Source organism: Bombus huntii, chromosome 18, assembly GCF_024542735.1.
Source record: "Bombus huntii isolate Logan2020A chromosome 18, iyBomHunt1.1, whole genome shotgun sequence".
Taxonomy (NCBI): Eukaryota; Metazoa; Arthropoda; class Insecta; order Hymenoptera; family Apidae; genus Bombus; species Bombus huntii.
Window position 1 is genome coordinate 718491 of NC_066255.1, and position 288358 is coordinate 1006848.

The following is a 288358-nucleotide window of genomic DNA, read 5'->3' on the forward strand; positions in this document are numbered from 1 at the left end:
CTTTTGGCATTAAATTTTTCAACATTCATTGTAGATCTTTATTTTTACGAAAATCTGAGACGTTCTCAAAATATAATCAAAATAAATCAAATCTAGATAGGAAAGAGAAATATTACTGTTAGGGAAGTGATACATTTACACTGTACATGAGAGTGTGTGTGTAAGGGTTAGAGGGCGTCAAGGCCTTAGTGGAGACAAAAGACTGTTGCCAGATATAGAAGAATCTAGGATAGTCGGTTGGCGACCAGCGTGCGTGCAAGACGTTCTTTAGAGAGTAATATAGATGTATAACTGTTGTGTGGGAAATATAGTCAATAATTTGTATTCCCAAATCCTCGAATTTCCTTAACAATTACAAAAAAATTCATACAGCAAATCTTAAAGCGTTTTTGCACTTACCAACGAGAAGTAAAATAGAATCCGTTATTTAGAAGAAGAAGCAAAATAATAAATAAATATGCTGTCTTAACTGGAATAAAGTGTAGAGTAAAATATAATACGAAAAATGTATTACGAAAATGAAAACTGAGAAAGGAGAACTGAACGAAGTCAAAATTTGTAACTACACACACAAATACGCATGTGTATATACCTAAGATATTTGTATATACAGAGTGTTCGGTTTAAGTAAGTACCGCCGAAGAACTCACATGGGATTGAAATTATAAAAACAATGTTCTTATAAAAGTTGTTTGATATTATTATATCAATATGTACATCATTATGTGGTATTGATGATACTTTTGTGGGTAAAGTGACACAACTGTATATTGGCAGTACAACGCACTAAAGTTACTCTTATTCTCCAAATATGAGGAACAGATTGCTTCATTGTAATAGACAGACTCGTACGTGTAGACAACCATAGGAGGTTTGACTATTATACTAACTGAACGTGAATATAAACACTGTAACGAACTGTCAAGGTTGTTTTGACATTTCCTTCACCGATTTTATGTATATTACAGATACCCCGAGGAGCTATTACTTGTTTCAACTTTGGACATACTACAAATGAAGTTTGGAGGCCACAAGAGACTGCTTTGAGGTAGGTAAGGTACAACCATGAATAGATAGAGTTGTAGCAAGACGAAACCGCTTTCAAATTGCTTCAAAATTATGTAACATAATTAGAGGCATGAATTTCGAGTGATTTTTGAAGCTCTGTACAAACGAAACAAAAAATATTTTTACTATCCATTTTTTATCATTTGTTTATTGATATTTTAAGATTGAAGTAAAAATTAACCGAAAAAACTCAAAATTCACAAAGTTATGAACTGGCAAAGTCGGGGTCCAATAAAAAAAGGGTGTCCTGGCGTGCATGATTTCAACCCTTCTGATCATCTGAAGCAAAGAAGCCGAAAGGATTCTAAATTAGTATAGATGCCGCTATAGCACGAAACTTGGAGAAATCAAAAACAATTTTTTCACAAAATGGCGGCCGTTCGTAGAAAAAATTTTTCGAGCAAAACTCCAGCGTGTGCTGCGCCGTGTTCTCGCCCTCTCCGCAGTGGTGACAGCGGTCGCAGTGGTGGTCGTCATCTCTCCTTAAATTTTCTGCAGGTATTCCCCGAATACCCCGTGCCCGGCGAGCACCTGCGTCATCGAAAAGGATAACGGAAGCTCTCTGCGGCCCCTCTAAACCTCACAGTTCGGGAGGACTGATCTAACGGCGCGGTGGCCAGGGGCTTAAACTTCAGCGAGTAGGTTGGAGCGCCACCACTCCCATACCTCTCGCCTAGCTTCTCTCCGAACGTCTCTAGCCACTTGCCCACCGGGCGAAGAATCTCCACTCGAGCCCAGGCCCCGCCAAGGCCTGCAGCAGATCGAAGGAGACGCCGCCAAGACGGGCACCGACGCATGAGATACCGTCCCGTATCCCCTTATGATCCTGATGGGGCGTCCTATGTAGCCTCCTCAGCAAAAGCAGACTGCGGCAACGCGCCATCAGATCTCGTGTCAACACCGGAGCCCCGTACAGGACCCGGGAACGGACGGCTCCCTTATATACACGGCGCACTCCTACCCCGGCCCCACCGATATTCGGTAGCAAGCCACATAAGGCGTTGGCTGCCGCCATCACTTTGGAGACCAAGAGTCTGAAGTGCGGCCCGAACGTCCATTGCCTGTTAATAGTAAAGCCCAGATATTTCATCTGAAGCCCCACATCGATGTCCTCCTCATTTATATCCAAACACAGACCGGGCGAAGGATCCCCCAACCTAACCCCTACATCGCCAGTCGTAAAACCATATAGCCACCCACTTGGCTGGGGACACCTTCAGACCCAGCCTGCGTATAGCACGCACCGCGCAAGTGACATTGAATAATCAATCTAGCTATTCATTCCTCGTTGCAACTTACTCTCTGAAAGTTTTTACCAGGTAAAGTCTTTCTCTTCTCGCTGGTCAATTTCTTCGTCGTCTTTGATATAGTTTAATGAGATATGTACGCCACTTAGTCCACAGCGTACACGTTGAAGATGCCTATAAATGCACTAAGTTCATGGTTGTTTTTATATACTTATATATGGAACTGCTCCATTTTTAGGTCTATAGCGGGCACTGCTCACATCTTGCATTACTATATTAATATTACTAACGAGATAAATCGAGGGAAAAGAATAAACACATTAATTTTAATACTAAATTCTATATATTTCTCATAAATTGTTAACATTTTTTTGATTCGACATTTACAACTCATGAAGTTTAGTAATGAATATTATTTGTTATAGAAGAGAACGTGTAAATATATTTCCTTACCATTCGGTATATTATTTCCTAAAGATAATAAATTTTCACGCTTTTCTTCGTCCATTTAAACTTAGTCCATATCCAATAAACGAGTGTATACTCATGCAATACTTGTGCAACGTAATCTTTCGAGGTTTCGTTATCATTGAATGATCTCTTTCTACGCTCATTCACTTATCATAATGCATCTTTTATTAATTTATGTGTTTATACTATTCGTCACTTCATTCATAATTATTTGCATCGATTCTGCTAATGTTGTTAAATTAATTCTGTACGTATTCAGAAGTACATTATCTGAGCATTATTGATTACAATTCTTTTATCCTATCTCGAAGTATCTTATTTAATAAGGAAGGAATGAAAGGGTGTACAGGGAAACATTTTCCTATTGCCGGAATTCATTAATCAAATAATTCATTAACTAAACGTAAGAGTGGACGAAAGCTCATATAATTAATATTGATTAGCAAGTAATGATATAATAAATAATATTAGTTTAAGAAGTACTTTACTGAAACATGCGATACTCGTATTAATTTTGGAAGATGAATGCTGAACTTAATAATCTTTTTCATTTTTGTTTTTACAGGTGATACAAAATAGTTGCGCGTACCCGTGCAGATATGCAGAAAGGCATACTTCAAGTTATGAGGTTGTTGATAATTTAAATATGTCCTTAATATTAAATCATTCATAACGCGGCATCCTATTACATATCAAAGTTATATTTCATGAGGAAGAGGAACAGAGTGCCTGTTTGCAAAGGATTTACCTATTCCGTAGAACGTAAACTTTTTATTATAAGAGCAAGGGCAAATAGAGCGTCTTGAAGCAACGAACGTGTTAAATATCTGGCTAGTGCAAACTTCATAAGTATTAAGTGAAATCTAAATGAAAATGGAAATCGGCGTTCGTGCCGTTGGAGGGAGGATGAGCCGCGCAACTAAACGGCTCCGCGCTCCCGGGGTGTCTCGTACTCATTGCGAGGAAAGGCGCACCTAGAGCGTACGCGTCGGGAGATCCGGGAAGAGTTTTCTTTTCTGTATAATCGTTCGAGTTCCCTGGACACTTCTAGCAGGGAGATAGGGTTTGGAACGCGAAGAGCAACTCAGTTGTAGCAGTATCCGGATCTTCCCCTCCGACCTTGAAAATCCAGGAGAGAACCACTTGTAGGTGTCGCGCCGGTTCGTACCCATATCCGCAGCAGGCCTCCAACGTAAAGAGCCTCTAGTCGATGGATTATTGTAGGTAAGGCAAGTCGGCAAATTGGATGCGTAACGTCGGAACAAGGATTGGCTCTGAGGAGCGGGACGTGTCCGGCTTGGTCGGGAATCGGGTTTGACTGAGGTGCCGGACCTGGGCGAGCTAATCGGTACGCGGCGAATCTTTCTCGGGGGATCCTCGCACACCTCGGATCCGAGCTCGGTCCCGTGCTTTGGCCTCGCGCGAATCTTCCTTGCTGCGACGCTTCCGCGGCGGTTCCACCATCGCGGTCGTTCTCTTTGGCCGCTGTTCAACGCTCAGCTCAGAACTGGCACGAACTAGAAAAATCCGACTGTCTAATTAAAACAAAGCATTACGATGACCTCCAAGAGTGTCGACGCAATGCAATTTCTGCCCAGTGCTCTGAATGTCAACGTGAAGAAATTCAAAAAGGCGCGGGTAAACGGCGGGAGTGACTATGCCGCTCTTAAGGAGTTGCAATACAACTAAATAATTGCAAAATGAGTAATAAGAGTATAGCCTCAGACGCGGCGCCTCTCGGTCCCGTGGCACCGTGGCGGATTCTTCCACTTTCGAGGGGATCATAGTTGATGACACGGCCTTGTCCACGGATACTAGTTTGATGATTACGGTGCCACTCGTGGGGAATCAGGTTGTCTGCCCGGTCTGTGAAAAAAGGGAAATCCACCTTTTCTTCGTGACGTTGTCGGACCTGGATAGGCACCTTGATCATCATCATATGGGGACCCGAATCCAGTGGAGATGCTTGTATTGTGAGAGAAGCTTCTCGAAGCTGCATGGGGTTAGATACCACATACCTAATTGTACCAAGTCAGAGGAAAGAGAGAACATACAAGTGCGAAGTTTTGTGCCATGAGCTTCGGGATTCAAAGAGGGCTATCCATCCATGAATGGCATACGCACCCTGCTATAAGAAATGAAAAAAGAAGGGGAACGGACCCCCCAAATACTAGGAAACGGACGGTAGAAGAGGTAACTCCCCTGAAGGAGCTCGAGGAATTATATATCCATTATAGTTATTAAAATTTAGAGATAAGCAAAATCCTCAGATAAAGAATAAGAGGAAAAAGTTATAGATAGCTAGTCAGGATACGAGCTCTCAGGAGATTGCCCATGAGACAGAGGACGGTTGCGATCCTGTTAAATCGGGCAATGTGCGGATACGCAAAGTTCCTGAAATTAGCGGTGAAATGAATTCCGAAGCGTCTACGCATCAGTGGAGACTCGATCTAACAAGAGAAATTGAAAGACCTACCGAGATACCCCCTCGTTAAGGGAGGTTAAGGTAGGACCATACTCGGTTACTCTAGATATGGACTAATGATAACGGAACATGGAAGTCCTAATAAAGAACATTAATAGATTCATAACGACATCTCTATGCGAAGCGATAGAGAAAGACAAGAACGATGAGCGTGCAAAGAAGGCAACGCCCCAAAGGAAAGGAAGCAAAAATAGTAACAGCAATTGAAATCGTAGAAAAATTATTTATTCTCGCCGATAACCGTGGAGGATGTGTGCGAGACATTGAGTAAGATGAGGAAAAAGCCTGCGGTAGGACCATATGATATTCAGAAGGAGCACTTAATGATATATGGCCTGCTAGCATTATTGGCCAAAGTTTATAATTTTATGCTATAGCTCCTATTTGGCGACCGTATGGAAGGAAAATTAATACCAAAGGCGAACAAGCAATGCAGCCTGGTCGAAAACTGGAGGCCTATAAAGATAGGCCCTGTTTTCGGCCGAATCTTCTCCTCCATCCTCGATGGAAGGATAAGAACGAGAACGGGTGTGAAAGAAATATGGAACTGTTTAATGTTGCGTTCAGTTACATCAAGAGAAATAACAAGGGGGGGGGGGGGAAATTCACAATTGTGGATATCTCTAAAGCGTTCGGCGTTAAATCCTTGCCTGGCGAGGAAGGGTGTGCCGACCCCTATTATTGAATTAATAAATGAACTGTCCTATGAGGGCAAGACGATAAAAGCAAAAGACAATATAGGAGTGGAGATCAAGACACCTATGGGAGTCAAGCAGGGTGACCCTTTGTCGCCGCTATTACTTAATTTATGTCTAGACCCGCTGCTGGACGCAATAGAAGAGCAACCCATTAGTATAGATGTCAGTAACGAAAGAAAAGTTCCAATCCTGGCTTTCGCCGACAACATTGTCCTACTCGGTGAAATTGAGAGGAAGGCACAACGCCAAGTGGATATCCTACATGGATATCCGAAGGCCTTGGAATGACCATCACAGGGGAGAAGAGCCAAACGACCCAGGTGGTCGCGAGGAAGGACACCTGGTTCGTCAAAGAACCAAGAATAAGTATCGAAGGTGTAATAATACCAGCCATTGACCCAGACGAGGCCTTCAAGTATTTAGGCGCCAAAATTGTGCCTTGGAGAGGTATCCACTGTGGAATTATAGTATCAGAAGTTCTGAGCGTGGCGGGAAGAGCCAGAAAGCTCTTTCTGAAACCATGAAAGAAAATTGATTTGTTAATGAATTACATCTTTCCTCGTTATATCTACCAACTACTACTAAATCCACCAAGCAATTGTGTTTTGAAATTGATGGACAGCGAAGTCAGGCAAGAGATCAATGCCATACATTCTTCCACACTCCAAAAGCTAATGGGGGTCTAGAATTGCCGAGGATCGAACATATCGTTAAACTCGGTATCCTAAAAAGCGCAATAAAACTAAAGAATTCGATCAATTGGCCGGCCACTTCCGAAGACATAAAGAAGGCCCGGAAAAGGTTGAAGTACGCACATGTTAAACAATGGTTGGAATTGAGAAGTCAGGGCCAAGGAATTAAAGACTTCTCAAGGGATAAAACTGGTAACGTATGGCTAGAGGAGTATAACCTGCTCAGGCCATCGTGATTCATGGATGCCATAAGGTTAAGAACGAACACCTTTGAGACAAGGACCATATTGTCATGGGCCGACTAAAAAGTAGGTGTGACTTGTAGAAGATGTAGTGCACAACCAGAAACCCTCGGACACATTTTAGGGTCGTGCCAATGTTACGTTTTTGTTTGATTTGTTTTGGTTGTGTTGCCGTTAATTTTTGAATTTAGATTAAATGGTAGCGTTGTCTGATGTTTAATGCGGCTGGCAATTAAACTCCACGTTTCGGGTAACCTGCTACGCGCAGGAGTACTGGCACGGGAGAGGATCAAAGTTGGTGAAAATAAATGTTCGCTTAATCCTATTATACTATTAGACAAATATTTTCCACAACAAATGTTTATTCTAATTCTAATTGGGTATTGACAGAATTGTCGTTGAGATTTCGAATACTTGATGTTACAATCGTTCGCTATACGTTTTCATGTCGATTAACGAAACACGTTGATTAACAAAACTGACAAGAACTGGAAATTAATGAAACAAAGAAGTAAAAGCTAAAAAAACTAAAGGACTAAAGAACTTAAGAACTAAGAGAAAAAAACTAAGAGCTGAAAAACTAAGGAACTAAAGAATTGAAAGGCAAATTAACTGAGAAACTGAGAGCTAAAGGAATTGAGAACTAATCGCTATAAACAAAGAAATTACTTGCCAAGAATTGGGGAACTGATCGCCAAGAACCAAGGAATTAATCACCTAGAACTGAGGAATTAACTACTCTGAACTAAGGAATTATTATCTCCCTGTCTTCTATGTCGCTACGCTTATTTATAATTAGGTCTACCGTGGAGGGGTCGTCATGTGACGGGTTATTCCGTGGGGGTTGTGAGGCTCGAATTTGGTTTCTATACAAATTGTTAAATTTTATTTGAATCTCAAATTGAAACGCTCACTCGCGCTATTGGTAGTTTTAGTCTACGTTACGGCGCGTGCGCAGCGCGGGACGTGACACTTCTGCCCTTGGTGTTCAAATTTGCGGAGAAAATTTGATATTGTACTGTATCGCCTTCCGTAATCGTGCGTTTATTGTCTACTTGGGTTATGCGCTAGTTTCAACATATTTAAATGCACTGTTCGTGGAATCCCCTTAACTTCAATCTTGACGTTTTGATTTTCTAAAACTTCTAGCACTTTATGCTGAATATTGATTGGAAAGTTGTCCTCTGATGGGTTTATATATATTCGTTTCGTGCCCCTTGTAAGCTCCTAAACTTTGCAATATTGGCTTCAAGACTACCATGTATCCAATTACTATTTTCTTCCTTTTCTTTATTTTAGTTTTTATTTTGCGCCAAAACGCAAGTTTACTGACACCGATCCAATTATCCAATTGCTTGCCAATAGCATTCAAAATAAAAATTTTTGAAAATGCCGTAGCCATATTAACCTAAAAATATTTTGGATATAGTATAGTGTGATACCATCTATCTTTTCCAAGAGGAATCATAAGATCAGCACTCATGTTATCTACGTCAAATACTAGATGTAGTAACCAGTAGTGAAGTATTTTTAATCCAATTATGATCCAATGGCTAGCGTATTTATTGAAGTTTTTATATATATCTTCGACTGGTGATTCCCTATTTTCTCCTTTTTGATTTCTTTGAGCCCGTTTAACTTGCGTTTCTTCAGCTTGAAAATGTTTAGAATCCTTTTCCTTAGTTACCCTTTTTTCTTCTTTATTTACTTTATTCACAACACCTTGATTTTTCTCTACCTTTTCAGGATGAATAGTTGCACTGGAAGTGCTTATTATAATTAAATTATTATTTATTTGTATGGAACGTTTAAGAATATTTTCGGTAGATTTAGAATTATTCTTTGAATTTTTATTACAAACCTTTCTGCTTATAGGTTCTGTTTTGGATTTAGGGATAGCTATATTTTTATTCTGTGTAGTCTCAACTTCCTTGCAATTTGATGACTTGGCTTTGAATTCGATAAAGTTACTTTCTGATGGTTTTACAGAAGTTTTTGAGTGAGATACACTCGCTATCTTTTCCTATTATGGTTGAGACATTCACAAAATTCGTGGAGTCTTACTTTTGTATCTTTGCCAAGTCGAACGTGGAGAGGCACTTCGCACTTCCTAGCGGGTCCAATATCTCCGTGATATTAGGCAGTGGGTAAGCGTTGCTTATCGCCTTGTCGTTCAATTTCCTAGTTTCTGCCTCATCTGAAAGTTCTTTGGCATTAGTATTGTTTATCTTCTTGGGGAACTTGGAAAATTTCTCACTCATGATCCTGTCTGTGGTGCCGTGCGTCCTCTTACTAATTAACGTGATATTATCCCTTATCACAGCAACGGAATGGTGTTTGTATCGAAAAGTTGATTGGTTCAAATGATCAGCATCCCTCTTTTGATTTAGATCTCTATCGAGGTATTTACTTATGCATTTTTCTTCCCAAGTTATTGCTCTTGCTCCTTTCCTGACATCTTCTTCTATTCCCAGGTTGTTTAGATGTTTCCGCGACGGCGGTACAAATCTCCAGTCCTGGCGGTTGTTTCCGATGTAGTTACTATTGTATGGGGGATGAGCGTTGTTTCGGTTATGATTATTCGGAGGTGTCGGATGTAGGTAACGTATTCTATTGTTGGCTTGTTTTAATTCTCGTGTTGCTTTCACAACAGGATAACGAAGTATATGTCGAACCTACGTTAAAGGTAGTGGATAATCTGTTTAAGCCGGACCTCGTAGTTAAAAAGGAGGAACGGATTCTTATGGTCGATAAATACATTCCATGCCACAATCATCTAAGGCGGAAGTACAACGTCAACGATGGAGAGGTTTCACCCGCTGTCTTGGGCAGTAGAGGGGCAATAACGCCGAATACTAGAAAAAACTTAAAATTAATCGGCATCACACATAGCGAAATTAAAACTATAGTGATGAATGTCCTGAGAAGCTCCATAGAGATGTCTAATATATTTTTAGATGGATGACAATGGAATTATAAACTTATTTATTTTTATTTTATCATCAATTGATTATTTATTTATTTATTTATTTATATTTTATGTATTGACACAACTTTATCGACTAGTTTTATTTGTTGATTAGTCCTAAATTATTTATTTATTTACTTTACTTATTGAGTGGTGTCTATTTTTTTAATTGTTGTCTATTTGCTTTGATAATTGATTTATCAGTTTCAAGGTAAATATTAGTTGTATGTCCCTACGAGGGGGTATGTCGGAAGTGGGGGCCTCGTTCTCGGGGTTCCACAGTTCGGTGTAAGTAGCACGCCGCTATTTAACGGTCGTGCTGTGGGTCCCTTGGAGAGTCATGGTTGATCGGGGGCAGGAGAGACCTCCATCTCGCTTGCTCAAGTCGCACCTCTACCTCCCCGTGCGTAACATGTAACATGTGCGCCGCGTCGGCGTGGAGATTTGTCCCCCAGACGCGGCGTTCGTAGCTAAACAGAGTGTGGCGACAAAGGAGTGGAAGACAAAAATAATTAAATTAATTGTCGGCTTGCCGAGCGACGGGAATTGCCGTGAAGGAGGAATAACAGCAACTGGTTAAGAAAGAATCCGTTCCTTTGGAAGAATATTGTTGACAACATGGCTGAAATGGACATGAGATGGGCACGATTGGAACAATTACTTTGGGAAGAGAAAATTAAAAATTTGTTAAGATTTGGAAAAAAATCGAGCCTCGGTCCCGGAAGCGCTGTGGCGAATTTGTCCGCTTCGGAGGGGATCATGGTTGACGACTCAGCTGTGTCCCTGGCCTGGAGCTTAAAAATAATGATGCCGCTGGTTGCTTATCCGGTCTGCGAGAAAAGGGAATCCCAGCGTCTTTTTATGACGTTAGGGGACCTGGATAAACTCCTTAGTTTGCAACATGTGGATACCCCCATTCAACAGGGACGCATAAGTTGTGGTAGAAACGTCCTAAAGCACCATGTGGCGAGATGACAAAATGTAGCGGCTCCGCGCAATATCATGAGGGTTAATTTAGATGCGAGCTTGCCTCATGAGCTTCGGGTTCTATCAACGCAAGAGCGGCATGCTCAGCCTGCCGTCAGTAATGTTGAGACAATGGAAACAATGGACCCCCATATACAAGAAATTAATAGTAGAGTTTGGGGACTTCCGGTTTGGACGCGGGCGAAGGTAACACGTGGGTAGTAAGCGCTGTGAAAAAGTAAGAAGTGAAGGGGAAAAGGAGAAGGAAGACATAGGGGAAAGAAGGGAAAGAAAGGGGGAAAGCACGAAGGGAGGGTAGAAAAAGTATAAGAAGAGAAGGAGGAAGGAGAGAGAGACAGAAAGAGAAGGATGGGACAGTGAGTGGGAAAGATGGAAAAGGGAGAAGAAAGAGTTGGAGAATAGAATCAGAACAGAAAAGAGAACAGAAGAAAGCGATAACGGGACAGTGACAGACAGAGTTCATAAAGGAAAATATGAAATTAGAGGTAGAGGTAGAAAGGACACAGAAGGTAAGGGTGGGAGAAAAGAACACGATAATAATCGCAACGCTGAAATCGTGGAAGGAGAAGACGAGGGTAATGAGAGAAAAAGGTAAATTGGGGAAGGGAATATACATAGATAACGACCTAACGAAGAAAGAAAGAGAAATACAGCGAAGGTTAAGAAGAATAGCTAGAGCGAAAAGGGAGAAGGGGGAATACGTAGAAATAGGTTGCAAGAAGCTGAAAATAGAGGACAGATGGTACAGGTGGAACGAAAGCGAGGAGAAACTAGAGGAAGAAAGAAGGAGAGAGGCGAGAGGTTGAGATAAGGAGAAAGAAAGGGGGGACATAAAGGGGTTGAAAATGTGCTTCTGGAACATAGCAGGGATAATGAACAAGGACAAAGCGGTACAGGAATATTTAAGGACATTTGACGTAATCGGCCTCACGGAAATATGAACAGAGGAAAGCGAATGGGAAAGGGTAAAGCATAGACTGCCCAAGGAATACGACTGGAAATGCAGGGTAGCAAGGAGAGAATGGAAAAAGGGAAGAGCAGAAAGGGGTATAATAACAGGCGTAAACAAAAATCTGAGGGAAATAGAGCATAAGGAAATTGGTGACGACGTAGTAGAAAGAAAAATAAGGTACAAGGAAAAGACATATAGAATAGTGGTGGTGTATAATCAGGGCACGAAAAGGACATGGAAAGAAATGGAGGAAGGAGTAGAGGGAAGGAAAGAGGAAGTGACGATCATAGGAGGAGATTGGAATGCAAGAACGGGAGAAGAGGGAGGGCTGATAAACGAGGAACTAGGACAAGAAAAGAGCAGGAGATCAAAAGACAAGACAATAAATACGGAAGGAAGAATGCTGCTAAGGATAAGGCGAGAGAGGGAAGGACTCAAGGAGTGGCAGGAGATAGACAAGAAAGGATGACAGCGAACCAGATCATAGAAGAAAGAAGCAAAAGAGAAACAGAGGAGAGGGAGAAAAGAATAAGGGAATCTAAATACAACAGACACTACAGAAACATAGCAAAAGAAGGGCTACCAAAGTATCTAGAAGGAAAGATGAAATGGAAGGACAGAAGTATAGTAGCAAGATTTAGATGTAGTAACGAAACCAGGGCAAGGGAACACTGGAAAGAGGAGGGAGAAAGAGCATGCAGATTATGCAAAAAAGGAGAGGAGGACTTGAAACACATATTAGAGGAATGTGAGATAACAGGAGGAGCAAGGAACATGGTAGAAACACCAAATGAGACTGGAGAAGGACTGGCAGAACTGAAAGTGATAATAGAGGAGAGAAGAGCAGCAGAAGAGGGGGAGGAACGACAGGGAGGGAGCATAGCAAGGAAGCAAAAGCCAAAGAAGGATAAGCGTTAAATATAAGTATCTAAGAGATGTAATCTGGAAATCGTCCAAAGCCGAAAGGCACGGACCAAGATTAATAAAAAAAAAAAAAAAATAAAAAATTAATCCCAATTTGATATTTCTAATCTTCCTTTTTACAGCCAAATTGCTCGAGATTCGCCGAATTTAAAGCGACAACGCACAATGAACCACATATGTTAACCATGATGTGTTATAGAATAAATTTATAAAATCTACTATTCTGTGAATAAAGCTAGCCTACTTTGTTGTTAGATAAATAATCCTATCGATGACTTACTTTATCTCACTTAAAACTGTTGAGAATTGTGGATCTTTGAAGCCGAAATAATGTTATAGGAACATTAAATTTATATTGACAGTTATTACTAAAATAATGATATATTTATTACATGGACGATTCTTTATATATTTATCGATACACACTTGCACGCGTCTCAGCACCTTCTACTATACCCGACTGTGAACCGACTCTTCGACGACCCTTAACCGACTGACTGTTTACATTCCTTTGTTTCGAGACGCTGCGCACACACACATACTTCCACACACTGATATATACATATAAGTATTTCTACTACGCACTCAACTCAGTCCAGCACAGAAAATTACACATATCTCAACAAAAACACTCCTGAAACAATACACGTCTAAACTTCATGGTTGCGACACATGATTCTTTACAGTCTTTAATTAAATTTGTCAAATAGTTTCGTTTTAAATAATAGAATTAACGAATATATAGTACATCTACTTCTATTTTCATTGGTAAATTCATTAATCCCATCTTTTCATCTTTTTCAAAATAATAAAGCAAAATCTCTAGATATTCATCGAGTTCATCCATTAATTGCATTAACCTCTTCTGGAATTTTTAGAGACTCGGTGCGATAGTAATACAGGTAACCGGCAATTTAAAGCAGTTTACTATACATTATGCGATTGGATTTACGATTTACGATTTCCGATTTCAAAACGCTTATGCTTAATGAAACAGTGAAGCAGAAAGCAGTCATTTACAGATTCCTAACATGCACTCGCGTTTGAGATCCGATTCAAAGGGAAACCAGCAATACGCCATAGGCACTGATAACATTACAGAATGCATTATCGATTAAAGCTGTATGTATCAAAAAAATCTTCAATTGTAATGAAATTCATTTTACATATTGCATATTTTACGAATGGAATAATTTAACGTAGATTTTAACACGTTCGTCGCCCAGCGTGATTCGGCTATGTTTCCTGCGGAGCCCAAATCCGACCGCCGGCACGCAGAACGTAAATAGAGCGATAAACGGAAATTCATTGTATATCTTTTTCGATTCACCGTTTATCGCCTTCGATTCACTGTTTATTGTCTTCGATTCATTGTAAAGAATATATTTAGTTCTGAAATGGAGAAAGCGATAAACTTTCCAGCTAGAGTATTCCGAGGGATATCATGGCAGATATCTCAAATCTTTGATTTAATCGAGAAGCATACTTGTGAGACGTACATAAGTGATTTTTTCATCCTCAAAATGTTCAGTAAACAGCGTGAAAATATATTTGAAAGTGAGGAGAGTAGTGATGACGAGGTAGTGAATTTTAGAAAAAAAATTATAAATAGAATTTCATCGAGTTCGAATGTTGAGGAAGCATGTGCAAGCAAAGACATCAAAGACATGTTGGAAGAACTTGCTATAAACGAAGTAGAGAAACTCGACTCTATTGATAATTCGTTGATATTTGAATGGAATGAATTCGCTAACAGGCAACAGACATTTCCGTTCACCGGATAAAGCGGATTTCTGATGGATTTGCCGTCTGACATTAGCGCAAGTGAAGTGTCTTCGTTATTCGTTAATGAAAAAGTGATAAGCCTTTTAGTCACAGAGACTAATAGATATGCAGAGAAAAAATTACACCAACATGAAGTGACACTGCGCTACCGTCGTCCGGTAGAAGTTAGTGTCGAGTGGCGCCACACGTTTAAGTCCTCCTTTATCGCGGTTCGAAAGCCTAGCAAAACAATCGGCAGGATTTCGACCCAGTTGCTCGTGTCGTGGCACTTGATCGTCGCTTTAAGGTATCTATGCAAGCGCTCTACGATCCCATTAGACAAGGGATGATAGGTCGATGTGCGCAGGTGCGTAACGCCGAGCAACCGGCATAACTCTTTAAACAGACACGATTCGAATTAGCGTCCGTGGCCGGCCGTTATTTTTAAAGAGACGCCGAAACGAGAAATCCAAGCGGAAAGCCGAGGCGATAGTTGGCGCTTCCATAGCAGCAATGGGAACGGCTTCGGGCTAACGCGAAAAACGATCGATACACGATAGACAATATCGATAGCCCTGCGAGCATTGCATCACGATAATGTGTAAGTGTATGTGTCCGAACCGGCCAGCTAACGTTTTGAACGCTCCAACTGGTGAGGATACGTGCCTTTCTTTTTTTTTTTATACGAGAAGGGGAAATGCATTACGCATACCAAACAACCCGCGCCGCCGGGTTATGTGGGACTCGGCTGATGGTAGTGCCATACCCCCTAAAAAACCCCTCCTCTTCCAATCCTTCGAGCGGAGGGTCTCGACGGCACTGTTAATACCACATTACTTCGACGAGACCCCATTCGACGCGTCAACTCCTTATCAAACAAATGCCTCCGTTTCTTCGGAGATAGTCATCATCCTCTTCTTCCCCTTTTCCGAATCACCCCGCCTTTGTATCTTTCTTTTGCCTGTCTTGTCCTCATTACTATCCCGCAGAAACTGCGGAACAACGATAGCTCCTACAATCGCACCCGCTCTATTACAAACCGTATCAAAATAATTTCTGTTAGAGTGTAACACTACGCCTAGGTATTTAACCTTTTCGCGTGTGTTAAGCACCTCTCCCGTCAATGTTATATTAAACTTCTTCGGAACTCTCATTCTCGTCGACAATATAATCTCCGTTTTCTCCTTTGTTATCTGGAGACCCGAATTTTCACACCAATTTAATATCGTCTTCATGTGGAGATTCAAATCTACCTCCACATTTTGCTTCTTTTTCAGACCCACCAAGCTAGTGTCACGTAAAAATGATACTTGGGTTGTAAGAGAAAAGAAAGCTGAGTCGTAACCCAACTATTAATTTTCTTTTATCGAACTTTCTTATAATTTTGGCACTTACAATAATAGAATAACACTGAACCGTAAAGAGGGTGTTGTACAAGAACAGCAACTAGAACAAGAACTGCACGAGCTGGGTGAAATCTCGGTTTATAAACGTTTTGGTTTTAGGATGTTGAGGGGCTAGGTGTAGGTTAGGATGTGGAAAAGTGTCCGAAGGTCGGGGGTATGTATCCTATCTCTGATGTGTGACTAATGCGCGTCACAGCCTTGGTGTAGGCTATGATGATAAGGTGGTGATGTGTCAAAAGGAGTCTGAAAGTCGGGGGTCGATGTTTTATCACTGATGTAGGTTGAGATGTGATTGATGTCACAATAGCAAGGTCGTCTGCAAATGCAATAGCTCTGAGATTGACACTGTATTTTCGACCAATCGCGGGGAGACGCAATCGCGAGGAAACACGTAATAATCGACACCGCGAATTGGTGGATCCCCTGATTTCCGTTGAGATAATGTGGGTGGTTGAGGTGGTATAACGCTGCGATTAACAGGGTTATAAACTATATATTTTCAACACTTAAGAGTTACACCATTGCGTATGATATACATCGTAGACGATGATTTGGCGTATAAAGATGCGATACACATGCACAATAAAGCAAAGCTCATACAGTTGAGTCTGTTGTTTTAGTTGACGTAGCAATAGAGGAGACTAAGTATAGATATGAAGTGACTGTCCTGTAGTCCGGAGAACAAGTTTAGAGAGATGACGTGATTAAGACTGACTTGTCGCTCGTATGTTATTACGGAAGAAATTTCGGCGTGGGTGTGCCCTTTGAATGAAGAACGCGGATCCGTTGTTCACACTTTTCGTTAGGAAAATTGAGGGTAACGATCCGCGATGTTGATTGGTTATGACCCACGTCAATGCCTGAAGGTATGAGGAGGAAGCCTCCTACCATCGTGGTTCGTGGGTGATCTTGTTCATGGGAAAAACCAACCTGTTTTGTTAGACAAATATTCGGTGTTTCCCAATAAGTGAATACCCGCTTTCTCCGTGGTTTTAAGAGCGCCCAACAAACCCAAGGACTTTTCTAATAACCAGCCGCGAACCGAAAAAATTTCTAGGATTAAAAATCCTTCAGGACAAACAGATCGACTGAAAAACATATGTTGACACAATGAAGTTAAATTTAAAGGTTTATAATGGGTCCTTAGATTTATTGAGGGTCGGAATGACGGTACGTAGACCGTTGGCTGTCCAACAGCTAGGGATGGAGTGCAGATGTCCTACGCGACACAACACTGCTCTTGGAGATACAGTCACGATGATGGATGCGAAGACTTGGTTGTTGGTGAGATGTTTACGTTGCTTTACGTACAACATGTACGGTCATTTGTAAAATTCAGGAAAGATAATATAAACTCGGGTAACCGTAACACCACAGATACGAATCGTCTAGGTCGGTAAGAGAATTTGTATATCTGATTGAAATAAAAAGAGTTTATCGCACTTATTTGTTGTATCTATTGAGATGAGAACGTGAAACCGGCGCTCGTATAAAGTGGAATTGAATCTAATACAGATCGCGAATTCTTTTAAGAATGCCGATGCGAACTCCCTTCGACGCACACACACGCGCCAGCGCTTTTGCTTTACTCTCAGCAAAAAAAACAAATATTTAAAGTAGTAGTAGTAGAAAATATTTAAGTAGTGTTTTACACTGACTGCAGCCTGTTCACATTGAATACTATCAGTGCCTTCACAGTCATGCAACTACGGACTACTTGATATTAAATACAGAGCCTTAAATAATGGCCAATAAAACAATACAAACTGAAGACGATGTACCAATATTTTTATTGTTTTATTGACTACTATTTAGAGCTTGAAAGTACGTACAAAGAGAAATAGACATATTTCCGAAACCCATCTAGTAAATACGAATTATGAATAAATCTCCAGCTATATAAAGTTTGACGATTGTACAAAATAGATTTACGCTTTTTTAAACACATTTGATGCACAGCCTGTTTGCTTCCTCGATACCACACCCTTGTTTTCGTAAGGAACTTCTGAAATATTATGATTGTTCCTGGATAAATCCGAGTTATATAAATTTAAGTTACATAAGCATTGGCAAAGAATATAGTAAATTCTTCTTCGTGAATGAATTCTCTGTCGCTACCATATTGTAGCCATTTTGAGGCAAAAGGCTAGAACAATTTTGAAAGGACAGAATCATTCCGACAGTCGATGAGAAACTTTCAGAGAACTGAAAATATAAAGTTTGAGTGTCACTTAGGTGTATTGGGTGTGCAGTACGCGCAGTGAGTGTTGTATGCAGTGTAGCATTACTATTCGTTGTTTATTATTTAAATCGCCATATGTGTTACAAAATATCGTATACATTTGGAGAACTTTCGGACATGCACCTTTGTTACCACACCAATAGAACTATATACCTAGCACAAAGATATTTTTTAAAATAGATTATCGATTTCAGGATATAGGTACATTGAAACCTGGCGGACGAATTCAGCACGACGATCCGGATCTGGGAGACGGAATACTGCACCGCATTGAAAAAAATCTCAGGTTAAATACGAGGGTTATTGCTGCTGAAGAAGTTGTCAGCAACAGCACCGTATAGCCTGTATTGAAGGGGAAAAGTCTACACCTGTATAGCTTTCAGAAAGTTCACGAGTTAAAAACAGAAGAAAACTTTTTCAAATGGATAAGTCAGAAAATCCAACGCAATTCCAATTACCCCGCGAGGATATTATTTACTAATGAGACAACATTTAATAAATGTGACACTGGAGTAACAAATACACGTAGCGATCAATTTTAATCACATCACATTCTACCCACGCAGTGTAGGAACATTTGTCTAACTGTTTTGGAGATTGATGGATCGGTGGAAGGGGACTTGTGCTTTGGTCTGCTCGGTCCCCACGTTTAAATCCCCTTGACTTTGACCTCTGGGGACACATGAGGAGGTTAGTGTACGCATCGCCGGTGTCTATTGCGATAGAACTGCAACACTGCATTCTCGATACGGTAAAATTTTAAGAGAAGCGTTAGGCTCTGTTTACGACAAAACGGAGGTCATATCGAACATGTGTCGTAATTCGTTGTATTTCTTGTGGATACTCGCCGTAGGGACAATCACGGTGCCTGTGCAAGCCTTTAATGAACATTGATAATACGCTTTTTTATTTATGAATTATGGAGGCAACGGTTCCACTCGTAAAAATCATAGAGCTGTTTTCCATGTGCTCTTATGGATTTCCATCCAATCCAACATTCTCTTGTACAACGTCGCGCGAGATCGTTTACGTCTCTGAATCTTCTTCTCCACGACTTGTACGAGGTATATGAGGAACTACGACTCGCGCGGGAGCTCATTTTTCTTTGAGCTGCCGTATTGTGTAGATAAAAATAGAACTTTTACTCACTTATTAATAATTTAATTATTAATTTGTAACAATTAAATTAATAATTTACAACATTTAAACCATTAACTTACAACGTTTGATCTGTTAATGCCTCACAGTTCAACTATTAATTTATAACAATATATTATTAATCTGAAACAATTACTCCATTAATTTTTAACAATTAAAATAATAATTTATAACAAAAGCCTCCCATTAATTTAAAATAATTATGCTCTTAATTTACACCATTAATCGGAAGCAATTCTACTATTCATTTAAACCAATAAATAAATTTAAACCAATAAAACCAACTCATAGCGATTAAATTAATGATTTATTTTGTTTTATTTAGTATTAACGAAATCTTTCGAGTCTTTGAAGCGGTATTTTGTTTCCATTTAGTTTTATCTTTTAATTTTAAGCACAGTATTTAATTTTTCACTTAACTATTTCATATAAAATCAGTGCTAATACAAAGTGTAACTGTAGAGCGTCTATGGATGAAATGTAATTCTTCGTACTCGCTCAAAGCCAAGGAATCAAATCGCATTCACGGAACTGAAAAAGCAAATGCGATTTAATCGATGGCAACGAGGTTTGGTTTCTTCGATGGTAAGTTCAATGTTCAAATGTGATTATGTAGATCCACATACTATACCTATTCTAATTAATAAATTTCCATACACGCTACTTCTTTGCCATCAAATAATTTTATATCTTCTGCTTTCGATGCTTAAAAACTCTTTACGTAAATAGAATCCCTGCGTAGTTACCTCCCCGTGATGGGACCGAGTAATTGCCATCGTTTCCCAAATAATAATACATGATGTACTATTCTGAAAGTGTAACGTTAATTTCAATATTAGGATTCGATTTCTATTGGTAAACAACATATATTTATAATTCCGAGATATATCAAGCAAAAAACTACTTTAATAGTTTAGTCTAGTCTAGATCATCCAAAACTGTTTGATGAATTAGACTGGACTAATAACCCCCTGCGGGGGCACCGTCGGATGTCGTGGAATGTCGTGGGTCGTTGAGGAACGTCGCGGGACGTCGTGGAACGTCGTCGGACGTCGTGACACGAGACCTGCTGCTTGTTATCTCATCTAGCAGAAGAAGTCTAATTAGGTACTATAACTCCCCACCTTCGCCAATTTATTTATGTGGTTGTGCAAGGTAAGCCGCGCTAGATTGCAACGAAAACCATACATCAGCTCAGATTTCACTGCCATTACCATTCTGAAGAAGTCTAAATGTAACAAGACTGTTTTAAGTTATTATTTTAAGTATTTGATGAAACTCTGATTCAGAGCCGCCTTTTCTTCATCCAGTATAGATTATTCGTGGTACTCCCTACCGCTTAAAGAAAGGTAACGTGGCTCTGTCTATCTTTTAAATGAGACGCATAGTTCAATAGGCTCTCATTTTCGTCATCAGATGTTCAAGTTCAAAATCGAAAAAATACACTCTATTTTTAGTCTAGGCATTATCGAGAAAACACCAGTTTTCATTTTCCTTAGCATAGAAAACCTGTTGTACTTTCAATAGAGTATTGTTGTGTGTTCCAATCCATACTTTTGTAGCTTCGCTAGGTAGTAATCACTTGGTTACCAGGATGATTTTTGCCAGAAAAATTCATGCCGGAAATTGAGATGGTTTTAAAGATAGAGCACCACCTCTTACAGAGTCCCATATATCGCTCCATTTTTATTACTATTAGGACAAGTCTCTGCGAACGCCCGCAGGCCGATCAAGCTCGATTGACGTCACATCATTGGAGTACAGTGTACACAAGTAAATATCTCCGGATATGCGATTGCCACAAAAGCTTGTTATCCAAGATGTGTTATGGAAAGGAGATACCTATATATTTAACAATGTGCTGGACTGGATAATGTGCTGAAGGGAACAAATAATATCATCGAGACGCTGAGTCGGTAACATTTGGAATAATACTAAAATGCTAAAGGTTCCCAATGCTTCCAGATGTGCGATAAAAATGTTTATTCTACGTCTCGTATATGTATACTGATATAAATACTTATTCTATAAATAATAAATATTATATAATATATATGTCGAGTTTACATTAGAATTAGGGTTAGGGGCGTGAAACGAATCTTCGTTTGGGTTACACGTTGTCGTTATGCAATAGAGAAGACATTGACTAGTGCAAATACGATTATTATAGAACCGGACAAGTAACCGTGGTAGTTAGGTACTCGAGGAACTAATGACAATGATCCTAGGTCCAATAACGAATTCGCGGTCGACGTGATGATAGATGAACGTACTCACAAAATCTAAGTCGGACGCGTAATATTCAGTGATCGTAAAAGGTTACTCTTTTCATCGATGAGATCGCGAGCGAGAGTGACTTTCCCGTCCCGATGATGCCACAGAGGAAAACTATATTAGGGTGTGTCTAAGGACACGAGATCATCGGATTCGTCGAGAAAAGCCATCGTTCAGAAAGTAAGGGCAATTGGCGTTGCTGCTAATTGGTCAATCTCCATACCGGTGGTTAGAAAAAGATGCTAGTCGCCCTCGAGGGAAAGTTGCTAGTGGGAGACGCCGCTCGTTGAAAAATAGGTCTCCCCTATTTTCCCGTAGATGGGACAGAGACTGTTTGTCTGTTTGAAAGACTTTAGTTGACTAAATCTTAAGATTTATAACGGGCCCTCGAGCTAGCTGAACATGTACTGCGGAGACGCATCGACATCTGGCAATCATCTTGCTCGAAGAATAGGATCTGCGTGTGGCGAGCCACGGGACAGAGACCGTTGGAATGTTTACTGTCGAGTGTTACAACTATTTCCTTTTTAAGGAGAGCTATAGAATTATTCCATGCCTTTGTTAGACAAAGCGTTCATCCCGTGACCGCGGCTACGTTCGGCAACTGACTGTCGCCTCGAGCACAAGCTCATTATCACAACTCTCGAACAATTACAATCGGATTGAATAACTACAATTGTTCAATTACAGCTATAGTAGACTCTAGGTTACACTGTTGCGGGATTATCCAAAATTCCAAAGGCTCCGGTGTTCTTTCATCTCCGACATATATAATAATATATAATAATAATATATAGAATATAATAGATATATAATAGATATATAATATAATATATAGAATATAATAATATAATGGAATATATAAAATGATATATATTCTGTAAATAAATGCTTCCGTCTGTGTCATGTCATCTCGGATGACATTACGTATGTCGGAGATGAAAGGAAAACGGAGCCTTTCTTTTGAAATTTTGGGAAAATCCTCTAATACTTTAGCCTAGATTCTATCATAGTGGTAATTATGCAATTGTTGTCATTCAGTCTGATTGTAATCGTTCGAGATTTGTGATAGTGAGATTAGACTCGAGGTGATATAACTGGTAGCCACGGTCACGGGATGGACGTTTTGCCTGACAGAGGTGTGGAGTGGTTGTATGGTTCTGTTAGGGAAGTGATACATTTACACTGTACATGAGAGTGTGTGTGTAAGGGTTAGAGGGCATCAAGGTCTTAGTGGAGACAAAAGACTGTTGCCAGATGTTAGAAGAATCTAGGATAGTCGGTTGGCGACAAGCGTGCGTGCAAGACGTTCTTCAGAGTGTAATATAGATGTATAACTGTAGTGTGTGAAATATAGTCAATAATTTGTATTCCCAAATCCTCGAATTTCCTTAACATGGTAGCAGAGCGTGGTTACTAGTTTTGCAAGATATTTAGTGCGTGGTTACGATCTTGCGAGTGAGTTTTCAGTAAAGAAAAAAAAACTTTCAGAGAAAAAAAATATACTTCGAGCACGTAGGAACGCTTGAGTAAGAAAAGAAAAAAAAGAAGAATCAATTAAAATGGAGAGATCGGAAATCGTGAGGATTATGGAATGTGGAAGCAAAGAATCACGATGTTTCTCAAATATAAGGAATGCGAGGTTGTTACAACTAGAATGAAGAACGAAAGAGACGATGAAGACTGGGACAAAAAGGATTTGAAGGCGATAAATATAATTTATAGTGCAATATCGAACAGACAATTGGAGTATGTCAGGGAAGGAAAAACGGCGTATGATATAATAAAAAGGTTCGATGAAATGTACTTGAAAGAGTCGACGGCACTGCAGATCGTATGCAGAAGGAAATTGGAAAACATAAGACTGGAGAACTACAGTGATTCAGCATCATTCTTTAACGATTTTGAGAAATTAATCAATGAATTAAAAGGTGCGGGCGCACAAGTAAGTGAGAGGGAAAAGCTGAATTACATGCTGAATACGTTACCCGAAGAATACAGCTACATAGCGGACATAATAGACGCATTGAAAGAAGAGGATCAAACGGTAGCGTATGTAAAAAATAAAATAGAGATAGCAGAGAAGAAAAATAAATCCAATCGAGGAGAAAGGCAAACCAACGCCTTTTCTGCAAAAAAGGAAGGATGCTTCAGATGTGGAAGATTAGGACACTTTGCGAGAGAGTGTCAAAATGGCGTCCAAGCGGGAAGCAGTAACGGCTATTGGCATGGTCCAACACGTGGTCGAAACAGAGGAAGAGGGAACAAAGGCAATACGAGCAGGGAACGTGGAAACTTTCATCGTCAATCAACAACCGGCAGGGGCGAGCATGGAAACTCAAGAGCAGGCATATGGATAGCAACGGCGCACGCAGCAAACAGCAGTGAGACGAATGAAATAAGTAAGAACGAAATAGTGTGGCTATTAGATAGCGGTTGTACCGATCACATAATTAATAATATAAATTATTTCGATAAATCTATCGACCTAAAAGAACCGGTAAATATATATTTAGGCGATAATAGACCGATAAAAGCGACAAAAGTTGGGAATGTTATAAGTTATTTTGAAGCATTCGGAAAACAAAATGAAATAAATATGAGGAAAGTATTTTACGCGAAAGAAATGTCCGCAAATTTGATTAGTTTAGGTAAACTAACAGACAATAAGAATACGGTTATTTCCAAAGGAAATATTGCGAAAGTAATAGATGAGGATAATAAACTTACAGCTGTAGCGTTCAAAGAGAATGGGACATATAGAATAAAAAGTATATTGAAAGGGAAGAAGCACTTAGTAAACAGCGCCGAACGTAGTGGTATGAGTAAAAAGGAAAGATGGCATAGGATGCTAGGACACGTAAATTTTAAATATTTAGAGATTTTGGGTAAAGAGCAGCTAGTGACTGGCATACCGAATGAATTTGAAAAGGAACTTTTGAAATGTAGGGTGTGTATAGAAAGCAAAATGCATAACTCACCTTTCAAAAATAATCGAACTAAGGCTAGGGAAATAGTGGAAATTATTCATACGGACGTATGTGGTCCCTTTAAGACCACCGGATTCAATGGAGAAAAATATTTCATTTCATTTATCGATGATTATAGTAAAATAGCTAGGATCTATTGTATAAAATCAAAAGATGAGGTCTTTGATTCTTTCGTACAGTTCGTAAATGAAGCCGAAAATTTAACGGGCAAGAGGTTAAAAATATTAAGATGCGATAATGGCGAAGAATATTTAAATAATCGAATTTATAAATTTGCTAGGGATAAAGGTATAAGAATAAATAATTGCCCAACATACGTACATGAATTAAACGGGACAGCGGAAAGGTATAATAGAATAGTGATGGACATGGCGCGTTGCTTGTTAGCGGAAGCGAAAGTACATAAAAGGTACTGGCCGGAAATAGTTTGTACAGCGGCATACTTGAAAAATCGAATATTAGCGAATACTATAGAAAGAAAGACACCTTTTGAAATATTCTTCGGGAGAAAACCAAGTGTTAAAAATCTACATCTATATGGAAGTAAAGTTTTTGTAAGAAGGCCATAACAAAAAAGAGTTTCCAATTGGGACAAGAAGGCAGATATGGGAATTCTATTAGGATATAGTGAAGTAGGATACAGAGTCTCATTAGGTGGGAAAATAACAATAGCTAGACATGTAGAGGTCATAGAACAGACACTAAATGTATCGGTTTTGAGGAAAATTCATTAGAGGCAGATAAAAATGATAGCGAAGATAACTATTCATTGGATGATATGGATAAGGAAGAGTTAGAAGGTAGGGAAGATGAAAATGATAGTAGTACTGAAAGCTCAAACACTACTAGGAGATCTACACGTATTAAGAAAACTCTAGTAAGGTATCCAGAAATGGAAAATATTTGCGAGATTCATGCAATTTATTGTAAAGTAGATAGCCCTCGTACATTTGAGGAGGCGATTTGTTACGAAAATAATGAAGTTTGGAAACAGGCTATGGAAAATGAAATAGAATGTCTCTATAAGAATAAATCTTGGAAATTGGTAGAAAGGGTAAAAGGCAAAGAAGTATTAGATGTAAAATGGGTTTACACGAAAAAATCAGAGGACAGGTATACGGCTAGATTAGTGGTAAGGGGATTTCAACAAAGAAACGTAGCCGATGACATATATTCTCCAGTGGCGAGTAATCAGACCTTTAAGATATTGCTATCATATTGTTGTCAAAATGGAGTAATAATTGAGCAAATGGATGTAGAAACTGCCTTTTTAAATGGTGAAGTAACCTCGGAGGTATATGTAAATCAACCAAAGGGATATGCGGACGGAACGAAAAGAGTTTGTAAATTATCGAAAGCGCTTTATAGGTTAAAAGAAAGTCCGAGGGACTGGTATGAGTGTTTTGATAAGTGTGTGACGAGATTAGGTTTTAAAAAGAACAATATAGAGCTGTGCCTATATACTTATGGATAGGGAGAAAATGTTGTTTATTTGTTAATATACGTAGACGATTTGTTGATTTGTAGTAAAAACAAAGGGAAGATACAAAGTGTAAAAAAAATTATTAACTGATAAATTTGAAATGAAAGATTTAGGTGAAGTAAAAGAATATCTTGGAATAAATATAGGGTATGATTATTTAAAAAATGAAATGAGATTAAGCCAAAAGAAATACATAGAATCATTAGCAAACAAATATAAATTACATAATAGCAAATTGTACTGTACACCTATGGAGACCAACTTAAAAATTGAAAAAGCTGAGATAAATAGAGAGGACATTGGATACAAGAATTTAATTGGCGCATTGCTGTATGTTAGTGTAAATACCAGACCCGATATAAGTTATAGTGTGAATTATCTGAGTAGATTTCAAGATTGTTGTAACGATACACATTTTAAATATGCCTTGCGAATATTGAAATATTTGTACCGGACTAGAGATTTAGGGCTACATTATAAAAGAAATGAAAAGTGCGAAACGATAGATTGTTATGTGGACGCTGATTGGGCAGGAGATCATATAGATAGGAAATCGACTTCTGGGTATGTAATTAGATTGTATGGAAATGTAATTGGATGGAAGTCTAAAAAACAAAGGTGTGTGACAAAAGCCTCGACGTATGCAGAGTATGTTGCTCTATCGGAAGCGGTGAGCGAAGTAATGACTATCAGAGAACTAATGAAAATCTTCGATGTAAATGTAGACGATAACCCTGTAAAAATCTATGAGGATAACTCTGGAGTAATGAGTATAGCAAAACACGGAACTTTTACAAAAAATTCTAAACACATCGAAGTTCATTACCACTACGTTCACGAGTACGTAAAGGAAAATAAGATAAACATAATAAAAGTAAGTACAGAAGAAAACACTGCGAATATTTTTACGAAGGCACTGTGTAGAGAGAAATTTGAAAGGTTTAGGTCATGGATGAATGTAAAATAAGAGAAATGTAAATAAAGCGATAAATGTTAAATATTTTGTTAATTCGACAAGTATGTAAATAAAATTAAGTGTACAGTATAAATGTAAGGAGGCGTGTTAGGGAAGTGATACATTTACACTGTACATGAGAGTGTGTGTGTAAGGGTTAGAGGGCGTCAAGGTCTTAGTGGAGACAAAAGACTGTTGCCAGATGTTAGAAGAATCTAGGATAGTCGGTTGGCGACAAGCGTGCGTACAAGACGTTCTTCAGAGTGTAATATAGATGTATAACTGTTGTGTGGGAAATATAGTCAATTATTTGTATTCCCAAATCCTCGAATTTCCTTAGCAGGTTCTCCCTAGAAATGTGGTTGTGGCGGCATACGGCTTCAAGAACGGACCTGGCCACGTGTGATTTTACCTCGGAGGTGCCAATATAATGGGACACACGTTGTATTAATAATAAAACTCCAGGCACAAACTGCCTAGCAACGGCGATTGGAACTTTCTCGATGCTTCTAACGAGTATTTAACAAACGAACGCGATTGTAAAGCGAGGAAAATTTTCATCAGTCTATTATTCGTGCGATCGCCTTGGAAAGTTACACTTCGAGCAGTTTATACTGAGCGTCCCAGCAATCGTATTTTGTGCTTAAAATGTATTCTACGCCTAGTAAAGAGTTATCCCGTTGACCATGGATTCGTTATCGAACCCAAGAACATTGTCAATTGCATCTTGCGTGTCTCAACACCTCTTATGTTTGTTAAACTCTGTTAAAGTCATTTTTTTTGTACCTGTAAATATAATCTCTGTTGTTCAAAACGATGGCTAATTCAAATGAAAAATTGTTACGCGCTCTAAATTCTATCGATAACCTGACACATAAATATGTTGTCGGTAAGTTACCGACTGCAAAAGTTAATTGTCGATAGGGTTCAAATAATCATTTCTTTAACCTCATTTTAATTTCTTGAGCAATAGGATTCTTATTCTTAACGCTAGAGTATAAAACAGATATTTTGACAAATATTTTAACAACCAATGGTATCTCATGAGCCTTTGACAGAGTCAACAGTAAGAAGATGTGTGTGTGTGTGTGTGTGCGTGCGTGCGTGCGTGCGTACGTGCGTGCGTGTGTGTGTGTGTGTGCGCGCGCGCCTGTGTATGTATGCATATATTTGCCATGTACGGGCCAGAAAGCATTTCTCGAGTAAGGGACTTGAATCGATTTGTTAGACTTCGCCGCGCAGCGCTTCTTGTGTCTGCAGCACGATCGTGTCTATAACTAAATTCTATAGCATTATGTAAAACTACATTCATTTAAACAACATTCTTTTGTATCACGTGAAATACTGCATGTCTACTTTAAGTATATTGATGAAAATTATCACTAAAGGTGAAGAATATAAACTAAACTGCTTTTCATAATTTTGCAAACGAAGGTGTTAACAAATCGATGCCAGCGCTGCGACTAACGGCCGATTTGTAAAGCACATTTCCGAATATTAAGAGCATTACCCCCTCTACTGGAGTTTACAAACCTGTGTATACGAATACGAAGCTTGCGGTACTTATGATGCAGGAATAATCAGATATTCATTGACGTGTGTTGGTGTTGCTTTTTAGATGCACAGATATACATACATATATAACGTGAGTTTATACAGAAACGTGAACAAAAAAATTGTATTGAACATAACGTGAAGTTAGTCAGAAAATCTACTCAGTAAGACGCATGCGCTGCAGCCACGTGTGAACCTATCTGAACTGAGCGTCACGTTTGCTACTAGTGGAGGATGCCATTTTAATGCCCACAGTGCTGCTCATGGTGGTGTCCTAGTTCGAACGGTATTTTCTCTCTCTTTGCATGTTTATATGTGTATAAAAAAATTTACATTCTATCTTGACGCGAACTATTAACAAAGGAAAACATGTTCTGGATGCAAGTGAATAATAAGTGAATAATAAGAGAGTGTAAACAACTTTTAAGATCATGTATGACACGTTAACCTGAAATATCTTCCATTGTCTTCTGCTTTTCATTGATTTCACGACTTTTTATCAAATAATTACAGTTTTGTTAAATGTATTTGATAACTGTATCTCATACAATTTCTATATTCATTTACAAATTGCTACTGTTATCGTGCAGTTATGGCATATTTTAAGGAAAACGCGAATTGTTCTTTAAGGATATTATTAAAGTCTACTGCTCACTAATCATAGATTTTCCTTGTGCACAGGCAAGCAGTTTGTCTAATAATAATAATAATTTCGTAAAGCAAATGGCTCGAGTGTTAGTTTACGTGCGGCCCGTTTATGCAATCTCCATGGATATAAAATTGGACAACAAAATGGACGTAAGTACCTTTTGAAACATCATTCGATAAGTGAACTTTGACCGTATTGAATAATGTATTTTGTTTCTACAAATCTTGGTTAATATAACATATTAAGCTAATGTTTATGTACCACTTTCTTTAACTATTTCAATATGACAATGTAAGATTTGCTTCTTTGGCCGTTGTGACGCAAACTTATGATTTGTAATAGAAATGAAATTTAATTGTTGAATTAAAAGGAATTTCCACGATGGTACATAAAATTTTGTATAATGTATCTGTCAATTATAAGACTACTTTGGCCAACGCGCTATAATCTCTTGCGTCTATACTTTATATATTATGGCTCAATAATAATACATGGATTAAAAATACTAAAGTAATGCAGAATGTCTAGCATCGATGCAACCGTGTTTATTATTGTTATTAATATAATATTTAATTGCTCCGTTGTAGAGTAATGAGTTTATGCGAATGTGATCATTTTACAATTAAATTTCATTTACATATTTTATTTTATAAAAATGGAAATATTGAGTTACAAATGATTTTCATTAATATGTTAATATTTAGTACACTGATTATGTTTGCCATTTGTGTTATTATTATTTGTTATTCATTTTCCTCGGCTTGTAGAATATAAAATTGATATTTATACATATATAAATATGTTTTATGTAATATTAATGTAAATCGCTGTTGTATCGTGAAATGTTATCTATTTATTCGTACGATACCAAGTGGATTAGTAAGAAAGATTAGATTTTCATCATATTAATGCGTCGAAGCATACGAGCGTTGAAACAAGGTATGTTGTAAAAAATATATTGCCGTATAATGGATTAATACTCACAGATGTACCAGGAACGTTCATCACTGGGAACGTGCGCTACCTGTTCACTGATGTATTTATATAAATACGGGCATTGAATTCAGCTGAGGCGTTTTGTAACGTATAACTTTAAATAGAGCAGGTCACACGAACGTATCGCTGGTTATTCGTTATCAGTTCGATGAGTACGTATTTTTTATGTATGTCCAGCGATTATTCTATAGCGAATAGTTGTATCGGAATGAAAACTTTTCTATTTTGTGCAAGGATTTTCAGATTTATTTATTATAAATCATTTGTTATTGCAAAAATCATTTGTATAAATCAAATTATTTACAGTTTTCAACGCACTTCGATATCGATTCAGATTAAAAGAAATATTATTGGAGTTTTACAACACAATGTCGCGAACGTTCCGTCAAGCATGGTTTACGCCACAGTCAAGAACAATCGCTATTTTTGAGAACTAGAAATTTAGCGCTTCGACCATTTGCGTGTCAGCACACTGATAGGGCGTGAGTAATTGTTCCGCCAGCTCTGCAAAACAGACGACGCTCGTATGCCGTGACTTCTACGTACGTACGAAATGACTGTGAAACATATGACCGTTTTAACGCTCGTGTAACCTTATGCCCAGGTTTAAAGCTATATGCGTTATGAAAAATATTGCTGCTGTGAGTTTATATACAAAATTTTTCCGCACACAGTTATAACGAGGCGCAGATACGCGTGTGCGTTTACCCGCGTGTATATATATTCTTATACAAATTGGCAACATAGTGAAAGGGAGGAATTTTGCATATGTCCCTTACTGCCCGAACAGCATCGGGACAGTAGTTCTAGTATAGTCTAGCGTAGAAAATTCGTTGAGCAGCCTGTATAGCTGAAACGTATCGTAATGACGCTACGCATCGACTCCAAAGTCTCGTGAAATGACATCAGTATATCAATATATACTTAATATATACCCAATGGCTTTGCCTACCAATTAAGGAAATAATATTACTTTCTGCATCGATGCAAGCCAATATACACCATAAAAGATCAAAAAACGTTGATGCGTTCATCGTATCAGTGTATCAGCGTATGTAAGCACCGTTGACAGTCACGTTTTCCTTCTTTTTGACCAGTTACTACCATTGACTGTTTCTCACACCGGTTACTGATCGCGATTGATTCTACAATATTTTCCATCGAATTGGATACAAATATTGCTACTTTAAACAATTCATGGTGATTTTTGTAAACTTTTTGAGTTGTTTTTTTATATTTTCAAATGATATTGAATTTTTAGAGTTTTGCATGGTATTTGTTGCTCTGTCGTATATTTCATTTCTCATTTATAATATACAATTTGTTAAACATATAGAAGAACCGCTCGTTGCTTTGTACCAATTTGTTACTTGGAAGAATACATTCATGAAATAACGTTAAACAACCATGTTAAAAATATCGTATGCGAATCTGATTTTTCTTCCATTTGAATATAATTGAAAGTTGAATATAATCCACTTCACTACACAATAGTTTGAAAATATCGATCGGCCATGTCCTATGATAAATGTTAGGAGTTGAGGAAAAGTTTCGTAGCAATTCTAATGAAGCTGTAAATTTACACAAAATTTACACCTCTCTTCTTATGTATGTAGTATTCTGGATTTGTGCAGTTATGTTTTTCATGCTTTTAATGGTAGAACCTGGCTAACTCATAAACATGGCGTCATAAAGCGTTCTTTCTACTATCTAGTTTTGTAGCTCTATACATAGTTTTCTATCCAACCCATGATATTTATGACACGATTGGCTTCAATTACTAGGCTAGGACTGTTTCATAGATTTTTCGTTTTTTAGAATGTTACGTCAGGTTTGTATATTTTTTTCAGCCTTCTGACTATGCAATAAGAATAAAAGAAGAGCCAATCGATCCGGAGATCTGCGATGATTTGTCGCCAGTTGATACGAATACAGGGAATGAAAATGAAACAGCGACGTTTAAAGGTGAATCTTCGGATGACGTTTATTCTGAAGATGAAGAATTCGCGTTTCCTCAAGAAAGTACGTATCTAGAAAATAAGAAATCGGATCCTGATAAACGAAAAAGTAAACATAAAGTACCTTCAAACAACAGAAGAAGTTGCAACGTTTGTTTGTTAACTTTTCGAACTAAACATTTATTTGATCAGCATAACAAATTATATACCTGTAATGTATTTAAGTGTAATAATTGCACTGCGATTTTCACTATGCATTTTTCCTTGATACGTCATTTAAAGAAGCAATGTCGTACGAAACAATTGTCTGGATATAGATGTAATTTTTGTAGCCGAAGGTTTTCCTTTAAAAGACATATCCAATCTCATTTATTCCATGCGCATGGGAACGCAATATTTTCTGGTGAAAGCAAAATCACGAAAACATCTGCTGAATCGTTAGGAAAGTCGAATCATTCGGATGGTATAGCCATGGCAGAATCAAATACTTCACACAGTCCCTGCCCAAAAAACGTAGATAGCTCAATAAATATATCTTTGATACCATCTAATAGTTTAAACAGTACATCCATCAAGGGTTTGAACAGCAATATCAAGTCTACGCACCCGAAATGGTTAAACGACTCGCATTGTACACAGTCGAAAAGGATGAAGCAGACCGTCCTTACAGACTTCATATCGACGTACAAAGACAAACCGAATGACATATGGGTTAGCCCGGAAAAAGTTATCGATACGGAGAATATTCCTGTTACTGCGACTATTATTCCAACTTCAACGTTCGACACATTTAGTAACAAGACATCAACTGCTGCAGAAGTTATTCAGATGTCTACTTCTGTTGAGCGAATCGAATCTCCTGTTAGGAAACAACCATTTGTTCAAACTCATGTGAATTTAAAAACAATGATATCTTTATTAAGGAACGAAATAAAAGCTGAACCTGGAAGCTCTAATACCTCGCGCAATACGCCTTACAACCTTAGGTCAGTGAATAGATGTCTTTCTTCTTTATATGATTTTTACGATTTATTGGAGTTTGAGACCTTTGGAAGATCAAGACAATCTTTTAAAACAAACAAGTTCCCCTATATATTTGACCAAAGTAGAAGATCTGCACCTGAAGTTAAGTATAAAGAATGCGTGGTCCGTTTGGAGAAATGCGACAAATTCTTGGAGCCTACTAGTTTTGTGTCAGGCGAAGACGAAGACGAAAACTAAAAGGAAAAGGAAAACGAAGACGCTTTCAAGCAAGCAGTATCGAAAAATGTGAAAGAGGAATTTGAAGGTTTTCGTGAAACAAGCTCGACATGTAACTTGCCTTTGAAAGCTGACACGATTCCTTGCACTACTTGTGGAACACAATTCTGAACACTTAAAAATTTGTGCATACACGAACGCACCTATCGCCAAACAGCCACAGAAAAGTGTAACGTTTGTAACACGATGTTTTCCATTAAAAGATTCTTACAGTTTCACATGCTTGCTACTCATGCGCCTTCGTGTTCGGTACAACTACAAACTACAAATTCTTTTGTAAGTTCTGCGATCAAGGATTTGTTAAGAAACAGAGTCTTCAAATTCACGAACGACATTTGCATATTGGGCAAGATTCTAGGCTGGTGTTGAATTCCGATTGCGCTGTGGAAGATAAACCAATCTGTAATATATGCCATTTGTTATTCGAATCCTACGAACGTTTAGTCGAGCATGACACGTATTATTACAAGGGCAATGATTTTTTATGCGCAATATGTGGTAAATCGTTTCAAGGAATGTACAAGTTGGAGCATTATCCGGACGAATCATGGAAATTGTACCCTTACAAATGCGATACTTGTAACGAAGGCTTCAGCTACGAATCACATCTCCACGCAAATAAGCTACACGTTCATTCGCACGATTCGCCCGCGAGGCGCGCGACCGCGATATATTGGATCAGACTTTTCGCATGTGTTCATGATTCTTTGGATAAATTAAGATAATCATAAAATAAAAGCATAGAGAATATTTAATTCTTTGATTTATAGGTCGTTTCAAAATCAATTTTCACGCTATTATACTGAAGAATCGGGCTAGATTGAGACGTACAATAAACACGCCAAGTACACACACACACACACGAAGCAAATGATTTCGAAGTGTTCTTTAAGTCATGTATTCGCATTTTCCATGACACGCATGAAATGTATCGATATTTGTTGAAATATACTATACAAGACAAATCGACGCTTCTGACCTAGTACGAACTGCGCTCGGCTCAAACATCGAGCATTGAGTGAAGTTTGGGTGTCAGCCTTAGGCGCTTCCTGTTCATTGTTTGCGATGGTCTCAGTTTGTTGAAGCAGAATATGTCAAGCATTCTAGGCTAGACGACCAGCCAGAAAACGAGCGAACTAGATATTCCATTCTGTCTCTAACTTTATTTAATATACATCGTTTTGTTCACATAAGAGATAAAGAGATCTAATCGCGTTATCGTATCGTTTACTAAGTGCCGATTGAAGCAGCTTAATGAAAATTATGATAAATCGAGTAATAAATTTGTCTGCTTTTCTTTGAACGCGTGTGCATGCGTGCGTACGTGTGTATTTTATCAAGTACGTTGATCACTACCCCATTTCATTATTGTAAAAGTTTTTGTTAAAGCGAGTTTTTCGTTCGACGTGCGCGTTTGCGGATCTTCATATTTTATAAATTGTTTTTGGTCAGCGTAAATGTTTGAAGAAGTTAGAAAATAAATGAAGCGAGGGTAAGTAAATGTTGCAATTTCTTTTCTTAATTGATCTGATATTGGTCATTTTTCTTCTATTGCAATGTTTATTCGGTATGATTATTCGTTTAAACGTCCGCTCGATATAATAATTACAACATCCGTTAAAAAATGGATAAACCTATTATTGAATTTGATATTGAGATTTAAAAAAAATTCATTTCGTTTATCACACGTGGAATGATTATATGATATGTTTCATATTTGACAGATGACTAATTTAAATATGGATCGTAATTACAATTTTCATTATGAGATGATCTATTTACTTACCCAGCTATCGATTAATGACGTCGAATGATAATTGTACGGGAACGATAATGTTTTGTAATGTGCAATTTTAATTTTACGTTAAATATTAAGTAAATAAATATTTCAATTTCCATCACAGTGCCGGTCGTACAATACGATAATCGGGAGGAACATGAGACCAAGAACGATATGTATCGCTATGAAAGCGCGAATGAAAATTGTCGTATTAGAATTTCTATAAAGACATAAGAATTGACGTTTATATCACAGAATAGTTGCAGCGTGTAATCGAATAAATTGGTTGTTTCACAGCGGGAAAATGAACTATTTTTACGAGCTTTCACCGGTTCTGGCGTACAACGAAACGAACAGTTGAGCAGTTATAAGAGCTAACGTTTGTATTTTCTAAAACTTAGAAAGCTTGTAAACTTAATAGATTGCTCGGGAAATTTGTAGATTTTAGTAGTACGATGTGTACTGTTTCTAAAAGTGTAGGTATTCTTTAATAAATTACATTTTCCAGAAAATAATGTAAACTCTTTCCCCGTGTAAACTACGACAGTCGTACAACCTTTGTTGCTGTACGAACCAACACTCTCGCATTCGGAACGTTGTGTATGACTCGCGTTAATTAAAAGACGAGACATGAAGTTAAAATTATGTCTTTGTATACTCGGGACTCGAAATAGGGTGAACTTGAATACAGCACTTTGATTCGAGACGTTTTGTACAAGCAACGTTAATTAGAAGATTGAAGCTACGTTTTTGTTGAACCATCAACGAGAAAATAACGACGTATTTGTCGGGTTATGCTGTTCCATCCTGTTTTCACCGCGATGATCGATCAGCAGTGACTGCGCTAAAACAAATCCTCTCTATGGAAACATGAAGCGTCTTTGTGTCAGAAGAAATACAATTTTACAGATTCTGCCAATAACCAGGATTTAGAAATTTAAACCGAAGCTTCTATCGAATTTAATCTGAAGTATGTTAAGATGGATCGTTCGAGTGGAAAAGAAGAAAAGAAAAGTACATCGAATTAGAGGAATTCCAAAGAGAACTCCACCAGTTATAATCTCGAGTAAAGTTTCATCGGTGTGGTAACTTATGCAAAGTTGTTCAATGTTGCCGAAGATCACCTAAAGTGAAACACGAACGAAAAGTAGAGAAAACATTTTACTACATTATAGATTTTAATGGCAAAATAGAAAGCACTTTAAAGAAAAATGGACCTTTGCCCAATACATATCCTAAAGGAAAAGGTAAAGGAAATTTTGATAAAATCCAGAGGTGTCCGATCAAAATTAGGGTGAGAGAGAGGCTAGTGTTACGTTTTGTCTGGCTCGTTTTGGTTGCGTTGCCGTTAATTTTTGAATTTAGATTAAATTGTAGTATTGTCTGTTATTTAATGCGATTTGAAATTAAACTCCACGTTTCGGCTAACCTGCTATGCGCAGGAGTACTGGCACGGAAGGGGATTAAAATTGGTGAAAATAAATGTTCGTTTAATCCTGCTATATTATTAGACAAATATTCTTCACAAAAAAAAATGTTTATTCGTATTCTAATTGGATATTGACAGAATAGTCGTTGAAATTTCGAATGCTCGGAGTTACAATCGTTCGCAATACGTTTCGCTCTTATTAATTACAAGATTTTAATTTCGATAGATTTCCAATAGTTTACAAATTGACAAATACAAACACGTCGATTAACAAGACTAACAAGAATTGGAAACTAATAAAACAAAGAACTAAAAGCTAAAGAACTAAAGGACTAAAGAACCTAAAAGCTGAGAGCAAAACTAAGAGCTAAAGGAATTAAGAGCTGAAAACTAAGGAACTGAAGAATTAAAAAACAAAGGAATTGAGAAATTAAGAGCTAGAGGAATTAAGAATTAGTCGCTATGAACAAGAAATTACTTGCCAGGAAATGGGAACTGATCGCCAAGAACCAAGCAGTTAATCACCAAGAACTGAGAAAACTAATCACCCAAAACTGAGGAATTAACTACTCTAAAACTAAGGAATTATTACCGCTTCTTCTATGCCGCTACGCTTATTTATATTTAGGTCTACCGTGAAGGGGTTGTCATGTGACGGGTTATTCCGTGGGGGTTGTGAGGTTCGAATTTGGTTTATATACAAATTGTTAAAATTCATTTAAATTTCAAATTGGAACGCTCACTCGCGCTATTGGTAGTTTTAGCCTACGTTACGGCGCGTGCGCAGCGCGGGACGTGACACTAGCCATATTTATCAGGTCGACGGTTGTATTGCGTTTCAATTGCGGCACGGTAAGTTAACGAGAATTGAATTTCAACGGAGGAGATCCGGAATATGGGTGCCGGCCCATTCCATGCACGTTCCCTGAGAACGTCACATACAACACGGGTATAATATCAACGGCGTGCTCTAACGTGCCTCTGTTATCTTGTCGTCCTTCAGTCACGCTATTTTCACCTCGGCCCCGAATGAAATTCGTTTTTTTTTTTATTTATTTAATTTAAATTTTACAATTTGTCCAGTAGGACATTTGGTAAAAAATTATAGCTTAGTGGTATAATAATATAACATGTGGATGGTTAACCCTAGCGAGGTTCCATCTTCCAAGTTGTTTATATTTTATTTCTATTGTGAGGTCTGTGGGATGCTTCTTCTTCAGTCTTCTTTCTATTATGGTTTTATTCGATTCAGCAACCATATGGTTTGGGTGTGTTACAAGTCTTCCTTTATACTTTTTTGCATATCTATCGATTTCCTCTTTGGCTGTTGGAATTTTTAAATCTTTTCGTAAGTCTTCATTTCTGACGTACCATGGAGCGTTAACTATTGTCCTTAAAATTTTTGCTTGCTCTGTTTCTATTTTATTTATGTGACTCATTGCTGCCGTCCCCCATAGTGGGACTCCATATGTACAGATTGGTTTGATTATTGTTTTGTATATATTTAGTTTATTCATTATGCTTAATTTAGATTTTTGCCAGTTTTTATTGCAAAGCGACTCTGACTTGTTATAAAGTAATGGTTTGCTTATATATTCTAATATAATTGGTGTATGGTCGGAGTTAAGCTCAAGGCTGGTTGTTATTTTTAATTGGCTTACGTTTAGTCCTTTTGTTACTGCAAAATCCAACAGGTCAGGTATTTTATCGAGGTCTGTCGACCAGTAAGTTGGTTTTCCTGTAGATAGTACGTTGAGGTTGCTGCTTCTAATGTATTTTTCTAATGTTCTACCTCTCGGTGTGTTAATTCTCGAACCCCATAATGTGTGCTTTGCATTAAAGTCTCCTGCTGCTATATATTTGTCGCCTAAGGGTTGGAAGTACTCTTCCCATTTTTTAAGTGTCATTTTGTGTCTCGGAGGCACATATACTGCTGATATTTAGAAGTAATTGTCATTGGTGTAATATCGTGATATAATGTGTTTAAAAAGAGTGGACAATAGAGATGTTAATCAGACAGAAAAAGACGATTGTTGTTCAACCTGAACTATTCACGCCAAACGCACAGAAAACAGCGCAATCCACACTCTCTCGGCAACGCCACTCGCAACCTCTGTCTCCGCTCAGCTCGCACTCTGCTTCTCGACTCGCACTCTGTTTCTCGACTCACGCTCTGGCCGTTGCCGCATTCTGTTGTCTTTTTCCTAGGCCCACCGCACACGTGTTCTGCAGGCGCTCGTGGCCAGGGTCACGTAGGTCTTTTCCACGAAACTATGCACTTGAAAAGACCGATGACACATTGATGGGCCCGACGACGCCTCGGCTCTCGCGACATTGTTCATAGTTCGCCCGATATTTCTTAGGCCTTTCGTCCACGATACTACATTGGTTTGTATTGTGACAGTGGTTGCTTGTAAGTGTTCTTGATTTGATTGACTATGTAAGTGATGCTTGATGTCATTTTTTATTATTACTGCTTTACCTGAAGGGTGTTTGGTGTCGTAGATGGCGTAATACGGTATTTTCATGTAACCTTTTAGAGTGAAATGTGTTTCTGAGACAAGTAGTATATCAATATTATTTTCATACAAAAATGTTTTAGTTTCGTGGGCTCGCTGTTGCAAGCCATTGGAGTTCCAGGCTGCTATTTTCAACATATCCATCTCTATTTTTTACTTAGCAAGTTTGTGAGTAGATGTAACATGACTGTTGTTTGTTGTACTTGTTGCCTTAGTATTGTGTCTAGCTCACTTCTTCGATGTTCTTGCTTTGATTCTGATTATTTGTGAGCATTGCTTGTCCAATGTCTTGGGTTACTTGCGCATAGCTTCGATTACCTTGGGGATCTATGGCTCTGTTTATAGCTTTTGGTTCATATTCACATCATATCATATATCATATATCACATCCTTTATAGCTGGCTGGGTGGTTTCCGTTACAATTGTAACATCTAACTTCTTCTATTTTTCCTGTGTATGGGCAGTGTATTGTTAAGTGATTTTTTGCACATTTAACACATGCCGGGCTTCTGTTACAATAAGTTTTTGTGTGACCGTATTGTTGGCATCGCATGCATTGTGGTATATCTTTTTTGTAGCGTGGTGGTTCCACTGTTACTATTGTATTTAGAATTTTTTTGATTTCATAAATTTCCTTGTTATTGGTTCTAGGTTCAAGTTCTATTAAGAATAATGGTAATGGTTGCTTCGATTTTGTCATATTGTTTATTGCTCTTGTTTGATGGCCAATTTTTACTAATTCATCACTTAATTTTTTCGTGTTAATTTTTGGACGTAATCCTGTTATAACTAATTTGTAGCTTCTGTCCGTTTTGAGCTGGTACGTGTGGTATATAGCATTTTTTTTCCTTTAATTCTTTTATCACTTTCCTCTAATTTTCTGGGGTGTTTGTTTGAATTTTTACTTGTTCTAATTTTGTTTCTTTTATTGTGTAATTTTCCTTCCCAACTATATCGTTTAGTCGATCAACAAGCTGGTCTATTATCTGGGTCTCAACAAATATTGGTGGTGGTTTTGTAATGTGTGTTGATTGAGTTGTGTTTTTGGTTGTTGGGTCGTCGTCTATTTCTTCCGTTAATGAGACGAAGGAGTTTGTAAATGGTAATTCTTGCAGCCATCGCTGCTTTTCTGTGTGTAGATTTCCTGCGGCACTTGTGCTTGGAATTATTTTACGTTTTTTGCTAGTCTTTGCTAGCTTCCAGTTTTCGTCCTTGTCTCCTCCTGTCTCCACGGCTCTTCTATTTTTTCTGTAGCTATATCGTTTTGATTGTTGTTATTTTGCTGCTGTTGTTTTAAGCCTGGTAAATCTACCGACCCGTTCATGTAATACTTTTCTCCTTTGATTGCAATCTTGATTGTTGGTATCTGCTGCTGCATTGTTTGACTTCCCCTCACTATCACTATTCGTAACACTTCTCTGAATCACTTCACTGGAGCGCACGATTGCTTACACACGAATGAAATTCGTGTGCCGTATTTTCCGTTTGGCATGTAAGTTGCGGAATCAGAAATACGCCGCGATCTAACTAATCGGTAATTAAGCGATACCGCTTAGTCGGTTATATGTATTTAGAAAAAGGAAAGAGTTGTTCAGAGTCGTGCTCTCTCTCCCCTCACAACATATTTAAAAATCTCCGAAATCGCAGAGATCGACTACTATCTGTACATTTACCAGCGTTACCAAGTACTAAGCCTTACTGGAAAGAGGACTAACACGACGGCTCAGAAGCATGGGAGTTACTGCACTATATTGTTTACGAATTTCTTATATACGTACAGCTACTTAGGAACTTGCTACATCCTGTAATTTTGATTCCTCTAAGAATTACTTTTCCCTCAGCGTAATGCCCGCATATATAGCCAACGATCGGATCTGCGCGTGGCCACATATCCGAGGAGGTGACTGTTTAAGGATAGAACCAAATTACCCGACTTCTATTCACTCTGTCGTACTCTATGGTACGTAACCATGCGCGTATTAAAGGTTAGTGCGAATGAGATAGAATAGCTAAATTGCAGTAAGATACTATATATGATAGTGTCTCAGTCACGTATTACGTATTTCTTTAATTTAGTTAAAGACTGTTGGTGAAATGTAGCCATATTTAATATCATTTTGATCGCACGAACCTCAATAATCTAATTAGGGCCATTTCGTAATATATACGTCGGAAATGAAAGGGCATCGGGCCCTTTTTTTGGAACGTTAGGGAAGGTCCCGATACTTTAGTCCAGACTTTTTATTATAGCTACACTTAAATAATAAAACTGAGGAACAGTTGATTATATTCTAATCCGAGCATGGGTGTCCGAGGTTTATGGCAGTGGGCTTGGGATCGAAGTGATATGACGGGTCGCTGAACGTAGCTACGGTCACGGCAGGAAGGTGCACCTAACACAGGTATGAAGCAATTATATAGCTCTCCTTAAAAGAAATATTTGTAGCGACACGCAACAGTAAACATTCCAACGGTTTCTGTCCCGTGGCTCGCCACACGCTGATCCTATTCTTCGGGTATGATGGTTACCAGATGCCGACGCGTCTCCACAGCACGTGATCAGCTAGCCGGAGGGACATTATAAACACTAAGATCTAGTTACCTAAAGTCCTTCAAACAGACAAACCGTCTTTGTCTCAACTACTGGAAGATAGGGGAGATCTATTTCTTTCAACGAACGACGTCTCCCACTAGCAACTTTCCCTCGAGGGCGGCTATCTCCTTTTTCTAACCACCGATATGGAGATTGACCAATTAGCAGCAACGTCAATTTTTCTTACTTTCTGAACGAAGGCTATCCTCGACGAATCCGATGATCTCGTGTCTGTAGACACACCCCATCATAGTTTTGCTCTATGGCATCAACGCGACGGAAAGTCATTCTCTCGTGAGGTCGTATTAGCGAGTTACTTAGCGTCTTTACGCTCGGTGGATATTCCACGTTTTAACAAAAAGTTAGTTTAGTTATACATCCACCGTAGCCAAGCAATTCGAGTACCATTTGGGCTTTGGAAAAAAGCGCATTCTGTTATCCCGTTGACCGCGGATTCGTTATTGAACCTGGGATCATTGTCATTAGCTTCTCGAGTATTTAATTAGCTCGGTTACTTGTCAAATTCTGTAATAATCATATTTGCACTAGTCAATGTCTTCTCTATTGCATAATAACAATGTCAAATCCAAACGAAGATTCGTTTCACGGCCCTAACCATAATCGTAATGTGAACCCGACATATATAACTGCGTATTATATATATGGCGTAAGTTGTTAATTTCTGGGTATGTGAGGGCTGGTTAACTAGTTAATATAGTAATACTATATGGATAGATTGCTTATCTATGGTGACGTTTTGGCTTTGTTATGTATTATGATTGGCACTCTTTTTAGAAGGATATGATATAATGGTACGACGATTTTGGCTATGTCCCTGATCTATGCGCTATATTTGTGGTATCGTGGAAAAGGGCCTAAGAAACGCCAAGTTAACCATGAACAATGAGCCGAGGCGCTGCCGGGTCCATCAATGTGTCGTCGGTCTTGCAATTGTATAGTTTTGTAGAAAAGGCATACGTGACCCTGGCAACGAACGTCTGCGGAACACTCGCGTGGTGGGCCTAAGAAAAGACAAAGGGACGCCAGAACGGGGAGGATGTGAGTTTAGAAGCGACAGTGTCGGTGGAGAAGTCAGTTGAGGAGCGGTAGTGTATTTGTTGAGAAGTCAGAGAGAGTCAGGGAGAAGCCTCAGAGTGTAAGTGGAGGAGTCGGTGAGTATGAGTCGGGAAGTTGAGAGCCGAGTATGATAATAACACGCACGACGATATTGTAATCTGTTTTTCGTATTGAGTATTGCTTGTTAAACTAAACTTGACTCAACTCCAAATAAAACATCATTACTTGTCCTTACTCTAAGACCCATTTAAGTTATCACATATTTAATACAAATATGGACAAGTGCATTAAAGAGAAAGAAATTACAGGGGGTTTCAGAGCCCCCAGGGCCCGTCGGTACTTCAAGTGGCGTACCAGGCTCAACCCGACGGTCGTCTAGCGACTGGACCAACAGCGGGAGGAGGGTCGATTCTAGGGCCACCTCTCGCTCGGGTAAAGCTACCAGCGATCAATCACATTCAGCGAATTTTGAAATTTTTCCAAAACTATGCCTCAGTCTTCTTAGGAAGATACAGTGAAAAAGCTTCACCTGCTTCAGCAGCTGCTCGAAAGAAATTCAATGATTACAGGGCGGTTTTATCGGAAACCCAAGAAAAAGTGTTAGCAAATTACATACTAATCTCAGAAGAAACATTATTTTACGTCACTTTAACGGATCTACAACAATTAGCTTCTCAAATAGCAGAGGAAATTAACATTTCGCGTAACTTTAAGAGAGGGAAGAGGAGGCAAAACTGATCGTACGCATCCCTTCAGAAACATATAACATTATCATTAAAAGCACCTGAGAAGACGTTCGTTAGTCGTGCAATTGGTTTCAACGCGTTGTTGTAGGGCAGCTCTTCCATTCGTTACAGTCGATTTATAAATAGTACAAGACTCAACCTGGTAATATTCACAACGCTGACGAAAGCAGGATTATGCAAGTGCCTAATAAATAATTGAAAATATATTATAATTTGTATCCTTTGTTTTAGCGGATTCATAAAATTCTCAAGTCACATGCTTGAGGAACCAGTGCTTTCGTTGCTTGGTGGTCACGTATCGCCAATACACTAAAATCGTAGAATTAATTAATCTCGCTCAGAAAGTAATATTATTACTTTATGTCATCAACCATAGTGCGCCCATCATTTGCAACCACCTCCACTAAATACTTTAAACGTTGTGTAACAAATGACGAAGTTACGGAATTATATAAAGCAACATTTTTTCGAAGCAGTTATCATTGAAACTGTCATTCAAGGGTCCCAAGAATCTGCAATATTTTCTTTTAATGTGTTTCCCGATTACTTGTGTGCTCCTTTAAAAACTACAAATAGAGACCACAAAATATCAGCAGCCAGATACAAGAGGATCCGATAGACCAACAGGCGATCAACATTGCGCAGCAAGTCCTGTTATCAAATGACATAGAGACGTTACTATCCACATCTAAGGACGCAGGAACGCTATCAGTGACGTCTAAAGATGCAAAGTCTTCAGCATTTATATTTTCCCCCAAAATAATCAAATCTATCTGCCAAGCAAAGGAAAGGGCAAAGAGAAAATCAAAGAAGAGAGGGAACACGGTAACAGTCATCTCGCAATAATATAAAAACCATCTCGAACAAGAAATTATTCAGGCTGGAAAAAAAACCGAACGAAAAAAATCTTTCATAACCAGGAGCGCACTTAGCAGAGATAAAGAAAATGTAGCAGTGGTAAATGAAAGATGCAAAATTCTTCGCTCGGGCTCGCATATTTTGTAATGAACTCTCTATATCACCAAAATCTAAGAAAAAGATGGATTCAATGTATTATATGGCATAGATGGGTACATGAAATTTACATCAATGTTGAGGCCTGATGGTTTAACTAACTATCACTGTTTATTAGATTAGTTATATGACCTCTTACGTCGTCGCACAACTTATTCCGATTATATCCATGAAGCGTGAGTTATCTGTAAAATTTAATCGTAGCGTTTAGCTTCCCTTCATAAACGTAGCTTATTATAGTTCGTATCGTTGTCGTCTGACTTGGAGCCTACATATTCATGCACACCATCAACACAATGTTTGGATCTCTCGCAAAGCGTCTTTTAACTGTTTGCCAACCGATGCACTGATAAGGCGTCTTTCTCCAACACTCACTGCTGAAGTCATCAGGACATGGATTGCATTGGGTGATCGACAGAACGACGAGTTTTTGAAATTGCAAGGTCGTCAAGCGGCCTACTCCAAGAGAGCGTCGAACGATGACACCGCGCTCCATTGTATCTGGCTAGTCGTCGAATCGCTTCAAGTTCGTTCGAATCTATCAGTTAGGAATCGGTGCCAGTGCACTTCGCAGGGCGTGTGTTCTCGCGCGCTTTCGCGGGACATTCTCTTTGTATTAAACATTGTAAAAACAAATTATGTGTGGACACGATTAGCCTATCGTGCAGATAGCTAGAGAAAGAGAAAAACAGAAAAAAAGGATTAAAAAATCTGAAGAAGGAAGAATGCGAATGGGAAAACAGAAAAATGGGGCTAAAAGCCGGAAGAACATTTCTTGACTTAGAACGCCCAAAGAAAAAAAAAAAAAGAATGCAAGGCAATTACTGGGGAAAATTAATTTTTATTATAAATTTATTGAAGATGCCTGCACACTCCTTGAACCACTTCATAACTTATTAAGGAAAAATGTGGAATTCATCTGCAATGAAGAATGTGAGAAATCATTTCAGAAAATCAAGAAATATCTCTGTTCAAGTCCGATCCTAGCAATATATGAGCAAAACAAAGAAATATTCATTTATACAGATGCAAGTGGTGATGGTTTAGGAGCCGTTTTAGACAGCACCAAGATAACGGTATTGTTAAGTAGATGATACATTTACACTGTACATGTGAATGTGTGTGTAAGCGTTAGAGGGCGTTCAGATCTCAGTTGAGACAAAAGACTGTTGTTAGCTGTTAGAAGGATCTAGAAGAGTCGGTTGACAACAAGCGTGCGTGCAACATGGTTATCGAGATCTTCAAAGTGTAATATATATGTATAGCTGTTGTGTGTGAAATAAAGTAAACTATTTGTATTTCCGAATCCTCTCTATACCTCAACAGGTATGTTACATGTCCGGTTGCGCACTTCTCAAGAAAAGTGAAACCAAACAGAATCACTGAGGAAAGCAATCTATCTCGAATGCCCTGCTATTAAAGAAGCGACTCAATATTGGCAACTGTTTAAGTGGTAACCACTTCTAAGAAAACTCTACATCTGGTGTAGATTCGAACAATCGCGGGGAGATGCAATCGCGAGGAGAGACGTCAACGGGAGTCGTAAATTCCCGTTACGATTATAGCAATCGACACCACGAATTGATCGATCCCCTGATTTCCGTTGAGATAATAGGGGTGATTCAGTTTGTATAACACTGTGATTCACAGAATTATAAGTTATATATTTCCAACACTTAGAGTACACTGTTGAGTAGATATAAATAGATAACAACTTAGTGCACGAAGATATGCACTCTAAAGCAGGGCTCTTATAATTGAATGAATTTAGTGTATTAGTGGACGTAGCACTATAGCGTACATAGTAGAGGAGATGGATGTTCGACGATACCGAGAGCCGACTTAGATAGTTTACGTGAATTACGCTCCTCTAGCGTTGTGCTTAGACTTAAACGTTAAGCGTTAGATTTAGACTCAGTAGTTGACTTGACCCTCCTGATGTCGTAGGAGAAGTAAGGTACAGTGACGATGCTGTGTCGTAGGAAAGCTAGTGATGGGTGTGTCTAGCGCACGGAACCATCGGATTTGTTCATGACATTTTTGGTCAGGAATGTGAGGGCAGTATACATTGCTTCTGATTGGATAAACGTAGGTTGGTGGACTAGCAAAGGTCTTCGCCGCCCTCGATAGAAAGTTGCTATTAGAAAGCATCGTAGGTGAGAAAAACTAACTTTCCCGTGTCAAGCCGTAGTAGGCAACAGTCTTAAGAAATGATTCGGAAAACAGATGTTTGTTGGGTCTGAAGGATCTTAGTTAGCACATTACTGGGATTAATGACGGGTCCTTAAGGCTATTGAGGGTACGCCGTAAGGATGAGCAGACATCTGGGGTCCGTCTGGCCCGTGGTGTTTGACCTGGTCCAGGTAGAGAGTTGCCCAACATAACATCTGGTCTTTTTAATTTTCTCAAGCACTGAAGCCATCGACAGCGTGTAGACAAAAAACTGCGACGAAGTCAGGCCATAAACAGTTGCTTCGCACAGAATGCTTCATATTTTTTTTTTTTTTTTTTTTTATTTATTTGTTGAAATTACAATCAATTCTCGCGTTGAGAATTTTCAGTAATTTTTCTGGCGTGGCGCAGTGACATGGCTGTTTATTTACAATAAGTTAATACTTATTATAGATAGTTATAATTTATGATCTATAAGTATTATAAGTAAGTGCATATGCTTGATTTGGATAATTAACTGAATCTAACGTTTAGGTCTAGCGGGTAGTGCCTCTTCAGCCTGCGAATCTGGTCCGTCGTATCGAGTAGTCCAGTGATTAGGGGGTTTCGGTGTTTGTTGATTCTTTTGCTGTATCTGTTGCTATATTTTGCTATTTCCTCTTTGACGGTGGGTATCTTGAGGTCGCGGTGTATTGTTTCATTGGTTACATACCAAGGTGCGTCAATTAGGGATCTTAGCGTTTTCGATTGAAAGCGTTGGAGTATTTCGATGTTGGAGTTACTTGCTGTTCCCCATAGTTGGATTCCGTAGGTCCAGACAGGTTTTATTACGGTCTTGTAGAGGGTAATTTTATTCTGTAAGTTTAGTTTGGAGCGTCGGCCCGTGAGCCAATAGAGTTTTTTTAGTTTGTCCTTTAGTTGCTTCCTTTTATCTGAGATGTGTGTCTTCCACGTTAGTCTCCTGTCCAGGGTCATGCCCAGGTATCGGACTGTGTCCCTGCTAGGAACTGTTGCATTGTTGATGGTGACCTGGGGGCAGGTTTGTTTTCGGAGCGTGAAGGTTACATGGGAGGATTTCTTTTCGTTGACTTTGAAGCCCCATTTGTGAAACCACTTTTCCATGGAGTCGAGACTTCGCTGGAGAGTGGATGAGGCTATTACCGGGTCTGCGTGGGAAGCTAATAGCGCTGTGTCGTCTGCAAATGTCGCTATTGTTATATCGTTTGATATAGGTAGGTCGGCAGTGTAGATGGAGTACAGTAGGGGTCCGAGGACACTACCTTGGGGTATGCCGGCTTCTATTGGGAATGTTGCGGAAGTGGCGTCTAGGTATTTAACCATGAATTGTCTATTGGTTAGGTATGATTTTAGGATGGAGAAGTAGGGGTGGGGTAGGATCTTTTTAAGTTTGTATAGCCCTTCATGCCATACTTTATCGAATGCCTGTTGGATGTCTAGGAAAACCGCTGAGCAATATTTTTTCTTTTCGAGTGATTGGCTGATCGTATGAGTTAAGCGGTGGTTTTGCTCTACTGTAGAATGATGTTTTCGGAAGCCGAATTGGTGATCTGGGAGTGTTTTCAAGTTCTCTAGGATTGGAAGGAGTCGGTTCGTGAGCATCTTCTCGAATAGTTTGGACAGGGTAGGTAAAAGACTGATTGGGTGATAGGAGCAGGTTTCGTGTATCGGTTTACCGGGTTTAGGGATGAGGGTAATCAATGAGATTTTCCAAGCCTTAGGATAGTGTTCCAGGCGAAGGATAGCAATAAAAGGATGTGATGAGTGCTATCCCTTTTGTGGGAAGTTCCTTGATTGCTCTATTGCCTATTAGATCGTGTCCTGCTGCTTTCTTGGGGTTTAGGCGACTGATTGTTTCTATAGTCTCAGCAGAGGAGAAGGGTTCGATAGGAGGGGACATTTGGAAGGGGGTGTGTAGGTATTCAGTAACGTCCGCAGCGGCTTGGGGGGAATGGGGTTTGAATACTTTTGTCAAGTGTTTTGCAAACAGGTCGGCTTTTTCGATAGGGCTTCGCGCCCATCCACCTTGCGGACGGCGGATAGGTGGGATTATTTGTGGGGGGCGTGTGAGTTTCCTGGAGGCCTTCCATAGTGAGTAGTTGGTGTCGGCTGTGGGCGATAAGCTGGCGAGGTATTTATGGAAGCAGTCGTTTTTATAGTTTGTTAAGGTTCTGGTTAGCTTTCTAGTTGCGTTGTTAAGTTTTCGTTTGTCCTCCGGTGTTCTGTGGGTCTGCCATACTCTTCTTAGTCTACGTTTTTCTGCTATTTTTTTTAGTATGAATTGTGGATATTCTTGTTTGCTGTTGGTTGGCTTTGTCGGTGTGGAGAGGCGGATTGCGTTTATTATGCTCGTGTTTAAGTATTCCGTGGCTGCTTCGATATCTTCCTTTGTTTTTAGTGGGGTGAAGGCTGAGGTTGAGTGTGTAAAGACTTCTCTGAAGAGCTGCCAATTGGTGTGTTGGTTGTGAATGGAGCCATTAGGTGTACTCTCGATGATTGTTGAACTGACTGTTGCTATCACGGGAGAATGATCAGAGGAGAGATCGGCCGAGGAGTTGATCTGGACGTGTCTTGATGGGATATTTTTAGTTATGAAGAAGTCGAGAAGGTCGGGTATTTTGTTGGTGTCAGTGGGCCAGTATGTGGGTTCGTATGTGGTGAGGTAGTTGAGGTTGTTGTTTATTATGCTGTTTAAGAGGTTTTTGCCTCTTGCTGTAACCAGTCTGCTGCCCCATTGGATGTGCTTGGCGTTATAGTCTCCTCCAACTATGAATCTGTTGCCCAGGGTGTCCAGGAAGTTATCAAAGTCTTCTTTGGCGATGGAGTGTCTGGGATGGCAGTATACTGCTGAGGTGGTGATTGAGCCATGACAGTCTTCTATTGCTACGTTTGTTGCTTGGAGGTAGTCTTTCTGGAATGGTGGGAGTTCGTAGTGCTTAATACTTGCTTTGATTATTATTCCGGTGCCACCGTGGGCCTTTCCGCTGGGGTGTTGAGTATGGTAGAATTTGTAACCATTTATTTTCAGGTAGCTCTTGTCGGTGAAGTGGGTTTCCGATACGAGCATTACGTCGATTTGCTGGTGTTTTAAGAAGAGTTCTAGTTCACGTTTGTGTTGCGCTAGACCGTTGGCGTTCCAGAGAGCTATGCGCCTTGGTTTTATTTTGAGTCGGGGCGTGCTAATTTTTCCACGATGAGTGTTAGTAGCGATAGCAAGTGATTTATTTGCTCCGATTGTTTCTCTATTAGCTTTTCGAGCCTTGAGGAGTTGTCTGCGTTTGGTGGGTTGGGGACACTGTTTTGGGGAAGGTTCCTTTGGCTGTTCGGGTTATTTTGGATGCCTTGTACTGCTTGGGCATAGGAGGTTGAGGTGGAGATGAAATTGGTAGGACTGGGTGTTTGGTTGGTTGAGGGCGTTGGGGTAGTCGAGAATTTCGGCGGGCTGGTTGTTTGGTTGGATACCTCTTTTGCTCTGAGCTTAGGGTACCTGTTCGTGTATAGTGTTTTATATGCTGGGCAGCCTTTGTAGTTGGCAGGGTGGTCCCCTTGGCAGTGGATGCATTTCGCTGGGGTTTCCGGTGATTTGGCGCACTGGTCAGTGGAGTGAGAGCCTGCGCATTTAACGCAGCGGAAAGTATGGTTGCAGTATTTCTGCGTATGACCGTACCTTTGGCACCTTTTGCACTGCACTATTTCTTTTTTCACGAGCGGTGGTTCGATCTTTACTATCGCGTTCATTAGGCGACTGACGCTGTATATTTCCTTATTATTCGGTTTTTGTTTAATGTCTAGGAAGAATAAGGATAACGGGTCTTTCGAGACTCTATGCCTTATGTTACTTACGTTGATGACTTCGTGGCCAAGTTTTGAGAGTTCGTATTTTAGTTCGTCTATGTCTGCTGAGTGGTGTATGTTTCGTAGGACCACCCGGAAAGGCCTTTCCTGTTTGAGTTGGTAGGTGTGGAAGTTGGCGTTCAGGGTCCTGAGTGTCTTGGTGAGTTTTCTGTAAGCTTCTGGGTTCGTCGGTAGTATTTTCACCTTGTTGTTGTTTATCTTAAGGTTATATTCCTCCTTGCTGATATCTCTCTCTAGGGACTTGGTCATTGTCTGTATGTCAATGACGTCGTCTACAAATATTGGTGTGGGAGGGGGGATTCTCTGTGAATGTTGGTTTGGTGGCGGTTCTACGATTTCCATGGCGTCGTTTGAGGATTCCAGTACGGCGAACCTGTTGTGTGTGTTTATTTGCGTTGCTGGTTCTATTTTCCTTTTCTTTGTAGTGTTAGCGTCGTTTGTGCGGAGAGCTCTGCTGCACTTCTGCCACGGGGGGGGGGGGGGGTAGCACGGGGTAGCTGCGAGTCTGCTCCGGAGAGCCTGGTCGCGGTTGCTGGGCCATCATCGAGCTAGTTAATTCGGAATGAACAACTAGTCGTGAGGCTGTGAGGCTAGTATTCGGGTTGGGGTTAGGTGCGTGGGATTTTCTTCTCCCTAGAGGGTAAGGGACACTTAGCTGCGTTCTCTTTCGACAGTTGGGCGACACGTGTTGTTTTCGAACTACGCTGGGCACTAGAGACACGTCTGCACGCTTCGGCACTCCACAGCGAACTCGAGAATGCTTCATATGAAATGAACCTTATAGCGATAACGTTCGTGAAGAGAAATAGCTGCAGTGCATATATAGCAGCAGATGGGTTCACGAAAATTGCATCAGTTCTAATATGGCGTTCTACGTGTCAATCAACTGCAACTCGAATGATACACGTTGCTGCACCGAATAACAAGTGAAAAGATTGTGAAATAGAGATATGATGAAATGTTCGCAAGTGATCTTAGTTAATATATCTTGAACTTTGGTGCTGCATTTTCGATGATAGCGACTAGTGTTATTTGCAAGAACTGCAAAAGAAAAATTCAGTCTTCTAGAACCAGAAACCGCGGCCTAGGTTCCAAAATTGCAATTAAGTGTGAGTGCTGGATGAAATTTTTCAACTCATCTCCACTAATTGGCAATACCAATCCATACCAAAAGCCATCTGAAACAAATCGCAGGATTGTGTTGGCAACTTTTAGAGAACGCAGTGGGAAATAATATTTAATGGATATTTTTCTGGGATCGGCTATCAATAGATACTATGGCTGACCGGAAAATTTAAATTCTGTTGTCTTACGGGTATATAATCGTCCAATTTCGAGAGCTACCGAGAAAGACAGAAGAAAAGTTAGCGTTTCGGAAGAGAGAACGCCAGGAAAATGAGAGAATTGAATTCTTTGTTCGGGCTTGCTACTCTCCTCGGGAAACACAGTAAGAAAGTGCTTGACATAATTGTAAAATCTAGTTTTCCCAATCTTGCAACGTTGCATGGGAAAATAAAATGGACACAGAACAGTACAATGATTAGTATGAAGGCGACAAAGATAATTGCACTATAAACCATATCAACGTTGGCAAATTGATGTCATCGCAGAAATGTTTATGAGATCAGGAAAGAAACATCATGCCAAGTATACTACATGTATTGGAGATGGAGATAGCGAAACGCGTAAAGATATTAATCTATACGAAGACATTGCTGTTTAAAAGAAAGAATATGTCAGTCGTGTATAGAAACGAATAGGCGCAAGGCTAAGGGATGCCAAATAATGTTGAACGAACTGTTTTCGAATAATTACAATAGCGTTTTCGCACAAAGTGGAATTTCTAACTTGAGAAGGACAGACATAATTTGTAAATGTCCTATGAATAGCGAAGAGTATAATAGATGCATGTTTCAAACCACTTAAAGCTGGATTCCAAGTCACTTTACACAAAGTTCATCTGAATTAGAACTTTTGCTTGTAATAGCTTTAGCGCTGCTTAAGTTAATGTTAGATGAATATAATTAAGTGCTGTGGTAAAACCCTGAACCCTCGTCAACATTTTATTGCCTACCTATTAAATTTGTATTTATGAAAGAAAATGAGGCATTGGTTAGGGAAGAAGAAGGTAATAATGGAAATAGGTAATCTTTCTCCCAATACATACAATTCAGACTGTTTCGTCGCGTGATGGGAACCGTGCGACGTCCCTCGGTATTGGGGTTAGGACTCACCATAAACTTAGAAGTTTTAAGCAATTGTAGTGCAATTCCTTAATTCGATTTATGGGTGTTCCTTTGAAAAGTCCTTAAGGTTTATTGTGCGCTGTTAGAAATTACGGAAAAGCTGGTAATTATATAATGGGAAAACCGGTAATTATATAGTGGGAAAAACCGGACATTTACCTAATGGAAATGTCTGGATTTTCCCACGAGCAAGGTCTCCCATGCGCCACAGTGGTAGGACGCTTACTCTTCCGATCTTCATTCATCAACGCTGGTCATAATCAATGGGTATCGCGGATCCTTGTCCTCACTTTTCATAACGAAAAGTGTGAACAACGAATCAGTTTCCTTCGTTCAAGAATTACCTACATACCGAGCTTTCCTCGGTAAGCATATAAGAGCGGACGGGCAGTTATATCTCAGTTAAGTTCGAATACTCTCAACCCTCAAGACTTCTTCGAAGACTACCTAGCTACCCGTACTTAATCTCGGTCTTCAGGTCAGTCAACATATCTACTCGCATTCTCTCGTATCAGAGCCATCCATTTCTTCGTCACCTATATCTTAAGCAGCGGAATTACTAACTTGTGTTGTTGTACAAAGTTGTTGGAAATACATATTTTCTAACATTGTTAATCGCAGCGTTATAACACCTCAAGCACCCCTATTATCTTAACGGAAATCAGGGGATTGGTCTATTCGCGGTGTCGATTCTTAGAATCGTAACGGGAATTTACGACTCCCGTTGACGCGCTTCTTCGCGATCGCGTCTCCCCACGATCGGTCTGATTTACAGATACTTTCTGGAGAAAAGAAGGAAAGAATAGAATAATCTACCTATAGTCAAGTATATAAATATGATAAAAATATAGAAAAAATAATTAAAGTTACTTACTTACATATGAAACTGCTATTAATAAGTAAAAGGAACAATCAAAGTTAGAGTAGCTGAGAGGCAAGAACGATCAGTGAATGCAGAAAATAGAATAAAATACAAAACAGATGAAAACAAAATGTATAATATGTGCAAGAAAAATAAATTGGGTACAGTATTCAGAATTTACAACAAAATTCATTAAAGAAACAGCAATAGGATGGTCATTTCCTTTTCTGACAAAGAAAGATAGTTAGGAGGACTGACAAATTTTATTAAAAAGCAAAAGCAGTGTAGCGGCACATGAGTCATAGGACGAGACGGATCGAGAGCGTCTCATGTTGTTGTTGTGTCTCAGAACACGAACATAGCCTTGATGCTCGAAACACATCGATAGACAACACAAAGTCACCTTTATGGGCAACCGTCGATCTTAGACGAATTCAAATTTTCCGACTCTTCCCCGACCGGTACAAATCGACATACGCGATCGCGGGTGAGACAGTATATACCAAGCGACACGATTTAGCGATCAACATCTACGAATCGGGTTTTCCGCGAGCGAACGTACACTATTGTTGCGAACAAAGTGAATGAGCGTCTTTTGTACTTTTATTTATTTATTTGTTTAACTTATTTGAAGTATATTTGACGGGTTGCGAAAGCAACTTCTCGCTCTCGTTATTTTACATTATCTATTCACAACCAATCCTCCACAGCAGCATTAAACTAAGATCATTTCACCATAGAAGAATAGCAATTCAGACAAATTCACAATTTATAATAATCTAAGAACAACTTAAAAACTTTGTTATGTTTGTTTTGTAGTAACCAACAAATTTGTCTTTCAACCTAAGAATATATATGCCACAAATAATTTTATGTAGAAATAAACATAAATAATATGAAGGAAGTAGAATATTTCTTATTGAAATGTGACAGTCTGTAATAAAAGACGAAGTAAAAAAGAAAAAATAACTTTAACAAAGAAAAAATTTATAAAAATTTATTCCTAAAAAATGTTGGCCTATCAGATAAGTGAAATAAAAGTACAAAAAACAATATTAGATGAAACGTAATGTATTCTCTCAACGTACATTTGCAAAGCGGTTTATTTTATAGTCATTTCAGAGATTCTTCGTTTCCACCCAATCATGGCAGTTCAGAACTATTTTATGAAAATTAAGAATTTTCTACATCGAGTCATTTCATTTGCAAGACCGCATATATTTCTAAATTATTCACACAAAATTAGTACAGCGCGCAAACATTAAAAGGAAATAAGCGATAGAGTAGCCCATACAAACAAGGACAAAGGTTAAAATAACACATCAAAAATAGCAGTTATTATTCAAATTTGTATGAAAAGTCATTGAGAATGTAAATTCTTCTTTAAATGAAAGACGCTTATGTATATGAAAATCAAAAACGTAATGAAAATACAAAAAACATAAAAGAAGAAAACTGTATTTTATATTACGACTTACTTTTAAATATAGAATAATTTCCTTTCCAATTACTGTACTACCCCACTCATTCTAGAACAAATTTTTAGGCTAAAATTATTTATACAAAACTAATACGTATACGAATCTTTTCATTTTATAAAATTATATGTATAAAATATTTACCTTCGCTAAATCTCCTTTTACAGAAAATTTGCAGATCATGTTTCTAATCAAATTTAATTCTCCACTTAGTACTCATTACCAAGAAATGCTTGGTAAATTCAAAACTTATAACGTTCAGTAAATTTGTATACGATGTACACTCTATCTTGATTCGAATACGAATGACGATTGGACAGCACCGATTTCTAGGATAACAGTGTGTTAGGGAAGTGATACATTTACACTGTACATGAGAGTGTGTGTGTGTAAGGGTCAGAGGGCGTCCAGATCTTAGTGGAGACAAAAGACGGTTGCCAGATGTTAGAAGAATCTAGGATAGTCGGTTGGCGACAAGCGTGCGTGCAAGACGTTCTTCAGAGTGTAATATAGATGTATAGCTATTGTGTGTGAAATATAGTCAATTATTTGTATTTCCAAATCCTCGAATTTCCTTAACACTAATATCATTGACAGCAATGCCGCTACTTTCCGACAAACGAGTTTTAAGTGTTGCGTCGGGTGTTTAGATACTACGTGACTTTGTAATGATTTCGATAAACAACTGTATAATGTGTACCTTTTTTAGCGGTTATTCACAAAACAGTTTTAATATAATAATAACTATATAATAACATAATATTATAATAATAATAACATAGTGGTGTGATATTGACTGAAATGCCGGAGATCAATAAAATATTAGTTATAATGATCCAATCCAATAGCTTTAAAATTAGAGTGCTCACAGATTATAATTTCTTATATATAATTACAATATTTGCATTGATTAATTTATGCTTTCTTAGGGCATACGAAAATTATGTTGATGAAATAAAATAAATAAATGAAATAAAAAGAACAAAATAAAATAAAAGGAAATAAAGTAATATATGATAATATAAATAAAATAAAACAAAATAATTAACGAACCAATTTATAAAAAGAAACTTTTTACCGAAAGACTAAAGCCTCGATCAAAACCCAGCCCTTCTAGATGTTCGTTTATCTTATACCTACGTGCCGAATTCATATTGCTTTGTTTGGGAGTTGGTGTCGCGTGCCAGGCGGTTCGGGTTTCTTGAGTCGGTTGGAGATATTTGTCGACGTTACGATAGTGTCACGACCAGCTCAGTTCAAGACTGGAGATAAAGACGTGTTGACACTCGGCAACAATGTATATCGCCGAAGCGGAGTGCCCAATGAACCATCAATATCCCAACAGTGCTTCCGTCGAATGTTCGGGAGGAGGGCGTGCGTGGCAACAGTCGCGGACGCCTAACAAACTCTAGGATAGTGGGGATATAGTGTAACGTCGCTTCATATTAGAGGCAGGATGTATGCAGGTCTTCAGTCCATACCCTCAATTACCCCAAGGACCCACCATAAGCCTAAACTTTTTAAGTTTATTATTTCTGCTATCTGTTTATGGATGGCCCTTGAAACAGCCCTTAGGTTGTTATACGTCCTTACTAATTACAGGAAAGCAGGTAGTTACTTAATGGGAAAAACCCAATACTCGACTAACGAAAAAGCTGGTTTTTCCCATAAACAATATTACCTACTAGCCGCGCTGGAAGAAGGCTTTCTCCTCCTATCTTCATGACTTATAACCAATTGGCATCGTGGATCGTTACCCTCACATTTCCTAACGGAAGGTGCGAACAGCGAATCCGCGTTGTTAATTAAAAAGGGTGCACCCACGCCGAGCTTTCCTCCGTAATGAGACGGAAGCACCTGGGGAGAAATAGATAAAACTATCGAACAGTGAACATCTCTCCAATCTATGTAAACCTGTGCCGTGAAATAAAGACGATAGTTGTGTTACGACTCGGCTACTTTTTATTTTCATCAACTAACCCCAAAAATTACGTGACAATAGAGTGGTAACAAAAGAAACATAACCGAATCCGATCGGAAATCGAGTCGTAAGAGACAATCTTGAAAAGTCACGCCTAGAGCTCGGAAGTAAATTGTAAACCAGGTGTCAGAAAAAACTAAAGTTTCCTTTTTTTATTTTTCATCTTAAATTTCTTTTTTTATTTTTTTGTTATTTTACGTGACAATAGCTTGAATAAGTTAGGAAAATTATTGTAAGTAACATGGTGTTACGAATAAGATTTGGAGAAGAGACAGTTTGGAAAAAAAATGTTATTTTAGGCTGGAATTTGAATTTACAGATAATTATCTATAGTTGAGGACTGTAATTTATAAAAATACGCGAAACTTTTAGTAAATATATATAATTCTTTACTTTGTATTGAATTATTCTATGTACTTTACTGCAGTCTGCTACAAGTAGTATACCAATAACTAATTTTTTCTACGTTAGTTTTACTCATATTGTTAAGAATGATGTAAATAAAATGATAAGAAGAGCCTATCACAAAGAACGTTCGAACGTGTACTCAAATGAATGGTCAATAGCATGAAAATTCTTAATTAACCTCTTTGCATTAAGTACTTTCACGAGTCATTTCTTTTCTATGAGAAAAATTTGAATTGATCATAAATAAATAAGGATTTAGCGTGGATAATGATTCTGATGTAACTACTTTCATTCATATAACTCATATGTCATTTGTAATTGTTTTTAAAATGATTTCGAAAGTTAACAGAATACAATAGAATTTGAATTTCTATAAAATTTGTTAAAAGAATTATCTTTTTTGTCGAAACTGAAAAATTAAGATATAGCGCCTGCTCATTTCTTAAAAATTAGTTTACATACAAAATATTACTCATACATACATGCCTATATTTATCATATTTCTTAATTATTTCACTATTACGTTATATTATATTTCAATTTTTGTATTAGACATCTTTAAATTAATCAAACATCTAGTTGTTTTAATTATTATACGTTTGTTGCAATTAGTTCATGTTTAATAACCACTGTTTTCTGTTTAATTAACATCTGTTTAATTCATTTATCATTAATAAACTAATCATAATTATTTACAATACTACATTATGATAAATAAATAATCATCAATTTTCTGTTTAATCCATTGTAATAAATCCATCTACCAATAAATTGTTGCATAGGTTAGAAACCATTGGAAATCCTAATTTCTAACATTTCTGAATAAAGAAATTCTATAATATTGGGTTGCCAACCCAATACATTCATCCATACGTTTGCTCTCTCTATTCCGAGATAAAACCTCAACAATATGGAAAGCCAAATTAACGAAGGTAATACAGGGAGCAGAGAATACTAACCAGAAGCAGAAGAGTTTCAAGAAAACATAAAACGCGGACAAAAACTAGGATGGCTGAATAAAGTCACACGAGAAAAGCATGACAGGTTGCTAATGGCAAGAGAAATGCGCTTAAGAGAAGAAGACGTTTCGAAAGATTAGAAAAGCGAAATGAGTAAACGAATGTTATTACTACCAAACAACTATGTGGCAGCGATAGAATCAGAGATCGTGTCTCAACACGATGAGACAGCCCACGATATGGAGATTAGTGCAGCACGAAAAAGAGATAGAAACGATAGAAAGCAAATGGATGTACAGTCACAAACATTCGCAGGAAAGAAATATAAAGTACAAAGCACGATTACTTGCAGTAGGACGTAACTAGAAATCGGAATAAGTTACGGGGAATCATTCGCTCCTGTCAAACGATTCGACACAGCAAGGGCTATGCTGGCTCTAACAGCGATTAATCGTGTTGAGGTTATTTGACGTGTAAACAGAGAAACTCGTGGATAAATTGAAAGGTAGAAAATATATTTAAATGGAATTATAAGTAAGAATACAATTTGAGCTGGTCCAGATCCGTAGGCTAGCTGTGTTACCCAATAACTGAAAAACCCCGAAGCCAACATCGCCGGTCTACTGTTTGTGGTCTGTCTTCGTCGCAGACTTTTGTCTACACGCTATCGATGGCTTCAGTTTTTTTCTTTTTTTTTTTTTTAGTTGTTCACATTCACTATTTGTCCGATTTGTACACTTGGTAGAATTTTTTGGCTGTTTGATTATCATGCGGGTGGCTACCCCCAGTGGGATACCATCTTCGTGTTTGTCAGGTTGTGTCCTTTGTGAGGTCTGCTGGGTGTTTCCTTTTCAGTCTTTTGTCTATGTTTGACGTGTTGATCGTTTCCACAGCTACCCGGTTTGGGTGTGTTCCTATTCTTTCTTTATATTTTCCTGCGTGTCTTCTAATTTCCTCTTTGACCGTTGGTATTCCCGGATCCTTCCGTATATCCTCGTTTCTAACTTACCATGGGGAGTTTACTATTGCTCTAAGAATTTTAGCTTGTACGGTCTCTATTTTGTTTATATGGCTCATTGCTGCTGTCCTCCATAGTGCTATTCCGTACGTCCAGATTGGTTTTATGATCGTTTTGTATATTTTTGATTTATTTTCTATACTTAGTTTGGATTTTCGACTTGTTAGCCAATGCATTTGTCTGCTTGCTGTTTGTATTTTGTCTGTCATTGATTTGATATGCTGTTTCCATGTGAGGTGTGTATCCATGTGGAATCCTAGGCATTTGACCTGCCTTGTTTGTATTATGTGTGTGCCGTTTAGTATAATGTTTGGTGGTTTCTGTTTTCGCAGTGTGTAATGTATTTGCATTTATCAGGGTTTGCTTTAATTTGTTTTGCTTGAAGCCACTTTTCTATTTTTGTGATATGTTCTTGTAGTAATGTAACTGCTGCTGCAAGGTTAGTGCGCCTGACTAGTACAGCTGTGTCATCCGCGAATGTCAGTATTTTGCTATTGTTAGTTGTTGGTATGTTGGCCGTGTATAATGTGTATAAAATTGGTCCTAGGACGCTTCCTTGCGGAACTCCTGCCTTGATTCCTTTAACTTCAGAGTATGTGCCTTTGATTTTTACTATGAAGGTTCTCCTGCTTAGGTATGATTTGATTAATTGGTATATCTGCTTCGGGAACTGTTTTCTGATTGATTGAAGCAGGCTATTGTGGTTTATTTTATCGAATGCTTTTTCGATGTCCATAAAGAGTGCCGTGCAATATTGTTTTGTTTCCAGCGCCTGTAACATTTCATTGACGAGTCTGTGCGTTTGTTCTATTGTGGAGTGTTTGTTTTTGAATCCGAATTGGTGATCCGGTATTAATTGATTCTTCTCTATTATAGGTTTTATGCGGACGTAAATTACTTTCTCTAGTATCTTAGAGAACACAGGAAGTAATGAGATTGGTCTGTATGATTTGGTATCGTGTGGGTCCTTGCATGGTTTGGGTAACATTATGATTTGTGCCAGTTTCCAAGTTTGTGGAAAGTATTGTATTCTTAGTATTGCGTTAACTATTATCGTGATTTGTCTTATCGCTTTTGGCGGAAGGTTTTTCAAGATTTTGCCGTTAATTAGGTCGATTCCCGGTGCTTTATTATTTTTTGTTTTCTCAATTATGTTTCTGATTTCTTGTGCTGTTGCTTTGGGTATGGTGTAGTGATTGTCAGTTGGTATACTAATGGTTAGCGCATCCTCGTCCGTATGACTATTGTGGTTGCTGTTGTTGGTATTATGTGGGGTAAATGTGTTGCATAGATGGTTGGAAAATTCTTCAGCTTCCTCTTCGTTGCTTCTTGCCCATTTGTTATCTGCTCTTCTGATTGCTGAGACCATTTTTATTGTCTTCTTTATCTTTTTTTTTTGGCTTTCCATAGGGAGTAGTTGTAGATCTCGTGAGCAGATAGTGACTCGAAGGAACTTTGTGAACTCGTTGTTGTTGTGCTCTATTATTTTGTTTTTTATTTCTTTTGCGAGTTTGTTTAGGTGTTTTTTGTTTTCTTTTGTTCTGTGTTTTTGCCGTTTTGCTTTCGCTTTTCTTTTTTCTCTAATTTTTTCGAGGATGTCTAGTGGAACTGTTTTTGTTTGTCTATGGTTGTTTCAGATATAGTTGCCCTTGCTGCTTCTTGGATAGTTTCTGTGAATGTTGTTACTGCTTGATCGATGTGTTTGGGTGTTTTCAGTGGGATGTTGCAGCTGATTTTGCTCTCAATTATTTCGTTAAATGTTTGCCATTTGGTGGTTTTATTGCATAGCGTCTCTGTGTTGCTGTAAGGTATTGGTTTGTTTCTGTATGTAATTATTATGGGCGTATGGTCGGAGGTAAGCTCGAGGCTGGGTGCTATGTTTAGTTTATTTGCGTTTAGTCCCTTTGTAACTGCAAGATCTAGTAGGTCAGGTATTTTGCTCAGGTCTGTCGGCCAGTATGTCGGTCTTCCTGTGGATAATATATCGAGGTTATTATTTCTAATGTATTTTCCCAAGGTTCTGCCTCGAGGTGTGGTGATTCTTTATCCCCATAGTGTGTGCTTTGAGTTTTAGTCTCCCGCTGCGATGTACTCGTCACCTAAGTGTCGAAAGTACTCTTCCCACATTTGTGATGTAATTTTGTGTCGCGGTGGTACATATACTGCTGACAACTGTAAATGGTTGCTGCTAGTTTGTACAGTAACGGTGATTGCTTGTGTATATTCCTTACTAGCTTGGCTGCGTAAGTGATGTTCAATGTCGTTTCTTATTATTACTGCGGTCCCTCCGTGTGCTTTTCCTGAGGGATGCTTGGTATCATATATTGTGTAGTACGGTATTTTTATGTAACTTTTTGTAGCGAAGTGTGTTTCCGATACGAGTAGTATGTCGATATTATTGTTATACAGGAATGTTTTAGTTTCTAGGGCCCTTTGTTGTAGTCCGTTAGAGTCCCAGGCTGCTATTTTGAGCATGTACATTTTTATTGTTTACTTAGCAAGTTTGTGAGTAGTTGTAACATGACTGTTGTTTGTTGTACTTGTTGCCTTAGTATTCTGTTTAGCTCACTTACCATTTTTCTTAATATCTCCGTACCTTTAATGGATTGTTTGAGCATTTCTTTGATTTCTGTATCGTCTTCGGTGTTGTTGCTTTGAATCTGATTGTTTGTGGGCGTTGCTTGTCTAATGTTTTGGGCTACTTCCGCGTAGCTTCGGTTTCCTTGGGGATCTATGTTTCTGTTTATAGCTTTTGGTTCATTTTGTGCTTTCAATGTTGCTTCATTATCCGTTATAATTTGTTGTGGTTGGTAGTTACTGATTGATCTATTGAGAAGTGGTGGAAACAGTTAACGTTGTAATTGTTTCCTGATTTCACATCCTTTATAGCTGGCTGGGTGGTTTCCATTACAGTTGTAGCATTTTACTTCATTTATTTTCCCTATGTATGAACAGTGTATTGTTAAGTGATTTTTTGCACATTTAACACATGCCGGGCTTCTGTTACAATAATTTTTAGTGTGACCGTATTGTTGACACCGCATGCATTGTAGTACATCTTTTTTGGGGCGTGCTGGTTCCACTGTTACTATCGTATTTAGTATTCTTTTGATTTCGTAGATTTCCTTGTTGTTGGTTCTAGGTTCCAGTTCTATTAAGAATAATGGTAATGGTTGCTTCGTATCGTATCTTGTCATATTGTTTATTGCTCTTGTTTGGTGGCCAATTTTTGCTAATTCGTCACTTAATTTTTTTGTTAGTTTTTGGATGTAATCCTCTTATGACTACTTTGTAGCTCCTTTCCGTTTAGAGCTGGTACGTGTGGTATATAGCGTATTTTTCTTTTAGTTCTTTTACCACTTTCCTATAATTTGCTGGGGTGTTTGATTGAATTTTTACTTGTTCTAATTTTGTTTGTTTTATTGTGTAGTTTTCCTTCCCAACTATATTGTTTAGTTGATCAATAAGCGGGTCTATTAACTGGACCTCGACAAATATTGGTGGTAGTTTTGTAGTGTATGTTGATTGAGTTGTGTTTTTGGTTGTTGAATCGTCGTCTATTTCTTTCGTTAGTGAGCTGTAGGAGTTTTTTAATGGTAATTCTTGAAACCATCGCTGCTTTTCTGTATCTAGATTTCCTGTTATTTTTTGTTTATTGTTTTAACTTGCCACCTTCCAGCTATCATCCTGTTGGGTTAATTCGTTATTGGTATCATTTTCTTCGTTGTTTGGTATTGTTTCCATATCAACTTCGTTTGTAGCTGAGCATTCCTGTTCTTCGTTTAATGGTTGGCTTGGTTTTGATATGTTTGTTGTTTCATTTATGTAGTATTGTTCGTCTTTGTTAATTACTTTTATCGGTGATGGCTTAAGTGCTTGAGAAAACTAAAAAGACCACATGTATGGTTTTCTTAGAAGTGGAGACCACTTCAACAAATTCAATACTTTCCTAAACTATGGAAACTGCCACAGATCATAATGTTACCCAAACCAATCTCATTACTTCCTGTGTTCTCTAAGATACTAGAGAAAGTAATTTACGTCCGCATAAAACCTATAATAGAGAAGAATCAATTAATACCGGATCACCAATTCGGATTCAAAAACAAACACTCCACAATAGAACAAACGCACAGACTCGTCAATGAAATGTTACAGGCGCTGGAAACAAAAGAATATTGCACGGCACTCTTTATGGACATCGAAAAAGCATTCGATAAAATAAACCACAATAGCCTACTTCAATCAATCAGAAAACAGTTCCCGGAGCAGATATACCAATTAATCAAATCATACCTAAGCAGGAGAACCTTCATAGTAAAAATCAAAGACACATACTCTGAAGTTAAAGGAATCAAGGCAGGAGTTCCGCAAGGAAGCGTCCTAGGACCAATTTTATACACATTATACACGGCCAACATACCAACAACTAACAATAGCAAAATACTGACATTCGCGGATGACACAGCTGTACTAGTCAGGCGCACTAACCTTGCAGCAGCAGTTACATTACTACAAGAACATATCACAAAAATAGAAAAGTGGCTTCAAGCAAAACAAATTAAAGCAAACCCTGATAAATGCAAATACATTACACACTGCGAAAACAGAAACCACCAAACATTATACTAAACGGCACACACATAATACAAACAAGGCAGGTCAAATGCCTAGGATTCCACATGGATACACACCTCACATGGAAACAGCATATCAAATCAATGACAGACAAAATACAAACAGCAAGCAGACAAATGCATTGGCTAACAAGTCGAAAATCCAAACTAAGTATAGAAAATAAATCAAAAATATACAAAACGATCATAAAACCAATCTGGACGTACGGAATAGCACTATGGAGGACAGCAGCAATGAGCCATATAAACAAAATAGAGACCGTACAAGCTAAAATTCTTAGAGCAATAGTAAACTCCCCATGGTAAGTTAGAAACGAGGATATACGGAAGGATCCGGGAATACCAACGGTCAAAGAGGAAATTAGAAGACACGCAGGAAAATATAAAGAAAGAATAGGAACACACCCAAACCGGGTAGCTGTGGAAACGATCAACACGTCAAACATAGACAAAAGACTGAAAAGGAAACACCCAGCAGACCTCACAAAGGACACAACCTGACAAACACGAAGATGGTATCCCACTGGGGGTAGCCACCCGCATGATAATCAAACAGCCAAAAAATTCTACCAAGTGTACAAATCGGACAAATAGTGAATGTGAACAACTAAGAAAAAAAAGGAAAAAATCTGAAGCCATCGACAGCGTGTAGACAAAAGTCTGTGACGAAGGCAGACCATAAACAGTAGACGGGCGATGTTGGCTTCGGGGTTTTTCAGTTATTGGGTAACACAGCTAGCCTACGGATCTGGACCAGCTCAAATTGTATTCTTACTTATAATTCCATTTAAATATATTTTCTACCTGTCAATTTATCCACGAGTTTACACATCGAATAACCTCAACAATTGGACCATACCAAATGAAGTTACTTAAAATTCTCAGCGAGAATTGATTGTAAATAGTCTACCAAATGAAACAAAAATTTCGTGGTCTTAGACACACCCACACCTAGCTTTCCACTTCCACAACATCCTCACTAAAACTTACAGATTCTCTATCTTTAAAACAGTCAACATCTCTTTACCGAGTTTCTACGCTTAAACCAATCGCCTACTTAATTTATATAAAGTTACTAGAGTAAGGTGTAATTTATACGTATCTATTCAGTGTATATCTTAATTGTGATTATTAAGTGTATAATAAAGTGTAATAAAAAGTTCTAGATGGTTGGAAAAGTCGGCCGGTGCCACTCACCCAATTTAACGTTGGATTTCTTCAACGGAACCGTCGGTCAACGACGAAGGTCGTACGCAACTACGTTTGAAGCACTCTTAAACCCGAATCAAATGGAGGACATTTATATCGTCTATCTGGGAAAATCGCATAGTGGTACCAGTTGCGATATACACACCCGTCGACGGTATTAATACACATACAACTTGTAACAAACATGTGAAAATTTCACTAACGGATATATAGGGCTATGTTGGCCAATAAAAACCTCTTTTATCCGTGTATCTTAAGGCTCGGTGCAGATGAGTCATATATTATCGTAGGACATCGTTCCGGCGCCTTTGGAAGAGCAGAGAAAGAAATAAAGCTCTCCTGTTTCGCAAAAGAAGGATACATAATATGTATTTTCTTGTTCTTCCAACTCATTGCCGTTGTGGTCATTTGTTGAAAATTCAATCGTATGCATCGGACCTAAATCTTGAGGTTAAAATCATCTGTTTCAAATTATCAATTAGACCTATTTATAACTTATGCTAATCCCATGTGTTATAAAATCTCTGCCAGTGCGATGGAAAACACAAGGCTAGGCATCTTGTAAATAAGTGCATTAGAAGCGGCAGGAATTCTTTTAGAACGGCCATCTGTTACTACAAGAATTATAATAGTAGCAAAAATATGTTATTAAGAGCTTCATAATAAATTTAATAATAATGATTTAATTAAGGAAATTATTTACCTTTACCCCTTGTATTTTGAGAGGGCTATGAAAAATGTACATCTCTTTCAAGAGACCAATTAGAATACTTCCTATGATATACAATGCCACATTAAGAATCAAATACTTTCCAATCACCTAGAAGCTCGGCGGGACAGCCAGCGACGCTCGTTAAGGCCCAGAACTGAAGACGACGCGTCGCGAGTTCGAATCCTCGGCATATAATGGAGGCACGAATAGCACAGGATGAGAAAGTTTCTTTTAAAAGAAACATACTACAGGCAAGCGGCCAGCCCCGCCCTTGCGTGTGGCGTGGATGGATGTACTTTCTGGGAGTACATGGTTAAACGTGCTTGGTGTCAAGCACACACTACCACCACACTAGCACCTCGCAACACCTACCATCGTGTCCCGCCCGTGGAGGTTTTAGCCGGTAAGAATCCGGCACTACCTTTTGCCCACCTACACTTAGGGTAGTAAGGTGTCTATGAAGATTTCCTCCACGTAAAAAAAAAATTTTTTTATAGTATGAAAGGAGAAACGTTTAACACTCCCGTATACAAGGGTGGAACACACATATAAATGGCAAGGCACTGTCGCCTTTCGCCAACACTTACCAGATCTTTTTGGAAGGATCGCGGAGGGATTCCTCTATGCTAATATTTTTATGTTAAAAATAATTATTGGCACATAATAATTTTTGGTGCTAATAATTTTTCCTTTTGAGCATTGGATTTCGAACAATATATTAGACGCGAATTTAGATGTTTGATCCATTGACATCGTGTAATCAAAAACGAAATAAGAAAGATAAAAAAATTTGATATACAACACAGTATTACCGAGTAAATTTACACTATTAATTACCAAATTCCAGACTTGAACAATATAATCATAGGCAAAACTTGGATACATACCGGTGGTTAGAAGGTGGCGCCTACTGACATTCTGAATCAACTTCAGTAAACGTATACCTTTGAATGATGAAATTAAAAGTGTTACACGAGTAGCGATAATATCGTAAACTGTTTATAATTTAATTAGACATAATGTTACTTATATGCTTGTAAAAAGTTTCTATTTGTAAATTGGTCCGTTAATTATTTTGTTTTACTTCATTTATATGATCATATATTACTTTATATTCTTTTATTTCATTTGATGTTTCTTTATCTCCTTTATTTATTTTATTTCACCAGCATAATTTTCTTTAATCTGTTCTATCTTTTCTAATAATCTGTGAGTACTGTAATTTTAAAGGCATTGGTTTGGATTCATTATAACTAATATTTTATTGATCTGCGGCATTTCAGTCAATATCGCACCATTATGTTATTATTATTATTATATTATAATATTACGTAGTTATTATTATATTAAAACTGTTTTGTGAATAAACGCTAAAAAAGGTTCACATTATGCAGTTGTTTATTGAAATCATTACAAAGTCTCGTAGTATCTAAACACACAACGCAACACTTAAAACTCGTTTGTCGGAAAATAGCAGCATTGCTGTCAATGACATTAGCATAGTCGTCTGTGTTATGTGTATCAACACAAGCGTCGGACGCGTGTATCAGCTGTTGTTGCTATGAGAGTGGTGCAGACAGGCGATCGATGTTGTCCATACAATTCGGATTTAAGACTCAGACTGCGGATTTTAGACGCAGCCGCGTAAGGCGCTATGGAAATTCCATCTTTAGACGATTGTCAAACAGGTACTTACATACGTTTAAGGCGGATTCAATATTTGAAAATTTTTGAAAATCAGTTGGAAGTAAAATTTTCAGAATTAACAGACATGTGTTTATAATTTCCAACATCAGAAAGTATTGATTCTTTATTGCGAACGAAATGTCATTTAGATATGTTAAATCTTACACATTAAACCTTCAAAGGAGCAACTCGATTACAAAAATAGTTTCTGAATTCCATTTTCATGAAATGAGCAATTCACGTAAATTATATGATATGCCACTGAAAAAAATTCCTAACTTTGAAGTCAAAAAATGATCAATTTGATGCGCAATGACCCTTATTCGAAAACGGAAGCATGTTTCAGTTATGCAAATGGATGTGGGCCATACATCAGACGCTACCATCTGATACTTATACTGTCGGTTCTATCGTTACTTAGCATTCTATCTGGCACTTCGAGACTGAAAAAACTGAGGTTTTACATTTTCTTCCTGTGATTCTTGCTGTTCTTTATTCGATTTAATTAAGTCAGCTTTTCGTAACAGCTTATACCTACAATTATAACTAAGTATACAGATAGATAATACATAGATAATAGCAATAGATAATGAAAAATAAATAATAAATAAATAGATAATAATGTATTAATTAGTTAAATGCTTCAGATAGAACGTTTTAATTTTATAAAAGGAGCGAGATAGGGAATTTTTATCAAGAAACGACTTGAAATCATATTATTGAGATATGTATAATTTTATATGCTAGACTAGGTTAGCTACGTCGTAGTAGCGATGCATGTATGTGAATATCAGTGTGTGGAAGATTGTGTGAGCACGGAGTCTCGAAAACAAAGGAATGTAAACTGTTGAGTTAACAGTCTGGTATGGAAGAAAGTGCTGAGAAGCGTGCAAGTGTGTATCGATTAATATCTTTGGAATCGTTTATCAAATACATATATAACTATTCTAATATTAATTCCAAATGTGAATTTAGTGTTCCTATACCATTATTTCGGCTATGAAGATCCAAAATTCTGAAGATGTATTTAATTAGTGTTTTTAAATATACGTAAACGCAAACATAGTAAGGAGAAAACAAAGAATAGAAGTGAAAGCTAGAAAAATTTGTTAAGAAATTGATAGTTTCGTAACAAGATATATACGTGGTTTTACAATAAAATGTCCTATTTATATTTAAAGGTAGGGCTATCTAATTTACGATACTTTGTAATGGAACATTATAAATTGGTAAAGACACCTAAAAACAATTAGAATAAATAAATCAGGCTGTTTCTAGATCCCTACAAGCTGCATAGGATTTTCTGACTTTGTTTAAAAGGTTAAAAGTATGAAGAGCTTGAAATATTTCGACTAGTGAGCAAAAATAACAATTATTCCCAAAATTCCTACGAGAGGAGTTATTTAAAAAAAAAGTTAAATCTCCTTGGCAATAAAAAAACCTACTAAATTATAAAAGATGTTTTGAAAAAATTAAGTGATTACAAAATATTAATTTTCGAGTGTTCTGTTTACGAAAAATCATTACAGATGATGGACTCCCGGTTTGGTTCGGGGCGAGGGTAACACGCGAATGGTGAGCTCTGTGGAAAAAGTGAAGTGTGAAGGGAAAAAGGAGAAGGAAACACAAAGTGACACGAAGAAGTTAAAATAAAGGGTGAGCAGACGAGGAGAAAGTGAAAGAAAAGCGAAAAGAAGACAGTAACGAGAGAGAGATACAAATAAGAAAAACTAGAAGAGAAGAGGTTAGGAAGTCGGAAACCCGGCAAAAGAAGTAAGATGGGGAAACGACAGATGGCGATAAACAGTGGAAAACCATGGAACACGGGTAAAGCGGATGATAAGGCTGATTTCAAAACTACATTGGATAAATACAGCTTGTGAGAAAAAGAGACACCAACCAGGGAGAAAGGGGGGAGTTAATGATGGAAAAAATGGAGAAAATGGAAAGAGGATTCGAGACAATGATAAAGGAAATAAAAGGTATATTCGAAAAGCAAGTGGCGGCGATGAAGAGGGAAATGCGGAAAGAGAAAGAAGGGAGAGAGAGAGAGAGAGAGAGAGAAAGAAGAGTGGGAAAGGGAAAAGAAAGGACTATTGGGCAGAGTCAGAAGAATCGGGGAGGAGAAGGACAGGGCAGAGAGCGAGAGAGAAAAGAAGAAGGAACATAGTAATCGAAGGAGTAGACTGGAACGAAGGAAGCAATGCAGAGACAGTAAAGGAGTTCATAAGAGAAAAAATGAAAGTAGGGGCAAAAATAGAAAGAACACGTATGATAAGGGTTTTATTATTTATTTATTTAAATTTTCCAATTTGTCCAGTAGGACATTTGGTAAAATATTATAGCGGTATACTAATATAACATGTATGTGGCTACACCCAGCGGGGTACCATCATCGTGTTTGTTAGGTTATGTCCTTGTGAGGTCTGTTAGGTGTTTCCTTTTTAATCTTCTTCTTATGCTTGATGTGTCGATCGTTTCCGCTGCCAGCCGGTTTAGGTGCGTTGCTATTCTTTCTCTGTACCTTCTTGCACTTCTGTTAATCTCCTCCTTGACCGTTGGTATTCCCAGATTTTTCCGAATGTCCTCGTTTCTAACGTACCATGGCGAATTTACTATTGTTCTGAGTATTTTAGATTGCATTGCCTCTATTTTGGTTATATGTCTCATTGCTGCTGTTCCCCATAGTGCTATTCCGTACGTCCAGATTGGTTTTATGACCATTTTATATATTTGTCGGAGACGAGAGGACGCCGGGGCCCCTCTGGAACTTCAGGACGATGGAAAACTCCAACGCGGAACCGCTACCTCCCGCGAGCCCTCCCCCGGAGGGCGCCTCGAGCTCGGACTCGGAGTGTGACTCGAGCTCGGATTCGGATTCAGACTCGACATCAGAAGTGGGATCCGAACACACGTTATCGGCGCGGGATCGTAAGAGCATCGTGCGCGCACTAAGGCGGTCGCTAGGGAAGAAGAAGAAGAAGAAGAAGAAGAAAGGACACCGGGCAACCTGGGTATCGTTATCGCGCTTCAACCCCGAAGCCGCTGACGCAGATCCAGCCGCCTGGTACACAGCCGTCGGCCTGCTCATGAGGGACCACCCCCTGAAAAACAGCGCACTGTATTCTGCCCTAAACCGTGCCCTAGAGGGTCCGGCAGCATATTGGCTTACGCAAATATTGAACGGCGACGAGCTCACTTTGCCAGATTTTAAGGAACAATTCGCCGCGCACTTCGGTGGCCAAGAAGTAGCAGCCGCGTCGCTAATCAAGGTAGCCGAGGAACTACCGCGGGACGGCGAAACACCAGGGGCGTACGGAAATCGTATCATCACCCTCCTGGGGTCGAAGTGCCGAAATTCAACCAGGGAAGAGGTACTCGCCGCCACCGCCCTCCATCTGCTGGCGTTGCGCGACGAACGTTTTAAACGACTAGCGCTCACGAGTGACATCACGTCGGTGAAACAATTCCAAAGAGAAATGAAGCCCTTCCTATACGCGGAGTGGCCAACGCCCCCGCCGTGGAGGTCATCAGCGAGCTCCGGAAACAAACGAGGCAGGTCACCCGCCCCCCGGACCAGGTGCGGCCACTGCGGTATTTACGGACATCCGACATCCGAATGCTGCAAGAGGGCGAAGTGGGAACCGAAGAAGGACCCCCGACGCCCGGAGGAAAGCCGACCGGCTGCACCACCAAAAGCGTTGTGCTTTCACTGCCACAAGCAGGGACACATCGCGTCTCGCTGTCCATCGCGGCGAGAAGGAAAACATCGCCCCGAGGGTGAGCGCCGGGTTGATGCCTGCGTGGTGGAAGCCCCGACGGATAGACTAAGCCAGCAGGGTGAGTCGTTTCCATTCTACTTCGATTCTGGAGCCGAATGTTCGTTAATTAAAGAGTCCGCAGCCTCGAAATTTTCCGGCAGAAGAACGACTCACGTAGTAGTACTGCGAGAAATAAGAAATACGTGCACGGAAAGTACGTCTCAGATTCTGTCCACCGTGTGTATCAACGGTCTTACATTGGACATAACTTTTCACGTTCTTGCGGACAGCAACTTAAAGTACGATATCATGATTGGTCGTGAAATTTTAAGCCAGGGTTTTGACGTAAACATTACACGAGACAGCGTTGATATTTACAGGAGCAAGGTGATTAACGTTTGTAGTAAAGTCTCGGAGGTCGCGGTCGATATTAACGAGGTCGACACCGACGTGATCGGTAACGATAAGGCTCGATTGATTTCCATCCTCGAGAGTTTCAAAGAATCATTCATTACGGGCTTCCCGCGTACTCGCGTAAGTACGGGTCAGCTAGAGATACGGCTAATCGATCCCAACGTCACCGTGCAACGAAGCCCCTACCGACATAGCGAGCAAGAGCGCAGGATAGTACGCGAAAGGATAGACGAATTAATTAGAGCCAAAATAGTAAGGCCTAGCAATTCGCCGTTCGCGAGCCTCATGGTACTCGTGAAGAAGAAGGACGGCACGGATAGATTGTGTGTAGACTTCCGAGAGCTGAACAAAAACACGGTCGCGGATCGGTATCCCTTACCCCTTATCGCGGACCAAATCGCGAGACTACAAAACGCGAGATACTTTATCACCCTGGACATGGCCAGCGGGTTTCACCAAATTCCCAGTCACCCCGACTCGACAGAGTATACCGCGTTCGTCACCCCCGACGGCCAATACGAATACCTAACGATGCCGTTCGGACTGAAAAATGCCCCTGCCGTCTTCCAGAGGGCCATCCTCAAGGCCTTAGGCGACCTCGCGCACTCGTACGCCGTTGTTTATCTGGACGACGTTCTAATAATTGCCCACTCAATCGACCAGGCGTTAGAAAGGTTGCACATCGTACTAAACACCCTCGTGGACGCCGGATTTTCTTTCAATTTCGCGAAATGTTCCTTCCTGAAGACGTCGGCACTTTATCTGGGGTACGTGGGTCGTAACGGAGAAGTTCATCCAAACCCGGGAAAGATACAAGCTTTGAATTCTCTACCAGCTCCGTTGACCGTCACACAGCTCCGGCAGTTCATAGGCCTGGCCTCCTACTTCCGGACGTTCATCCCCAAATTTTCACAAGTGATGAAACCCCTGTATGCACTCACTTCTAGTAGCAAGTACATCGCTTGGACGGATAGGCATGAAAAGATAAGACAAAAGGTCATTTCCGTCCGGCGAAAGAGATTAATATGGCCGAGATCTCCGACGACTGGCTACTAGCGGAACAACGTCGCGACCCCTAAATCTCGGAAATCGTCGGCAAACTACAGAACGAAGAGCTCGCGGAAGACGTCTCGAACACCTACGAATTACGGTCCGGCACCCTGTACCGCAAAATACAAAGGAGGGGCAAAACTCTCTGCTTGCCCATTGTCTCGAGAAGCTTCAGATGGTCAGTGATTAACCATGTGCACCAGTCAATTATGCACTTGGGGTGGGATAAAACGCTGGAGAAACTGTACGAGCATTACTGGTTCGAGGGAATGGCGAAATATGTTCGCAAATTCGTCGAGAACTGCCATGCCTGTCGAGTTTCGAAGGCCAGTTCAGGCAAGATACAAGCGGAACTGCACCACATACCCAAGACTAGCATACCTTGGCACACGGTGCACGTAGATGTCACGGGCAAATTGAGCGGGAAGAGTGACTCGAAGGAGTACGTCGTTGTGTTGGTCGACGCCTTCACCAAATTCGTATACCTACGTCACACCCGCAAAATAGACTCCAGTAACACCATCGAAGCACTTAAGTCGGCTATATTCTTATTCGGCAGTCCCTGCCGGGTAATATCGGACCAGGAAAGATGCTTCACAGGCAAGGAGTTTCAAAGCTTTTGTAAAAACAGAAACATAAAACTCCACCTGATAGCAACCGGAGCTAGTAGGGCCAATGGACAAATAGAGCGTGTAATGAGCACACTATGTTCACGACGGTAGAGACGACTAGAGATTGGTCGGTAGGATTTGGTTTCGTGTGGGGCCTTGCCTGGTTTGGGTATCATTATGATTTATGCCAGTTTCCAAGTTTTTGGAAAGTATTGTATTCTTAGTATTGCGTCAACTATTATTGTGATTTGTCTTATCGCTTTTGGCGGAAGGTTCTTCAAGACTTTGCCGTTAATTAGGTCGATTCCTGGTGCTTTATTATTTTTTGTTTTCTCAATTATGTTTCCGATTTCTTGTGCTGTTGCTTTGGGTATGGTGTAGTGATTGTCAGTTGGTATACTAGTAGTTAGCGCACCCTCGTCCGTATGACTATTGTGGTTGCTGTCGTTGATGTTATCTGGGGTGAATGTGTTGCATAGGTAGTTGGAAAATTCTTCAGCTTCCTCTTCGTTGCTTCTTGCCCATGTGTTATCTGCTCTTCTGATTGCTGGTACCATTTTTATTGTCTTCTTTATCTTTTTCTTTTTGTGGCTTTCCATAGGGAGTAGTTGTAGTTCTCGTGAGCAGATAGTGACTCGATGAACTTTGTGAACTCGTTGTTGTTGTGCTCTTTTATTTTGTTTTTTATTTCTTTTGCGAGTTTGTTTAGGTGTTTTTTGTTTTCTATTGTTCTGTGTTTTTGCCATTTTGCTTTCGCTTTTATTTTTTCTCTAATTTTTTCGCGGATGTCTAGTGGAACTGTTTTTGTTTGTCTGTTGGTTGTTTCAGGTATAGTGGTTGCCCTATGATAAGGGTGAGGGACAAAGACACAATAATAGTGGCGACGATGAAATCAATGAAGGAAAAAATGAGGATAATGAAGGAACAAAGCAAATTGGAAAAGGGGGTATATATAGATGACGATCTGACAAGAAAAGAAATTGAGCTACAGCAACAAATAAGAAGGATAACTAGATTAAGAAGGGAAAAGGGCGAAGATGTGAGGATGGAATATAAGGAACTAAAAATAGAAAACAGATGGTACAAGTGGTACGAAAATGAAGAGAGGCTAGAGGAAGAAAGAAATAGAGGGGATGAAAAGTGAAAAAAGGGGAAAGAGGAGGGGGGCTACAAAGGGGATGAAAATGTGCTTCTGGAATGTGGCAGGGCTAATAAGTAAGGTCAAGGAGGTGTGGGAATATTTGAAGAAATTCGACGTGGTCAAGCTCAAGCAAAACATAGATAGAGGAAGACAATTGGGAAAAACTGAAATATGGACTACCCAAAGAATTCGACTGGAAATGCACGGCAGCAATGAGAGTAAGGAAAAAAGGAAGAGCAAAGGGGGAATAATAACGGGTATAAATAAAGAACTGAGAGAAATAGATTACAAAGAAATAAGTGATAATATAATGGAAAGAAAAGTAGTACACAATGATAAGACGTATAGGGTAATGCTGGTTTATAATCAAGACCCAAAAGGGACATGGAAAGAAATAGAGGAAAGAGTAGACGGAAGAGAGGAGGAAGTGATGATCATCTGCGTTGATTGGAAGGCAGGAAGAAGGAGAAGAGGGAGTGCCGATAAACGAGGATCTAGGAAAAGAAGAAAACAGGCGATCAAAAGACATGACGATAAACATGGAAGGAAGAACTCTGTTGAAGTACCTGGAAGAGAGAGGCTGGATGATAATCAATGGAAGAGATTAAGAAGGGGAGGAGTGGACATATATCGGGGAGAGAGGAAACTCAATAATAGATTACGTGATTGGCAATCAGGAGGCGACAAAAGAAATAATCGACATGAAAGTAGGAAAAAGAACAGAGTCGGACCACGTGCCGTCAGAAATAGAAATAGGGGGGCCAGACTCATAAAAAAATGAGGGAAAGAAAGAAGAAGAGAAGGAGAAAAGGGAATGGGCAAATGAAAGTGCGGAAAAATACCTGGAGATTGTGATATAATGTGATATGATGTGATATAATTATAGGAAATATCATACAAAGAAAAAATTTCAAGGAATATCCAGTAAAATAGCCAGTAAGAAAATTTAAATGCATTTAAAGCAAGATTTAGATGCATATGAGGTTCGCCGAAGCCGGTGTCACGTAAAGAGAAAAAAGAAGACCGAATACCAACGGTTACTGAGACCACTGATTAGTGGTAGTAGATTTACTGCATTGGCAACTAAATGATTGCGGATTATGTCAATACCATCTAATGACAAAATGATATTGTTTACACGCCAAGTAAACTGTCACAATATAATCGGAACTCAAAAGCAATACATTTGACCGCTGTGAGAAGGGTATATAGATATCTGAATTGTAATTGAAAATCAGTAGACGCCAGTTGGATGGAAAAAAATTAAATTTGTAGAAAGAAAGAGAGAAAAAAAGATTAGACAAGATCAAGTCGTGCTTTATTATCATTCTTAACAATATGAGTAAAACTAACGTAGAAAAAATTAGTTATTGGTATACTACTTGTAGCAGAGTGCAGAATTAACAAGGAGGCAGAAAATAGTGTGAAATTAAAAATTTTGGCGGGTTTACAAAAATGTGTTTTTTAAAAAGAAAAAATAGACTTTAACGTGCTATAATAATTATTTAAATAAACTTCTTGACGAACTTTCAGGGCACTCAGGATCCTCTCCTTGCCTTTCAACACTACTCTTACTACAAGAAATATAATAGCTCAAAAATATATTAAGAGCTTTATAATAGATTTAATAATAATACTTTTAATTGAGGGAATTATTTACGTTCGCTCCTTGTATTTTGAGGGGGCTATGAAAAATATACATCTCCTTCAAAAGGTTAATTAGAATACTTTCTGATATACATTGCCACATTGAGAATCAAATGCTTTCCAATCAGCTAGAAAGCCGGCGGGGCAGCCAGCTACGCTCGTTAAAGCCCAGATCTGAAGACGACGCGTGGCGAGTTCGAATCCTCGGTATAAAGGACATCTTCAAAAAGGGGACGGAAAAACCAAAATTTCTCTTAAAAGTAATATAATACAGGCAAGCAGTCAGCCCCTCCCTTGCGTGTGTTCTCGGTATACTTTCTGGGAATACTTGGTTAATGATGCTTGGTGTTCAGCACACAGGGGTCCGACGATCAACTCGCGCTGGTACCAATGTCCCGTTCGTGGAGGTTTTAGCCGGTAAAAATCCGGCACTACCTTCTGCCCGTCCCCACGGGTGGTAAGGTGTCTATGAAGATTTCCTCCACGTAAAAAAAAAAATTTTTTTTTGTAATACGGAAGGAGATACGTTTAACACTCCCATAGACAAGGATAGAACACATATATAAATACACATATATAAAGGCACTGTCGCCTTCCGGCGGGACTTATCAGATCTTTTTGGGGGGACCGCGAAAGGCTTCCGCTATCCTTCCGGATAACGCAGGTTATCTGTTAACCTTTTCATGTGGCAAATGATCTTTACAGCTACATCCTTTCGAGCATTGCATTTCGAACAATATATTAGACGCGAATTTAGATGTTTGATCCATTGACATCGTGTAATCAAAAACGAAATAAGAAAGATAAAAAAATTTGATATACAACACAGTATTACCGAGTAAATTTACACTATTAATTACCAAATTCCAGACTTGAACAATATAATCATAGGCAAAACTTGGATACATACCGGTGGTTAGAAGGTGGCGCCTACTGACATTCTGAATCAACTTCAGTAAACGTATTCCTTTGAATGATGAAATTAAAAGTGTTACACGAGTAGCGATAATATCGTAAACTGTTTATAATTTAATTAGACATAATGTTACTGATATGCTTGTAAAAAGTTTCTATTTGTAAATTGGTCCGTTAATTATTTTGTTTTACTTTATTTATATGATCATATATTACTTTATATTCTTTTATTTCATTTGATGTTTCTTTATTTCCTTTATTTATTTTATTTCATCAGCATAATTTTCTTTAATCTGTTCTATCTTTTCTAATAATCTGTGAGTACTGTAATTTTAAAGGCATTGGTTTGGATTCATTATAACTAATATTTTATTGATCTGCGGCATTTCAGTCAATATCACACCATTATGTTATTATTATTATTATATTATAATATTACGTAGTTATTATTATATTAAAACTGTTTTGTGAATAAACGCTAAAAAAGGTACACATTATACAGTTGTTCATCGAAATCGTTACAAAGTTACGTAGTATCTAAACACCCGACGCAACACTTAAAACTCGTTTGTCGGAAAATAGCAGCATTGCTGTCAATGACATTAGCATAGTCGTCTGTGTTATGTGTATCAACACAAGCGTCGGACGCGTGTATCAGCTGTTGTTGCTATGAGAGTGGTGCAGACAGGCGATCGATGTTGTCCATACAATTCGGATTTAAGACTCAGACTGCGGATTTTAGACGCAGCCGCGTAAGGCGCTATGGAAATTCCATCTTTAGACGATTGTCAAACAGGTACTTACATACGTTTAAGGCGGATTCAATATTTGAAAATTTTTGAAAATCAGTTGGAAGTAAAATTTTCAGAATTAACAGACATGTGTTTATAATTTCCAACATCAGAAAGTATTGATTCTTTATTGCGAACGAAATGTCATTTAGATATGTTAAATCTTACACATTAAACCTTCAAAGGAGCAACTCGATTACAAAAATAGTTTCTGAATTCCATTTTCATGAAATGAGCAATTCACGTAAATTATATGATACTTCACAGAAAAAAACTCCTAACTTTGAAGTCAAAAAATGATCAATTTGATGTGCAATGACCCTTATTCGAAAACGGAAGCATGTTTCAGTTATGCAAATGGATGTGGGCCATACATCAGACGCTACCATCTGATACTTATACTGTCGGTTCTATCGTTACTTAGCATTCTATCTGGCACTTCGAGACTGAAAAAACTGAGGTTTTACATTTTCTTCCTGTGATTCTTGCTGTTCTTTATTCGATTTAATTAAGTCAGCTTTTCGTAACAGCTTATACCTACAATTATAACTAAGTATACAGATAGATAATACATAGATAATAGCAATAGATAATGAAAAATAAATAATAAATAAATAGATAATAATGTATTAATTAGTTAAATGCTTCAGATAGAACGTTTTAATTTTATAAAAGGAGCGAGATAGGGAATTTTTATCAAGAAACGACTTGAAATCATATTATTGAGATATGTATAATTTTATATGCTAGACTAGGTTAGCTACGTCGTAGTAGCGATGCATGTATGTGAATATCAGTGTGTGGAAGATTGTGTGAGCACGGAGTCTCGAAAACAAAGGAATGTAAACTGTTGAGTTAACAGTCTGGTATGGAAGAAAGTGCTGAGAAGCGTGCAAGTGTGTATCGATTAATATCTTTGGAATCGTTTATCAAATACATATATAACTATTCTAATATTAATTCCAAGTGTGAATTTAGTGTTCCTATACCATTATTTCGGCTATGAAGATCCAAAATTCTGAAGATGTATTTAATTAGTGTTTTTAAATATACGTAAACGCAAACATAGTAAGGAGAAAACAAAGAATAGAAGTGAAAGCTAGAAAAATTTGTTAAGAAATTGATAGTTTCGTAACAAGATATATACGTGGTTTTACAATAAAATGTCCTATTTATATTTAAAGGTAGGGCTATCTAATTTACGATACTTTGTAATGGAACATTATAAATTGGTAAAGACACCTAAAAACAATTAGAATAAATAAATCAGGCTGTTTCTAGATCCCTACAAGCTGCATAGGATTTTCTGACTTTGTTTAAAAGGTTAAAAGTATGAAGAGCTTGAAATATTTCGACTAGTGAGCAAAAATAACAATTATTCCCAAAATTCCTACGAGAGGAGTTATTTAAAAAAAAAGTTAAATCTCCTTGGCAATAAAAAAACCTACTAAATTATAAAAGATGTTTTGAAAAAATTAAGTGATTACAAAATATTAATTTTCGAGTGTTCTGTTTACGAAAAATCATTACAGATGAACATTTCTACGGTTACCGATAACTATTATCAACGATAAATATTGTTTTTGGTTATCGATAACCATTACTGTAATGAACTATTTTTAGTTATTGATAATCATTATCGGTGACGGAATTTCTAACCAAAGAAATTTGAGTAATTGTAATGATTATTTCTGATCAAAACAATTTAAAATAATTGTAAGATACTAATGTTTAAACTATAACTTTGTAAATTTGGGTTACAACTGTCATAGTCCCATATTTCAACATATTTTTAAAAAATGAAAAAATACTATACAGAACATTTTAATTAATTGTAAGAAGCGCAGTAAACGGAATTTGGTCTTAAAGTTCGTTTCTCTTTCTTCCATAGAGAGAATCCAAGAATACGCTGTGTGGAAATACCTGGAGCCCTTTCGACGCACCTCGAATCGCGTTAGTCACAATCAATGTAAGGAAGCAAATGGGTTGCAGTTAGAGTGGAAGAAAAATAGGAAACCACTGAGATTAATATGGAAATGGATGGAGTTAAAAAGATAAGAAAATCGGAAATTGTCCCAAGGATACGTCTGTTAGTTTCTAATTGTGGGTACTTTCCCAACTGTTTCGCAAAAAGCAATGTCGGTAGTAACTGCTATGGATATTCGTGAGATTACAGACATTAGGTAATAATGGTTGTAAGTTGAGTTTATAATATTTACTGATCGTTTTGAAGCATTTACGGAACATTTTAGAGCACTGGGTAATAAAATTTAATCATAATACAGATCTGAAGAAAATCATGTTGAATTTCTGAAAAATGGTTTCTAAATATGTAGATTTGAAGAAAATTGTGGTGAATTTCTGAAGGATACCTAGTATAAATTTATCGCACAGAATATCGAGTAATTAATAGTGCAATTGGTAAATGGATGTAATTAGATGATGTTGATTGTAAAGTTTTTGTAAGTGTCACTGAATATTTTGCAGGAGAGAGCATAATGATAAGAATCAAGAGCTATGTGTAGGTAATGCAATTTGTACTTGCACTGACATGGAAAAAGCAATAGACAATATAAGATAATATTTTTTCGTTTGAGGCTTTATTTTCCAAGACAATTAGGTTTGAACTTTATACTTTATGTAAAGTATAACACATTTTGTTTAACTAATTAATTTTCCTTTTTTATTTACATAATATTAAAAATGATTATCTTTTTTTCCAATGGGTTAAGTTTAGGTTGGACTATATAAAAATGCGGCCGTCTACTCTAAAATGAAACGTAATCGTAACATAAATTGCATTAACACTTTAGCTTCCAGCTTTAGTCCAGTCCGCCTAAGTGCTCTCCCTGTACGGAGGCGCGCGCCACACATGGGCACAGTGGCGTGATTGCTGTATAAATGTTTTCCTAAGTCTTAAATAACAACTATGCTGAATAAAACAATAATAAAACAATCTTTGCTCCAATATGGTAAGTATAATTTACATGTTTAATATGAAAAGGCTTGTTACGACCGTTCGCGGAGAGACGCGGTCGCTAGGAAAACGCGTTAGCGAGAGGCGTAAATTCTCGCTACGATTATGTTAATCGACGCCGCGAAATAGTCGTTCCCCTGTTTCGGTTAAGATAACAGAGGTGGTTTAATGAATGTTACACTGTATTAACAGGTTAACATAGAATAATATATTTTACAATAATATGATGAATATGTTACAGAAATTTGACTCGACTTTGCGATATCTCTAGATAAATTCGTTTGCTCGTCAGATTTGTCGAAGTGTCACGTTAGACTCGTCAGAAGGAACTGAACGCCCGTCGATTATTCCTTTGTCTCATTTGGAAGACGACCCCCACTATGCTCGGGTCACGCCACCGCTAGCGCCTATGATCACGTATGCCTCTTCTTGTGTGAAAAACGTAACGGTCAAAAATCGACGTTTCTAGAGCTCGCTGCTTGGCGACAACTATGCTCTCGTGGATACATTGTATATGATCCGGTGGGCAGATAAGACGGTCTGCCTGCAACGCTGTAGGACCGCGAGCGACGGTTAGAAAATACAGCCTGTGGTAAGCCTCGTGGCGTAACAAGGCTCACAAAATTGTAGGTAATATATTATATATTTACATGACTTTACGATAAGATGTTTAATATAACTAATTATGAAAAGTAAGAAACTTTAACTTCAACTTAATTTTAACTTTTAAGAAGCGATTAATCCAATATATCGATAAAATAAACAGAAAATGTTCTGTCGGTAACGAAAAAATATATTATTGACTACAGATGGCACTGGTGTAACTGGTGTATGATTGATATATGGGGTGCCGATCGTCGTGTGATATCAATTACTTTCCAATCCAATCAGAGATAAGATCTCGACCCCCGACTTTCGAACACCAAAGAGCTGCGACGCATTTTCGTCCCCATCAGAGAAAACACATCGACTCCCGACTGTCGGACGCCAAAGCTGCGACGCACCTTAGTCCTCATCGGAGATAAGGCTCTACCCCCGACTTTCGGACTCCTTTGGAACTCACACCGAACCCCTCAACATCCCCAAGCCAGGGTGTATATAAGCCGAGACTTCATCCAGCTCGGGCAGTTCTTGTTCTTGTTCGAGTCGCTGTTCTCGTACAACCTCTTTTCTCAGATTCAGTGCCAAAGTTATGATAAAGTTCGATAAAAGAAAATTAATAGTTGAGTTACGACTCAGCTTTCTTTTCTCTTACAACCTAAGTATCGATTTTACGTGACATCGTCGCCGTCTATAAGCGGCACCGGAAGCGAAAGGGTTAAAGCTTTTTGCGAATATCTTGGAAACTAAAGCCATGTAGCGATAACATGTATAAAAAAAAGTTGTCCAGAATGATGACCTTGACAACACATTTCAAAATCATGAAAATTCTTATGTTCAATAAGGAATCCACGGTCAACGGAGTAACTCTTTGTTAAACGTAGAATATATTTTGAAGCACAAAATAACGTTTGTTGTGACACTCGGTATAATACTGCACGTAAATCATTACATATTGTATATATATGTCGGAGATGAAAGAACACCGGAGCCTTTGGAATTTTGGATAATTCCGCAACACTGTAATCTAGATTTTATCATAGCTGTAATTAAGCAATTGTTGTCATTCAATCTGATTGTAATTGTTCGAGATTTGTGATAGCGAGGTTGGATTCGAGGTGACAACTGGTCGCCGAACGTGGCCACGGTCACGGGATGGACGTTTTGCCTGACGGAGGTGTGAAGTGTTTGTATGGTTCTCCCTAGAAATGTGGTTGTGGCGGCATACGGCGATACGGTCGATATAATGGGACACACGTTGTATTAATAATCAAACTCCAGGCAGAAACTGCTTGGCAACGGCGATTGGAACTTTCTCGATGCTTCCAACGAGTATATAACAAACAAATGCAATGCAATCAATTTACTATTCGTGCCATCGCCTTGGAGAGTGACACATCGAGCAGTTTATACCGAGCGTCTCAACAATCGTATTTTATAGCTAAAATTATTCTACGCATAGTAAAGAGTTATCCCGTTGACCGTGGATTCGTTTGAACCCAAGAACATTGTTAATAGCGCTCATTAAACTCATTATTCGTTAAACTTATTATGCGTAAAACATATTATTCGTTAATCTTATTATTCGTTAAACTAATTATTCGTTAATCTTGTTATTCGTTAAACTCAATATTCATTATACTTTGTAAAAGTCTTGTATATACGTGTAAATATAATCTTTGCTTCGTAAAACGAAGGCTAATCCAAACGAAGAATTGTTACTGGCTCTAAATTCTAATGTTAACCCGACATATGGATTATGTGGAACATCTCGTATCTTATTCCAAAAATTACGAGCTGAGGTGGTTTATTCTACGTGATAAAATTGTAATAGTCACTGTATATTCAAATCACTTTAAATACAAGTACAGAGAGAGATAGTGTATGCCGGTTGTAATCGTCGCTCGCTCAATGTTACCGTTCAATTCTACGCTTGCTATTCCACTGTATGACCTGTTATAATGATTCGTTATAATGATCGTCCTAGAAAGGACGCTCGTCTATTCGTACCGACCGATGGCATTATAAAAAGTTCAAATGTAAATACGGATGACGATTAGAAAGAACAGCGATAATGTTTTGTTCGGCATTTGTTTACCTTTAGACCTAGCAAAGCAAAACAACGTTGTCACTCCAAGGCACAACAATACGATCCGCCTTAAACGTACGTAAGTACATGTTTGACAATCGTCTGTTCTAGTAGCAAACTGCAGACGCAAGTATATTGCAATCAATTTCGATCATGTTTAAGAAATGTTGACAAAATCTTTTGTTTCCTTTCGAGCGAATAAAACTCTATTAGAATATATTTCGAGTAAATGTGTTCTGTATTTTTGTGCAGCGTGCAAAGTTTGAGAGGATATATTAATCCTTTTTTGTTATTTATACAATTGATATACAACGTAACACACTTGGATATTGATTAAAAATTCATTTTTTATTGAAAATAATCTCATCTAACGCTTGGAATGCCCCTTTATATCTAACTGACTTTCCTGATCTTTTTTTGTTGTGAGGTATTTTGCAATCTGAGCACGCTTTTCCTGGAAAGAGTGTTAGACAGGGTCCTATTGTCTAAAGATGGAATTTCCTTAGCTGTATAGCCGCGCCTTACGCGGTTGCGTCTGAAATCCGCAGTCTGAGTCTTAAATCGGAATTATTGGGTAAAATTGATCGCCTGCCTGCACCACTACATAGCTACACCAGCCGATACACGCGTCCGACGCTTGTGTTGATACACATAGCACAGACCACTATGCTAATATCATTGACAACAATGCCGCTACCTTCCGACAAACGAGTTTTAAGTGTTGTGTCGGGTGTTTAGATACTACGTGACTTTGTAATGATTTCGATAATCAACTGTATAATGTGTACCTTTTTTTAGCGGTTATTCACAAAACAGTTTTAATATAATAATAACTATATAATAACATAATATTATAATAATAATAACATAGTGGTGTGATATTGACTGAAATGCCGGAGATCAATAAAATATTAGTTATAATGATCCAATCCAATAGCTTTAAAATTAGAGTGCTCACAGATTATAATTTCTTATATATAATTACAATATTTGCATTGATTAATTTATGCTTTCTTAGGGCATACGAAAATTATGTTGATGAAATAAAATAAATAAATGAAATAAAAAGAACAAAATAAAATAAAAGGAAATAAAGTAATATATGATAATATAAATAAAATAAAACAAAATAATTAACGAACCAATTTATAAAAAGAAACTTTTTACCGAAAGACTGAAGCCTCGATCAAAACCCAGCCCTTCTAGATGTTCGTTTATCTTATACCTGCGTGCCGAATTCACATTCCTTTGTTTTGGGAGTTGGTGTCGCGTGGCAGGCGATTCGGGTTTCTTGAGTCGGTTGGAGATATTTGTCGACGTTACGATAGTGTCACGACCAGCTCAGTTCAAGACCGGAGATAAAGATGTGTTGGCACTCGGCAACAATGTATATCGCCGAAGCGGAGTGCCCAATGAACCATCAATATCCCAACAGTGCTTCCGTCGAATGTTTGAGTGGAGGGCGTGCGTGGCAACAGTCGCGGACGCCTAACAAACTCTAGGATAGTGGGGATATAGTGTAACGTCGCTTCATATTAGAGGCAGAATGTATGCAGGTCTTCAGTCCATACCCTCAATTACCCCAAGGACCCACCATAAGCCTAAACTTTTTAAGTTTATTATTTCTGCTATCTGTTTATGGATGGTCCTTGAAACAGCCCTTAGGTTGTTATACGTCCTTACTAATTACGGGAAAGCAGGTAGTTACTTAATGGGAAAAACCCAATACTCGACTAACGAAAAAGCTGGTTTTTCCCATAAACAATGTTACCTACTAGCCGCGCTGGAAGAAGGCTTTCTCCTCCTATCTTCATGACTTATAACCAATTAGCATCGTGGATCATTACCCTCACATTTCCTAACGGAAGGTGCGAACAGCGAATCCGCGTTGTTAATTAAAAATGGCGCACCCACGCCGAGCTTTCCTCCGTAATGAGACGGAAGCACCTGGGGAGAAATAGATAAAACTATCGAACAGTGAACATCTCTCCAATCTATGTAAACCTGTGCCGTGAAATAAAGACGATAGTTGTGTTACGACTCAGCTACTTTTTATTTTCATCAACTAACCTCAAAAATTACGTGACAAGAGAGTGTTAACAAAAGAAACATAACCGAATCCGATCGGAAATCGAGTCGTAAGAGTCAATCTTCAAAAGTCACGGCTAGAGCTCGGAAGTAAATTGTAAACCAGGTGCCAGAAAAAAATAAAGTTTCCTTTTTTTATTTTTTCATCTTAAATTTCTTTTTTTATTTCTTTGTTATTTTACGTGACAATAGCTTGAATAAGTTAAGAAAATTATTGTAAGTAACATGGTGTTACGAATAAGATTTGGAGAAGAGACAGTTTGGAAAAAAAATGTTATTTTAGGCTGGAATTTGAATTTACAGATAACTATTTATAGTTCAGGACTGTAATTTAGAAAAATACGCGAAACTTTTAGTAAATATATGTCGGAGATGAAAGGACACCGGAGTCTTTGGAATTTTGGTTAATCCCGCAACATTGTAACCTAGAGTCTACTATAGCTGTAATTAAACAATTGTAGTTATTCAATCCGATTGTAATTGTTCGAGAGTTGTGATAATGAGCTTGGGCTCGAGGCGACAGTCAGTCGCCGAACGTAGCCACGGTCACGGGATGAATGCTTTGTTTAACAAAGGCATGGAATAATTCTATAGCTCTCCTTAAAAAGGAAATAGTTGTAACACTCGACAGTAAACATTCCGACGGTCTCTGTCCCGTAGCTCGCCACACGCAGACCCTATTCTTCGAGTAAGATGATTGCCAGATGTCGATGCGTCTCCGCAGTACATGTTCAGCTAGATCGAGGGCCTGTTATAAATCTTAAGATTTAGTCAACTAAAGTCCTTGAAACAGACAAACAGCCTTGTCCCAACTACGGGAAAATAGGGGAGACCTATTTTTCAACGAACGGCGTCTCCCACTAGCAACTTTCCCTCGAGGGCGGCTAGCATTTCTTTCTAACCACCGATATGGAAATTGACCAATTAGCAGCAACGCCAATTTCCCTTACTTTCTAAACGAAGGCTTTTCTCGACGAATCCTATGATCTCGTGTCCTTAGACACACCCCAATATAGTTTTCCTCTGTGGCATCATCGGGACGGGAAAGTCATTCCCGCTCGCGATCTCATCGATGAAAAAGAGTAACCCCTTACGACCAGGGAACATTACACACACGACTTAGATTTTGTGAGTACGTTCATCTATCATCCCGTCGACCGCGGATTCGTTATTGAACCTAGGATCATTGTCATTAGTTTCTCGAGTACCTAACTACCACGGTTACTTGTCCGGTTCTATAATAATCGTATTTGCACTAGTCAATGTCTTCTCTATTGCATAACGACAACGTGTAACCCAAACGAAGATTAGTTTCACGCCCCTAACCCTAATTCTAATGTAAACCCGACATATATATAATTCTTTACTTTGTATTAAATTTTTCTATGTACTTTACTGCAGTCTGCTACAAGTAATATACCAATAAAACCATATTCTTAAGAATGATGTAAATAAAATGATAAGAAGAGTCTATCACAAAGAACGTTCGAACGTGTACTCAAACGAATGGTCAATAGCATGAAAATTCTTAATTATCCTCTTTGTATTAAATACTTTCACGTGTCATTTCTTTTCTATGAGAAAAATTTGAATTGATCATAAATAAATAAGGATTTAGCGTGGATAATGATTCTGATGTAACTACTTTCATTCATATAACTCATATGTCAGTTGTAATTGTTTTTAAAATGATTTCGAAAGTTAACAGAATTGAATAGAATAGAATTTGAATTTCTATAAAATTTGTTAAAAGTTACGGATAACTGTAATAACGGAAGTTTCAGTAATAACTGAAAAACCCCGAAGCCAACATCGCTTCTACTGTTTATAGTCTGTCTTCGTCGCAGACTTTTGTCTACACGCTGTCGATGACTTCAGTTTTTTTCTTTTTTTTTTTAATTGTTCACATTCACTATTTGTCCGATTTGTACATTTGGTAGAATTTTTTGGCTGTTTGATTATCATGCGGGCGGCTACCCCCAGTGGGATACCCTCTTCGTGTTTGTCAGGTTGTGTCCTTTGTGAGGTCTGCTGGGTGTTTCCTTTTCAGTCTTTTGTCTCGTTCGCTGTGGAGTGCCGAAGCGTGCAGACGTGTCTCTAGTGCCCAGCGTAGTTCGAAAACAACACGTGTCGCCCAACCGTCGAAAGAGAACGCAGCTAAGTGTCCCTTACCCTCTAGGGTGAAGAAAATCCCACGCACCTAACCCCAACCCGAATACTAGCCTCACAGCCTCACGACTAGTTGTTCATTCCCAATTAACTAGCTCGATGATGGCCCAGCAACCGCGACCAGGCTCTCCGGAGCAGACTCGCAGCTACCCCGTGCTACCCCCCCCCCCCCCCCCGTGGCAGAAGTGCAGCAGAACTCTCCGCACTAACGACGCTAACACTACAAAGAAAAGGAAAATAGAACCAGCAACGCAAATAAACACACACAACAGGTTCGCCGTATTGGAATCCTCAAACGACGCCATGGAAATCGTAGAACCGCCACCAAACCAACACTCACAGAGAATCCCCCCTCCCCCACCAATATTTGTGGACGACGTCATTGACATACAGACAATGATCAAGTCCCTAGAGAGAGAAACCAGCAAGGAGGAATATAACCTTAAGATAAGCAACAACAAGGTGAAAATACTACCGACGAACCCAGAAGCTTACAGAAAACTCACCAAGACACTCAGGACCCTGAACGCCAACTTCCACACCTACCAACTCAAACAGGAAAGGCCTTTCCGGGTGGTCCTACGAAACATACACCACTCAGCAGACATAGACGAACTAAAATACGAACTCTCAAAACTCGGCCACGAAGTCATCAACGTAAGTAATATAAGGCATAGAGTCTCGAAAGACCCGTTATCCTTATTCTTCCTAGACATTAAACAAAAACCGAACAATAAGGAAATCTACAACATCAGTCGCCTAATGAACGCGATAGTAAAGATCGAACCACCGCTCGTGAAAAAAGAAATAGTGCAGTGCAAAAGGTGCCAAAGGTACGGTCATACGCAGAAATACTGCAACCATACTTTCCGCTGCGTTAAATGCGCAGGCTCTCACTCCACTGACCAGTGCGCCAAATCACCGGAAACCCCAGCGAAATGCATCCACTGCCAAGGGGACCACCCTGCCAATTACAAAGGCTGCCCAGCATATAAAACACTATACACGAACAGGTACCCTAAGCTCAGAGCAAAAGAGGTATCCAACCAAACACCCAGCCCGCCGAAATTCACGACTACCCCAACCCCCTCAACCAACCAAACACCCAGTCCTACCAATTTCATCTCCACCTCAACCTCCTATGCCCAAGCAGTACAAGGCATCCAAAATAACCCGAACAGCCAAAGGAACCTTCCCCAAAACAGTGTCCCCAACCCACCAAACGCAGACAACTCCTCAAGGCTCGAAAAGCTAATAGAGAAACAATCGGAGCAAATAAATCACTTGCTATCGCTACTAACACTCATCGTGGAAAAATTAGCACGCCCCGACTCAAAATAAAACCAAGGCGCATAGCTCTCTGGAACGCCAACGGTCTAGCGCAACACAAACGTGAACTAGAACTCTTCTTAAAACACCAGCAAATCGACGTAATGCTCGTATCGGAAACCCACTTCACCGATAAGAGCTACCTGAAAATAAATGGTTACAAATTCTACCATACCCAACACCCCAGCGGAAAGGCCCACGGTGGCACCGGAATAATAATCAAAGCAAGTATTAAGCACTACGAACTCCCACCATTCCAGAAAGACTACCTCCAAGCAACAAACGTAGCAATAGAAGACTGTCATGGCTCAATCACCACCTCAGCAGTATACTGTCCTCCCAGACACTCCATCGCCAAAGAAGACTTTGATAACTTCCTGGACACCCTGGGCAACAGATTCATAGTTGGAGGAGACTATAACGCCAAGCACATCCAATGGGGCAGCAGACTGGTTACAGCAAGAGGCAAAAACCTCTTAAACAGCATAATAAACAACAACCTCAACTACCTCACCACATACGAACCCACATACTGGCCCACTGACACCAACAAAATACCCGACCTTCTCGACTTCTTCATAACTAAAAATATCCCATCAAGACACGTCCAGATCAACTCCTCGGCCGATCTCTCCTCTGATCATTCTCCCGTGATAGCAACAGTCAATTCAACAATCATCGAGAGTACACCTAATGGCTCCATTCACAACCAACACACCAACTGGCAGCTCTTCAGAGAAGTCTTTACACACTCAACCTCAGCCTTCACCCCACTAAAAACAAAGGAAGATATCGAAGCAGCCACGAAATACTTAAACACGAGCATAATAAACGCAATCCGCCTCTCCACACCGACAAAGCCAACCAACAGCAAACAAGAATATCCACAATTCATACTAAAAAAAATAGCAGAAAAACGTAGACTAAGAAGAGTATGGCAGACCCACAGAACACCGGAGGACAAACGAAAACTTAACAACGCAACTAGAAAGCTAACCAGAACCTTAACCAACTATAAAAACGACTGTTTCCATAAATACCTCGCCAGCTTATCGCCCACAGCCGACACCAACTACTCACTATGGAAGGCCTCCAGGAAACTCACACGCCCCCCACAAATAATCCCACCTATCCGCCGTCCGCAAGGTGGATGGGCGCGAAGCCCTATAGAAAAAGCCGACCTGTTTGCAAAACACTTGTCAAAAGTATTCAAACCCCATTCCCCCCAAGCCGCCGCGGACGTTACTGAATACCTACACACCCCCTTCCAAATGTCCCCTCCTATCGAACCCTTCTCCTCTGCTGAGACTATAGAAACAATCAGTCGCCTTAACCCCAAGAAAGCAGCAGGACACGACCTAATAGGCAATAGAGCAATCAAGGAACTTCCCACAAAAGGGATAGCACTCATCACATCGATTTTTAATGCTATCCTTCGCCTGGAACACTATCCTAAGGCTTGGAAAATCTCATTGATTACCCTCATCCCTAAACCCGGTAAACCGATACACGAAACCTGCTCCTATCGCCCAATCAGTCTTTTACCTACCCTGTCCAAACTATTCGAGAAGATGCTCACGAACCGACTCCTTCCAATCCTAGAGAACTTGAAAACACTCCCAGATCACCAATTCGGCTTCCGAAAACATCATTCTACAGTAGAGCAAATCCACCGCTTAACGCATACGATCAGTCAATCACTCGAAAAGAAAAAATATTGCTCAGCGGTTTTCCTAGACATCCAACAGGCATTCGATAAAGTATGGCATGAAGGGCTACTATACAAACTTAAAAAGATCCTACCCCACCCCTACTTCTCCATCCTAAAATCATACCTAACCAATAGACAATTCATGGTTAAATACCTAGACGCCACTTCCGCAACATTCCCAATAGAAGCTGGCATACCCCAAGGTAGTGTCCTCGGACCCCTACTGTACTCCATCTACACTGCCGACCTACCTATATCAAACGACATAACAATAGCGACATTTGCAGACGACACAGCGCTATTAGCTTCCCACGCAGACCCGGTAATAGCCTCATCCACTCTCCAGCGAAGTCTCGACTCCATGGAAAAGTGGTTTCACAAATGGGGCTTCAAAGTCAACGAAAAGAAATCCTCGCATGTAACCTTCACGCTCCGAAAACAAACCTGCCCCCAGGTCACCATCAACAATGCAACAGTTCCTAGCAGGGACACAGTCCGATACCTGGGCATGACCCTGGACAGGCGACTAACGTGGAAGACACACATCTCAGATAAAAGGAAGCAACTAAAGGACAAACTAAAAAAACTCTACTGGCTCACGGGCCGACGCTCCAAACTAAATTTACAGAATAAAATTACCCTCTACAAGACCGTAATAAAACCTGTCTGGACCTACGGAATCCAACTATGGGGAACAGCAAGTAACTCCAACGTTGAAATACTCCAACGCTTTCAATCGAAAACGCTAAGATCCCTAATTGACGCACCTTGGTATGTAACCAATGAAACAATACACCGCGACCTCAAGATACCCACCGTCAAAGAGGAAATAGCAAAATATAGCAACAGATACAGCAAAAGAATCAACAAACACCGAAACCCCCTAATCACTGGACTACTCGATACGACGGACCAGATTCGCAGGCTGAAGAGGCACTACCCGCTAGACCTAAACGTTAGATTCATTTAATTATCCAAATCAAGCATATGCACTTACTTATAATACTCATAGATTGTAAATTCGACCAATCGCGGGGAGACGTACTCGCGAGGAGAGTCGTCAACGGGGGTCGTAAATCCCCGTTACGATTATAACAATCGACACCACGAATTGATCGATCCCCTGATTTCCGTTGAGATAATGAGGGGTGATTGAGTTGGTATAACACTGGGATTCACAGTATTATAAAGTATGTATTTCCCAACACTTAGTTACACTGACATAGAGAAATAAATAGTTAACAACTTGTCGCACGAAGATGCGATAGATATGTACGCTAGAGCAGGGCTCTTCTAATGGAATTAATGTGTCAATGGACTTAGCCCTATGATATGTTGAGGAGAGAAGATGTATGTTCTACCACCGAGAACCGACAAAAGATGTGCGTGAAGTATGCGACTCTCGCTCTATGTGTAGACTGCCGCGTTAGGCGTTAGTTGGTAGACTGTCTCGTTAGGCGTTAGCTGGTAGACCGTCGCGTAGGCGTTAGTTGGGAGACTGTCTCGTTAGGCGTTAGCTGGTAGACCGTCGCGTTAGGCGTTAGTTGGTAGACTGTCGCGTTAGGCTTTAGGTGGTAGACTGTTTGTCGCTCTTTTGTTTAATACGGAAGAAAGTTCGGTGTGGGTGTGCCCCTGTGCCTAAAGAACGCGGATTCGTTGGTCCCACTTTCGTTAGGAAAAGTGAGGGTAACGAACCGCGGTGTCGATTGGTCATGCTGCACTACTGCTCGAAGGGATGAGTAGGGAGTCTTCTACCATCGTGGTGCGTAAATGACTGTGTGTATGAGAAAACCTAGCCTGTTTTATTACAGGGCTATTCGGGTTTTCCTAATGGGTGCATACCCGCTTTCTCCGTGTTTTAAAGGCGACTAATAAACCCAAGGACACCTCTAAAACCGACTGTGTTTCGAGCATATTTTTAGGTTTTAGCAATTCTTCAAGACAATCGGATTGAAGACATATGGCGAAACAATGCAGGGAAGTGAAAGTTATGGTGGGTCCTTAGGTTTATTGAGGGTCGAAGTGCCGTTACGCAGGTCGGTTGTTGTCCGGTCGCGCGGGCTGGCGTGCAGATGTTTTAGGCGTCGTAACATAGATTATAAATTATATCTATCTATAATAAGTATTAACTTATTGTAAATAAACAGCCATGTCACTGCGCCACGCCAGAAAAATTACTGAAAATTCTCAACGCGAGAATTGATTGTAATTTCAACAAATAAATAAAAAAAAAAAAAAAAAAAAAAAGTCTTTTGTCTATGTTTGACGTGTTGATCGTTTCCACAGCTAGCCGGTTTGGGTGTGTTCCTATTCTTTCTTTATATTTTCCTGCGTGTCTTCTAATTTCCTCTTTGACCGTTGGTATTCCCGGATCCTTCCGTATATCCTCGTTTCTAACGTACCATGGGGAGTTTACTATTGTTCTAGGAATTTTAGCTTGTACGGTCTCTATTTTGTTTATATGGTTCATTGCTGCTGTCCTCCATAGTGCTATTCCGTACGTCCAGATTGGTTTTATGATCGTTTTGTATATTTTTAATTTATTTTCTATACTTAATTTGGATTTTCGACTTGTTAGCCAATGCATTTGTCTCCTTGCTGTTTGTATTTTGTCTGTCATTGATTTGATATCCTATTTCCGTGTGAGTCGTGTATCTAAGTGGAGTCCTAGGTATTTGACTTGCCTTGTTTGTGTTATGTGTGTGCCGTTTAGTACAATGTTTGGTGGTTTCTGTTTTCGCAGTGTGAATGTAATGTGTTTGCATTTTTCGGGGTTTGCTTTGATTTGTTTTGTTTGAAACCACTTTTCTATTTTTGTGATGTGTTCTTGTAGTAATGTAACTGCTGCTGCAAGGTTAGTGCGCCTGTCTAGTACAGCTGTGTCATCCGCGAATGTCAATATTTTACTATTGTTAGTTGTTGGTATGTTGGCCGTGTATAATGTGTATAAAATTGGTCCTAGGACGCTTCCTTGCGGAACTCCTGCCTTGATTCCTTTAACTTCAGAGTATGTGTCTTTGATTTTTACTATGAAGGTTCTCCTGCTTAGGTATGATTTGATTAATTGGTATATCTGCTCCGGGAACTGTTTTCTGATTGATTGAAGTAGGCTATTGTGGTTTATTTTATCGAATGCTTTTTCGATGTCCATAAAGAGTGCCGTGCAATATTGTTTTGTTTCCAGCGCCTGTAACATTTCATTGACGAGTCTGTGCGTTTGTTCTATTGTGGAGTGTTTGTTTTTGAATCCGAATTGGTGATCCGGTATTAATTGATTCTTCTCTATTATAGGTTTTATGCGGTCGTAAATTACTTTCTCTAGTATCTTAGAGAACACAGGAAGTAATGAGATTGGTCTGTATGATTTGGTATCGTGTGGGTCCTTGCCTGGTTTGGGTAACATTATGATTTGTGCCAGTTTCCAAGTTTGTGGAAAGTATTGTATTCTTAGTATTGCGTTAACTATTATCGTGATTTCTCTTATCACTTTTGGCGGAAGGTTTTTCAAGATTTTGCCGTTAATTAGGTCGATTCCCGGTGCTTTATTATTTTTTGTTTTCTCAATTATGTTTCTGATTTCTTGTGCTGTTGCTTTGGGTATGGTGTAGTGATTGTCAGTTGATATACTACTGGTTAGCGCATCCTCGTCCGTATGACTATTGTGGTTGCTGTTGTTGGTATTATGTGGGGTAAATGTGTTGCATAGGTGGTTGGAAAATTCTTCAGCTTCCTCTTCGTTGCTTCTTGCCCATGTGTTATCTGCTCTTCTGATTGCTGAGACCATTTTTATTGTCTTCTTTATTTTTTTTGTGGCTTTCCATAGGGAGTAGTTGTAGTTCTCGTGTGCAGATAGTGACTCGATGAACTTTGTGAACTCGTTGTTGTTGTGCTCTTTTATTTTGTTTTTTATTTCTTTTGCGAGTTTGTTTAGGTGTTTTTTGTTTTCTTTTGTTCTGTGTTTTTGCCATTTTGCTTCCGCTTTTCTTTTTTCTCTAATTTTTTCGAGGATGTCTAGTGGAACTGTTTTTGTTTGTCTGTTGGTTGTTTCAGGTATAGTGGTTGCCCTATGATAAGGGTGAGGGACAAAGACACAATAATAGTGGCGACGATGAAATCAGTGGAGGAAAAAATGAGGATAATGAAGGAACAAAGCAAATTGGAGGAGGGGGTATATATAGATGACGATCTGACAAGAAAAGAAATTGAGCTACAGCAACAAATAAGAAGGATAACTAGATTAAGAAGGGAAAAGGGCGAAGATGTGAGGATGGAATATAAGGAACTAGAAATAGAAAACAGATGGTACAAGTGGAACGAAAATGAAGAGAGGCTGGAGGAAAAAAGAAAGAGAGGGGATGAAAAATGAAAAAAGGGAAAAGAGGAGGGGGGCTACAAAGGGGATGAAAATGTGCTTCTGGAATGTGGCAGGGCTAATAAGTAAGGTCAAGGAGGTGTGGGAATATTTGAAGAAATTCGACGTGGTCAAGCTCACGCAATACATAGATATAGGAAGACAATTGGGAAAAACTGAAATATAGACTACCCAAAGAATTCGACAGGAAATGCAGGGCAGCAATGAGAGTAAGGAAAAAAGGAAGAGCAAAGGGGGAATAATAACGGGTATAAATAAGGAACTGAGAGAAATAGATTACAAAGAAATAAGTAATAATATAGTGGAAAGAAAAATAGTATACAATGATAAGACGTATAGGGTAATGATGGTTTATAATCAAGACCCAAAAGGGACATGTAAAGAAATAGAGGAAAGAGTAGACGGAAGAGAGGAGGAAGTGATGATCATCTGCGTTGATTGGAAGGCAGAAAGAAGGAGAAGAGGGAGGGCCGATAAACGAGGATCTAGGGAAAGAAGAAAACAGGCGATCAAAAGACATGACGATAAACATGGAAGGAAGAACTCTGTTGAAGTACCTGGAAGAGAGAGGCTGGATGATAATCAATGGAAGAGATTAAGAAGGAGAGGAGTGGACATATATCGGGGAGAGAGGAAACTCAGTAATAGATTGGCAATCAGGTGGCGACAAAAGAAATAATCGACATGAAAGTAGGAAAAGAACAGAGTCGGACCACGTGCCGTTAGAAATAGAAATAGGGGGACCAGACTCATAAAAAAATGAGGGAAAGAAAGAAGAAGAGAAGGAGAAAAGGGAATGGGCAAATGAAAGTGCGGAAAAATACCTGGAGATTGTGATATAATGTGATATGATGTGATATAATTATCGGAAATATCATACAAAGAAAAAATTTTAAGGAATATCCAGTAAAATAGCCAGTAAGAACATTTAAATGCATTTAAAACAAGATTTAGATGCAATGAGGTTCGCCGAAGCCGGTGTCACGTAAAGTGAAAAAAGAAATGGAAGATGAAAATAAAAAAAGAGAGAATTTATTTGCTAACATCTTGTTTACACTAATGACAGTTTACTTCCGAACTCCAGCCGTGACTTTCAAAGACTGGAGCTCTTACAACTCGGCCGCATCCCTACACAAGTGGTTATCTTACGAAGTAGGGAGGACCCCCGGGTGTTGGGTCTGGGCCCTGACCCCCTGCTGCCGCGTGCACTCCCTTGCCGTCTGGTGGGTGTCCGTCATTAGCTCATCGGTTTTGAAGTGTACCGGTCCTGACACCGGATAAGACCGAATACCAGCACCTAATGACAAAATCTGCAATGACTTAATTGCCAACCCAATGTATAGCTATCGGAACGAGACCTGATATTTCTTCACGGTAAGTAAACTGTCACAATATAATCGGAACTCAAAAGCAATACATTTGATCGCTGTGAAAAAGGAATGTAGATACCTGAATCAGTAGACGCAAGTTGAATGGAAAAAAAATTAAATTTGTAGAAAGAAAGAGTGAAAAAGAGATTAGACAAGATCAAGTCGTGCTTTATTCGTTTTACAATTGAATATGTCTGCAGAACAGTAATGAATATTTTAGTAATAGCATTTTGCAATTAATTTAAAGATGTCTAATACAAAAACTGAAATGTACCATAACGAAACAGTAAAATAATTAAGAAATATGATAAATACAGATATGTATGTATGAGTATCATTTTGTATGTAAATTAATTTTTAAGGAATGGACAGGTGCTATATTTTAATCTTTCAGTTTCGACAAAGAAGATAATTCCTTTGACAAATTTTGTACAAATTCAAATCAGAAAATAAAATAAAAACGTATACAACTTTCTATTAACTTTCGAAATCATTTTAAAAACAATTACAAATAACATATGAGTTGTACGAATGAAAATAGTTACATCAGAATCATTATCCACGCTAAAACCTTATTTATTTAGTATCAATTCAAATTTTTCTCATAGAAAAGGAATGTCACGTGAAAGTATTTAATGCAAAGAGTTTAATTAAGAATTTTCATGCAATTAACTATTCATTTGCGTACACGTTCCAACGTCCCTTGTGATAGGCTCTTCTTATTATTTTATTTCCATCGTTCTTAACAATATGAGTAAAACTAACGCAGAAAAAATTAGTTATTGGTATACTACTTGTAGCAGACTGCAGAACTAAAAAGAAGGCAGAAAATAGCGCGAACTTACAAATTTTGACGGGTTAAAAAAAATGTGTTTTTTAAAAAGAAAAAATAGACTTTAAGGTGCTATAATGATTATTTAAATGAACTTCTTGACGAACTTTTTTAGTTCATCGAGAAGAAAAATATATATAGAATAATTTAATCCTTTTTTGGTTTTTCGTTTCAGTCAAGGATTTCAAGGTGGATCTTTCACGCCGATTGAAAACTGCAGCCCATGAAATAGGCTTAGAAATCTATTATAATTTTTCTTTTTACTTAACAAAACTTTTTGTACTCGTTAAATATATAGAAAACCATACCTCGAAATTCAATAACTTTGTTTCTTTCTTTCCCTTCTAACAAATATCACAAAAAGACGCTATTTTAGAACATTCTAATTCAGGACATCCCCTTAAGGACTTGTCATATTTATCATATTTAACGCAGTCCTTCCCCTTAAATATTATTCAAAGCTTTAGAAATTGTCACTCATTACTCTTATTCTTAAATCAAGGAAGCCAATCCATCGAGCAAATTCAAATTGATCAGTCGCTCTTCCGTCAAATTTATCCAAACTCTTTCAGAATATGCTAATCGGACGACTTCATTCCTTTTTCGAGGATTCGAATATAACGTCAGATTATCAATTCGGTTTTCGGAAGCGACATTCAACAGAACAATATCATCGGATAGCACACAAAATCAGCCAAGACCTAGAGAAGAAAAAATTGTGCCCTGCAGCAGTGGTTATTAAAAAAAAATATATACTTATACCTACTTCTCTGTATCATAGTTGTACTTAGTCAATAGGTTTTTCACAATAAATATTTAGGAGATGCTACTAACTTTTTTATTACATATATTTTGTCTCTCTATATTTCTTTATTATTATTATCTATATTTATTTTACTATAATTTTAGTTGATAATTGAATTGAAAACAATTTCATATTCGATATCGCTGCTATAATTTAAGAAGTATTGTTATTTGGTCTTAGATATCGAATGAAATAAATTTCTTAATTATTACTTCCACATAATTATCGATTACTGCTGCAGAAAATTTTAACTGTACACTATGTTCATAATTCTAAACTTTTCGTATTTTGCCTTTAGCATTCCTATAATATTTATGAATCAAGCGTCCTATTACTGTAATGAAATTATTGATATAACAATTGTAATATCGTAGAATAGCTTTGATTGGAGATCGGCTGAAATTAGAAAACACCGTGTACGCCGTCTTTTTGTGGTTTGTTTACATCCAAGAGCGCCTAGTAACAGTGACGCGAGAAAAGATAAGCAGCGTCAAAACAGAAGTACGGTTTCATATTTCAAGGAGTGGCAATCGAGAGGCCAGAGTATGTGAGCCGAAAAGTGTGTGTGTGTGTGAGAGAGAGAGAGGACGAGAGCAGGAGTGCAAGAGCGAGCACGACCGAGCAGGAGTGCATTGGCGAGGGTCAGAGTTGATGGAGACGTCGAAGCATAGAGTCGTTAGAATTGAGTTGCGAATGTTGTCGAGTGTAGAGTTGCTAGTGAGAGAGAGAGAGAGAGAGAGAGAGAGAGAGAGAGTTACCAAATAGTTGTCAAGTTATTTGTTGTAAATACGAGCGTTGCATTTAGTTTTCCTGTTAATCAAACATCGTTTCTCTGTCTAACTAATATCTGTATTTTCAATCCATTATTAATAAATCATAATTAATCGGACAAAATTACACCTTTAATATATTCCGATATTACAAGTGGGGGCTCAGCCGGGATTGAATAAGACAGAGAAACGACACGATTTGACGGAGCTATTTGTGCGGGAGTAGAAAAGAAAAGAATAGGCAAACGTTGAAGACGAACGATTGTCGGGTGAAGAGGATTTGACGCTCAAGAAGCTGAGGACGAAAGAGCTAAGAGCGCGTCTCGTTAGCTTGGGGTTGAAGGTAACGGGAAGAAAATCCGAACTACGCGCGCGGCTACAGGCGGCCCTAGAAGGGAACGATGTATCGTCGGAAGAAGAGAGCTCCGACGAAAGTGAAGGCGAGGACGATAAACAAGGCGCGCGAGAATACAGGAGAGGCACGCGAGCGGTGTATCAGGACCGCGATGAGTATCACCAGAAGGTATGCGTCGGTTCGATGTTGAGTCTTAAAGACGTAGAAGACTCATTAGAGAAATTCAGCGGGGATGATCTGCTGAGTGTAAATCAGTGGGTGGAAGACTTCGAGGAAATGGCAGAAGTGTGGGGTTGGTCAGACGCCCACATGGTGGCCTATGCTAAGAAATTACTCGCAGGCTCCGCTCAGGCCTTCGTACGACAAGAACGATGCGCGAAGTCCTGGGCAAAGCTAAAAAAGGCGTTGAGGAATGAGTTTGAAAATGTAGTAAGCGACCAACAGATACATCGCGAGTTATACCATAGAAAGAAGAAAGCAGATGAGAGTCTGCAACAATATATGTATCACATGTGCGGGATTGCAAAACAAGGAAGGGTTGATACGCAATCCTTGATAGACTACATTATTCAAGGCATTCCCGACGAGGTCGCGAACAAGACTGTGCTATACGGAGCCAGGAATATCGAGCAATTAAAAGAGCGTTTCAGGCGCTACGAAGCGATAAAAAGAGATATGGAGATGAGGACGAAATTTGAGGAGCCGAAGAGTAACAGGGTAAAGCCGGTGGCGAAGCTGTCCGAAACCGAGAGGAACAAGGAACCCGGTCGATCTGGAGATGCGAGGAAGACGCGATGCTACAATTGCGGTGATGCGGAGCACGTGTGTGCGGAGTGTCCGAGCAAGTCGAGAGGACCTAAATGCTTCAAATGTAGGGAGTACGGACACATCGCATCAAGTTGCGACAATTTGGGTGAGCCCTCAAAAAAAGTTTACAGCGTGTTTCGGTCGTTAAAAACAAGGCGTGGTAAGGATGTTAAGATGGAAAATTTCGAATTGAGCGCGTTGATAGACACCGGTAGTGAGCTGACTCTAATGCGAGCAGATCAGCATGTGAAAATCGGAGCGCCCAGATTAAGTCGGGAAATCGTTGGATTTGGCGGTGTCGGTTACGGAAGGAATTTTACGCTCGGGAAATTTTCCACGAACATTATTATAGACAATGAGTCGTACTGTATAACCATACACGTAGTTCCAGACACAGTGATGCAACATTCGCTTATTATTGGCGCAGACTTTTTGGACACTGTTGAAATAAGTATAAAAGGGGGAGAATTTTTTATTAGTAGAATAAAGGACGAAAATCCCGATGAGTGTCCGGAAGTCCTCAAGATAGATGTAGAGACACAGGCGAGTGAGATAGATTTGTCACACGTTAAGGACATGCAACATAGGCTAAAAAGAGATTTGAAGAGAACCAAAGCATTGCTAAGAGACGCTCAAACGATGCTGGAGAGATCGAAAGGTGACTCGACGGGTAAAGCAGCTTTACGACAGCTGAAGAACCAGTTAGAAGATGCAGAATGCGCTAGAGCAGTTGCAGTTAAAGCGAAACAGGCACTGGAGCAAGAACCGAATGAGACGCAGGCTTCGTTGCAGGAAGTACTGCGGCAACGTTCCGAAGCAGAAGATCGTGTTAATGTAGCTAGTCGCGAACGAACTGAGCTACTGTCGCAATTGGAAGAAAATAAAGAAGAGTTAGCAGAAGTTTTGAAGAAGTATCGGGCAGCTGTGCAGCAAGTGTCGGAGGAACGGAGAATAGTGGCAAGACACGTGGTGATTGGTAAAGTGGACCAAGAGATGGTGTCCTCGTCGGATTCTTGCGGCCAGCAGGAGGACTTAGCGAACATCACGAGGAGGAAGAATCTGGCTAAACAACAGCAACAGGATGTTGTTGATGATATTTGCGAATTTACTGAGAAGGATAGCGTTGCGGGTGTGAGGGTTGTTTCAAGTTTTCGGATAGACTCGAAGAGAGTGAATGCAAGGCGAACGAAAAGACAAGGGAAGTCGCACGTGCGGAATCCCTCCAATAATATCGATATACAGAGGATGTGGATGACGAGGACGACGATGGGATTGTCGAGGACACGATGAACGTGAAGACCTTTGAAAAAGAAGAGATCATAGTCTCGGTAGATGGTAAGTTGTTAACGTCTTCCATGTACGAACCGAGCCTACGAAAATGTTACGATGCTGCCACGACGATCAAAGCCCCTGACAAGAGTGAAATGGGTAAACAAACAACGGAGAGGAAGATAGAGGAAGAGCGAAAGAGGAGCAGTAGCATCGAGGACGAACAGGCCGCGGTGTTCCAAGAGGAACGAGATCAGTTGCGTACAAACGCAAAGAGACGGATCGAAGAGATCCAAGCCCGAGACAAGTGGACGTATAACAAGAGACGCAAGAAGGCGATAGCATACAGGACGGGAGATCTAGTGGCGATCGAGAGGACGCAGGGCGTTCCCCGACTAAAGCTGCATCCGAAGTTCCTTAACTAAAAGTAAAGGTCCTGCGAAATGACCGATACGTAGTGCAGCGAGAGCAGCACGATCACGGCAGCCGATCACATGAAGTGGTGGAATGTTAACGATAGTGATGTAAGTGCGAGCAGCGACGATGAGCACATCTGAGGGCAGATGTGATTGTCAGGAAAGGCCGATTGTAATATCGTAGAATAGCTTTGATTGGAGATCGGCTGAAATTAGAAAACACCGTGTACGCCGTCTTTTTGTGGTTTGTTTACATCCAAGAGCGCCTAGTAACAGTGACGCGAGAAAAGATAAGCAGCGTCAAAACAGAAGTACGGTTTCATATTTCAAGGAGTGGCAATCGAGAGGCCAGAGTATGTGAGCCGAAAAGTGTGTGTGTGTGTGTGTGTGTGTGTGTGAGAGGACGAGAGCAAGAGCGAGCACGACCGAGCAGGAATGCATTGGCGAGGGTCAGAGTTGATCGAGACGTCGAAGCATAGAGTCGTTAGAATTGAGTTGCGAATGTTGTCGAGTGTAGAATTGCTAGTGAGAGAGAGAGAGAGAGAGAGAGAGAGTTACCAAATAGTTGTCAAGTTATTTGTTGTAAATACGAGCGTTGCATTTAGTTTTCCTGTTAATCAAACATCGTTTCTCTGTCTAACTAATATCTGTATTTTCGATCCATTATTAATAAATTATAATTAATCGGACAAAATTACACCTTTAATATATACCGATATTACACAATAAACAAACGTGCTAATAACGACAGTACCTTCAGTTATGACTTAGTTATTTCAATGCGACGTGATCAACGAGATGTCCATAACAAATTTCAATGTTACTCACCTGAAACGACAAATACAATAATTAAGTTATTAATGTGACATATTGGAATGGAGGGAATTACGAATTCTTACATATAAATTAAAATTCATTTTGTTCTGTTAGAACATACATCATTTATACGTAATTCAATAAATAAATACAAAGCAAAAAATGTTGTGGCTCTATTATTTCCTTATAAAACGAAAGAAACTTTTCGGACAATGTAATATTTATAATCCACTGTATTAATATTTATGTCATATAAACACATGGAGAGAGACTATTAACAGGTACATGGTTTGCGAAGACACGTTTAAATTTAGTTAAAATATATCGCATTAGATGATATTCTTTAATGAAAAATTTACCGCAACAAAAACTACCGATGGCAGAAATTTAAATATTTCCAAAGGTAGTTGTGCTTTGAATTAACTTCTGTCGTATAGTAAATATGAATTAATGAATTTAAAACAAATTGTCACATTATCTTTTTGAATGCAATATTGTTTTACTGTAGATAATAATAAATTATATCTTATAGTTACTGATCGATCGTTCGCGGGGAGACGCGATCGCGAGGAAGCGCGCCAACGGGAGTCGTAAATTCTCGTTACAATTAGACAATCGACGTCACGAAATGATCGATTCTCTATTTCGTTTAGGCCAATAGAGGTAGTTGAATTGATTATAACACTGAGAATAACAAGTTACAACGTACACTTTATTCCAGCAACTTTATCGACATAGACAGTTATGCCAGGTGGGTATAGATATGGTCCCGGCGTACCTGGTGGGGATCGTTCGAGCGTACCTCGCCGACAGGTACATCGTCTACGCCGGCAGGGACGGGGAGGAGAGAAGACGGATCGAACGCGGCGTTCCGCAGGGGTCGGTGCTGGGACCGTTGCTCTGGATCACGGCCTACGACTCGGTCCTCCGATGTCCGATGCCCCCGGGAGCGGGAACGGTGTGCTACGCCGACGACACCCTGGTCCTGGCCGGGGGACGGTGGTGGCACGACACGGCGAATCGCACGGAGGACGCAGTGGCGTGCGCGGTGGGCGCCATCCGGAGGCTCGGCCTGACGGTGTCGCCGGCCAAGTCGGAGGCGCTGTGGTTCTTCGACCAGCGACGAAGAGGAACGCCTCCCCCCGGGCTGACGGTGAACATCGGCGGAGAAGAGGTCCCGGTGGGACGACAGATGAAGTACCTGGGCCTCACGATCGACAGCGGATGGACCTTCGGACCGCACTTCGAGCAACTGGTCCCGAAGGCGACGGCCGCGGCCAACGCCCTGTGCGGCCTCCTACCGAACATCGGCGGAGCGGGATCGAGAGTCCGCCGACTCTACGAGGGAGTGGTTCGGTCCCGAGTCCTCTACGGGGCACCCGTCTGGGCCAGAAGTCTGGCGACCAGCCGTCGCAGCCTGACCTTGCTGCGGAGGCTGCAGAGGACGACCGCTATCCGCATAGCGAGAGGCTACAGGACGACATCGTACGCGTCGGCGACCGTGCTGGCGGCCTCCCCGCCGTTCGAGCTGCAAGCCTTGGCGCTCGAACGCGTATACGAACACCAGAGGAATCCGACGCCACCGACCGCCGGCCAGCCGGCCTCGAACATCCGGGAGGAGGCGAGGAAGGAGACCTGGGAACGATGGCGCTCGCAGCTGATCCAGGAGGACGCAGTGCGGCCGCACCGGGCCGTTCGCGCCGTGCTTCCCAACTGGGAGACGTGGAGGGATCGAGGCGGAGCACCGCTGACCTTCAGGATGACGCAGCTGCTCACCGGCCACGGAGTGTTCGGCGAGTACCTGCTAAGGATTCGGCGAGAGACGACGTCCGTCTGTCACCACTGCGAGGAAGAGGAGGACACGGCGCAGCACACGCTGGAGTTCTGCCCGGCGTGGGCGGAACCACGACGCGTCCTACGGCTCGAAATCGGCGAGAGCTTAGCCCCCGAAGCGGTCGTCGCGGCCATGCTCAGAGGGCGCCAGGAGTACTCCGCTGTCCGCACCTACTGCGAGCAGGTCATGCTGGCGAAGGAGCGGGCGGAACGTAGCAGGGAACGAGATCGCGACCCGTCAAGGACGTCGCAGCGCCCTAGGAATACAACGCGCTACAGGGGCGCGACGCCGCCACCGGCGCCGCCGCGGCCGCCGTAGGAGCGCGTGGAAACCAGGAAGAGGCGTCAGGGGGACGGGGTCCCTGGAACGACGCAATAGGAGCGAGGCGCTAGGGGGGCGTGGTCCCCCCCTAGCGTTCCAAGAAGATCAAGGACGCCTCCCTTCGACGAAAGGAGAGATAGACGCCTGGGGGTAACCGGTAGTAATTCGGGAGAGATCCCGGGTGCATCTCGACTCAGGCGTCAGGACAGGCCACCGTGGAGTTTTAGTCGGTAAGAGTCCGACACTACCCGCTAGCGGGTGTCCATGAGGATTTCTCCACGAAAAAAAAAAAAAAAAAAAAAAAAAAAAGGTGGGTATAGATATAAGTTAAACAGATGACTGATCTAAAGATGGACAATCAGTCAAGAAGATGTTGACTTATCTAAGGATGGCAACTAACGAAGATATGTTGACTGATCTGAGGACGATGAACCAGTGAAGTTCGGTGACGATGCTGTGACAACAGCCATACCCAAATCCACGTCATTCCACGCTACCTGACAGTGAACCGTTAGACTCTGACCTTACCTTTGCACATGGCCCAAAACTAAATTTTCCTCATTACGTAGGGCACTCAGGATCCTCTCCTTGCCTCTCAACACTACTCTTACTACAAGAAATATAATAGCAGCAAAAATATATTAAGAGCTTTATAATAGATTTAATAATAATACTTTTAATTAATGGAATTATTTACCTTTGCCCCTTATATTTTGAGAGGGCTATGAAAAAAGTACATCTCCCTCAAGAGGCTAATTAGAACACTTCCTATGATATACATTGCCACATTAAGAATCAAATACTTTCCAATCAGCTAGAAGCTCGGCGGGGCAAGCAGCTACGCTCGTTAAAGCCCAGAACTGAAGACGGCGCGTCGCGAGTTCGAATCCGCGGCATACAGAGGAGCAGCCGAACACTTCCCAGAGAATGGAAGTTTCTTATTAAAAGAAACATATACAGCATTTATTAAAGGAACACTACACATGCAAGCGGCCAGCCCTTCCCTTGCGTGTGGTGTTGATGGATGCACTTTCTGAGAGTACTTGGTTAAACGTGCTTGGTGTTAAGCACACAGCGCCTCGACGATCAACTCGCACAACACTATTCCCACTGTCGTCCCGCCCGTGGAGGTTTTAGCCGGTAAGAATCCGGCACTACCTTCTGTCCACCTACACTTAGGGTAGTAAGGTGTCTATGAAGATTTTCCTCCACGTAAAAAAAAAAAAAATTTTTTTTGTAGTATGAAAGGAGAGACGTTTAACACTCCCGTATACAAGGGTGGAACATACATATAAATGGCAAGGCACTGTCGCCTTTCGCCAATACTTACCAGATCTTTTTGGAAGGATCGCGGAGGGATTCCGCTATGCTAATAATTTTATGCTAAAAATAATTATTGGCATATAATAATTTTTGGTGCTAATAATTTTTCCTTTTGAGCATTGGATTTCGAACGATATATTAGACGCGAATCTAGATGTTTGATCCATTGACATCATGTAATCAAAAACGAAATACATAAAAAAATTTGACATGCAACTGACAAAATTTACACTACTAATTATCAAATTCCAAACTTGAACAATATAATCATAGTCAAAACTTGGATACATACTGATGGATAAAAAGTGGCGCCTACCGACATTCTGGATCAAATTCAGTAAACATATTTCTTTGAATTTTTTCGAAAGTTTCTATTTGTAAATTGGTTAGTTAATTATTTTGTTTTATTTTATTTATATTATCACATATTACTTAATTTCCTTTTTTATTATTTTATGTTTTTTATCTTATTTATTTATTTTATTTCATCAACATAATTTTCGTATGCCCTAACAAAGCATAAAATAGTCAATGCAAATATTGTAATTAAATATAAGAAATTATAATCTGTGAGTACACTAATTTTAAAGCCATTGGATTGGATTCATTATTTATTTAAAAAAATTTTTTTCGTATTTGTTAAATATATATAAAAGCATGCCACACAATTCAATAACTTTATTTCTTTCTTTCCATTGTAAAAAAATCACAAAAAGACGCTGTTTTAGAACGTTGTAATTCAGGGCACTCCCTTAAGGTCCAAGGGCTGTCCTCGACGAAGTACCCTAATACCAATGTGACCTAATCGCATTCTCGCGGTTACGATTTATCGTTCGATTAGCTTGAAATCAGTTGTTTTAAAGTTCAATAGTATGGGAACTGTTTGCATCTTGTTCAGTACACAGGATTCGGTCGAATAACCTTTACAGACGACCATGGGATAGTTCCATGTGAAAAGATGGTAAGAGAATATATGATACAAATTTTTCGTCCGTGGTTTAGTTTCCAAGCAAGCGAGTCTGAAAATTTGTCAAGTATACTTGAACGTGGCTAATTATAGACTGGGTATGAACAAACAATCAGCAGGGAGTTACTTTATCTGCGAAAATGGCTTCATTTTTATGAAATTAGGATTTGGATATATTTAATTAAAAATTGTCCTAGTATACGAGTACGATAAACTTCCGAATTTATTTGTCTCATAAGCGATGCGTCTTTTAAAGAAATTGTATTTTTTTCATTTTTGACTTATTTTCACATGTTATATAACTTCTTGTCGATTATTTACACCCGTCCAATCCGGAATTAACAATATTCAAGTATATATATTTGATACATTTTTGAATTTGATTTTATCGAAAACGAAGATTCTATATTTTCTTCTTATGTTTTCATAAGGATTGACCTCATTTGCATATCGATGTTATTCAGCCGGGTTTACATTTCTACGAGACTGCGAATTTTTATGAAAATTCATACTTTTGTAAATGTAATCAAGAAAATTGAACTCAAGCAGAGATTTGCTTCACCCTCTAAACATCGTAACAACTATTTTATTTCAGATATCTTATTGACAAGATGATTCTAATAAAATAATCGAAAGGGACTAAAACTCTATCCTAGCTGAAGTTAACACTAGAACTACCACACCAGTGAAATTGACTGGTTTTACAATTTTATTTTAGAATTCCTACTTCATGTTATATTTTCTTTCCGCAATGATGTAATGACTCTCGCAACGATAACTAAAAGAATAATATAATGAATTTTATTTTGTTTTTTATGTATCCAAACTCAAAATAATTTTGTATCAAGGCTACGTATACCAATAGCAGTTAAAATGACTGCTACTTGTCAAAGCGTGAAAGGGTCCTGCAATCTGTTTATCGAACTTCAATTAACCAGTTTCCTCGTTTCCTACAACTTCCCACACGTTTTTCAAATTTTTACCGCATATCATTCGATATGATGATATCAGTTATCAGGAAAATTTCAGATCGATCGCTAGATGCTAACGCTAGAAATACCACAAGCAGTCAAAATGACTGGTTCGACAATTTTATAAATGTGTCAACTCTCGTTTAGAGATTATTGTCCCGGATGGATCAATAATACCAAAAATCTACTACATAACATGGAATTGCTTCTGTAAGAAATCAATAAATATAAAACTGTTCTATTATTACGTATTTTTTAAAGACCAGTCATTTTCACTGGTTTTGGTAGAAATAGCTTCGTGTTAACTATCGGTAGTTCTGGTGTTAAGGAACAATTGTAGAGAAAAATTGTGCACTGTTTTATCCATCACTCCATTTTTTTTATTGATTTGAGGTGTACGGTGTAATAGGTACTGGAGGTACACTCAAGTATGTTCAACCAATAACGTTTATTAACGTCTATCACTCGATAACAATGAATAACACTTAACGATTAACAACAGTTGACGCTTGACGACGATTAACAACAGCGGCGATTAACGGATCTCTTGAAAATAGCCGAGTCGTTTCTCTTCGCCATTCGCGCTTCGTGGTTCGGGGTAGAATGCCCTTTTTGTTCCAGATCGAACGGGTTCTTCCCTTCGTTGCTCATCGATATCGATATCTCCACTAGCGTGAGTTCATTAGATCTGCCGCAGCGGCTGGCGCGCGTATGCTCTTCCGAGAATTCAGCGGAAGAAATCGATGGCACATTTTGCACGTCGGTGTTGCGCTTTGACGGCGTAACGCTTTGTATCACGAAGCCGTTGGAAAGTTCCGTGACACGTGCCGCCGCAATCGTTAATCGTGGTTAATCGTTATTTGTTGTTAATTGTTAAGAGTTTTATTTATTTATTCTTAGTCCATACCTTTCGGCTTTGGACGACTTTTGGTTTACATTTCTTATATAATGCCCTTACATCACTTATATATCTCTTACACTAGCTCTTCTATAATTATATACAACTGCTTATACCTATCTATTGCACCTTACTTGATCTATCTCCATGTTCTAACTTATATCTAACGCTTGTAACTAAGTGTTCTTTCCGTCTTTGGCTTTTGCTTCCTTGTTGTGCTCCCTCCCTGTCGTTCCTCCCCTCTTCTGCTGCTCTTCTCTCCTCTATTATCGCTTTCAGTTCTGCCAGTCCTTCTCCAGTCTCATTTAGTGTTTCTACCATGTTCCTTGCTCCTCCTGTTATCTCACATTCCTCTAATATGTACATAAGTCCTCCTCTCCCTTTTTGCATAATCTGCAAATCCTCTTTCTCCCTCCTCTTTCCAGTGTTCCCTTGCCCTGGTTTCGTTACTACATCTAAATCTTGCTACTATACTTCCATTTCATCTTTCCTTCTAGATATTTTGGTAGCGCTTCTTTTGCTATGTTTCTGTAATATCTATTGTACTTAGATTCCCTTATCCTTTTCTCCCTCTCCTCTGTTTCTCTCTTCCCTCTTTCATCTATGATTTGGTTTGCTGTCATCCTTTCTTGTCCATCTCCTGCCGCCACTTGTGTCCTTCCCTCTCTCGCCTCCTGTAACCGCATCTTTCTTTTCTTTGCTCTTTTCCCTTCTTGGCCCTTTCCCCACTTCCTTTCTCTCTCCTTTATACACTCCTTTACTAATTCCTTCTTCGATTCTAAAGCTTTCTCCTCATACCTTACTGCTCTTTTCAGTGCCTTTTCTCTTATTTCCTCTATCTTGCACTCCTCTCTCAAAATGTAATTCGGCGTTGTTGTGTCTAAGCCTAGAATCCATCTCACGTATCTCCTTTTTATTCTGTCTAGTCTCTCTTCCTATTAAGAGTTTAATAAACGTTATTGTTGAAAATCAATAGTATTTCTTGTGGGCACCTTCGCCGACGATCACCTCAGATATTTTATGTTTGTTTGCATATTACGTACAATTCGATATTTCTACAACCTCGAATGTCTTCGATCATGAAACACTTGATATTTGTATTAACGGATATTAATATTACGAATTTATATAGCAAACTGATTGTATTCGTGTGAGATTAATTTAAAATGAAGCTTCAGTTCCAATTCCTCGATGTTAGATTATTATAATATTTCTATCTGATACGGTGTTACAGCAATAGTCACTTAAGCACAGTAGAATTTTCAACCTCAAACTATTAGGGGGAGGATTAAGCAATTCATATATTGGGTTGGCAACTAAGTGATTGCGGATTTTGTCATGAGAAGGTAATTACAAAATCCGCAATATATAGCGCAAGAGCAATTTGAAGATGATGTTATAAAATGTATATGTAAAATATTATATTTTGTCCATCTAATGATTCCGTTAGAATGCGTGAAAGACTCTTTTTTGATCATATTCAATAATATAAACATCGTGTGGATTGCACGTTTTAAGTCATCCTTCTCCTAGTCGGCGAATTGGAATTGAACACATAAATAATAAAAAAGATTTTTTAATGATACACGAAACGTGCAATTTTTATACACAATCGTTAACATACGTTCAAATGAAAAGAAAAGTTTCTTTGGAATGATAGCACGTTGGAATAATTAATAATCTAAAGAAAGAGTCCATTGCATTAGCATGTTGAAGATTTCGTAGAGTTCACGGTACAGATAGAATTAACTGATCCAAGAAACGTATGATATAGTATGTACGATACGTATGATATTGCTGAAGACAAAATTATTGCAACGGCTATAGATAATACAAGCAATTTGGTGAAGCCTTCCAATTATTTGGAGTAAACGTAAAATGCATAAATAATTGCGAACGAACGTTTAACACTAGAACTACCGATAGTTCCTTTTTTTTTTTTTTATTTATTTGTTGAAATTACAATAAATTCTCGCGTTGAGAATTTTCAATAATTTTTCTGGCGTGGCGCAGTGACATGGCTGTTTATTTACAATAAGTTAATACTTATTATAGATAGGTATAATTTATAAGTATTATTTATAGATAGGTATAATTTATAAGTATTATTTATAGATAGGTATAATTTATAAGTATTATACTGGCTAACAAGTGGAAAATCCAAACGAAGCATAGAAAACAAACTAAAAATATATAAAATGGTCATAAAACCAATCTGGACGCACGGAATAGCACTATGGGGAACAGCAGCAATGAGCCATATAACCAAAATAGAGGCAATGCAATCTAAAATAGTCAGAACAATAGTAAGCGCGCCATGGTACGTTAGAAACGAGGACATTCGGAAAGACCTGGGAATACCAACGGTCAAGGAGGAGATTAACAAAAGTGCAAGAAGGTACGGAGAAAGAATAGCAACGCAACCAAACCGGCTGGCAGCGGAAACGGTCGACACATCAAGCATAAAAAGAAGATTAAAAAGGAAACACTCGACAGATCTCACAAAGGACATAACCTAACAAACACGATGATGGTACCCCGCTGGGGGTAGCCACCCACATGTTATATTGGTATACCGCTATAATATTTTACCAAATGTCCTACTGGACAAATTGTAAAATTTAAATAAATAAATAAAAAAAAACTTCGCTTGTCATCTACACGAAGCGAAAGATTAATGCAACCTTTTAAAGAAGCAGCCCAAGTCAATATCCAGAACAACAAAAAGAAGCTTCGTCTGGTGACGGGTTCTTCGATTTTGGAAATAATTACCATGAAATTACTTTACTTGCATCTAGGACAGAGTTAGAAATTCTACAATATTAGGTTGTCCGGAAAGTGTCTTTCTTTCGTAAACGTGTTTTTTACAACAATGCACCTTCATACAAACGTGAAACTAAGTCTGTGAAATGTCGTGGTGTTTATCTCAAGAGAACAAAATGGATCGTACGAAATTCAACAAAATAATATAAAACGAAAAATATGCGTCTATTTTTCGTCATAAAACGAAAGAAACCTGTCGGACAACCTAATACATTTGATATGTGAAAAACAGCAAGGTTTATACCTTCCATATCAGAATCCGTCGATAAGAAACGTTTTTTTCTTATACGTAATACGCCATTACCAACGTCAGCAGCCGTGAAGAGACTATCCTTTCATTATGCAATGATGGAAAAGGAACCGAAGGCGCATAGACTCTCAGATGAAATATTTTTAATGAAAGTCAAATTAAAAGCGTACTATACTCCCACTCGCACATCAAGATCATAATTTATATTCATTTATTATGTAAATATTTTTTCGTTGAATTATTCAACAAATGTGGATTTTATAAAAACTGTCCAATATCACTATAACTACCATAATACATATCAAATTTCTGAGTCGATCATGCCTACTGAATACATTTGCTTTGATTACTTCAGTTATTCATTAATTATGATTGCTAGATTACTTGGTAATCGTGATCATTAATTATGAACATGATTTTACGTTAGTCATAATCGTTAATCAACCAGATTAACTTTTAGCCCAACTCTGATTTAGAACTATGGAGACGAAACCTAATACAGAGCATAGCCGGAACACGGAACGAACACGGCACGGTTTTATCGACCTTTAGCTACACAGGAAACATATGCAAAATGAGTAAACATATTCGTCATCGATTTTCCATTTCTGTATTTCGAGTAACTCACATTGATCCATATCGACATTTGTCGTAGATCTTGCTCTTCTTCTTCTGTTTTTACAAACAGAGTAAATTGGACATAAAGATAATACGTATAATTGATATTTCGAAACAAATTTCTAATAAATTCAGTCACTTATTACTGTTATAAAATACTAATTTGAGAATTTTGGACCTTAATTGCCAAAATAATGTTATAGGAACACTAAATTTACACTTAGAATTTATATTAAAATAGTTATATATTTATTTGATAAAGGATTTCAAAGATATTCATCGATATACACTTGCACGCGTCCCATCTTCTTCCATACCACACTTAACTGAACAGTTTACATTGCTTTGTTTACGAGGCACTGCGCACACACATACTTCCACACACTCATATTCACATACATGTATAGCTACCACGCGGTCAATCTAGTCTAGCACATAAAATTATACACATCTCTATAATCATGAATATGATTTCTATATGATTTATAAATATGAATATTCCTTTTCGTAAAGTGTAACATATATTGGGTTGGCAACTAAGTGATTGCGGATTTTGCCATTAGGTGGCATTGACGAAATCCACAATCACTTAGTTGCCAACCCAATAATAACGAACAATGATAAAGACATACACTAGGTATATGCATGGACTAGATTTTCTTATAAAATGCTGAGTAAATTTGTAAAACATACGATGCCTTATTTAGTTCTTTGGCAAAATAACTTTCCACTCTAAAGTATAAAACTAAATAATAAAAGATATATGTGTATGAACTGTTTTTATAGAAACGTAATGTTTCAATTACTATAAAATCGATATAAGAGATAATTCTAGAACTGTCTCGGAAATAATAACGTTTTGTAAATAATTAATCTAGAAACAAAGTGTATAAGAATCAAAATAGAAATCGTTATAGAAACAGAAATTCCTTACAAGAATTACTCAGTGAGGTAGGTATGGTGATAGGTGCGTAAGGAACTACTCTTGGTGTTTTTAACGAACAATAGTTTTATTAGAACTAATCAACAATCAGAGTTATCAATTAACAACTAACAATTACACTTAACAGACAACAGGTAACAACTAACAAATAACGATAGACACCGCGAGATCATTCGACGCGTTGCTATGCAAATAGTACCGAGAAATTACACATTTAATGGCGCAAGACAGACTGACTCTGCTTTTGTTTCGGATCGCGCAGATTCTTCCCTTCGTAGCCCATCGATATCCCCCACTAGCGTGCATTCATTAGATGTGCTGCCAGTGCTGGCACGTGTATGCTCTTCCGAGAATTCGGCGGAAAGAGTGTGAAGATATCGATGGTACATTGGGCACGTCGGTGTTGCGCTTTGGCGGCGTCGCGCTTTGCATCCGGAGCCGTTGAAAAGTTCCGTGGCCCGTGCCGCCACACTCAGAATAGAAGTTCATAAATATCGTAAAAAGCAAAACCAATACCATAAGTTTTTTTTTTATTTATTTATTTATTGAAATGTTATATTTAACATATTATATTTAATAAATCATTTTACATGATTTCTTTTATATATGTCGGAGATGAAAGGAAAGCCGAAGCCTTTCCTTGGAAATTTTGGGAACATCCTCTAGTACCTTAGCCTAGATTTTATTATAGTTGTAATTGCTTAAGATTTGTAATAAGCGAGATTGGGTTCGAGGTGACAATCGGTCGCTGAACGTAGCCACGGTCACGGGATGGATGTTTTATCTAACGGAGGTCTGGAGTGGTTGTATGTGTTTTCCGAGAAATGTGGTTGTGGCGGCATGCGGCCTCGAGAGCGGGCCGAGCCACGTGTGATGTTGCCTCGGAGGTGCCGATGCAATGGGACATACATTGTATTAGTAATCAAAACTCCAGGCAGAAACTGCCTAGCAACGGCGATTGGAACTTTCTCGATGCTTCCAACGAGTGTGCCTAGCAACGGCGTTTGGAACCTTCTCGATGCTTCCAAACGGATATAGAAAACAAAATGCAATCGTACAGGGAGAAAAATCTCCACGAGGCTGGCATTCTTGCGATTGCCTTGGAGAGTGATACATCGAGCATTTTCGACGATCGCATTTGCGTCTAAGTTAGTTTCGCTTAACAAGGAGTTATCCCGGTGACCGTGGATTCGTTTGAACTCAAACATTGCTAATAGTATTATTTAATTTAATTATTCGTAGATCGTATTATTCGTTAGGCTTAGTGTTTGTTAGACTTATTATTAGTCGTACTTATTATTTGTTAAGCTTAGTGATAGACCTGTATATACGTGTAAATAAAATCTCGGCTTTGTGAAACGATGGCTAGTCCACATGAAGAGTCGTCGCGCGCCCAAAATTCGAATCGTGACCCGACATATACATTTATGGATTCCATTTTATATCGTGTTATTTTCATGCCTAAAATTCTTTGTAAGTGGGAGATATGCCGTCCTTCCTTAACGTGAAAGCGATGTGATTACATTTGTCGGTATACCCTCTTTTCACTGATTTAACCAAAGTTCCAGCAATCGTATGTGTTACTGCAATAATGTCGATACAACCTTAGCTCGGTGGCTAGAATTACAGTATCATCCGCGAACGTTAAAATAAAGTATTTTTAGAGCTGGCCAGTATATCGGCTGTATACATACAGAGTATACGACGTAGTTATGAAAACATAACCTTGAGTATCGCCAGCACTGACAGTGTGTAATCTGAAAGAGTGTCTGATATTCAGCAAAGAATATTCTATTTTCAAAGTATAATTTAACAAACAGAAGAATATCGATAGGGAAGTTTTGTTTAATTCTGTCAAGAAGTCCCCCACATCATACTTTGTCAAATAGCTTTTCAACATCCAAAAATAGAATAGTGCAGTACTGTTTCAGCTCCAGTGCATTGATGATCTTGTTTGTTACCTTATGTACTTTTTCGTGGCGTATTTATTCCTGAAGCCAAATTCTTTCAGTGATTATCTTTCCCACCCCATTTTCAAATACTTTTTTCAATAACTTCACAACTTTTTATAGGTTTTTTGGACATTGTTGGGAGCAATGAAATCGGTCTAGGGGGAGTTTCCCTATTAGTGGACACTTATGGTTTTCCTTAGATACACAAAAGAAATAATGTCATGTTTTTGTTTATTTTGCATTAATTACAGGTCAACTAAGTAGAAGTCAAAGTAGAGAAATAAGATAAATAAAATTGTCATAATATTTAGATTAAACTAACATTAAACGTTGGTTATTGATTTTAAAAGAACATAGAATGGCACCTAATATCGGACATAGCGAAAATAAGTAACGCAGGGCAGCTTCAAAATAATTTACAACGATCATGAATATAGTCACCGAAAACACTCAAAAACGTCGACACAAACCTCGAGAAGTCATTCTATCGTAACCATTGAACCCAATATTAATCAATGATCCCTAAGCAAACTACGCAGACAGCTTATTTGTTTATATTTTCCAATTTCAGTGCACTGATTTTATATTCTTTGGTCTATTTATCTTTTAAAATCTACTTTCAAAATTCTTCTTCTATTCTTTAACACATTTTTCACTTTCTTTCTCTTAAAGAAATAATTTATAAAAATACGAAATAAAAACTTGACTCTTTTCTGATTTCCTTTTCCTTGGTTCATAGAATCTTTTCATCTTTAAATACATAACATAGATTTTTTGAAAGAATGTTGCTAGAAAATGTATAAACACAGAGTGGATATTCATGCAAATTCATAGTTTTCAAAATAACGCTTAAAGAATGGAACTAAAGTATTTGCTATCTTAAGTTATGACTTGTTTCTGTTTAATAGTGTAATTTTATTGGATAACTATGATCCTTAAGAAAGGAGACATTTTTAGTTATTTTTTAAAAATGTCTAAAAATTGAAATTTTTAAAAATCTGTTACTCTCTTAGCAACTCAACAAAGGGATGCAATGTTTAACATGTGCACAAGCATAGTTACAACGATGAATGCTGCTTTACGTTTATAGGCGCAAATGGATTAAATATCACGTCCTGTCCCTCTATTGGGCGGCACTCCTATATTTGATACGCTCCATTAGGAGATGAACTGATCGTTTCCTCGAGTAGGGAGCCTTAAGGTCTTTCTAATGAATTACTAGAAAATACGTAAAATACGTGTAAAAATGTACGTATTAAAAATTTTTGTTTTCCTACGTATTAAAAATTATAAAAATTCTTCATAACGTTAATACTGAAAATGGTTTCTCGAAGAATTTAGTGTATTTTTTAACTTAATATATATTTTAACTTAATGTATATATATATTTAGTTATATATATAACTAAATTATTATGAGCTATGAAGTCTCTTAGAAAAAAACATGATTCCATAATATGTTTCAATCTAATGATGAAATATCGCTTCAAACATTCTTTATAGCTACTTGAGCTACTATCCTGAAATTAAAATTGAGCCAGAACATTCTCGATTTTGATTTAACAAACGGTAAAATCATCAAAGAACTTTCTTCTAAAGCAATTAGAATATTTACTATGATATACATTGTCACATTAACCCCTTCCCGTGCTTTAACGAGTGAGACTCGCGATGAAGATTTTGGCCCAAACATGAATATCACGAGCCACGGTCGTGAACAGATAGCTTTACATCTGCCAGAGTGTTTTAGGAAATATCATACCATGGAGGTTTTTTTAGAGTTTATTTTACTTTACTTTTTACTATTTACTTTTTACTATTTACTTTTAGGCGTAGTATTATTACATTATTACATTGCTTCGGATAAAATCACATTTGAAGACTCTTGAATTTCTATTGAAGTATCGTTTATTCATGAAATATAATTTTGAAACCGTCATCTATTTCAAAATATAATATATTTATCATATCCATAAAAGGAAAAAGGATTAGAGTTTACTTCCACAACAGCACTGTCGCGTAAAACTGACTATATCATAGGTATTTGTATTTCGGCTTGTATTGTGACTCTTCTTGAGCACAGTCTGGTTTGTTTACCTATCGCTTGGGCCAGTTTTGTCGAGCTATATGAATCAAATACTTTCCAAACAGCTAAAATCTCAGCGGGGCAGCCGGCTACGCTCGTTAAGGCTCACAACCGAAGACGACGCGTCGCGAGTTCGAATCCTCGGCCTGCAAAGTATATTTGGAAAAGGATGGAAAATCCAACATCTCTCTGAAAGGTAATATACAACAGGCAAGCGCCCAGCCCGCCCATCTCCCTTGCGCTGTTGTGGGTGTACCTTCTGGGAGTGCTTGGTAAAGGTGGTGTGCTTGGCGTTATTAAGCACACAGCAGGGGCGCCCCCGACGATCGACTTGCGGCTGGTTACGCCCCGTAGTGGAGGTTTTAGCCGGTAAAAATCCGGCACTACCTTCCACCGTCCTGTGTTTCCGGCCCACAGGGGGTGGGTATGGTGTCTATGAAGATTTCCTCCACGTAAAAAAAAAAAAAAAAAAATTTTTTTTTCTACAGTATGAAAAGAGAGACGTTTAGCACTCCCCTAGACAAGGATGGAACACATATATAAGGTAAGGCACTGTCGCCTTTCGGCGGCACTTACCGAATTTTTTTGGAATGACCGCGGAGTTTTTTTGGAATTCCGCTATCCTTCCGGATGACGCAGGCGCTCACAGGACATGGAGTATTCGGGGAATACCTGCAGAAAATCGGAAGAGAGGTGACGAACACTTGTCACCACTGCGGAGAGTGCGAGGACACGGCCCAGCATACGCTGGAGTTTTGTGCGGCGTGGGAGGCCCCCGTCGTATGCTGCGACTAGCGATTGGCGAGAGATTGGACCCCATGTCAGTTATGAAAACGATGCAAGCACAACAAAGATGTACACTTGACATCATTTAGAGGGAGTTTTCCATAATGTTGGACGGCACTTAATATCGGACACCAGTTACATTTTTAAAAAATTAAAACGCAACGGAATAGTTTTAACTGTCAAAGCAGAGGAGGAGATAGAATAAAAGATGTGCAGATTTTTCCACGTTTCCATCGTGTATGTGTAGACAAAAAATCAATCGATCGTTGGCGTTTGACTTAAAATCAATGCACTGTGGAAGTTAAAAATTATATCCATTGCCTGATGCAGTAAAAAGGTGATATCGCGATGATAATTGCGGATGGAAGGAAGATGTACGTTTTTGTACAATAAACTCTGAAATGTATTTAACGACGTCTAATACATACGGATGAAGGACAGGAAATAAAAATAGAAAGATTAGATACTTAGATACAGTAATATGTATATAGATAACTATATGATGTGACTCTAATGATAATTACGATTATAGCGATTATAACGCTGCCGCTAACGGTCTTTTCTGTACATGTATATCAACAACTGTATAATATATATGGTTCGACGCGTCATTCAACTATATAATATATATAATCAATAACTATATATATATATATTATATATATGTAATTTACAACAGACATGTGGAATAAAAATGTTAAATAGAATTCGTTAATAGGTTACTATGTATTAATAGTTGTGAAGTGGAACTCAAAAAAAGGACTTTAGAGCATACTTATCGCTTTGTACAAATCGTATATTCTGAGATATAAGAAAACAAATCTTATGGCTATATATTGAAAATTGATGAACTTACGTATAGTATATATATGTCGGAGATGAAAGGAAAATCGGAGCCTTCCCTTTGCAATTTTGAGGAAGCCTTCTAATGCTTTAGCCTAGATTTTATCATAACTGTAATTAAGCAATTGTCATTTGTAATTGTTTGATATTTGTGAAAACGAAAGTGGGTTCGAGGTGACAACTGGTCGCCGAACGTAGCCACGGTCACGGGATAAACGTTTTGCCTGACGAAGGTGTGGATCGGTTGTATTGTTCTCCCTAGAAATCACATAGAATTGTACTTTAGAGATGTCGATATAATGGGACACACGTTGTATTAGGAATCAATCTCCAGACAGAAACTGCCTAGCAACGGCGTTTGGATCTTTCTCGATGTTTCCAAAGAGTATACAACAAACTTTTGACAGAAATTGCCTAGCAACAACGATTGGAACCTTCTCGATGCCTCCAGCGAGCATGTAACAAACAAATGCAGTCGTATAGCGAAAAAGATTTTCATCAGATATTCATTCGTGTGATCGCCTTGGAAAGTGATACATCGAGCAATTTACCGAGTGTCTCAGCAATCGTATTTTTGTGTTTAAAATTATTCTACGCATAGTAAAGAGTTATCCCGTTGACCGTGGATTCGTTTGAACCCCGGAACATTGTTAATAGCGTTAATTAAATTCATTATTCGTAAAACCTATTAATCGTTAATCTCATTATTCGTTAAATTTATTATTCGTAAGACATATTATTCGTTACTCTTATTATTCGTTAAACTTATTATTCTTTGATCTAATTATTAGTTAAACTTATCGTCTGTTAATCTTATCATTCATTAAACTCAATATTCATAATATTTTGTAAAATCTTGTATATTCGCGTAAATATAATCTCTGTCTCGTAAAACGATGGCTAACTCAAACGTAGAATCGTTACGCGCCTTAAATTCTAATGTTAACCCGACAAATATATGCAACATATACAGAAAATGTTATTATTTAATAAATATTTTATTATTTAAATGTAATAATTAATAATTACAATTTAAATTACAATAAGTTACGAGTATTTTTTCAAGATTATGGAGCATTAATTGATAACGTTTATCGCTTAAGATCAACTTATAAGCTGAGAATGAGCGTTCATCGTCACAAGACGTAATCGAGACATATTTAAATTTGCTGCAGTAGCATACTTTAACCTCATCCAATTCTTCAACTGACTGACCTCGAAAAATTTCATTAACTTTCTAGATTATTTAGAATCTGGTATGTCTTGCTAAAACTGCATTCCACTTTGATACAATTTTGACTGCGCAAGTTCCAGGAATGCTCCTAAAATATTTATCAGTGTCAGTCGTTACTTTCACCGATTCAGTGAAAGACATTGCAATTGTTTCTAGTTTCTTTACATTATCCGAGAAAATCCCAAAGTGGGTTTTGATAAACATTAGATTTTGAATTAGCAATTCATTCTGAAGAAGATCTTGTGCTGTTTTAATTACTAGCACATCATCCGCGTCGAAAAATTTAACAACATTTTTAATATTTTCCAAATACCAGTGTGGTATAAAATATAGCTGTCTCGAGCCAAGTATCTGAGCTCGTTAAAATTGGTTCAGGTGGTAATAGAATGTTCTACGATACACTCTACGATAACATTCGATCCAAAGTGGTGCTATTATAAATACTTTATTAATAGAATGTACTACACTATTTACTAATGGGAAATGTAAACGTACTTCTTCTGCACCTCTATATAATTCATCAATTATACACGTTAGATGCACCATGTTTGGATAAAATATCTCAAGTGTTTTCCAGCTTTCATCATACCTACATCTGTTATCAACAATAACACTGTTTCTTCGTTACCATCTGACCATAGTATTCGACTCTCTGTTTCTAAAGATTGTGATAATATGGTATTACCCTTACTTTTATACGTCGAGTCTTTATGGATTTGTAAGCTATAAGATTTTATAAGTTTCCAATTTTCGCGCGATCAGCAGTGGTTCAATATTTTAAGAATCGAATCACTACTTAACATCAGTTTTTTAAATTCATTAAAAATATGAAAGAAAAAATATTAAATAAATACTTTTATATCGTTTATCTGTATTAGATTTGAAAGATTTAGACAACTTTTTAAACGAAACATCTTACATTCTTTAAAGAGGTTCAGGAGCTTTTGCAATGTCCCTCGTGTGCGTAAGTATAATTATTTATTTATGAAAAAATTCTATGAATAAATAGATCTAAATATTTTGTATGTATGTTCACATTATATGCAATCTGCAAATATATATAAATTTAACAGATTAATTATTCGTACAAGTACTATAATTTTCTATTATTATTTAAATAAATTTTATTAATGACAAAACTCCGTGCCTATATCTTCTACTGAATCAAATTTTTAATTATTTATTTTAAGAAGCATGTGTGAATTTATTATTTTAGTCCATATAATTATTGAATATTTATTACAATTTTTCAACAGTCTCAATGAAAATGCACATTGAATGGAAGAATTTAGTGGCATTTCCGTATAATTTTTAAGCCATTGAATATAATGGAACAAGGTTTAAAAATTATTATGATATAATCTCTTTCTAATAATTTATATATAACATATTTTCTATTTATTTCGTTAGTTTTTCAAATGTCTTAAACTTAATCGTTTGAAACAAATATAACAAAATAAACAAAACTGTTTCTTTGATAGCTTAGAGTTTTTATTTTTTAGGTAATTTAAATTGCAAGTTGGGAACATATTTACTTCACAGATTAAACATGGCAGGGCACAGGAATCTGAACGATTTTTCAAATGAAATAGAATATTAAGATTTCAATTTCTTATGAAGCTTTTATGTTAATACAAAGATGCCAATTTATTTTTTGAAAAAGACTCTCTCGAATATTATTCTAGTTGATTCCAAAGATTTCCTATTACCTTTTGGATCATTTCGTTATGAAATGCTGCAATTTTATCTTTTCTTTCAATTCCTAAATATTGGCAAATGGAGGATCACACTCTTTGTTTTTTGGTTTTTGAGGCAACTATCACTAATCGCATTAAATCAAATTTGCCGATCAAGAGAAATAAGAAATATCGTCATACCATGAAACCGAATGTCCAGAAAACATTCCACGCGCAAACATTCAACACACTGCCATTGTGACGTGCAAAGTTGTATTAGGTTGTCCGAAAAGTGTCTTTCTCTTCCAGACACATCTTTTACAACGACGCATCTTTATATAAGCATGAAACCTAATCTGTCGAACGTTGTGATCTTTATTTTGCTGGGAACAAAATGGATCATACGTAATTCGACAAAATAATACAAAACGGAAAATGCTGTGCATCCATTATTTCCTTATAAAACGAAATGAACTTTTCGATCTATTACCCTAATGGGACCACACAGTGTTCAAGTCGATGCAATTGTGGTTCCAAAGAATTACACAGAATTTTCACATAGCGGTCTTATGTCATCGTAACAGCACAGCCTGTCCTCAAAGAAAAGGCAACGGTACCAAACAATGCTGCTCCATATTATACGGTAATTTTCTGGGTGTGAAAACCTGAACTTCGTGAAGATTTTCAGGAAAATTTTATTTATCGACACAACCAGATAATACAAGATGAGTCTGGTCTGACATAAGCAGAAAGTTCAGCGCACTATTTACAGTCAAAATTTCAAGTAACTCTTGAGAAAAATTTAGCTGTTGGACAACAACTATATTGTATGGATGAAAGTTAGGGTCCTTGTGCAAAATTCTACGAAGACTTCGACTTGAAAATAAAGCGCTTGCGTGTCTCCTGGTTGAACAGCGTTGATCTCGTTGCATTGCTATTCTCACAGTTTCAATGTCCTCTGCAATTCGTATTGCACGAGCAACAGCGAGTAGCTTCGTGTTTAATGCAGAAGCACTGTGCCAAAAATTCCGAACCTGTAACTTGATGGAGTTACGGCAATGAACAGTGTCGTGGCGCGGAATTTAAAAATGTATGCGAAATAATTACTTTGTTCGACAATATAGAAAAATCGCCACAGAAGAGTTACCAAAATACTTAGAAGGGAGGATGAAGTGGAAGGACAGAAAAATATTAGCAGGATTCAGATGTGGAAACGAGACCAAAGCAAGGGAATACTGGAAACAAGAGGGAGAAAAGAGATGCAGGCTACGTAAAAGGAAAGAAGAAGACCTGAGGCACGGAATAGAAGAATGCGAAATAACGGGAGGACCAAAGGACACGGAAAAAATACTAAACGATGCTGGAGAAGGACTAATAGAATTGAAAACAATAATGGAGAAGAGAAGAGCGATACAAGACGAGGAGGAACGACAATAAGGAAGCACAGCAAGGAGGCAAAAGCGCAAAAATTGCCATAGTTTTAGAGACAGAATATATAATGGAGTGCAATATAATAGATAGATTTATAGATAGATTAGATAGATATAAGGGAGGAGGCAATAAAGCGATAACGCCATGAGACTGATAGAATGTAAAAAGCGTAATAGGTAAACGAGATGTAAAACCGAAAGCTCGACCAAGGCCGAAAGGAGCGGACTAAGTAATAATAAATAAAATAAAATAAATAAATAATTACTTTGTTCTAATAACTGATTCACTATTTTTAAAAAACATTTCTGATACAAAAGCACGATACTATTCGGTTCATCGTGCCATCATTACTGAAATTATCGGCAGGTACGCAAAGAAATACAAGGAAAGAGCTCATAAAAAGAAGACTAAAGAGAAAACACCTCAGTGACCTTACTAAAGAAATAAAATAAACAAACTGAAAGATGGTATTCCGATGGGCGTAACCATCCACATATTATTTAGCAATAAAGCTAGAAAAATTTACCAAATGTCTAGCTGGACAAATTGCAAAGTACAAATTAAATAATAATAAAAAAAAAACACCTTCTTCTACCAATGAAGCAGAAATATTTGTATATCCATAAATCATATTTGTGATAATACATGAAATTTCTGTAAATCACCTTTCTAGATATCTTTTCCTATAAAACCATTTACAAACTCAGAGGCCAAAGAAATGATCTATTAGCATTTTAACCCTCAAAAAGCACCGGGATACAATATGACAAGTAAGTAAAACGATTAAGGGAGTGTCCTGAATTAGAATGTTTTAAAACAGCGTCTTTTTGTAATTTTTTTTTAGAAGAGAAAGAAAGAAACGAATTTGCTGAATTTTGAGGTATGATTTTATATATATTTAACGAACAGAAACAAATTTTTTTCAAAGCAAAAAGAAAAATTATCCACCTCGTAATTCTTTACCATAACAGAAAACAAAAAAAGGATTAAATTATTATATATTTTTCTAATAATCTAAATCTAAATCTTGAGGTTCAATCTAAGGTTAAATCTAAATCTTCTGTTTCAAATTATTAATTAGACCTATTTATAAATTATGCTAATCCCATATGTTATAAAATCTCTGCCAGTGCAATGGAAAACACAAGGCTAGGCATCTCGAAAATAAGCGCATTAGAAGAGACAGGAATTCTTTTAGAATGGTCATCTGTTACTACAAGAATTATAATAGTAGCAAAAATATATTATTAAGAGCTTCATAATAGATTTAATAATAATGATTTAATTAAGGGAATTATTTACCTTTACCCCTTATATTTTGAGAGGGCTATGAAAAATGTACATCTCATTCAAGAGGCTAATTAGAATACTTCCTATGATATACAATGCCACATTAAGAATCAAATACTTTCCAATCACCTACAAGCTCGGCGGGGCATCCAGCGACGCTAGTTAAGGCCCGGAACTGAAGACGACGCGTCGCGAGTTCGAATCCTCGGCATACAAAGGAGGCACAAATAGCACAGGGCGAGAAGGTTTCTATTTAAAAGAAATATACAACAGGCAGCAGCCTCTCCCTTGCGTGTTCTCTGGAATGTACTTTCTGGGAGTACTTGGTAAACGTGCTTGGTGTTAAGCACACAGGGGCCCGACGATCAACTCGCACAACACTGGTCCACCGTCGTCCCGCCCGTGGAGGTTTTAGCCGGTAAAAATCCGGCACTACCTTCTGCCCGTCCCCGCAGGGTGGTAAGGTGTCTATGAAGATTTCCTCCACGTAAAAAAAAAAAAAAAATTTTTTTTTGGAGTATGAAAGGAGAGACGTTTAACACTCCCGTAGACAAGAGTGGAACACACATATAAATGGTAAGGCACTGTCGCCTTTCGGCGGCACTTATCAGATCTTTTTGGGAGGACCGCGGAGGGCTTCCGCTATCCTTCCGGATAACACAGGTTATCTGTTAACCTTTTCTCGTGGCAAATGATCTTTACAGCTACATCCTTTCGAGCATTGCATTTCGAACAATATATTAGACGCGAATCTAGATGTTTGATCCATTGACATCGTGTAATCAAAAACGAAATAAGAAAGATAAAAACATTTGATATACAACACAGTATTACCGAGTAAATTTACACTATTAATTACCAAATTCCAGACTTGAACAATATAATCATAGGCAAAACTTGGATACATACCGGTGGTTAGAAGGTGGCGCCTACTGACATTCTGAATCAACTTCAGTAAACGTATTTCCTTGAATGATGAAATTAAAAATGTTACACGAGTAGCGGTAATATCGTAAACTGTTTATAATTTAATTAGACATAATGTTACTTATATGCTTGTAAAAAGTTTCTATTTGTAAATTGGTTCGTTAATTATTTTGTTTTACTTTATTTATATGATCATATATTACTTTATATCCTTTTATTTCATTTTATGTTTCTTTATCTCCTTTATTTAATTTATTTCATCACCATAATTTTCTTTAATCTGTTCTATCGTTTCTAATAATCTGTGAGTACTGTAATTTTAAAGCCATTGGTTTGGATTCATTATAACTAATATTTTATTGATCTGCGGCATTTCAGTCAATATCACACCATAATGTTATTATTATTATTATATTATATTACTATATGGTTATTATTATATTAAAACTGTTATGAGAATAAACGCTAAAAAAGGTACACATTACACAGTTGTTCATCGAAATCGTTACAAAGTTACGTAGTATCTAAACACCCGACGCAACACTTAAAACTCGTTTGTCGGAAAGTAGCGGCATTGCTGTCAATGATATTAGCATAGTCGTCTGTGCTATATGTAACAACACAAGCGTCGGGCGCGTGTATCAGCTGGTGTTGCTATGAGAGTGGTGCAGACAGGCGATCGATGTTGTCCATACAATTCGAATTTAAGACTCAGACTGCGAATTTCAGACGCAGCCGCGTAAGGCGCGGCTGTACGGCTAAGGAAATTCCATCTTTAGACAATAGGGCCATGTCTAGCACTCTTTCCAGGAAAAGCGTGTTCAGATTGCAAAGCGCCTCACAACAAAAAAAGAAAAGTAAAATAAGTTAAATATAAAGGGGCACTCCATGCGTTAGGTGAGATTATTTTCAATCAAAAATGAATTTTTGATCAATATCCAAATGTGTTATGTTGTATATCAATTGTATAAATAACAAAAAAGGATTAATATATCCTTTCAAACTTTGCACGCTGCACTAAAATACAGAACACATTTACTCGCAATATATTTTAATACAGTTTCATTCGCTTGAAAAGATACAAAAGATTTTGATTGCAATATACTTGCGTCTGCAGTTTGTTATTACCATCTTCTCGTCGGTGTACGGCCTGGTCTCTGATGTGGATTAATGTTACACGCTCGTCGGCCCTGATACAACGATTCTCTTTCCAGCAGTTTTTTCGTTTCTATTATAGTACCGCGGAGAGATTACCGACATACAGACAATGTCGACGACAAAGGGCAAATGCCGACAAGCCGAAAGGGTGGGAAACTTCAATAGGCCTAACGGCCATCAATATATTTCGGCACCACAGCCGTTGATGTTCGGTTAGCCACCGGAGTGTCAAGAGTCAAGAGTCGTTCTTCGACAGTTTCTCGACGAATCCGATGATCTCGTGTCCTTAGACACACCCCATCATAGTTTTTCCTCTGTAGCATCATCGGGACGGAAATGCATTCTTTCTTGCGATCTCGTCGACGAAAAGAGTAACACCTTACGACCAGTGAATTTACGCGTACGACTTAGATTTTGCGAGTACGTTCATCTATGATCCCGTCGACCGCGGATTCGTTATTGAACCTAGGATCATTGTCATTAGTTTCTCGAGTACCTAACTACCACGGTTACTTGTCCGGTTCTATACTAATCGTATTTGCACTAGTCAATGTCTTCTCTATTGCATAACGACAACGTGTAACCCAAACGAAGATTCGTTTCACGCCCCTAACCCTAATTTTAATGTAAACCCGACATATAAGAAGCGGCATAGATATAAGAGATGTAAAGCCGAAAGTTCGTCCAAAGCCAAAAGGCACGGATAAATAAAAATAAATAAATAAAATTAGCAAGAAGGAAATATAAAGTACAAAGCAAGATTACTCGCAGTAGGACGTAACTAGAAATCGGAATAAATTGCGGGCAATCATTCGCTCCTGTCAACGATTGGACACAGCAAGGGCTATGCTGGCTCTAACTTCGATTAATCGAATGAAAATCAAGCAATCCAACGTCAAATCGTCATACTTATACAGAAATACAAAGGACAGAGTATATATGGAACAACCACTAGGATTTATAACCGACGGTAACAAAGTATGCGAGCTAGAAAAACGCACATATGGATTGCCTTAATCTGGATACCGTTGGATATTATATAACACACTTTGAAGGAGAATCGTGTGCATATAAATTAAGGGACAGAAGCAACCGATCGTTGGAATATACGTAGCTGACTTTTTATAGCAACAAATGATAAGATAGTTGAATTCCTTAAATATAAAAGTTATAAAAAATAAGGATGTGATATAATTATCGGAAACATACAAAGAACAAATTTTAAGGAAATACCGCCTAGAAAGTTGCGATCCAGTAAAATAGCCACTAAGAAAATTTAAATGCATTTAAAACAAGATTTACATGCATATAAGGTTCGCCGAAGCCGGTGTCAGGTAAAGTAAAAAAAGAAATGGAAGGTGAAAATAAAAAAAGAGAGAATTTATTTGCTAACATCTTGTTTACACTAATGACAGTTTACTTCCGAACTGCAGCCGTGACTTTCAAAAACTGGAGCTCTTACAACTCGGCCGCATCCCTACACAAGTGGTTATCTTACGAAGTAGGGAGGACCCCCGGGTGTTGGGTCTGGGCCCTGACCCCCTGCTGCCGCGTGCACTACCTTGCCGACTGGTGGGTGTCCGTCATTAGCTCATCGGTTTTGAAGTGTACCGGTCCTGACACCGGATAAGACCGAATACCAACAGTTACTGAGACCACTGATCTACTGCATTGGCAACTAAATGATTGCTGATTTTGTCAATACCACCTAATGACAAAATCTGCAATGACTTAATTGCCAACCCAATGTATAGCTATCGGAACGAGACCTGATATTTCTTCACGGTAAGTAAACTGTCACAATATAATCGGAACTCAAAAGCAATACATTTGACCGCTGTGAAAAAGGAATGTAGATACCTGAATCAGTAGACCCAAGTTGGATGGAACAAATATTAAATTTGTAGAAAGAAAGAGAGAAAAAGAGATTAGACAAGATCAAGTCGTGCTTTATTCGCATCACAATTGAATATGTCTGCAGAACAGCAATGAATATTTTAGTAATAGCATTTTGCAATTAATTTAAAGATGTCTAATACAAAAATTGAAATGCACCATAACGAAATAGTAAAATGATTAAGAAATATGATAAATACAGATATGTATGTATGAGTAACATTTTGTATGTAAATAAATTTTTAAGAAATGAACAGGCGCTATATTTTAATCTTTCAGTTTCGACAAAGAAGATAATTCCTTTGACAAATTTTGTACAAATTCAAATCAGAAAATAAAATAAAAACGTATACAACTTTCTATTAACTTTCGAAATCATTTTAAAAACAATTACAAATAACATACGAGTTGTACGAATGAAAATAGTTACATCAGAATCATTATCCACGCTAAAACCTTATTTATTTAGTATCAATTCAAATTTTTCTGATAAATAAGAGATGTCACGTGAAAGTATTTAATGCAGAGTTTAATTAAATGTTTCCATGCTATTGACCATTCGTTTGCGTACACGTTCGAATGTCCCTTGTGATAGGCTCTTCTTATTATTTTATTTACATCGTTCTTAACAATATGAGTAAAACTAACGTAGAAAAAATTAGTTATTGGTATACTACTTGTAGCAGACTGCAGTAAAGTACATAGAATAATTCAATACAAAGTAAAGAATTATATATATGTCGGGTTTACATTCGAATTAGGGTTAGGGGCGTAAAACGAATCTTCGCTTGGATTACGCGTTGTCGTTATGCAATAGAGATGACATTGACTAATGCAAATACGATTATCATAGAACTGGACAAGTAACCGTGGTAATTAGATACTCGAGAAACTAATGACAATGATCCTAGGTTCAATAACGAATCCGTGCTCACAAAATCTAAGTCGGACGCGTAATGTTCACTGATCGTAAGGTGTTACTCTTTTCGTCGATGAGATCGCAAGAAAGAATGACTTTCCGTCCCAACAATGCCACAGAGGAAAAACTACGATGGAGTGTGTCTAAGGACACGAGATCATGGGATTCATCGGGGATAGCCTTCGTTCGGAAAGTAAGGGAAATTGACGTTGCTGCTAATTGGTCAATCTCCATATCGGTAGTTAAAAAAAGATGCTAGCCGCCCTCGAGGGAAAGTTGCAAGTGGGAGACGCCGTTCGTTGAAAAAATAGGTCTCCCCTATCTTCCCGTAGTTGGGACAAAGACTGTTTGCCTGTTTGAAGGACTGATCGAGACTTCAGTCTTTCGGTAACGGTCTAATCGCACACTTGCAATCTTATTGCAGAATAAAGGTATCTGGAACTCTGGTTCAAGAGCCCAACATTTCTTTTTATTATTATTTTTCCCACTATTTTTACGTGACACTATCTTCGTTTTTTTATTAATTATACTTTAAAACGAATAACTTTAATGTATCATGTATTTTTGTTATAATGTACGAAATAATTATAATTTATCAACAAGCATCGTTATAAATATCATTCTAAACATCACAAGGAATCATTATAAACATCAGTTCTCTTTATTGGCATAATTATAAACTACAATAAGTTTTGGATCATTATATTACTACATTTTATATGTAGAAAACCGAAAAGTTTACCTTTTAAATATGTGCATATAAAAATAAATATTATTTATAATAATATTTGCGCGTATAGGGTAATAGTTAAGCGAATCATTTTATGGGATGTCTATATTTGTTTCATGTACATTAAGCAATAAGCTGCACAACCTACCTGAGCGATAAAATGTGTGTATATTTACATATCTGAAAGTTCTTCGATAAAATGAGAAATTATAAGTTAGAGAAGTAAAGTAAATTAGAGAGAAATATGAGAAGTAAAGAGAAAAATGAAATACCAAGAGATCGAAATAATAAGAAATATAACATGTGTAGTAATTGAAATAATCTACGACATAATACTATGTTGATTGATCTCTTTATCATTATATTTAACATTAAATCATATAAATATTAAAACATCTCTGCAAAATGTGCCCGAGTCAGCTCTTTTCTGGAACTCTCTTCAGATCACTCACTTGTAGCAACAAGTAATTCAACAATTATTGAAAACTAAATAGATCTACTCACAACGACCTCACAAATTATCAGTGCTTTCGAGAAGTTTTAACCTTTTCGCTTCGGGTGCCGCTTATAGGCGGCGACCACGCGATATATCAGGCATATACCAGTGCCATCTTGTAAATATGTAAATATGTAATATATTACCTGTAATTTTGTAAGCCTTTTCATATTAAAGATGTAAATTATACTTATCATATTGGAGCAAAGATTGTTTTATTATTGTTTTATTCAGTAGAATTCTTATTTAAAACTTAGGAAAACATTTACACAGCAATCACGCCACTGTGCGCATTTGTGGTGCACGCCTCCGTACAGGAAGAGCACTTAGGCGGACTGGACTGCCGAAGCGAAAGGGTTAAACATCCCAAGATCGACTTCAGTACCGCTAAGAACAAACGAAGATTTTGAAGCAGGTATGGAATATTTGAATAGCAACATAATAAATGCGATCCGTTCTACTACACCTGATGAAGAGTCCGCAAGCAAACAGGACTATCCAGATTCCATAAAAAGGAAAATTACAGAAAGACATAAGCTCAGAAGAATATCGCAAAGCAATCGAGAAGCAAGAGGAAACGCAGGTTAAACGAAGCAACAAGAAAAGTGACAACAATCCCTCAGAAATTCAAAAACAACTGTTTCTAGAAGTATCTATGGAACTTGTCTCTTACAATAGACTGTAACTATTCTTTTTTGTAGATATTCAAGAAATTCACTTGTTCATCGTAAATTATTTCTGCGATCCATTTGTCGCAAGGAGGACACGATACCCTACACAGATAAAGCAAACTTAGTTGTGCATTAGCCGAAGTATTTAAGTCACTTTCTTCTATTGAAATCGGCAGGTACGCAGAAAAATACCAGGAAAAAACGACAACACATCCAAACAAATTGACCGCCGAAACAAACAAAACTCTCATAGATAGAAGACAAAAAGAAAACATCCCATTGACCTCACTAAAGAAATAAAATAAACAAACTGAAAGATGGTATCCCGCTGGGCGTAGCCATCTAAATGCTATTTAGCAATTAAACAAGAAAAATTTACCAAATGTCTAGCTGGACAAATTGTAAAGTACAAATTAAATAATAATAATAAAAAAACACTTTCTTCTACCAACGAAGCAGAAATATTTGTATATTTATAAATCATATTTGTGACAATACATGAAATTTTTGTAAATCACCTTTCTAGATATTTTTTCCTGTAAAACCATTCACAAACTCAGAGGTCAAAGAAATGATCTATTAGCATTTTAACCCCCAAAAAGCACCGGGATACGAATTGATAAGTAAATAAAACGATTAAGGGAGTGTTCGGAATTAGAATGTTCTAAAACAGCCACATTTTGTGATTTTTTTAGAAGGGAAAGAAAGAAACGAATCTGTTGAATTTTGAGGTATGATTTTATATATATTTAACGAATACAAACAAATTTTTTTTTAAGTAAAAAGAAAAATTATAACAGATTTCTAAGCCCATTTAATGAACTGCACTTTTCAATCGGCGGGACAGATCCACCTCGTAATTCTTGACCGTAATTCTAATAATCTAAATCTAGATCGTGAAGTTAAAATCTTCTGTTATAAATTAATAATTAGACCTATTTATAACTTATGCTAATCCCATACACTATAAAATCTCTACCAGTGTGATGGAAAAGGCAAGGCTAGGCATCTTGAAAATAAGTGCATTAGAAGAGGCAGGAATTCTTTTAGAACGGCCATCTCTTACTACAAGAATTATAATAGCAGCAAAAATATATTGTTAAGAGCTTCATAATGGATTTAATAATAATGATTTAATTGGGGGAATTATTTACCTTTACCTCTTATATTTTGAGAGGGCTATGAAAAATATACATTTCCTTCAAGAGGTTAATTAGAACACTTCCTGATATACATTGCCACATTAAGAATCAAATACTTCCCAATCATCTAGAAGCTCGGAGGGGCAGCCAGCTGCGCTCGTTAAGGCCCAGAACTGAAGACGACGCGTTGCGAGTTCGAAACCTCGGTATAAGGACATCTCAAAAAAGGGGACGGAAAAACCAAAATTTTTCTTAAAAGTTATATACTGCAGGCAAGCGGCCAGCCCCTCCCTTGCGTGTGTTCTGGGTATACTTTCTAGGAATATTTGGTTAAAGGTGCTTGGTGTTCAGCACACAGGGGTCGTCCGACGATCAACTCGCGCTGGTACCAATGTCCCGTTCGTGGAGGTTTTAGCCGGTAAAAATCCGGCACTACCTTCTGCCCGTCCCCACGGGTGGTAAGGTGTCTATGAAGATTTCCTCCACGTAAAAAAAAAAAATTTTTTTTGTAATACGGAAGGAGATACGTTTAACACTCCCATAGACAAGGATGGAACACATATATAAATGGTAAGGCACTGTCGCCTTTCGTCGGGACTTATCAGATCTTTTTGGAGGGACCGCGAAGGGCTTCCGCTATCCTTCCGGATAACACAGGTTATCTGTTAACCTTTTCTTGTGGCAAATGATCTTTACAGCTACATCCTTTCGAGCATTGCATTTCGAACAATATATTAGACGCGAATTTAGATGTTTGATCCATTGACATCGTGTAATCAAAAACGAAATAAGAAAGATAAAAAAATTTGATATACAACACAGTATTACCGAGTAAATTTACACTATTAATTACCAAATTCCAGACTTGAACAATATAATCATAGGCAAAACTTGGATACATACCGGTGGTTAGAAGGTGGCGCCTACTGACATTCTGAATCAACTTCAGTAAACGTATTTCCTTGAATGATGAAATTAAAAATGTTACACGAGTAGCGGTAATATCGTAAACTGTTTATAATTTAATTAGACATAATGTTACTTATATGCTTGTAAAAAGTTTCTATTTGTAAATTGGTTCGTTAATTATTTTGTTTTACTTTATTTATATGATCATATATTACTTTATATCCATTTATTTCATTTTATGTTTCTTTATCTCCTTTATTTATTTTATTTCATTAGCATAATTTTCTTTAATCTGTTCTATCTTTTCTAATAATCTGTGAGTACTGTAATTTTAAAGCCATTGGTTTGAATTCATTATAACTAATATTTTATTGATCTGCGGCATTTCAGTCAATATCACACCATTATGTTATTATTATTATTATATTATAATATTATGTAGTTATTATTATATTAAAACTGTTTTGTGAATAAACGCTAAAAAAGGTACACATTATACAGTTGTTCATCGAAATCGTTACAAAGTTACGTAGTATCTAAACACCCGACGCAACACTTAAAACTCGTTTGTCGGAAAATAGCAGCATTGCTGTCAATGACATTAGCATAGTCGTCTGTGCTATGTGTATCAACACAAGCGTCGGACGCGTGTATCAGCTGTTGTTGCTATGAGAGTGGTGCAGACAGGCGATCGATGTTGTCCATACAATTCGGATTTAAGACTCAGACTGCGGATTTTAGACGCAGCCGCGTAAGGCGCTATGGAAATTCCATCTTTAGACGATTGTCAAACATTTACTTACATACGTTTAAGGCGGATTCAATATTTGAAAATTTTTGAAAATCAGTTGGAAGTAAAATTTTCAGAATTAAAAGACAGACGTGTGTTTATAACTTCCAACATCAGAAAGTTTTTTATTGCGAACGAAATGTCATTTAGATATGTTAAATCTTACACATTAAACCTTCAAAGGAGCAACTCGATTACAAAAATAGTTTCTGGATTCCACTTTCATGAAAATGAGCAATACCAGCTATCCATAACCAGCTATCGACGAGACAAGCCAACTTTTTTTTCCAGAAATTCCCTGTAAGCCACGGATAGGATAGAAACAAGAGGAATCGTGTACTATTGGTTTGGCATTTAAGTGATTGCAGATTTTGCCATTAAGTGGTAATGACAAGATCCGCAATCATTTAGTTGCCAACCTAATGTATTATAGTTTGAATGTATATGTTGATATTAAAACTATTCGATTCTTCGATCCATACTATGGAATCCAACATCCAAAATAGTAGGGAAGACAATTGACAAAAGATGAATGGATGAAATAATAGCTAAATCCCTTTTTTTTGGTACGTGGAGAAATCCTCATGGACGCTTTGTTGGTGCTGCAGCAGCATAGCAGTGTCGGATACTTACCGACTAAAACTCCACGATGGCATGCCTACGTGTGTGACAGGAATACCACGGGACCTTTTACGAATTACCGCTGGTGCACTCTCCTAAAAGTGTCCTAACTGATTAATTTCACGCTAGGGGACGCCATTACTGCTAGCGCCCCCTCCCGTGCTAGAAGGGTTGAGCGGGGCACAGCGGTCAAGGTTCTCTTCCTCGGCCGCAATAAAAAATTTTTGTTTTTCTTTTCTTTTGTTTTTTTTTTATGTTTTTCTTTCTTTTTGTCCTTCCGTTTCAGTTGGTAGTGATTGCCTGTGTTTTTTATTTTTTCTTTTTTTTTCGTGGAGGAAGTTCTCATAGACAACCTCTTATCTCTCCATCTTACCGGCCGGGGGCACAGAGCGGCGGCAGAGGGTAGTGTGTCGGCCGGACTCTTACTGGCTAAGATCTCCACAGTCGAAATGGTAGGAACATGGTCGGAAGTGTGAGTGTTCGTCGGCTCTGGGGTGCTTACCAAGCAACTCTACCAAGCACTCTCAGTAAGTATACCAACAACACATGCAAGAGGAGCTGACCGCTTGCCTGTTGTATATTACTTGTAAGGGAAATTTTGGTTTTTCCGTTCCTGTTTTCAAGTTCTCTTTGCCAAGGATTCGGACTCGCGACGCGTCGTCTTCAGTTCTGGGCCTTAACGAGCGCAGCTGGCTGCCCCTCCGAGCGTCTAGATGATTGGGAAGTATTTGATTCTTAATGTGGCAATGTATATCAGGAAGTATTCTAATTAGCCTCTTGAAGGAGATGTACATTTTTCATAGCCCTCTCTAAATACAAGGAGTAAAGGTAAATAATTCCCTCAATTAAATCATTATTATTAAATCTATTATGAAGCTCTTAATAATATATTTTTGCTGCTATTATAATTCTTGTAGTAAGAGATGGCCGTTCTAAAATAATTGCTGCTTCTTCTAATGCACTTATTTTCAAGATGCCTAGCCTTGCGTTTTCCATCGCACTGGCAGAGATTTTATAACATATGGGATTGGCATAAGTTATAAATAGGTCTAATTAATAATTTGTAACAGAAGATTTTAACCTCAAGATGTAGGTCCGATGCAAATGATCGAATTTGTTTACTTCGTTGGAAATTTGATTGAGGTGCATTCTATACGATTGTACAGTTTTAATGATTTTTGGAGCCGTTTCAATTTTTGTTAGGATTTCTTCTAGACTTTCATTTGAGGGTAAAGCTATAGTTTTGAGATTTGTTTTCTAAGCTATATTGGTTTTTAATTTATTGTTTTCATCAAAAAGTTTATCTATATTTTTATTTATTAATTCTAAATCATCGTCATCCAGAGTTCCAAATAGATTGCTAGAAATGGATCCAACAAAATTCAATAACTCTCTTCGGTAACGAGTGGGTGTCATAAGTTTAATATGCATTACTAAATTGTCTAAATTTCTTTCGTGAGCGCGAGTAATCATTTCATTGAAAGACTGGCATTCACTCGTACAATGCTCTGTTAACATTAGTCTAAATCTTTTAATTTCGCTTAGTTTTGCATATATATCCTTAATGTCTAAACATATAATTACGTTTACAGATTCGCTATATATGTATGCATGAGCTAATTTTTCTTGATATATAGAACGTTTAGCTTAGCTATCTATGAAGAAGATGAAGACCGTCCTGGAAAGTAAGGTTTAATACGATTACCATGTATTTTCCTAATCGAGTCATTTACCATTATTTCGTAATAAAGGGTTTTTACTTTTTCAATGGTGTATGGCCCTAGCCATTCGGTATCTAACTTGTGTTCTTTATGATCGTTATGAACTAATACTAAATCTCCTTCTCTAAAAATGGATTGAAGTTTAATAATTTTTTTTTATCTCTTTCATATCTTTGTTAACTCTTCATTAGAGTTTCTCTGTCTTTAAGTAGTTTGGCAGCTCATTCTCGATTCCTGAAGCTAACATCATCAGCGTATGTTCTTTGGGGATTCTGGGATATGGTAGAGGGGAGATTGGCCTCATGTCCAAATGTGAGTTCGAAAGGGGTATATCCAATGGCATCATGAACCATTATGTTATATGCTAGACACACAAAATTTAGGTTTTGATCCCATTCTGTTTCATTGTCGTTTTGTATAGCTTTTAACATGTCGGATATTACAGCACGTGTTCGATCTAAGCTTCCGTTGGATTACGGGTGGAATGAGGTGGTTTTTATATGTTTGATTCTAAATGCTTCTTCGTATCGTTGCATTAGTTCGCTAATGAAACTTTCGTTTCACGGTTTACGTTTGGGTGCGGAGAATATATAAATGTAGTGATTCAGTAAAGCGTTCCAGATTGATTGGGTCTGTTGTTGTTTTTAAGGGTACAAGTAATAAATATTTGGTTAGTTCATCGTGTATAGAGAGAATGTATTGGTTTCCTGCCTTGGTCTTTTTCAATGGACTTATCAAATCCATAGCGATTTTGTCGTTAGGTTCTAATGGGGTGTCAGTTATTTGTGATTCTTCCTTTCCTCTTATCCGAACAGTCTTTGATGTTTGACACGTCGCACAAGTTCCTATTCCAGTTTTTATTCTGTCCATTAGGTGTGGGATATTATATTTGTCATTGATTTTGTCGTACGTCTTTTGCATTCCGGGATGTCCTATCAAGTCATGATTTTCTTTTAGTACTTGTTCTATCTCTTCTTCACTTAAACTCTGTATTGGTTCGTAAGCAAATTCTATGTCGTCGCTTTGGTCATTGAAAAATAAAAGAAGTCTTCTTATGTGTGCTTTTTCTTGTGCGTTTAAGTTAATGTCTCCTATTCCGATCTTTCTACTTGTTTGAAGTATGTTTGATATTTTCTGTAACCATGTGGTTTCGTCATATGGGCTTAGATCGTTTTTGTTAATTGGAAAAAGTAGTCTTTGCTAGATGTTAGTTTTAATAATTTTGGTATTTCTTCTGATTTTTCCCAGTGTTTGAATCGTTTTAATAAAACGTCAGTTTGTGTTATCGCGTGTATTCTGGATAGGGCGTCAGCGACTGTGTTTTCCTTTCCATTTACGTAATCCATGTCATATTCGTACTCCTCTAATTTCAGTCTTCATCGAATCAATCGGCTAGAGGGTTCCTTGCAGTTGTGTAGCCATTTAAGAGCTTGATGGTCTGTTTGAATTTTGAATTTGCGGCCTAGTAAATATTGTCTAAGTCTTTTAACTGCCCAAACGATAGCTAATAATTCCTTTTCTGTCATAGTATAATTTCGTTCAGGGGGGTTTAATGTTCTTGAAACGAAGCAACAAGGGTGTCCGTCTTGTGAAAGAATGGCTCCTAAACCTTCGTTACTGGCATCCGTTGTTAACGTAAATGTTTTCGTATAGTCGGGATATTTTAATACTAGGGCTTGGCATAGTTTTTCTTTTAATGTTGTTGAGATATATATAATTTTCTGTGCTGGACTGGCTTGAATGCGTAGTAGAGATACTTGTATGCGGGTATCTGTGTGTGGAGGTATGTGTGTGCGCGGCGTCTCGAAAACAGATGAAGGTAAACTATTCAGTCGGTTAACAGTCGGGTATAGAAGAAAGTGAATATCTTCGGAATCGTTTATCAAATAAATATATAATTATTCTAATATTAATTGCAAGTGTAAATTTAGTGTTCCTGTAACATTATTTCGGCTATCAAGATCCACAATTCTCAACATGGTAGCAAAAATCGTGATTGCCGAGATTCAATGTTATGGAACCACGTGAAACCGGAAGTGAATATATAAAAGTCGATTTTTAAAAAATTGGAAATAAGTTCTGAAGAGATAAAGAGGCTATTGGCAGAACAAATAAAAGGAACCTGGATAATGAAGAAAACTATTTTTGAAAAAGAAGAAAAAAAGGATGAAAATAAAAAACGAATCAAGATGCCAAGGGACGATGAAATTAAACTTCAAATATTCGATGGACGTGATTACAAAATGTGGAAGAAAAGAGTATTAATGTATTTAAAGTGTAAAAAATGTCTAGAACCGGCTTCATGAGAGAAAATGGACACGGATGCGCAAGATAACTGAGATGAAAAGAATCAATGGGCGATGAACTACATCTATGGTAGTATAACGAATGAACAATTAGAATTTGTTGGTGATCGAGACACTGCTTTAAAAATAATTAAAAAATTTGATGAGATGTATATGAAGGAAGCAACAGCATTGCAAATTTGTATAAGAAGTGGACTAGACATGATGAGGCTGAAAGACTTTGAAGAATCAAATTCATTTTTCACGGAATTTGAAAAAACGATAAATGAATCAAAGAGTGCTGGTGCAAACGTAAGTGAACGTGAAAAACTCGACTACATGCTGAAAACACTACCAGAATCATCGAGCTATATTGGTGACTTGAACGACTCATTGAAAGAAAGTGATCGAACTTGTGAATTTTTAAAAAATATTTACATTTGAACTTTTTATAATGCCATCGATCGATACGAATAGACGAACGTCCTCTCTAGGACGATCATTATAACGAATCATTATAACGACTCATACTGTAGAATAGCAAGCGTAGAGTTGAACGGAAGAATGGACGAGCAACGATTACAAACGGCATACACTATCTCTGTACTTGTATTTAAAGTGATTTTAATATACACTGACTATTACAATTTTATCACTCGTCTCTTGAATAAACCAACCAACACGTAGAATAAACCACCTCGGCTCGTAATTTTTGGAATAAGATACGAGATGTTCCACATAATCCATATATTCCTTGTCTTTGTTTTCAAACTGAACAGTATCTAGAAGTTATTTACAAATTCGGACATATTCCATCTGAAACATTTATTTTCTGAGATTCCTTAGATTTATAGATTAGCATAAGAAATATTTACCGATTATATAAAATATAAATATTTACCACTGTACGACAAATGTTTGTTATATACTTATAACAATTATTGTGCCAATTTAAAATATTCATAACCAAGGTTATATATATGTCGGGTTAACATTAGAATTTAAGGCGCGTAACGATTCTTCGTTTGAATTAGCCATCGTTTTACGAAGCAGAGATTATATTTACACGAATATACAAGACTTTTACAAAGTACAATAAATATTGAGTTTAACGAATGAGTTTAACGAATAATAAGATTAATGAAGGCTATTAACAATGTTCTTGGGTTCAAACGAATCCACGGTCAACGGGATAACTCTTTACTATGCGTAGAATAATTTTAACTATAAAATACGATTGTTGAGACGCTCGGTATAAACTGCTCGATGTGTCACTCTCCAAGCAATCGCACGAATAATAAACTGATGGAAATTTTCCTTGCTGTACGATTGCATTTGTTTGTTATATGCTCGTTGGAAGCATCGAGAAGGTTCCAATCGCCGTTGCTACGCAGTTTCTGCCTGGAGTTTGATTAGTAATACAACGTGTGTCCCATTATATCGACACCTCCGAGGTACAATCCCATGTGGCTAGGCCCGTTGTTGAGGCTGTATGCCGCCACATTTCTAGGGAGAACCATACAACCACACCACACCTCCGTCAGGCGAAACGTTCTTCCCGTGACCGTGGCTACGTTCGGCCACCAGTTGTCGCCTCGAGCCCAAGCTCATTATCACAAATCTCGAACAAATACAATCGGATCGAATGACGACAATTGTTTAATTACGCCTATGATAGAATCTAGATTACGGTGTTAAGGGATTTTCCCGAAGTTCCAAAGAGAAGGCTCCGATGTCCTTTCATCTCCGACATGTATATATAAAGAATATATAATGAATAAGTTGATTAAAGTCTTGAACACAAATACAAATTTAATGTTAATTATTCTCATTTTTTAACCTTTAACGCTCCGACTTTTAATTGTGAATATCGACCGACAATTCCAACTTATTCTCATTCTACTTCGACTTGCAAGCTTTTAACACTTTACCGACCGATAGCCGAATAATCGCTTTTTAGTCTCCGACGCTTACCGACCGATAGCCTATTCATCGGCTTTTTGTCGTCGACGTTTACCGACCAATAGCTTATTAATCGACTATGTTACGCCGGGCGACTCTCTGCCTGGCCCAGGTCACACACCGTGGGCCAGACGGACACCGAAACCCGAGTAACTTGCCTGCTAAGGTCCTTCAGACCCAACAAATGTCTTTTTCTAAATCAGTTTCTAAAGACTATTGTTTACTACGGCTTGACACGAGAAGGTTAGTTTTTCTCACGTACGATGCTTCCTACTAGCAACTTTCTATCGAGGGCGGTTAAGACCCTTCCTAGTCCACCAACCTTCGTTTGTCCAATCCGAGGCAATGTATACTGCCCTCACTTCCTGACCTACAATGGCATGAACAAATCCGATGGTCCCGTGCGCTAGACACACCCATCACAGGCTTTCCTCCGACACAGCATCGTCACTCAACTTCACTTCTTCTACCTCGCTGGAAAAGTCAACTACTATGTCTAACGCTAACGCCTATCGTGGCAGTCTAAGCATAACGCGAGAGTCGGTTCTTGGTATTGTCGAGCATACATCTCCTCTACTAAATATATTATATGACTACGTCCACTAATACACTAAATCCAATTATAAGAGCCCTGCTCTAACGTACATATCTATCTTATCTTCGTGCGATGAGTGATTATCTATTTATCTATGCTCATCAGTGTAATCTAAGTGTTGGAAATATATGATTTATAATTCTGTGAATCACAGTGTTATACAAACTCAATAACCCCTATTATCTCAACGGAAATCAGGGGATCGATCAATTCGTGGTGTCGATTGTTATAATCGTAACGGGAATTTACGACTCCCGTTGACGTCTCTCCTCGCGACTGCGTCTCCCCGCGATTGGTCGAAATAACAGACTATTATTATAATTAAAAGCTATTACTTATAATTCTCAGTGAGAATTAATTATAAAATTCTTCCAAATAAAAAGGAAAGAAAAAAACTTCTTAAGTGTCAGATTTTAAAAAGAGTACCGCACCGCATCGCACATTGGTGGTGCTTGGGAGGCACACTTGGAGCGTTAAGTGTTAAGAGGAGATATAAATTTGTAAATTTATCAAATTCAGAAATATTATTCAGAAAAACTTCAATAACTTTGACATTTTTTAGGAAAAAACACGTTTTGCAACACACGTTCAATTCTTTATTAGGTGCCAAACGGAAATGAAAAAGTTATCAATGTACAATGGAAGCTACCCACATTAAAAAGGAGAGCATGCATGCGCTAGCCTCCGCGGTACATCTCACGAACGCACGGTAGTGGGGATGTCGCTGGGCAACGGAGGGAAGAATCCGTTCGATCAATCACTTTATCTGTATGCGATTAATATCGTTGTGTAATATCGGAATATATTAAAGGTGTAATTTTGTCCGATTAATTATAATTTATTAATAATGGATTGAAAATACAGATATTAGTTAGACAGAGAAACGATGTTTGATTAACAGGAAAACTAAATGCAACGCTCGTATTTACAACAAATAACTTGACAACTATTTGGTAACTCTCTCTCTCTCTCTCTCTCTCTCTCTCACTAGCAACTCTACACTCGACAACATTCGCAACTCAATTCTAACGACTCTATGCTTCGACGTCTCCATCAACTCTGACCCTCGCCAATGCACTCCTGCTCGGTCGTGCTCGCTCTTGCACTCCTGCTCTCGTCCTCTCTCTCTCTCACACACACACACACACTTTTCGGCTCACATACTCTGGCCTCTCGATTGCCACTCCTTGAAATATGAAACCGTACTTCTGTTTTGACGCTGCTTATCTTTTCTCGCGTCACTGTTACTAGGCGCTCTTGGATGTAAACAAACCACAAAAAGACGGCGTACACGGTGTTTTCTAATTTCAGCCGATCTCCAATCAAAGCTATTCTACGATATTACAGTTGTATTCCAACAAAAATTCATGTATTGCAGAAAGATGACATAAATGATAATAGATTCTAATGTAAATTAAAAAACAGTGTTTGCAACATCGTCACTTAATTTGCGAAATTGATTACTGTGACTTCTGAACGGCTAATAGAACAGCCAACCTTTAATATGCATATTCACATATACCATGTATAACTAATTTGACTTAAATCAATCTAATGAAAATAAGTATATGTAATTGCGCTCCTGTCCTAATAAATGTATTTCATAATTTTACAAAAAATATATTGCAAAAATAAATAAAAAGTTTGAGATACCAATCAATTCGATGAATATAATAGCATTAGTGTAAAAAATAAAGTTGTATAAATGTTTAGAGATTTATACAAATTCTGTATAAATAATGTATAAGTAAATTACTCATTGTTCCTTTCTGTTTTTTTTTCTTGCGTTATGTTATGTAAAATTGAAAAGTTTGCAGTAATAGTGACACAATTGTTACTAAATAATAGGCAACAGTTTTAAGAAATAATATCTTTTGAATAAGACCTCGGATCAACGAAAATGAATTACACAACTTTTTCAGGTTGAAATACTTTTTGTGGTAAAGACTATACCAAATTAGATACTTTTTCGCGATCCTTATCACGTACGATATCAACCGTAAGGTAATTTATATAATTTATATAATAATAATTTAATTTACATTAAATTTAATTCACATTAAATTATTATTATATAAATTATTATTATTTTATTATTATTATTGCTTAGTCCGTGCCTTTCGGCTTTGGACGAACTTTCGGTTTTACATCTCTTATATCTATTTCGCTTCTTATATGTCTACCTCCCCTCTTATCCGCTCTATTCTATTTCACTCCCTTAATTATTCTATCTCTACGAACTAAATACTAGAAACTACAAATTAATAACTAATGACTAATAACTATTGCAGCTTTGGTCTTTAGCCTCCTTGCTGTGCTTCCTTCCTGTCGTTTGCCCTTTCCTTCTCTATTATTGCTTTCAGTTCTGTTAAACCTTTTCCAGTCTCGTTTAGTGTTTTTCCTATGTCCTTTGATCCTCCCGTTATTTCACATTCTTCTATTACATGTCTCAGGTCTTCTTCTTTCCTTCTACATAGTCTGCATCTTTTTTCTCCCTCTTCTTTCCAGTATTCCCTTGCTTTGGTCTCGTTCCCACATGTGAATCTTGCCTTCTATACTTCCACTTCATCCACCCTTCTAAGTACTTTGGTAATTCTTCTTTGGCGATATTTCTGTAATGTATATTATATTTGGATTCCCTTATCCTTTTCCCCCTCTCTTCTGCTTCTCTCTTACTTCTTTCTTCTATAATTTGGTCTACTGTCATCCTTGTTTGCTCCTCTCTTGCTTCTATCTGCGTCCCACCATATCTCACCTCTTCTAGTCCCTCCTTACCCTTTCTTGCTCTTTTCCCTTCTTGGCCATTTCCCCAATTTCTCTCTCTTTCCTTTATACACTCCTTTACTCCTTTTTAGTTCCTTTTTCATTCTAGGGCTTTATCTTCATACCTTGCTGCTCTTTTTAATGCTTTTTCTTTGATTTCTATTAGCTTGCATTCTTCTATCGATATATAATTTGGTGCTGTCATACCTAATATCCGTTTTATATATCTTCTTTGTATTCTATTCAGTCTTTCTTCCATATCCCAGCCCCATACCTCTGCTCCAAACATCTTCATTCTCCTCTCGTAGTCCTGTTTGAATATTCTTTCTCCCACGCTCCATGTTTTCTTCGTTGCTATTGTTGCTCTCTTTTTCCTGTCTTGTATGTGTTTCTCATCACTGCGGTTTTTCTCTAGCATGCACCCTAGGTATCTTATCTCGTCCACTTCTTCTAATTCTTGCTCTCCCCATTTCCATTTTCTTTGTCTCCTTTTATCCTTCTTTTTTCGAAAACTACTATCTTGGTCTTTTCCGTGCTCGGTTCTAATTCGGCTTTCTTTAAAAATTGTTTGAATCTCTTTAGCATATCTTTTAGCTCCTCTTCTCTATCTGCCATCGACACAATATCGTCTGCATATGTTAGTGACCATACCTTTCTTTCTCCTACCACTATGCCCCCAGCTTGTCCTTGCCTTAGTTCTTCTTCCAGTCTTGTTTGACTCCCCTCGAAGTCCAAAATTCCCTTGTGTCGCGGTTCTTGACTCTCGTATATCGCTTTAATCCTTCGGGTTAGTTTTTCGCTAATCCCCATTTTCCTCATTTTCTCCTCCAGTTTCTCTCTGTTTAGTCTGTTGAACGCCGCTCTTAAGTCCGCAAAGCAGGCATACAATTTCCCTCTTTCTTTACCTAGCTGCTTGTATATGATGTGGTTTATCACAAAAACCGCATCGGTCACTCCTCTTCCTTTTCTGAATCCGAATCTTCCAGTTTGTTTTCAATCTCTGCCTTCAGTCGTTCGTCCAATATCTCTGCATAGATCTTGCATGCTGTATCCATTAGCGTTACTCCTCTGTAGCTCTTCGCTACTCTCTTGTCCCCCTTCTTACATATCGATATCCTTTTTTCCAACCTTCTGGTATCCCCTCCCTATTTCCATATTCTCCTTAAGGGGGGGGGGGGGGTAAGGTATTACAATTTTTTTGTATTTTTTTAAATGAATGCATAATATCTTAAGAATATTGTATCAAAATTTCAAGTCGATTGGAGCAAAATTGACAAAGTTACGAGTATTTTCATACATGTCGAATTTTAATACATACCCGACCCGAACGTGCTATTGATACCTGGCAGATGTTTCGCTCTCTATATAATACATAATCTTACCCCCCAGATCCCGATGCCCCTTTGAACACTATTTCTGTACATAATTTACCAAGTAACGCTGTAGAGTTTTTTCAAATTTGTTAATTATTTTTATTTTACAATAACAAATTATCCGATTTTTTCGCAAAAAATCGCGTTTTTCCCTTCAAAGTATTCCAAAAAAGTGAAAAATTGAAATTTCGAAAAATCCTCCCAGCGTTACCTGGAGAAAACTGTTTCCTAACGAATGAACTTTAATTTTTTGATTTCAGATGATACAGCACCAAGTTACGAGAGGCGCCGCAATTCTACTTTTTTCCGAGACACGTCCGTGAAAATTTTATACAATATACTTCGAATGTCATACTTTAGTGTATTATTGGTTTTAATAAAGAGATTCTAACTGTGTCGTCACAAAAAATTCACAGAAACATGCCTTTTTTGTACGAATTAACCTTAGCCCCCCTTAACTCCCATAAGGCCACCCCCACTTCCTTCGGTGCATACTTTCGTACCTCATATTCTAACCCGTTTTCCCCCGTTGCTTTCTTTTGCTTCTTTTCTTTTCTTTTCTCTTTTCCCTCTATGAGCGCTTCTCTGCTGCATTTTCCTTTCATAAACTTTGTCATCTTCCTTCTCATCACTCTTTTCGTTTCTTTCCACTCCTTGTTGTACCACGCTTTCTCTCCCACACCCCATTTCCTCATCGTCACTTTCTTCTTTGGCATTGCTTCGTTTATCTTCTTTTTGATTTCAGTCCACGTTTCCTCTACTGTTCTTCCCTTGCAGGTCCAGTCTTTACATTCCTCCAGGTATTTTTCCACACTTTCGCTTGTTCATTCCCTTTTCTCCTTCTCTTCTTCTAGCTTTTCCTGGTTTTTTTATAATTCTGCCCCCCCCCCACCCTATTCAACGGCATGTAGTCAGACTATGTTCTTTTTTATACTGTTACAACCTTTCGCGGAGAGACGCGACCGCTAGGAATACGCGTCAGCGAGAGGCGTAAATTCTCGCTACGATTCTGTTAATCGACGCCGCGAAATAGTCGTTCCCCTGTTTCGATTAAGATAACAGAGGTGGTTCAATGAAGTAACACTGTATTAACAGGTGAACATAAAATAATATATTTGACAATAATATGATGAATAAATTACACAAAGTTGTCTCGACCTTACGATATCTCTCAATGAATTCGTTAAACTATATGATTTTGATTTTGCTCGTCAGAGCTCCCGATGTCTAACGCTTGACTCGTCAGAAGGGACTGATTGCCTTTCGATCATTTCTTTGTCTTGTTTGGAAGACGACCCCCATTATGCTCGCTTCACGCCATCGCTCGCGCCTATGATCACGTATGGCTCTTCTTGTGTCGAAAACGTTACGGACAAAAATCGACGTTTCTAGGGCTCGCTGCTTGGCGACAACTATGCTCCTGTCACGACCGGCATACTTCAAATCCGACGGACTGACGATAGAGATAAAGATGTGGCGGCACTCGGCGACAATGTATATCGCTGAAGTGCCTAATGAACCATCAACATCCCAACGGTCCTTCCACCGAAGGTTCTAGAGGAAAGAGCACGTGGCAACGATCGCGGACGCCTAGCAAATGCATGGACGGTGGGGATGTTGAGGGATGACAAAAGAAACTAATCGGATCCGATCGAAAGTAAAATCATAAGAGTCAGACTTAGAAAGTCACGCCTAGAGTTCGGAAGTAGATTATAAAGTGTATTGATGTTAGAAAAAAAATAAAGTTTTCTTTTTTTTATTTTTACCTCAAATTCCTTTTTTATTTTGTTATTTTACGTGACACTCCCGTCGATACATTGTATATGATCCGGCGGGCAGATAAGACGGTCTGCCTGCGACACTGTAGGACCGCGAGCGACGGTTAGAAAATACAGCCTGTGGTAAGCATCGTGGCGTAACACCTACTTTCATGTCGATTATTGATAAAGATTATTCGCCAGTGATACCATTTATATGTGTTCCCCCTTGTCTACGGGAATGTTAAACGTCTCTCCTTTCATACTACAAAAAAATTTTTTTTTTTTTTTTTACGTGGAGGAAATCTTCATAGACACCTTACCACCCTGTGGGGACGGGCAGAAGGTAGTGCCGGATTCTTACCGGCTAAAACCTCCACGAACGGGGCAGTGTATCAGTGCGAGTTTTGATCGTCGGACCCCTGTGTGCTTAACACCAAGCACGTTTAAAAACCAAGTACTCCCAGAAAGTACACCCAGAACACACGCAAGGGAGGGGCTGGCCGCTTGCCTGTTTGTATATTCTAAGAGAAATTTTGGTTTTTCCGTCCCTTTTTAGATGCAGAGACTTCTTATGCCGAGGATTCGAACTCGCGACGCGTCGTCTTGAGTTCTGAGCTTCAACGAGCGTAGCTGGCTGCCCCGTCGACTTTCTACCTGATTGGAAAGGATTTGATTCTTAATCTGGCAATGTATATCAGGAAGTATTCTAATTAGCCTCTTGAAGGAGATGTATATTTTTCATAGCCCTCTCAAAATATAAGGGGTAAAGTTATATAATTCCCTTAATTAAATCATTATTATTAAGTCTATTATGAAGCGCTGAATAATATATGTCGGAGATGAAAGAACACCGGAGCCTTTGGAATTTTGGATAACCCCGCAACATTGTAACCTAGAGTCTACTATAGCTGTAATTGAACAATTGTAGTTATTCAACCCGATTGTAATTATTCGAGAATTGTGATAATGAGCTTGGGCTCGAGGCGACAGTCAGTCGCCGAACGTAGCCGCGGTCACGGGATGAACGCTTTGCCTAACAAAGGTATGAAGTAATTCTATAGCTCTCCTTAAAAGAAATATTTGTGGCGACACGCGACAGTAAACATTCCAACGGTTTCTGTCCCGTGGCTCGCCACGTGCAGACCCTATTCTTCGAGTAAGATGATTGCCAGATGTCGATGCGTCTCCGCAGTACATGTTCGGCTAGCCCGAGGGCCCGTTATAAATCTTAAGGTTTAGTTAACTAAAGTCCTTCAAACAGACAAACAGTCTTTGTCCCAACTACGGGAAGATAGGGGAGACATATTTTTCAACGAGCGGCGTCTCCCACTAGCAACTTTCCCTCGAGGGCGGCTAGCATCCTTTTCTAACCACCGATATGGAGATTAACCAATTAGCAGCAACACTTTCTGAACGAAGGCTTTTCTCGACGAATCCGATGATCTCGTATCCTTAGACACACCCCGTTATAGTTTTCCTGTGTGGCATCATCGGGACGGGAAAGGCATTCTCGCTCGCGATCTCATCGATCCAAGAGTAACGCCTTCGCGATCAGTGATTATTCTCAGACTTAGACTTTGTGAGTACGTTCTGTTGTCATCCCGTTGACCGCGGATTTGTTATTGAACCTAGGATCATTGTCATTAGTATCTCGAGCACCTAACTACCGCGGTTACCTGTCCGGTTCTATAATAATCGTATTTGCACTAGTCAATGTCTTCTCTATTGCATAACGACAACGTGTAACCCAAACGAAGATTCGTTTCACGCCCCTAACCCTAATTCTAATGTAAACCCGACATATATTTTTGCTGCTATTATAATTCTTGTAGTAAGAGATGGCCGTTCTAAAAGAATTCCTGCCTCTACTAATGCGCTTATTTTCAAGATGCCTAGCCATGCGTTTTCCATCGCACTGGCAGAGATTTTATAACGTATGGGATTAGCATAAGTTATAAATAGGTCTAATTAATAATTTATAACAGAAGATTTTAACCTCAAGATTTAGGTCAGATGCAAACGATCGAATTTTAATTGGATTTTGTTATTTCTCGCTTAGCGTTCTGTATTATATACGTGCGTTTTAGGTTCTTCTTGCTATTTTAATGTTTCCATGTTTGGATGGGATATTTTCAGATGTTCTTTTTCTTTTTTTTTTTTTATTATTTAATTTGTACTTTACAATTTGCCCACATTCGGCAAATTTTTCTAGCTTATTTTCAGATGTGAACGTAGCGAAGGAATAAGTTTCCGTTTTTAGCGTTGTTAGCAACAAACAAAATAGAAAATGGGTTCGAGGACATTTTCTTGTGGAACCGTTAATTTCTTTCAGAGAGGACACATACACTTCTAATTTTAACATACAAATACCTATTCGTAATGTGGGAGAAAATAATTCTATATGTGCTATTCAGCAGAATTGTTTATAACTTCCTTAAAATCCTTCATTTTATCACATAATACATAAAATCATTCAATCTTTAGCGGAGGCTTTTTCCACATTGAGAAGCAACGCGGTGCAGTATTTTCCACCTTCCGTTGATCTAATTACGTCGCTGGTCATTCTGTGTATTTACTTTACTGTATTCTGATTCTTCCTGAATCTAAATTGTTGGCCTAGGATTAGGTATTTAGCTTTTGGCCGGATAGCCAGCTACGCTCGTTAAAAAACAACGGAAAAACTAAACATTATCGGCACCCACTTTTCCAAAACACACACACGAAACGACCACATGGGTCGAGAACGACTGAACAGCATTATCATCGCCGAAACAAACAAACTCAAAAATAAAATAGAACAAGGCATAGCGCAAAATAAAACAGTTTGCACATTCTCAAACGAAAACACCTCGGACAACCCCAAACAACCAGAACCAGAAATAAACTACTTTACAAATTACAGCCAACTAAATATAATATTCTCCAAACTAAACAAGAAAAAATCCTACGGCTTCGATGGCATGCCAAACATTTTGCTCAAACGCTTACCTAACGAAATAAAATGGTACTACACGGTACTCTTCAACAATGCGCTAAATAACACGTATTTCCCCGGAAAATGGAAAAAGGCCAAATTAATAGCCATTACAAAAAAATAAAGACGGTTCATCGCCTGCAAACCTACGACTTATAAGCCTCCTCCCCAACATAAGCAAAGTATTGGAAATAGTCATAAACAACCCCCTAGCCTCCTTCTGCGCAATAAATAACGTAATCCCAGAAAATCAATTCAACGCAATTAGAAGAAAAACAGCAGTTACCCCATCAGCGACATCTACAGCCAGCGCAACAATTATCACGAACAACACTTTTACACCTAAACAATAAGAACAGAACTTCAAGAACTTTTTGACAAAATTAACGATTACTACTATACATGGAAACTAAAAATTAATGCTACCAAATGCGAAACCATACTGTTTAGATCCACGTCAAGTGAAAAAGGCCCAATAGAAAGAGAACACTGTAAAAAATTCCAATTAAGAGGAAAAGCAAACGAAGGGGAGCTCATACCACACAAAAATTGCGTAAAATATCTAGGCGTAAATATAGACGACAAATTAAACTGCAAGCAGCACCTCGAAATTCAACTCTCCAAAGCCAGCAAAGCATTCTAGAAAACGAAAAGATTATTCTACACCAAGCGTCTCAACAGCAAAGTAAAAATCCTGTGCTACCAAGCACTAATCAGACGGATCATAACCTATAGCTGCCTAATCTGGTACAACGTATCAGCTTCCCTAATGGAAAAAATTCGCATATTCGAAGGAAAATGCATCAGGGCTTGCCTGAGTACTTACAGATTCGAACACAGCAGATTCAAAAAATACGTCAAAAATAAAAGAATCTACGACTTAGCCAACAACCACCGCATCGACTGCCACATCTTAAAACAAGTACATAACCTAACGAACAAACACACACCACACTAAAGAAATAAATCAATCAAATTCGAAGATGGTATCCCACTGGGGGTAGCCATCCACATGTTATATTATTATACCACTAAGCTATAATATTTTACCAAATGTCCTACTGGACAAATTGTAAAATGTAAATAAATAAATAGAAAGAAAAGCATCTCAAAACTAACAAGGAGCCACTTCGCGCAAGCTGCAAAGATAAAACAAAATAATTTAATCTTCGGTTGCTTATTTCCAAACGATTCGTATTACAAAAATACACTGACAACAGGTTAGGCCCCCCCCCCCGCCCGAAGCGTTTTTATACCTAGACGAAAGAAACTATCTCCAAGACCAAAATAATATCCCAATAATATACCATATAAAAAGAAAGATAGGGATTAAAACAATACTCTACGAGAAGAACTTAAATGGACAAACCGTAGACACTAGGTGGAGATACAACATGGCCCTTCCCCAAAAAGACACAGAAGACAATCACAGAAAAAACATAAAAAAATTGGTGGATACCGAAACCATAGTAAAAAAGAGAATAACAAGAGAAAGAGCCACAAAACGGCAACGCTCAAATCTCCCTCCGTATAAAATAGTGTGAATATTGTAAACTTTGTAAATATTGCAAATAATTCTACAGGACACCCCTCCCTTCCCCGCCCCGACCACCCTCACCGACCCCTTTCCAAAATCCCACAGCACCTCCAAAACCGAATAGACTAACGAACTGTCCTGTTTTTGCGACCAGGTTTTCAGGACAGAGATACAAAGAAAAAACTACATCGTATATACGCACCGCTCTATAGCGACTTAAATCCAATTTCTATATTGTAAAGCTAAAAAAATGTAATTCCGACATACAAAATATTGTATGCCTATGTCGTACCGTCATGTATCGGTATTTTTGCCTAAACAGTCCCACAACCAAAATTCATTGTTTATGGTGAACAGCATGCCAATGTAACATTCTGTTAAGGTATAGAGAGGAATCGGAAAAGTAAATGATTTACTTTATTCACAACAGCTATACATATATATGTCGGGTTTACAATAGAATTAGAGTTCGGGGCGTGAAACGAAACTTCGTTCGGATTATACATTGTCGTTATGCAATAGAGAAGACATTGACTAGTGCAAATACGATTATTATAGAATTGGACAAGTAACCGTGGTAATTAGATACTCGAGAAACTAATGACAATGATCCTAGGTTCAATAACGAATCCGCGGTCGACCGGATGATAGATGAACGTGCTCACAAAAACTAAGTCGGACGCGTAATATTCACTGGTCGTAAGGTGTTACTCTTTTCGTCGATGAGATCGCAAGAAAGAATGACTTTCCGTCCCAACGATGCCACAGAGGAAAAACTACGATGGGGTGTGTCTAAGGACACGAGATCATGCGATTCATCGGGGATAGCCTTCGTTCGGAAAGGAAGGGAAATTGACGTTACTGCTAATTGGTCAATCTCCATATCGGTAGTTAGAAAAAGATGCTAGCCGCCCTCGAGCCGCAGCCACGTTCGGCGACTGGCTGTCGCCTCGAGCCCAAGCTCATTATCACAAATCTCGAACAAATATAATCGGATCGAAAGACGACAATTGTTTAATTACGCCTATGATAGAATCTAGATTACGGTGTTAGGGGATTATCCCGATGTTCCAAAGGAGAGGCTTCGATGTCCTTTCATCTCCGACATATATTACACTCTGAAGACCTCGATAACCTTCTTACACGCACGATTGTTGTCAACAGACTATTCTAATAGATTCTTCTAACAGCTACCAATCGTCTTTTGTCTCAACTGAGCCCTCGACGTCCTCTGACGCTTACGCACACATTCACATGTACAGTGTAAATGTATCATCTATCTAACACATTCATCTACTGGTCAATAAACATTATAAAAAAAAAAGCTACACTCGTTATGGCCCGGGACTGAAGACGACGCATCGTGAATTCGAATCCTCGCCCTGGATATATTTCCAAAGGATGGAAAACCCAAAATCTCTCTCAAAAGCTAATATACGACATCTCCCATATGCGTTGTGTTGGTACTTTCCGCGAGTGCTTGGTAGAGTTGCTTGGTAAGCACCCCAGGGCCGACGACCACTCACACTTCCGACCATGTTTCTACCATTTTGACTGTGAAGATCTTAGTCGGTAAGAGTCCGGCCGACACACTACCTTCTGCCGCCGCCCTGTGTCCCCCGGTCGGCACGATGGAGAGGTAAAAGGTTGTCTATGAGAACGTTCTCCACGAAAAAAAAAGAAAAAATAAAAAACACTGACAATCACTAACAACTAAACGAAAGGACAAAAAGAAAGAAAAACATAAAAAAACAAAAAAGAAAGAAAATAAAAAACAAAAGAAAAGAAAAAAAATTGTTTTTTAATGCGGCCGAGGGAGATGGTGGTCTGGTGGCCCTGGACCGCTCCGCCCCGCCCGCTATGGGTCAAGACTTTCAGGGAGGTGGCGCTAGCGGCAATGGCGTCCGCTAGCGCCAAATTAATCAGTTAGGAAACTTTTAGGAGAGTGCACCAGCCGTAATTTGCAAGAGGTTCCGTGGCATTCCATTTTAGTCGGTAAGAGTCCGACACTGCTATGCTGCTGCAGCCGCAACAAAGCGTCCATGAGCATTTCTCCACGTACAAAAAAAAGGGATTTAGCTATTATTTCATCCATTCATCTTTTGTCAATTGTCTTCTCTACTATTTTGGATGTTGGATTCCATAGTATGGATCGAAGAATCGAATAGTTTTAATATCAACATATACATTCAAACTATAATATATTAGGTTGGCAACTAAATGATTGCGGATCTTGTCATTACCACTTAATGGCAAAATCCGCAATCACTTAGTTGCCAATCCAATAATACACGATTCTTCTTGTTTCTATCCTATCCATGGCTTGCAGAGAATTTCTGGAAAAAGAAAGTTGGCTTGTCTCGTCGATAGCTGGTTATGGAATGGTTGGAAGAGTTTTTGTAAAATTCCTGTGTGGGAAATTATAAGAAAGGTTAAAAGCCTGACGCTGCTGGTGGTGTCTCTGATACTCGTATGATTCGACATTTACGTTCGGCTTAAAGCCATCCGTTCTTAAACGATGGTGGAAAAAATGATCCTGGTTAAATACTACATAACAAGGTAAGACACGACACAACATACGATTAACAGATTCAAAGAAAAGCCAGAATACAATATAGATATAATTGGAAGGAAAGTTACTGGTTATAAGCGGATGGTGGTATTACATTCTTATTTGCTTTTTCTAACACTATCTGTGCACGTTTCCATATCTGTGGAAAATTCCCTAGCCTGAAAATAAAAATCTTACTCCTTTGTCCGGAATTTCTTTTAATATTTTTGCTGTTATTATATCGTATTCAGGTCTTTTCCGTTGTTTCTTTAAATTTTTGATTATTGCTTTCTTTTATCATTTCTGCTTAAAATTTGTTACTCGTTAATGCAGTCGATATTTGGTTCTTGTATGTTTAAACATTGTTAACCATTTGGCTATAAACCGAATAATAATATAAATGGATAATAAATGGCTGGTGATAATTGGAAGAAATAATCTTTTTGCAGCTCCTTCCTTACAATCCAACATTTGTAGCTTGCCGGATGATTGTTTCTGCAATTTGCACAGATTACCTTTTTTATTTTTTTACATATGAGCAATTAATCGAGAGACACATACCTGAACATTTGACACGAGTCGGTAATTTATTACAATAATTTTTCGTGCGTCCATGTCGTTCACACACTGTGGAATATTATTATTAGCTCTTGGCGTTTATACTTTTATGAACATATCACATACCGTCTTATTCACGTTCAGAGAGAAACATTGACAATGATGTTAAAGCGACACTTTCGCTTAAGTAAATTACGTTGTGTAGCGTGTGTCTCCTTTCCAATAGATCTGTTTTGATATATTTTATGTCAAGTTTTGGGTGTTTAAATTACTTATAATTCTCAATGAGAATTGATTGTAAAAAGTCTACCAAATAAGAAAAAAGTTTTGGGTGTAATTCTTTTATTGTCACCTGAAACCTTTTAATATCTTTGCTTAGTAGGTATAATAATTTACATTTTTATTTTTTGGAATATTTCTTACTATCCTGTATGCGTCTGAATCGAGCTCTTGTAATTTCATTTGTTCTTCCAATTGTTTCGTTATATGTTTTTTGGTTCTTATATGTAGTTTTAACGTTTCCTTGTCTTATTTAATTTACATTACATTTAATGTATTGTTTTTGATATAAAAGTAGAATGATTTTATAAATTCTCATCACTGATGTTTTGTAATGTTATACATCTATTTGACGTTTACGAATCTTCTAACCACTTAATATTGGTTTTCACGTTAATTAGTCTTATTTTCGTACGTGAATTCTCCAAATCTACTTTTGTTCCTCTTTTCCTTTCTAGTGTGGGAAGCTTCCATTGTACATTGATAACTTTTTGTTGTTGCAAAACATGTTTTTTCCTAAAAAATGTCAAAGTTTTTCAAGTATTTCTGAATAATATTTTTAAATTTGATAAATTTACAAATTTATATCTCCTCTTAACATTTAACGCTCCAAGTGTGCCTCTCAAGCACCACCTATGTGCGGTGCGGTGCGGTACCTTTTTTAAAATCTGGTACTTAAAAACGTTTTCTCTTCTTTTTTTTTAGTTGGAAGAATTTTACAACCAATTCTCATGGAGAATTATAAGTAAAAGCTTTTAATTATAGTAATAGCCGATTAATAGTCTATCAGTCGGTAAGTGTCGACGACAAAAAAGCGATTATTCGGCTATCGGTCGGTAAAGTGTTAAAACCTTGCAAGTCGAAGTATAATGAGAATAAGTTGGAGTTGTCGGTCGATATTCACAATTAAAAGTCGGAGCGTTAAAGGTTAAAAATGAGAATAATTAACATTAAATTTCTATTTGTGTTCAAAATTTTAATCAACTTATTCTTTATATATTCTTTATATATATATATGTCGGGTTAAGATCGGAATTTTGGGCGCGTGACAACTCTTCGCGTGGACTAGCCATCGTTTCACAAAGCCGAGATTATATGTACACGTATATACAAGACTATCACTAAGCTTAACAAATAATTAAGTCTAATGAATAATAAATTTGATGAACAATGAAGTTAATGAATAATATGATTTACGAATAATGAATTTAATGTACACTATTAACAATGTTTTTGTTGGGTTCAAACGAATCCACGGCCAACGAGATAACTCTTTACTAAGCGTAAAAAATAATCTTAGGCGCAAAATACGATTGACGAAAATGCTCGATGTGTCGCTCTCCAAGGCAATCGCACGAATGCCAGCCTCGTCTGCAATTCGATACGCACTCGTTAGAAGCATCGAAAAGTTCCGAACGCCGTTTCTAGGCAGTTTCTGCCTGGAGTTTGGTTATTGATACAATGTATGTCCCATTGTCTCGGCACCTTCCAGGTAACCTCACACGTGGCTAGGTCCGCTCTAGAGGCCGCATGCCGCCACAATCACACTTCTCGGAAAACCCATACAACCACTCCAGACCTCCCTTAGGCAAAACGTTTATCTCGTGACCGCGGCTACGTTCGGCGACCAATTGTCACCTCGAACCCAATCTCGCTATCACAAATTTTAAACAATTACAGCTATAATAAAATCTAGGCTAAAGTACTAGAGGATGTTCCCAAAATTTCCAAGGAAAGGCTTCGGCTTTCCTTTCACCTCCGACATATACATATATACGTATGTAAGTATACACACGTATACATATAATATCAATTACGATGCTTATAATGACAATAATACTACTTATAGTTTCTGTCTTCATTTCTAGTTATAAAATACATTTCACTGTTAGTGTCAAAGATTGAAATATCATATTTGCATAATTTCTTACACTTCGATACAGGTAGGAAAACATTGCCATCTCTGCAGAAAAATTATTTCAGCTGTATTTTAAATAGTAATAATTTAAATTCTATTTTTCATCTATATTTTTTATTTTCATTTATTTTTTATTTCTATCATTTCTGTTTATTGCAATGAAGTTATCATATCAAGCTATTTGTGAAAATTATATACAATGAAGATAATAGTATACACGACGAAATAGAAAATTTTGTTTAAAATTTGTCATCATGTCATGTTAGATTGTATGAATATGTATCGAAAAGATAACATTTTTCTTTTTTTTTTATTTGGAAGAATTTTACAATAAATTCTCTTTGAGAATTATAAGTAAATTATTCTGGTGTGGTATAACTTGAATAATAAATGTTTATCGTATGTTTGATTCTGGTTGAATCTAATGCTTAATTCTAGAAAACATAACATGTATGTAGATTATTTATTTTTCAAAACGTACACTATAAATATCAAATATCAAATGCAAAATTTTTCATGGTTTCCTATGAATTAATATATTTTGAAATCTGTCGGAATTAACTAAATATTTTTGCTTCTTTCGTAGATTCTGCAGATGTATTAAGGGAATGCCCTGAATTAGAATGTTCTAAAACAGCGTCTTTTTGTGATTTTTTTTAGAAGGGTAAGAAAGAAACGAATTTGTTGAACTTTGAGATATGATTTTATATATATTTAACGAACACAAACAAATCTTTTTTTAAGTAAAAAGAAAAATTATAACAGATTTCTAATCCTATTTCATGAGCTGCAGTTTTCAATCGGCGTGAAAGATCCACCTCGTAATTCTTGACTGAAACGAAAAACCAAAAAAGGATTAAAATTATTATATATTCTCCTTCTCGATGAACTAAAAAAGTTCATCAAACAGTTTATTTAAATAATTGTTATAGCACCTTAATGTTTATTTTTTCTTTTTATAAGACACATTTTTTTCTTTAAACCCGCCAAAATTTTTAATTGCACGCTATTTTCTGCCCTTTTTTTATCTCTGTTATTGTTGTTATCTTGTTATCTTATTACATTCATCCACGCATTTTTACTCTCTATTCCGAGATAAATCTCAACAGCTTTTGATGTACAGAAAACGAATATTTAGAAAAATATAAATGTGTGTAAAAATAAGAATGATATAATGTATGGTAATAGTGTAATACTAAAACATTAATGTTTTTCGATGCTTCAATTATAGATTATTGAAAGTATATTGTTAAGTAAAAGAGATTGGAAAAATAAGAAACCAACACCACTTCTTGGATAGTTTCTGTGAGCGTTGTTACTGCTTGATCGATGTGTTCGGGTGTTTTCAGTGGGATGTTGCAGCTGATTTTGCTCTCTATTATTTCTTTGCTCTCTATTATTTCTTTGCCATTTGATGGTTTCATTGCATAGCTTCTCTGTGCTGCTGTAAAGTATTGGTTTGTTTCTGTATGTAATTATTATGGGCGTATGGTCGGAGGTAAGCTTGAGGCTGGGTGCTATGTTTAGTTTATTTCTGTTTAGATTTATAACGGGCCCTCGGGCTAGCTGAACATGTACTGCGGAGACGCATCGACATCTGGCAATCATCTTACTCGAAGAATAGGGTCTGCGTGTGGCGAGCTACGGGACAGAGACAGTTGGAATGTTTACTGTCGAGTGTTACAACTATTTCCTTTTTAAGAAGAGCTATAGAATTATTCCATGCCTTTGTTAGACAAAGCGTTCATCCCGTGACCGCGGCTACGTTCGGCGACTGGCTGTCGCCTCGAGCCCAAGCTCATTATCACAACTCTCAAACAATTACAATCGGATTGAATAACTACAATTGTTTAATTACAGCTATAGTAGACTCTAGGTTACAATGTTACGGAATTATCCAAAATTCGAAAGGCTCCGGTGTTCTTTCATCTCCGACATATATAACCTTGGTTATGAATATTTTAAATCGGCACAATAATTGTTAAAAGTATGTATCAAACATTTGTCGTACAGTAATACGCATGATCGGTAAATATTTCTTATGCTAATCTATAAATCTAAGGAATCTCAGAAAATAAATGCTTTAGATGGAATATATCCGGATTTGCAGATAACTTCTAGATACTGTTCAGTTTGAAAACAAAGACAAGGAATATATGGATTATGTGGAACATCTCGTATCTTATTCCAAAAATTACGAGCTGATGCGGTACATTCTACGTGTTGGTTGGTTTATTAAAGAGAGGAGTGATAAAATTGTAACAGTCAGTGTATATTAAAATCACTTTAAATACAAGTACAAAGATAGTGTATGCCAGTTGTAATCGTCGCACCTTCAATGTTACCGTTCAACTCTACGCTTGCTATTGCACTGTATGACCTGTTATAATGATTCGTTATAATGATCGTCCTAGAAAGGACGTTCGTCTATTCGTATCGAACGATGGTATTATAAAAATTTCAGATGTAACACCGGATGACGATTAGAAAGAACGACGATAATGTTTTGTTCGGAATTTGTTTACCTTTAGACCTAGCGAAGCAAAACAACGTTGTCACTCCAAGGCAAAACAATACGATCCGCCTTAAACGTATCTAAGTACATCTCTGACAATCGTCTGTTCCAGTAGCAAACTGTAGACGCAAGTATATTGCAATCAATTTCGATCATGTTTAAGAAATGTCGACAAACTCTTTCGTGTCTTTTCAAACGAATGAAACTTTATTAGAATATATTGCGAATAAATGTGTTCTGTATTTTTGTGCAGCATGCAAAGTTTAAAAGGATATATTAATCCTTTCTTGTTATTTATACAATTGACATACAATATAACACGTTTGGATATTGATCAAAAATTCATTTTTTATGAAAATAATCTCACCTAACCATTTATATATGTGTTCCATCCTTGTCTACGGGAGTGTTAAGCATGTCTCCTTCCGTACTACAAAAAAATTTTTTTTTTTTTTTTTTACGTGGAGGAAATCTTCATAGACACCTTACCACCCTGTGGGGACGGGCAGAAGGTAGTGCCGGATTCTTACCGGCTAAAACCTCCACGAACGGGACAGTGTAGCAGCGCGAGTTTTTATCGTCGGGCCCCTGTGTGCTTAACACCAAGCACGTTTAAAAACCAAGTACTCCCAGAAAGTACACCCAGAACACACGCAAGGGAGGGGCTGGCCGCTTGCCTGTTTGTATATTCTAAGAGAAATTTTGGTTTTTCCGTCCCTTTTTTTGGGGGCCTTCCATACCGAGGATTCGAACTCGCTACGCGTCACCTTCAATTCTCGACCTTAACGACCGTAGCCAACTGCCCCGCCGAGCTTCTAGCTCATTGGAAAGTATTTGATTCTTAATGTGGTAATGTACATCATAGGAAGTATTCTAATTAGCCTCTTGAAGGAAATGTACATTTTTCATAGCCCTCTCTAAATACAAGGGGTAAAGGTAAATAATTCCCTTAATTCAATCATTATTATTAAATCTATTATGAAGCTCTTAATAATATATTTTTGCTGCTATTATAATTCTTGTAGTAAGAGATGGCCGTTCTAAAATAATTGCTGCTTCTTCTAATGCACTTATTTTCAAGATGCCTAGCCTTGCGTTTTCCATCGCACTGGCAGAGATTTTATAACGTATGGGATTAGCATAAGTTATAAATAGGTCTAATTAATAATTTGTAACAGAAGATTTTAACCTCAAGATTTAGGTCAGATGCAAACAATCGAATTTGCAACAAATGACCGCAACGGCAATGGGTTGGAAGAGCAAGAAAATACTTCGACTCGCGGAAGTTCTTTTCAGTTTGATCGGACCACTCGATAGTCGCATTGCACTTTGTTGTGCCTTTTAACAAGTCCTTGAGCGGTTGTAGAATTTGCGCTACCCCCTGTATGAAACGTCGATAAAAGTTGATCATACCGAAGTATCTTCGCAGTTCCTTAACAGTACCAGGTGCTTTGATTATCGCATCAACGCGTTCAGCCAGAGGTTTTGTCCCCTCCGCGGTAACGGTATAGCCAAGAAATTGAATTTCGCGCACGCCGAATTCGCATTTTTCGAGGTTTATAACGACCCCGTATTCGTCGAGGCGATTGAACAAAATCCGCAAGTGTTCGCGGTGTTGTTCCTCGATATCGGACGCGATTAAAAAATCATCGAGGAAATAGCAAAATATAGCGACAGATATAGCAAAAGAGTCAACAAACACCGAAACCCCCTAAATAAACAGCCATGTCACTGCGCCACGCCAGAAAAATTACTGAAAATTCTCAACGCGGGAATTGATTGTAATTTCAACAAGTAAATAAAAAAAAATACCTGGGCATGACCCTGGACAGGAGGCTAACTTGGAAAAATCACATCATAGACAAAACAAAGCAACTCAAGGACAAACTCAAGAAATTCTATTGGCTCACATATTATATTAAATATTATATTAAATATTATTGGCTCACATATAATATCAAATATTATATTAAACACGAAAAATGTAAAGCGCCGACACATATTATAGCATGGCTACGTCGTACCGTTGCGTATCGGTACCTTTGCCTAAAACATCATTACAAAAATTCACCGTTTATTGTGAATACCAAAATGTATTTAAAATTGTATCTTGGGTTTAATAAACATCTTTAAAAAAAAAATATTATCACACTTTGTTTACAGACAACTTTGTAAATGCATAGTTTATACATTTATATCTATACCAATCTATACATAACTGCTGCAGGAAGCTCTTTTATAAATGGCGCTTTTATAAATTTTTATAAATGCAAATGAATTTAAGAGGATTTTAACCGTACGTCAGCACATACAGTTTATTTTACGTGTCTCTACATAAATATGTTTTATATTTATATTATAAATACTTACATTTGTGCATTGTGTTTAACTATGAAACTTCTGTTTCGTACAATTAATAAATAACGATGAAATATAATATAATAATTCATAACACGATGAAATATGTCATATTTCGAACGTGTTTCCCGAGGTATAAAAAATTAACCGTTTAAATAACTCGTTAGAATTAAATTTCAATGAACTACTTCAAAAACGACTTGACAATTATTTTTTCAGAAAATAATTTATTAGCCAAATAAATAGAAAAATGAATAGAAAAATGTAGCAAATGTGAAAATTATTTAAAAGTTGAGATCGTGCGCGGTTATCATTAGTTTGCATTTTGGGCACATTTTGTATACATTATTTTAACCAATTGAAGAAGAAAATAAAGTGCAACATTCCATATATTAATGGATTCAACGAAAAATATTTCCGGCCATTAGGCAACCGGATACCACACTAACCCAACCAACTACTTCTTTTCTTTTTCTTCTTCTAAGATTCTTGTGGATATCTAGGGGGAACTGAGATCGAACGGCGATAACATGTATAAGGGAAAGTTATACAGAAGAATGCCCTTAACTACATATTTCAAGTTCATTAAAATCGGTCAGACATTCTCTGATGATAATTAAGGAATTAATATGGAGAACAATTTATGTAACAATACATTCGCTGACACGTTGAATGAAATATTTAATAAATATTATGTAGGATTCTTTTATTTATTTAGAATGAGTTAAACAGGAAACGATGGTTATTTAACGTGAGCTAAATACTAATACGTCGGGTTAACATTAGAATTTAAGGCGCGTAACGATTCTTCGTTTGAATTAGCCATCGTTTTACGAGACAGAGATTATATTTACGCGAATATACAAGATTTTACAAAATATTATGAATATTGAGTTTAATGAATGATAAGATTAACAAACGATAAGTTTAACTAATAATTAGATTAAAGAATAATAAGTTTAACGAACAATGAGAGGAACGAATAATATGTCTTACGAATAATAAATTTAACGAATAATGAGATTAACGATTAATAGGTTTTACGAATAATGAATTTAATTAACGCTATTAACAATGTTCCTAGGTTCAAACGAATCCACGGTCAACGGGATAACTCTTTACTATGCGTAGAATAATTTTAAACACAAAAAAAATACGATTGCTGAGACGCTCGGTAAACTGCTCGATGTATCACTTTTCAAGGCGATCACACGAATGAATATCTGATGAAAATCTTTTTCGCTGTACGACTGCATTTGTTTGTTATATGCTCGCTGGAGGCATCGAGAAGGTTCCAATCGTCGTTGCTAGGCAGTTTCTGTCAAAAGTTTGTTGTATACTCTTTGGAAGCATCGAGAAAGATCCAAACGCCGTTACTAGGCAGTTTCTGTCTGAAGTTTGATTCCTAATACAACGTGTGTCCCATTATATCGACATCTCCAAAGTAGAATTCTATGTGATTTCTAGGAAGAACAATACAACCGATCCACACCTTCGTCAGGCAAAACGTTTATCCCGTGACCGTGGCTACGTTCGGCGACCAGTTGTCACCTCGAACCCACTTTCGCTTTCACAAATATCAAACAATTACAAATGACAATTGCTTAATTACAGCTATGATAAAATCTAGGCTAAAGCATTAGAAGATTTCCTCAAAATTGCAAAGGGAAGGCTCCGGTTTTCCTTTCATCTCCGACAAATATATACAATATTGTTAACTAGTGATTTGAATTGTATAGAGTTTTAACAGTTGAGCAGATTACAGTTGCAATCTAAAGCGTGATCATATCCATTTCCAATTAACTTCAACCAAAAAAAAAAAAAAAGAAATTATAACTATATAAATGAAATACAGATATGTAACAATTTATCTTGCATATTTTACTTTTTATAATTCTTGAAGAATATTTGTATCCTATCCAAATTTTTTACATTATTTTCTAAATTTAATCAGGACTCAAAGGTTTAAAAACAATATAATACAGAGAATATTACATAATTATTGCGGATCAATATATTTTCATTAAAAACAGAATTTGTGTGTATTTCACTGTAACAAGGTTATGTTTATGAATAGAAAAATTCGGATATGGATGGTTCTACAGAAGTGGGAATTTCTTGCGGTCCTTATATTTCAATACTTTTAAAAATGTTAAATTGTATTATAATTGCACGTCATAGAAGGATAATAAATGTAATTTCATAAGCAAATTACGAAGAACTGCCAATTTAATTTAATTATATCCAAAAATTACCCTTTTACACGTGAAATTCTCAATCCACTGTTAAATAATATGATAAAGTTGTAAAAGAAGTAGCAACCTGAAGCAGCCTGATAAGAGTGTAATATAATATTTATGTTATATTCATGCTTGCGAGTTTGCTCCGGAGCGCCTGGTCGCGATTGCTGGGCCATCATCGAGCTAGTCAATGATGATGAAAAATTCTCAACGCGAGAATTGATTGTAATTTCAACAAATAAATAAAAAAAAAAAACACCACACCCAAGCGGTCACCCATCTAAGTACTATCCGTGCCCAACGTTGCTTAACTTTCGTGATCGGACGAGAAAGAGTGCTTTTATTTTTTTTATAACGTGTTTTTTTTTTTTAAATGTTTATTTAAACCCAAGATACAATTTTAAATACATTATGGTGTCCACAATAAACGGTGAATTTATATAATGATATCTTAGGCAAAGGTACCGATACGCAACGGTACGACGTAGCCATGCTATAATATCTGTCGACGCTTTACATTTTTCGTGTTGAATATAATCTTTTGGTTTAAGCCGCTGGAGGAGCGGAGCTTCTATGTGATTTTGTTTTTATTTGTTTTTACTGTCCTGGAAACTGGGTCGCAAAAACAGGACGCTTCGGTAGTATATTTTTGGGTGCTGTGAAATTTTGGGGAGGGGTGGGATGAGGGGGAGGGGGAGGGGGATGTTAAATAAGTTTCTTTTAAAAGAAGGAGAATTACAATAATTACAATGTTTGCACCTGTGTTGTACGGGGGCAGAATTGAGTTTTATCGGTTTAATGGATTTTCTCTCTTATTTTATTATGGATTCAGTGTCCACCAATATTTTTTTATATTTTTTCTATGTTTGTCTTTGTGTCTTTCAGAGGGAGGGCCATGTTGTATCTCCATCTAGTGTCTGCGGTCTGTCCATTTAGGTTTTCTTCGTAAAGTATGGTTTTGATCCCTATTTTTCTTTTTATGTGATAAATTATTGGAATATTATTTTAGTCCTGGAGGTAGTTTTTTTCGTCAAAGTATAGGAAAGCTTCTGGCGGGATGTAGCCTGTTGTCAGAGTATTTTTGTAATATGCGTCATTTGGAAATAAGCAACTGAAGATTAAACTATTTTCTTTTATCTTTGCCGCTTGCGCGAAGTAGTTTCTTATTAGCTTTAGGATGTGACAGTCTATGCGGTGAATGTTGGCTAGGTCGTATATTATTTTGTTTTTTACATATCTTTTGAATCCGCTGTGTTCGGATCTGTAAATACTCAAGCAAGCCCTGATGCATTTTCTTTCGAAGATGCGAATTTTTTCCATTTGGGAGGCTGATATGTTGTGCCAGATTGGGCAGCCGTAGGTTATGATCGGTCTGATTAGTGCTTGATACATAGAATTTTTACTTTGCTGTCGAGATGTTTGGAGTGGAATAGTTTTTTTATTTTCCAGAATGCTTTATTGGCCTTAGTAAGTTGAATTTCGGTGTGCTGCTTGTAGTTTAATTTATAGTCTATGTTTACTCCTAGGTATTTTACGCAATTTTTGTGTGTTATAAGAGCCCCTTTGTCTGTTTTTTCTCTTAGTTGAAATTTTTTGCAGTATTCTCTTTCTATTGGGTCGATTTCACTTGACATGGGTCTAAACAGTATGGTTTCGCATTTGCTTATGTTGATTTTTAGTTTCCATGCCTGATAATAGTCGTTTATTTTCTCAAAAAGTTCTTAGAGTTCCGTTTTTATTGTTTTGGTTTTGCGACCTGTTACGTAGATGATTAGGTCATCTGCGAAGGCTATGGAGCGTTTATGGGTGGATGTATTGAGATTAAAGAGATTTAGTAAGTCACTGTTGTAAATACTGAAAAGTAACGGGGAATTTACTGTACCTTGTTGTAGACCGTTTTTTATGGAGAATTCTTTGCTTGATGAGTGTGAACCTTCAGTCATTACGAATGTTCTGCTTGTGATCATGTCCCAGACTATTTTAATCAGGTATTTAGGAAAATTTTTTTTGATCAATTTGTATATGAGACCTGGGATCCAGACTGTGTCGAAAGCTTTTTCGAGGTCTATTAAGCAGGCGGCTACTCGTTGTTTTGCGTTTAGAGCCCAGCAGATATCCGACGTAAGTTTGTTTATTGCGTGAATTGTGGAGTGTTTGTGTCGGAAGCCGAATTGATTCTCTGGGATTATGTTATTTTTTGTGCAGAAGGAGGTTAGCGGGTTGTTTACGATTATTTCAAATACTTTGCTTATGTTGGGGTGGAGACTTATGGGTCGTAGGTTTGCGGGCGATGAGCCGTCTTTATCTTTTTTTGTTATAGCTATCAATTTGGCTTTTTTCCATTTTCTGGGGAAATATGTGTTGTTTAGAGCATTGTTGAAGAGTACTGTGTAGTACCATTTTATTTTGTTCGGTAGGCGCTTGAGTAAAATGTTTGGGATGCCGTCGAAGCCGGAGGATTTTTTGTTGTTTAGTTTGGAGAAGATTGTGTTTAGTTGATTGTAATTTGTGAAATAGTTTATTTCTGGATCTGGTTGTTTGGGGTTGTCTGCGGTGTTTTCGTTTGAGAATGTGCAGACTGTTTTGTTTAGCGTTTTGTCTTGTTCCATTTCATTTTTTAGTTTGTTTGTTTCGGTGATGATAATTCTGTTTAGTTGTTCTCGGCCCATGTGTTCGTCTTGCGTATGTATTTTGGAAAAGTGGGTGCCGATGATGTCTAATTTTTCTATTGTTTTAGATATTATGAAGTTACCCTCGGTGTCTTTGATGGTGTTGTGTATCGTTATACCTGCTTCTTGGATGAGGGAGGCATTTTCTGGGGGCAATTTGAGAGGTGGGATGGGGTTTTGTTCTTTTGGTCTAAAGATTTGATTTATTTGTGGGAACATGTTGGCTGAGTCGTTTTTGGAGATGTTTTTTATTTTGTTTGTCCAGTAATGGTTTATAGAATTTGCGAATTCTTGTTTCAGTTGCGCTTTTATTCTGTATAGTAGGTACTTTAGGAATTCCAATTCTTCTCTTTTGTCGTAAGAATAGTTAAATTTTATATTGTTTATTTTGGAGAGTATGTAGCTTTTATCTCGATGTAGATCTTTTATTTTATTGTTTATATAGCATGAATTTTTTTCTTTTATGTTTGGCACGGATTTTTGAAGAGCGATTTGTGTATGTTTTTCTATTTCATCTATGAATGAGTCGATTTGACTATTTGTTAGGTTGACGTTGTTACGCCATGCGGCTTGCCATAGATCATATTCTTAACTGTCGGTCGCGGCACTATAATGTCGCAGACGGATCTTCGCGGCTGCCCGGCAAAACAAACATTGTAGTGGCAAGCGCATGGTTCATTAAGCAGGGCGACCTCCAGAAACGTCGATTCGTGGCCGTTATTTTATCTGGCGTAAAAGAATGTGGCGTGATCCGAAGGTAGTGGGGGTCGCCTTCCAGAAAGAATCAGAACGTTTCGAGAAGCCAAACAGTCAACACATATCTTATATCGCGCATTACGTAGTCACATTTCTTTTTGTTGTTCCATTTATATCTTTCTAGTTAATAAGTTGTTGCAATAAAAATTAATTTAGTTGCGTTAATTCTGTGAAATTTCATTGAACTACCCTTATTATCATAATCGAAATAAGGGAATCGATCAGTTCGTGGCATCGATTGTTTAATCGTAACGAGAACTTACAACTCTCGTTGACGTGATATCTCGCGATCGCGTCTCTCCGCGAATGATCGAAACAGACGTTGTTGTAGATCTTTAGGTCGCAGTTTTGTTCAAGTATGTTTTGGAACTTTTTCCAGTCTGTCTTTTTGTAATTGTACCTGGGTGTCTCGGTCTGAGTTTCGAGTGTTAGGGAGTCAGATGTATTTTTGTTTACGTGAAATACTAGGGCGTTATGGTCACTGTCATAGGCTGAGGTTTTGAGGTTGTTATTTGGACGTAGGTTTTGGAATTTTAGTCGCGCATCTGCTAGGCATATGTCCAGGTATGAGCCTCCTTTTGGGTAAGAGGGTAGCTCGGAGCTGTATAAGTTTGTTTTGTAGTGGATGCTTTTATTGTCTAGCCAGTTTCTAATGAAGTTGCCTCTCGTGTTGTTTATTTCGTTTTTCCAGCTTGTATGTTTTGCGTTAAGGTCTCCTGCTATTATATAGTAGTTTTCCGGTTTGTTGAGCTGTAAGAGTTCGAAAAGATTATTGAATTCGTAGTTAAATTCTTTCTGGTTTCCGTAGGTTGCGTAGGCTGCAGTGATGAATAAATTTTCCTTATTGCTTATTTTTATTTTTATGATCGTTGTTTCTAAGGTTTTGAAACTTGTTATTTTGTCAATTAGAATTGTTTTGTATTTTATAGGGTTTTTTATGAGGATCGCTGTTCCTCCTCCTTGACTGGCGTTCGGTCTGTCGTGTCTTATCATGGAGTAGTTTTTGAAGTGTACATTGTGTCTTTTGTTTAGTTTTGTTTCTGAGATGAGTACCATATCGGGGGCTTCTTTATTTATTAGGGTTAGCATACTGTATCTTTTTTGGTTTGAAATTAAAGAGTTAGCATTTATTGCAATTATTTTCAGGTGCTTTAGGTTAAATTTATGTGTTTTTTGCTGTAATTGTTGGTTTAGCGTGTTTTGGTTATTCGTCATCTGTACTATTGAAAGTGCTGAAGATGGCGTCGAACCTTTCTTCGTGCGTTGATAGTGTATTTTTTATTTCGTTTAATTGCATTTGTTGTTCTTTTAACGCTTGGAGGATACCTTTCTTAAAGTCTTCGATAACGTTTATAATGTTTAAATGGGGGGAGTCATCGATTGTGGTTGAGATTTGGCTTGAGCGCGGATCTAAGTTTGTTAATTGTGATGTGTTTTCGATTGTTTGATTTAATTTTGTTTGTTGTTTCACTACGTCAGAGAACTTTAGTTCTGGGACGTATTTGCGGCTTATTTGGGCAATTCGTTTTATCTTTGTTTCTTTGTCTTTTTTGATTTTATCGGCTAGCTTTTTACGAAGCTCTACGAGTTTGGGGCAACCTTTGTATGACGCGGGGTATCCATAGTTTTTGCAATTGACGCAGAATATTTTGTCTTTGATTACTGCGTTTTCCCTTTTTATTTTGCAGTCGCCTGGACCATGGGGCTCACTGCATTTAACACAGCGGTAGTTTAGGTTGCAGCTTTGCGCTGTGTGACCTAATCGCTGGCATTTGTGGCATTGAGTTATGTCATCCTTTTTTTTTACTATTTTTCCCCATTTTATTCTGAAGTAGTTAAAATGGTTAACTTTTAACAAGTTATTTATATTACTGTCGGGGGATACCTGTATTATATAAATTGGGAGCAGTATATTGTTCTTCCTTGATCTTTTTGTCGTGAATCGTGTGACTTTTTTGAATTTTACGTCTTCTATTTGCAAGGCTTGTAGGTCTGTAAGTATTTCTGTTTCGGTGTAGCTATTGTCTAAACCTTTTAACAAGTATGTATGGTGTTTCTCTGTTTTGGGTGTGCACGTGTAGAAGATTGTGTTCGCTGAGAGGAGTGTTTGTTTTGCTTTATGGAAGTCGGGTAGGTTTCGGAGGTAGAGTGCATGTTTATCTGAGTGTATTCTTTTAATATGGAACTGATTGATGCCCGCTACTTTCTCTATGAGCGTTACCGTGTCCTTTGGGTCTTGTAGCGTTATGTTGATAGGCGGCGGTTTGTTATCCCTTGTAGTGGATGGGGTACTCGTACGCTCCTCCGCGGAGCATCCGGTGGGGCGTCCGTCAGGTGCTCGGTCCCCCCTTGGCGATGCTGGTGGCGCCGGGCCTCCTGGGTTGTACGATGGGGTGTGTCGCCCCTGCGGCGCCGATTGTTCCGATGGCATGGTGGGACCGTGCCTTCCCATTTTGCCTCCTAATGTTTCTTTTTTCTTTTTTATTTGTTCTAGCGTTGAGCTCGAAGTGGGGTAGTTTGATGGTCCCGGTTCTGGATGAGGCTCTGGTTCAGATTGTAATATACTGAATCTGTTTTTTGTTATGATCGCTGGAGGCGAGGTAGCTCTTGTGGGCTTCATGTTTTTCATTTCGTTAGCCTTTTCTTCTTGGCTGGAGTGATAATCTACAACTGTGTTTCCTAGGATGTTTACTAGTCTTTTCGTCCTGGCAACCAGGTTAGGTTGTGGGTTGAGTTTCCGCGTCTTTTGAGCGGGAGGTCTTAAACTATTGTTGGTTTCCTTGGCTGTTTTTTGTGTGATTATTTTTCTCTTGATGGCTTTTTTTATTGGGTCTACGGTGGGTTCCGTTTCGTTGCTTTTGGCTTCATTATCGGCAGCTTCTATCTTTTTATACAGTTTTATTTTGTCTTGTTTTATTTTATTTTCTTTTTATTCTTATTTGTATTTATAGAGATGATGTCAATGCAGTATTTTTCACTTTTTGTCACTTTTTGTCACTTGTTCCTTCTACTTTAGTGAATGTTAGTCTACTTTGACGCGCGCACTGAGAGGTCCATCCTGCTCGGCGATCTACAGTCAACTGATTTTTTTTATAATGTGTATTGACCAGTAGATGAATGTTATATTGGTATGTTGTTCACAATAAACAACGAACTTTGGTTGTGGGGTGGTTTAGGCAAAAGTACCGGTACATGACGGTACGACATAGCCATACAATATTTTGTGTGTCGGAATTACATTTTTTTAGCTTTACAATATATAAATTGGATTTAAGTCGCTGTAGAACGGTGCTTATATACGACATTGTTTTTTTCTTTCTATCTCTGTCCTGAAAACCTGGTCGCAAAAACAGGACAGACAAGAATGAGTGCACTCAACTCGATTTGAGCGTTGGCTGAAATAAATGGTTTTATTATTTGCTTTTGCTGAAGCGATGTTCACTTCTAGGAAAACTCTACATCTGCTTTAGTTTTTTTTTTTTTTACTTATTTATTAAAATTACAATCAATTCTCGCGCTGAGAATTTTCAGTAATATCTTCTTTAGTGTTTAGTTTTTTTTAGTCCTCAAAGCCATCGAGTACTGTTTAGCTCAATTTTTTTTTTTTATTTATTTGTTAAAATTACAATCAATTCTCGCGCAAAATAAATTTGATGGGCCTCCCAGCCTTTTCTAGGAATATGCCATGCACAGATGGTACAGCCGCGTATATATATGTCGGGTTTACATTAGAATTAGGGGCGTAAAACGAATCTTCGTTTGGGTTACACGTTGTCGTTATGCAATAGAGAAGACATTGACTAGTGCAAATACGATTCTTATAGAACCGGACAAGTAACCGTGGTAGTTAGGTACTCGAGAAACTAATGACAATGATCCTAGGTTCCATAACGAATCCGCGGTCGACGGGATGATAGATGAACGTGTTCACAAAATTCACTGGTCGTAAAGAGTTACTCTTTTCGTCGATGAGATGGCAAGAAAGAATGACATTCCGTCCCAACGATGCCACAGAGGAAAAGCTATGATGGGGTGTGTCTTAGGACACGAGATCATCGGATTCGTCGAGAAAAGCCTTCGTTCAGAAAGTAAGGGAAATTGGCGTTGCTGCTAATTGGTCAATCTCCATATCGGTGGTTAGAAAAAGATGCTAGCCGCCCTCGAGGGAAAGTTGCTAGTGGGAGACGCCGTTCGTTGAAAAATAGGTCTCCCCTATTTTCCCGTAGTTGGGACGAAGACTGTTTGTCTGTTTGAAGGACTTTAATTGGCTAAATCTTAAGATTTATAATAGGCCCTCGGGCTAGCTGAACATGTACTGCGGAGACGCATCGACATCTGGCAATCATCTTACTCGAAGAATAGGGTCTGCGTGTAGCGAGCTACCGGACAGAGACAGTTGGAATGTTTACTGTTGAGTGTTACAACTATTTCCTTTTTAAGGAGAGCTATAGAATTATTCCAATTATTAGCTAGACAAAGCGTTCATCCCGTAACCGCGGCTACGTTCGGCGACTGGCTGTCGCCTCGAGCCCAAGCTCATTGTCACAACTCTCGAACAATTACAATCGGATTGAATAACTACAATTGTTTAATCACAGCTATAGTAGACTCTAGGTTACAATGTTACGGAATTATCCAAAATTCGAAAGGCTCCGGTGTTCTTTCATCTCCGACATATATAACCTTGGTTATGAATATTTTAAATCGGCACAATAATTGTTAAAAGTATATATCAAACATTTGTCGTACAGTGTTGAGGTGGTTACCACTTCTAAGAAAACTCTACATCTGGTCTTTTTTAGTTTTCTCAAGCACTGAAGCCATCGACAGCGTGTAGACAAAAGACTGCGACGAAGTCAGGCCATAAACAGTAGACAGGCGACGTTGGCTTCGGGGTTTTTCAGTTATTAGATAATACAGCTAGCGTGCGGATCTGGACCAGCTCAAATTGTATTTTTACTTATTACACTTCTATTTAAATATATTTTCTACCTTACAATTTATCCACGTGTTTTCTCTGTTTACACACCGAATAACCTCAACAGGTTATGGGCCCAGGGCTGTAAATTGCAAGGTAGCAACGTGAAGTGAATAAAATTGTTAAAGTGTTGTGCTTAGTAAAATAAGGGATAGTGCTAAAATGGAATCAGCAAGTGCGAAGGTCGAGATGTTACGCGGCGAAGAAAATTGGCTCCAGTGGCGTTTTGTTATGCGTACACTTTTGGAGGAAGATGACGACCTGATCAACGTGTGTGAAGGGAATTTGTGTCATCCAGGTAACAGCGCGGAGAAAGAAACCGCTCGTGGAAGACTTTTGAAAGCAGATCGATTAGCGAGAAAATTAATCGTGACCTCAGTAGGAAAGAAACCGTTGGATCTTCTTTTATGTTGCACGACAGCACATGAAATGTGGAAAAAGCTGAATACAGTATATGACATGAAGTCGGATGAGAATTTAAATATGGTCCAGAAGCAGTTCTTCGATTTTAAATGGGAAGAATCTGAAAATGTCTCTTACAACCTATCAAAGTTGGAACTCATAGCGGCGAAGATGAAAGCCCTTGGGAGTGAAATTGGCGAGAAAATGCTGATAACAGGCATTTTATCGGTGTTACCAAACAAATTCGATCATTTTCACAGTGCGTGGGATTCCGTGGAAGAAGAAAAGAAGACCTTAGACAGGCTTAGTACCAGGCTGATGACGGAAGAAATTAGATGGAAGAAAGAAGACCAGGAAACATCGGTGGCACTGGTAACAAAAGGTAATAATTATAAAAGGGAACAGCAGAAGCAGTCAAGTAAACGCGAATACGAGAAACAAGGACCAAGTTGCTTTAACTGTGGAAAAGTTGGCCATCTAAAGAAGGATTGCTTTAAATGCTTTATATGCAAAAGGAAAGGCCACACCAGCAAAAACTGTTTTAAAAATAACAAAAGAAGCAACAGTAGAGACAACCAGGAACCTAGAAACCAAAATCGGGATCACAGCGAAATTGGTCTATTAGGAAGTACCTCAGCGATACAAACGGCAAACCCTGATGTTTGGATAATCGACTCAGGAGCTACGGATCACATGACAGGACGACGGGAATGGTTCAGCGTTTTCGAAGAATTCGATAACAAGGTGAAGATAGAGATCGGCGATGGTACGTTCATGGATGCGTGCGGCAAAGGAAAAATCAGAGTAGAGACTTTTGTGGACGGCAAATGGGTAACATGTACAATGAACGATGTTCTATACGTACCAGGTATGAAAAGAAATCTGTTTTTGATTCGATCTGTCGCAAGAAGGGGCATAGATTTTTGTATTTCAAAGGAAGGGACCAATTGCATATTTTTACAAAATCAGAAAATAATAGCAAGAGGTTCTGTTATCGGAAATTTGTATAAAGTAGATATGCGAGTTATCATACCATCAGTTTGTAATTTTAGCAATAGAGCGGAGTCAAACGCGGACACATTGCAGTTATGGCACGAACTATGTCATCAGAACATCAGACATGTTAAAGAATTCTTAAAGAATTCAAATATGAAAGTTGTAGAGGATAATAACTTTTTCTGTGAAGGTTGCGCGTACGGGAAACAGCATAGATCGAGTTTTCACGAGAAAATCAATCGGGCGACTAAACCTCGCGAAATTATTTATACGGATGTATGTGGACCTATGGAAGTCGAGTCATTAGGCAAGAATCAGTTCGCTGTGGAGTGCCGAAGCGTGCAGACGTGTCTCTAGTGCCCAGCGTAGTCCGAAAACAACACGTGTCGCCCAACTGTCGAAAGAGAACACAGCTAAGTGTCCCTTACCCTTTAGGGAGAAGAAAATCTCACGCACCTAACCCCAACTCGAATACTAGCCTCACAGCCTCACGACTAGTTGTTCATTCCGAATTAACTAGCTCGATGATGGCCCAGCAACCGCGACCAGGCTCTCCGGAGCAGACTCGCAGCTACCCCGCGCTACCCCCCCCCCCCCCCGTGGCAGAAGTGTAGCAGAACTCTCCGCACTAACGACGCTAACACTACAAAGAAAAGAAAAATAGAAACAGCAACGCAAATAAACACATACAACAGGTTCGCCGTATTGGAATCCTCAAACGACGCCGTGGAAATCGTAGAACCACCAAAAAACCAACACTCACAGAGAATCCCCCCTCCCCCACCAATATTTGTGGATGACGTCATCGACATACAGACAATGATCAAGTCCCTAGAGAGAGATATCAGCAAGGAGGAATATAACCTTAAGATAAGCAACAATAAAGTTAAAATACTACCGACGAACCCAGAAGCTTACAGAAAACTCACCAAGACACTCAGGACCCTGAACGCCAACTTCCACACCTACCAACTCAAACAGGAAAGGCCTTTCCGGGTGGTCCTACGAAACATACACCACTCAGCAGACATAGACGAACTAAAATACGAACTCTCAAAACTCGGCCACGAAGTCATCAACGTAAGTAATATAAGGCATAGAGTCTCGAAAGACCCGTTATCCTTATTCTTCCTAGACATTAAACAAAAACCGAACAATAAGGAAATCTACAACATCAGTCGCCTAATGAACGCGATAGTAAAGATCGAACCACCGCTCGTGAAAAAAGAAATAGTGCAGTGCAAAAGGTGCCAAAGGTACGGTCATACGCAGAAATACTGCAACCATACTTTCCGTTGCGTTAAATGCGCAGGCACTCACTCCACTGACCAGTGCGCCAAATCACCGGAAACCCCAGCGAAATGCATCCACTGCCAAGGGGACCACCCTGCCAACTACAAAGGCTGCCCAGCATATAAAATACTATACACGAACAGGTACCCTAAGCTCAGAGCAAAAGAGGTATCCAACCAAACACCCAGCCCGCCGAAATTCACGACTACCCCAACCCCCTCAACCAACCAAACACCCAGTCCTACCAAATTCATCTCCACCTCAACCTCCTATGCCCAAGCAGTACAAGGCATCCAAAATAACCCGAACAGCCAAAGGAACCTTCCCCAAAACAGTGTCCCCAACCCACCTAACACAGACAACTCCTCAAGGCTTGAAAAGCTAATAGAGAAACAATCGGAGCAAATAAATTACTTGCTATCGCTACTAACACTCATCGTGGAAAAATTAGCACGCCCCGACTCAAAATAAAGCCAAGGCGCATAGCACTCTGGAACGCCAACGGTCTAGCGCAACACAAACTTGAACTAGAACTCTTCTTAAAACACCAGCAAATCGACGTAATGCTCGTATCGGAAACCCACTTCACCGACAAGAGCTACCTGAAAATAAATGGTCACAAATTCTACCATACTCAACACCCCAGCGGAAAGTATGGCATGAAGGACTACTATACAAACTTAAAAAGATCCTACCCCACCCCTACTACTCCATCCTAAAATCTTACCTAACCAATAGACAATTCATGGTTAAATGCCTAGACGCCACTTTCGCAACATTCCCAATAGAAGCCGGCATACCCCAAGGTAGTGTCCTCGGACCCCTACTGTACTCCATCTACACTGCCGACCTACCTATATCAAACGATATAACAATAGCGACATTTGCAGACGACACAGCGCTATTAGCTACCCACGCAGACCCGGTAATAGCCTCATCCACTCTCCAGCGAAGTCTCGACTCCATGGAAAAGTGGTTTCACAAATGGGGCTTCAAAGTCAACGAAAAGAAATCCTCGCATGTAACCTTCACGCTCCGAAAACAAACCTGCCCCCAGGTCACCATCAACAATGCAACAGTTCCTAGCAGGGACACAGTCCGATACCTGGGCATGACCCTGGACAGGAGACTAACGTGGAAGACACACATCTCAGATAAAAGGAAGCAACTAAAGGACAAACTAAAAAAACTCTATTGGCTCACGGGCCGACGCTCCAAACTAAATTTACAGAATAAAATTACCCTCTACAAGACCGTAATAAAACCTGTCTGGACCTACGGAACCCAACTATGGGGAACAGCAAGTAACTCCAACATCGAAATACTCCAACGCTTTCAATCGAAAACGCTAAGATCCCTAATTGACGCACCTTGGTATGTAACCAATGAAACAATACACCGCGACCTCAAGATACCCACCGTCAAAGAGGAAATAGCAAAATATAGCAACAGATACAGCAAAAGAATCAACGAACACCGAAACCCCCTAATCACTGGACTACTCGATACGACGGACCAGATTCGCAGGCTGAAGAGGCACTACCCGCTAGACCTAAACGTTAGATTCATTTAATTATCCAAATTAAGCATATGCACTTACTTATAATACTTATAAATTGTACCTATCTATAATAAGTATTAACTTATTGTAAATAAACAGCTATGTCACTGCGCCACGCCAGAAAAATTACTGAAAATTCTCAACGCGAGAATTGATTGTAATTTCAACAAATAAAAAAAAAAAAAAACTTATTACACTTCTATTTAAATATATTTTCTACCTTACAATTTATCCACGTGTTTTCTCTGTTTACACACCGAATAACCTCAACATACAGTAATACGCATGATCGGTAAATATTTCTAATGCTAATCTATAAATCTAAGGAATCTCAGAAGATAAATGCTTTAGATGGAATATATCCGGATTTGCAGATAACTTCTAGATACTGTTCAGTTTGAAAACAAAGACAAGGAATATATGGATTATGTGGAACATCTCGTATCTTATTCCAAAAATTACGAGCTGATGTGGTACATTCTACGTGTTGGTTGGTTTATTAAAGAGAGGAGTGATAAAATTGTAACAGTCAGTGTATATTAAAATCACTTTAAATACAAGTACAAAGATAGTGTATGCCAGTTGTAATCGTCGCACCTTCAATGCTACCGTTCAACTCTACGCTTGCTATTCCACTGTATGACCTGTTATAATGATTCGTTATAATGATCGTCCTAGAAAGGACGTTCGTCTATTCGTATCGAACGATGGTATTATAAAAATTTCAGATGTAACTCCGGATGACGATTAGAAAGAACGACGATAATGTTTTGTTCGGAATTTGTTTACCTTTAGACCTAGCGAAGCAAAACAACGCTGTCACTCCAAGGCACAACAATACGATCCGCCTTAAACGTATGTAAGTACATCTCTGACAATCGTCTGTTCCAGTAGCAAACTGTAGACGCAAGTATATTGCAATCAATTTCGATTATGTTTAAGAAATGTCGACAAACTCTTTTGTGTCTTTTCAAACGAATGAAACTCTATTAGAATATATTGCGAATAAATGTGTTCTGTATTTTTGTGCAGCATGCAAAGTTTAAAAGGATATATTAATCCTTTCTTGTTATTTATACAATTGATATACAATATAACACGTTTGGATATTGATCAAAAATTCATTTTTTATGAAAATAATCTCACCTAACCATTTATATATGTGTTCCATCCTTGTCTATGGGAGTGTTAAGCATGTCTCCTTCCGTACTACAAAAAAAATTTTTTTTTTTTTTACGTGGAGGAAATCTTCATAGACACCTTACCACCCTGCGGTCGCGGGCGGAAGGTAGTGCCGGATTCTTACCGGCTAAAACCTCCACGAACGGGACAGTGGTACCAGCGCGAGCTGATCGTCGGAGGACACCGCCCCTGTGTGCTGAAGAACACCAAGTAGCATCTTTAACCAAATATTCCTAGAAAGTACACCCAGAAGACACGCAAGGGAGGGGCTGGCCGCTTGCCTGTTTGTATATTCTAAGAGAAATTTTGGTTTTTCGTTCCCCTTTTTTTCTGTCCTTCCATGCCGAGGATTCGAACTCGGGACGCGTCGTCTTCAGTTCTGGGCCTTAACGAGCGTAGCTGGCTGCCCCGTCGACTTTCTGGCTGATTGGAAAGGATTTGATTCTTAATCTGGCAATGTATATTGGGAAGTATTCTAATTAGCCTCTTGAAGGAGATGTATATTTTTCATAGCCCTCTCAAAATATAAGGGGTAAAGTTATATAATTCCCTTAATTAAATCATTATTATTAAGTTTATTATGAAGCGCTGAATAATATATTTTTGCTGCTATTATAATTCTTGTAGTAAGAGATGGCCGTTCTAAAAGAATTCCTGCCTCTACTAATGCGCTTATTTTCAAGATGCCTAGCCATGCGTTTTCCATCGCACTGGCAGAGATTTTATAACGTATGGGATTAGCATAAGTTATAAATAGGTCTAATTAATAATTTATAACAGAAGATTTTAACCTCAAGATTTAGGTCAGATGCAAACGATCGAATTTTAATTGGATTTTGTTATCTCTCGCTTAGCGTTCTGTATTATATACGTGCGTTTTAGGTTCTTCTTGCTATTTTAATGTTTCCATGTTTGGATGGGATATTTTCAGATGTTCTTTTTCTTTTTTTTTTTTTATTATTTAATTTGTACTTTACAATTTGCCCACATTCGGCAAATTTTTCTAGCTTATTTTCAGATGTGAACGTAGCGAAGGAATAAGTTTCCGTTTTTAGCGTTGTTAGCAACAAACAAAATAGAAAATGGGTTCGAGGACATTTTCTTGTGGAACCGTTAATTTCTTTCAGAGAGGACACATACACTTCTAATTTTAACATACAAATACCTATTCGTAATGTGGGAGAAAATAATTCTATATGTGCTATTCAGCAGAATTGTTTATAACTTCCTTAAAATCCTTCATTTTATCACATAATACATAAAATCATTCAATCTTTAGCGGAGGCTTTTTCCACATTGAGAAGCAACGCGGTGCAGTATTTTCCACCTTCCGTTGATCTAATTACGTCGCTGGTCATTCTGTGTATTTACTTTACTGTATTCTGATTCTTCCTGAATCTAAATTGTTGGCCTAGGATTAGGTATTTAGCTTTTGGCCGGATAGCCAGCTACGCTCGTTAAAAAACAACGGAAAAACTAAACATTATCGGCACCCACTTTTCCAAAACACACACACGAAACGACCACATGGGTCGAGAACGACTGAACAGCATTATCATCGCCGAAACAAACAAACTCAAAAATAAAATAGAACAAGGCATAGCGCAAAATAAAACAGTTTGCACATTCTCAAACGAAAACACCTCGGACAACCCCAAACAACCAGAACCAGAAATAAACTACTTTACAAATTACAGCCAACTAAATATAATATTCTCCAAACTAAACAAGAAAAAATCCTACGGCTTCGATGGCATGCCAAACATTTTGCTCAAACGCTTACCTAACGAAATAAAATGGTACTACACGGTACTCTTCAACAATGCGCTAAATAACACGTATTTCCCCGGAAAATGGAAAAAGGCCAAATTAATAGCCATTACAAAAAAATAAAGACGGTTCATCGCCTGCAAACCTACGACTTATAAGCCTCCTCCCCAACATAAGCAAAGTATTGGAAATAGTCATAAACAACCCCCTAGCCTCCTTCTGCGCAATAAATAACGTAATCCCAGAAAATCAATTCAACGCAATTAGAAGAAAAACAGCAGTTACCCCATCAGCGACATCTACAGCCAGCGCAACAATTATCACGAACAACACTTTTACACCTAAACAATAAGAACAGAACTTCAAGAACTTTTTGACAAAATTAACGATTACTACTATACATGGAAACTAAAAATTAATGCTACCAAATGCGAAACCATACTGTTTAGATCCACGTCAAGTGAAAAAGGCCCAATAGAAAGAGAACACTGTAAAAAATTCCAATTAAGAGGAAAAGCAAACGAAGGGGAGCTCATACCACACAAAAATTGCGTAAAATATCTAGGCGTAAATATAGACGACAAATTAAACTGCAAGCAGCACCTCGAAATTCAACTCTCCAAAGCCAGCAAAGCATTCTAGAAAACGAAAAGATTATTCTACACCAAGCGTCTCAACAGCAAAGTAAAAATCCTGTGCTACCAAGCACTAATCAGACGGATCATAACCTATAGCTGCCTAATCTGGTACAACGTATCAGCTTCCCTAATGGAAAAAATTCGCATATTCGAAGGAAAATGCATCAGGGCTTGCCTGAGTACTTACAGATTCGAACACAGCAGATTCAAAAAATACGTCAAAAATAAAAGAATCTACGACTTAGCCAACAACCACCGCATCGACTGCCACATCTTAAAACAAGTACATAACCTAACGAACAAACACACACCACACTAAAGAAATAAATCAATCAAATTCGAAGATGGTATCCCACTGGGGGTAGCCATCCACATGTTATATTATTATACCACTAAGCTATAATATTTTACCAAATGTCCTACTGGACAAATTGTAAAATGTAAATAAATAAATAGAAAGAAAAGCATCTCAAAACTAACAAGGAGCCACTTCGCGCAAGCTGCAAAGATAAAACAAAATAATTTAATCTTCGGTTGCTTATTTCCAAACGATTCGTATTACAAAAATACACTGACAACAGGTTAGGCCCCCCCCCCCCGCCCGAAGCGTTTTTATACCTAGACGAAAGAAACTATCTCCAAGACCAAAATAATATCCCAATAATATACCATATAAAAAGAAAGATAGGGATTAAAACAATACTCTACGAGAAGAACTTAAATGGACAAACCGTAGACACTAGGTGGAGATACAACATGGCCCTTCCCCAAAAAGACACAGAAGACAATCACAGAAAAAACATAAAAAAATTGGTGGATACCGAAACCATAGTAAAAAAGAGAATAACAAGAGAAAGAGCCACAAAACGGCAACGCTCAAATCTCCCTCCGTATAAAATAGTGTGAATATTGTAAACTTTGTAAATATTGCAAATAATTCTACAGGACACCCCTCCCTTCCCCGCCCCGACCACCCTCACCGACCCCTTTCCAAAATCCCACAGCACCTCCAAAACCGAATAGACTAACGAACTGTCCTGTTTTTGCGACCAGGTTTTCAGGACAGAGATACAAAGAAAAAACTACATCGTATATACGCACCGCTCTATAGCGACTTAAATCCAATTTCTATATTGTAAAGCTAAAAAAATGTAATTCCGACATACAAAATATTGTATGCCTATGTCGTACCGTCATGTATCGGTATTTTTGCCTAAACAGTCCCACAACCAAAATTCATTGTTTATGGTGAACAGCATGCCAATGTAACATTCTGTTAAGGTATAGAGAGGAATCGGAAAAGTAAATGATTTACTTTATTCACAACAGCTATACATATATATGTCGGGTTTACAATAGAATTAGAGTTCGGGGCGTGAAACGAAACTTCGTTCGGATTATACATTGTCGTTATGCAATAGAGAAGACATTGACTAGTGCAAATACGATTATTATAGAATTGGACAAGTAACCGTGGTAATTAGATACTCGAGAAACTAATGACAATGATCCTAGGTTCAATAACGAATCCGCGGTCGACCGGATGATAGATGAACGTGCTCACAAAAACTAAGTCGGACGCGTAATATTCACTGGTCGTAAGGTGTTACTCTTTTCGTCGATGAGATCGCAAGAAAGAATGACTTTCCGTCCCAACGATGCCACAGAGGAAAAACTACGATGGGGTGTGTCTAAGGACACGAGATCATGCGATTCATCGGGGATAGCCTTCGTTCGGAAAGGAAGGGAAATTGACGTTACTGCTAATTGGTCAATCTCCATATCGGTAGTTAGAAAAAGATGCTAGCCGCCCTCGAGCCGCAGCCACGTTCGGCGACTGGCTGTCGCCTCGAGCCCAAGCTCATTATCACAAATCTCGAACAAATATAATCGGATCGAAAGACGACAATTGTTTAATTACGCCTATGATAGAATCTAGATTACGGTGTTAGGGGATTATCCCGATGTTCCAAAGGAGAGGCTTCGATGTCCTTTCATCTCCGACATATATTACACTCTGAAGACCTCGATAACCTTCTTACACGCACGATTGTTGTCAACAGACTATTCTAATAGATTCTTCTAACAGCTACCAATCGTCTTTTGTCTCAACTGAGCCCTCGACGTCCTCTGACGCTTACGCACACATTCACATGTACAGTGTAAATGTATCATCTATCTAACACATTCATCTACTGGTCAATAAACATTATAAAAAAAAAAGCTACACTCGTTATGGCCCGGGACTGAAGACGACGCATCGTGAATTCGAATCCTCGCCCTGGATATATTTCCAAAGGATGGAAAACCCAAAATCTCTCTCAAAAGCTAATATACGACATCTCCCATATGCGTTGTGTTGGTACTTTCCGCGAGTGCTTGGTAGAGTTGCTTGGTAAGCACCCCAGGGCCGACGACCACTCACACTTCCGACCATGTTTCTACCATTTTGACTGTGAAGATCTTAGTCGGTAAGAGTCCGGCCGACACACTACCTTCTGCCGCCGCCCTGTGTCCCCCGGTCGGCACGATGGAGAGGTAAAAGGTTGTCTATGAGAACGTTCTCCACGAAAAAAAAAGAAAAAATAAAAAACACTGACAATCACTAACAACTAAACGAAAGGACAAAAAGAAAGAAAAACATAAAAAAACAAAAAAGAAAGAAAATAAAAAACAAAAGAAAAGAAAAAAAATTGTTTTTTAATGCGGCCGAGGGAGATGGTGGTCTGGTGGCCCTGGACCGCTCCGCCCCGCCCGCTATGGGTCAAGACTTTCAGGGAGGTGGCGCTAGCGGCAATGGCGTCCGCTAGCGCCAAATTAATCAGTTAGGAAACTTTTAGGAGAGTGCACCAGCCGTAATTTGCAAGAGGTTCCGTGGCATTCCATTTTAGTCGGTAAGAGTCCGACACTGCTATGCTGCTGCAGCCGCAACAAAGCGTCCATGAGCATTTCTCCACGTACAAAAAAAAGGGATTTAGCTATTATTTCATCCATTCATCTTTTGTCAATTGTCTTCTCTACTATTTTGGATGTTGGATTCCATAGTATGGATCGAAGAATCGAATAGTTTTAATATCAACATATACATTCAAACTATAATATATTAGGTTGGCAACTAAATGATTGCGGATCTTGTCATTACCACTTAATGGCAAAATCCGCAATCACTTAGTTGCCAATCCAATAATACACGATTCTTCTTGTTTCTATCCTATCCATGGCTTGCAGAGAATTTCTGGAAAAAGAAAGTTGGCTTGTCTCGTCGATAGCTGGTTATGGAATGGTTGGAAGAGTTTTTGTAAAATTCCTGTGTGGGAAATTATAAGAAAGGTTAAAAGCCTGACGCTGCTGGTGGTGTCTCTGATACTCGTATGATTCGACATTTACGTTCGGCTTAAAGCCATCCGTTCTTAAACGATGGTGGAAAAAATGATCCTGGTTAAATACTACATAACAAGGTAAGACACGACACAACATACGATTAACAGATTCAAAGAAAAGCCAGAATACAATATAGATATAATTGGAAGGAAAGTTACTGGTTATAAGCGGATGGTGGTATTACATTCTTATTTGCTTTTTCTAACACTATCTGTGCACGTTTCCATATCTGTGGAAAATTCCCTAGCCTGAAAATAAAAATCTTACTCCTTTGTCCGGAATTTCTTTTAATATTTTTGCTGTTATTATATCGTATTCAGGTCTTTTCCGTTGTTTCTTTAAATTTTTGATTATTGCTTTCTTTTATCATTTCTGCTTAAAATTTGTTACTCGTTAATGCAGTCGATATTTGGTTCTTGTATGTTTAAACATTGTTAACCATTTGGCTATAAACCGAATAATAATATAAATGGATAATAAATGGCTGGTGATAATTGGAAGAAATAATCTTTTTGCAGCTCCTTCCTTACAATCCAACATTTGTAGCTTGCCGGATGATTGTTTCTGCAATTTGCACAGATTACCTTTTTTATTTTTTTACATATGAGCAATTAATCGAGAGACACATACCTGAACATTTGACACGAGTCGGTAATTTATTACAATAATTTTTCGTGCGTCCATGTCGTTCACACACTGTGGAATATTATTATTAGCTCTTGGCGTTTATACTTTTATGAACATATCACATACCGTCTTATTCACGTTCAGAGAGAAACATTGACAATGATGTTAAAGCGACACTTTCGCTTAAGTAAATTACGTTGTGTAGCGTGTGTCTCCTTTCCAATAGATCTGTTTTGATATATTTTATGTCAAGTTTTGGGTGTTTAAATTACTTATAATTCTCAATGAGAATTGATTGTAAAAAGTCTACCAAATAAGAAAAAAGTTTTGGGTGTAATTCTTTTATTGTCACCTGAAACCTTTTAATATCTTTGCTTAGTAGGTATAATAATTTACATTTTTATTTTTTGGAATATTTCTTACTATCCTGTATGCGTCTGAATCGAGCTCTTGTAATTTCATTTGTTCTTCCAATTGTTTCGTTATATGTTTTTTGGTTCTTATATGTAGTTTTAACGTTTCCTTGTCTTATTTAATTTACATTACATTTAATGTATTGTTTTTGATATAAAAGTAGAATGATTTTATAAATTCTCATCACTGATGTTTTGTAATGTTATACATCTATTTGACGTTTACGAATCTTCTAACCACTTAATATTGGTTTTCACGTTAATTAGTCTTATTTTCGTACGTGAATTCTCCAAATCTACTTTTGTTCCTCTTTTCCTTTCTAGTGTGGGAAGCTTCCATTGTACATTGATAACTTTTTGTTGTTGCAAAACATGTTTTTTCCTAAAAAATGTCAAAGTTTTTCAAGTATTTCTGAATAATATTTTTAAATTTGATAAATTTACAAATTTATATCTCCTCTTAACATTTAACGCTCCAAGTGTGCCTCTCAAGCACCACCTATGTGCGGTGCGGTGCGGTACCTTTTTTAAAATCTGGTACTTAAAAACGTTTTCTCTTCTTTTTTTTTAGTTGGAAGAATTTTACAACCAATTCTCATGGAGAATTATAAGTAAAAGCTTTTAATTATAGTAATAGCCGATTAATAGTCTATCAGTCGGTAAGTGTCGACGACAAAAAAGCGATTATTCGGCTATCGGTCGGTAAAGTGTTAAAACCTTGCAAGTCGAAGTATAATGAGAATAAGTTGGAGTTGTCGGTCGATATTCACAATTAAAAGTCGGAGCGTTAAAGGTTAAAAATGAGAATAATTAACATTAAATTTCTATTTGTGTTCAAAATTTTAATCAACTTATTCTTTATATATTCTTTATATATATATATGTCGGGTTAAGATCGGAATTTTGGGCGCGTGACAACTCTTCGCGTGGACTAGCCATCGTTTCACAAAGCCGAGATTATATGTACACGTATATACAAGACTATCACTAAGCTTAACAAATAATTAAGTCTAATGAATAATAAATTTGATGAACAATGAAGTTAATGAATAATATGATTTACGAATAATGAATTTAATGTACACTATTAACAATGTTTTTGTTGGGTTCAAACGAATCCACGGCCAACGAGATAACTCTTTACTAAGCGTAAAAAATAATCTTAGGCGCAAAATACGATTGACGAAAATGCTCGATGTGTCGCTCTCCAAGGCAATCGCACGAATGCCAGCCTCGTCTGCAATTCGATACGCACTCGTTAGAAGCATCGAAAAGTTCCGAACGCCGTTTCTAGGCAGTTTCTGCCTGGAGTTTGGTTATTGATACAATGTATGTCCCATTGTCTCGGCACCTTCCAGGTAACCTCACACGTGGCTAGGTCCGCTCTAGAGGCCGCATGCCGCCACAATCACACTTCTCGGAAAACCCATACAACCACTCCAGACCTCCCTTAGGCAAAACGTTTATCTCGTGACCGCGGCTACGTTCGGCGACCAATTGTCACCTCGAACCCAATCTCGCTATCACAAATTTTAAACAATTACAGCTATAATAAAATCTAGGCTAAAGTACTAGAGGATGTTCCCAAAATTTCCAAGGAAAGGCTTCGGCTTTCCTTTCACCTCCGACATATACATATATACGTATGTAAGTATACACACGTATACATATAATATCAATTACGATGCTTATAATGACAATAATACTACTTATAGTTTCTGTCTTCATTTCTAGTTATAAAATACATTTCACTGTTAGTGTCAAAGATTGAAATATCATATTTGCATAATTTCTTACACTTCGATACAGGTAGGAAAACATTGCCATCTCTGCAGAAAAATTATTTCAGCTGTATTTTAAATAGTAATAATTTAAATTCTATTTTTCATCTATATTTTTTATTTTCATTTATTTTTTATTTCTATCATTTCTGTTTATTGCAATGAAGTTATCATATCAAGCTATTTGTGAAAATTATATACAATGAAGATAATAGTATACACGACGAAATAGAAAATTTTGTTTAAAATTTGTCATCATGTCATGTTAGATTGTATGAATATGTATCGAAAAGATAACATTTTTCTTTTTTTTTTATTTGGAAGAATTTTACAATAAATTCTCTTTGAGAATTATAAGTAAATTATTCTGGTGTGGTATAACTTGAATAATAAATGTTTATCGTATGTTTGATTCTGGTTGAATCTAATGCTTAATTCTAGAAAACATAACATGTATGTAGATTATTTATTTTTCAAAACGTACACTATAAATATCAAATATCAAATGCAAAATTTTTCATGGTTTCCTATGAATTAATATATTTTGAAATCTGTCGGAATTAACTAAATATTTTTGCTTCTTTCGTAGATTCTGCAGATGTATTAAGGGAATGCCCTGAATTAGAATGTTCTAAAACAGCGTCTTTTTGTGATTTTTTTTAGAAGGGTAAGAAAGAAACGAATTTGTTGAACTTTGAGATATGATTTTATATATATTTAACGAACACAAACAAATCTTTTTTTAAGTAAAAAGAAAAATTATAACAGATTTCTAATCCTATTTCATGAGCTGCAGTTTTCAATCGGCGTGAAAGATCCACCTCGTAATTCTTGACTGAAACGAAAAACCAAAAAAGGATTAAAATTATTATATATTCTCCTTCTCGATGAACTAAAAAAGTTCATCAAACAGTTTATTTAAATAATTGTTATAGCACCTTAATGTTTATTTTTTCTTTTTATAAGACACATTTTTTTCTTTAAACCCGCCAAAATTTTTAATTGCACGCTATTTTCTGCCCTTTTTTTATCTCTGTTATTGTTGTTATCTTGTTATCTTATTACATTCATCCACGCATTTTTACTCTCTATTCCGAGATAAATCTCAACAGCTTTTGATGTACAGAAAACGAATATTTAGAAAAATATAAATGTGTGTAAAAATAAGAATGATATAATGTATGGTAATAGTGTAATACTAAAACATTAATGTTTTTCGATGCTTCAATTATAGATTATTGAAAGTATATTGTTAAGTAAAAGAGATTGGAAAAATAAGAAACCAACACCACTTCTTGGATAGTTTCTGTGAGCGTTGTTACTGCTTGATCGATGTGTTCGGGTGTTTTCAGTGGGATGTTGCAGCTGATTTTGCTCTCTATTATTTCTTTGCCATTTGATGGTTTCATTGCATAGCTTCTCTGTGCTGCTGTAAAGTATTGGTTTGTTTCTGTATGTAATTATTATGGGCGTATGGTCGGAGGTAAGCTCGAGGCTGGGTGCTATGTTTAGTTTATTTCTGTTTAGATTTATAACGGGCCCTCGGGCTAGCTGAACATGTACTGCGGAGACGCATCGACATCTGGCAATCATCTTACTCGAAGGAGTACACCTAATGGCTCCATTCACAACCAACACACCAACTGGCAGCTCTTCAGAGAAGTCTTTACACACTCAACCTCAGCCTTCACCCCACTAAAAACAAAGGAAGATATCGAAGCAGCCACGGAATACTTAAACACGAGCATAACAAACGCAATCCGCCTCTCCACACCGACAAAGCCAACTAACAGCAAACAAGAATATCCACAACACATACTAAAAAAAATAGCAGAAAAACGTAGACTAAGAAGAGTATGGCAGACCCACAGAACACCGGAGGACAAACGCAAACTTAACAACGCAACTAGAAAGCTATCCAGAACCTTAACAAACTATAAAAACGACTGCTTCCATAAATACCTCGCCAGCTTATCGCCCACAGCCGACGCCAACTACTCACTATGGAAGGCCTCCAGGAAACTCACACGCCCCCCACAAATAATCCCACCTATCCGCCGTCCGCAAGGTGGATGGGCGCGAAGCCCTATAGAAAAAGCCGACCTGTTTGCAAAACACTTGTCAAAAGTATTCAAACCCCATTCCCCCCAAGCCGCCGCGGACGTTACTGAATACCTACACACCCCCTTCCAAATGTCCCCTCCTATCGAACCCTTCTCCTCTGCTGAGACTATAGAAACAATCAGTCGCCTTAACCCCAAGAAAGCAGCAGGACACGACCTAATAGGCAATAGAGCAATCAAGGAACTTCCCACAAAAGGGATAGCACTCATCACATCGATTTTTAATGCTATCCTTCGCCTGGAACACTATCCTAAGGCTTGGAAAATCTCATTGATTACCCTCATCCCTAAACCCGGTAAACCGATACACGAAACCTGCTCCTATCGCCCAATCAGTCTTTTACCTACCCTGTCCAAACTATTCGAGAAGATGCTCACGAACCGACTCCTTCCAATCCTAGAGAACTTGAAAACACTCCCAGATCACCAATTCGGCTTCCGAAAACATCATTCTACAGTAGAGCAAATCCACCGCTTAACTCATACGATCAGCCAATCACTCGAAAAGAAAAAATATTGCTCAGCGGTTTTCCTAGACATCCAACAGGCATTCGATAAAGTATGGCATGAAGGGCTACTATACAAACTTAAAAAGATCCTACCCCACCCCTACTTCTCCATCCTAAAATCATACCTAACCAATAGACAATTCATGGTTAAATACCTAGACGCCACTTCCGCAACATTCCCAATAGAAGCCGGCATACCCCAAGGTAGTGTCCTCGGACCCCTACTGTACTCCATCTACACTGCCGACCTACCTATATCAAACGACATAACAATAGCGACATTTGCAGACGACACAGCGCTATTAGCTTCCCACGCAGACCCGGTAATAGCCTCATCCACTCTCCAGCGAAGTCTCGACTCCATGGAAAAGTGGTTTCACAAATGGGGCTTCAAAGTCAACGAAAAGAAATCCTCGCATGTAACCTTCACGCTCCGAAAACAAACCTGCCCCCAGGTCACCATCAACAATGCAACAGTTCCTAGCAGGGACACAGTCCGATACCTGGGCATGACCCTGGACAGGAGACTAACGTGGAAGACACACATCTCAGATAAAAGGAAGCAACTAAAGGACAAACTAAAAAAACTCTATTGGCTCACGGGCCGACGCTCCAAACTAAATTTACAGAATAAAATTACCCTCTACAAGACCGTAATAAAACCTGTCTGGACCTACGGAATCCAACTATGGGGAACAGCAAGTAACTCCAACATCGAAATACTCCAAGGCTTTCAATCGAAAACGCTAAGATCCCTAATTGACGCACCTTGGTATGTAACCAATGAAACAATACACCGCGACCTCAAGATACCCACCGTCAAAGAGGAAATAGCAAAATATAGCAACAGATACAGCAAAAGAATCAACAAACAAAGAAACCCCCTAATCACTGGACTACTCGATACGACGGACCAGATTCGCAGGCTGAAGAGGCACTACCCGCTAGACCTAAACGTTAGATTCATTTAATTATCCAAATCAAGCATATGCACTTACTTATAATACTTATAGATTATAAATTATATCTGTCTATAATAAGTATTAACTTATTGTAAATAAACAGCCATGTCACTGCGCCAGGCCAGAAAAATTACTGAAAATTCTCAACGCGAGAATTGATTGTAATTTCAACAAATAAATAAAAAAAAAAATCTCCCTTCTCATCTCTCTTTTCCTTTCTTTCCACTCCTTGTTGTACCACGCTTTCTCTCCCATACCCCATTTCCTCATCTTCACTTTCTTCTTTGGCATTGCTTCGTTTATCTTCTTTTTGATTTCAGTCCACGTTTCCTCTACTGTTCTTCCCTTGCAGGTCCAGTCTTTACATTCCTCCAGGTATTTTTCCACACTTTCGCTTGTTCATTCCCTTTTCTCCTTCTCTTCTTCTAGCTTTTCCTGGTTTTTTTATAATTCTGCCCCCCCCCCTATTCAACGGCATGTAGTCAGACTATGTTCTTTTTTATACTGTTACGACCTTTCGCGGAGAGACGCGACCGCTAGGAAAGCGCGTCAGCGAGAGGCGTAAATTCTCGCTACGATTCTGTTAATCGACGCCGCGAAATAGTCGTTCCCCTGTTTCGATTAAGATAACAGAGGTGGTTCAATGAAGTAACACTGTATTAACAGATGAACATAAAGTAATATATTTGACAATAATATGATGAATAAATTACACAAAGTTGTCTCGACCTTACAATATCTCTCAATGAATTCGTTAAACTATATGATTTTGATTTTGCTCGTCAGAGCTCCCGATGTCTAACGCTTGACTCGTCAAAAGGGACTGATTGCCTTTCGATCATTTCTTTGTCTTGTTTGGAAGACGACCTCCATTATGCTCGCTTCACGCCATCGCTCGCGCCTATGATCACGTATGGCTCTTCTTGTGTCGAAAACGTTACGGACAAAAATCGACGTTTCTAGGGCTCGCTGCTTGGCGACAACTATGCTCCTGTCACGACCGGCATACTTCAAATCCGACGGACTGACGATAGAGATAAAGATGTGGCGGCACTCGGCGACAATGTATATCGCTGAAGTGCCTAATGAACCATCAACATCCCAACGGTCCTTCCACCGAAGGTTCTAGAAGAAAGAGCACGTGGCAACGATCGCGGACGCCTAGCAAATGCATGGACGGTGGGGATGTTGAGGGATGACAAAAGAAAGTAATCGGATCCGATCGAAAGTAAAATCATAAGAGTCAGTCTTAGAAAGTCACGCCTAGAGTTCGGAAGTAGATTGTAAAGTGTATTGATGTTAGAAAAAAAATAAAGTTTTCTTTTTTTTATTTTTACCTCAAATTCCTTTTTTATTTTGTTATTTTACGTGACACTCCCGTCGATACATTGTATATGATCCGGCGGGCAGATAAAACGGTCTGCCTGCGACACTGTAGGACCGCGAGCGACGGTTAGAAAATACAGCCTGTGGTAAGCATCGTGGCGTAGTGGTGTAGTGATTCTTGATCCCCATAGTGTGTGCTTTGAGTTGTAGTCTCCAGCTGCGATATACTCGTCACCTAAGTGTCGAAAGTACTCCTCCCACATTTACGCTGTCATTTTGTGTCGCGGTGGTACGTATGCTGGTGACAACTGGAAGTGGTTGCTGCTAGTTTGTACTGTAACGGTGGTTGTTTGGGTATATTCCTTTCTTACTTGGCTGTGTAAGTGATGTTTGATATCGTTTCTTATTATCACTGCGCCCCCCCCCGTGTGCATATATGGTGTAGTACGGTATTTTTATGTAACTTTTTGGAGAGAAGTGTGTTTCTGATACGAGTAGTATGTCGATATTATTGTTATACAGGAATGTTTTAGTTTCTAGGGCTCTTTGTTGTAGGCCGTTAGATTTCCAGGCTGCTTTTTAAGCATGTTCATTTTTATTTTTTGCTTAGCATGTTTGTAAGTAGTTGTAGCATGACTGTGATTTGTTGCGTTTGCTGTCTGGGGACTGCGTTTTGTTCGTTTATCATTTTTGTTAGCATTTCTGTGTTTTTGATGGATTGCTTTAGTTGTTCTTTGATTTCTGTAGTGTCGTTGCTGTAATTGTTCTGATTTTTATTGTCTAAGGGTGCTGATTGTTTGGTTACTTGCGCGTAGCTTCGGCTACTAACGGCGTTCGTGTTACTGTGCTTATTGTTCATTACGTGCTGTAGATTTGGTGTTGTCTCTGTTTCTGTGCTATCCTGTTGCGCGTGAAAGTTGTTGTGTGTCCTGTTTCGAAGCGGCGGAAACAGTTTACATTGCAGTTGCTTTCTGACTACACAGCCTTTGTTGCTGGCTGGGTGGTTTCCACTGCAGTTGTAACATTTTCGCGTGTATGGGCAGTTCGTTGTTAGATGCATTTCTGCGTATTTGACACACGCCGAGATTCTGTTGCAGTAATTTTTTGTGTGTTCATATTGATGACACCGTGTGCATTGCGGTATGTCTTTTTTATGTCTAGGTGGCTCCACTGTTACTATTGTGTTTAGAACCTTTTTAATTTCAAAAATTTCTTTGTTATTGTTTTTAGGTTCAAGTTCTATTAGGAATAGCGGCAATGGTTGTATAGTATCGTACCTGGTTATGTTGTTTATTGCTCTTACATGATGCCCGATTTTAGCTAGTTCCTCGCATATGTTATTTGTATTTGTTTTTGGATGTAATCCTCTGATTACTGCTTTATAACTTTTATCTGGTAAGCTGGTAAGTGTGATATCCGGCGTTGTTTTCTTTTAGTGCTTTTGTCACTTTTCTGAAAATTTCTGGGGTGTTCGTTTGTACTTTTACTTGGTCTTGTTTTAATTGTTTTATACTGTAATTTTTTTCCTGCCGTGTTGTTAAGTAGTTCAATGAGGGGGTCTATTTGGGCTTCAATGTAAATTGACGGTGGTTTAGCGATGTGGGTTATTGGTTTTCCGACCGGAAGGAGTTTCGGAGTGTGATTTCTTGTAGCCATTGTTGTTTCTCTGCTTCTATAGCTTTCCTAATGTTGGTGTTTGGTGTTATTTTTCGTTTTTTGTTGTAACTTGCCACCTTCCAGCTTTCATCCTGGTGGGTTAGTTCGTTACTGGTTTTATTCTCTTCATTGTTTTGGATTGGTTCCATTTCAATTTCGTTTGTAGCTGAGCACTCCTGTTTTTCGCTTATTGATTGGCTTGGTTTTGAAGTGTTTGTTGTTTTGTTTATATAGTATGTTTCGTCTTTACTATTTATTTTTATCGGTGCGATGTGATTTTGCATTTTAGATTTGATAATAGTCTTCTTAGTAGGACACGGATTTCTATCATTTGGCTATGGGCGTTGACGTTCGTAACTTTCTTTTCCCCACTTGCCGCACTTTGTCTGAAGCACTGTTTTACACGTTCGTTTAGCTCGGCTGCTCGGGCAGAACTGAGAGTGAAAGTGATGGGAAAGGTCAAATGTATTTAAAGCCGAAAAAAGCGACATAAAGTGCCATGGCTGTGGAAAGTACAGCCACGTGGTAAGAAATTGTACAAACACGTGCAGAGGCGGAAACAATGGCGCAAACAATTGAGGAGCGCAATGGCAAGGAGGTGCGTATCAGCCGCAGCAGAATAGGGGTAGCGGCGGACCAAAGCTTTTGGCCAAAGAGGACGAGGACATGGTCAACGAGGATTTGGCCAACGAGGACGAAGCAGAGGCTGGCAACAACGCTACAACGGGGCAAGTCAACACGACGCAAATTATTCATACAACGAGGACTACGACGACTAAGAAATTGGATCTTTCCTAACGCGAGTAGAGCGCGATAATAGTAAGAATGTATTACGGTATATACTGGCGATACGCGAAATATAGATTGGATATTGGATAGTGGATGTTCAGATCACATTGTAAATGTGGCAGGGACTACCGGGCATAGCCTTACTGACGAGTCCACCGGTAGTCCCGGGACGAAACGAAAACCTCTCTTTTCATCCGCCACATTGGTGACCCCGACGTGATAAAATGTCTAAGACCAATTCATCGTATATGTGCCCGCAACCAATCCGCGTGCCTCCGATGAAGCCGCAGAAGGTATCGTTCTGGTTCACTGTATTTGAGAAACAGCTTGAGGCGGCGGGAATCGAGCGAGATTCCGACAAAGTTGCCACCCTGTTTGGGTGACTCGAATCAGAGTATCTGGAGCGACTCGAGGACGTTGATTTGGACTCCACGGTCGGCAGTCAGTACGACCGGCTAAAGGAAGAACTGATACGGAGTCTAGCTGAATCCGACAGCGAGCGGGTTAAAAGACTGGTAGAAAAAGAGGTGATGGGCGACCGTAAGCCGTCCCAATTCTACCACGACTTGAAGAAGCTGGCCAGTCCCTTAGCGTCGGAGCAGTTTATCCTCGCGTTGTGGAAGAATCGTCTACCAGACCGCATACGACGGGTGTTGGCGGTTATGGACGACACCAGCACGGATAAAATAATCCAGGCCGCGGATAGAGTAGAGGAGGCCTGTTCTGGAAGCGATCAGCGGGAGGCGAGAGTAGCATCCGTGAGCAAACGCGAGGCACAGGACGACGCAGTGCCCAGTTTCAGGAAGGAAATGCGTGAGGAAATGCGCGAGGTAATGCGCGAGGAATTGCGCGAGGAAATGCGGCAGGTTAATGCGAGGATCAACGCGCTCAGTATTAGCGTCCGTCGACGAATGCATTCGCGTTCCCCCGGGAGGCGTCGTCGGCGTTCTACCTCCCGAAACCTATGTTAGCCTATGTTATTATCACGACTTGTACCGCGAGCGGGCGCGAAAGTGTAGATCTCCGTGTCGATGGAAGTCGGGAAACGAGTCCAGCCGTCCGTAACCGCGGCGAACGACAACGGCTTGGTGACCCGCCGCATTTTAAGTGGCGTTTTGTGATTGCCGACGTGAAAACGCCCATCATCGGCGTCGACGTTTTGGCCTATTACGGGTTACTCGTCGATCCGCAGCTGAGACCGACGTAGGATCCATTAAGACCATCGACAAGGAATCCCCGTACCATCGCTTATTAGCAGAATTCCCGGCGTTGACTCGACCACCTGTCTTCAGGCAAAGTACGATTGAGCATGGAGTGCAGCATCATATCTGCACGACACCTGGAACCCCCGTCCACGCGAAACCACGCCGCCTAGCCCCCAATCGTCTCAAACAGGCAAAGGCGGAATTCGAAATCATGATTGACCGAGGAGTGATGCGTCCATCGCGAAGCCCGTGGGCACCACCCTTGCACATTGTACCGAAGAAGAACGGAGGAATACGACCGTGTGGCGACTATCGGGCATTGAACGCCCGTACCATTCCGGATAGGTACACACCGCCACACATCGAGGACTTTGCCCAGAATTTGTATGGTAAGCGAATCTTTTCTAAGATCGATCTCGTGCGCGCTTACCATCAAATTCCCATCGCGCCGAAGGATGTACCGAAAACGGCAATTACTACCCCTTTCGGTCTATTCGAAGCGACTTCCATGATGTTTGGGCTTCGAAATGCCGTCCAAACGTGTCAAAGATTCGTGGACGAAATCACAAGAGATCTCGATTTCGTCTACGCGTATATCGACGACTTTTTAATCGCGTCGGAAGATGGAAAACAACACCGCGAGCATTTACGAATTTTGTTCAAACGCCTCGACGAATATGGGGTCGTCATCAATCTCGCGAAATGCGAATTCGGCGTACGCGAAGTTCAATTCCTTGGCTATACCGTTACCGCGGAGGGGATAAAACCTCTGGCTGAACGCGTTGCAGCGATCATGAAAGTACCGTGTCCTTCTACCATTAAAGAATTACGAAGATACTTCGGTATGAGTGATTTTTATCGACGTTTCATACCGAGGGCCGCGCGAATTCTGCAATCACTCAACGATTTGTTGAAAGGCACGACCAAGTGCAACGCGACTATTGAGTGGTCCGATCAAACTGAAAAGAACTTCCGCGAGTCGAAGCGCGCCTTAGCTAACCGATTTGGGAGGACTTGAACGCAACGGCCGCCGAAATGCTCTACGGCACCGATATACGATTGCCGGCGGAATTTTTCATCGCAATTAAACAGCAAGCCAACACAGAGTACGCGAACCGGCTCAAGGAACGGGTGGGGAAGTTCAGGCCGCATCAGCCTACGCGTCGTGGCGAAAGAAAAATCTTCGTTTTTAAGGAATTGGAAACGTCGCCTTATGTTTTCTTACGTCGTGACGCCGTAGGAGGCCCTCTACAGCCTCAGTTCGACGGACCATACAAGGTCATCAAACGCCTCGACAAAGATTATATCATCAAAATAAACGATCGCGACGTAACGGTTTCCATAGATCGTTTAAAACCGGCGTTCGGCGTTCCAGACGATATTGAAGAGAAGACCGCCGAACCTCGGGACATACTTATTCCGGTAAAGCAAGAGAATGCGCACGAGGAAAGCAGCGCAGGCAGCGGTAAAACAACGGAAGAAAATGCTAGGAATAGGTATGTTACGAGGTATGGACGTAGAGTTCGTTTTCCCGACCGGTTCCAGGCAGGTCTCGATTAGGCGTCTTAATATGTCGGATAGGCGTAAAATCGTAAACAGCGATGACAAACTCGACGAAAAGAAACTCCGTATACACTTAAAAATTTTTTTTTATAACGTAAACGTTATCACTGGAAGGGGGGTAATGTAGCGGCACGCGAGCAGGATAAATTCAAATCTTATTGTTGTTTTGTTTCCGAGTATCATGACCGTTAGGTCACAGGTATTGCAAGGTGTAATAAACTCCGAGCAAAACAATGCCGCCGTTACTTTCAACCGTCAAACGCAGTCGAGTTCAAACTTTCCGACCGTCCCTCGACCAGTATAAATAAACAAGCGAATTGACGAGCGAGGGAGTTCAGCGATCGCAGAGTAAGCATATCGACGCATCAAAGTGTATACGAAGTTTCTTGACACGCGCGTATTTATTCCGATAAATGATTACACCAGAACTTGTGCTTTGTATCAAAGCATTACTTTAATAAAGTGCTCACGACTTATAGACTGTAATAGTGATATTTGAACTGATCCATCCTCTACAGATGATTCTTATTTTGTTGAGTACGAAAATTTAAAAAGCCCGATAAATGTAAAGGTAGGAGACGGTAGAATTCTAAAAGGAACAAAAGTTGGAAAAATTTTAACTTACTTTGAAGTAAACAAAAGGAGGATTAAAATTATAATGTCTAATGTATTTTACGTGAAAGAAATGGATAACAACTTGGTTAGGTATGCGAGAGTAACGAATGAAAATAAGATAGTCTCAGCAGGAAATATTTCAAAGATACATAACAAATACAGAAAGTCGATAGGGATCGCATTCAAAGATCATGGTTTATATAAAATAAGTAGTTACATTGAAAGGCAAGAATCTCACGCTATAAATGTAGAAAAAACGACAAATAAGGAAAAACTTTGCAAGATCTTAGGACATGTAAACTTTGGTTATTTAGATACAATGTGTAAGAAAAAATTAGTTGAGGGAATGCCAGAAAATTTTGAGCAAGTACAATTAAAATGTGGTACATGTATCCAAAATAAAATGCACAATTTGCCCTTCCAAAATAACCGTAGTAGAGCACGCGAGATTTTAGAATTAGTACATACCGATTTAAATGGACCTCATAAAAAAAAAAAAAAAAACCGGGTTTGATGGATCCAAATATTTCTTAACATTTATAGACGACTACAATAAGTGCGCATTGATTTATACTTTGAAATCAAAAGGTGAAATTTACAATTGTTTCCTTGATTATATAAACAAAGTTGAAAATCTTACTGGTAAGAAGATAAAGAGACTAAGATGCGATAATGGAAAAGAACATATGAACAAAAACATGTACAATCTAATTAGGGAAAAGGGAATTTTCGTAGAACCATGCCCACCTTATGTTCACGAGTTAAATGAAACAGCTGAGCGCTACAATAGAACAATCATGAATTCCGCTAGATGCTTATTACATGATTCAAAGCTGAATATTAAATATTGGCCGGAAATAGTTAGAGCTGCGGCGCACTTAAAAAATAGAACCATTACGAACACATATGAAAATGAAACACCATTTGAAATATTTTTTAAAAGGAAACCGAATATAAATAATTTAAGATTGTACGGAAGTAGAGTTTTCGTAAGAATAGCTGAAATTGCACTGGGATACTTGTAGGTTATGAAAACAATGGATATAGGTTAACAATAAAATTATAATTGCAAGACACGTAGAATTTATAGGTGAAGATGAAAATTTAGTAGGATTTCAAGGAAAAGATGAAACAGATAATGAAACAGAAAAGGATTTTGACGAACGTTCGGATTCAAACGAAATTCATGAAAATGAAATAAATGACGAAAAGGTCGAGCAGGTTGCAATAGAAAAGGAGAGAAATTGAAGTAACGAATCAGAAGAAAAACTTGAAGACATAGAAAATAATTTGAGAAGGTCAGGACGGGAAAGAAAGAAATCTCAAAGATGGCCAAACGAGTTCATATTTCATTTATGTATATGTAGTTAGCGCAGACAGTCCTCAAATCTATGAAGAAACTTTAAGTGGTGATGACAGCGGTTCATGGAAAGAAGCAATAGATCGAGAAATGAATAGTTTAATCAAAAATAAAACCTGGTAAATTAATAGAGAAACCAAAAGACAAAAAAGTATTAGATTTGAAATGAATATATACGAATAAATCTGATAATCGTAAGAAAGCGCGACTGGTTGTTCGAGATTTCCAACAAAAGGAAATACTGAAAGATTTATACTCTCCAGTGGCAAAAATGCAAACGTTGAAGTTATTACTATCTTATTGTTGTCAATATGGTTTGACGATTATGCAAATGGATGTAGAAACGACATTCCTAAACGGAACTATAAAAACGGAAGTATTTGTAAAACAACCTATAGGTTACGACGATAAAAGCGAGAGAGTATGTAAATTATCAAAAGCGTTATATGGATTGCGTGAAAGTTCAAGAGCTTGGTATGAATGTTTCGACGGGTATATGAAAAAATTAGGATTTCAAAGAAGTGAGAGCGATTATTATCTGTATATGAAGTATAAGAGCGATAATGTTATATATTTAATTCTATTCGTAGACGACTTATGAATATGTGGAAAAGCAAAAGAAAAATCGATGAAATTAAAAACAAATTGTCAAAGAAATTTGCGATGAAGGACTTAGGTGAAGTAAAGACTTACTTAGGAATAAACATTGAATACGATAATAAGAAGTGTGAGATGAAATTAGATCAAAGTAGTTATATAGTGTCATTAGCGAAACAATATAATATAGAAAATAGTAAACTACATTTTACACCAATGGAACAAAACTTAAGTTTAGAACCCGCACAATCAGCCTCAGATGATATAAGATACAGAAATCTCATAGGAGCTTTATTATATATTAATACTGTAACAAGATTAGACGTTAGCTATAGTGTAAACTATTTAAGTCGATTTTAAAACAGTTACGACGGGACCCACTATAAATATGCATTGAGAATTTTGAAATACTTATATTTAACTAGGAAATTGAAATTAACTTATAAAAGAAATTTGAATACTGAAGTTATTGATTGTTTTGTTGACGCTGATTGGGCTGGAGATAAAGTAGATAGAAAATCCACTACGGGATTTATCATAAGATTTTTCGGAAACGCAATTTACTGGAAATCGAGAAAGCAAAGTAGCGTGACAAAATCATCAACAGCCGTCGAGTATGTAGCTTTATCGGAAGCTGTAAGCGAAATTAAATTTGTAAGAAAATTGTTGTTCACTTCCATTTCATGAATGAAAGTTACGAAAATAAAGAGATTGACATTATGAAAGTAGATTCAGAAAATAGTGTAGCTGACATTTTAACGAAGGCTCTAGGGAGGAACAAATTTGAAAATTTTAGATTTCTTTTAAGAATGATTTGATTGACTTATAAAAGGAAATGAATATGCAGCACAAAAATTAAGGAGGTGTGTTGAGATGTACATAATTTTCTGTGCTGGACTGAGTTAAATGCGTAGTAGAGATACTAGTATGTGGGTATCAGTGTGTGGAGGTATGTGTGTGCGCGGCGTCTCGAAAACAGATGAATGTAAACTATTCAATCGGTTAACAGTCGGGTATAGAAGAAACTGCTGAGACGCGTGCAAGTGTGTATCGATGAATATCTTTGGAATCGTTCATCAAATAAATATATGTCGGATCACGATTCGAATTTTGGGCGCGCGACGACTCTTCATGTGGACTAGCCATCGTTTCACAAAGCCGAGATTTTATTTACACGTATATACAGGTCTATCACTAAGCTTAACAAATAATAAGTACGACTAATAATAAGTCTAACAAACACTAAGCCTAATGAATAATACGATCTACGAATAATTAAATTAAATAATACTATTAGCAATGTTTGAGTTCAAACGAATCCACGGTCACCGGGATAACTCCTTACTAAGCGAAACTAACTTAGACGCAAATGCGATCGTCGAAAATGCTCGATGTATCACTCTCCAAGGCAATCGCAAGAATGCCAGCCTCGTGGAGATTTTTCTCCCTGTACGATTGCATTTTGTTTTCTATACCCGTTTGGAAGCATCGAGAAGGTTCCAAACGCCGTTGCTAGGCACACTCGTTGGAAGCATCGAGAAAGTTCCAAACGCCGTTGCTAGGCAGTTTCTGCCTGGAGTTTTGATTACTAATACAATGTATGTCCCATTGCATCGGCACCTCCGAGGCAACATCACACGTGGCTCGGCCCGCTCTCGAGGCCGCATGCCGCCACAACCACATTTCTCGGAAAACACATACAACCACTCCAGACCTCCGTTAGATAAAACATCCATCCCGTGACCGTGGCTACGTTTAGCGACCGATTGTCACCTCGAACCCAATCTCGCTTATTACAAATCTTAAGCAATTACAACTATAATAAAATCTAGGCTAAGGTACTAGAGGATGTTCCCAAAATTTCCAAGGAAAGGCTTCGGCTTTCCTTTCATCTCCGACATATATAACTATTCTAATATTAATTCCAAATGTAAATTTAGTGCTCCCATGACATTATTTCGGCTATCAAGATCCACAATTCTCAACAAACGTATCGAAGCTAAGTTGTGTTTTGTCAGTCCAGTGGAATTGTATGTCTTTCTTAGTTAGTTCTGTTAACGGCTTGGCAATTTTAGAGAAGTTTCTAATAAATTTTCTATAGTATCCAGCTGGCGCAAAGAATGATTTTACATCTATAGGATTTTTGGGTAGTTTAAAATTCTTTACTGCTTCCATCCTTTTAGGGTTAGGTTTTACTCCATCTGCTGTCACTACATGTCCTAGATATTCTATTTCGGGTTTTAAGAACTCACATTTATCTGGTTGTATTCTTGGATATACTTCCCTGAGTCTTTGGAATATAAAGGCTAAATTTTTATTATGTTCTATCGATTGCCTGAATATAATGATATCATCCAAATAAACGAAATAATGATTGTTAATCAAACCTCTCGACGCGGTATCTATCATTCTTTGAAAGGTAGCAGGTGCGTTCTTGAACCCGAATGGCATTCTATTGTAGTGGAAGTGTCCTTGCTAAATGCAGTATATTTCTTTGAATTCTTGTCCATGGGTAGTGATGGAATCCTGAGGATAAGTCTAAAGCGGCGAAATATTTTGCGTTTCCTAGTTGTGAAAGTATATCGTCAAAGTCAGGTAGTGAATATGCGTCTTGGTCTGTTAGTTCGGTTAACTTTCTAAATTCAATTATTATTCGCCACTTTTGTTTTCCTGATGCGTCGATTTTCTTTGGAACGACCCAAACAGGAGAGTTATAGGGAGAGTCAGAGGGTTCTATAATCTTTCTGTTCAACATTTATTTATTTCGGTTTTATGATGTTCAGGAGGACGGTAGGATTTTACGTTGATGATCTTATTTTCTTTTAACGTAATGGAATGTTTGGCAAGGGATGTGCATGGTAATGTTCCACTATCTAAATTAAATACGCCCATGTAATGGAGAAGAATCTTTTCCAGAGGTTCTCTAAGAGGTTTTTCTATGTGCGATAGCCGAATCAAAGATATGAATTTTTCGATTTGATCTACAGTGTTTGTATTTTCAATAATGTTAGAAATTTGAACTGAGGACTTGCCACCATTGACAAAGCATACTGGCGTTGGCTTTCCTTCGAGGTATACAATCTTTTGAACGGTTTCTCCTGATGCGAGAGTCGCTTCTTGCTGCAGCAGAAGAGTGTTATTATCTAATTTTAATGTTTTATTGGAGAGTTCGAATCGATATTGATTTAAACCGGGTAAGCCTAATATGCCGTCTTCTATAATAGGGAAATTATCATCTACTAAGGAAAATTCTATCTCCTTGTTGAATAAATTTAGTTTAATTTTGGAATTGGATTCGTATTTGGAATGTCCGTCCCATGAAGAATTTCCTTGTGTCTGGTATTATACTTCTTCCTGGGTAGTATTCTTGTTTAAGCAAGTTGATTAATGCTCCCGAGTCAACGAGGAATCACAACCCTAGTTGTAGTCGTATTGTGGGTAATATTCCTGAGGTAGCATTGTTAAGTCTGATTGTCCTTGAATGTGGTTAATTCCTGGAGGGGCTTTTGTTTGAGGTATTTGAAAATTTTGACATTGATTGGCAAGGTGTTCCAATCGATTGAATTTGAAACATTTCGTTTGTGTCCTTTCGTTTACTGGTCGGTTCTCAAACTTTGTAAAATTATTCATTCTTGGTTACGATACGTCTGGTTACGATAAGATGGCGGAGCGGTTGTTTGTTGTGTCATCCTTCTGCGAGCGTTGTTTTCGCGAAAGTATCTTTCCACGTCCATTGCTTTTTGTTCTGCGTCAATGATGTTGGGGGGGGGGGGGGATTAGCCAATAGCACTTGCCCTATTTCTGAACGAAGGCCTCTTACATAGTTAGTCACAAATTCCATATATAGTCGATCGTTCATCGCTCGTCGAGTTCGTCCTTATATTCATCGTTAATGCTGTATTGAATCTTGTTAAAAGCACGTCAAAATCTAATGTTATAATTTTGCACGCTTTCGGTTAATCCTTGCCTTATTTCTCTTAATTGATCTTGGTGTTCTTTTACTGATGCTTGAGTAGCTACGTTAAATCTTAATGCTTCGTACAGAGTTTCAAATTCGTTAATATGGATATTGCGAATTGCCATTGCGGGTTTTCCTACAATTTTCTCTATTTTGATCATTTTTAATAACAACATTTGTTCACCACACATCATTCTCATTTCTTTTATTTCACGAATAAAATCCTCTACACCTATATCATCTTCTCCGTTTAGTATGGGAATACATTTTAATGCAATTTCAGCCTTTAGACTTCCATAGTTTGCAGCTCTTGGATTGGATGGTTGGACGTATGTTGGTGGTCTTTGTGGCATAGGTGGAAGTGGATTAGTATGGTGTTTTAATACTGATATATTATCGCCATCGTTAGTCATCACAGAACCAAATTCAGTTGATTCTACGTCTATTTGTGATAGTTTAACACGAGAGAGGTTTCTACCTAATATTTCTATTTCGTTAGCGCGCTTTCTATTTTCTTCGTTGGCTAATCTTAATGCATTCTTTATTTCGTTAAATTGTTGTCGAAATTCTTCCTTCTGTCTCTGTATTAAGTCTAAAATTGCTCTGGTAGAGGAATCAAGTGATCCCGTTTTATTTTGGGTTTTACTTGTAGAGGATAAACTTGTCTCGGCTTTTGAATCTTTCTTATTGTTCATTGTGAATATTGTCTCTTCGTTAGAGTTGCTAGAGAAACTAACTTTTCGCGTTCTATCGTTTAAAAGAATCCTGATTTTTCTCACCTTGATACGTAAGTTCGTAGAATGAGGTTCCTCTGCGGTGCTTTCCTCTGCGGCACGTTCAAAGGTGTTGTTAGAGTGTCAAACGCGTTCTGTTGATTTGTTCTATGCTGACAGTAGTCTCGCTGATTTGATCCACTGTAGTAAATTATTGGCAGCAGAGTTCACAACACAAATGGTCCCAATCCTTCGATCTTCAATGATGTTCGTAGACCGAAATCGTAATTTCGTTTACACTGAAGCGAATGGATCCTGGCAGGGTCGCCAAAATGTCACGCAAAAATAACGCGAAAATAATAATAAAAAAAAAATGTTGGGTTCTTGGACCACAGTTCGAGATACCTTTATTCTATAATAAGACCACAAGTGTTCGATTGAACTGTTTCCGAAAGACTGAAGCCTCGATCAAGACCCAGCCCTTCTAGATGTTCGTTTATCTTATACTTGCGTGCCGAATTCATATTTCTTCGTTTTGGGAGTTGGTGTCGTGTACCAGGCGGTTCAGGTTTCCTGAGTCGGTTGGAGATATTTGTCGACGTTACAATAGTGTCACGACCAGCTCAGTTAAAGACCGGAGATAAACATGTGGCGACACTCGGCAACAATGTATATCACCGAAACGGAGTGCCCAATGAACCATCAATATCCCAGCGGTGCTTCTGCCGAATGTTCGAGAGGACGACGTGCGTGGCAACAGTCGCGGACGCCTAACAAACCCGTGGATAGTGGGGATATTGAGAGATGACAAAGGAGAAGGAAACAGATCCAATCGAAAATCAAATTGTAAGAGCTTCAGTCTTGGAAAGTCACGGCTGGATTTCAAAAGTAAAAAGGTATAAACAGGCCAATTTCTCGTAATTATATGTCGGAGATGAAAGGACATCGGAGCCTTCTCTTTGGAACTTCGGGAAAATCCCTTAACACCGTAATCTAGATTCTATCATAGGCGTAATTAAACAATTTTCGTCATTCGATCCGATTGTATTTGTTCGAGATTTGTGATAATGAGCTTGGGCTCGAGGCGATAGTCATTCGCCGAACGTAGCAGCGGTCACGGGATGAACGCTTTGTCTAATAAAATATGGAGTAATTCTATAGCTCTCCGTAAAAGAAATACTTGTGGCGGCACGCGACAGTAAACATTCCAACGGTTTCTGTCCCGTGGCTCGCCTTACGCAGACCCTATTCTTGGAGTAAGATGATTGCCAGATGTCGATGTGTCTCCGAAGCACACGTTCAGCTAGCCTGAGGGCCAGTTATAAATCTTAAGATTGAGTTGACTAAAATCCTTCAGACAGACAAACAATTTTTGTCCCAACTACGGTAAGATAGGGGAGATCTATTTCTTTCAACGAACGACGTCTCCCACTAGCAACTTTCCCTCGAGGGCAGCTAACTTCCTTTTCTAACCACCGATATGGAGATTGACCAATTAGCCGCAACGTCAATTTCCGTTACTTTCTGAACGAAGGCTATCCTCGACGAATCCAATGATCTTGTGTCAGCAGACACACCCCATCATCGTTTTCCCCTGTGGCATCATCGTGACGGAAAGTCATTCTCTCGTGAAGTCTCATTAGCGAGTTACATAGCGTCTTTACGCTCGGTGAATATTCTACGTTTTAACAAAGAGTTAGTTTAGTAATACTTCCACCGTAGCCAAGCAAATCGAGTACGACTTGGAATTTGGAAGAAGGCGCAGCCTGTTATCCCGTTGACCGCGGATTCGTTATTGAACCTAGGATCATTGTCATTAGTTTCTCGAGTATCTAAGTGCCACGGATACTTATCAAGTCATGTAATAATCGTATTTGCACTAGTCAATGTCTTCTCTATTGCATAACGACAACGTGTAACCCAAACGAAGATTCGTTTCACGCCCCTAACCCTAATTCCAATGTAAACCCGACATATATATATTGTTGTTGTAAATAAATTCTACATTTAGGGAGCAACGAATTCAAGTATTATCCTGTGCTGTAGGGTTATTATAGATGGCAGGGCAGTAGCCGCATGGGGTTCGTTGGCCATACATCCAGGCCGTTTCGGTCAGTCCCACTCTGCGACTAGTTGGTGACGGTTGTGTCGAAGTCAGTGGCGAATGAGCGGAGTGGTTTCTCAGTCTAATTCATGTATTTTCTATGCATGTTTTAACACGTTTCTTGGATATTATTTCGTCACAGTGTATAAAGTGACTTTTTTATACTTGTGAACTGATTAATTCTATCTTTGTTACTGAATATCGCAATATTCTTGTATGTAAGTATATTCCTATGCGATTGATGCATCAACATGCCATGCAAGAAGAATTGGGAACTAGGACAAAAAGGAAGAAATGTGATGGAGTTACTTATAACCATAGAAAACGACAAAAAATTCGTAGAAGTTCAAGTGAATCTGACGAGGAGGATGTTGATAAAAAGGAACATAACAATACAGGAATAGAAGTAATAACACAAGAGTCAAACAAACTCCTCGATAAGGGTAAAAGGATGATGCGAATGGTGGGATATAAAGGAAAAAAAAAATAAACAAGATCGTTTAGAGCCAGTTCAAGCACCTAAACAGCATGGTCTTAGAGGTCTTGGACATCATGTTCCTGGACTTGAAGCTTCAGGTCTTAAATGGCATCCTGAAGAGGAAGTAATAATGTGTGTAGAAGATATGAAATGGATAAAAAATCCAAATTTTAATATACCTGCATTAGAAGAAATGCAGCACTGGTTACATCAGGGATCTAAAAAGTTGACCATAGATGATGAAATTGATTTCTGTTGTGAAGATATAGTGAAATATATTATCAATTCAAAAACAGTATTCGATCATTTGGCCGACGTTGAAGTGCGTCGAGCAAGAACACGTTGTAATCCTTATGAAACAATTCGTGGTGCATTTATCTTAAATCGTGCTGCTGTTTAAATAGCGAATATAGATAGAGCATGTAACTTTATGTTTACTAAAGCAGAAGGTTTGGGCGACAATGACCTGCTATACATTGCAGATGTTTTTGCTGGACCAGGTGGTCAAGTTGGGGTTAGGATGCAGTGACCCGGCTACGGGAGATGTCACGGGCCATGGTTTCCCGGGATGGGGTAGCGCTGGCAGTCTCTTTAGACATAGTCAATGCATTCAACACCATACCCTGGGATGGGATATTGGGGGCCCTGGAATTTTTCGAGGTGCCTCCCTACATCCTTCGTGTCATAGGGGCCTACCTGAGCGACAGATGGGTCGGCTACACCGGCAAGGGTGGAGAAGGCAGTGGCCCGTTGAGCGCGGTTTTCCGCAGGGTTCGGTTTTAGATCCGATTCTATGGATCATCGGATACGACGCGGTGCTTCGTTGCCCCATGCTCCCAGACTCGGACATGATGTGTTACGCGGACGGCACATTGGTCTTGGCCGGATGACGTTGGTGGTACGAGACGCTGCGCCACGGAGAGCTTGCCGCCGCTTGCGTGATACGGGCTATACGTAGGCTGGGCCTGAAGATGTCCCCAGCCAAGTCGGAAGCCATATGGTTTTATAACAACCGATGTAGGGGGACTCCTCCGCCAGACCTGTGTTTGGACATAAGCGGAGAGGAGGTTGAGGTAAGACCTCACATGAAATACATAGACCTCATCATTGACAGTCAATGGACGTTCGGGCCGCACTTCAAGCTCCTGGTTCCCAAAGTGACGACGACAGCCAACGCTCTATGTGGACTGCTGCAAATATCGGTGGGACAGAAGTAGGAGTGCGCCGACTGTATGAGGGAGTCATCCGTTCTCGAAGGTCAAGACCCGACCATTAGATCGGTCCTGCCAACTTGGGAGCCTTGAAGGGGCCGCGGAGGGCTTCCGCTATTATTCCGGGACTCAAGAATGGGGGAGCGGGGCGTAGTTAAACCTAACCCTGAAGTAATGCCGTAAGACGGTTCCAGGGTTGATGATTGCATAGAAGAGTAGTTGACAAATGAAGCGTTTTTAATGGGTATAGCAACGCCATCGGCCCAGTCCCACAGACTCCAGGCTTGGGCATGCGTAATAGCACTTTCTCCTCCGCCATTAAGGAAAAAAAAGAAAATGGTGCTCGCAAGACATGGAGTATTCGGGGAATACCTATAGAAAATCGGAAGGTAGATGACGAACACCTGTCACCACTGCGGAGGGTGCGAGGACACGGTCCACCACACGCTGTAGTTTTGTCCGGCGTGGGAGGCCCCCCGTCGTATTCTGTGACTAGCGTTTTGCGCGAGATTAGACGCCGACCACACTCACTGACAACGCTACATTTTATACCCTGACTCCGGTATACCCAGCACGCCCATGCCTCATGGTCAAGTAAATGAGGAATATAACGCGCATCGTATTGTTGACTTATCTGTAATAGAAACGGAGATACGTGTAAAAGTAAGTCATAAAAACAAATGCAGTTTTCTTATACTGTCTTCCTTATTTTCATTATGTTTTTGGCTTTTATTATATGTGATTTATAGTCACTTTTCTTAATAATATTTTCTTTAGTTAGATACTTGCTAACATTTATGTTCATGTAAGAGTTTCATATGTCAGTTCTATTGTCCTTTCGATAAATTTATTTGTTTCTGCAAACAAATGTTTTTATCGTCGAGTGATTGTTTGTATCCAAAAACAAATTGTGCCATCGATAATGGTTAATAATAACCGATAAAATCTTTTGTAACTGTTATTCATATATCCAGAATGCTTAAAAATTAATATTCTTTAATAACTCTGATACAGTCGTGTTTTCTTTTAATATTAGTTGCTTCTTGGATTTTCTGTTCTAGTTATCTGATTGACCAGAATTATGTGAGAAATATTTTCAAAAATATGTGCAATTTATGATAAATGCACATTATCATATTCAGAAGCTTATTGCAGCATAAATCTTCATAAATTCTTTTCTATGCTGATATGGTAAGTCTGTCTTTTTTCTTTTGTTACAAAATGTCCTATTTCAATAAGAAAGATAAATATCATTTATTGTATCAGTGATGAACGCGATGAAAATACATGGCATGTACAATACTTCTATAGTTAAATACTATGCTCTTAAAAAATAATCATGTTTCTATTAAAATCAACTTCTACAAGTATTATATTTATCTTTATATATATATCTATATCTTTAAAGTTTCAATAGCGAGCATTGGAATACTTTCGTGAGTCATTGCACATAACACATACATATTTTATTATATTTTACATATTTTATATATTTTACTATAGTATAATCATATATAAATTCGGAGTATAATAATCGTTATTTTCGGTATTAAAATCGTTATCAAATATCTATTTTAATCTTACAACTATTTAATTAATCTTCAAATTGAAGTACAACCATGGAAAATTAACAAAAGAACCACATCTAGATTTTACAAGTATGGCACAAGGTGACTGCGCAATGATTGTGTACATGTTCCACTTCTAGTCCTAAAGCGTAGCCAATCAACAAGCAGCACTACCCCTTTGTCGTCACTGTTATCCTAGAAATCGGTGCTGTTCAATCGTCATTCGTATTCGAATCAAGGTAGAGTGTACATCGTATACAAATTTACTGAACGTTATAAGTTTTGAATTTACCAAGCATGAGTACTAAGTGGAGAATTAAATTCATTCAATTCAATGAGGAACATGATCTGCAAAGTTTCTGTAAAAAGAGATTTAGCGAAGGTAAATATTTTATACATATAATTTTATAAAATGAAAAGATTCGTATACGTATTAGTTTTGTATAAATAATTTTAGCCTAAAAATTTATTCTAGAATGAATGGGGTAGTACAGTAATTGGAAAGGAAATTATTCTATATTTAAACGTAAGTCGTAATATAAAATACAGTTTTCTTCTTTTACGTTTTTTGTACTTTCATTACATTTTTGATTTTCATATACATAACCGTCTTTCATTTAAAGAAGAATTTACATTCTCAATGACTTTTCATACAAATTTGAATAATAACTGCTATTTTTGATGTGTTATTTTAACCTTTGTCCTTGTTTGTATGGGCTACTCTATCGCTTATTTCCTTTTAATGTTTGCGCGCTGTACTAATTTTGTGTGAATAATTTAGAAATATATGAGGTCTTGCAAATGAAATGACTTGATGTAGAAAATTCTTAATTTTCATAAAATAGTTCTGAACTGCCATGATTGGGTGGAAACGAAGAATCTCTGAAATGACTATAAAATAAACCGCTTCGCAAATGTACGTTGAGAGAATACATTACGTTTCATCTAATATTGTTTTTTGTACTTTTATTTCACTTATCTGATCGGCCAAAATTTTTTAGGAATAAATTTTTATAAATTTTTTCTTTGTTAAAGTTATTTTTTCTTTTTTACTTCGTCTTTTATTACAGACTGTCACATTTCAATAAGAAACATTCTACTTATTTAATATTATTTATGTTTATTTCTACATAAAATTATTTGTGGCATATATATTCTTAGGTTAAAAGTCAAATTTGTTGGTTACTACAAAACAAACGTAACAAAGTTTTTAAGTTGTTCTTAAATTATTATAATTTGTGACTTTGTCTGAATTGCTATTCTTCTATGGTGAAATGATCTTAGTTTAATGCTGCTGTGGAGGATTGGTTGTGAATAGATAATGTAAAATAACGAGAGCGAGAAGTTGCTTTCGCAACCCGTCAAATATACTTCAAATAAGTTAAACAAATAAATAAATAAAAGTACAAAAGACGCTCATTCACTTTGTTCGCAACAATAGTGTACGTTCGCTCGCGGAAAACCCGATTCGTAGATGTTGATCGCTAAATCGTGTCGCTTGGTATATACTGTCTCACCCGCGATCGCGTACGTCTATTTGTACCGGTCGGGGAGGAGTCGGAAAATTTGAATTCGTCTAAGATCGACGGTTGCCCATAAAGGTGACTTTGTGTTGTCTATCGATGTGTTTCGAGCATCAAGGCTATGTTCGTGTTCTGAGACACAACACAACATGAGACGCTCTCGATCCGCCTCGTCCTATGACTCATGTGCCGCTATACTGCTTTTGCTTTTTAGTAAAATTTGTCAGTCCTCATAACTATCTTTCTTTGTCAGAAAAGGAAATGACAATCCTATTGCTGTTTTTTAATGAACTTTTTGGAAATTCTGAATGCTGTATCCAATTTAGTTTTCTTACAGATATTATACATTTTGTTTCCATCTGTTTTGTATTTTATGCTATTTTCTGCATTCACTGACCGTTTTTGCCTCCCAGCTACTCTAACTTTAATTGTTCCTTTTACTTATTAATTGCAGTTTCATATGTACGTAAGTAACTTTAATTATTTTTCTATACTTTTATCATATTTATATACTTCACTATAAGTACTCTATTCTTTCTTTCTTTCTTTTCTCCAGAAAGTATCTGTAAATTCGACCGATCGTGGGGAGACGCGATCGCGAGGAAGCGCGTCAATGGGAGTCATAAATTCCCGTTACGCTTCTAAGAATCGACACCGCGAATAGATCCATCCCCTGATTTCCGTTAAGATAATATGGGTGGTTGAGGTGGTATAACGCTGCGATTAACAGTGTTAGAAAATATGTATTTCCAACAACTTTGTACAACAACACAAGTTAGTAATTCCGCTGCTTAAGATATAGGTGACGAAGAAATGGAGTGTTCTGATATGAGAGAATCCGGGTAGATACGTTGACTGATCTGAAGACCGAGATTCAGTACGAATAGTTCGATGGTCTTCGAAGAAGTCTTGAGGGTTGAGAGTATTCGAACTGAACTGAGATATAACTACCCTTTCGCTCTTATATACTTACGGAGGAAAGCTCGGTATGTAGGTGACTTTTGAACGAAGGAAACTGACTCGTTGTTCACATTTTTCGTTATGAAAAGTGAGGACAAGGATCCGCGATACCCATTGGCTATGACCAGCGGCGATGAATGAAGATAGGAGGAGTAAGCATCCTACCAACGTGGCTCATGGGTGACCTTGTTTGTGGGAAAATCCAGACATTTCCATTATGTAAATGTCCGGTTTTTCCCATTATATAATTACCAGTTTTTTCCATTATATAATTTACCAGCTTTTCCGTAATTTCTAAGAACGCACAATGAACCTAAAGAACCTAACCTAAAGACTTTTCTATGGAACTCCCGTAAATCGAAAACATTTATGGAATTGCACTAGAATTGCTTAAAAGGTCCAATTTTATGGTGGATCCTTAAGTTTGTCGAGGGTCTAAATAACGGTCAGCGGACACTTAGCGACCCAATACCGAGGGACGTCGCACGGTTCCTATCAGGCGACGTAACAGTCTGAATTGTATGTATTGGGAGAAAGATTACCTATTTCCACTATTACCTTCTTCTCCCCTAACCAATGCCTCATTTTCTTTCATAAATACAAATTTAATAGGTAGGCAATAAAATGTTGACGAGGGTTCAGGGTTTGACCACAGCACTTAATTATATTCGTCTAACATTAACTTAAGCAGCGCCAAAGCAATTACAAACAAATGTTCTAATTCAGATGAACTTTGTGTAAAGTGACTTGGAATCCAGCTTTAACTGGTTAAAAACATGCATGGATTATACTCTTCGCCATTCCTAGGACATTTACAAATTATCCTATCTGTCCTTCTCAGGTTAGAAATTCCACTTTGTACGAAAACGCTATTGTAATTATTCGAAAACAGTTTGTTCAATATTATTTGACATCCTTTAGCCTTGTGCCTATTCGTTTCTATACACGACTGGCATATTCTTTCCTTTAAGCAGCAATGTCTTCGTATGGATTAATATCTTTATGCGTTTCGCTATCTCCATTTCCAATACATGTAGTATCGGGAAGAAGGGCCCAAGAAACGTCGAAATAGTCGAAAGGACCTACGTGACCCTGGCTACGAGCGTCTGTAGAACACGTGTGCGGTGGGCCCAGCAATAGACAATAGAATGCGGCAACGGCCAGAGCGTTAGTCGAAAAGCAGCGTGCGAGTCGAAAAGCAGCGTGCGAGTCGAAAAGCAGCGTGCGAGTCGAAAAGCAGCGTGCGAGTCGAAAAGCAGCGTGCGAGTCGAAGAGCCGAGTGCGAGCTGAGCGGAGACAGAGGTTGCGGGTGGCGTTGCCGAGAGAGTGTGGATTGCGCTGTTTTCTGTGCGTTTGGCGTGAATAGTTCAGGTTGAACAACAATCGTCTTTTTCTGTCTGATTAACATCTCTATTGTCCACTCTTTTTAAACACATTATATCACGATATTACATACATGTAGTATACTTGGCATGATGTTTCTTTCCTGATCTCATAAACATTTCTGTGATGACATCAATTTCCACTTTACCAACATTAATATCGTTTATAGTGCAATTATCTTTGTCGCCTTCATACTAATCATTGTACTGTTCTGTGTCCATTTTATTTTCCCATGCAACGTTGCAAGATTGGGAAAATTTTAGATTGGGTTGATTTTACAATTATATCAAGCACTTTCTTACTGTGTTTCCCCAGGAGTGTAGCAAGCCCGAACGAAGAATTCAATTCTCTCATTTTCCTGGCGTTCTCTCTTCAGAAACGACAACATTTCTTTTGTCTTTCTCGGTAGCTCTCGAAATTGGACAATTATATACCCGTAAGACAGCAGAATGTAAATTTTCCGGACAGCCATAGTATCTATTGATAGCCAATCCCTGAAAAATATCCGTTAAATATAATTTCCCATACCGCTCTCTAAAAGTTGTCAACACAATCCTGCGATTTGTTTCAGATGGCTTTTGGTATGGATGGCATTGCCAATTAGTGGAGATGAGTTGAAAAATTTCATCCAGTACTCACACTTAATTGCAATTTTGGAACCTAAGCCGCGGTTTCTGGTTCTAGAAGACTGAATTTTTCTTTTGCAGTTCTTGCAAATAACACTAGTCGCTATCATCGAAAATGCAGCAACAAAGTTCAAGATATGTTAACTTAGATCACTTGCGAACACTTAATTGTTATCTCTATTTCACAATTTTTTAGTTGATGCGCTTGTTATTCGGTTCAGCAACGTGTATCATTCGAGTTGCAGTTGATGTACACGTAGAACGCCATATTAGAGCTGATGCAATTTTCTTGAACCCATTTGCTGCTACATATGCACTGCAGCTAGTTCTCATCACGAACGCTATCGCTATAAGGTTCATTTCATATCAAGCATTCTGTGCGAAGCAACAGTAATGTGTAATGTTGCCAATATTGAGTCGCTTCTTTAATAGCAGGGCATTCGATATAGATTGCTTTCCTCATTGATTCTGTTTGATTCAGTTTTCTTGAGGAGTACGCAATCGGGTGTAACATACCGTTATCTTAGGGTTGTCTAAAACGGCTCCTAAACCATCACCACTTACATCTGTGTAAGTGAATATTTCTTAGTTTTGTGCATATATTGCTAGGATCGGACTTGAACATAGGTATTTCTTGATCTTCTGAAATGATTTCTCACATTCTTCATTGCAGATGAATTCCTTCCATTTTTCCTTAATAAGTTATGAAAAGGTTCCAGGAGTTTGCAGGCACCTTCATTAAATTTATAATAAAAATTAATTTTCCCCAGTAATTGTCTCGCATTCTTTTTTGTTCTTTGGGCGTTCCAATTCGCCCAAGTCAAGAAACGTTCTTTCGGCTTTTAGCCCTTTTTTTCTCTTTTCCAATTCGCTTTCTTCCTTTCTTCAAATTTTTTAATCATTTTTTCTGTTTTTCTCTTTCTCTAGCTATGTGCACGATAGGCTAATCGTGTCCACACACAGTTTGTTTCTACAATGTTTAATATAAAGAGAATGTCCGGCGAAGGCGCGCGAGAACACACGTCCAGCGAAGTGCACTGTCACTGATTCTCTGAACTGATTTGAAGCGATTCGACGACTAGCCAGATACAATGCAGCGCGGTGTCATCGTTCGACGCTCTCTTGGAGTAGGCCGCGGGACGACCTTGCAATTTCAAAAACTCGTCGTTCTGTCGATCACCCAATACAATCCATGTTCTGATGACTTCAGCAGTGAATGTTGGAGAAAGACGCCTTATCAATGCATCGGTTGGCAAACAGTTAAAAGACGCTTTGCGAGAGATCCAAACATTGTGTTGATGGTGTGCATGAATATGTAGGCTCCAAGTCAGACGACAACGATACGAACTATAATAAGCTACGTTTATGAAGGGAAGCTAAACGCTACGATTAAATTTTACAAATAACTCACTCTTCATGGACATAATCGGAATAAGTTGCGCGACGACGTAAGAGGACATATAATTAATCTAATAAATTCAAATTTGATGTACCCATCTATGCCATATATTACATTGAATTCTTTTTTTTTTTTTAGATTTCGGTGATATATAGAGTTCATCACAGAATATGCGAGCCCGAGTGAAGAATTTTGCATCTTTCATTTTCCACTGCTACATTTTCTTTATCTCTGCTAAGTGCGCTCCTGGATTTGAAAGATGTTTTCGTTCGGTCTTTTCCCAGCCTGAATAATTTCTTGTTCGAGATGGTTTTTATATTGTTCCGAGATGACTGTTACAGTATTCCCTCTCTTCTTTGCTTTTCTTTTGCTTTTCTTTTGCTTTTCCTTTGCTTGGCAGATAGATTTGATTATTTTGGGGGAAAATATAAATGCTGAAGACTTTGCATCCTTAAACGTCACTGATAGCGTTCCTGCGTCCTTAGATGTGGATATGCGTCTCTATGTCTTTTGCTAACAGGACTTGCTGCGCAATGTTGATCGCCTGTTGGTCTATCGGATCCTCTTGTATCTGGCTCTTGATATTTTGTGGTCTGTATTTGTAGTTTTTAAAGGAGCATACAAGTAATCGGGAAACACATTAAAAGAAAATATTGCAGATTCTTGGGACCCTTGAATGACAGTTTCAATGATAACTGCTTCGAAAAAATGTTGCTTTATATAATTCCGTAACTTCGTCATTTGTTACACAGCGTTTAAGGTATTTAGTGGAGATGGTTGCAAATGATGGGCGCACTATGGTGGATAACATAAAGTAATAATATTATTTTTTGAGCGAGATTAATTAATTCTACGATTTTAGTGTATTGGCGATACGTGACCATCAAGCAACGAAAGCACTGGTTCCTCAAGCATGTGACTTGAGAATTTTATGAATCCGCTAAACCAAAGGATAAAAATTACAATATATTTTCAATGATTTATTAGGCACTTGCATAATCCTACTTTTGTCAGCGTTGTGAATATTACCAGGTTGAGTCTTATACTATTTATAAATCGACTGTAACTAATGGAAGAGTTGCCCTGCAACAACGCGTTGAAACCAATTGCACGACTAACGAACGTCTTCTCAGATGCTTTTAATGCTAATGTTATATGTTTCTAAAGGGAAGCGTACGATCAGTTTTGCCTCCTCTTCCCTCTATTAAAGTTACGCAAAATGTTAATTTTCTCTGCTATTTGAGAAGCTAATTGTTGTAGATCCGTTAAAGTGACGCCAAATAATGTTTCGTCTGAGATTAGTATGTAATTTACTAACACTTTTTCTTGGGTTTCCGATAAAACTGCCCTGTAATCATTGAATTTTTTTCGAGCAGCTTCTGAAGCAGATGAAGCTTTTTTCATTATATCTTCCTAAGAAGACTGAGGCACAGTTTTGGAAGAATTTCAAAATTCGCTGAATGTGATTCAGCGCCGGTAGCTTTACCCGAGCGAGAGATGGCTCAAGAATCGACCCTCCTCCCGTCGTTGGTCTAGTCGCTAGATGACCCTCGAGTCGAGCCTGATACGCCACTTGAAGCACCCACAGGGCCTGGGGGCTCCGAAACCCCCTGTAATTTTTTTTCTCTTTAATGCACTTATGTCCATATTTGTATTAAATATGTGGTAACTTAAATGTGTCTTAGAGTAAGGACAAGTAATGATGTTTTATTTGGAGTTAAGTTTAGTTTAACAAGCAATACTCAATACGAAAAACAGATTACAATATCGTCGTGCGTCTCATTATCATACTCGGCTCTCAACTTCCCGACTCATATTCTCCGACTCCTCCATTCACACTCTGCAGCTTCTCCCCTGACTCTCCCTGACTTCTCAACAGACACACTACCGCTTCTCAACTGACTTCTCCACCGACACTGTCGCTTCTAAACTCACATTCTCCCCGTTCTGGCGTCCCATTGTCTTTTCTTAGGCCCACCACGCGCGTGTTCCGCAGATGTTCGTTGCCAGGGTCACGTACGCCTTTTCTACAAAACTATACAATTGCAAGACCGACGACACATTGATGGACCCGACAGCGCCTCGGCTCATTGTTCATGGTTAACTTGGCGTTCCTTAGGCCCTTTTCCACGATACCACAAATATAGCGCATAGATCAGGGACATAGCCAAAATCGTCGTACCATTATACCATATCCTTCCAAAAAGAGTGCCAATCATAATACGTAGCACAGCCAAAACGTCACCATAGATAAGCCATCTATCCATATAATATTACTATATCAACTAGTTAACCAGCCCTCACATACCCAGAAATTAACAACTTACGCCATATATATAATACGCAGTTATATATGTCGGGTTCACATTACGATTATGGTTAGGGCCGTGAAAGGAATCTTCGTTTGGATTAGACATTGTTGTTATGCAATAGAGAAGACATTGACTAGTGCAAATATGATTATTACAGAATTTGACAAGTAACCGAGCTAATTATATACTCGAGAAGGTAATGACAATGATCCCAGGTTCAATAACGAATCCGCGGTCAACGGGATAACAGAATGCGCTTTCATCCAAAGCCCAAGTCGTACTTGACTTGCTTGGCTACGGTGGAAGTATTACTAAACTAACTCTTTGTTAAAACGTAGAATATTCACCGAGCGTAAAGACGCTATGTAACTCGCTAATGAGACCTCACGAGAGAATGACTTTTCGTTACGATTATGCTGCAGAGGAAAATTATGATGCTGTGTGTCTAAGGACACGAGATCATCGGATTCGCGGAGAGATGCCTTCGTTCGGAAAGTGAGGGAAATTGACGTTGCTGTTAATTCGTTAATTTCCATGTTGGTGGTTAGATAAGGATGCTAGCCGGCCTTGAGGGAAAGTTGCTAGCGGGAAGTGTCGTTCGTGAGAAAAATAGATTTCCCCTATCTTCCCGTAGTTGGGACAAAGACTGTTTGTCTGTTTGAAGGACTTTAGTTAACTAAATCTTAAGATTTGTAACGGGTCCTCACGCTAGCTGAACATGTACTGCGGAGACGCATCGACATCTGGCAATCATCTTACTCGAAGAATAGGGTCTGCGTGTGGCGAGCCACGGGACAGAAACCGTTGGAATGTTTTTTATCGAGTGCCGCTACAACTATTTCTTTTTAAGGAGAGCTATACTATTACTCCATACCTTTGTTGGGCAAAGCGTTCAGCCAGCAAGCATTTCAGCGACTGGTTTTCGCCTCGAGCCCAATCTCATTATCACAAATCTCGAACAAATACAGTTGGATTGAATGACGACAATTGCTTAACCCCTTCCCGTGCCATTTAGTTCGACAAAACTCGGGCCCAAGCGGTAGACATCGCTAAACAGACCAGAGTGATGCTCGTAAACAGGAACTAACATTCAGTCAAGATCGCAACGGGCAAAAAAACAGTCCGGGAGCTCCGCTTGTTATGTTTACGTTTGGCTCAAGTATCTGGTCGCGAGTCAGACTCGCGATATTCATGTTTGGGCCAAAATCTTCATCGCGAGTCTGACTCGCTAAAGTACGGCAAGGGGTTAATTATGGCTATGGTAGAATCTAGATTAAAGTGTTAAGGGATATTCCCAAAGTTCCAAAGGGAAGGAAACCGGAGTCTGTAATTGAACAATTGTAGTTATTCAATCCGATTGTAATTGTTCGAGAGTTGTGATAATGAGCTTGGGCTCGAGGCGACAGTCAGTCGCCGAACGTAGCCGCGGTCACGGGATGAACGCTTTGTCTAACAAAGGTATGGAGTAATTCTATAGCTCTCCTTAAAAGAAATATTCGTGGCCACACGCGACAGTAAACATTCGAACGGTTTCTGTCCCGTGGCTCGCCACACGCAGACCCTATTCTTCGAGTATGATGATTGCCAGATGTCGATGCGTCTCCGCAGTACATGTTCAGCTAGCTCGAGGGCCCGTTATAAATCTTAAGATTGAGTTGACTAAAGTCCTTCAAACAGACAAACAGTCTTTGTCCCAACTACGGTAAGATAGGGGAGATCTATTTCTTTCAACGAACGACGTCTCCCACTAGCAACTTTTCCTCGAGGGCGGCTAGCATCTTTTTCTAACCACCGATATGGAGATTGACCAATTAGCAGCAACGCCAATTTCCCTTACTTTCTGAACGAAGGCTTTTCTCGACGAATCCGATGATCTCGTGTCCTTAGACACACCCCATTATAGTTTTCCTCTGTGGCATCATCGGGACGGGAAAGGCATTCTCGCTCGCGCTCTCACTGATGAAAGGAGTAACCTTTTACGACCAGTGAATATTACGCATCCGACTTAGATTTTGTGAGTACGTTCATCTATGAAAGGCGCTATGAAAAATCGTCTTGATTTGGACCGAACGTGATCGAATCATTTTGTTATTCGCAGGTTACGCTCACACCATCTCTACAATGTAGGTCTGCTTTGGCAAACACTTCCATTGCATCTATTGTATTTCCATTGTATCTTCTTTCCTATTAATATATTATCGTATGATGACCGTTATTACTATATAATTATAGTATAGTCATTATATAGTATATAGTATAGTATAGTATAGTATAGTATAGTATAGTATAGTATAGTATAGTATAGTATAGTATAGTATAGTATAGTATAGTATAGTATAGTATAGTATAGTATAGTATAGTATAGTATAGTATAGTATAGTATAGTATAGTATAGTATAGTATAGTATAGTATAGTATAGTATAGTATAGTATAGTATAGTATAGTATAGTATAGTATAGTATAGTATAGTATAGTATAGTATAGTATAGTATAGTATAGTATAGTATAGTATAGTATAGTATAGTATAGTATAGTATAGTATAGTATAGTATAGTATAGTATAGTATAGTATAGTATAGTATAGTATAGTATAGTATAGTATAGTATAGTATAGTATAGTATAGTATAGTATAGTATAGTATAGTATAGTATAGTATAGTATAGTATAGTATAGTATAGTATAGTATAGTATAGTATAGTATAGTATAGTATAGTATAGTATAGTATAGTATAGTATAGTATAGTATAGTATAGTATAGTATAGTATAGTATAGTATAGTATAGTATAGTATAGTATAGTATAGTATAGTATAGTATAGTATAGTATAGTATAGTCAGTCATAATAAACACACTTAATGCTCAACACAGTGTAATTTGTTTTTTGTTTCACGAACAGCTTTCCTTACAAAAGGTTTCAATGCTTTTATTATATTCATTACGTTCTAAGCACTGATGTAAGCGTGCTTCCTACTGCAGATTCGTTTTATTTGAATTTAATGATTCATTTAAGACAAAATTTTTATTTTAAAAAAATAACGATTGTTGATGAAAGGAGATATCAGCCGCCTTTTCTTCATTTCTTTTTTCTTTTTTTTAATAAATGCAATCTTGTTCGAGCCATTTATAATTATTTTTAAGAAATCTGTTTTCTGTATAGCCAAGATTGATCTTTTTCAATGACATTTTATGTTGACCTAAATTTTTTGGAAAAAATATGCATTTGTTTCCATATTCTTTCATAGAAAAATACGCAGTCGTTCGTATTTCTTTTGGCATTAAATTTTTCAACATTCATTGTAGATCTTTATTTTTACGAAAATCTGAGACGTTCTCAAAATATAATCAAAATAAATCAAATCTAGATAGGAAAGAGAAATATTACTGTTAGGGAAGTGATACATTTACACTGTACATGAGAGTGTGTGTGTAAGGGTTAGAGGGCGTCAAGGCCTTAGTGGAGACAAAAGACTGTTGCCAGATATAGAAGAATCTAGGATAGTCGGTTGGCGACCAGCGTGCGTGCAAGACGTTCTTTAGAGAGTAATATAGATGTATAACTGTTGTGTGGGAAATATAGTCAATAATTTGTATTCCCAAATCCTCGAATTTCCTTAACAATTACAAAAAAATTCATACAGCAAATCTTAAAGCGTTTTTGCACTTACCAACGAGAAGTAAAATAGAATCCGTTATTTAGAAGAAGAAGCAAAATAATAAATAAATATGCTGTCTTAACTGGAATAAAGTGTAGAGTAAAATATAATACGAAAAATGTATTACGAAAATGAAAACTGAGAAAGGAGAACTGAACGAAGTCAAAATTTGTAACTACACACACAAATACGCATGTGTATATACCTAAGATATTTGTATATACAGAGTGTTCGGTTTAAGTAAGTACCGCCGAAGAACTCACATGGGATTGAAATTATAAAAACAATGTTCTTATAAAAGTTGTTTGATATTATTATATCAATATGTATATCATTATGTGGTATTGATGATACTTTTGTGGGTAAAGTGACACAACTGTATATTGACAGTACAACGCACTAAAATTACTCTTATTCTCCAAATATGAGGAACAGATTGCTTCATTGTAATAGACAGACTCGTACGTGTAGACAACCATAGGAGGTTTGACTATTATACTAACTGAACGTGAATATAAACACTGTAACGAACTGTCAAGGTTGTTTTGACATTTCCTTCACCGATTTTATGTATATTACAGATACCCCGAGGAGCTATTACTTGTTTCAACTTTGGACATACTACAAATGAAGTTTGGAGGCCACAAGAGACTGCTTTGAGGTAGGTAAGGTACAACCATGAATAGATAGAGTTGTAGCAAGACGAAACCGCTTTCAAATTGCTTCAAAATTATGTAACATAATTAGAGGCATGAATTTCGAGTGATTTTTGAAGCTCTGTACAAACGAAACAAAAAATATTTTTACTATCCATTTTTTATCATTTGTTTATTGATATTTTAAGATTGAAGTAAAAATTAACCGAAAAAACTCAAAATTCACAAAGTTATGAACTGGCAAAGTCGGGGTCCAATAAAAAAAGGGTGTCCTGGCGTGCATGATTTCAACCCTTCTGATCATCTGAAGCAAAGAAGCCGAAAGGATTCTAAATTAGTATAGATGCCGCTATAGCACGAAACTTGGAGAAATCAAAAACAATTTTTTCACAAAATGGCGGCCGTTCGTAGAAAAATTTTTTCGAGCAAAACTCCAGCGTGTGCTGCGCCGTGTTCTCGCCCTCTCCGCAGTGGTGACAGCGGTCGCAGTGGTGGTCGTCATCTCTCCTTAAATTTTCTGCAGGTATTCCCCGAATACCCCGTGCCCGGCGAGCACCTGCGTCATCGAAAAGGATAACGGAAGCTCTCTGCGGCCCCTCTAAACCTCACAGTTCGGGAGGACTGATCTAACGGCGCGGTGGCCAGGGGCTTAAACTTCAGCGAGTAGGTTGGAGCGCCACCACTCCCATACCTCTCGCCTAGCTTCTCTCCGAACGTCTCTAGCCACTTGCCCACCGGGCGAAGAATCTCCACTCGAGCCCAGGCCCCGCCAAGGCCTGCAGCAGATCGAAGGAGACGCCGCCAAGACGGGCACCGACGCATGAGATACCGTCCCGTATCCCCTTATGATCCTGATGGCGGGCGTCCTATGTAGCCTCCTCAGTAAAAGCAGACTGCGGCAACGCGCCATCAGATCTCGTGTCAACACCGGAGCCCCGTACAGGACCCGGGAACGGACGGCTCCCTTATATACACGGCGCACTCCTACCCCGGCCCCACCGATATTCGGTAGCAAGCCACATAAGGCGTTGGCTGCCGCCATCACTTTGGAGACCAAGAGTCTGAAGTGCGGCCCGAACGTCCATTGCCTGTTAATAGTAAAGCCCAGATATTTCATCTGAAGCCCCACATCGATGTCCTCCTCATTTATATCCAAACACAGACCGGGCGAAGGATCCCCCAACCTAACCCCTACATCGCCAGTCGTAAAACCATATAGCCACCCACTTGGCTGGGGACACCTTCAGACCCAGCCTGCGTATAGCACGCACCGCGCAAGTGACATTGAATAATCAATCTAGCTATTCATTCCTCGTTGCAACTTACTCTCTGAAAGTTTTTACCAGGTAAAGTCTTTCTCTTCTCGCTGGTCAATTTCTTCGTCGTCTTTGATATAGTTTAATGAGATATGTACGCCACTTAGTCCACAGCGTACACGTTGAAGATGCCTATAAATGCACTAAGTTCATGGTTGTTTTTATATACTTATATATGGAACTGCTCCATTTTTAGGTCTATAGCGGGCACTGCTCACATCTTGCATTACTATATTAATATTACTAACGAGATAAATCGAGGGAAAAGAATAAACACATTAATTTTAATACTAAATTCTATATATTTCTCATAAATTGTTAACATTTTTTTGATTCGACATTTACAACTCATGAAGTTTAGTAATGAATATTATTTGTTATAGAAGAGAACGTGTAAATATATTTCCTTACCATTCGGTATATTATTTCCTAAAGATAATAAATTTTCACGTTTTTCTTCGTCCATTTAAACTTAGTCCATATCCAATAAACGAGTGTATACTCATGCAATACTTGTGCAACGTAATCTTTCGAGGTTTCGTTATCATTGAATGATCTCTTTCTACGCTCATTCACTTATCATAATGCATCTTTTATTAATTTATGTGTTTATACTATTCGTCACTTCATTCATAATTGTTTGCATCGATTCTGCTAATGTTGTTAAATTAATTCTGTACGTATTCAGAAGTACATTATCTGAGCATTATTGATTACAATTCTTTTATCCTATCTCGAAGTATCTTATTTAATAAGGAAGGAATGAAAGGGTGTACAGGGAAACATTTTCCTATTGCCGGAATTCATTAATCAAATAATTCATTAACTAAACGTAAGAGTGGACGAAAGCTCATATAATTAATATTGATTAGCAAGTAATGATATAATAAATAATATTAGTTTAAGAAGTACTTTACTGAAACATGCGATACTCGTATTAATTTTGGAAGATGAATGCTGAACTTAATAATCTTTTTCATTTTTGTTTTTACAGGTGATACAAAATAGTTGCGCGTACCCGTGCAGATATGCAGAAAGGCATACTTCAAGTTATGAGGTTGTTGATAATTTAAATATGTCCTTAATATTAAATCATTCATAACGCGGCATCCTATTACATATCAAAGTTATATTTCATGAGGAAGAGGAACAGAGTGCCTGTTTGCAAAGGATTTACCTATTCCGTAGAACGTAAACTTTTTATTATAAGAGCAAGGGCAAATAGAGCGTCTTGAAGCAACGAACGTGTTAAATATCTGGCTAGTGCAAACTTCATAAGTATTAAGTGAAATCTAAATGAAAATGGAAATCGGCGTTCGTGCCGTTGGAGGGAGGATGAGCCGCGCAACTAAACGGCTCCGCGCTCCCGGGGTGTCTCGTACTCATTGCGAGGAAAGGCGCACCTAGAGCGTACGCGTCGGGAGATCCGGGAAGAGTTTTCTTTTCTGTATAATCGTTCGAGTTCCCTGGACACTTCTAGCAGGGAGATAGGGTTTGGAACGCGAAGAGCAACTCAGTTGTAGCAGTATCCGGATCTTCCCCTCCGACCTTGAAAATCCAGGAGAGAACCACTTGTAGGTGTCGCGCCGGTTCGTACCCATATCCGCAGCAGGCCTCCAACGTAAAGAGCCTCTAGTCGATGGATTATTGTAGGTAAGGCAAGTCGGCAAATTGGATGCGTAACGTCGGAACAAGGATTGGCTCTGAGGAGCGGGACGTGTCCGGCTTGGTCGGGAATCGGGTTTGACTGAGGTGCCGGACCTGGGCGAGCTAATCGGTACGCGGCGAATCTTTCTCGGGGGATCCTCGCACACCTCGGATCCGAGCTCGGTCCCGTGCTTTGGCCTCGCGCGAATCTTCCTTGCTGCGACGCTTCCGCGGCGGTTCCACCATCGCGGTCGTTCTCTTTGGCCGCTGTTCAACGCTCAGCTCAGAACTGGCACGAACTAGAAAAATCCGACTGTCTAATTAAAACAAAGCATTACGATGACCTCCAAGAGTGTCGACGCAATGCAATTTCTGCCCAGTGCTCTGAATGTCAACGTGAAGAAATTCAAAAAGGCGCGGGTAAACGGCGGGAGTGACTATGCCGCTCTTAAGGAGTTGCAATACAACTAAATAATTGCAAAATGAGTAATAAGAGTATAGCCTCAGACGCGGCGCCTCTCGGTCCCGTGGCACCGTGGCGGATTCTTCCACTTTCGAGGGGATCATAGTTGATGACACGGCCTTGTCCACGGATACTAGTTTGATGATTACGGTGCCACTCGTGGGGAATCAGGTTGTCTGCCCGGTCTGTGAAAAAAGGGAAATCCACCTTTTCTTCGTGACGTTGTCGGACCTGGATAGGCACCTTGATCATCATCATATGGGGACCCGAATCCAGTGGAGATGCTTGTATTGTGAGAGAAGCTTCTCGAAGCTGCATGGGGTTAGATACCACATACCTAATTGTACCAAGTCAGAGGAAAGAGAGAACATACAAGTGCGAAGTTTTGTGCCATGAGCTTCGGGATTCAAAGAGGGCTATCCATCCATGAATGGCATACGCACCCTGCTATAAGAAATGAAAAAAGAAGGGGAACGGACCCCCCAAATACTAGGAAACGGACGGTAGAAGAGGTAACTCCCCTGAAGGAGCTCGAGGAATTATATATCCATTATAGTTATTAAAATTTAGAGATAAGCAAAATCCTCAGATAAAGAATAAGAGGAAAAAGTTATAGATAGCTAGTCAGGATACGAGCTCTCAGGAGATTGCCCATGAGACAGAGGACGGTTGCGATCCTGTTAAATCGGGCAATGTGCGGATACGCAAAGTTCCTGAAATTAGCGGTGAAATGAATTCCGAAGCGTCTACGCATCAGTGGAGACTCGATCTAACAAGAGAAATTGAAAGACCTACCGAGATACCCCCTCGTTAAGGGAGGTTAAGGTAGGACCATACTCGGTTACTCTAGATATGGACTAATGATAACGGAACATGGAAGTCCTAATAAAGAACATTAATAGATTCATAACGACATCTCTATGCGAAGCGATAGAGAAAGACAAGAACGATGAGCGTGCAAAGAAGGCAACGCCCCAAAGGAAAGGAAGCAAAAATAGTAACAGCAATTGAAATCGTAGAAAAATTATTTATTCTCGCCGATAACCGTGGAGGATGTGTGCGAGACATTGAGTAAGATGAGGAAAAAGCCTGCGGTAGGACCATATGATATTCAGAAGGAGCACTTAATGATATATGGCCTGCTAGCATTATTGGCCAAAGTTTATAATTTTATGCTATAGCTCCTATTTGGCGACCGTATGGAAGGAAAATTAATACCAAAGGCGAACAAGCAATGCAGCCTGGTCGAAAACTGGAGGCCTATAAAGATAGGCCCTGTTTTCGGCCGAATCTTCTCCTCCATCCTCGATGGAAGGATAAGAACGAGAACGGGTGTGAAAGAAATATGGAACTGTTTAATGTTGCGTTCAGTTACATCAAGAGAAATAACAAGGGGGGGGGGGGAAATTCACAATTGTGGATATCTCTAAAGCGTTCGGCGTTAAATCCTTGCCTGGCGAGGAAGGGTGTGCCGACCCCTATTATTGAATTAATAAATGAACTGTCCTATGAGGGCAAGACGATAAAAGCAAAAGACAATATAGGAGTGGAGATCAAGACACCTATGGGAGTCAAGCAGGGTGACCCTTTGTCGCCGCTATTACTTAATTTATGTCTAGACCCGCTGCTGGACGCAATAGAAGAGCAACCCATTAGTATAGATGTCAGTAACGAAAGAAAAGTTCCAATCCTGGCTTTCGCCGACAACATTGTCCTACTCGGTGAAATTGAGAGGAAGGCACAACGCCAAGTGGATATCCTACATGGATATCCGAAGGCCTTGGAATGACCATCACAGGGGAGAAGAGCCAAACGACCCAGGTGGTCGCGAGGAAGGACACCTGGTTCGTCAAAGAACCAAGAATAAGTATCGAAGGTGTAATAATACCAGCCATTGACCCAGACGAGGCCTTCAAGTATTTAGGCGCCAAAATTGTGCCTTGGAGAGGTATCCACTGTGGAATTATAGTATCAGAAGTTCTGAGCGTGGCGGGAAGAGCCAGAAAGCTCTTTCTGAAACCATGAAAGAAAATTGATTTGTTAATGAATTACATCTTTCCTCGTTATATCTACCAACTACTACTAAATCCACCAAGCAATTGTGTTTTGAAATTGATGGACAGCGAAGTCAGGCAAGAGATCAATGCCATACATTCTTCCACACTCCAAAAGCTAATGGGGGTCTAGAATTGCCGAGGATCGAACATATCGTTAAACTCGGTATCCTAAAAAGCGCAATAAAACTAAAGAATTCGATCAATTGGCCGGCCACTTCCGAAGACATAAAGAAGGCCCGGAAAAGGTTGAAGTACGCACATGTTAAACAATGGTTGGAATTGAGAAGTCAGGGCCAAGGAATTAAAGACTTCTCAAGGGATAAAACTGGTAACGTATGGCTAGAGGAGTATAACCTGCTCAGGCCATCGTGATTCATGGATGCCATAAGGTTAAGAACGAACACCTTTGAGACAAGGACCATATTGTCATGGGCCGACTAAAAAGTAGGTGTGACTTGTAGAAGATGTAGTGCACAACCAGAAACCCTCGGACACATTTTAGGGTCGTGCCAATGTTACGTTTTTGTTTGATTTGTTTTGGTTGTGTTGCCGTTAATTTTTGAATTTAGATTAAATGGTAGCGTTGTCTGATGTTTAATGCGGCTGGCAATTAAACTCCACGTTTCGGGTAACCTGCTACGCGCAGGAGTACTGGCACGGGAGAGGATCAAAGTTGGTGAAAATAAATGTTCGCTTAATCCTATTATACTATTAGACAAATATTTTCCACAACAAATGTTTATTCTAATTCTAATTGGGTATTGACAGAATTGTCGTTGAGATTTCGAATACTTGATGTTACAATCGTTCGCTATACGTTTTCATGTCGATTAACGAAACACGTTGATTAACAAAACTGACAAGAACTGGAAATTAATGAAACAAAGAAGTAAAAGCTAAAAAAACTAAAGGACTAAAGAACTTAAGAACTAAGAGAAAAAAACTAAGAGCTGAAAAACTAAGGAACTAAAGAATTGAAAGGCAAATTAACTGAGAAACTGAGAGCTAAAGGAATTGAGAACTAATCGCTATAAACAAAGAAATTACTTGCCAAGAATTGGGGAACTGATCGCCAAGAACCAAGGAATTAATCACCTAGAACTGAGGAATTAACTACTCTGAACTAAGGAATTATTATCTCCCTGTCTTCTATGTCGCTACGCTTATTTATAATTAGGTCTACCGTGGAGGGGTCGTCATGTGACGGGTTATTCCGTGGGGGTTGTGAGGCTCGAATTTGGTTTCTATACAAATTGTTAAATTTTATTTGAATCTCAAATTGAAACGCTCACTCGCGCTATTGGTAGTTTTAGTCTACGTTACGGCGCGTGCGCAGCGCGGGACGTGACACTTCTGCCCTTGGTGTTCAAATTTGCGGAGAAAATTTGATATTGTACTGTATCGCCTTCCGTAATCGTGCGTTTATTGTCTACTTGGGTTATGCGCTAGTTTCAACATATTTAAATGCACTGTTCGTGGAATCCCCTTAACTTCAATCTTGACGTTTTGATTTTCTAAAACTTCTAGCACTTTATGCTGAATATTGATTGGAAAGTTGTCCTCTGATGGGTTTATATATATTCGTTTCGTGCCCCTTGTAAGCTCCTAAACTTTGCAATATTGGCTTCAAGACTACCATGTATCCAATTACTATTTTCTTCCTTTTCTTTATTTTAGTTTTTATTTTGCGCCAAAACGCAAGTTTACTGACACCGATCCAATTATCCAATTGCTTGCCAATAGCATTCAAAATAAAAATTTTTGAAAATGCCGTAGCCATATTAACCTAAAAATATTTTGGATATAGTATAGTGTGATACCATCTATCTTTTCCAAGAGGAATCATAAGATCAGCACTCATGTTATCTACGTCAAATACTAGATGTAGTAACCAGTAGTGAAGTATTTTTAATCCAATTATGATCCAATGGCTAGCGTATTTATTGAAGTTTTTATATATATCTTCGACTGGTGATTCCCTATTTTCTCCTTTTTGATTTCTTTGAGCCCGTTTAACTTGCGTTTCTTCAGCTTGAAAATGTTTAGAATCCTTTTCCTTAGTTACCCTTTTTTCTTCTTTATTTACTTTATTCACAACACCTTGATTTTTCTCTACCTTTTCAGGATGAATAGTTGCACTGGAAGTGCTTATTATAATTAAATTATTATTTATTTGTATGGAACGTTTAAGAATATTTTCGGTAGATTTAGAATTATTCTTTGAATTTTTATTACAAACCTTTCTGCTTATAGGTTCTGTTTTGGATTTAGGGATAGCTATATTTTTATTCTGTGTAGTCTCAACTTCCTTGCAATTTGATGACTTGGCTTTGAATTCGATAAAGTTACTTTCTGATGGTTTTACAGAAGTTTTTGAGTGAGATACACTCGCTATCTTTTCCTATTATGGTTGAGACATTCACAAAATTCGTGGAGTCTTACTTTTGTATCTTTGCCAAGTCGAACGTGGAGAGGCACTTCGCACTTCCTAGCGGGTCCAATATCTCCGTGATATTAGGCAGTGGGTAAGCGTTGCTTATCGCCTTGTCGTTCAATTTCCTAGTTTCTGCCTCATCTGAAAGTTCTTTGGCATTAGTATTGTTTATCTTCTTGGGGAACTTGGAAAATTTCTCACTCATGATCCTGTCTGTGGTGCCGTGCGTCCTCTTACTAATTAACGTGATATTATCCCTTATCACAGCAACGGAATGGTGTTTGTATCGAAAAGTTGATTGGTTCAAATGATCAGCATCCCTCTTTTGATTTAGATCTCTATCGAGGTATTTACTTATGCATTTTTCTTCCCAAGTTATTGCTCTTGCTCCTTTCCTGACATCTTCTTCTATTCCCAGGTTGTTTAGATGTTTCCGCGACGGCGGTACAAATCTCCAGTCCTGGCGGTTGTTTCCGATGTAGTTACTATTGTATGGGGGATGAGCGTTGTTTCGGTTATGATTATTCGGAGGTGTCGGATGTAGGTAACGTATTCTATTGTTGGCTTGTTTTAATTCTCGTGTTGCTTTCACAACAGGATAACGAAGTATATGTCGAACCTACGTTAAAGGTAGTGGATAATCTGTTTAAGCCGGACCTCGTAGTTAAAAAGGAGGAACGGATTCTTATGGTCGATAAATACATTCCATGCCACAATCATCTAAGGCGGAAGTACAACGTCAACGATGGAGAGGTTTCACCCGCTGTCTTGGGCAGTAGAGGGGCAATAACGCCGAATACTAGAAAAAACTTAAAATTAATCGGCATCACACATAGCGAAATTAAAACTATAGTGATGAATGTCCTGAGAAGCTCCATAGAGATGTCTAATATATTTTTAGATGGATGACAATGGAATTATAAACTTATTTATTTTTATTTTATCATCAATTGATTATTTATTTATTTATTTATTTATATTTTATGTATTGACACAACTTTATCGACTAGTTTTATTTGTTGATTAGTCCTAAATTATTTATTTATTTACTTTACTTATTGAGTGGTGTCTATTTTTTTAATTGTTGTCTATTTGCTTTGATAATTGATTTATCAGTTTCAAGGTAAATATTAGTTGTATGTCCCTACGAGGGGGTATGTCGGAAGTGGGGGCCTCGTTCTCGGGGTTCCACAGTTCGGTGTAAGTAGCACGCCGCTATTTAACGGTCGTGCTGTGGGTCCCTTGGAGAGTCATGGTTGATCGGGGGCAGGAGAGACCTCCATCTCGCTTGCTCAAGTCGCACCTCTACCTCCCCGTGCGTAACATGTAACATGTGCGCCGCGTCGGCGTGGAGATTTGTCCCCCAGACGCGGCGTTCGTAGCTAAACAGAGTGTGGCGACAAAGGAGTGGAAGACAAAAATAATTAAATTAATTGTCGGCTTGCCGAGCGACGGGAATTGCCGTGAAGGAGGAATAACAGCAACTGGTTAAGAAAGAATCCGTTCCTTTGGAAGAATATTGTTGACAACATGGCTGAAATGGACATGAGATGGGCACGATTGGAACAATTACTTTGGGAAGAGAAAATTAAAAATTTGTTAAGATTTGGAAAAAAATCGAGCCTCGGTCCCGGAAGCGCTGTGGCGAATTTGTCCGCTTCGGAGGGGATCATGGTTGACGACTCAGCTGTGTCCCTGGCCTGGAGCTTAAAAATAATGATGCCGCTGGTTGCTTATCCGGTCTGCGAGAAAAGGGAATCCCAGCGTCTTTTTATGACGTTAGGGGACCTGGATAAACTCCTTAGTTTGCAACATGTGGATACCCCCATTCAACAGGGACGCATAAGTTGTGGTAGAAACGTCCTAAAGCACCATGTGGCGAGATGACAAAATGTAGCGGCTCCGCGCAATATCATGAGGGTTAATTTAGATGCGAGCTTGCCTCATGAGCTTCGGGTTCTATCAACGCAAGAGCGGCATGCTCAGCCTGCCGTCAGTAATGTTGAGACAATGGAAACAATGGACCCCCATATACAAGAAATTAATAGTAGAGTTTGGGGACTTCCGGTTTGGACGCGGGCGAAGGTAACACGTGGGTAGTAAGCGCTGTGAAAAAGTAAGAAGTGAAGGGGAAAAGGAGAAGGAAGACATAGGGGAAAGAAGGGAAAGAAAGGGGGAAAGCACGAAGGGAGGGTAGAAAAAGTATAAGAAGAGAAGGAGGAAGGAGAGAGAGACAGAAAGAGAAGGATGGGACAGTGAGTGGGAAAGATGGAAAAGGGAGAAGAAAGAGTTGGAGAATAGAATCAGAACAGAAAAGAGAACAGAAGAAAGCGATAACGGGACAGTGACAGACAGAGTTCATAAAGGAAAATATGAAATTAGAGGTAGAGGTAGAAAGGACACAGAAGGTAAGGGTGGGAGAAAAGAACACGATAATAATCGCAACGCTGAAATCGTGGAAGGAGAAGACGAGGGTAATGAGAGAAAAAGGTAAATTGGGGAAGGGAATATACATAGATAACGACCTAACGAAGAAAGAAAGAGAAATACAGCGAAGGTTAAGAAGAATAGCTAGAGCGAAAAGGGAGAAGGGGGAATACGTAGAAATAGGTTGCAAGAAGCTGAAAATAGAGGACAGATGGTACAGGTGGAACGAAAGCGAGGAGAAACTAGAGGAAGAAAGAAGGAGAGAGGCGAGAGGTTGAGATAAGGAGAAAGAAAGGGGGGACATAAAGGGGTTGAAAATGTGCTTCTGGAACATAGCAGGGATAATGAACAAGGACAAAGCGGTACAGGAATATTTAAGGACATTTGACGTAATCGGCCTCACGGAAATATGAACAGAGGAAAGCGAATGGGAAAGGGTAAAGCATAGACTGCCCAAGGAATACGACTGGAAATGCAGGGTAGCAAGGAGAGAATGGAAAAAGGGAAGAGCAGAAAGGGGTATAATAACAGGCGTAAACAAAAATCTGAGGGAAATAGAGCATAAGGAAATTGGTGACGACGTAGTAGAAAGAAAAATAAGGTACAAGGAAAAGACATATAGAATAGTGGTGGTGTATAATCAGGGCACGAAAAGGACATGGAAAGAAATGGAGGAAGGAGTAGAGGGAAGGAAAGAGGAAGTGACGATCATAGGAGGAGATTGGAATGCAAGAACGGGAGAAGAGGGAGGGCTGATAAACGAGGAACTAGGACAAGAAAAGAGCAGGAGATCAAAAGACAAGACAATAAATACGGAAGGAAGAATGCTGCTAAGGTTGCTGGATGAAAGAGGCTGGACGATAATTAACGGTCGAGACAAAGAAGGAGACGAGTGAACCTATGTGGGAGAGAGGGGAAAATCAGTAATAGACTACGCGATTGGCAACCAGGAAGCGATAGAGGAAATAACAGACATGAAGGTAGGAAAAAGAGTGGAGTCAGACCACATGCCGTTGGAAATAGAAACAGAGGGACCAGAGGTACAAAGAGATGAGGAAAGAAAAGGAGAAGAGAGGGAGAGAAGGGAATGGACAAAAGAAAGTGCTGGAAGATATTTAGAGGAGTGCAAAGACTGGGCAAGCAGGGGAAGAACAGTAGAGGAAATGTGGGCAGAAATTAAGAAGAAGATAAACGAGGCAATACCAAAGAAAAGAGTAAGGATAAGGAAATGGAGCATAGGAGAAAAGGTATGGTACGACAAGGAGTGGAAAGAAAGGAAAAGGGAGATAAGAAGGAAAATGACAAAATTTAGGAAAGGAAAATGCAGCAGAGAAGAATTCATAGAGGAGAAGAAGGAATTCAAACAGTGGTGTGAACAAAGAAAGGAGAAGCAGGAAGAGGAAGAGATGGAGAAACTCAAAAAGATCAAAACAGAGCAAGAAGCATGGAAATACATAAACAAATATAGGAGAAGAAGAGAGGTTGTAGACGAGGCGATAAGGGAAGAGGAGTGGAAAAATCATTTTATGGAAGCGTTAGAGGGGACAGAAAACAAAGAGGACAAAAGAACAGAAGGGTGGAGAGAGGAGGAGGAATCAAAAGAGGAGAGAGAAGACAACATAGAGAAGGAAGAGGTAATACTCCAAATAAGAAAATTGAAAGAGAAAAAAGCAACGAGGGAAGATGGCTTGGAAAACGAGGTATGGAAGTATGCGCCGAAGGAAGTGGGGGAGGCGTTATGGGAGATGTTAGGAAAAATTTGGAATGGAAAGGGGATATCCGAAGGCTGGAGAAAATGTGTGATATGTCCGATTTACAAGAGGAGGAACAAAGGGGCGGTGAAGAGCTACAGAGGGGTCACGCTAATGGACACGGCATACAAGATCTATGCAGGAATTCTAGACGAGCGGCTGAAGGTGGAAATCGAGGACAAGGTGGTAGAGAGCCAATTCGGATTTAGGAAAGGAAGAGAAGTGATAGACGTAGTGTACGTACTGAACCATATAATAGATAAACAATTGAGCGGGGAAAGAGGGAAGCTATATGCATGCTTCGTGGATCTAAAGTCAGCGTTCGATAGGGTTAACAGGAAGAAACTGGGAGAGATAATGAGGAGAATGGGGGTGAACGAGAAGTTAACCAGAAGGATAGAGGAGATATACGAGGAGACAAAGAACGTAGTGAGGATCAGGAACAACAACACAGAAGAGTTTTGGACGGTGAGGGGAGTGGGACAAGGGTGCCCGCTGAGCCCGGCGTTATTTAACATCTATGTGGCAGGGCTGGAAGAAATAAGGAAATGAGGAAAGGGCAAGTAGGAGGCATAGTGGTAGGAGACAGGAGGGTATGGTCATTATCATACGCAGATGACATTGTATTGATAGCGGACAGAGAAGAGGAGTTAAAGGAAATGATGAAGAGATTTAAGACATTCCTAGAGGAAGTGAAACTGGAACTGAGCACCGAAAAGACAAAAGTAATAGTGTTTGAAAAGAGGAGGAACAAGAGGAGGCAAAGGAAATGGAGATGGGGGGAACAAGAACTAGAAGAAGTGGATGAGATTAGGTATCTAGGGTACATACTGCAAAAAAACGGGAGCGACGAGAAGCATATCCAAGACAGAAAAAGGAGGGCAGCAATTGCGATGAAGAAGACATGGAGCGTAAGAGAAAGGATATTTAAAAGGGACTACAAGAGGAGAATGAGGATGTTTGAAGCACTGGTAGAGAGTGTAGCGCTGTATGGAACGGAGCTGTGGGGATGGAATATAGAGGAGAGACTGGACAGGGTAAAAAGGAGATACGTGAGATGGTTGCTAGGCTTAGACACAACAACGCCAAACTACATCCTGAGAGAGGAATGCAAGATAGAGGAAATTAGAGAAAAGGCACTGAAAAGAACAGTAAGGTACGAGGAGAAGGCCTTGGAATCGAAGAAGGAATTAGTGAAAGAATGTATAAAGGAGAGAGAAAGGAAATGAGGAAAGGGCCAAAAAGGGAAAAGAGCAAGGAAAAGATGAGGTTAGAGGAGGCGAGAGAAGGAAGGGCTCAAGGAGAAGCAGGAGATAGACAAGAAAGGATGACAGCGAACCAGATCATAGAAGAAAGAAGGAAAAGAGAAACAGAGAAGAGGGAGAAAAGAATAAGGGAATCTAAATACAACAGACACTACAGAAACATAGCGAAAGAAGGACTACCAAAGTACCTAGAAGGAAAGATGAAATGGGGGGACAGAAGCATAGTAGGGAGATTTAGATGTGGCAACGAAACCAGGGCAAGAGAACACTGGAAAGAGGAGGGAGAAAGAGCATGCAGATTATGCAAAAAAGGAGAGGAGGACCTGAAGCACGTAGTAGAGGAATGCGAGATTACAGGAGGACAGAGAGGGAGAGCAGCAAGGAAGCAAAAGCGTTAAATATAAGTAAAGACAATGTAAGAGATGTAATCTGGAAGTCGTCCAAAGCCGAAAAGCACGGACTAAAATAAATAATAAAAATAAAAAGAAATAGTAGAGTTTGGACAATTGAAGAGATTACTCTTCTGAGGGAGCTCGATCAAAAATTCAAAGATTATAAATACCCCAACGTGGAAATAAATCAATATGTGGCGGATTAGTACCAACAGGACTCCGACAGGTCGAGGCATCAACGCGGTCGTAACACCTCCCGGGCGATCCGCGGGTACCAACCGCCAACACCAGAGGGCTACTACGACGACAACGAGTCCGTCTGTCTCGCTAGCGGTCGAATATACGAGCGCGTGATACAAATACCGCACCTAGCAAGTGGTATAAATCAAACTATGAAGTTTGGAGGTGGCTCAATTATGTGTTGGGGTTGCTTTACTCACAGAGGTGTTGGTCCCTTAGTTCGAATCGAAGGAATAATGCGAAAAGAGCATTATTTGACCATACTACAAAGTAATTTACCTTCTGTAGTTAATTCTATTGGATATAATGAACGTGAAGTAGTATTTCAACAAGACGGGGATCCTAAGCATACCGCAAAAGTAGTTAAAACCTGGCTAGAAAATCAAAATTTTTCTGTGATAAAGTGGCCAGCACAAAACCCGGATATGAATCCGGTCGAACATTTGTGGTCCACTTTGAAAAGAAGGCTGGCAAAATATAATAATCCACCTTCGTGAATTATGGAAAAGAACACAACAGGAATGGTACAATATTGAACAACAAATAATTAAAAATTTAATTGACAGTATGCCTCGTTGATTAAAAGCATTAAAAAAAAGTAAAGGAAAGTGGAGGAAATACTAAGTCGAAACCTTATTTCGACGAGCATAATTAAAGTGCAAAGCGGAGTGTGTTTACACTTTTGCTCGTCACTGTATGTTTAAAAGGTATCTCAGGTAGGGTAGGACAACCGAGTAGGGGATGAATCTATAAGTATATATAACTTTGTCCTATGAAGTTTTTTCGTCTAACAATAACGAAGAAGTTTAGGTGATTCCACTTTGTTGTATCCATTGCTAGTGTGTAAGAATTGACAAGAAATATTATCTAGGAACAAATTATGCGATAAAATTGTTCAGAAATGAACAAAATATATAAATAATATTGTAAGATTGTTTGCATTTTGGAAATCTGTACGCATCATGAAAGCAAGAATAAAGAGAAGTCACAAATATAAACCTCCGTTTTCCTTTTATTAATTTATTTTCCTTGCATGGTCGTGAATCAGGATTACATCACATACAGATACACCGTCAGTTTGTTCTTTAGTTAACAAAAGCTTTTTTCACGATGAATATTTGCATTCACCATCATATATTTTTGTAATTACACATTTCCATGTCCTACATATTGCCGAACAATTCAATCAGGATATCTCTTAAGTCAAATCGTCCACGAAGTCATGTTACTAAATATGTATGTTACTAAATATTAAATTGTTTGTCATTAAAATATCTTCAATGATAAACATAAATTTATTACACATTTGAATTCGGCAAACAAAAATACAACCAAAATCATATATCGAAACTTACATTACAAGGAATTCTTCTAGGAATTTTTTGTAAATCCTCTTCTCTTGTTAGCATATTCCTTAAAAATATTTCAAAGATACGCGTAACGAAATTTCACTCTTGATTTTCCATTTACTCTCACTTCTTCGCAAACGACTTTTTTGAAAACCTCCATATCCCATACCTTAACATCAAAAACACTAAATGTTTTACAATAAATAAATACCTTATCACTGGCATTATATCACAACCAATTTCTATCGTTTTGAACTAATACAGACTTCTAAAACACGTTATAAGTGTTTTCACGAAACGTTTCACGAAACGTATCAGAAAGCGTTTATAGAAAAAGACTTCAGAAACTTTGATATACTTTAGCTAGTCTTTGGTTTATAACACTCCTTTCTTCCATTGACGTGAACGTTCTCTCCGACTTTGTTTTTCCGTTAGTCGGAAAGATAAGCCACGAAGAAGAATTTTCCAAATAGGATTAAATAACTGAAGTAGATGGGGAAACCAAACACAAAATTTTTACGCGTAGTGTAGCATTAAAGTCCTCAACTTTTTCGATAATAGTAAGTCGCAATAGTTGCAACCCAACCAATCACCATTTGTACCAGCTGCATCGTAGTAATCATCATGGCAAAGTCTTTTGGTAATTTGTATTGCATTGCTTTCAAAGTATAATAAGAATACATCCAGGAATGAACAAAGTAGTTTTTTACGGTGTGGCGGTACTCGACAACAAATACCGCCACTCCACACTAACTTCCACCGGACGACGGTAGCGCAGTGGTTAGCGCCTTAGATTACGAACGTTCGGGACCTGGGTTCGAATCCCGGCACCTCTAGTTCGATTTTTCTTCCATGGCACATAAATGAGATCAGTTCGCTGTGAGTGCCGAAGCGTGTAGACGTGTGTGTAGTGCTCTTTGAAGTTCGTAAAACAACACGTGACACCCATCCGTCGAAAGTGATTCGAAACAAACTTAATCCAAGTGTTTCTTAACTAACCAGTGGAAAATCCAACGCTCCTAATCTCTTATCCGAATCATAGCCTCTCGACTAGTTACTTCAAATTGAATTAACTAGATCGATGATGGCCCATGTATCCCTACCAGGCTCTCTTGAGCAAAACCACAACTGCTCCGTTCTTCCTGCCCCGTGGCAAAAGGACAATATGTCCCTCCTAACATTCCAGACGAAAAACATCAAAAAGCGTAAGCTAAAAATAGTTAAAACAACCGCAATCACTAGCCAAAACGAACAGACAAAAAGTGGTGTAACCACCTATAATAGATATGCAATAATAGAATCCACTAATGACTCCATGGACACAGCCAAAACACCAACAAACCAAAATACGCGTAAAAATCCCCCTCCCCTACCTATCTCCATTGACGACGTCATCGACATTCAAACAATGGTAAAGTCCATTGAGAAAGATATTAACAAATTAGATAGGGGAGATCTATTTTTCCAACGAACAACGTCTCCCACTAGCAACTTTCCCTCGAGGGCGGCTAGCTCCTTTTTCTAACCACCGATATGGAGATTGACCAATTAGCAGCAACGCCAATTTCCCTTACTTTCTGAACGAAGGCTTTTCTCGACGAATCCGATGATCTCGTGTCCTTAGACACACCCCATTATAGTTTTCCTCTGTGGCATCATCGGGACGGGAAAGGCATTCTTTCTCGCGATCTCATTGATGAAAGGAGTAACCCTTTACGACCAGTGAATATCACGCATCCGACTTAGATTTTGTGAGTACGTTCATCTATCATCCCGTCGACCGCGGATTCGTTATTGAACCTAGGATCATTGTCATTAGTTTCTCGAGCACCTAACTACCACGGTTACTTGTCCGGTTCTATAATAATCGTATTTGCACTAGTCAATGTCTTCCCTATTGCATAACGACAACGTGTAACCCAAACGAAGATTCGTTTCACGCCCCTAACCCTAATTCTAATGTAAACCCGACATATATATATCGGGTTTACATTAGAATTAGGGTTAGGGGCGTGTAACGAATCTTCATTTGAATTAGACATTGTTGTTATGCAATAGAGAAAACATTGACTAGTGCAAATATGATTATTGGTACAAGTGTGGATATTCTAGAATTGACAAGTATTCTAGAATTGACAAGCGCGGTGATTAGAAAGTAATGACAATGGTCTCAGGGTCGAAAACGAATCCGCGTTCAACGGGATAACAAATGTACTTTCTTCCAAAGTCTAAGTCGGACTCGATCTACCTATCTACGGTACAAGTATTACTAAACTAGCTTTTTGTTAAAACGTAAAAATATTCACCGAGCGTAAAGACGCTATGTAACTCGCTAATGAGACCTCACGAGAGAATGACTTTTCGTTACGATTATGCTGCAGAGGAAAATTATGATGCTGTGTGTCTAAGGACACGAGATCATCGGATTCGCGGAGAGATGCCTTCGTTCGGAAAGTGAGGGAAATTGACGTTGCTGTTAATTCGTTAATTTCCATGTTGGTGGTTAGATAAGGATGCTAGCCGGCCTTGAGGGAAAGTTGCTAGCGGGAAGTGTCGTTCGGGAGAAAAATAGATTTCCCCTATCTTCCCGTAGTTGGGACAAAAACTGTTTGTCTGTTTGAAGGACTTTAGTTAACTAAATCTTAAGATTTATAACGAGTCCTCAGGCTAGCTGAACATGTACTATGGAGATGCGTCGACATCTGGTAATCGTCTTACCCGAAGAATAGGGTCTGCGTGTGGCGAACAACGGGACCGAATCCGTTGGAACGTTTACTATCGAGTGCCGCTGCAAATATGTCTTTCTCAGGAGAGCAATACAATTACTCTGTACCTCTATTAGGTAAACACGTTAATTTCGTGACCGCGGCTACGTTCGGCGACTGGTTGTCGCCTCGAGCCCAAGCTCATTATCACAAATCTCGAACAAGTACAATCGGATTGAATGACAACAATTGCTTAATTACGGCTATGGTAGAATCTACATTAAAGTGTTAAGGGGTTTCCCAAAATTCCGAAGGGAAGGCCTCGGTGTCCTTTCATCTCCGACATTAATGTCGGGTTAATGTTGGAATTTTGGGCGTTTGACGAGTCTTCACTTGAATTTGCAATCGCGGTTATAGCTGCTGTTTATTGATACAGATGCGGTTATTATAAGAGGCTACAAGTAATAGCGGCGATCGAATGGTCGAAATGTTGATGACAATGAATCTGGGTTCGATAACGAATCCACGGTCAACGGGATGACGAATGCGATGTGATACACGTACAAGTAAAACTTATCTGAATAAACTGCTCTGAATAGACTCTCCCTCAGTCCAAGTGGAACTGCCCTTATATAGTCCTCTCCCCACCTCTCAGGTCAATCTTTATTTTTAAGGAGAGCTAGATAATTATTCCATACCTCTGTTAAGTATACGTCCCTCCTGTGACCGTAGCTACGTACAGTGACTCGTTATGTCACTTCGAGCCCAAGCCCATCGTCATAAACCTTGAACACAACTATTTCTTAGTTTTATTACTTAAATGTAGCTATAAAAAGTCTGGAATAGGGTATTGCGGGTTTTCCCAATATTCCAAAAGGGAGGCCCCGATGTCCTTTTATCTCCGACATATATATACAGAAGATGTTAATCAAACGTCAACAACATACAGTGCACATAAGTAAATTTAAAGTTGCACATGTAAGAAATAGGTTATAATGTAAAATACGAACCGAGCAAACATAGACATGAACAATGACGGTGGCATTAATAATTCGTCTTACTTGCAAAATATGGGTCTTCCACATGAAGAAGAAGGTCAAGATGAAGAATTCAATGATCTCATGGATGTAACACTACGGTTTATCCATCATGAATCACACGAGTAATTATGGACATATTATTGTATACAATCATATACAATCGTTTACTGCTTCGAGTACATGCAAAGGATTCACAAGGATTGCTACAATGATTTGGATGGTGTTATTAAGAGCCTTGTTGACACAGGAGGCTAGGATTATATGTGCAGAACAGTGGGATGATATTATGACATGTGGTGTGAAACTTGTGAAACACGAATTGTACAAGCGCTTATCAAGCTGTATCATATTCAATATGTATGGCGCAACATTTTCAGCTATCAGTAAACTTAAGACGGGCATTATATGTTGGACGAAGTGTCGATGTCATAATAATCGATGTAATATATTATAAACAAGAAGAAAGAGAAGAATTATACGATCCAATGCACAGAATACTTCCCACCCGTTATCCGAAAACATATAAAGAGTTATTGGAATGTTGCTATTAAAATGCAATTCACATGATTTGCGATGATTTTTATATCAATCTGAATTCTAATGACCAGGAATTTTATGACAAGACAGGAAAGCATTCCATATGTGCAGCTATACATCTTGCCCGTGTCACGGATTGTGAGTTTGCGCTGTACGAATCACTTGCGCATGCTTCGTCGCAGCATGTCCTGAATGTATTGTGAAACATTTTGAAATGACATCTGGACGAAAGACAATACGCGTTATCACTCGTTGATGAAACGTTAAAATAAGTGCTTTAATAATAACAGTGACAATTAATGATCAACATGTAATTATAAATGTAAGTAATAAAGTGTTAACAGAAGGATGGGCCGCATTCATCGGAACTGTATAAGCAATAGTGGGATACGATTGTGTCACGGTGACCGTGGGAATGCAGCGAAAGGATAATTATATCTCACATACCTTAGCCATCGAAACAGTAACTAAGCAGTAACGGAATCCCTATATGTCCGGCATCCAGCGATAACCTCCACAGGAACCAAACCCTTGATATAAAAATACCTCCCAAGTCAGTACTCGACATTCTATTCTGTTCTGTTAAAAGATTCTGTATCGTTGCTCTGTCAGTTTCTAATAAAATTTGTAATAACGATCATAATTGAAGTGCGAATCTCCCACCTTACGTGCGGAACGTGAAATTACCCCGAATCGACGTGACAAAATTGGCGATCCTGCCAGGATCCATTCAACGCATCAAGAGGAAACTTGAACGGGAACTATACGGATTCTACAACGAAGGACCACGGTCACCTCCTTGATCAAAAGAAAGGATCTACAAAGAATCTCGGTAAGCTGGCTTTCGTACATTATCGAAACCGTAAACCCGAAATACGTTCTGAAGATAGTGACTCTTCTTCCGCCGAAAGTGTCATATTTCTCAGCATGAACCCAACTGACAAGAGTACCGCTAAACAAAACGAGCTAATCGCTACCCCGATTGAACAATTTGAAAGCCTAACTCACGAGTTTAAGAGCTTTAGAAATAACACCGATCAAAACATTAAAAACATAAAGGAATTTGCGGAAACTAGTGATAGAAACCGCTCGAAAGAAATACGCGATCTTGCAAAAACCATGGAAATAAAATACGATACCGAGACCGACCAGTCGCTAATGAACACCCATTCAGAAACTGCTGCTGATAACGTAACTGATGACGAAACTGACGGACCGAACGCTTCACAAAGACCACGAGCCGCATCTAACCGCGCCGCGATCTCATACTGATCGAAAGGATTACCGACAACGCGAAACGAAACATACGATATCTAAAAATCAACTCGTTCGAAGACTTATATTCATGCTTAAGACAACACGTATTGACACCAACAACTGTTAGCAATTGTAGGTACAAATTAAAGAATTTAATACAAGGGGCAACAGAAAGTATACAATCTTTCAACTCCAGATTCCGACAACAACTAAACGAATTAAATTACGCAGTTCAAAACGAAAACCGCACACCAACAGAACGACGTGTAGCTATAGATATTGAAGAACGCGAAGCACTTAAAACCTATTTGCTCAACTTACGATACTAGATAGGACAGATGGTAGTATCTAGCGATCCAAAGATCCTGAATCTTGCCCAACAACTAGCAGCCGACAGAAAACAATGGTTACGAGAAGCAAATCGTGTCGCCAACCGTCCAAAGAATCAATCTCACAACACTACACTAGTATCCAAGCGAACTACTACCGATCCACAACCACAATCTTTTGCTCAGCTACCTAGCCGACCATTAGACGATCGCATGAAACCGAAGTGTCCGAAGTGTTTACGAACTGGACACACAGCCGAAAACTGCTACTCTCGAAATTTTCCATTCGCCAACCAAGGAAAGATTCCACCTCGAGTAAACCAAACAACGGAGAACCCAGAGGAAGCTTACCTCGAGTCAACTGCACCACCACTGGAAGATTACTATCAATCGTACTGCAACGAAGAGACGGAGGAAGAACCAGATTCCTCATCGATACCGGAGCAGGAATCAACCTTATAAAAGAAAAAGCCTCGCTAAACGTCCAAACCTCTAACCCAAAGACCTTCCTAATGGGAAGTGACAAACATACCACTAACAAAATTTTCAATTTAACCATGCTCAAGAAAAATCATCAATTCCCCGTAGTCCCTAACAACTTTCCTCTAATCGAAGATGGAATAATCGGAATCCCATTCCTTACAAAGTACCAATACAGCGTCACTAACAATAAACTAACCTTAGACGAAATTATATTACCATTCCAGAAAACCGATAGCAAGATAAGACCAGGCGAAACTTTAATTTCAACCCAATACATCGAAGGAAAGCCCACAGCAGTATGTTTCATCAACACTGGTAAGCAAATCTGTCACATTACAAACGAAATAGAGAAACCCGATAAACTAAGCCAAATTAATAAATTCGCACAAATAATACGTACCAAACATATTGATCCAGAACTTCGAGAACCCCTTGAGAAAATTCTCATCAATTACTTAGACGTTTTTAATACGGAAACAGACTCATTACCATGTACTAACTTGACAGAACATACAATCACACTCAAGACAGACAAACCTATAAACATCAAGTCCTATAGACCGCCCGAATGTCATAAAAAAGAAATCGAGACTCAAATCAACGACATGTTAGACAAACAAATCATAGAACCATCGGACAGTCCATATAACACACCAATTTGGGTAGTTCCAAAGAAATTAGACGCATCCGGCAAACAAAAATGGAGAATCGTTATAGATTTTAGAAAACTAAACGAGCAAACAGACCAAGACGCATATCCTTTACCAAATTCGGACGAAATACACGATCACTTAGGCAAAGCTAAATTTTTCTCAGCCCTAGACCTCTCGTCGGGATTTCACCAGATACCTATGGAGCAAAATTCCAAAAAATATACTGCATTCTCAACCCCACAAGGTCACTTCCACTATAATCGCATGCCCTTCGGCCTAAAAAAACGCACCGGCGACGTTTCAACGTATGATGGATACCGCGCTACGGGGGTTAATAGGAAATAACTGTTTTGTATACCTAGATGACATTATAATATTCGGGAGCACCATCCAAGAACATAACCGAAATCTAGCTATTATACTAGACAGACTACAAAATTTAGGATTAAAAATACAACCGGACAAATGCGAATTTTTGAAACAAGAATTGGAATAACTAGGACACGCAGTAACAAAAGAGGGAGTAAAACCTAATCCCAAAAAGATTCAAGCCGTGAAAGACTTTAAAACGCCAAAAACCGCGACCCACATAAAGTCATTCTTAGGACTCGTTGGATACTATAGAAAATTTATACGTAATTTTTCTAGAATCGCGAAACCACTGACAGATCTCACGAAAAAGAACACTCCATTCCATTGGACCGATAAACAACAACTTGCATTTGACACACTAAAACAAAAACTCTGCGAAGCTCCTGTACTACAATATCCAGACTTTGACAAAACATTCACATTAACGACAGACGCAAGTAACGAAGGGTTAGGAGCAATACTCTCCCAAGACGGACATCCATGCTGTTATATATCCCGAACTTTGAACCCTCCTGAAAAAAATTACTCCACGACCGAGAAAGAGTTATTGGCAATAGTATGGTCAATCAAAAGATCAAGACAATACCTACTTGGTAGAAAATTTAAAATTCAAAGTGATCATCAAGCCTTGAAATGGTTAAAGAATGTTAAAGATCCCTCATCGAGACTCATGCGATGGCGTTTGAGACTCGAGGAGTACGATTATGAAATCGAACACAGAAAAGGAAAAGAAAATACAGCCGCAGACGCTCTATCCCGATTGTGTCCTATCACTAATGAAAAAATCCAACCCAATGTAGAAAACCCGGACTATTATGACGAGTATATAGACTGGAAAATCAATATCACCCCAGCTCCGATAACTCAAAAACCTAACAGACCACACTTTAAACAAATTACAAAGACCGAATTAGGAGACTTTAACGAACAGCATTGGTTGCGTCAATTAACCAAACACTTTATTAAACACCGAACCGGACGCTTACAAATAGGAATAAACGACAATAGCTTCAGCACGTTAGAAAAGGTAAATATTCAACTTATGCTGAGGTTTCTAGCAACTAGATTCCCTCAAATTAAATTAATATTTGGACAAGATCCGCCAGTAGACTACGATAACGAACAAAAACAAACGATACTACGCGAAAATCATAACGAAATAGTAGGACACTTAGGTATACACCGCACCGTGAAACGAATACAAGAGCACCATCACTGGACGAACCTAGAACAAGATGTTACAGAATTCATACAGAACTGCGAAACCTGCCAACAAGAAAAGCTAAATCGTATCAGGGCCAAAGAACAACCTATAATAACTGACACACCCCTTAATCCTAATGACAAAAACGCAATGGACATATTCGGACCTCTCACCAAAACCAAACGGGGCAATTAGTTTATCCTATCTATCCAAGATCAATTAACCAAATATCTCATCCTCATACCCTTAAAAGACCAAACAGCCAACTCAATCATTAACGAACTTTTGGATCACTATGTATATATATTTTCCGCACCAAAAAGTATTCTCACGGACATGGGACGAAATTTCGTATGTAAATTGATGGACACATTTGAAAAGGCTTTCAAAATCCGACATATAAAAACCACTTCTTTCCATCCACAATCTAACGGATCCCTTGAACGAACGCGTGCCGTAGTAAAGGACCTTATTCGAACTTGTACGACCGACCGACAGAACGACTGGGATGAAAACTTAAAATTAATATGCATGGGATATAATACTTCAGTACACGAGACGATCGGACATACCCCATTCGAATTAACATTTGGACGACAAGCTAACATGCCATCCTCAATATCAACCACTCCTAGCCTAACTAGAGAACAATTGTTTAACCTCTGGAAAAATCGACATAACGCCTATATAGCTAAAGCAACACGAATTACCGAATCTAACAAAAAGCGATATCAAAGAGATCAAGTACGGAAAATTATTAAAACACAGACGATATTCCGAGTTAAAGTATGGGTACATAACGATCACAAAACTAACAAACTAGACCACGAATGGCTAGGACCTGCAGAAATCCTCTCATCCAATCCACCCACCTATCTTATCGAATATTGCAACGGTCACACGCAAAGAATCCACGGTAACAGGCTAAAACCCTACCTTTCAGGAAGAAGACCATAATATGGATCATCATAACACTCGAGTACATTAAAAGCGATCTAGTAGTAAAACCATTAAATTACGCCAACATATTCTTGGAACATATCAACGATCGCTATCTGTACAACGAACAAATAGATATCACCCTTATAGTAGGCCTTAACGATCCAATTGACCAAGTTAATAGATTACAACGCGTAATAGATTTAATAGACCGTCAATGTAAACCACCTTGCGCTTACATACCAGAAATAAGCAGCCTAAATTTAAGTATAGAAATCTTCAAAACCTGACTCGGCAACTCAAATTATTATTGCGTTATAGAAGCAAACGCGGATTGCTCAATGTCGTAGGCTCAGTATCCAAAACTTTATTCGGAACTCTTGACGAAAAGGATCTAGAACTCATTAACAAAAACATCGATACATTATTTGCTTTCAATAACAAAATAAAAACAATCCTTAGTAACCAAACCGCACTCATCAAACGCGTGCTATACAACACCAAAACAAATCAACTTGAAAACTTAGCCAACGATATACACAAGATTGAAATCCACAATGAAAAAAACGAAATATTAGTCTCCCTACTAATTCAAACTGAATCTACCATATCAGAGCTCCATATTAACATCGACGAAATTTTTAACACTGTCATGCTAGGGAAATAAGGAATCATAAACTCACAAGTTATAGAACCTGAACAATTCTTAAAAACACTTGACCAAATAACGAGACAAAATTTTATGACTAACCATATCGAACCTTCAGTTCAAAACTTTCAACTAATTCTAGATCTAAGTAAACTAAAAGTATGGATAAGAGATAACAAACTCATATATACAATAACTGTGCCGCTTTTGGAAAACAATGAATGGAAAATAACTAAAATTTACCCGATACCTTCTAAACAAAACTCTGTATTCATTGCGCCTGTAATAGAAACTGACTTGATACTAACCGACTCAGAACAATACACCTTTGCCGATAGTCACTACTTAAATAAATATTCTAAACGAACAGCAATCATCCACATTTGTAAAAGAACTCAACCGAGTCACAATAGAATCAATTCACCTGAATGCAGATCAGAATTAATTACTAATCGACAGACGGTCAAAACTTGCCCGACTGCTGTCTTCAAGCTGGAAGAATTGACGTTCGTACCTTTGCAGACGGAAAACCATTATATTATTATTCCTGCGAAAAATGTACAAATCGACGTGTTATGTAAGACACATAAAATCCTAGAAATTAGACAACCAAGCTCAATTAGCAGTAAAACCGGGTGCATAATCACATACGATCATAATATCATGAAAATAGGAGGATCGCGTAAAAATATCTCTTACGAAACCAAATTTAAGAATAGTATATACAGCTTCGAAGAAACAGATGTTCCAATATTAGAGAAAATATTAGAAACAGCTCCAAAGGTAACTCACAATTTTAACCGATATAAAGCCAACCTCGACGCATTACAAACACAAATCAGTACCCTTCAATTTGAGCGACGCATAAATTCACTGAGGGAATATGGCATATCCACACTACAAATATTAGGAATCGTAGCCCTAGGACTAGGAACAATATATGTAATGTACAAATGTAAACTTTTCGAATGTCTACGCCGATCACTTCCTAAAAATGTATGTATCAAAATACTCTGCCCTACCGCTCGCGTAAACAGGATCGATCAATCATCAACAGTACCAAGGACGGTCACCTTCCAAAATATCACCCAAGACGAAGATAAGCGGATCATTCAACTTAGAAGCCCCACCAGAGCCTTACGCTTTAGCGGAGCAAAGAGAAGCTAAGGAGGGGCGAATGTCACGGTGACCGTGGGAATGCAGCGAAAGGATAATTGTTAAGGAAATTCGAGGATTTGGAAATACAAATAATTGACTATATTTCACACACAACAGCTATACATCTATATTACACTCTGAAGAAAGTCTTGCACGCACGCTTGTCGCCAACCGACTATCCTAGATTCTTCTAACATCTGGCAACCGTCTTTTGTCTCCACTAAGACCTGGACGCCCTCTGACCCTTACACACACACTCTCATGTACAGTGTAAATGTATCACTTCCCTAACAATTAGCATAGTGGTCTGTGCTATGTGTATCAACACAAGCGTCGGACGCGTGTATCGGCTGGTCTAGCTATGTAGTGGTGCAGGCAGGCGATCAATTTTACCCAATAATTCCGATTTAAGACTCAGACTGCGGATTTCAGACGCAACCGCGTAAGGCGTGGCTATACAGCTAAGGAAATTCCATCTTTAGACAATAGGACCCTGTCTAACACTCTTTCCAGGAAAAGCGTGCTCAGATTGCAAAATACCTCACAACAAAAAAAGATCAGGAAAGTCAGTTAGATATAAAGGGGCATTCCAAGCGTTAGATGAGATTATTTTCAATAAAAAATGAATTTTTAATCAATATCCAAGTGTGTTACGTTGTATATCAATTGTATAAATAACAAAAAAGGATTAATATATCCTTTCAAACTTTGCACGCTGCACAAAAATACAGAACACATTTACTCGAAATATATTCTAATAGAGTTTTATTCGCTCGAAAAGAAACAAAAGATTTTGTCAACATTTCTTAAACATGATCGAAATTGATTGCAATATACTTGCGTCTGCAGTTTGCTACTAGAACAGACGATTGTCAGACATGTACTTACGTACGTTTAAGGCGGATCGTATTGTTGTGCCTTGGAGTGACAACGTTGTTTTGCTTTATTAGGTCTAAAGGTAAACAAATGCCGAACAAAACATTATCGCCGTTCTTTCTAATCGTCATCCGTATTTACATTTGAACTTTTTATAATGCCATCGGTCGGTACGAATAGACGAGCGTCCTTTCTAGGACGATCATTATAACGAATCATTATAACAAGTCATACAGTGGAATAGCAAGCGTAGAGTTGAACGGTAGCATTGAGCGAGCGACGATTACAACCGGCATACACTATCTCTCTCTGTACTTGTATTTAAAGTGATTTGAATATACAGTGACTATTACAATTTTATCACGTAGAATAAACCACCTCAGCTCGTAATTTTTGGAATAAGATACGAGATGTTCCACATAATCCATATGTCGGGTTAACATTAGAATTTAGAGCCAGTAACAATTCTTCGTTTGGATTAGCCTTCGTTTTACGAAGCAAAGATTATATTTACACGTATATACAAGACTTTTACAAAGTATAATGAATATTGAGTTTAACGAATAACAAGATTAACGAATAATTAGTTTAACGAATAATAAAATTAACGAATAATATGTTTTACGAATAATAAGTTTAACGAATAATGAGTTTAATGAGCGCTATTAACAATGTTCTTGGGTTCAAACGAATCCACGGTCAACGGGATAACTCTTTACTACGCGTAGAATAATTTTAGCTATAAAATACGATTGTTGAGACGCTCGGTATAAACTGCTCGATGTGTCACTCTCCAAGGCGATCGCACGAATAGTAAATTGATTGCATTGCATTTTTTTGTTATATACTGGTTGGAAGCATCGAGAAAGTTCCAATCGCCGTTGCTAAGCAGTTTCTGCCTGGAGTTTGGATTATTAACCTGGATTATTAATACAACGTGTGTCCCATTATATCGACCGTATCGCCGTATGCCGCCACAACCACATTTCTAGGGAGAACCATACAAACACTCCACACCTCCGTCAGGCAAAACGTCCATCCCGTGACCGTGGCTACGTTCGGCGACCAGTTGTCACCTCGAATCCAACCTCGCTATCACAAATCTCGAACAATTACAATCAGATTGAATGACAACAATTGCTTAATTACAGCTATGATAAAATCTAGATTACAGTGTTGCGGAATTATCCAAAATTCCAAAGGCTCCGGTGTTCTTTCATCTCCGACATATATGTACAATATGTAATGATTTACGTGCAGTATTATACCGAGTGTCACAACAAACGTTATTTTGTGCTTCAAAATATATTCTACGTTTAACAAAGAGTTACTCCGTTGACCGTGGATTCCTTATTGAACATAAGAATTTTCATGATTTTGAAATGTGTTGTCAAGGTCATCATTCTGGACAACTTTTTTTTATACATGTTATCGCTACATGGCTTTAGTTTCCAAGATATTCGCAAAAAGCTTTAACCCTTTCGCTTCCGGTGCCGCTTATAGACGGCGACGGTGTCACGTAAAATCGATACTTAGGTTGTAAGAGAAAAGAAAGCTGAGTCGTAACTCAACTATTAATTTTCTTTTATCGAACTTTATCATAACTTTGGCACTGAACCGGAGAAAAGAAGTTGTACGAGAACAGCGACTCGAACAAGAACAAGAACTGCCCGAGCTGGATGAAGTCTCGGCTTATATACACCCTGGCTTGGGGATGTTGAGGGGTTCGGTGTGAGTTCCAAAGGAGTCCGAAAGTCGGGGGTAGAGCCTTATCTCCGATGAGGACTAAGGTGCGTCGCAGCTTTGGCGTCCGACAGTCGGGAGTCGATGTGTTTTCTCTGATGGGGACGAAAATGCGTCGCAGCTCTTTGGTGTTCGAAAGTCGGGGGTCGAGATCTTATCTCTGATTGGATTGGAAAGTAATTGATATCACACGACGATCGGCACCCCATATATCAATCATACACCAGTTACACCAGTGCCATCTGTAGTCAATAATATATTTTTTCGTTACCGGCAGAACATTTTCTGTTTATTTTATCGATATATTGGATTAATCGCTTCTTAAAAGTTAAAATTAAGTTGAAGTTAAAGTTTCTTACTTCTCATAATTAGTTATATTAAACATCTTATCGTAAAGTCATGTAAATATGTAATATATTACCTACAATTTTGTGAGCCTTGTTACGCCACGAGGCTTACCACAGGCTGTATTTTCTAACCGTCGCTCGCGGTCCTACAGCGTTGCAGGCAGACCGTCTTATCTGCCCACCGGATCATATACAATGTATCCACGAGAGCATAGTTGTCGCCAAGCAGCGAGCTCTAGAAACGTCGATTTTTGACCGTTACGTTTTTCACACAAGAAGAGGCATACGTGATCATAGGCGCTAGCGGTGGCGTGACCCGAGCATAGTGGGGGTCGTCTTCCAAATGAGACAAAGGAATAATCGACGGGCGTTCAGTTCCTTCTGACGAGTCTAACGTGACACTTCGACAAATCTGACGAGCAAACGAATTTATCTAGAGATATCGCAAAGTCGAGTCAAATTTCTGTAACATATTCATCATATTATTGTAAAATATATTATTCTATGTTAACCTGTTAATACAGTGTAACATTCATTAAACCACCTCTGTTATCTTAACCGAAACAGGGGAACGACTATTTCGCGGCGTCGATTAACATAATTGTTACGACCGTTCGCGGAGAGACGCGGTCGCGAGGAAAACGCGTCAGCGAGAGGCGTAAATTCTCGCTACGATTCGGTGAATCGACTCCGCGAAGTAGTCGTTCCCCTGTTTCGGTTAGGATAACAGAGGTGGTTGATATGTATATGACACAGTAGTAAGTTATATTTCACCGTTTATTCCACAACTTATAACGAGGATAGTTACACTGGTGCGTATGTACGAGATGAGTGACTGAGTGATCTGCGGGTGTGTATACCCGCTCGAAGGATGTTGACCGTTCGAAGGATGCAAAAACAGTACTCTTGGAAGACGATGCTGTCTCGGAGGAGAGCTAAGGATGAGTGTGTCTAGCGCACGGGACCATCGGATTTGTTGGTGCCGATGTTATTTAGGAGAGTGAGGGAATAGGCTTCGTTTTTAATTGGTTAAACGAAGGGTCTTAACCGCCCTCGAGAGAAAGTTGTTAGTGGGAGGAAAGTTGCAGCGTACGTGACAAGAACTGACTTTCCCTTGTTAAGCCGTGGTAGACAATAGTCTCTAGAAATTCCTCCGAACCAGATGTTTGTTTCGTTTGAAGGACCTTTTCTAGGAAATCTATGTGATTTATGGAAGGTCCTTGACATCATGGAAGATACGCTGCGAGTATCCGAAGACATCTGGTTGCCATATTGCCCGCGGTGTGTGGCCTCGGCTAGGTAGAGTGTTACGCGACGTAACATCCTCCCCCCGTTGAGAGGGCACCGATCAAGTGATATGGTGTGCTGTAGTCAGGTGGACCTCTTGTCAGACTTCGGACTGTTGATTGGTTCGGAGTCGTCTGGAGTCGTTCTGCTCGGTAGTGGTGCCATCCGCTTGATGCTCCGTTCGAGGGTACTCGTCGCTGTTCGAACGATAGCTGTGCGTATGATGCCGTCTGCGCCGGGTTGGGCCTTGATGATTCTGCCCAATGGCCATTGCATCGGGGGAACATTGTCTTCTCTGAGAAGGACGATGGTGCCTTCTCGTATGTCGTGACTGCCCTTGTTCCATTTGTTCCGGATATGTAGCTCGTTGAGATACTCTCGATGCCACCGGCGCCAGAAGTGTTGTTTGAGTTTCTGAATATGCTGCCAGCAGGAGAGACGATTGGATGGCGTGTCCCTGAAATCTCGTTCTCGAAAACTGGTTAGTGAATCTCCGATGAGGAAATGACCGGGAGTAAGAACTAGGAGATCGTTTGGGTCTGAAGATATCGGCGTCAGCGGGCGGGAGTTTAGGATGGACTCGATTTCAATGATAAGGGTGTTAAGGTTTTCGAAGGTCAAGAGCTCGTTACCGGCGACCCGTCTGAGATGTCGTTTGAAAGACTTCACTGCAGCCTCCCACAACCCGCCGAAGTGAGGTGAGTTGGGAGGGATGAAGTGCCATTCGATCCGTCGGTCGGCTAAAAAGGACTGGACTTGTGCCTTGTGATCGTCGGATTGCAGGAGATTTCGGAGCTCTCGTAATTCGTTGTTGGCACCGACGAAGTTGGTACCGTTGTCGGAGTAGATTGTCCCACAGAATCCGCGGCGAGCGATGAATCTCCGCAGAGCAGCAATGAAGGCCTCGCTAGTGAGATCGCTGACCAACTCGATGTGGACTGCTTTAACTGCAAGACACACAAAGATCACTACGTATACCTTGATTTTGAGTCGGTTGCGATCCTTTCGTTCCTTGATGTAAAACGGTCCGCAGTAGTCGATTCCGACGTTGGTAAATGGCCGAGACTCTGTTATCCGGGCAGCTGGAAGGTCGCCCATTATATAATCCACTGGAGGGGGATTGGCTCGGCAGCAACGGACGCACTTCTTCAGCGTGCTCCAAACTTGACTGCGGCCGTCGATAGGCCAATAGGATCTCCTTAGGGCGTACAAGGTAGCTTGAGTTCCGGTGTGGAGATTTAGGAGGTGTTCATGCTCGATTATGAGCGCGGTAACTGAGGATTTGGGTAGAATTATTGGATGCTTCTGGTTGAAAGGCATTGGTGAATGACTGAGTCGGCCTCCGACGCGCAGCATCCCGTCCTTGTCCAGAAATGGATTGAGTCTTTGGAGCTTCCCCTTCATTGCCGAATTTCTATCTGACCGGAGAGCACGGATTTCGTCTGAAAAATAACAGGCTTGCAATAGTTTGATTAATCTGTTGTGTGCATTGGTCAACTCGTGCACGGTCAGAGGTTTGCCTCGATCTCGGGTTTGTCTCCATCGAAGGCACCGAGCGGCAATTCTTATAAGCTTGGGCCAAGAGGAGAATCTCCCCAGTATGCTGTGGTCCGCCGGCGTCGCGGACAGACAGGTTGCCCTTTTCTGCTCCGGTGTTTCCTTTAACGGTACTGGGTTCCACGTTGGCCAGTATTCTTCCGGTTGTTGAAGCCATTCTGGTCGATGTTGCCAAATGGTTGTTTTCAGGAAGTCTTCGGGTAGTTGGCCTCGAGATATGAGATCTGCCGGGTTATCGGTAGTGGGGATGTGACGCCAATCTGAGGCGTGAGTCTTCCGTTGAATTTCTGTCACACGGTTAGCGACGAAGGTTTTCAGCGTGTGGGGTGATGTGTTGATCCAATGTAGAACGATTGTGGAGTCAGTCCAGTAAACGGTCCGAGCAATGTTGCTTGGCAAGGCTTGGAGGACCGTGGTGCCTAGTGACGCGAGAAGGAGTGCTCCACTCAGTTCCAGCCTTGGAATGGTTAGTGATTTGAGCGGAGCTACCTTCGACTTCGCAGTGAGGAGACGTGTACAGACTTGACCATCCAGGGTGATGGTGCGAAGGTAAACGCATGCTCCATATGCCCTTTCGCTGGCGTCACAGAACCCGTGTAACTGAATTTCCGCTGCGGGGTTGATTATCGTTTTACGTGGAAACTCCACGTTATTCAATAATGGCAGCTGTGCGTAATATTTGCTCCATTCCGTGTGCACGTCAGCCGGTAAGGATTCGTCCCAATTAATTTTTAGTGTCCAGAGTCGCTGGAGCAACATCTTGGCTCGAACAATTACTGGTGCCAGCAATCCGAGCGGGTCGTAGATCTTGGCGATTTCGGAGCTGATGGTTCTCTTCGTAATTCGAGAGTCGGCATCATTGGTTTTGACAGAGTATAGGATCGAATCGTCGAAGGAATTCCAAACAACACCCAATGTCTTGAAGGTTTGCGATTCGCCTAGTAGCAGCTTATCGTTTACGTCAGTCTCGGGAAGTCCTCGTAGCAGTTCCCGGTCGTTCGATGCCCATTTCCGGATGTTTAAGCCGGCTAGCTTGAGCAGTTCTGTGAGCTCCGTTCTCAATGATTGTGCCTCGACCCTTGTATCGACTCCTGTGAGAATATCGTCGACATAGAAGTCTCACTGTAAGACTGTCGCCGCTCGTGGATATCGATGCCCCTCGTCGTCCGCCAGTTGCTTGAGGCAGCGGATGGCCAGATAAGGGGCCGCTGACAGCCCGAATGTCACTGTGTTAAGTTGATAGTTGTCAACATCTTCATCAGAGTTGCGCCACAAAATTTGTTGGAATTTCCGATCCTCTGGGCGCACAAGAAATTGTCGATACATTTTTTCAACATCGCCTGTAATGCCGTATTGATGAGCTCGAAATCTTAAAAGGATGAAGTATAAATCATCTTGTAGTTTCGGTCCCGTATGAAGTACGTCGTTTAATGAAACTCCGGTGGTGGTTGGGGCCGATCCGTCAAACACGACTCGGAGTTTCGTAGTTTGGCTGGACTCCTTGATCACGCCATGATGTGGTAAAAAACATCCGTCGTCAGTGCAGTGGTCCGTGGTAACTTTCGTCATGTGCCCTAATGCCAAGTATTCCTGTATTACGGCGTGATAGTCGGCTTCGAATCGCTTATCTCGTTGGAACCGCCGGCAGAGAGATATTAGTCGCTTCATCGCCATGGCTCTGGAGGATCCAAGCGAGGGAGTTGTCTCGTTGAAGGGGAGAGCGACCATGTATCGCCCTTCGTGGGTGCGTTGAACGTGATTCCGGAAATGTTCCTCGCACTGTCGCTCCGCTTCCGAAATGTGCGCGGTGGGCGGTCCCTCGTCGATTTCCCAAAAACGGGCGAGATCCGCCTGCAAGGCCGTCGTGGACGCGTGAAATGCGTGTGCGGGTGGTTGCGAGACTGTGCTCCCCCCGATGACCCATCCGAACCGCGTTTTTTGCAGACGCAAGTCGGTCCCGTTTGCTTGACTGATATCAAGTTGGCCGACGCACAGTGACGCTAGTGTTGGCCCGGCGCTCAATAGCACGTCGATCGGAGCAGGTCTGTGGAATCTTGGATCGGCTAGTCGTAGATTTCTGGGTATCTGTATCGTTGACCGATCTACGGGTTGATCTGGGATCGAAGTCGATATGGTCGGTATGATTAGAAAAGTCCAGGTGCGTTCGTATGTGCCGTCAACGGAGGTGATCGTGGCCGTGATGTAGCGTTTCGAGGTCGTTGACAACGTGTCAAGTGTTCCGATCGGGACCGAACATTTCCGTTGGTTGAGTCTCAACGAATTGGCGAGTCTCTCGGTGATGAAGTTCATGCTCGCGCCGGTGTCTAGCAGAGCTCTACAGCGGAACGGTTGAGTTCTATTGTCCAGTATGTTGACCTGTGCGGTGACTAACAAATCGCGGTGGGGTGGTCCGGACGGGGGCGAGGTCAATGAGTCGGTTTTCGGTGGTTCGGTCCCTAGCAAAGCCGTTTGAGGATATCAGTGTTCCCCTGGCTGTTTAGCACTGGGGGAGATATTTGATCCCGATGCCGTCGTTCGCGTTGACCGAGATTCGCGTTTCGGGGATGTTCGCGGCGACGTTCGGGGAGACGTTCGGGGAGACGTTCGGGGAGACGTTCGTGGAGACGCGGATGCGCGTCTCGATCGGTGTGACGACCGCGGGGTCGGTGAACTAGGCGGAGATCGACCGTTCGATGATCGGTCGCTCGACGATCGACCGCTCGATGTGCGGCTTGCACGTAATCTACTGTGACCATGATCTCGATGTAAATAAGTATGGTGTCGCTGTCTACAGATGCGACATGACCCGGCGGAGCATTGATTGAGAGCGTGCCCCTTGCCTAAACAATTCGTACAGAGCGACGCCCGTTTGGCTGTGTCGAGACGCTCCCTGGGCGATTTCGCCTTGAAGACGTCACAATACCGTAGTTAGTGTTGTCCTCGACAGTCCGGACATACCGGCGTCTTGAGCGTCGCGGTGAATGCATGACTTCGCGACGCGCTCGGTCGCTGACGATTGGGTGGTTCGGAGGCCCTTTTCGTAGCGGTAAATGCTGAGCTTGTCCTGTCGCCGTTCGTCCGTGTTTGCAAGAAGTCTATTAAGTGCTTGTATGACGGTAATTTCTTGTCTGGTAAGGTGCATTGCCATTTGCGAATGATGGCTGGGGGTAGCTTCCATGTAAGTAATTTGATCAGAACGGTGTTTGATATGATAGGGTCACCGAGGTTCTTTAACGCTTGGAGATTTATTTTGACCGTCTCGAGGAAGTCATCTATGGCTTCGGGTGTCTCCTTAACTATTTTCGGATAGTCGAAAAGCAAGTCTAGGTGGCGCATGCAGATTTGACGGTGGCAGTTGAATTTTTCCTTAAGTATGTCAACGGCGATTGCATAGTTTGACTCGGTGATGGCTAGCGATTCTATACTTCGCGCGGCCCTCCCAGTCAAGGCTGATCGGAGGTGATAGAATTTTTAGACTGGTGTTAGTTGTTCGTTTTGATCTATCGTTGACGAGAAGGAATCGTAAAATGACTGCCAATTCTCGAGCGTACCATCAAATGTGGGTATTCGAATCTCCGGTAGTTTAAGCGAAGCAGACTCGCGACCGGCAGCTGATTCGTCGTTTGTCGATTGTGACGGCGTAGTTAGTCGTAGGTTGCTCAGTTGAGTAGTTAATCGGAGTTCTAGTCTCTCGTACTCGTCGGCTATTTCAAAGCCGCGCGCGTACTCCTCCTCGTCTATGCTTACGATCTCATTTTGAATGGCGCGGAGCTCTGTTTCGTATGTTTCCAGACGATTTTTGATTTGAAATAGTTCTCTCGCGGACAGCCGGATTGTTCGATTTCATCCAGTTTTTTCGATAAGCGTGTAAAGTGGCCGATGCAATAACCCCGGCGTCGACGCAGGGCGGTAAGTTCGTTTCCGGTGGCCATTATTTGTTCGATAATTAAGAGTGGATGGTTATAACTTACTTCTGTTGAAGATTGTCCAGTTGCGGCAAGAGGTTGCGTGGTTGCGTTTTAACCACCGAATTATACCTCTTCAAGGGTGACGATCCTTGACGTTACTGACCTCGCTGGGGGGGGGGGGGGGGGGTAACGCTTCCGCAGCTGGTTATGTTGGATTCACGTGGCACTGTATGATAGTGGGTGTCACTGGTATGCGCTTTTCACTTGTCACTGAATCTGGCTCGAAGGACCAAATGTTTCGACCGGATGGGTGACAAAACTATCCACTGCCACTGATGATCCGGCTCGAAGGACCAAATGTTACGACCGTTCGCGGAGAGACGCGGTCGCGAGGAAAACGCGTCAGCGAGAGGCGTAAATTCTCGTTACGATTCGGTGAATCGACTCCGCGAAGTAGTCGTTCCCCTGTTTCGGTTAGGATAACAGAGGTGGTTGATATGAATATGACACAGTAGTAAGTTATATTTCACCGTTTATTCCACAACTTATAACGAGGATAGTTACACTGGTGCGTATGTACGAGATGAGTGACTGAGTGATCTGCGGGTGTGTATACCCGCTCGAAGGATGTTGACCGTTCGAAGGATGCAAAAACAGTACTCTTGGAAGACGATGCTGTCTCGGAGGAGAGCTAAGGATGAGTGTGTCTAGCGCACGGGACCATCGGATTTGTTGGTGCCGATGTTATTTAGGAGAGTGAGGGAATAGGCTTCGTTTTTAATTGGTTAAACGAAGGGTCTTAACCGCCCTCGAGAGAAAGTTGTTAGTGGGAGGAAAGTTGCAGCGTACGTGACAAGAACTGACTTTCCCTTGTTAAGCCGTGGTAGACAATAGTCTCTAGAAATTCCTCCGAACCAGATGTTTGTTTCGTTTGAAGGACCTTTTCTAGGAAATCTATGTGATTTATGGAAGGTCCTTGACATCATGGAAGATACGCTGCGAGTATCCGAAGACATCTGGTTGCCATATTGCCTGCGGTGTGTGGCCTCGGCTAGGTAGAGTGTTACGCGACGTAACAATAATCGTAGCGAGAATTTACGCCTCTCGCTAACGCGTTTTCCTAGCGACCGCGTCTCTCCGCGAACGGTCGTAACAAGCCTTTTCATATTAAACATGTAAATTATACTTACCATATTGGAGCAAAGATTGTTTTATTCAGCATAGTTGTTATTTAAGACTTAGGAAAACATTTATACAGCAATCACGCCACTGTGCCCATGTGTGGCGCGCGCCTCCGTACAGGGAGAGCACTTAGGCGGACTGGACTGCCGAAGCTAAAGTGTTAATGCAATTTATGTTACGATTACGTTTCATTTTAGAGTAGACGGCCGCATTTTTATATAGTCCAACCTAAACTTAACCCATTAGAAAAAAAGATAATCATTTTTAATATTATGTAAATAAAAAAGGAAAATTAATTAGTTAAACAAAATGTGTTATACTTTACATAAAGTATAAAGTTCAAACCTAATTGTCTTGGAAAATAAAGCCTCAAACGAAAAAATATTATCTTATATTGTCTATTCCTTTTTCCATGTCAGTGCAAGTACAACTTGCATTACCTACACATAGCTCTTGATTCTTATCATTATGCTCTCTCCTGCAAAATATTCAGTGACACTTACAAAAACTTTACAATCAACATCATCTAATTACATCCATTTACCAATTGCACTATTAATTACACGATATTCTGTGCGATAAATTTATACTAGGTATCCTTCAGAAATTCACCACAATTTTCTTCAAATCTACATATTTAGAAACCATTTTTCAGAAATTCAACATGATTTTCTTCAGATCTGTATTATGATTAAATTTTATTACCCAGTGCTCTAAAATGTTCCGTAAATGCTTCAAAACGATCAGTAAATATTATAAACTCAACTTACAACCATTATTACCTAATGTCTGTAATCTCACGAATATCCATAGCAGTTACTACCGACATTGCTTTTTGCGAAACAGTTGGGAAAGTACCCACAATTAGAAACTAACAGACGTATCCTTGGGACAATTTCCGATTTTCTTATCTTTTTAACTCCATCCATTTCCATATTAATCTCAGTGGTTTCCTATTTTTCTTCCACTCTAACTGCAACCCATTTGCTTCCTTACATTGATTGTGACTAACGCGATTCGAGGTGCGTCGAAAGGGCTCCAGGTATTTCCACACAGCGTATTCTTGGATTCTCTCTATGGAAGAAAGAGAAACGAACTTTAAGACCAAATTCCGTTTACTGCGCTTCTTACAATTAATTAAAATGTTCTGTATAGTATTTTTTCATTTTTTAAAAATATGTTGAAATATGGGACTATGACAGTTGTAACCCAAATTTACAAAGTTATAGTTTAAACATTAGTATCTTACAATTATTTTAAATTGTTTTGATCAGAAATAATCATTACAATTACTCAAATTTCTTTGGTTAGAAATTCCGTCACCGATAATGATTATCAATAACTAAAAATAGTTCATTACAGTAATGGTTATCGATAACCAAAAACAATATTTATCGTTGATAATAGTTATCGGTAACCGTAGAAATGTTCATCTGTAATGATTTTTCGTAAACAGAACACTCGAAAATTAATATTTTGTAATCACTTAATTTTTTCAAAACATCTTTTATAATTTAGTAGGTTTTTTTATTGCCAAGGAGATTTAACTTTTTTTTTAAATAACTCCTCTCGTAGGAATTTTGGGAATAATTGTTATTTTTGCTCACTAGTCGAAATATTTCAAGCTCTTCATACTTTTAACCTTTTAAACAAAGTCAGAAAATCCTATGCAGCTTGTAGGGATCTAGAAACAGCCTGATTTATTTATTCTAATTGTTTTTAGGTGTCTTTACCAATTTATAATGTTCCATTACAAAGTATCGTAAATTAGATAGCCCTACCTTTAAATATAAATAGGACATTTTATTGTAAAACCACGTATATATCTTGTTACGAAACTATCAATTTCTTAACAAATTTTTCTAGCTTTCACTTCTATTCTTTGTTTTCTCCTTACTATGTTTGCGTTTACGTATATTTAAAAACACTAATTAAATACATCTTCAGAATTTTGGATCTTCATAGCCGAAATAATGGTATAGGAACACTAAATTCACACTTGGAATTAATATTAGAATAGTTATATATGTATTTGATAAACGATTCCAAAGATATTAATCGATACACACTTGCACGCTTCTCAGCACTTTCTTCCATACCAGACTGTTAACTCAACAGTTTACATTCCTTTGTTTTCGAGACTCCGTGCTCACACAATCTTCCACACACTGATATTCACATACATGCATCGCTACTACGACGTAGCTAACCTAGTCTAGCATATAAAATTATACATATCTCAATAATATGATTTCAAGTCGTTTCTTGATAAAAATTCCCTATCTCGCTCCTTTTATAAAATTAAAACGTTCTATCTGAAGCATTTAACTAATTAATACATTATTATCTATTTATTTATTATTTATTTTTCATTATCTATTGCTATTATCTATGTATTATCTATCTGTATACTTAGTTATAATTGTAGGTATAAGCTGTTACGAAAAGCTGACTTAATTAAATCGAATAAAGAACAGCAAGAATCACAGGAAGAAAATGTAAAACCTCAGTTTTTTCAGTCTCGAAGTGCCAGATAGAATGCTAAGTAACGATAGAACCGACAGTATAAGTATCAGATGGTAGCGTCTGATGTATGGCCCACATCCATTTGCATAACTGAAACATGCTTCCGTTTTCGAATAAGGGTCATTGCACATCAAATTGATCATTTTTTGACTTCAAAGTTAGGAGTTTTTTTCTGTGAAGTATCATATAATTTACGTGAATTGCTCATTTCATGAAAATGGAATTCAGAAACTATTTTTGTAATCGAGTTGCTCCTTTGAAGGTTTAATGTGTAAGATTTAACATATCTAAATGACATTTCGTTCGCAATAAAGAATCAATACTTTCTGATGTTGGAAATTATAAACACATGTCTGTTAATTCTGAAAATTTTACTTCCAACTGATTTTCAAAAATTTTCAAATATTGAATCCGCCTTAAACGTATGTAAGTACCTGTTTGACAATCGTCTAAAGATGGAATTTCCATAGCGCCTTACGCGGCTGCGTCTAAAATCCGCAGTCTGAGTCTTAAATCCGAATTGTATGGACAACATCGATCGCCTGTCTGCACCACTCTCATAGCAACAACAGCTGATACACGCGTCCGACGCTTGTGTTGATACACATAACACAGACGACTATGCTAATGTCATTGACAGCAATGCTGCTATTTTCCGACAAACGAGTTTTAAGTGTTGCGTCGGGTGTTTAGATACTACGTAACTTTGTAACGATTTCGATGAACAACTGTATAATGTGTACCTTTTTTAGCGTTTATTCACAAAACAGTTTTAATATAATAATAACTACGTAATATTATAATATAATAATAATAATAACATAATGGTGTGATATTGACTGAAATGCCGCAGATCAATAAAATATTAGTTATAATGAATCCAAACCAATGCCTTTAAAATTACAGTACTCACAGATTATTAGAAAAGATAGAACAGATTAAAGAAAATTATGCTGATGAAATAAAATAAATAAAGGAAATAAAGAAACATCAAATGAAATAAAAGAATATAAAGTAATATATGATCATATAAATAAAGTAAAACAAAATAATTAACGGACCAATTTACAAATAGAAACTTTTTACAAGCATATCAGTAACATTATGTCTAATTAAATTATAAACAGTTTACGATATTATCGCTACTCGTGTAACACTTTTAATTTCATCATTCAAAGGAATACGTTTACTGAAGTTGATTCAGAATGTCAGTAGGCGCCACCTTCTAACCACCGGTATGTATCCAAGTTTTGCCTATGATTATATTGTTCAAGTCTGGAATTTGGTAATTAATAGTGTAAATTTACTCGGTAATACTGTGTTGTATATCAAATTTTTTTATCTTTCTTATTTCGTTTTTGATTACACGATGTCAATGGATCAAACATCTAAATTCGCGTCTAATATATTGTTCGAAATGCAATGCTCGAAAGGATGTAGCTGTAAAGATCATTTGCCACATGAAAAGGTTAACAGATAACCTGCGTTATCCGGAAGGATAGCGGAAGCCTTTCGCGGTCCCCCCAAAAAGATCTGATAAGTCCCGCCGGAAGGCGATAGTGCCTTTATATATGTGTATTTATATATGTGTTCTATCCTTGTCTATGGGAGTGTTAAACGTATCTCCTTCCGTATTACAAAAAAAAATTTTTTTTTTTACGTGGAGGAAATCTTCATAGACACCTTACCACCCGTGGGGACGGGCAGAAGGTAGTGCCGGATTTTTACCGGCTAAAACCTCCACGAACGGGACATTGGTACCAGCGCGAGTTGATCGTCGGACCCCTGTGTGCTGAACACCAAGCATCATTAACCAAGTATTCCCAGAAAGTATACCGAGAACACACGCAAGGGAGGGGCTGACTGCTTGCCTGTATTATATTACTTTTAAGAGAAATTTTGGTTTTTCCGTCCCCTTTTTGAAGATGTCCTTTATACCGAGGATTCGAACTCGCCACGCGTCGTCTTCAGATCTGGGCTTTAACGAGCGTAGCTGGCTGCCCCGCCGGCTTTCTAGCTGATTGGAAAGCATTTGATTCTCAATGTGGCAATGTATATCAGAAAGTATTCTAATTAACCTTTTGAAGGAGATGTATATTTTTCATAGCCCCCTCAAAATACAAGGAGCGAACGTAAATAATTCCCTCAATTAAAAGTATTATTATTAAATCTATTATAAAGCTCTTAATATATTTTTGAGCTATTATATTTCTTGTAGTAAGAGTAGTGTTGAAAGGCAAGGAGAGGATCCTGAGTGCCCTGAAAGTTCGTCAAGAAGTTTATTTAAATAATTATTATAGCACGTTAAAGTCTATTTTTTCTTTTTAAAAAACACATTTTTGTAAACCCGCCAAAATTTTTAATTTCACACTATTTTCTGCCTCCTTGTTAATTCTGCACTCTGCTACAAGTAGTATACCAATAACTAATTTTTTCTACGTTAGTTTTACTCATATTGTTAAGAATGATAATAAAGCACGACTTGATCTTGTCTAATCTTTTTTTCTCTCTTTCTTTCTACAAATTTAATTTTTTTCCATCCAACTGGCGTCTACTGATTTTCAATTACAATTCAGATATCTATATACCCTTCTCACAGCGGTCAAATGTATTGCTTTTGAGTTCCGATTATATTGTGACAGTTTACTTGGCGTGTAAACAATATCATTTTGTCATTAGATGGTATTGACATAATCCGCAATCATTTAGTTGCCAATGCAGTAAATCTACTACCACTAATCAGTGGTCTCAGTAACCGTTGGTATTCGGTCTTCTTTTTTCTCTTTACGTGACACCGGCTTCGGCGAACCTCATATGCATCTAAATCTTGCTTTAAATGCATTTAAATTTTCTTACTGGCTATTTTACTGGATATTCCTTGAAATTTTTTCTTTGTATGATATTTCCTATAATTATATCACATCATATCACATTATATCACAATCTCCAGGTATTTTTCCGCACTTTCATTTGCCCATTCCCTTTTCTCCTTCTCTTCTTCTTTCTTTCCCTCATTTTTTTATGAGTCTGGCCCCCCTATTTCTATTTCTAACGGCACGTGGTCCGACTCTGTTCTTTTTCCTACTTTCATGTCGATTATTTCTTTTGTCGCCTCCTGATTGCCAATCACGTAATCTATTATTGAGTTTCCTCTCTCCCCGATATATGTCCACTCCTCTCCTTCTTAATCTCTTCCATTGATTATCATCCAGCCTCTCTCTTCCAGGTACTTCAACAGAGTTCTTCCTTCCATGTTTATCATGATGTCTTTTGATCGCCTGTTTTTTTCTTTCCCTAGATCCTCGTTTATCGGCCCTCCTTCTTCTCCCTCTTCCTGCGTTCCAATCAACGCAGATGATCATCACTTCCTCCTCTCTTCCGTCTACTATTCCCTCTATTGTTTTCGCACGATCGCGGGGAGACACGATCTCGAAGAAGCGCGCCAACGGGAGTCGTAAATTCCCGTTACGATTTGCTAAGCGACGCCGCGAATCGTTCGATCCCTTATTTCTTTTGGGATAATAAGGGTAGTTAAATCAAAGATAACGCTGCTGCTAACAATAGTTTGACTGACAAACATGTGGAAACAATGCAGCTAAAAAGTGCCGTTTTATGGTGGGTCCTTGAGTTTATTGAGGGTCTAGAAGGCTATCGGTGGGCCGCTGGCTGCTAGGTAGCGTCGGCTGGAATGCATGTTCCATGTGACGCAACATCCTCCCCCCGTTGAGGGGGGACCGATCAAGTTCTATATGTGGGTGTGTGATCCACCTCCTTCGATGTCAGTGATTGTCCGGACTCATCTTGAACTGATTGACATGACAGGGGAACCAGTCGTTTGACGCCGCGGTCCAGGAGGCTCGATGATGTCTGCACAGTCGCTGTCCGTATTATGCCATCGGCTTCGGAATAGACCTTGACTACACGGCCCAAGGGCCAATGCATCGATGGAACGTTGTCTTCTCCGAGGAGGACGATTGTACCTTCTTGTATGTTGTGTCCACCCTTGGTCCATTTACTGTGGTTGTTCAATTGATTGAGGTACTCCTTATGCCAGCGTTTCCAAAAATGTTGTTTAAGTTTTTGGATATGCTGCCATCTGGAGAGCCGGTTGGATGGAGTGTCCCTGAAATCTCGCTCACGCACACTCATTAATTACTCGCCGATGAGGGAATGACCCGGAGTGAGGACGAGGAGATCCTTGGGATCAGTGGATATGGGTGTTAATAGTCGGGAGTTGAGAACTGCTTCGATTTCTATGACAAGTGTATTGAATTGCTCGAACTTAAACAACTCATTACCGACGATGCGTCTGAAGTGATATTTGAAGGGCTTCACCGCTGCCTCCCATAGTCCCCCGAAATGTGGAGAATGAGGGGGTATGAAGTGCCATTCGATTTGCTTGTTGGCTAGGAAAGTAATTACCTTTTCGATGTGATCGTCCGATTTCAGCAATTCGTAGAGCTCCCTTAAGTCGTTGTTTGCGCCGATGAAATTTGAGCCATTATCGAAATGGAGGGTCGAACAAAACCCTCGCCGTGCGATGAATCGACGAAGAGCGGCGATGAAGGATTCGCTCGTGAGATTTCCAACGAGTTCGATGTGCACCGCCTTGACTGCTAGGCATATGAAGATGGCTACATACACCTTGACCCGTCGACGGTTGCGATCTCGTTTCTCCTTGATTTAAAATGGCCCACAGTAATCGACGCCGACGTTTGTAAATGGTCGAGATTCAGTTACTCGAGCCTCCGGCAGATTACCCATTATGTAATCTACTTGTGGTGGATGAGCACGAACGCAGCGGACGCAGTTTTTGATCGTATGCCATACCTGACTTCTGCCATCGATGGGCCAGTATCGCTGTCTCACTGCGTATAAAATCGCTTGTGTACCTGCATGCAGACTGACCTTGTGCTCGTTTTCGATAATCCGGGACGTTGTCGGAGATTTGGGTAGGATGATCGGGTGCTTCTGTGTGAAAGCCATCGGTGCTTGACTCAGTCGGCCCCCGAGGCGCAATATTCCTGCCTTGTCTATAAACTGCTGAGTCGTTGGCGTTTCCTATTGACCGGCATATTTCGAGTCTTCCGGAGCGTGGATAGCTCTTCTGGAAAATGAATATGTTGGAATAACCGAATGAGTTTGTCATGGGAAATCCGTAATTCTTCTGCGTTTAGTGGTGACGATCAGTTTTGTGGTTGTCTCCACCGGAGACAGCGAGCGGCGGTGCGGATTAACCTTGTCCACGATGAAAATCTGTCCAAGAGGCTGTTGTCGACAGGAGTTGTGGCGAGACAAGTTGCTGCTTTCCGTTCTGGTAAGTTGGCTAAACGTGTTGGACTCCACATCGGCCAATATTCTTCTGGTTGTTGCAGCCACCGTGGTCCAGTTTGCCACATGTTAGGCTGCAGGAAGTCTTCGGCTGATTGTCCTCGAGAAATCAGACCCGCCGGATTGTCATTGGTGGGAACATGACGCCAATCTGTGAAGCTAGTTTTGTTCTGTATCTCGGCTACGCGATTTGCGACGAATGTTTTCAGTGTGTGAGGTGACGAATTGATCCACTGAAGAACAATGGTGGAATCCGTCCAATAAACTGTACGCTTTACCTCGATATGCAATGCTTGCCTTATGATTGCAATTAGTGACGTGAGTAGAAGAGCGCCACTCAGTTCAAGTCGTGGAATGGTTTGCGTTTTGAGCGGAGCTACCTTCGATTTCGCAGTGAGTAGTCGTGTCTGGACGTTTCCATAATGATCGAGAGACCTCAGATAGACACAGGCTCCGTATGCCCTTTCGCTGGCGTCACAAAAGCCGTGGAGCTCAATCTCGATGAGTGTTTTTATTATGGTCTTGCGTGGGAACCGTATCTCGTTGAGTAGTGATAGTTTGGTGTAGTAACGGTTCCACTCGGAATGCAAATCCGCTGGCAGGGCCTCGTCCCAGTCGACCTTTAGCGACCAGACTCGTTGAAGTATAATCTTCGCTCGAACGATCACTGGCGCAAGCGATCCTAGTGAGTCGTAGATTCTGGCGATCACCGAGCTGATCGATCGCTTTGTAACCCAAGAGATCTTGGCGTTAGCTTCGACCGAGTAGAGTATTGCGTCGTCCTTGGAATCCCAAAATATGCCGAGTGTTTTTAGGGTTTGATACTCAACTAATTGTAACCTTCGGCTTTTGTCTTGTTCGGATAACCCTTGGAGGATGCTCTGGTCGTTGGAAGCCCATTCTCGAATGTTCAAACCGGCGGATTGGAGAAGTTCGGTTAGTTCCTTTCTGAGGGGTAGTACCTCTTCCTTCGTGTCCGCTCCGGTGAGGGCGTCATCGACGTAGAAGTCTCGTCGCAGAGCCGATGACGCTCGTGGAAATCGATGTCCTTCATCGTCTGCCAACTTCTTGAGACACCGTAGGGCCAAGTATGGTGCTGCCGATAACCCGAACGTCACGGTGTTAAGTTGGTAGGTTTCGATTTCCCCCTCCTTGTTACGCCAAACGATTTGTTGATATTGTCGGTCCTCTGATCGCACCAGGAATTTCCTGTACATCTTCTCGATGTTCCCGGTGAGTACATACTGATGCAGACGGAATCTAAGCAGGATATTGAATAGATCCTCTTGTAACTTGGACCCTCCATAGAGTGTGTCGTTTAATGATACTCCGGTGCTGCTAGCCGCGGATCCGTCGAACACGACTCGGAGTTTCGTTGTTTCGCTCGCTACCTTGATCACGGCGTGGTGTGGTAGATAATACCCGCCTTCGTCGGTGTTGTCAGGACTGATTTTTGACATGTGTCCTCGATCTAGATAATCTTGGATTACCGCCCGATAATCGGCTTCAAAGCGCCTGTCGCGCTGGAATCGGCGGTTGAGGGATGCGAGTCGTTTCATTGCCAATGCCTTGGATGATCCGAGCGACGAGAGATTTTCGTTGAACGGGAGAGCGACGATGTATCGTCCTTCGCTGGTGCGTCGGGTGTGAGCTCTGAAATGATCTTCGCATCGTCGCTCTGCTTCTGAGATGTGTTTGATTGGGGGTCCTTCGTCGATTTCCCAGAACCGCGTAAGGTCTACTTGCGGAGCCGTCGTGGATGCGTGAAAAGTGTTTGTCGCGGTTGAGGAAGTTGGACTCCCCCCGATTACCCAGCCGAATAGTGCTTTTTGCGAGCGCAGTTCCGGTTCGTCCGGTTGCGTCAGGTTGATTTGTCCGACGTACATCGACGAAAGAGTTGTGCCCGAGCTTAATAAGACAGCGATCGGGGAAGGCACATGAAATCGGGGATCGGCTAGCTTGATATTCCTGGGTATGTCAAGCGCCGAACGATCGATGGGCTGACTTGAAATCAGGTGCGTTATGGCTGGAATGACGAGAAATGCCAATGTGCATTCGTACTTGCCGTCAATGGAGGTAATCGTCGCCCTTATGAGTCGCCTTGATGTCGTCTTCAATGTATCGAGAGCTCCAATTGGGACCGAACACTTCCTTTGCCTTATTCCGAGGATGTTTGCAAGCCTTTCTGTGATGAAGTTCATGCTGGATCCGGTGTCGAGGAGCGCACGGCACTGGATCGGTTGCTGTTTGTTGGTTAGTATGTGGACTTGGGCTGTAGTCACTATGTCATTATGCAATACCTCGGAAGCTGCTGGTCGGGTATCTTCGGTCCTTGTCGGAGTTCTGGATTTTTGGCGTCATTGTTTACGCGTATGTGTCCATTTCGGACTGTCGGATGAACTGGTGGGCGAGTTCGTCCGGGTTGTCCCCGAATTGTGTTTCTTCGCGGTTTTCCGCTTACCTGTAGGTGACGGGGGCAATGCTGTTCTCCTGCTTGACGAGGAGGGACTTCGGCTCGAGGTGGAGGAATTCGACCTCGACGGCTGTTTTTCCGGATGTCGTTTGTTCTGGTGAAGCTCTTGGTTGTTGAACCGTGGGAACCTGGAGTTCCGTGCTAATTTCTCGAGGAATTTTAGCAAATGACTATACTGAGACACTTCGTGGTCAGGTAGCGCCATTTCCCATTGTTTTTGAATACTTAATGGTACCTTCGACAAAATGATGCAGTTAAGTAGAGCACTGTTATCGGGGTTGACTTGTCCTAATTTGTTTAAAGCACATATATGTTGCTGAATAGTGTGGGCTAAGCGCCTTAATTCCGTTGGAGACTCGTTGGTTAATTTGGGGTAATCAAGCATTGGCATGCAATGATTGAATGCGGTGTATCGAGGACTCTCTAGTCGTATTATCGCTCACTGTATTCGACTTGTTGACTGCTTGAAGAGATGCTTGATTGAGACTGAGCTATTCGCTCTTGTGCTTTTCCGGAGGAAAGTTTGGTGTGGGTGGGCCCTATGAATGAAGAACGCGGATTCGTTGTTCACACCTGTACCTTTACCTGAGGGTAAAGATCCGCGATGCCGATTGGTTATGACCCCTGCTAATGAAGAAGGATATGGGGAAGTCTCCCACCAACGTGGATCGGGGTGACTTCATTCTTGGGGAAAACCAGTCGTTTTCGGTGGCCATGTGTTCGGTTTTCCGTTCGGCGACTACCCGCTTTCTCCGTGAATTTTGAAAGCCTAATAAACTCAAGGACTTCTCCGGAACTTTGGCATAACCGAAAATACTTCTAGGCAATAGTTTGACTGACAAACGTGTGGAAACAATGCAGCTAAAAAGTGCCGTTTTATGGTGGGTCCTTGAGTTTATTGAGGGTCTGGAAGGCTATCGGTGGGCCGCTGGCTGCTAGGTAGCGTCGGCTGGTATGCAGACGTTCCATGCGACGCAACATTCCCTCATTTTTTTATGAGTCTGGCCCCCCTATTTCTATTTCTGACGGCACGTGGTCCGACTCTGTTCTTTTTCCTACTTTCATGTCGATTATTTCTTTTGTCGCCTCCTGATTGCCAATCACGTAATCTATTATTGAGTTTCCTCTCTCCCCGATATATGTCCACTCCTCCCCTTCTTAATCTCTTCCATTGATTATCATCCAGCCTCTCTCTTCCAGGTACTTCAACAGAGTTCTTCCTTCCATGTTTATCGTCATGTCTTTTGATCGCCTGTTTTCTTCTTTTCCTAGATCCTCGTTTATCGGCACTCCCTCTTCTCCTTCTTCCTGCCTTCCAATCAACGCAGATGATCATCACTTCCTCCTCTCTTCCGTCTACTCTTTCCTCTATTTCTTTCCATGTCCCTTTTGGGTCTTGATTATAAACCAGCATTACCCTATACGTCTTATCATTGTGTACTACTTTTCTTTCCATTATATTATCACTTATTTCTTTGTAATCTATTTCTCTCAGTTCTTTATTTATACCCGTTATTATTCCCCCTTTGCTCTTCCTTTTTTCCTTACTCTCATTGCTGCCGTGCATTTCCAGTCGAATTCTTTGGGTAGTCCATATTTCAGTTTTTCCCAATTGTCTTCCTCTATCTATGTTTTGCTTGAGCTTGACCACGTCGAATTTCTTCAAATATTCCCACACCTCCTTGACCTTACTTATTAGCCCTGCCACATTCCAGAAGCACATTTTCATCCCCTTTGTAGCCCCCCTCCTCTTTCCCCTTTTTTCACTTTTCATCCCCTCTATTTCTTTCTTCCTCTAGCCTCTCTTCATTTTCGTACCACTTGTACCATCTGTTTTCTATTTTTAGTTCCTTATATTCCATCCTCACATCTTCGCCCTTTTCCCTTCTTAATCTAGTTATCCTTCTTATTTGTTGCTGTAGCTCAATTTCTTTTCTTGTCAGATCGTCATCTATATATACCCCCTTTTCCAATTTGCTTTGTTCCTTCATTATCCTCATTTTTTCCTTCATTGATTTCATCGTCGCCACTATTATTGTGTCTTTGTCCCTCACCCTTATCATAGGGCAACCACTATACCTGAAACAACCAACAGACAAACAAAAACAGTTCCACTAGACATCCGCGAAAAAATTAGAGAAAAAATAAAAGCGAAAGCAAAATGGCAAAAACACAGAACAATAGAAAACAAAAAACACCTAAACAAACTCGCAAAAGAAATAAAAAACAAAATAAAAGAGCACAACAACAACGAGTTCACAAAGTTCATCGAGTCACTATCTGCTCACGAGAACTACAACTACTCCCTATGGAAAGCCACAAAAAGAAAAAGATAAAGAAGACAATAAAAATGGTACCAGCAATCAGAAGAGCAGATAACACATGGGCAAGAAGCAACGAAGAGGAAGCTGAAGAATTTTCCAACTACCTATGCAACACATTCACCCCAGATAACATCAACGACAGCAACCACAATAGTCATACGGACGAGGGTGCGCTAACTACTAGTATACCAACTGACAATCACTACACCATACCCAAAGCAACAGCACAAGAAATCGGAAACATAATTGAGAAAACAAAAAATAATAAAGCACCAGGAATCGACCTAATTAACGGCAAAGTCTTGAAGAACCTTCCGCCAAAAGCGATAAGACAAATCACAATAATAGTTGACGCAATACTAAGAATACAATACTTTCCAAAAACTTGGAAACTGGCATAAATCATAATGATACCCAAACCAGGCAAGGCCCCACACGAAACCAAATCCTACCGACCAATCTCTAGTCGTCTCTACCGTCGTGAACATAGTGTGCTCATTACACGCTCTATTTGTCCATTGGCCCTACTAGCTCCGGTTGCTATCAGGTGGAGTTTTATGTTTCTGTTTTTACAAAAGCTTTGAAACTCCTTGCCTGTGAAGCATCTTCCCTGGTCCGATATTACCCGGCAGGGACTGCCGAATAAGAATATAGCCGACTTAAGTGCTTCGATGGTGTTACTGGAGTCTATTTTGCGGGTGTGACGTAGGTATACGAATTTGGTGAAGGCGTCGACCAACACAACGACGTACTCCTTCGAGTCACTCTTCCCGCTCAATTTGCCCGTGACATCCATGTGCACCGTGTGCCAAGGTATGCTAGTCTTGGGTATGTGGTGCAGTTCCGCTTTTATCTTGCCTGAACTGGCCTTCGAAACTCGACAGGCATGGCAGTTCTCGACGAATTTGCGAACATATTTCGCCATTCCCTCGAACCAGTAATGCTCGTACGGTTTCTCCAGCGTTTTATCCCACCCCAAGTGCATAATTGACTGGTGCACATGGTTAATCACTGACCATCTGAAGCTTCTCGAGACAATGGGCAAGCAGAGAGTTTTGCCCCTCCTTTGTATTTTGCGGTACAGGGTGCCGGACCGTAATTCGTAGGTGTTCGAGACGTCTTCCGCGAGCTCTTCGTTCTGTAGTTTGCCGACGATTTCCGAGATTTGGGGGTCGCGACGTTGTTCCGCTAGTAGCCAGTCGTCGGAGATCTCGGCCATATTAATCTCTTTCGCCGGACGGAAATGACCTTTTGTCTTATCTTTTCATGCCTATCCGTCCAAGCGATGTACTTGCTACTAGAAGTGAGTGCATACAGGGGTTTCATCACTTGTGAAAATTTGGGGATGAACGTCCGGAAGTAGGAGGCCAGGCCTATGAACGAGACGTACTTTCCGTGCACGTATTTCTTATTTCTCGCAGTACTACTACGTGAGTCGTTCTTCTGCCGGAAAATTTCGAGGCTGCGGACTCTTTAATTAACGAACATTCGGCTCCAGAATCGAAGTAGAATGGAAACGACTCACCCTGCTGGCTTAGTCTATCCGTCGGGGCGATGTTTTCCTTCTCGCCGCGATGGACAGCGAAACGCGATGTGTCCCTGCTTGTGGCAGTGAAAGCACAACGCTTTTGGTGGTGCAGCCGGTCGGCTTTCCTCCGGGCGTCGGGGGTCCTTCTTCGGTTCCCACTTCGCCCTCTTGCAGCATTCGGATGTCAGATGTCCGTAAATACCGCAGTGGCCGCACCTGGTCCGGGGGGCGGGTGACCTGCCTCGTTTGTTTCCGGAGCTCGCTGATGACCTCCACGGCGGGGGCGTTGGCCACTCCGCGTATAGGAAGGGCTTCATTTCTCTTTGGAATTGTTTCACCGACGTGATGTCACTCGTGAGCGCTAGTCGTTTAAAACGTTCGTCGCGCAAGGCCAGCAGATGGAGGGCGGTGGCGGCGAGTACCTCTTCCCTGGTTGAATTTCGGCACTTCGACCCCAGGAGGGTGATGATACGATTTCCGTACGCCCCTGGTGTTTCGCCGTCCCGCGGTAGTTCCTCGGCTACCTTGATTAGCGACGAGGCTGCTACTTCTTGGCCACCGAAGTGCGCGGCGAATTGTTCCTTAAAATCTGGCAAAGTGAGCTCGTCGCCGTTCAATATTTGCGTAAGCCAATATGCTGCCGGACCCTCTAGGGCACGGTTTAGGGCAGAATACAGTGCGCTGTTTTTCAGGGGGTGGTCCCTCATGAGCAGGCCGACGGCTGTGTACCAGGCGGCTGGATCTGCGTCCGCGGCTTCGGGGTTGAAGCGCGATAACGATACCCAGGTTGCCCGGTGTCCTTTCTTCTTCTTCTTCTTCTTCTTCCCTAGCGACCGCCTTAGTGCGCGCACGATGCTCTTACGATCCCGCGCCGATAACGTGTGTTCGGATCCCACTTCTGATGTCGAGTCTGAATCCGAATCCGAGCTCGAGTCACATTCCGAGTCCGAGCTCGAGGCGCCCTCCGGGGGAGGGCTCGCGGGAGGTAGCGGTTCCGCGTTGGAGTTCTCCATCGTCCTGAAGTTCCAGAGGGGCCCCGGCGTCCTCTCGTCTCCGACAAATATATAAAATGGTCATAAAACCAATCTGGACGTACGGAATAGCACTATGGGGAACAGCAGCAATGAGACATATAACCAAAATAGAGGCAATGCAATCTAAAATACTCAGAACAATAGTAAATGCGCCATGGTACGTTAGAAACGAGGACATTCGGAAAAATCTGGGAATACCATCGGTCAAGGAGGAGATTAACAGAAGTGCAAGAAGGTACAGAGAAAGAATAGCAACGCACCCAAACCGGCTGGCAGCGGAAACGATCGACACATCAAGCATAAGAAGAAGATTAAAAAGGAAACACCTAACAGACCTCACAAGGACATAACCTAACAAACACGATGATGGTACCCCGCTGGGTGTAGCCACATACATGTTATATTAGTATACCGCTATAATATTTTACCAAATGTTCTACTGGACAAATTGGAAAATTTAAATAAATAAATAATAAAACCCTTATCATACGTGTTCTTTCTATTTTTGCTCCTACTTTCATTTTTTCTCTTATGAACTCCTTTACTGTCTCTGCATTGCTTCCTTCGTTCCAGTCTACTCCTTCGATTACTATGTTCCTTCTTCTTTTCTCTCTCGCTCTCTGTCCTGTCCTTCTCCTCCTCGATTCTTCTGACTCTGCCCAATAGTTCTTTCTTTTCCCTTTCCCACTCTTCTTTCTCTCTCTCTCTCTCTCTCTCTCCCTTCTTTTTCTTTCCGCATTTCCCTCTTCATCGCCGCCACTTGCTTTTCGAATATACCTTTTATTTCCTTTATCATTGTCTCGAATCCTCTTTCCATTTTCTCCATTTTTTCCATCATTAACTCCCCCCTTTCTCCCTGGTTGGTGTCTCTTTTTCTCACAAGCTGTATTTATCCAATGTAGTTTTGAAATCAGCCTTATCATCCGCTTTACCCGTGTTCCATGGTTTTCCACTGTTTATCGCCATCTGTCGTTTCCCCATCTTACTTCTTTTGCCGGGTTTCCGACTTCCTAACCTCTTCTCTTCTAGTTTTTCTTATTTGTATCTCTCTCTCGTTACTGTCTTCTTTTCGCTTTTCTTTCACTTTCTCCTCGTCTGCTCACCCTTTATTTTAACTTCTTCGTGTCACTTTGTGTTTCCTTCTCCTTTTTCCCTTCACACTTCACTTTTTCCACAGAGCTCACCATTCGCGTGTTACCCTCGCCCCGAACCAAACCGAAAGTCCATCATTTGTAATGATTTTTCGTAAACAGAACACTCGAAAATTAATACTTTTTAATCACTTAATTTTTTCAAAACATCTTTTATAATTTAGTAGGTTTTTTTTATTGCCAAGGAGAGTTAACTTTTTTTTTAAATAACTTCCCTCGTAAGAATTTTGGGAATAATTTTTATTTTTTCCACTAGTCGAAATATTTCAAGCTCCTCATACTTTTAACCTTTTAAACAAAGTCAGAAAATCCTATGCAGCTTGTAGGGATCTAGAAACAGCATGATTTATTTACTCTAATTGTTTTTTTAGATGTTTTTACCAATTTATAATGTTCTAATACAAAGTGTTGTAAATTAAATGGTCCTACCTTTAAAAATCGATAGGACATTTTATTGCATACCACGTACATATGTTGAAACCACTATTGTCATAACAAATTTTTCTATCTTTCAATTCTATTCTTTGTTTTCTCCTTACTATGTTTGCGTTTACGTATATTTAAAAATACTAATTAAATACATCTTCAGACTTTTGGATCTTAATAGCCGAAATTATGGTACAGGAACACTAAATTTACAGTTAGAATTTATATTTGGTAACGATTTCAGTGATATTCATCGATACACACTTGCACGCGTCTCAGCACTTTCTTCCATACCAGACTGTTAACTCAACAGTTTACATTTCTTTGTTTTCGAGACGCCGCGCTCACACACGATTGCACACACTGATATTCACATACATGTATCGCTACCAAGCAGCTAACCTAGTCTAGCACATAAAATTTTACATATCTCAATAATATGATTTCAAGTCATTTCTTGATAAAAATGTCCTATTTCGCTCCTTTTATAAAATTAAAACGTTCTATCTGAAGCATTTAATTAATTAATACATTATTACCTATTTATTTATTATTTATTTTTCATTATCTATTGCTATTATCTATGTATTATTACCTGTACGCTTAGTTACAATTGTAGGTATAGGCTGTTACGAAAAGCTGACTACATTAAATCGAATAAAGGAAAACAAGAATCACAGGAAGAAAATGTAAAACCTCAGTTTTTTCAGTCTCGAAGTGCCAGATACAATACTAAGTAACGATAGAAAATACAGTATAAGTATCAGATGGTAGTGTCTGATGTATGGCTCACACCCATTTGCATGACTGAAACATGCTTCTGTTTTCCAATAAGGGTCGTTGCACATCAAATCGATCATTTTTTAACGTTGAAGTTAGGAATTTTTTTCAGTGAAGTATCATATAATTTACGTGAATTGCTCATTTCATGAAAATGGAATTCGGAAACTATTTTTGTAATCGAGTTGCTCTTTTGAAGGTTTAATGTGTAAGATTTAACATATCTAAATGACATTTCGTTCGCAATAAAGAATCAATACTTTCTGATGTTGGAAATTATAAACACATGTCTGTTAATTCTGAAAATTTTACTTCCAACTGATTTTCAAAAATTTTCAAATATTGAATCCGTCTTAAACTTATGTATGTACACGTCAGACAATCGTCTAAAGATGGAATTTCCTTAGCCGTACAGCCGCGCCTTACGCAGCTGCGTCTGAAATCCGCAGTCTGAGCTTTAAATTCAAATTGTATAGCTGACATTGATCGTCTGTCTGCACCACTCACATAGCAACACCAGCTGATACACGCGTCCGACGCTTGTGTTGATGCACATAGCACAGACGACTATGCTAATATCATTGACAGCAATGCTGCTACTTTCCGACAAACGAGTTTTCAGTGTTGCGTTGTGTGTTTAGACACTACGAGACTTTGTAATGATTTCAATAAACAACTGCATAATGTGAACCTTTTTTAGCGTTTATTCACAAAACAGTTGTAATATAATAATAACCATATAATAATATGATAATAATAATAATAATAACATAATGGTGTGATATTGACTGAAATGCCGCAGATCAATAAAATATTAGTTATAATGAATCCAAACCAATGGCTTTAAAATAACAGTACTCGCAGATTATTAGAAAAGATAGAACAGATTAAAGAAAATTATGCTGGTGAAATAAAATAAATAAAGGAGATAAAGAGACATAAAATGAAATAGAAGAATATAAAGCAATATATGATCATATAAATAAAGTAAAACAAAATAATTAACGGACTAATTTACAAATAGAAACTTTTTACAAGCATATAAGTAACATTATGTCTAATTAAATTATAAACAGTTTATGATATTATCGCTACTCGTGTAACATTTTTAATTTCATCATTCAAAGAAATACGTTTACTGAAGTTGATTCAGAATGTCAGTAGGCGCCACCTTCTAACCACCGGTATGTATCCAAGTTTTGCCTATGATTATATTGTTCAAGTCTGGAATTTGGTAATTGATAGTATAAATTCACTGAGTAATACTGTGTTGTATATAAAAATTTTTTTATCTATTTCGTTTTTGATTACATGATGTCAATGGATCAAACATCTAAATTCGCGTCTAATATATTGTTCGAAATCCAATGCTCAAAAGGAAAAATTATTAGCACCAAAAATTATTATATGCCAATAATTATTTTTAACATAAAAATATTAGCATAGAGGAATCCCTCCGCGATCCTTCCAAAAAGATCTGGTAAGTGTTGGCGAAAGGCGACAGTGCCTTGCCATTTATATGTGTGTTCCACCCTTGTATACGGGAGTGTTAAACGTTTCTCCTTTCATACTATAAAAATTTTTTTTTTTTTACGTGGAGGAAATCTTCATAGACATCTTACTACCCTAAGTGTAGGTGGGCAGAAGGTAGTGCCGGATTCTTACCGGTTAAAACCTCCACGGGCGGGACACGATGGTAGGTGTTGCGAGGTGCTAGTGTGGTGGTAGTGTGTGCTTGACACCAAGCACGTTTAACCATGTACTCCCAGAAAGTACATCCATCCACGCCACACGCAAGGGCGGGGCTGGCCGCTTGCCTGCAGTATGTTTCTTTTAAAAGAAACTTTCTCATCCTGTGCTATTTGTGCCTCCATTATATGCCGAGGATTCGAACTCGCGACGCGTCGTCTTCAGTTCTGGGCCTTAACGAGCGTCGCTGGCTGTCCCGCCGAGCTTCTAGCTCATTGGAAAGTATTTGATTCTTAATGTGGTAATGTACATCATAGGAAGTATTCTAATTAGCCTCTTGAAGGAGATGTACATTTTTCATAGCCCTCTCTAAATACAAGGGGTAAAGGTAAATAATTTCCTTAATTAAATCATTATTATTAAATTTATTACGAAGCTCTTAATAACATATTTTTGCTACTATTATAATTCTTGTAGTAACAGATGGCCGTTCTAAAAGAATTCCTGCCTCTTCTAATGCACTTATTTACAAGATGCCTAGCCTTGTGTTTTCCATCGCACTGGCAGAGATTTTATAACACATGGGATTAGCATAAGTTATAAATAGGTCTAATTGATAATTTGAAACAGATGATTTTAACCTCAAGATTTAGGTCCGATGCATACGATTGAATTTTCAACAAATGACCACAACGGCAATGAGTTGGAAGAACAAGAAAATACATATGTATGTATCCTTCTTTTGCGAAACAGGAGAGCTTTATTTCTTTCTCTGCTCTTCCAAAGGCGCCGGAACGATGTCCTACGATAATATATGGCTCATCTGCACCGAGCCTTAAGATACACGGATAAAAGAGGTTTTTATTGGCCAACATAGCCCTATATATCCGTTAGTGAAATTTTCACATGTTTGTTACAAGTTGTATGTGTATTAATACCGTCGACGGGTGTGTATATCGCAACTGGTACCACTATGCGATTTTCCCAGATAGACGATATAAATGTCCTCCATTTGATTCGGGATTAAGAGTGCTTCAAACGTAGTTGCGTACGACCTTCGTCGTTGACCGACGGTTCCGTTGAAGAAATCCAACGTTAAATTGGGCGAGTGGCGCCGGCCGACTTTTCCAACCATCTAGAACTTTTTATTACACTTTATTATACACTTAATAATCACAATTAAGATATACACTGAATAGACACGTATAAATTACACCTTACTCTAGTAACTTTATATAAATTAAGTAGGCGATTGGTTTAAGGGTAGAAACTCGGTAAAGAGATGTTGACTGTTTTAAAGATAGAGAATCTGTAAGTTTTAGTGAGGATGTTGTGGAAGTGGAAAGCTAGGTGTGGGTGTGTCTAAGACCACGAAATTTTTGTTTCATTTGGTAGACTATTTACAATCAATTCTCGCTGAGAATTTTAAGTAACTTCATTTGGTATGGTCCAGTTGTTGAGGTTATTCGATGTGTAAACTCGTGGATAAATTGACAGGTAGAAAATATATTTAAATGGAATTATAAGTAAGAATACAATTTGAGCTGGTCCAGATCCGTAGGCTAGCTGTGTTACCCAATAACTGAAAAACCCCGAAGCCAACATCGCCGGTCTACTGTTTGTGGTCTGTCTTCGTCGCAGACTTTTGTCTACACGCTGTCGATGGCTTCAGTTTTTTTCTTTTTTTTTCAGTTGTTCACATTCACTATTTGTCCGATTTGTACACTTGGTAGAATTTTTTGGCTGTTTGATTATCATGCGGGTGGATACCCCCAGTGGGATACCATCTTCGTGTTTGTCAGGTTGTGTCCTTTGTGAGGTCTGCTGGGTGTTTCCTTTTCAGTCTTTTGTCTATGTTTGACGTGTTGATCGTTTCAACGGCTGGCCGGTTTGGATGTGTTCCTATTCTTTCTTTATATTTTCCTGCGTGTCTTCTAATTTCCTCTTTGACCGTTGGTATTCCCGGATCCTTCCGTATATCCTCGTTTCTAACGTACCATGGGGAGTTTACTATTGTTCTAAGAATTTTAGCTTGTACGGTCTCTATTTCATTTATATGGCTTATTGCTGCTGTCCTCCATAGTAGTATTCCGTACGTCGAGATTGTTTTTATGATCATTTTGTATATTTTTAATTTATTTTCTATACTTAGTTTGAATTTTCGACTTGTTAGCCAGTACATTTGTCTCCGTGCCATCTGTGTGTGCCGTTTAGTATAATGTTTGGTGGTTTCTGTTTTCGCAGTGTGTAATGTATTTGAATTTATCAGGGTTTGCTTTAATTTGTTTTGCTTGAAGCCACTTTTCTATTTTTGTGATATGTTCTTGTAGTAATGTAACTGCTGCTGCAAGGTTAGTGCGCCTGACTAGTACAGCTGTGTCATCCGCGAATGTCAGTATTTTGCTATTGTTAGTTGTTGGTATGTTGGCCGTGTATAATGTGTATAAAATTGGTCCTAGGACGCTTCCTTGCGGAACTCCTGCCTTGATTCCTTTAACTTCAGAGTATGTGCCTTTGATTTTTACTATGAAGGTTCTCCTGCTTAGGTATGATTTGACTGATTGGTATATCTGCTTCGGGAACTGTTTTCTGATTGATTGAAGCAGGCTATTGTGGTTTATTTTATCGAATGCTTTTTCGATGTCCATAAAGAGTGCCGTGCAATATTCTTTTGTTTCCAGCGCCTGTAACATTTCATTGACGAGTCTGTGCGTTTGTTCTATTGTGGAGTGTTTGTTTTTGAATCCGAATTGGTGATCCGGTATTAATTGATTCTTCTCTATTATAGGTTTTATGCGGACGTAAATTACTTTCTCTAGTATCTTAGAGAACACAGGAAGTAATGAGATTGGTCTGTATGATTTGGTATCGTGTGGGTCCTTGCCTGGTTTGGGTAACATTATGATTTGTGCCAGTTTCCAAGTTTGTGGAAAGTATTGTATTCTTAGTATTGCGTTAACTATTATCGTGATTTGTCTTATCGCTTTTGGCGGAAGGTTTTTCAAGATTTTGCCGTTAATTAGGTCGATTCCCGGTGCTTTATTATTTTTTGTTTTCTCAATTATGTTTCTGATTTCTTGTGCTGTTGCTTTGGGTATGGTGTAGTGATTGTCAGTTGGTATACTAATGGTTAGCGCATCCTCGTCCGTATGACTATTGTGGTTGCTGTTGTTGGTATTATGTGGGGTAAATGTGTTGCATAGATGGTTGGAAAATTCTTCAGCTTCCTCTTCGTTGCTTCTTGCCCATTTGTTATCTGCTCTTCTGATTGCTGAGACCATTTTTATTGTCTTCTTTATCTTTTTTTTTTTTTTTTGGCTTTCCATAGGGAGTAGTTGTAGATCTCGTGAGCAGATAGTGACTCGAAGGAACTTTGTGAACTCGTTGTTGTTGTGCTCTATTATTTTGTTTTTTATTTCTTTTGCGAGTTTGTTTAGGTGTTTTTTGTTTTCTTTTGTTCTGTGTTTTTGCCGTTTTGCTTTCGCTTTTCTTTTTTCTCTAATTTTTTCGAGGATGTCTAGTGGAACTGTTTTTGTTTGTCTATGGTTGTTTCAGATATAGTTGCCCTTGCTGCTTCTTGGATAGTTTCTGTGAATGTTGTTACTGCTTGATCGATGTGTTTGGGTGTTTTCAGTGGGATGTTGCAGCTGATTTTGCTCTCAATTATTTCGTTAAATGTTTGCCATTTGGTGGTTTTATTGCATAGCGTCTCTGTGTTGCTGTAAGGTATTGGTTTGTTTCTGTATGTAATTATTATGGGCGTATGGTCGGAGGTAAGCTCGAGGCTGGGTGCTATGTTTAGTTTATTTGCGTTTAGTCCCTTTGTAACTGCAAAATCTAGTAGGTCAGGTATTTTGCTCAGGTCTGTCGGCCAGTATGTCGGTCTTCCTGTGGATAATATATCGAGGTTATTATTTCTAATGTATTTTTCCAAGGTTCTGCCTCGAGGTGTGGTGATTCTTTATCCCCATAGTGTGTGCTTTGAGTTTTAGTCTCCCGCTGCGATGTACTCGTCACCTAAGTGTCGAAAGTACTCTTCCCACATTTGTGATGTAATTTTGTGTCGCGGTGGTACATATACTGCTGACAACTGTAAATGGTTGCTGCTAGTTTGTACAGTAACGGTGATTGCTTGTGTATATTCCTTACTAGCTTGGCTGCGTAAGTGATGTTCAATGTCGTTTCTTATTATTACTGCGGTCCCTCCGTGTGCTTTTCCTGAGGGATGCTTGGTATCATATATTGTGTAGTACGGTATTTTTATGTAACTTTTTGTAGCGAAGTGTGTTTCCGATACGAGTAGTATGTCGATATTATTGTTATACAGGAATGTTTTAGTTTCTAGGGCCCTTTGTTGTAGTCCGTTAGAGTCCCAGGCTGCTATTTTGAGCATGTACATTTTTACTGTTTACTTAGCAAGTTTGTGAGTAGTTGTAACATGACTGTTGTTTGTTGTACTTGTTGCCTTAGTATTCTGTTTAGCTCACTTACCATTTTTCTTAATATCTCCGTACCTTTAATGGATTGTTTGAGCATTTCTTTGATTTCTGTATCGTCTTCGGTGTTGTTGCTTTGAATCTGATTGTTTGTGGGCGTTGCTTGTCTAATGTTTTGGGCTACTTCCGCGTAGCTTCGGTTTCCTTGGGGATCTATGTTTCTGTTTATAGCTTTTGGTTCATTTTGTGCTTTCAATGTTGCTTCATTATCCGTTATACCTTGTTGTGGTTGATAGTTACTGATTGATCTATTGAGAAGTGGTGGAAACAGTTAACGTTGTAATTGTTTCCTGATTTCACATCCTTTATAGCTGGCTGGGTGGTTTCCATTACAGTTGTAGCATTTTACTTCATTTATTTTCCCTATGTATGAACAGTGTATTGTTAAGTGATTTTTTGCACATTTAACACATGCCGGGCTTCTGTTACAATAATTTTTAGTGTGACCGTATTGTTGACACCGCATGCATTGTAGTACATCTTTTTTGGGGCGTGCTGGTTCCACTGTTACTATCGTATTTAGTATTCTTTTGATTTCGTAGATTTCCTTGTTGTTGGTTCTAGGTTCCAGTTCTATTAAGAATAATGGTAATGGTTGCTTGGTATCGTATCTTGTCATATTGTTTATTGCTCTTGTTTGGTGGCCAATTTTTGCTAATTCGTCACTTAATTTTTTTGTTAGTTTTTGGATGTAATCCTCTTATGACTACTTTGTAGCTCCTTTCCGTTTAGAGCTGGTACGTGTGGTATATAGCGTATTTTTCTTTTAGTTCTTTTACCACTTTCCTATAATTTGCTGGGGTGTTTGATTGAATTTTTACTTGTTCTAATTTTGTTTGTTTTATTGTGTAGTTTTCCTTCCCAACTATATTGTTTAGTTGATCAATAAGCGGGTCTATTAACTGGGCCTCGACAAATATTGGTGGTAGTTTTGTAGTGTATGTTGATTGAGTTGTGTTTTTGGTTGTTGAATCGTCGTCTATTTCTTTCGTTAGTGAGCTGTAGGAGTTTTTTAATGATAATTCTTGAAACCATCGCTGCTTTTCTGTATCTAGATTTCCAGTTATTTTTTGTTTATTGTTTTAACTTGCCACCTTCCAGCTATCATCCTGTTGGGTTAATTCGTTATTGGTATCATTCTCTTCGTTGTTTGGTATTGTTTCCATATCAACTTCGTTTGTAGCTGAGCATTCCTGTTCTTCGTTTAATGGTTGGCTTGGTTTTGATATGTTTGTTGTTTCATTTATGTAGTATTGTTCGTCTTTGTTAATTACTTTTATCGGTGATGGCTTAAGTGCTTGAGAAAACTAAAAAGACCAGATGTATGGTTTTCTTAGAAGTGGAGACCACTTCAACAAATTCAATACTTTCCTAAACTATGGAAACTGCCACAGATCATAATGTTACCCAAACCAATCTCATTACTTCCTGTGTTCTCTAAGATACTAGAGAAAGTAATTTACGTCCGCATAAAACCTATAATAGAGAAGAATCAATTAATACCGGATCACCAATTCGGATTCAAAAACAAACACTCCACAATAGAACAAACGCACAGACTCGTCAATGAAATGTTACAGGCGCTGGAAACAAAAGAATATTGCACGGCACTCTTTATGGACATCGAAAAAGCATTCGATAAAATAAACCACAATAGCCTGCTTCAATCAATCAGAAAACAGTTCCCGAAGCAGATATACCAATTAATCAAATCATACCTAAGCAGGAGAACCTTCATAGTAAAAATCAAAGGCACATACTCTGAAGTTAAAGGAATCAAGGCAGGAGTTCCGCAAGGAAGCGTCCTAGGACCAATTTTATACACATTATACACGGCCAACATACCAACAACTAACAATAGCAAAATACTGACATTCGCGGATGACACAGCTGTACTAGTCAGGCGCACTAACCTTGCAGCAGCAGTTACATTACTACAAGAACATATCACAAAAATAGAAAAGTGGCTTCAAGCAAAACAAATTAAAGCAAACCCTGATAAATGCAAATACATTACACACTGCGAAAACAGAAACCACCAAACATTATACTAAACGGCACACACATAATACAAACAAGGCAGGTCAAATGCCTAGGATTCCACATGGATACACACCTCACATGGAAACAGCATATCAAATCAATGACAGACAAAATACAAACAGCAAGCAGACAAATGCATTGGCTAACAAGTCGAAAATTCAAACTAAGTATAGAAAATAAATTAAAAATATACAAAATGATCATAAAAACAATCTCGACGTACGGAATACTACTATGGAGGACAGCAGCAATGAGCCATATAAATGAAATAGAGACCGTACAAGCTAAAATTCTTAGAACAATAGTAAACTCCCCATGGTACGTTAGAAACGAGGATATACGGAAGGATCCGGGAATACCAACGGTCAAAGAGGAAATTAGAAGACACGCAGGAAAATATAAAGAAAGAATAGGAACACATCCAAACCGGCTAGCTGTGGAAACGATCAACACGTCAAACATAGACAAAAGACTGAAAAGGAAACACCCAGCAGACCTCACAAAGGACACAACCTGACAAACACGAAGATGGTATCCCACTGGGGGTATCCACCCGCATGATAATCAAACAGCCAAAAAATTCTACCAAGTGTACAAATCGGACAAATAGTGAATGTGAACAACTAAAAAAAAAAAGAAAAAAACTGAAGCCATCGACAGCGTGTAGACAAAAGTCTGCGACGAAGACAGACCACAAACAGTAGACCGGCGATGTTGGCTTCGGGGTTTTTCAGTTATTGGGTAACACAGCTAGCCTACGGATCTGGACCAGCTCAAATTGTATTCTTACTTATAATTCCATTTAAATATATTTTCTACCTTTCAATTTATCCACGAGTTTCTCTGTTTACACATCAAATAACCTCAACACGATTAATCGCTGTTAGAGCCAGCATAGCCCTTGCTGTGTCGAATCGTTTGACAGGAGCGAATGATTCCCCGTAACTTATTCCGATTTCTAGTTATGTCCTACTGCAAGTAATCATGCTTTGTACTTTATATTTCTTTCCTGCGAATGTTTGTGACTGTACATCCATTTGCTTTCTATCGTTTCTATCTCTTTTTCGTGCTGCACTAATCTCCATATCGTGGGCTGTCTCATCGTGTTGAGACACGATCTCTGATTCTATCGCTGCCACATAGTTGTTTGGTAGTAATAACATTCGTTTACCCATTTCGCTTTTCTAATCTTTCGAAACGTCTTCTTCTCTTAAGCGCATTTCTCTTGCCATTAGCAACCTGTCATGCTTTTCTCGTGTGACTTTATTCAGCCATCCTAGTTTTTGTCCGCGTTTTATGTTTTCTTGAAACTCTTCTGCTTCTGGTTAGTATTCTCTGCTCCCTGTATTACCTTCGTTAATTTGGCTTTCCATATTGTTGAGGTTTTATCTCGGAATAGAGAGAGCAAACGTATGGATGAATGTATTAGGTTGGCAACCCATTATTATAGAATTTCTTTATTCAGAAATGTTAGAAATTAGGATTTCCAATGGTTTCTAACCTATGCAACAATTTATTGGTAGATGGATTTATTACAATGGATTAAACAGAAAATCGATCATTATTTATTTATCATAATGTAGTATTGTAAATAATTATGATTAGTTTATTAATGATAAATGAATTAAGCAGATGTTAATTAAACAGAAAACAGTGGTTATTAAACATGAACTAATTGCAACAAACGTATAATAATTAAAACAACTAGATGTTTGATTAATTTAAAGATGTCTAATACAAAAATTGAAATATAATATAACGTAATAGTGAAATAATTAAGAAATATGATAAATACAGGCATGTATGTATGAGTAATATTTTGTATGTAAACTAATTTTTAAGAAATGAGCAGGCGCTATATCTTAATTTTTCAGTTTCGACAAAAAAGATAATTCTTTTAACAAATTTTATAGAAATTCAAATTCTATTCTATTCTGTTAACTTTCGAAATCATTTTAAAAACAATTACAAATGACATATGAGTTATATGAATGAAAGTAATTACATCAGAATCATTATCCACGCTAAATCCTTATTTATTTATGATCAATTCAAATTTTTCTCATAGAAAAGAAATGACTCGTGAAAGTACTTAATGCAAAGAGGTTAATTAAGAATTTTCATGCTATTGACCATTCATTTGAGTACACGTTCGAACGTTCTTTGTGATAGGCTCTTCTTATCATTTTATTTACATCATTCTTAACAATATGAGTAAAACTAACGTAGAAAAAATTAGTTATTGGTATACTACTTGTAGCAGACTGCAGTAAAGTACATAGAATAATTCAATACAAAGTAAAGAATTATATATATTTACTAAAAGTTTCGCGTATTTTTATAAATTACAGTCCTGAACTATAGATAATTATCTGTAAATTCAAATTCCAGCCTAAAATAACATTTTTTTTCCAAACTGTCTCTTCTCCAAATCTTATTCGTAACACCATGTTACTTACAATAATTTTCCTA

General features: G+C 39.0%; 3 protein-coding genes, 1 long non-coding RNA gene, 6 other non-coding genes and 5 pseudogenes across 11 annotated transcripts; 8 read left to right on the top strand and 7 right to left on the bottom strand.

The window, feature by feature from the left end:
- Positions 1–11315: 11315 nt before the first annotated feature.
- LOC126875445 (golgin subfamily A member 6-like protein 6) lies at positions 11316–236234 on the top strand. 2 transcript variants are annotated; one of them, XM_050638363.1, is made up of 2 exons: positions 11316–11569; positions 233027–236234. In XM_050638363.1, the coding sequence occupies exon 2, from the start codon at positions 233837–233839 to the stop codon at positions 235163–235165; it is 1329 nt and encodes a 442-aa protein (XP_050494320.1). In that variant the 5' UTR covers positions 11316–11569; positions 233027–233836; the 3' UTR covers positions 235166–236234. The 2 variants fall into 2 exon arrangements, with proteins under 2 accessions (XP_050494320.1, XP_050494321.1); XM_050638364.1 differs by lacking the exon at positions 11316–11569 and adding an exon at positions 178799–178810 and having other exon boundaries at positions 232787–236234.
- LOC126875444 (zinc finger protein Helios-like) lies at positions 28757–33655 on the top strand. Its single transcript, XM_050638361.1, has 3 exons — positions 28757–28846; positions 29242–29358; positions 32056–33655. Exons 2-3 carry the CDS (start codon positions 29284–29286, stop codon positions 33382–33384), a joined length of 1404 nt encoding a protein of 467 aa, XP_050494318.1. The 5' UTR covers positions 28757–28846; positions 29242–29283; the 3' UTR covers positions 33385–33655.
- Positions 66628–66734, top strand: LOC126875640 (U6atac minor spliceosomal RNA). Its single transcript, XR_007693604.1, has one exon. It is a non-coding gene; the product is annotated as a U6atac minor spliceosomal RNA (small nuclear RNA).
- On the top strand, positions 76952–77066 carry LOC126875632 (U6atac minor spliceosomal RNA; annotated as a pseudogene).
- Positions 96946–98793, bottom strand: LOC126875464 (uncharacterized). Its single transcript, XR_007693469.1, has 3 exons — positions 98456–98793; positions 97998–98390; positions 96946–97669 (listed from the first exon to the last, which is right to left on the bottom strand). It is a non-coding gene; the product is annotated as an uncharacterized LOC126875464 (long non-coding RNA).
- LOC126875629 (U6atac minor spliceosomal RNA) lies at positions 106317–106423 on the top strand. Its single transcript, XR_007693596.1, has one exon. It is a non-coding gene; the product is annotated as a U6atac minor spliceosomal RNA (small nuclear RNA).
- On the top strand, positions 118395–118499 carry LOC126875608 (U6atac minor spliceosomal RNA). The gene has a single exon (XR_007693580.1). It is a non-coding gene; the product is annotated as a U6atac minor spliceosomal RNA (small nuclear RNA).
- LOC126875622 (U6atac minor spliceosomal RNA) lies at positions 125685–125791 on the top strand. Its single transcript, XR_007693592.1, has one exon. It is a non-coding gene; the product is annotated as a U6atac minor spliceosomal RNA (small nuclear RNA).
- Positions 133618–133724, top strand: LOC126875634 (U6atac minor spliceosomal RNA). Its single transcript, XR_007693599.1, has one exon. It is a non-coding gene; the product is annotated as a U6atac minor spliceosomal RNA (small nuclear RNA).
- LOC126875594 (U6atac minor spliceosomal RNA) lies at positions 148076–148158 on the bottom strand (annotated as a pseudogene).
- LOC126875652 (U6atac minor spliceosomal RNA) lies at positions 160559–160658 on the bottom strand (annotated as a pseudogene).
- On the bottom strand, positions 178591–178690 carry LOC126875648 (U6atac minor spliceosomal RNA; annotated as a pseudogene).
- A 17288-nt stretch (positions 236235–253522) lies between the features above and the next one.
- On the bottom strand, positions 253523–258173 carry LOC126875568 (uncharacterized). Its single transcript, XM_050638519.1, has 3 exons — positions 257954–258173; positions 256336–257451; positions 253523–256086 (listed from the first exon to the last, which is right to left on the bottom strand). Exons 1-3 carry the CDS (start codon positions 258171–258173, stop codon positions 253523–253525), a joined length of 3900 nt encoding a protein of 1299 aa, XP_050494476.1.
- A 5963-nt stretch (positions 258174–264136) lies between these two features.
- On the bottom strand, positions 264137–264251 carry LOC126875631 (U6atac minor spliceosomal RNA; annotated as a pseudogene).
- Positions 264252–279127: 14876 nt separating this feature from the next.
- Positions 279128–279234, bottom strand: LOC126875641 (U6atac minor spliceosomal RNA). Its single transcript, XR_007693605.1, has one exon. It is a non-coding gene; the product is annotated as a U6atac minor spliceosomal RNA (small nuclear RNA).
- Between the last annotated feature and the right edge of the window lie 9124 nt (positions 279235–288358).

Bases quoted from the DNA above. Each gene is read 5' to 3' on its own strand.
- LOC126875444 (XM_050638361.1), top strand. From the start codon at position 29,284: ATGGCTCGAGTGTTAGTTTACGTGCGGCCCGTTTATGCAATCTCCATG. The intron at 29,359-32,055 runs GTAAGTACCTTT...TATTTTTTTCAG, and splicing joins AATTGGACAACAAAATGGAC to CCTTCTGACTATGCAATAAG.
- LOC126875445 (XM_050638363.1), top strand. From the start codon at position 233,837: ATGAAGGTAGGAAAAAGAGTGGAGTCAGACCACATGCCGTTGGAAATA.
- LOC126875568 (XM_050638519.1), bottom strand. From the start codon at position 258,173: ATGGAAGCTACCCCCAGCCATCATTCGCAAATGGCAATGCACCTTACC. The intron at 257,452-257,953 runs GTATGTCCGGAC...CGGCTTTGCTAG, and splicing joins CCGCGACGCTCAAGACGCCG to GGACCGAACCACCGAAAACC. The intron at 256,087-256,335 runs GCGATGTTGAAA...ATATTCTCACAG, and splicing joins TCATCAATACGGCATTACAG to GAGTCGATACAAGGGTCGAG.